At 36.0% G+C, this 268,479-nt stretch overlaps 8 protein-coding genes across 11 annotated transcripts in view; 3 read left to right on the top strand and 5 right to left on the bottom strand.

Annotated features, from left to right (window-relative positions):
- The window catches only part of LOC140152982 (uncharacterized), a 38,889-nt gene extending 36,998 nt beyond the window's left edge, over positions 1–1,891 (top strand). For both annotated transcript variants that reach the window (XM_072175542.1, XM_072175543.1), the window contains one exon: positions 638–1,891. In XM_072175542.1, coding sequence (XP_072031643.1) covers positions 638–744 — 107 coding nt within the window. In that variant the 3' untranslated portion in view covers positions 745–1,891. The remainder of the gene's footprint in view (positions 1–637) is intronic.
- A 7,844-nt stretch (positions 1,892–9,735) lies between these two features.
- On the bottom strand, positions 9,736–25,585 carry LOC140152981 (E3 ubiquitin-protein ligase synoviolin B-like). Its single transcript, XM_072175541.1, is given in 15 exon segments — positions 9,736–10,769; positions 11,166–11,188; positions 11,191–11,376; positions 12,059–12,242; positions 13,096–13,281; positions 14,419–14,637; positions 15,405–15,676; positions 15,998–16,063; positions 16,768–16,867; positions 17,301–17,427; positions 18,028–18,131; positions 18,779–18,818; positions 19,885–20,052; positions 21,048–21,140; positions 25,369–25,585. Coding segments are annotated over 15 exon segments (2,049 nt in total). The 5' UTR covers positions 25,507–25,585; the 3' UTR covers positions 9,736–10,626.
- A 5,760-nt stretch (positions 25,586–31,345) lies between these two features.
- Positions 31,346–58,953, top strand: LOC140152980 (uncharacterized). Its single transcript, XM_072175539.1, is given in 4 exon segments — positions 31,346–31,607; positions 54,668–54,707; positions 57,819–58,596; positions 58,598–58,953. Coding segments are annotated over 3 exon segments (954 nt in total). The 5' UTR covers positions 31,346–31,607; positions 54,668–54,669; the 3' UTR covers positions 58,736–58,953.
- On the top strand, positions 31,476–32,995 carry LOC140152140 (uncharacterized). Its single transcript, XM_072174438.1, has 2 exons — positions 31,476–31,607; positions 32,039–32,995. The coding sequence occupies exons 1-2, from the start codon at positions 31,476–31,478 to the stop codon at positions 32,993–32,995; spliced, it is 1,089 nt and encodes a 362-aa protein (XP_072030539.1).
- A 27,473-nt stretch (positions 58,954–86,426) lies between the features above and the next one.
- LOC140152139 (uncharacterized) lies at positions 86,427–157,800 on the bottom strand. Its single transcript, XM_072174437.1, has 8 exons — positions 157,688–157,800; positions 149,902–151,628; positions 146,505–146,695; positions 143,621–143,753; positions 130,788–130,964; positions 110,660–110,720; positions 97,202–97,294; positions 86,427–90,371 (listed from the first exon to the last, which is right to left on the bottom strand). Exons 2-8 carry the CDS (start codon positions 151,621–151,623, stop codon positions 90,073–90,075), a joined length of 2,676 nt encoding a protein of 891 aa, XP_072030538.1. The 5' UTR covers positions 151,624–151,628; positions 157,688–157,800; the 3' UTR covers positions 86,427–90,072.
- A 13,869-nt stretch (positions 157,801–171,669) lies between these two features.
- On the bottom strand, positions 171,670–172,353 carry LOC140152138 (uncharacterized). Its single transcript, XM_072174436.1, has one exon. The coding sequence runs from the start codon at positions 172,351–172,353 to the stop codon at positions 171,670–171,672; it is 684 nt and encodes a 227-aa protein (XP_072030537.1).
- A 4,676-nt stretch (positions 172,354–177,029) lies between these two features.
- LOC140152979 (TNF receptor-associated factor 3-like) lies at positions 177,030–195,570 on the bottom strand. Its single transcript, XM_072175538.1, has 9 exons — positions 195,439–195,570; positions 192,294–192,680; positions 191,518–191,851; positions 184,501–184,578; positions 183,731–183,808; positions 182,033–182,266; positions 179,268–179,496; positions 178,482–178,822; positions 177,030–177,737 (listed from the first exon to the last, which is right to left on the bottom strand). Exons 2-9 carry the CDS (start codon positions 192,527–192,529, stop codon positions 177,510–177,512), a joined length of 1,758 nt encoding a protein of 585 aa, XP_072031639.1. The 5' UTR covers positions 192,530–192,680; positions 195,439–195,570; the 3' UTR covers positions 177,030–177,509.
- A 5,046-nt stretch (positions 195,571–200,616) lies between these two features.
- On the bottom strand, positions 200,617–265,976 carry LOC140152977 (poly [ADP-ribose] polymerase 1-like). Of its 3 annotated transcripts, none has more exons than XM_072175535.1 (22): positions 265,718–265,976; positions 262,112–262,199; positions 260,902–260,995; positions 251,677–251,767; positions 250,303–250,425; positions 249,648–249,850; positions 248,648–248,746; positions 247,241–247,428; positions 245,839–245,987; positions 245,081–245,174; positions 244,708–244,785; positions 222,463–222,595; positions 221,571–221,769; positions 220,898–221,026; positions 220,308–220,391; positions 219,595–219,717; positions 217,706–217,834; positions 211,841–211,939; positions 210,982–211,134; positions 210,635–210,824; positions 209,541–209,658; positions 200,617–208,641 (listed from the first exon to the last, which is right to left on the bottom strand). In XM_072175535.1, exons 1-22 carry the CDS (start codon positions 265,832–265,834, stop codon positions 208,563–208,565), a joined length of 2,760 nt encoding a protein of 919 aa, XP_072031636.1. In that variant the 5' UTR covers positions 265,835–265,976; the 3' UTR covers positions 200,617–208,562. The 3 variants fall into 3 exon arrangements, with proteins under 3 accessions (XP_072031636.1, XP_072031637.1, XP_072031638.1); XM_072175536.1 differs by having other exon boundaries at positions 247,241–247,413; XM_072175537.1 differs by having other exon boundaries at positions 247,241–247,410; positions 265,718–265,975.
- Between the last annotated feature and the right edge of the window lie 2,503 nt (positions 265,977–268,479).

Raw genomic sequence — 268,479 nt, 5'->3', positions numbered from 1 at the left:
AACATTGACGCTTTCAGATAAAAATGGTAAAAAAAAAGTGGTTTTGCATGGGTAATATCTCAGCTAAATGTATTCTAATATGCTCAATATAAAACATAACTCCTTTACTTTAAAGATAAGAGTAATGTCCTACCAAAGGGCTCTGACTGGCAAAAAAAATTGACGCTAAAATTATTTTTTACTTTTGGAGTTCTGACCCCTTTGGTCCTGGTTGGACGGTTGCATTTGAGGGCCCTATATCTTTTAAAGTTAAGGAGTTACAAGTTTTCTGATAGCAGATTTGAATTCTACACCAAAAAATGTAATTTGCCCCAGGATACATACTTTTCACAGTTTTAAAGGGTTCCTTTATACATTTATGGACCTCCAAACATCGCTCTTGATATGATCAACACATTTTTACGCTGACCCCTAAATTTCAAATTGATGCCACGGGAAAACTGTACAAATGGAGTATGAAGCTCAAATTTTCAGGATTTTACTTTCTCATTAATATCTACCACCACACAGAAAAAGAAAAAAATTGAAGAGGTGCTGCGGTGCACATCCCTGGAGTTGACATGGAATGGGCCTATTGTATTTGTTGACAGGACAAGAAGACATCACATTTGAAAACAACTGTATTATTTATTTACAGGTGACATGAACATAGAAACCAAATCAGACGCTGAGCAAGAGAAACAACTAGCAATGCGCAAAGCACTAGCAGAAAGACTCAAACAGGAGGTGGTCAACAAAAAATAATGGGTCTCATCTATGGAGTCACATGTCCTTGTCCTATCAGTCATTGTGAAAGGTTGTGGAACTTTACCTCTCCTTGTAGGGGAAGTATGAAGGTTGAAGAGAGAGTATGCTATAGCCTGTATACATTCCTCGAGTCAGTAATTTAGATATTGTTTTTTATTGTAACTCTAAATGTAATGATGAGAAGTATATAAAAGTATACATTTTCAGAAAGGAAATGATGCAAGGAATCCAACTAGCATAACAGATTCCTTTAAAAAATAACAGTTTTAGAGAAACTCTAAAAATTTGATTTTACTTAACTGACTCGAGGAAGGTATATGGACTATAGTAGCATTGTTTGTATTAGTGTAGTTACTTTCCACGAAAGTGAGCATCAAGGTGGTTTTTTTTTCAGAATGCATATATAGTTATATGTGAGGGTGTGTGAATTCATGTTTATGATATGCCAATTTTTGACAGCTTTTAAGATGTTTACCATGTAACATTCATTTCATTTTGAAATGTTTATAGTCTATGAGAGAATAAATGCAACATGTAAAATTGATTTTGTAACTATTTTAAGGAAGATAATCATTATATATTTCCAAATAAGGAGTAACATTTGATCTCTAGTAAAGTGCCCCGATCTAGGGAAGGGGCGATATATAAATGTACAAATATTTTAAATAATGATAATGAAACATTATAGCCATAAATTGTACTATTATGCACACAGTGATAAGCAACCTGTGTGCTGCCATTGACCAGTACTCCAGTCCACCCTGTATTTCTGTTGAATCCAAAGAGGTAGAACCAGAGTACCAACTCCACCATGTTTCTGTGTCACTCATAGAGAGCAAATAGTGTATGTGTGGAAACTTTCGCCATGTGCACGACAAACTGTGATTCAAATTGTGTAGTTGTTTGCTTTTGCTTGTAACATGTTGTGTCAAAGAGTGCTCAAACCTTTGTAATGCTCAAGCTTAAAGACATAAATTATCGTTCAAGCCACAAACCAAAATAGTGGATTTACCATAGCATTACACAGAGGGCAATTGTGAGTCGGTACTCTTTGAATACAGGTCGATTCCAAATCACATGTTCACACCTATAGCATTTTTCAACCATTTTTGATGAAAATTTCTCAAAGTTGGCCAAAATTTTTTTTTTAATTAAAAAACATTTTTTCCTAGATACTTATATCTAGTAGTGTCCATGTAACCTGTATACACAGGACTAGAAATTACACCATGTTATGAATTGTAGGACACTGTACATAACATGATAACAACATACAGAATTAAATTCCATGCATTCAAAATGTATTCTTATGAGCTGCCAACTTTAGTATTCCATTTTGGTCAGTGGAAAGTAATGAGAGATGAGAGTGACAAGGAACCAAGCTATAAATGTCATTGATTTCCTGATTGTATTTCCTTCCTATAAGTTTTTGCTATATATCTTTCCGTCCTTTGTAGTATACTTAGTATGAAGTTTTATTATTTATAATTGTGCAATGTACTCATATCATTTGTCTTTTTGTATCAGAACTACAATCTTTGTAGCCATCATGGAATGCATGTTATGATGTAGCGCATCGACAAAACAAGTGTACCACTACTTCAAGTTCATACACTATGCACAAAACGTTGCACGCTACATGAACACGACCTGTATGTTCCTCGATGGCCACAATTTATATGAAATAACTGTAAATTTAGTTTGAAAACTTGCAAGCTATTAATAAATGATATTAATTTTAATGGGTCAGTACTTCACACCTTGATAAGGCTAAATGGGCTATTCCAGTTGTAATCCATCATCATCAAGGATGCAAGTTTTCCTGCTTTTGCAAATTCCCACACTTTTCTTTATTTTCAGCCCGTTTTGGAGGCTTGCATCCCTGAGCCATATACACCCCCTACAGGGAGTTTAGACTTCAATTGATGCAAGTCACCTATTCAGTTAACGCCATTTGAAATTCACACCCCATGTGTGGAAGATTAAGGTCATGTCGTCCATATGGAGTGTATGGATTTGAGGCCCATTGTCCTTTTTAGACACATTTATGAATTATTCCTTTTCTATATATATAAAAAAAAGTCAAATATTAACTTGATCTTTTCACTTTTAACATTCCAGAATGTTTTTATTTGTTTGTTTTCATTTGTTTTGTTTTTTATATAAATCAAGGTATGGTCAACCTGTTACCATGATTACTGTTGAAGCAGTTTTGTGCTGAAAACAATGTAGTTTTTGTTAGAAATGATTTGTGAAGAGATGACACTTTGCTATTGTTGATCCATCCTTTTGAATGTTTATTTTAAGACAGCTGAAACTGCCAGCAATTGTTATTGTGTAGATTCAAATACACGGATAAGAGGAGGATTGCCCAATTTCATCGTAGGCATTTAAACTGATTGAATGAACTTGACCAGTTGACCTGAACCAGGAAGGGAACCTGCACCTTTTCATTGATTTTCAATCTCTTTGGAATTTTAAGTGTTTTTAAAATTCTTCTTTTCTCTCTCTCTCTCTCTCTCTGTGGAAGAGTAAGGTCGTGTCTTACATAGAGGTGTATGTATTTTAACTGGAATAGTCCAATCAGACTATCCTATAAGCTTTACCATTTTGCATTTTCACTTTTATTGTACCCTATGCAGCAGTGTTCACTCTTTAACATTTGTGTGTGCCAATTTTTTTTCTCAAGGGCAATTTTTTGGTAAAAATGTAGGCATCATTTATGGCAATTCCCTTGTGCCATATATACGGCCTCAAGAGTGAACACATGTTGTGCAGCTGCAAAGTGAATCCATGAGAATTGGTTCATGTAACCATGATACTTGATCTTGACCAATTATGGGCTATTCCAGTTGAAATCTATGCACCCTATGGAAGACTTGACCTTAATATCCCACACAGGGATTGTAGATTTCAAAAAGAGTCACCCATTCAGCTAACCCCATTTCAAATTCACACTCCCTGTGTGGAAGAATACACATTTTGCCATTTGCAATGCAAATGAACATCTTGCTATAAATTAGGGTCATTGGTTAGTTGATTTCTCAAGTTGTGAAGAGATAAATAATTTTGTGTGTGGGTGGATAACGAACCATTTCAGTATAGTAGTACATTATTGCTATGTATTATGTGACCTGCTCCCACAAAATGAGCCAAAAGTCACAAGTTGGGAGTTTTTCCAACTGTCGAGTTGATATTCTTTGCTTGAAGATGCCTATTGGTAGTGGTATGTCCTTTGTGAATGGGGACAGAATTTAATAGAGTACATACTATGTCCCCATTCACAAAGGACACACTGACTATACAGGTTTGACCACTGAATATACAGGTGTCTTTAAACAAAGAACAGCAACTCAACAATTGGGCAGTTTCAAAACCAATTTGCAACTTTAGCCTCATTTCCTAGGAACAGTTCACATTGTATTTTCAATGTCAGAATTTGCCTAGATGCCTTTGAGATTTTGTCATTTTGACCAAATCCATACATAATTTGTGTGTTGTATTGTATACTAGTGACTGAACTAATAATAATGCAACTTTTACTAGAATTGTGTATTCAATATAGTTATGATGATGAAAGAATGATTAAATATTTGTATCAATAGAAATTGTATTGGTAGTACTTGTATTCATTTATGATATTACTGTGTTGTTTCACACCCAGGGAATCTGAACAAAAATTCTAGTACTTGTATTCATTTATGATATTACTGTGTTGTTTCACACCCAGGGAATCTGAACAAAAATTCACTTAAAAGGGATCATTTTCAAGATCAAACCACTGTATGTAACTTTCGCGAGTGGACATAAAATCGCGAATATAAAAACTCACAAAAATAACCTTTTTGCATTAGGTTTCTATTGTATCAATATCAAAACCGCGAAATTTAATTCTCGCGCAATTAACAAAATCGCGAAAATATCTTCTCGCGAAAATATTGACTTTTACAGTATGTAACACGAGTAGGGCATCTAAAGCATGCAACTTGAGAAGGGTCTTGCTCAATAAATCTGATGAATAACAGCATTATGGGTCCTATAAGTAGGGATGACCAATGAACCATCAACTTGATTAGAACGCTCCCATAGACATGCAAGGAGCTCAACTGTGCACTGCTTGCACAGACATTTCTAAATTGATCTCATTCTTTTATTTATCAATATTTTTCTGTAAAAATTGGGAAAGTGAATGCCAATTATATTTTGTAACTATCTTGCAAATTACAGCAACACAACTTATTTCATTTTCCTATAAGTGCGAGTCAAAATTGGTCCATCGCCACAGTGCGTTTAATTGCCAGTGGCTGAGTTCAGCACTGCTCAAGAATGGCACAAAATATTCAGATTAATAATATCAGGTGAAAAATGTGGCCTACTGAGCTGTAATTTGGCAGAGTTGACAGTAATACCTCTATCATACCCTCTGTAAAAAGGAAAAAATATGAACAAGTAGATCTCGAGTTACAAATTAAATCAATAGCTTCCCTTTGGAATTTCCATACTCCTTTCGAATCATGCTAAGAAGACACCTTTCTGAACATAAATGTGAAGTTTCGTGCTCATTCGATGTATTTTTCACCTGATTTCAACCCTAAACGTTTTCTTATATTTAGGCCTATACCATCTACAACTTGCTGCTGGCTATACCTTGTTTAGAACTTTCAAAAGAAATACCTGAATGTGCAACCATAACTGTTTCAAAATAGCCCGCGAAAGTCATGCAGGTGACTCCGAGGTCATGCATTGAATTGGTTTGAATGAAGAATACTACGGGAACCAGCACCTTTTGTTAGAGGTGCATGAGCATGATGAGTGAAGTGCATACCTATATTGTTGTGAACGAGTCAATGACCTTCAATGACACTTTAAGATTTTGTTTGCATACACCTACTAATTGGTCATATTAAACCCAATAACATTGAAATTTTTGGTTGTGAACAAAAAGTTCACCTAGACTAAGTGCAATTTTGATTTTGTGCCATATCAGCCATCTTGGATGATTTTTGGCAAATGTTCTCTAAATGCATGATTTCAATGCCTCGGTTTGACAAAATACTTTATGCCATTGACTAGTAAAGTGCCATTTCATAAGAAACCCCTTTGATACTTTCACAATATGCTTGTTTCATGTTTGTATATATGTTAAAATAAAGAAATATATAAAGGTAAATATATGTTTATGCCAATTTTGCTCCCAATTGCTATTTTTGGACCATGTCATTTTATTTCGTTCCAATGACCGGTCAGAATGGGAAACTTTAAAATTCATAATTCAAAAGTTTTTGACCGATTTTGACCATTTATCCACCAAAATACTTCTGTTGATAAGTTCTATCCAGAAACCAATCTTTTGTAGTAATTGGGACAACATGAAATTTTGATGGTTATCCCTACTATAAGGAAATAAAAATGTATGAAACAAGGCCATTTCTGAATTTATGAGAAAATTTAGAATGATTTTCCAGTTGTAATTTGTGTTTCAAATAACTGGTTTAGAGTCCAGAAAATTGATACTTGCTTAGGAATAGGGTAATGCCAATACTTAATAGGTATAGAAATGACACTGTCATACAGTACTTGTTTTCAAATCAATGCTCATGTTTAGGGTGCATTTTGGAAGTCCATATTCATGGATGATAGACACCCCATGTCAATGTCAAGTTCCCCCACCCCTCCACCATTTCACATCGCCCCTCCACCGTTTCACACAACAGCTGCAAGGAGTATCCCACCATGCATTGCAGTGGGTTTGCATTCTCCATTGAAATAGAAAATGCATTATAAAACAAATCAGAGCTGCTTAAATGTTGAGAGCAATCAGCTATGAATGGTTTCACAATTACTTGGGTGTCATATTTTTTTAACACAATTCTAAGCACCTTTGATTTGAGTAATTGAAAGTCAAGGCAAGGGATTTTGTGTTTTCTCTGCAACATGCTCTTTTATTATTGTACCACAAAGCATATTGGAATACACCTTTCAGCTGCTGTGGGTTCACACATGTCCAATACTGCATTCTTATTACTCGACCCAATCAATGCTGTCATAGGAATGCACCTGTACAGCAAAAACTGGAATGTCTATAAAATCTCAGATATACTGTGTAATGTTTTTATGTATTAATTCCCAATTATGATATAAAATTGGATCGATTGAGCCCATATTTATTGGTCGAGCTATGAGTTTAAAAATATTGAACAAGACGTAGTCGAGTCCAATATTTTAAAACTCGTAATGAGACCAATAAATATTGGGCGTAAAGCATCTAATTTTATCATTATTATGTTTTGGATCCAATATTTTCACACACTTGGATTCATCAAAACATAATAATGACTTGATTTCATCACCCCTGAAAGTGACCAAGAACCAAATATGGTACACACAAAAATGATACTTTGACAGATGATGAAGTTTCCATAAATTTTATTTTATATACAGTAATTCAACATAAATAATCTTTACAAAATTTACTTTGTTCCAAGTTTCATTCCTGTGCATTGTATCAACTGAAAGTTTACATATTCACAAACTGACATTTCAGATTACTCTGGTTATCACCCAGACATATTGTAACACTTCCAACAAGACCACTTTAGTAGGTAACACAAAAGTGTGCAACCAGATTGATTAACTGATTCCACCCCCACACTTAACTCCATCAAAATGCAGATTTTGGTATCAGGTGAAAGCTCATATTTATCTCATAACCACAGTGAAAATTTCAGCCCCAAATATCTTTTGTTTTATGAACAAAAACTTTGCCCGAAAGTTGTGTGCTGTTCTATGGGCCAATGTGACACACACAATTGCTTGTTGGATCAAGGATGTTTGGGTTATGGGTCTCAATTTTAACACCATTTGTTACAATTGGACCACCCACACAACAGTTTCTTGAGAAATTAATCTTGGACATGACCACTGAATTCAAATTAAGACTCACAGCTCTTTTGATCTCGATGTCTGACCAAAATAATCACAAATAATTGTTTTCATATTTCGACATACAAAAGTACCACACATAACATGTTAAAAGCCCACAGAATCTCTACAATAATAGTGTTACTTTTCAAACAACATGGCTTAAAAACTGATGGATCCAGTAACATGACCATAATTGAGAATACACTCATATACAATAGTTTGCCCCTCAATGAATCAACCAAGGGCTGTACCAAACATTGAAATAGTTTGGCCAGACTACAGAAGTTAGTAAACTAAATGTTGATCATTTAATAATATCAAACTGAACCAAACATTTGGATTACTTCACATCGACGTGAACTCGCTCCATGCTATACACGAGAAGGGCATTTTTGAAATTCCCCCAGGAAAACTCCATACAACAACAAAGTTACCTGCCACTGGTGTATTGGTAGGTGTTATGGTACAGCCTTGGAATAATCACACACAATGAATTTAAACAAGTGCATTAAGTTAGGACTTTATAAATGTGCATTAACAAAACTAATCTTTGCCTATTACTAGTTGAACAAAACATAGCAAACAGGTTTCATCTTGGCCGCTGAGACACAATGAGAGAGTTATCAATCATGGGGAATAAAGTTGAGATTGCCCGAGTACCGACTGGTAAAGCTCTGGACCGGTAATCCAGCGACCGGGGTTCAATCACCACTGAGTCCTGATTTTTTTCTCTCTCAATATTTTCGAGCCCCAATCAAGCCATTTATAAAGACTTCAACCTTGTTGACACTCTGATGGGGGAAAGGTAGGATAACAAACTGGGTGGGAAAGTTTCCTCAAGTGCCATGAGACCACTCCTGATTAACTTCATGCAGTAAGAGATGAAAGCCATTATGGTGGCTTTCTTTTACTTGTGCCACGGGGGAGCCTTGCGATGCAACCATTCTCAAAAATAGAGAAAAATTACAATTCTGATCATTAATATGAGGGAGGGGCACAGAAGACAATAATATTCACCTTGAGACAGTTATTACTTCAAACTTTGTGATAATAAAATGCTACATTTGGTGCATGTTACAGTTAAAATATCTCGTAAACATCATGATAAAAAGAACCCGAAGCAACATTTATAAACAACAGTGCTAAATACATACAGAAACAAGCAAATACACAGATAGTGAGATACCATATTTTCAGAGTTGGTGTAAGTTTGTACTGTCATAAGAATCAAAATGCAATGCATGACAACTTAAAAACTAATGATTCTGCAGTGCCTCGTGCGATGTGGCACTCAGCAATACAATGTAAATGGAGAATAACATGAAAACCTATTTTAATCAACTGAAAAAAGTCTTTTATTTACTGCTGAATACACCTTCTATATAGGTCTATTAAAAGTGAAAGTAATTTTTGCCTTTTTTACTGTTTATCTTCATGTGTTCAAAAGAGGAAGTACAAACTATGGCATTTTGCCACTACATGTACTATGAAAATGGACATTATTATGCTTAATTTTTTCACACTTGGCCAATTTCTAATTGGTTGTTTTTTGGAACTGACCAACATATGAAAGGATTATATTCCTGCGTTGTGTTTTCACAGTAGTTCATGCCAATAACTCTGACACTACTGCAAAGAATACCCTCAAGGAAGACATAAACACACACCCAAAATACCTTGGTTCTTTTTGAGTTGTTTAAATATGTATACTTGACCAAACGCTTCTGAACAATTTTACAAACTAGAACAATGCAAGATGAAGCATTTTTGGTTAAAAAATGCAAAGACTGGAAGCCTATATCAAATTATGATCACTGTAACATTAATTTGGGAATGAAATAAACTTGGTAAGTTTCTTGAAGTTGTCAACTTTCAGATACAAGAGTGCAGAGGTATTTCAAACTTGGAATTGGTTTGTTTAAAACATTTTTATGAGGCACATGTATATTCTCTCATACATGAGAGTAAATAATCTAATGTCCCATTCAATAAACCCAAATTTAAGTAATTTTACATACTGCAAAAGTGGTAATTTTCTAGCTGAAAATTTGCATTTGCAAGTTTATTACAAATATTTGTGTATTTGTTACTCATCAATCTCTTTCAATTCATCTCCCAATGAATATTTGCTGACATACATCAAAGATCTGATGAAATATAAAGTATCAATTTTACATCATCGCACATTTGTTAGAAATGTAAGGAAACAGAATGGAAATAGATTGAATAACAAATACTTGTTGCAGCCTATATTTGATGTCAAATAAAAAGTATGGACTGGGCCCAAGTCTATGTGCAAAACATTATTGGTGAATTTAAAACTAGCAAAATATTTTTAATTGTTGCAGATAGTCAAGTGAAGACTACCACTTTTAGAGTACCAAACTTTGAGATTTTTGTGCCAATTATTTGTTCTGATATGAACATGTAATCTCATTTTAGAAGTACTAAATTGTCAATACATAGACCATATATGCATGATTGATATCATGAAAATTACATAAATATGCTCAAAAATGTCCATGTTCTAACAAAATATCTTTGGATGCCACACATTGATTGGCACATGAAACTTAAAAATAGATTGGCTTATTAGGTCTCCCCTGCACCACATATGACCATCAGCCAATTGCCATTATTGCCTTTTTTGAGGCAGTTTCAATAAATTACCACCAATGTGAAAAATATAATTTATACAATTTTCAATTCTGAACTTCAGAGACTATAGACATTTTCTTTTGACTAATTTGTTTCACAAATGTCAAAGGTCACATTTTTAGTCCTCAATTTTTTCCGTCCTGGGCTACAATGTAGCTTTGCCCTATCTTTACCAACACAGATATGACAAAGTTCCCATATATGTGAAAGAACAAATCTCATGATAATATCAATGAAGCCTAGTGAACATATATTTGTAAGCCAAAAATTATGCACTCTACAAAATAACAGCGTGTGCTATGTCTCATCGGTTTCAAGTTTTTGTAACCTTCGACGTCTAATCTCCTGATGATCATGTTCTTCTGGTTCTTCTGCATCGGGAATGAGTTCACCTTCTGTTGGGGGAGTGTAACCGACAGCACCTTCCAGCTGGCTCAGATCTGTAAAGGAGGTTGGAAACAATGGAACAAGCTCAAAAAGAGTACATCAAAAGTGACTTCCACTTCCTTCCCCCAAAATGAAGCAAATCTTTAGTTGTGCCCACTCCCTGTGTAGTTAGGTTTCATTCTTATTTATTTAATTCTGGACTTTGTCCCCGCACAGGCAGGTATGTCCGGAGTACTGGCTACACGCCTATCACCCCTCACCCTCTGGAATCAGGGTGATGGAAAATAGTTTGCTATATTTTTCCCTAACCACATAGTATTTGTATAATACTGCACAGTCTACCAAGATCAGTCAGTCTGCTTGAACCTTGACCCTTGGATGAGGAGGAGCTATAGCTATCCATGAAAAGAGTAATGACTTCACAAATTTTGTTATTCATAACATTTTACCTGCACATGAGTCCTTTGCCTTTTTCAATGGTTTTTACTCTCTGCATCACTATCATTATTATCAACAGCTTCTGCAGCATTGTCTTCAGATGTGGGACTAGCAGCTGTTGGTGAAGTGGCACTTGCAGTTGGAACGGTAGTTGTTGAAGAGACTGTAGTTGTATTGGCTTGGGGATATAAATTGGCAGCAGGTGGCGCTGGGACTGTTGAACTGGCGAGGTGAAATCAACAATAATAAAAGAATTAGTACTTTGGTTTGGCAACACACATTTCAAACATATGTTCACAAATAAAGATTGTAACAAGTTTTAACCTTTTTAGATAATGACAATGTTTTAAGTTCATTCAAAACCTTGAAGCCACTATAATGAAAGACAGATAAAAAAGACTAAATCGCGTCTGACGTCACTGTCAATCAAATTCCCAATGACCCTTGATTGGTTAATAGCGCGTAAAAGGAAGGTTGATTCATCTGGTGCTGATCGGAGAAAAGGAATCTCTGAAAATGGCGAAAAATTACATACTTTTACCAGGCAAAAAGCAACTTCTCTAGGCATTGTTGACATGGTGCCTTCAGGAAAGAAAGTTTCCTACGATAGAGACCAAACTTTTGAGATGGTTTGTGCATTTGAAGGTGCAAAATTGACAATAAGACGCCCTGTTTTACCGCCGTGTTCAGAAACTCAAACTCATCATCAAGACACTTGTAAACAAACCATGCTTGATTTTGATTGACAGATGACATCAGTCGCAATTTAGTCTTTTTATCTCTGTCTTTCATTATACAACTTGTTTGAGGGGCACATACAATGTAGCAAAATATACCAGAGGTAAACAACTGCAAAATGTGAACATGGTGGTATGAGCCTTTTTTTGATGATTAATTAACTTACCCTAAACTGTTGATAACAGTAGTATACTGCTGAACCTGTACCATAGCAGCATCTAGTAATGAGTGTATACTACGAAGGCATTCTATTCTGGCTTCTAAGTGTCTTCTCTCGTTACCTTCCATTGCACGGATTTCATCCTCTGACATACCAGAGAAATTGGGTGGTGGCATCGGGGGTGGCACACCTGTTAGGAGAAATAACCACATACAATTTGTTTACATATTCAGGTGAATAAATTTGATTTGCAATTTTCATCTGTCGGTGTGCTGCCTACACAGGCTTCTCAAATGATCTGTTTCTGCTTATTAAGCTTGCATAGACATTGTCACAAAGTTCAATCCAGGGATTTACTTCAAAGCTGACGGCTTTTCTAATAATATTAATAAAGTGATTGTAATTTGCCATGGTGAGTTTCAAAAGAATTATTGGGATATTACATTGAAAATCCACATACCCCCTGTGGAAGATTTCACAGCCATCACAATTCCAGTAGTACCTTAGGTTCAATCCAGCTGGAAATATTTGTAATTTTTCTGTTCAAATTCCAGTTAAAATTGTGGAAATTTGTACAATCTTGCCTAAAATTATATCTCCACACCTTAATCTACCACTTTTTAAATAAAAACCGCTGGATCTGGAATAATAAAAAACTGAAATCTTCCTGTGGGTTCAAATTGAATATCCCAATGTACATGAAACATTAGTTGTACTAGCAAATTGCAACCTTTAAAAAATATTGTAATAGCTTGCTTAAAAAACAGATGTGACATGATCAAGGTGAACGAGTCACATGTCGACCCTGGTCGAAAATGAGTTTTGCATATGTTTCTAAAGAGGACATTTAGAGCTTTCAGAAACTGAAAACCTCATGTTGATATGACTTTTCGTTGTGAAGTTACATCAATTTATCAATTGCTGAAAACAATATAAAACAAAAGAATTTTAACATTTCCCTTGATCGTGTCACAAATATGTTTTGAGAAAAACGGCTACTTAAGAATTTTCATTTTAATACTTCACATCAAATTCCTACTTACCAAATGGGGGCATAAACATGAATGGTGGTGGGGGCATAAATGGGGGCGGCATCCCACCTGGCATGGGTGGTGTCTGCCCTGCTGTGCTGCCAGGATATGGAGGGAATACAGGGGGAGGGGGTAGAGTTGATGATGAAGGTGATGTAGTTGTTGTGGTTGTCGTTGTGCTACTAGATTGACTTGAAGCTGCAGACAAGGAAACAAGCAAACACAAAGAATTATTGTTAGTTGCATTACCACAGAATTGTTAGTTGCATACCACATCCTGGAAGTTTTGATAAACTAAATGCAATCACTGCACATGTATATATTACATTTACAATTCTGCACAAGATCCAACAGATATTACCCAACATATAACAATTAACTATGAGTTATTATCCTGAAATCAAGCACTTCTGACAAATATAGAATACTAACAGTATAAGCAGGATGTAGCTGTAGTCTATCCTATCCCGCATATTGGGTGGCACATATGCTTATTCATCACTCTCAACCACTTCTTTCTTTCTTTTCATGTTTGCAAGTTTTATATGTGTTTTAATTTCTGCCAGAAATAGATACATCTGATGCAGATTTTGATCAGAAAGCTTGTAAATTTTCAAATTTCCTGTTGCAGGAAACAAGAAATTTAGGCTGATTAAGGAAGCAATAAAAATTCATACTTTAATAAATCAACAAAAACAAACACTATTGGCAAAGAACTATGGCTTTCCCACAAAAAGGTGCTTGAGCTTAAACAGGAAAAACACAAATTTCTATGGTCAAATAGGTACTCACACTAAGTGATCAAAATCAAAATCTTTGCATCTCCCCTTGACATTTGAAACCAAATTGTTAAAATATGTGTACAGCTGGAAAGTAGCATGCAAATTATACCTCACATTTGAAGCCTGTCCCTCTGATAGCCTTATCTTATTGTCAAGTTTTTGACAAACATGAACAACAAGTAAAATTATCATAATTTTGAAGGCTTAAGTAGTTGATCATGTAGAACAGGCAGAACATGAAATGTTGACAATATACAGGGTCAGAATTTCGGCGTGAATCTGTGAATTGATGCTCGTAAAGATTCTTGTAAACAGATTTGCGTGAATCAAAGTTGATTCTCGCAAACGTTTGTAGTTTACACAGAAGTTGATTTGCGAGAATCAAATGATTCCCGCAAATTTATTCTGCAAGAATCAAGATTGATCCTCGCACTGTGAAACGAATTCCGACCCTGAATATAGATTGATCAAAGTTTTTAGACATTTGAATAGGTCCAAATGTCTCAGGCATAAGGCACAAGGCACAAAGTAAACTGTTTTCAAATATTCTTACCTGATGAGTTAGCAGGTTGAGTTCCAGAATCTGGCTGGTCATCTCCAGTCTGATCAGCTGCTGCTTGTTGCTGACCGGCAGGCTGCTGACCATTGATTCCAGGGGGTTGTGGAAAGCCAGGTGGCATAGCTCCTGGATGGAATGCCATAGGACCTCCTGCACCAGGCGGTTGAAAAGGAGGCATCCAAAAGGGATAACCTGGGAATGGGGGCATCATACCTGTGTTAAATAAAAGTATGAAATATATTATGTCAGTGTGTTTAAATTGACAGTGCATTATTTTAAGGTACGATCAAAAGAATCAAGAAATTACTAAAAGACTATAGAGTGCTTGAATTGAATTGCATAAACTCGATTGGCATTTTGATTAAAATTAACTTCCAATATTAAAGTAACATGTAAAAAGTTTTATCTCTCAAACATGCATGTATATGTATGTAAAAGCCATCCCAGCATGTAGCTCTATGCGCTGAGTGTTTTTGATAGTCTGTTTTTTTGTTATTAAAAAATAGTGGACGAAAAACAAAATTTAATAGCACTTAGCCTTTTCCTAAAACAAAGCATACATTTGTAGCACCTTGCTTTTTTGCAAAATGTTCGCGAGACACAACTTATTTTTTGCCTAAGCATGCAATTTAACATTGTCCTACCACTTAAAAATTTGCAATACCATACATTGTATTTTATACTTATATTTATATATATTTTATACTTATACTTTCATGAAATCATGCCGCAGAATGTGGGCATGTTGCCTGTGGGGGTCGACGCTAAGTCAGGTTTTCGTGTGCGAACTCAAAAATAGTGCAAATAGCGCGAGCGTACACAAAAGAAACTTTGCACATGAGATGAGCGATGTCGCCAGGTCTGAACGCTGTAATGGCGTCAGCTGAATTAAAGTACGCTTAGACAGCACAGCCATGGAATATTCCAACCTATGTGTTATTAATCTATGCATGAAATAAAATGATACATATAATTCTTACCCTGAGGACCTTGTTGCTGTTGCTGCTGCTGTCCAGCTGCACCATTCTGTTGTTGTTGCTGCTGCTGTCGTTGTTGTTGTGCTGCAGGTGCCCGTAATACATCCATACGGGCACGTGGGCAAGTCTGTTGACGTTGGAACCAGGAGCGAAGACAGCTTGTGTGAAAGATGTGACTACATGGAAGTTTCTTACAGCCCGTGACCATCTCTTCTCGGCAGATGATGCATAGGTTGTCAGTAGTGGCCAGATCTTCAGGAGTTGCATCTGGGTACCTGATGATTGCAAAAAGTACAATACATTGAAATATCACTTGGATAAGAAATTGACAAAATTAATTTTCAAACTTCAAACATAAAAACCTGCTGTATAGTAACCCATTAATGTTACTAAATATGGACATAGCTACAAACTCTCAATTACTTTTGTTGAAACTTGGTAGTGCAATTGAATATTGAAATCATATGCTTCCTTGCCAATGCTGTGAGTTGTCTCTGTTTTGTCTTCAGACTAAAGAACTCCTTGAACATGTTGGCAGCACCCTGTATTTAGTTAAGGTTACACACTGCATGTTAGCTTCTTAGGATTCTACTTACAATGTATTCATATTCCTGATTGCTCTTCTTGACATAATCACATCATTCACCGCTTTCTTAAAAGACCTGTAATGCAAGAATAATATTTGATTTATTTGTACAAATAAAACTTATATACTTATATATTAAAACTTTGAAATAAAATGTACATTGTCTACCTATACAACACTGGAAACTAAAACCCAAATCTAGTTCAACTATTTCAAATGAATTATCTTTTTTCCACTATCATTTTTTAAAGGCAATAGCTTTGATGGTTAAGATCCCCTGTTCAATCTTAGCAAATCTGATTTTACCTCAAAATTAACTTTTGAAATGAAATGTGTATAGGGTGACCATAAAACTAAATATGCACAAATGTTTTAAAACTCAACATGTCTCTTTAAAACAACAACAGATTTGATAATCCAACAAAACTCGCTATGACATAAGTTGTGTTCACATTGTCGGACGTACGCCCGGCGGAACTTGGTCGGCGCAAGTTAGTAGCGGTAGGTGCTGCCAGGAGGAGCATAACTCAAATTTGACCTCAGGTTTAAGATTCATTTTTGTATCTCATGCATTCAAAGGTCATACTTGATGTGAAAAAACATACATTAAGTTAGTGAACTGAGCCCAGAAAGATGAGTGTGTATGAGATCCTAGTGTCTTCTCTGAATGTTCCAGGAGGATACTGTATACGTAACTAGTAAGATATGATACTACATGTGTGATGCTTCCTTTTTGAAGGAGCTGGTAATCATTATGACTTGAATGACAGTTACACTCACCTCATAGTAAGATACATAGGCCTGATGGCAAACAGTGGGAATGTATGTACTTTGATCATGATAGCCATAAAAGCAGTATATAAAAACACTTTGATAAAACCTGTCAACATAAACAAAAAACAAACAAACAGAAAACAAACAATTAGTCATATTCATGCTGCACCCTGCCCTGTAATTAGCCTGTTCAAAAAAAAGTGGTTCATTTCATGCTACAACCTATCACACTTTGGATGTTAGTTAATTGTTGATATACTTTATATCACACATTCCAGTTTTCCATTCATCTCAGACTGTGCCTTCCACGGCACAATAAACATTTTTGCGGATGAGTTAGAGTCAAGATTATTTTTTCAATTCAGTTCGTACACAAAACAACACCTATTTTGGCAACACCTGTATGGGTAATTTTCGACAGAATAGAGATCTAGGAATAAAATATTACCCTTTCAATGAACATTTACATTTTGTAGCTTTTACTTCAGTATGTTTACAATGTATCTCTAAGTATACTTATAATGAAAACAACAACTTACCCATAACAAGATCTGTGTAGAGCATATAAACAGCTTTATTTTCCCAGGGGTTCTCACTTTGAAGATCTATAGTATGTAGAATATACTTGAAGAACACATTGATTATGATACTAAGAAGTATGGCATACTGAAAACAAAAACAGAAATTTGTCATCAAGTTATTTTGTTTAAATTTTTTTAATCAAACTAGCCACTAAACAGTGTTTGAAGTATAGTGTTTTAAACATTTCTTAGTACAGAGCAAAACATTGATATAAGCAATTGAATGATTCGGACATTACCAGTAAATGATTGATCAGAAATACACTGTAAATATTGCCAAATAATTTGAAGGTACACTACCTGGACCCTTCATAAGCGACAAACTAAAATAGTACTGGCCAACTCTGCTACTTTTGGCTCTAACAAATTCTATGTGATTTTTACTGGGAGAAGTGCAAGGTGCCTTTTACACTGTGGCAGCTACTGGTCTATCACCCACTACCCTTCTGGCTTTCATTGAGAGGCCCTTTGTCAGTACTATAGTTTGCCATATTCTCCCACTTATTAATGCTCTTCTTAATGCCCAACTGCCATGTATCTTTTACATTTGTTTGAGCAGCAGTAGTGCAATGTAGACTAAAGGAGCATGTATACATTGCCAAATTTGGAGTGGAAAAGGAGTCTTGTCTTGTTTCACTGACTCAAGAACAAATCTTCAAATCTGTTCAGAATTATCTTTACTCACCTCAAATCCAAAAACTAACTGTACAGAAGCGCCTTTTGTTAAAGTACTATGATATGCAAAATTGATGAAGGCAGCATCTACAAGAGCTAAAAACAATAGTAGTGCTGAAACAAAACACAAAGAACAAAATTATCATCTTTGAAAATAACATTTTACACTACATGTATACATCAAAAACAAACTACAAAGGTAATTATTTGATATTACAAAGTTCAGTTTGCCTTTCATTAATTTTGACCTCCATGGTTCATCTAGATTGGGCTACAAGCTGAAATCCTTACACCCCATGGAAGACATGACTTAATTATCTCCCACACATGGGGTGTAAATATCAAATGGACTCACCCATTAAGGTAACTCTATTTGAAATTCACACTACCTAAGTGGAGATTATGATTATGTCTTCCATAGGGGGTATATGGATTTCAACTAGAATAGCCCATCTTTGACACATTAGGTAAGGAATCAGACTTAAAACCAGGTCATCTTGGGCCTAATGTTACACAACTTGTATAACATTGCCATTCCCCACTGAGTCTTCTTCTTATCGTGTACGCCCACACACATTATGTTTCAGCCAAAGCTGGACATAAGGCTTAGCAATATCATTGCATCAACAGATACCAACTCTGGATGATAAATGGCCTTACACTGTTTCTTGCTACTTGCTATAGAAAGTGGGAATTATTTTTCTTTTTTACATTCAATTCGCTTATTTTTATTTTTCAAAATTTATATATAAAACACTTACATAACACTCTCAAATGAAATACCAATGAAATAACTGGACTCTCTCCATCTGAAGGAAAAACAACATAAATAATTTAGAACTACATATTTGATGATCAAATAGGGCTTACGCTACTTGCACAGTCAATCAGTCAGTCGTTAAGTTTGAGGGTAGTACCCCGAACTGGCCGCATACATGAATGGGAATTGAACCAATACAACATTGTGTGGAGTGATATAATTCTATTGCCACTTTGAGGCTCTAGTCTATCCAATATGAAAGAACGATGCAGGATTCAATACTTTAGTTTGTTCGGTTTATAATTGGCAAAACTTATTCTCTTTTTGTTACTACACACATTAATAGAGTCCTAACTCATACAAAATTCACATAATCGTGCACCAGTCAAGCATTACGCACAATCTATATCAATACACAATGTAATGAGTCTCATTTACAAAGTATTTTGATAAACTGTTTATTTTAATGGACAGAAATCTTTGCTTTTACTTCCATATTGGTGTACAGAAAAATTGTTTTTGAGCTGTTATTCTTGGGGTCATTGGGTTATATTTGAATGGTTTACATTATATACCTTTAATTGATAGATACTATATGGGACCTGTATCTGTATGTGATAACTTAATTTTAAAAGAAGAAAACAGCTATAACATTTTAACATGGCGCAGCATAAAGAACCAAGGGCAAATATTTAATACACTACGGTAATATAATGACCCTTAACAGTTCTCCATTTGACAGAGAATGGGATATTAAAGTAACATTATTAGAGAATTGATTGACAGCAGATCACAGAAATTAGCTGTTGAATGTTCATGTACTTTCAATAAAATGATGTGCCAACTACTAGTAGATCTACATGAATCTTTCACCTAATTTGTCTTGAAATTGTTGTTTTCTAAAAATTGCGTCCTGTCCTGGGGGTCGCAATTTTGCTCTCAAAATTTATGATGGCCGGGTCTCTGATGAAAATCAAACTGGTGGTACTAAGTGTTTAGGCCTATGTTTTGCCGACAGTGTTTCTAGGACATAATAGGCACTCAATTGACTAACATACTGTCTGCTGATCTTATTTGAATGAAATTATAGATACTTAGTATTAGTACATCAAATCTACTTACATAATCAACCCTATCTTCAGCTAACCAATGAAAACATTTCAGGAACAGAAGTAATGTGAACATGGCTACAAAACGAGGACTAAAATCATCTCGTAAAACAGTGAAGGCTAAACATGTTTCTGTTACTGCATACCAAGACCTTTCTATCAGATGCTGAAAAAGAAAGACACCATAAAGAGGGTTATTACAGGTACTTGCAAATATGATGTATAACCTGAGATCAAAATATCTATTATAAACAAACAGCTGGATGATGGTAATGACACATTCCACTAAACAACCCCCACATACTTATATACCCCTCCACACACCCCCATGTGTAATCGCCTCAAAACTTGGACGCTGTTTAGGACTATGCAAGCGTGTTTATCTGATCCGTACTCAAGCGACATACCAAGCATGTTTTCCCACCATTTTTATGCATGTATTTTGTGTGTATGGAATTTTACCTAACAAATATGGACGTTATATCGCACGTACGACAGAAGATGTATTTCGCAAATACATTTATGCAATTGCACCTGCGGTCCTTTGCAGACCTTCTTGAACCAAAGACGGTCCCCCATTGAAAAACGAGTGTGTGTGACAGTGTGTCCTCGTTTGCTGGCAAACACCAAAGCACCCATACAAACAAAGTTCTGATCAATGCACCCCCAAATGATTGTACACAATCTGCCAAATACTGTGTAAAATCTAGTATTCAAATTTACATCACATGTTGGCAAATCAATATCTCACTATATTTTGATCAGCTTGTAATTGGCAGGAATTGTATTAGGTTTTACCACTACACTGAAGAGTAGACTCACGTTAAGAGTGATACAGTTGACCTATCTGATCTATATTGTGCATGTTAAAGAATGTAGACACAAGTATAGCACTTGAATTAATAATTTGTGATGCTTCTGGTGAGAGATGTGACAGATGTCACAAGACAATCCTCAAAATAAAATATATTGATATTAATCCACGATGTTACAAGGTCCGCCGTTTGTAAGCTGATCAAACTATAATTGGCTTCAAATTGTCATCAAAATCTAGATGCACCTAGATCTTTGTAGCTGATTCTTACTAAATCAGATTATGATTGCATGATATTTGGAATATTTTGATCTTTATAATTAATATAAATAAAATAAAAAATTTACCTCCATTTCTGCAGCTCTGAGTTGGCCAAAAAATACTTTCTTGAAAAGTTTTCCCATGAGTATAACAAGTACAAATGCCTGAACATAAAGTACCTGCAATATAAGAAAGAGTGATAAATGGTTAATATGAACTCCATTTGGCATACCTGTGGTAAACAAGTTAATTACAACATGATAGACAGGGAAGAAATCTCCTTTTCTGAGGAATTTTTTTTTTTAATTTTAGCAACTTTTCATGTTTGATCATTTTGATGTTTTCTCCATATTGCATGTGTACCGTGTCAACTCGAAATAAATCATAATCATTTATTTTTATATTGTATGTACTATTCGATTTATATCGTTCATGTACTTGGGATGCATTTATTTTCTATCATAGGCCTACTTATTATTGATATTTTTGTATGTATTTTAAATATCATGTTATTTTGTAAATATTCTGTAAAAATGTTGAAAATATTATTGTATGAGGGCCTGCTTGGAAAGCAGTGCTTGCCACTGAAGTAGTTTAAATCCCTCAATAAAGATTTCACAAATCAAAATAAGACTATGTCCAGTGAGAATTTCAGTGAACACAGTGAGACAAACGCCTACATTGACAACGCCCCCTACACAGAGGTGACTGGAATCATCAGACATACATGTGTGATTACATCTAAAACCAATAAATGACATGCTGTGTTCATTTTCATTCATTAACATTTGAAAATCTCATGAATAAATACATGTAGTTGATTGCATCCATCTTGGCTTTCAATTTACAAACTGGTTGGTATGTGACCCGATGTCATTTTAGCCAATCATGTTTTTGGTAAAAGTTACTCGAGAACTCTACCTCCGAATTTGCATACTATAGTTAATGCATTCGAGAGTATGTTGCGATCGAATTTCGGTCTGTCAGTGTTGACATTTTTTGCAACAAATGTTTTATATTCTCTTCATGTTGAAATATGGACAGAGCAAATTTTGTTGAAGTGCAATTTTAGTATGACACTGTGTAAAGCAATGGAAGTTGCAATGCATTCTTTGAATCTTTCTGCTGGAGGGCTATTTCATTATAAATGACAACATTGAGTCCCAAAAGGGGTCAAAATTCAAACTCATTTATTTCATGCAAATTCATTATCATTTCAAATTTCAGATGGTGTGTCAATAATTCTCAAAATATTAGAGCGTCAAACCCTCAGGAACCATTAAAAAATTAAATTGAATTTTTGCTGTGTAAAACATAGCTGCCGTCTGAGGGGACATTTTATTAAACAATTTAATACACAACTTTGAAAGAGTATATGTAACCAACATTGGGTTCATACTTATTCATATTTAGTCTGTAATAATTGTTGTATGTTCCTTTACACTTCAGTGTCTTAAATATGCCAGTTTCAATATAAAACAATTAGTAAATTGATACTAATCCAGATAAATGGTGCAAAATTACTACATATTTTTAAGGATAAACTTTATCTTCACATGAAAAATTCATGAAATAGTCATTTTGTCCTGCCCAATAGCTACACTGATGCATAATTTAGTATTCTGCGTCAATCTGTTGTACTAGTCATGGAAAACCTAAAATAAAAGACCCTCCTGTGTCATTTGTTCTGGATAGGACACATTTTTAACACATAATAAAGCATACTTTAACTTTAGAAATAGCTGCATTAACAAGAAACTATCAATATTATTGCATAAAAGATCCCCAGCATTTAAAATCCACTACAAACAGGGTTAATATTCTGGTTAAATTAGGAATATTGCAATTTTTAGCTAACCGAAGTTCAATGCAGAATAATATCATATGTGTTCTCAACAACTGGACAATAATTTGAACACTAAAGTGGTTTGTAAGCATAATTTGCAATAAAATGCAAAAATTTCCTGTAGGTTTGGCTCTTTGACATTTTTATTTTTTAGTTTGTTTACCAATTCATGGAAATGACATAATTGTGCTGGAGAGGACATTTGTTAAATTGCAAACAGAATCGTGGATACAGGCTTGCAAAAATGCAACAAATACCAAATCATGTGCCACCTTGGTAGAAGGAAGACCACTCTTCCTCTACAAATTTCACATTCTATGATATAACCCTTCTTATTTCAACAACAATTAGTAATTAACTTCAGTTCTGGAGAGGACAAATTTTTGACGCGGAACTGTGGTATCAAGAACAAGTGGTCTACTGTATGTAAAATAAATGAATTCCTCAATCAGTGCCCTGTCCCATCAATTGGTAATATAACACAGATTATACAGGTAGGGTAAGGGTTTATATTTCCTCTTTAATGTTAACAAAAATGGAGGCATGAATTGGAGAGGACACTCATTTTTTTATTTAACATAAAATGCCAATTTTGCAAGAATCAACGGAATTTTAACATTTTTGCACCAATTTTCACCATTCAACTTGCATGATGTTCCACACATATCATATTTTCATTGCAACAAGCACATTGCCATAGAATGTACCTAATTTTTTCAAAGAATTAATTCAGAATACATGGGCAAAATGAAATGGGACTCCAAAATTGGGTTAAAAATGTACCTTTTGGCAATTTTTTTATACAAAAAATAGACAGAATTCTGTAAAAATGCTCATGTAGCTTGTAGTTTGTGGCATACTTAGAATTAAGTTAATAACACTGCATTATCACCCTAATTATATCAACCAGATATGATAAAAGCCATTTTTGTGAACGTGTCATTTATAATGAAATAGCCCTGATGTTAATATCATATTCATAATACCGTACGTGTGAAAGATATTGGTGGAGCAATAGTGCAGCAAGATGTTTTGTGCAATAGTATTTGACTATTTGATACCGTAGGCTTTAATTAACATAGCCAGAGGTACTCACACCTCCGTCACTACGATTTCCACTGTCCTCCGTACAAAGGTCTGAGACTCCTGAGCATAGCTGGTCCAGGGTACACATAAAATACCACTTTTTCTCATATAGACATATAGTCATGATAAATACCACTTCCTACCATTCCTCACATGAAGATGAGACTTAAACAAAGCATATTTGGTGCGTGTTCGTAAATTTTGAGCACATTTGAGGGAATTCCCATTTGAGGATGTAAAAGACCAGACTTGTGACTGTTATCGACAGGGATGCTAACTCGACAACGTGGACATGTAGAAACATGTGTTATACATGATTCGATTCAGTAAACATTATATTTTACGCGGTTTAATAGCTTGTAAATGCGGGGAACCTCAAAATCTGAAAAAAATTAGGAAAATTGCGACCAAAAAATCACTACCATGACGCTCCACACAAACTTCAATCTTTCGCGTCACAAGTCATTCTCCAGGGCCGGACTATTTGTATGACGGAAGTGTGGACTATTTTAGGTCAGGTCATATTAGACTCGCTGAGTCTCATGGACGCCGTTCCTATGTCCATCAGACTCGTATTTCCCATTTTGGATGTCAATGGGAAATACACACTTAACGATTTGCGCCGGTTAGAAACTTGAAAAAAAATCTTTAAAATTTTATCAATGTATATAAAAGTGGTACCAACCTTATTGTGCTTGCTAATTTAAGACTCGGTTGAAACAAAATTAAGGATCGAATGCATTTTAGTGTCCAAAAGGCAAAATTATCGTCAAAGTTCTGCGAAATCGGCACCCTTGCGAAGGGTTCAGAATTGAATCGAACGAAAATATCCGATCTTTGCGATCAAAAACACAAAATTACAACTTTAAACATACTATTGGCAAAAGACATTATTACCAAACAATATAGAATAGAAAATTTGACATCATTTTCTCAAAATATTGAAGAAATTTGCTCACTAGACATCGAAAAAGTACGCAATCCAATTCCCGTTCAAACGCGTGAGAAACTGAAAGTGCATAATCCCGACTAGGTCATATCGATAGATCAATCACAGATGCAGCGAATATCTAATAAAAAATAAATTCATCCGCCCATTGAAATACGTGGAGAAAAACTGAATCCAAGATGGCGCCGACCCTGTCCAAATGCGTAATTACAAATGCTACAGAGTGAGTGCACCGCCCTCTATGAACGATCGGTATATGCCTATTATCGTCGCCTGCCCTTGTTTTGAATTCTTCCTATAAATAGATGCCGTCAGTGTGACGTCATCACCCCGACGTGAGTTCGCCGTGCCCCGTTTTTTCGTACGTATGGCCCTAGTGAGGAAGGAACAGGGTGTTTCGGGCTATAATTAACAATGCAGTAAACTTTAGTAAGCTTACTAGTGCATGAGTGTATACAATTGTTGTGTGCAGTGACAGTGCATGAGTGACAGTCAGTGTGATAGATTTGCTGAAACCTAAACTTACCGCCATACTCGGATTAGACTTGGTTAAATACACTACTGATGGGTAAAATTGCTTCTTCTGATAGTATGCATGGCCTACAACGGCCATTGTGAGGCCAAAGCTGGCCGCTGTAAGGGCAACTCCTCGCATTTCCTGCATTTGATCTTCACTTTCCCATTACAAAATAAGGAAGAACACGTAGCCAAACACGAAAGATGGCGACTGCTGTATATTTACGGTCAAAGGTCATTTATTCCATATAAGGCAGCAATTATCCCATATTTGGTGAACAGACCGTGTCTCAACGTCATTGGTTGAAAGTTCGTTGAACTATTTTTGTTTACTTTTTGATTCAGATTCAGATATGAAACGTTTGGTATGTTTACAATTAAGGCCAAATAAAAAAAAATCATTCGTCTCGCATCCACTTCCTCACTTTCTGGGGATCAGCCCCATAATATTTTATTTTTTATTATTATTATTTTTAAATTTTCATATTAAATTTCAAGTTTTCACATACTTTAGTCAAATGTTAATGCTGGTAAACAAATTTATTAGTCAGCAAGAATCACAAACAAGTGTTTTTTGTGAAACTCTATGCACAAAAGAGTTAGACCGGGTCTAAACTCTAAAGTTAGACCTGGTCTAAACTCTAAGTGAAATTTAGTCACAGGAGAAATGACATTTTCCTTTACATTTGCTTAAGTTATTTTGTACTATATTTGAACTTAATATTTGCTAGCTACTTTTGGAAGGAAATAATAGTAAAGGACCATTCCTAATGAAACTAAATTCCACTTAAAAACCAGGTCTAACTCTTTTGTGCATTGGGTCTAACTCATCATAATTTAAATAAATAAAAATCCCTTTAAAAAGGGATGCGTCTGGTCCAGAGAGAAGATTGGGTGCGTTGCCCGGGGTGCGTTGTGGGCATGGAAACAGACTTGAAGAATCAGGAATCAAATACTAGTATAATTATGTACTCTCATGGCGTTTTATAAGTCGACATATAAAAATAAGTGCAGTTGGTGGTAATTAAATATAAAAATGATAAGAAAGTTTTGACATCTTAACAATTAATTATAGGCCTAGCGGTATTAGAGATATAAGATGCACTTAAGTTATGTCTGAACAATTATAAAAAAAAGACTTAAAAGGGCATTTCGTGATCCACAGCCTCATCCCCCCACTTTTCTAAAAAAAAAGTTGAGATTTTTATATCATTGGAATACTCTGGCTACATAATGTTTATGTACAAAATATTTCTTGCAGATTAATTCGTTTAGCAAAGATATCGCGAAATTTGAATTTCGTTCTGGTGCACCAGAACGAAATTACAACGTATTGTCTATGGAGCAGTGTAATACACATAATCATGCATAACTCGCAAAGTCGCAAAAGCAAAATCAGAATCAACTGAAATTTTGGGAATATGCTTTTTTCGTGGATATGTACTGAAAAATGTCATAAAAAGAGGATGCTAGGATCACGAAATACTCCTTTAAGTGAAATGTGCAAATTGTATTTGTCTAACCATGGAAGTGGTCTAACTGATTGTATTCTGTCGGTCCAACATCTGGGCTATCTAGTCTCGGGCCCAAACTGCATGTGACTCACGGTTTGTTATGAACGATAGAAACCGGCTGTGAAGGAGGCTACATAGCGATAATGTCGGAGTGACATTCAATTCCGGAAAAAAAAGCACTCGACCATGGAATTTAATTTTAAGTTTGTCAGTATACACGGTAAATCCTGTAAGTTTCTTCCACTCTGTAGACTTAGAAACGGTTGTTTGATTCCATTGACTATTTTGCGATCGAAATTAAATTACACAACACCAATGATAGAAATCATCAACAAAAATCGAATCAAGGACTTGTTTTCACTCGACCGTGAGTCACATCATCAACCGGAAGTGACGCTCCGACAGAATACTGTTTGAAAAGTTTAGTAAACTGTTTGAATAGTAATATGCTGGTGGGGCAGCGACAGGTGTTTTCTCTAATTTGATAGATACTTTTTGACACCATTGACCCCATATGACCTTTGACCAAGGATGACCTCTGACCTTGATAAGGAATTAATTAATTAATTAATTATTAATTAAAGAAATGGAGCTCAGACAAACTGGCATTATAATAAAGGAGAGAAAAAAAATCAGAACCGTTCGGATTCGAACCAGCGTGCACTAACGATTACATGTCGTTGGCTCACCACCACACGCCATTTTATTACAATGCCAGTTTGTCTGAGCTCCATTTCTTTAATTATTATATATTTTCTCAGGCATGTATCCTCTGGATCCTCGCATTTAATATTTAATGTCTCATATTGACTGATGTCATGCTATGACACAGCAGATAGGCCGCCCTCTCTAATTATAATTAATTATTAATCAATTAATTAATTAATTAATTAATTAATGTATTAGGTCCCATTTTCAAACGGTGATGTATTATCTCCACTTTTTAAAAACAAGTGACTTGAGGATCTACTTTGCTACATTTTGATAAATAGATTGGATGAGCTGAACAGTTTGTTTCGGAGGCTTCAAAAGAGTTAACGGAAAATCGCCTCTATGAAGTCAAGAATTTATATAAAAAAATGGACATTTTAGCCTGCCAAAACTGAACGCAGTAACTCCCAAAGATGATTATGCTACAAGGTAGCTGCTAACTAGATGACTCATGTAGCCAAAAATCGTGGAATTCTGTAGCTTTAAGTTGACCACTGCGGATCAAAGTGTTAAAAATCCAAAGTTACACCCTTTAGTTATGAAATAATGATAATCTGTGAACAAGTTACAGTAGGAAAGCGTTCAAAGATGTGCAGATACCAGGCTTCCATACTTTGTATATTTTGTAAATTTAAGGTTAGACTATAATGCCATAGTCGATTTTAAATAAAAATATGTTATTATTAATGTTAATCATAATGAGCACATTCAGCTCAGCTAGTTGAACTCGAAATTATACTAAAAGATAAATACTAGTAAATGGTTATAAAAAAGTTTATATAATTATTAATCAAGTAGTGACAGTAAAAATAAAGTATATACACGTATATGTTTATTTTATTGAATGCAACATAATCTTAATGGCATAATTATATGGCTCCCCCGCCCCTTGGGCCTGTTGGCTGGCTCTCAACATCAACATTAGTGCTGAACTTAACGCCCTCTGTTTCTCTCTGAATGGATATAATTTCACAATAATTTTCAGGATTTATAGAGGGCACCATTATATACGAGCGAAGTCAGAGCAGGTGAAGTGATGAGCAGGTGAAGAGTCCTTCCTGTGGTTGAAGGTTGTTGATGACGTTTGATTCTGGATAAATTAATTAATTATTTATTTAACTGACTACTCTTTCTGTCTTTCTTCATTTACAAGGATTTATATAGGCCAATATCATATGCAACTCTGGCACAACTCTAGCATCTTATTAGTGATAGGGCCTACTATTTTACCCCGTTGACCCCATATGACTTCAGTGACCCCGGAAGACCTCTGACGACCTTTGACCTCGGATAGCATTAATAAATTAAACAAATTTATGTATTTATTCATATAGGCCTAACTGAAAACTCCTTAGTCTCCTACGCAGCCAGTTTGGTTACGCGCTCCCTGCACACAGTGTGGAGGGAGCTGAACCAAACTGGCTGCTGTGGAGACTAAAAACTAAAAATATGACCTTTGACCCCGGATGACCTCTGACCTTGGGATAACATTAATAATTAATTAATCAATCAATTAAACAAATTTATGTGTATATTTATTTGACTGAAACTCTTTCTTTCTTCATTTGTTAAAGGTTAATATTTTTAAGCAATCCCCTAACAAAATGGTATAATTATACCACCAGTCCGTTGATAGCAATTTGAGCTCAGAGCTCAATTTATTAATTTATTAATAATTTATTATCACTGATATACAACTAAATCATGTTGCATTACAATTATATAGGCGGAGGAAGCTTGGAGAACCGGGGTACATCATACATGTAGGCCTACATGAATAGTATTAATACCGTATGTTTCCTCTGTCCTTTGATATAGAATAGTAGGGGCCTCACTAGTACATTATAATGGGGCGGGGTTGGGAGTCAAAATTGTTTTAAACCTAATATGAGGGAAGACAAAAAGTTGTAAATTTTTTGTCATGAAAACAAAATTCCACCCCCACCACCACCAAAGTATTTCTGAACAGTCCCTTAGACCTCTGAGATATTGGACTACAAGAGATGAAGCTGTAAAAGAGGAGACCTAAATTGAAATATTCAAGATCATGAAAGGACTGGAAGGGAGTTGTGGGCCTACACTCTAAACTTGGTACCGTACGGTATTTAAAATTAAATCTAGCTGACAGATTTAAAATTCAAATTTTGATTGGCTCCTATTTTCAAATCCTTGTAATTTAGAGTGTACAAGTCAGCACTTAAGAAGAGTCCAGTGGTGGCGCCAGGAATTTTTTTTTTCGAGGGGGGGGTTGAGGGGGCAAAGTGAATTTCAGGGGGGGGGCAAAATCAACAAATTTTGCTCAAAATTACCGCAAAAAGTGAAAATTGTCGTTATTCTAGGTTGGGCAAAAGTTCTGACTGGGGCATTTGCCCCCCTTGTGGCGCCGCCACTGGAAGTGCCTCAACTGCAGGAAGAATTTCTTCTCATTCCGAACGATTTCAGAACAACCTCCCAGAAAGTAGAAGCTACAGGCAACAAACCGGTTCATGACTCGGTTTGGGGTACAAAGATAGGAAATGGATGGGGTCAAAAAGGCAAAAGGCTCAGCCTGTAACGTAAGCCTGTAGCCTACCTATAAAAAGTACAGGGATCTATACGGTGATTTTTTTATTATTTTGGGTGGATCAAATTCAAATTGAGAAAATATTTTAGGTACGACTTGTTGTAGGCCTACTAGGGCCTACCTACATTGTATGTTTAAATTGCAACCCATCACTACGGTATTAGGCCTAAGGCCCTTTACAATAATTCTTAGTGTCCTGTTTCCCGCCCGCGTCCAAAGTAGAGAATTGCAAAATATTTAATTAGGCCTATTTTATTTTTATTTTGGATTTTCTCTTTTAAAATAACTTTTAATGACTTCCATTTGCTACTTTCTGACTTTGATCATAACAACTATATAATGATGAATAAACAAAGAACATACCTGTACCATTAGGCCTACTAATGTATAAGATTAAACATAGTTGTAAAATAATTAAATGCATGTTCCTTGTCAAAACGGGTTGATGTCGGCCCGGGATGTCGGTTGCAACCGATTGTTTTAAAATAAAGAAAATAATAGATTAATTAATAATTAAAAGTCACCTCATCCCTTGTTTTCAATCATGAAACATGGAAACAGGAAACTAAGAATCAATTGTGAAGGGCCTATTCAGTATACCATTGCCAATTTTTAATACACAAAAACACACAAAAAGCACCCAAACTTGCCCTAATTGGGCGCTTTTAAGGACAGTTTTGTACGTATATTTCGGCGCATTGACTGAAAACCTGAGACGAAAAACCCATCCATAGTGAGTGTGTAAATCCAGCGGTTAAAACTTCTGACAAACAAACAAATCTCTCCGGAAGTTGGTAGAATTTTAATATTCATCAGGTAAATGACCTGAAGCTGACCTGTTTAAAAACGTCATCTTCTCGACTCATATCAAACGTTTATTTGTCGAAGATTATAATTGGCCATAATAATACCCCTGCGCGCTGTGTGTCCTAAATGTCGCTCTTTTAATTATACGTAGCGGGGCTAAGTTATTTATTTAAACTACTCATCTGCAAAATATCTTGTCAACGAACTTACTAATACAATTTATATTTATTTAAAAAAGGTGTACATGGCATAATAGAGTCATATTTTTCATTTGCATTTCAAACTTTTTATTCTTTATCGTGCTGGACCTGTTCGTAAGCGGGGTAAGACAAGTCGCACTTAGCGATCCAATCACAAGTTGCGTCTTATTTATAATGTTGTACAATGAGTAATCATTCCCCCAAATCGTGAGTTCGAGATGTGTAATGTGGATGGCAGATCTATGAACGGAAAGCTTCCTTAGAATTCTGGCTAGTACGAAGGAAATGAAACGAAAAAGAACTACATGTAGTTCGTTTCTTCATGCAGAAGTTTTCCCGATTTCAAGACGGCGACGCCGGGGATCGTGATCGTCAGTTCAGCCTTATCGGCGGAGGAAAGGAACAATTTCGTTCAGATCTCGGTGCAACAACACCGGGACAACAACGCCAACGGGTGAGTATACAATCAGTGTATACAATAGAGTGTACATGGTGTAGCCCGAAACATCATCATATCCCTGTTCCTTCCTCACTTCTTCTTCGTACGGAGAAGGACAGTGGAAATCGTAGTGACGGAGGTGTGAGTACCTCAGGCTAAATAGAGTTTAGAGTGCAGTGTCGAGTACAGTCAGTGCAAGTGTGTAGACAGTGTCCGAAATAAGGAAAATATGGAGGTTGTCCCGAGGACATTTTGATTGTCCCCAAAATGTGTCGTATTTAAGAGGTAAAATATAGTGGTTGTCCAGAGGATAAGTACATGGTTGTTGTCCCCAGTGATTTTTGGACAAGAGGACAAGAGGATAAGTGCTTATTTCGAACACTGTGTGTAGACCACAAGTTAAGAGAAAGAAGCCCATACGGCACAAGATCTACCTATGGAAACAGGCTGACTTCACCAACATAAGGACGGAAACCGACCAGTGGACTCGGGAGTTTGTGAAGACCAACTCTACCAGTACACCTGTGGAAACACTAGCTGATGAAATACAGAAACATCTGGACACTATATTGAAAGAACATGTGCCCACCAAATTCAGTAGTACGCGGTTTAATCAACCCTGGCTCAACACTACCACAAAAAGATCGTGTAGAAGGAAGGCCCGAGCATACAAGAAGGCACGGAAGACGAAGAAAGATCGTGACTGGCTCCGCTTTAGACGCCTCAAAAAGGAGACCCAGACTGCATGTCGTCAGGCGTACAACACCTACCTGAAAAACATAGTCTGTAGCGAACCTGGAGGGAATAAACGACTCGGCGCTCTGATAAAGTCCAAAAGATGTGACAGGACAGGTGTATCTCCGCTCAAAGATGGAAACTTCCTAAAAAGAAAAAAAAAAAAGCAGGCAAACATCCTCAACCAGCAATTTGCAAATGTCTTCACTGATGACAGTTCTGCAGAGTTGCCAGACTTAGGACCAGCCTCGTGTGCACCCATAAGTAAGATACATGTTAATTGCCATGGTGTAGCTAAACTACTGAGGAACTTAAAACCACACAAAGCATCTGGTCCAGATGGGGTCCCAGCCAAGCTACTTAAGGAAGTTGCTGAGGAGATAGCACCAGCTGTGACACTGCTCTTCCAGGCATCTTTGGACCAAGGCACCGTCCCCTCAACTTGGAAGGAGGCTGTAATTGTCCCAATATTCAAGAAGGGTGACAGGTCATCAGCTGCAAACTACCGGCCGATATCACTAACCAACATCCTCTGCAAACTCTGTGAACACATTGTGAACTGCGCAATCATGGACCATCTAACTGAGTACAACATACTTTCAGATGCGCAGTGCCGGTTTCAGAAAGAAGAGGTCTTGCGATACCCAGCTGATTCTGACACTGCATGACCTAGCTAAGGGCCTGGACGAGAAAAGCCAGACAGACCTTCTCTTACTCGACTTCGCTAAGGCTTTCAACAAAGTCTCTCACCGACTGCTGTAACACAAGATGGAGCACTACGGTATCCTTGGTAATATCTTAACATGGATTGAAGACTTCCTAAGCCAGCGCACACAGAAGGTTGTTGTCAAGGTCAAATCAGTGAAGAGGCCAAAGTAACATCAGGAGTTCCCCAAGGCAGCGTCTTAGGACCTCTCCTCTTTACTATATTCATCAATGACTTGCCAAACTGTGTGAAGAATTCATCAACCAGGATGTTTGCAGACGACTGCGTACTGTACAGAAAGATCACCTCAACTAATGACACGCAACTCCTTCAAAGAGACTTGGACGCCCTACAGCAATGGGAACGAACGTGGCTCATGAATTTCAACGCGTCAAAGTGCCAAGTTGTGAGAGTGACCTGCAAACGCAATCCTGTAACTGCCGACTACAACATCCATGGTCAAGTGCTGGAAGTAGTTGACTCTGCTAAGTACTTGGGAGTGCACCTAGACAGTAAACTCAACTTCAACAACCACGTTGACATAACAACAAAGAAAGCAAAAGGAACTTCGTGCCTTCCTGTCCCGAAACTTCAGCAAGTGCAGCCGTAAGATCAAAGAGGCAGCTTTCATGACATACGTTCGGCCAGTAGTAGAGTATGCTGCAGCGGCGTGGGACCCGCACACTCAACGAAACATACGCAAGGTGGAACAAGTACAAAGAGGTGGTGCAAGGTTCGTTCTGGATAACTTTGATCGCAAAGCAAGTGTTACAAGCATGTTAAAAGATCTCGAATGGCTAACCTTGCAGAGCAGAAGATTACAGACTAGACTTTCCATGCTCTACCAGATCCGCTTCGGCCTCGTGGACATCAACTGGAACAACTACCTAGTGCAATCAACATCACGCACCCGAGGTCACAGCACCCGCTTCCAGACGCACCATTGCAGCTCACAAGTCTTCCTGTCTTCATTCTTTCCGAGAACTACTAGAGACTGGAATTCACTCAAATTGGAGCCAGCACAGCAGCCATCCCTTAATGCCTTCAAAGCGGCATTGAAGGGCAGCCTCAACTAGACACCACAAAACCAAGCTTTTTAACTGCACTCACCTGTAAATAACTGCACCTGTAATTTGAGAATGCGTCCATGAGGACGCATGCTACTACCACTTGCAGTGTGAAATCTTCAGTACCTGAAGTCTACACTTTATAGGAAGAAGAAGAAGAAGAAGAAGACCAATGATGATCGAGATGGTGTCGGTGGAGTTCTGAATAATTATTATTATGTAGACTTCAAATGGTATTAAATTTGTCAATGATCATGGTTAATCCATCTGCATCCAACATGTCCAAAGAGCATGAATGGACCCAGTAAGTGGCAGTGCAGTGCTATTAGTGGCGTAGCCGTAGGCTAGCATTTAAAATGGGGGAAATTTCCCCATCAATTGCAAAAATTAGAAAATCCCATAGGAAAATTGCGAAAAATGTCTTGTGCCCCCCCCTCCCTTCAAACCTATGATGACCATTGACCAATGCAATGGCATGCCACGCCACTGAATGAATTTTAATAATTAGTGTAATGATTTTTCCTCAACGGAATATAACTTGTTGGTACGGTTTCAGGTGGGTAATAAATAACACGTATAACAATAGTGATAGGCTGTATAAGGGTGTAGTTGCAAACAGCTTAGGGTACCACCAGTTTATTTGATGCAGCTTGTTGTTCTGAATAATTTGACACCAATTTCATTGAAATCGGCCAAAAATTGAGGCAGTGCCGGCCAAATAACGACACACAAGGGGGGGGGGGCAGATTTGTCCCTTATTTTCTAGTTTTAAGGGAATTTTATCACATTAAGGATTATGTAATGCATTTTTAGTATCTACTTACATAGTTTTAGGTCCAGGAAGGTCATTTATGCACTTTGTGTCAAATGAAATCTTTTAGTGTCTTTAAAATTAACGGTTTTGGGTAAAATTAGGCCGTGAGGGCGCTTTACCATTTAGCGACCCATTTCGTAACCATTTTTGATTTGTAAGTTAATCATACTAGAGATAATCATCAATCATCCATATTCTGAAATTTTCAGCCATTTATCACATTTGGGGTGGCCGTGGGCCCGTGGCACTAATTTTTAATGCAGGGGTAACCTGCCCATAGCAATATACAGGGGTCAACAAACTTTGTATCATATGTAAGTCAATGGAAGCGTCTCTACACATATTCAAATGGGTACCACGCACCAGGTGAAATAAGGTTGAGAGTTCAAATTTGGACAGAAGATGTTATTTATCAGTAACTTTGATTTGATAATAAGAAATGATAAAATTTTGGTAGGGGGCATACGTAACAGCTATTAGGCTGAACAGCGCCCTCACATCCTAAATTGGCTCTTAAACGTGCATCAAAACATACGATTTGTGTAAAAATTGCATATATCCAGGGGACCCAAAATCATGTAAATAATCATAAGAATCCAACAAACAGCAAAGAAAATGCCCATAATTGTCAAAATAGTGAAAAATAGGGGGGGTCCCAAGAAATCCCCCTTATGCGTCGTTTTTTGGCCGGCACTGTCTCATTTTTCAACAGATTTTTTTTTAAAAGGTGTCAAAATGCTCAGGAGGTTTAGCTGTTTCAATTCAGCTGGTACCCTAAGCTTTTTGAAACATCACCCTTTTTTGGGGGCTGTAGGCCTACAGCCTATCACTAATAACAACATAAAGTGGAGCAAAAGACAATCAAATGACGTATCACAAAGTAAGACAATTTATTCACAATATAAGAAACCCAAGTGACAAATACCGATTTAAATGAATAATCATGTCACTAAAATAACAGTAAGTCGTACAGTGATACACAGAAAGAAAAGTATGTGTACAAATGACAAGCTCCGAAACAAAAGTGAAGGTGCCGCCATGGTCAATCTATTATAAGCTCCCTTCAGTGATCTTTCTCCCTGCCTAGAAGTTAGAACCGAGGCTATAAAGTACCAAGCATCAAAATAACCAGGCACACAGGAGCCATTTACCCAATGGTCATAACATTTTGGCTCCTGGTCCACACCAAAATCATATGAACCAGGCTCTACATTGTTTTTAAATAGAGCCTGGTACAGGGTTCAATTTGTTTAAATAAAGTTTATGAGCAGTGATTTTGGCTAATTCATCATAATCAGGATACTACTAAAGCACTATAAAAATTGCTATACAAATGCAAAATTGGGTAGCAGTTGCTTCAAAAAAAGGAGCAAACTGCTAGATGCCATACAGCCGAATTCGAACTCGGGCCTGGTAGTTAAAGCAGGTTTTGTATTTAATGTGTACTGTACAATTGAAATTTAAACGACTCTTAGCTCTTTAATTAAAAATGGCTCCTGGTTCACTAGATAATCTCAGGACCAGGAGCTGCTTATTCCGTATGTGTGGCTTCTGGTCCAGATCTGCTTATTTTGAGGCTTGTAAAGTACAGATAACCACTTCATCAATTGATGCACAGGGCCTGGTAATCCTTCCACTGAGAGGTTGTTAGACTTTGGAATGCTCTCCCAATCAGCAGTATGCAGTCCATGCTCCATCAGTTCACAGATCCTGGAACAGTTCCAGTGTTTTGCACGGTTGCTTTTCCAGTCATGAGTAGATGTATATGAATGGGTGTTGTCAACCATGAGATACCTGAGTGTAATCCTCTACCAATTTCCTGTCATTTGTTTATACACTACCAGTACTACTCCCTATTCCAGAAAAATGCAGCACTAATTTAAGAAAAATATATTATCCTCTTTGGCCAAATGAAACAGCTAAAATCCTAATAAATCCTTTATTTAGTTCTAATTGGCTATCAAAGAAAAATTTTAATATTTGGTAAATTTTTTTTTTTGGAAATAAGGGCGGCCAAAAACATACACTTAGGGCATTTTTTGTATGCTGTGACAATCAAGCCCAAAGACTTAAATACTAAGACTAATTTTAAGTTTTGGAAAACAGCTTTTTTAGATCTTTTATAAAAATGTTTAATTTATTAGCAAACTCTTAGCCTAGATTCCACAAATTTTGAATGCTTAGACTTTGAATTTTGTGAACAAAGTTGTCAGAAATCATGCAAAATTGTATGTTTTTGGCCCATTTCCCCTGACATTGCAAAACTATTCAAATTTGACTTTTATTGCCAGTTAGAACTAATTTAGCTATGTTTCATTTGGCAAAACAGGATAATATAAAATTGAAAAAGTTGGTGCTGTATTTTTCTGGAATAGGTTTAAGTTGTGTTAGTGATTGCACAGTGTTGCACCCCTTCAATAGTCATATTCTGTACCGTATGTTTGCACACCACACCAGCCTGAAAAGTTAACAGATCATCACCTCCAAGTAGTAGTAGTAGTAGTAGTACAGCCACTCTTTGAAAATGGACCCAGTGTCCCAGTTTTACACATTTTGCAAACATGGGTATTACTATCTCTAACTGTGGATACACACATTTCTGCAGTTAAACGTGATTGCCTTTGATTGCAAGTGTTTTAAGCACACACAACACCTACATTGTCCCCAACTGTGGACACACACACTTAAAAGTTTTTTGCCATACTGTGGAAGATTGGACGTGGTTATGTTTTCACTATATAAGTGGGAATGACCAGGACCCTACATGTACACCGGCAATTGCGGTTGGCTAAAATGGCTAATTTGCTTTTTAGCCTGAAAGCTGTTTTGGATCTAGAAACAATGCCCAGGAACCAGGGGTGGCACTAACCTGCATTTGGGGGTCCAGGACTCCCACTTTTCACCAGTTACTCTCCTAATATTTGAATTTTCATGTAGTAAAGATCATATTATTCATGGACTCCAAGTATAAGAGGCTAGTACTACTGCCAGGAACCAAAATGTCCGCAGTTCCTGTTCGTCCGCAGTTACTGCCTGTTTTTACAAAAGCACATCTAGTATGCAAAATTAAAAAGCAAAGCAAAGTACACTAAACTAGACAAATTATGAGAATTTGTTAAACACCTAAAATGAGTAATAAACAATTTTTAAGTAATGATATATGATTGTACAATGTATCATTTTCTTCAAACAAAGCTGATTTCCTTAAGCAGGTACTTTTGCTTGATGTTGCCAAACTTTTTTGAGGTCGGGAAGCAAAGAAGAAAAGAAAGAACAAGAAAGTTTGCCGGGAATTCAATTAACCTAGTGACATGGCAACCGGACTAGTAGGCTTGATGAATCATTCAGCTTCACTGACTCATACCATCCTCTCTCTATGCAACACGTACACATAGAAAACAACCTGGCTTGTAGTGAGCACTAAGCTGCTTCATTTGAATGGTTTTACAAAGTAGGCATTGAAAATTAAATAGGTGAACACATTTTTGTTTGCTGGTTTATTTGTTTGTTATTATGTTAACTTGTAGTTTGAATAGTACAATTAATTATTAATGGTACTATATTGAATATTGGAAAGAAAAAATATCCTCAAATGCAGGACAACCAAAGAGTTTACTACTATATTTTCAGGCTTCACATGAGTATTGCTTACCAAACACCAGCATACATGTATGCCTAAATATGTTGGAAGCAATCACAAACATATCTTAAAGCTTTCTGGATGGATCAGCAAGAAGGAAATATTTTGTGTCTATTTAAATGTTTAATTTACAGGAAATTACCTGTGTCACTTAGTGTGTATTTTGTCCACCAAACTGGTTTCCAAGCCTCGAAATAAGCAGATCTTGACCAGGATCCACACATTTGGAAAAAGTGGCTCCTGGTCCTGTGATTATCTAGTGAACCAGGAGTCATTTTTAAAGAGCTAGGAGTCCTTTAGATTTTAATTGTACACATTAAATACAAAAACTTGTTTAAAGGGGCATTTCGTGATCCACAGCCTCATCCCCCCACTTTTCTCAAAAAATGTTGAGATTTTTATATCACTGGAAACCTCTGGCTACATAATGTTTATGTACAAAATATTTCTTGCAGATTAATTTGTTTAGCAAAGATATCGTGAAATTTGAATTTCGTTCTGGTGCACCAGAACGAAATTACAACGTATTGTCTATGGAGCAGTGTAATGCACATATTCATGCATAACTCGCAATCGCAATATCGGAATCAAGTGAAATTTTGTGAATATGCTTTTTTCGTGGATATGTACTGAAAAATGTCATAAAAAGAGGATGCTAGGATCACGAAATACTCCTTTAACTACCAGGCTCTAATTTTTGTTTAATTGCAGAGCCTGGTTCACTTGATTTTGGTGTGGACCAGGAGCCAACAAGTTATGATCATTGGGTAAATGGCTCCTGGGTGCCTGCTTATTTCGAGGCTTGCTGGTTTCTAGTTTGCTAGTTTCTGGTTTAGGCATAGTCTGTAGGAAAGTAAAATTTCTCTTGGAAAACAAATACCAGTGCAGTTAAGATCCTAAGGCCTAAAAAAAATTGTTTGATTGGCGCAACATAAAAAAAAATGAGGGTATACATGTAGGTAGGCAGGGATTTTTTAAAACTTTTATAGCTGTAAATTGCCTTTGATAAAGGTCTTGGAACTTTTTTTTCTTCTTTTTTTAAAATTTGATATAATTTGATATATTTTTTAAATTTTCATTGTAAATAAAAAAAGAAAGTCAGGTCGGTTGGGTGGGTGGGCCTACTTTTAGGGTCAGTCGGGTTACGCCAATTAAACATTTTCTTTAGACCTAATTTACATAACAACCAAAAAGTCGCAAATGGGTCAAATTTCAAAGTTCATCAAATGTGATTTAAAACCATACCAGCACTTAAAAGGATTAAAAAAAATACTGGTTTGTTTCAGTAGATATCTATGAAAAAGCTTATTCCCAAATTTCAGTTGATTGCAATTTTGTGTTAACTATCGAGTTACATGTATGCATGTAGGCCCCAATGGCCACTGTGATGTAATTTTGTCCATTTTTTTTCAGAACATAAACACATAAATACAAATTTTGCGATACATAGCCATTGGTTTTCGATGGTATAAAAATCTCAACCTTTTTTTATAGAAAAGTGTGAGGATGAGATTGTGAAACATGTAATGCCGCTTCAATATATACATGTACACACATCCATGGTAATAACTTTGGGTCCCCGGTATATGTGTGCACATTATCAGCCCTCGAATTAAGGATCTGAAGGGGCAGCTGGGGCACAGCAACTTTTTTAGGGCAAGTTGATAATTGCCTTGGATTTTCACTGAAAAGGCAAGGTAGCATGGCAGTTTGTAATATTTCAAGAGGGCATCATCATGGCAACTATTGAAAATTTGAGACAGGCACTAAGGCAATTTCTCAAAAGTGAAGAAATCACACACAAACAGAGATAGATGATTTATAATGAAGGGGCAACAAACCCAAATTGGGAAAAAATCACCCCGGGCAGGTTTTTGGCTATTTCTCCATTTACGATCCTGCCCAAAAGTGTCTGCTTTTGACATGACACGTCACATGTATTTCAAAGTTGTTGAGAACCTAATTATACAAAAATGTTTGATTTACTTTTTTTTAACACAGGCTCTGTGCTGGACTCTGATCCATACCTGTATGATGACACTTTACTCACTATTTGATGGCGTCATGGTTTGCAAACCGGGCTAGTTCTATACTTCATGAATGAACTACATTAATGTGCATGCCCATATATAATGTGTAAAAAAAGTTCAATTTACTGCATGGGCCTACTTGTTTATTGACCTACAATATGTAAGGAAGGAAGCTTTTGCAACTCTAGAAACCCAAGAATATATTTTTCAAAGGGATGATTAACCAATGTTGTTTCATAATCGACATCATCTAGATGTCCTAAGGATCATTATGTGTCACAATTTTACCTGGCCTGGGCATTGGGTTATGACACATAATTACGATACATGCCCACCTGATTAACCAAAGCCATAGACTAGACAGGCAACCCACTCAGGCCCGGTGTCCATAAGGACAGTAAGAAAGAAAAATATTAATTAGAACAAGAATTCATATTTTTAGAAAGTTGTGAATCACCAAAATTACTGTTTTCCACTGTGCTTCAATTCAAGCATGAGGTCAAAAGAACTATAAATACTTGTAAATTTTATTTCAAGACACTTGTGGTTATTTTCAACTTCTATATGTTTGTTATGTACCGGTATACATGTGTTTTAATAGTATTTAGTGCAATTTTGACTGACTACTGCATGCCTGTTGGTTTTTCTAGCAATTTGGATAGACTTGGAATCAGATTAAAAAATATCAAAGTCTAAGTTCCTCATTGTGTTTACATAACTTGTAATGTTAAATTATAAATATCTTTTATTCAATCAATTGCTTGAACATGTATTGTATTCATTTTAATTGGCAATTTGAAGATCTTGATATCCGGACACTGTCATATCCAAGGTACTATAGGAGCAGAATAACTTGAGAATCAATGGAACCAAGGTCACCAAACAATGAATATTGATTTGAAAGATTGAGGGATGGGGACACCAAGGCTAAAAGTGAAAAGTGCACACTGATGGCCATGGCCTCCTCATTGAACATTGATGTGAGGAGAGAAAGAGGAACAGACAGGTAGCACTAAAATGTTTCCCCTGGGTGCATTTCCCCTGACTGCTTGACAAAAGGGGAGGGTCACCCCCTTACATATGACACTGTTGACTACATAAGGCCACTAACAGTCAATTTTGAGTTTCCCGTCACATAATTTCTGAAAACAAGTGAGGTAACTTTATCATTTTTCATTATTCATTATTTGTCTGCCTTTGACCAACACGCACATAAAATGTGTTGTTATTTGCCGCTCACTCACTTGAAGATGGATGTTTAGACCAAATGAGATTCAAAAGTATATTACAAAGAGTCTGCAAGGTTGACAGCAAAATGCATGTTTTGATTTTGATTTTTCCACAAAAAATAAAGGGATATTCATAATTTTTTTTGCAAATATAACCAGTTTTCATCTGTATTTTTTGGAAAATCACAATAATGAATTCAAGTGAGGGTCAGAAAATGAAGTGAGGGCGGGTGACGGGAAACTCAAAATCGACTTTCCTTGGCCTAATGATTGTGTGCACAAAATTGTTGCAGATTCAGTAGCTTGGCAAAAATATTGTCAAAAATTATGTGCAGTTTTAACAGAACGAAATTACATCACAGTGGCCTATGGAGCCTATGATACACATAATCATGCACAAACTGAAATTTTGGGAATAAGCTTTTTTGTATCCACTTAAACATGTACCATAAAAAGTGGATGCTAAAATGATGAAATACTCCTTAATAGTTTGATAGCAATTTATTCTTTCCTTGGAGTCAGCTATGGAAAGAACAAGATATTGCCTTGACCAGCAAGGAGCCCTAGGTTCTCGACTAGCAATCTTCCTCCAACTGATCCACCAATATCAAAGTAAAGATGGAGTATGATTGGGAATCGTAGGCTTATACATAGTATGTTGCTTTGATGCCACCATTAGCCTCCTTGATAGCTAATTGGTCTAGAATATAACTATAAAGAATCTGAAGTTCAAATCCTGGTCATGGATGAAAAATGTTTCTTTCCTGAAATCATAGTGACTATCTGTACTTCCAAATCATGATAAAATAACGGGTACATGTCCCATCTGAACAAGTCAAGGAAATGTTTCAAAACACTCTGATTAAGATAAATGTTATATATTTATCACATACGCCTAATAATAAAACCATATTTTCAAGAAATGGTAGGTACATGTTATTCTGCCCATTTTGCAAGAGTGTGGAGTGTGCCCTGTCATAAATACTATCTTGACAATTATGACAAATGAAATTTGAGTTGAAAATGTATTACCTCTTTGGAACTAACTCAGATGAGGGAAGGGAACTTCTTTTACTGAAAAATGACAAACTTCTTGTGAGATGATGTGTCAATAACCTGGTGTTCACCCACCATCTCTTCTCGTGAACCAACTTTACCAAGCTAGTAAAAATAGGCAGAGTAAATAGGTTGATCATGCGGTGCCTGCTTGTGGAATTACAATGCAACATATTATTAGATAGATAGGGCATATGTGGTCATCTTATTTCTTGCCATCAACCTTTAGGCAAGTTTGCAGACAATGTTGTGTTGCACCCAGCATTTCAATGAGAGAGGAATGGTAGAGGGTTAAATAACTACATACTGATACTTGTATAAGCATGTGGGCAATGGCATCATAGTTTGCCATCGAACTCCAAACCCCGAAAATTGTGTTAACCGTTCAAGCACCACTTTCCATCACAATCAGTGCATAATACATGATAAAGATGTTATTGTTAATGTATATAGGAGAGCTTTATTTTCTCCTGAATCCTGATTGCATCACTTTAGCTATAAAGAAATCCTTGTCAAGATTTCTGAGTAAAGCGGCTGTCTGTTGGTGATGTTGGGATGCAAGTACGGCCTCTTTTAATATCTGCATGAGTTGACAAGATCAATTGTGCACTGCCTCTTCTGTGTAATGATAGCTATCTCTTGAGGTATTCGCATCGATGGGATTTTTTTTTTTGCATCTTTCTCCGCAAACTGTATTATGTGGGTCAATGACCGAAGAAGGATTGCAAGCAATGAGCATAGGAGAGTCGGCATGGCAGTAATATTCTAAGTTGAATATACTTCACTATATAGAGCCTATTGCTAAAAAAATAGAAGACAGCTAGCAGGCTTTGGGTATAGAGTTTAACATGAAAAAATTTATTCCATTACGCAAATAACATTTTAGGTTTGAAATTTCTACTCTTTGATGATATTGACATAAAAGAAAATGAACGAAATGCGTAAATTATGTTACCAACAAATTTTCAGTGGCCTTTAATAAAGATTCTGCTGGAATCAACAACTAGCTCAAGCCAAATTTTTAGACAGTTTTTTTACTTATAACAGAAATTTATTTTGAATGAACACAGCTGCCAACAGTGTGGCAATTGTGTGCGTACACTGTGTGATGAACGCCCGCGCGCGCGCATAACACGGAAGTGAATCCAAACATGCCAACTCAATCATGTTTTCATTAATTTAACAAGGTTGTGTGTTTGTGTTGTACATGTATTTTGAAATAAGTGACATGCAATGTATGATTGCGGTCAGATCAAATGAATTTTTACTATAGTTTACAACAGCTTAGCTTGCTTTATTTAACTTTAATTTTCAATTTATCCAGAGTACAAAACATAGAGCTAAATACTTAAATTTAGAACAAAATTGAAAGTCATCATGAATAGGCTGAAATGTGATTTTGAAATAAACTTTGGTTATACATCATGTATGCAGACTGCGGTATCTGAAATAAATTCAGTTGAATATTAATTATTATAATTTTTCCAAGTTATAAGTCCAATGGTCATTTTGTTGCCCTTTTAGCACCCTGTAAAGTAAGCAGCAATGTTTACTTTGGCATGCAATTCTTAGTATCATACTGCAGAGTTCAGAACAATGATAGTAAACAAGGCAAATGCTTGCACATCACAGCAGGCAGTCCTGAGCTAGTTGCCCTGGTGATGACCTGTAGGGTCATACTCAAAAGGAATTCTGGATTCGCACATTTTCAAGGCTAGTTTTAGACTCTCGAATTCTTGCACAATTTCAGAGCTATGGGTAAAATCGTTAGTTTAGACCCATGAAAAATCAGGATCTACATTCTACAGTTTCGGTTAATTACTGAAAAAAGACATTTTTAAAACAATAATATTTTTTTGCTCAATGCAGGGACGCAGCTACCAGTAACTTGAAAATAAAAAGTACTCAAATACGTTCTTCTATTGTATACTATACTATTTCATAGGTCTATATGTATGTAACTACCTAATTGTGAATTTAAAAACAAGTGAAGTACCAGTATTTCAAAATCAGCAAAGCGCGTAAAATTACACATTCAAAAATTGATTTACATAAATTATAGTGAGTAATGGGACAATTGGCATAATCAGTGAGGCCTGTACACTTCAAAATTCTTCACCATTCGCTGCAGATTCTGACATTTTGTGGCAAATGCAATGCAACTGCAGGATAATTGTGAACTGAAAGATTATCTTCAGGTCTTCAGTTGTAATTTTCACAAATCAACATATATGGCAATTCAAAAAGATCACTTCCTGGAGTCTTGCAAAATCCACAAATTTATAGTTGCTAATTGTGATGTAGGTTTGTTAAGGGATCTAAAATGAGCGTTTATTGCGTTTCGACAGTATTTTTTGTGGGACATGAGAGCACCTCAGACCTATCGAATTGCATTCTGAATACGAAGCATGTCTTTCTGATATCAAATAATTTACATTTTTGAAAATCACAATATAATACAAATTTTATGACAAATTATAAAAATTTGATATTTTTCAAATTTTGATATATAACAGTCCTCGAAGTAAATTATATAAATCTAATGACATATTCTTAAAGTGTATGTAGCAGGGAGGAAAAGCCGACGGTCAATTGAAAATTTTGACCTTTCATATTGAAGATATGGATTTTTTCCCAAAAGACCTATTTTTTTTTGGTGTTTTGGGAAAAAAAATCCATATCTTCAATAATGAAAGGTCAAAATTTTCAATTGATCGTCGGCTTTTCATCCCACCTACATACACTTTAAGTATAAATCATCAGATTTATAAAGTTTACTTCAAGTACTGTTAAATATCAAAAATATCAATTTTAATGATTTGCCATAAAATGTGTATTAAATTGCAATTTCAAAAATCAAAATTATTTGATATCAGAATGACATTCTTCGTATTCAGAATGCAATTCGATATGTCTGATGTGCTCTAATGTCCCACAATAAATACTGTCCAAACGTTTCATACCCCAGCCCTTACGGGGCTGTGCAATAGTTACATGTAGTGAATTCTCAAATGGTCTGTCAAAGGGTGGGGCAAAGACTTTTGGCATGCCAAAGAAGAGGGCAAACAATTGTTGGCAGACCAACAAATCTTTGCCCCCCCCCTTACACATGCCAACAATTCTTTACCCCACCCCTTTACACATGCCAGAGTTTGTGGAGCCCCAACCTGAAATTGTCTAATCATGTGGATGTGATGCAAGGGCATCAAGCAGAAAATATATATATATGCAAATTTTACATATAAATCCTCACAACATATTTCTACACCTTTTTAGATCATAATATTGATATAGTGCTCAGATATATGTGCCAAAAATCACTTGACCCCTTTGACCTGCCAAAAATATTTGTCCCCTCCCTTTTTGTCCTGCCAAAAAATCTTTTTCCTCCCTTTTGGTCTGCCAAAATCTTTGCACGCCCCATAATTCACCACCTTCGGGGTACAGTCCCCGGTACACTGTACACATAATTATTGCACCACTAATTAAATTTGCTTCTTTTGTTTCAAGCCTCTATTATCCTAGCAGCATTTGCATTTAAATATCTAGAAATTAGAGACAAAATAATAGCTCCTGTGCTCGTACTAATGGTATAGAGAGGGAGATAGAGTGAGAGAGTAAGAGTGAGAGAGGAAGCTACTTGAGAGAGCACTGTCGGAGGAAGTGTTGTGACAGGATGGGTTTTCTTAGCTTATTATCATATTTCCTGCTTCTGACCTAGGACTTGCCTAGAATTTGTAAAATCTTTACTGACGTCAGCATCAGAAAACAAGACTTATAAAACCAAGTTTCCTGCAAACGTTAAGACTCGAATTCAGACTAGCAGTTTTGAACTAGGGTCTTTATCGGTGTACCAGTGTTAGTTCACACAAATTAATATTTAGGATTACATTATATTTATGATGTGCGAAGGAGATATTGAAACAGATAGGACTAGTAGTTAACATCAATTTCAAGTGAGCATCTAATTGATGAACGTTCTCAGTATCCGAGTACAATGAAATTGAGAGGGAGGGGGGAATTGGTATGAACAAAGAGAGAGGGGGGGGGGGTCATTTATAATAACCTTGCAGAACTAAAGACAGCGTTTGTCCTGCATGAACAGTGTTCAGGAAAAGACCTACGTCAGATTGTGTACTTAGTAACCACATTTCATCCGTCCATTCCATTGTCTGTCTGCCCGTCTGTCTGTCTCCACAAATGTTTCTCAAGACCTGTTAGCCTAAGTGTTAAAGGCCTATGGAGACAAAGATGGTATGAATGAAGGATATCCAGCTCTTCTAGATGTTTTAGGTGGAAACTGCAAATTCAAGAGGCAATTTGCATAATAATCTGAAGCTTCTACAAATTAGTACTAGGCCTTGACACATGACATGGTAGCAAAACCTTGTGGAAGAAATCACTAGGTGCTGTGTAATTGAGGGGGGGATGTTTTTGCAAGCCAAAATAGGGGGAAAGCGCTTTTGGCGGTCAAAAGAAGGAGTAAGTGGTTTTTGGCTAACATTTACAGGACACCTCTTAAAGGAGGATTTCGTGATCCTAGCATCCTCTTTTTATGACATTTTCAGTAGATATCCACAAAAAAGCTTATTTCCAAAATTTCAGTTGATTCCGATTTTGCGTTTTATGAGTTATGCATGATTATGTGTATTACACTGCTCCATAGACAATGTGTTGTAATTTCGTTCTGGTGCACCAGAACGAAATTCAAATTAGCGATACTTTTGCTAAACAAATTAATCTGCAAGAAATATTTGGTACATAAACATTATGTAGCCAGAGGTATCCAGTGGTGTAAAAATCTCAACTTTTTTGGGAAAAGTGGGGGATGAGGCTGTGGATCACGAAATGCCCCTTTAAATAACACTATTTTAGGAAAACAGTACTTACAGAAATGTTCAAATATGCAAAATTTCCTCTCGCATTATCTAAACTATTATAAAGGTTTACAAATTGGGAACCCAAAAAAATTTTTGGGTCCTCTGACAGATAGGATGTTTCATAAAGTATATGAAGCAGTCTGTTGACTGAACTGATCTTTCTTCTAAGAAACTCCCTCGTCTAGCTTCTTTTTAATCACCCTCCCACCACACATAAAGTTGTATTTCAGCCTGTTTTGGGGCGAATTCATACACTTTTTCAGGCAGATTTCAAAAAAGCCATTCTCATGTACAACATGTGAGGGAAGGCTACCAATAGTTTTGATTGAGATTATCACCAGATCTTGTTAAATTGAAGCCTTCTAGAAGATACTTGATGAGTAAACATGGTCAGTTCCCTCAGATTACGATGTCCAAACTGCATAGGGCCGACCCATGAAGAAGGGTGTAAGCACCAACATCAAGGCCTTGGGCCTCAGCTAGCTTCTGGATATGGGTACAAATGTATTTGTGCACAGATACCTAGGGTCTGTGCTTAAACAGTGATTTATGGGATTGTGGCTCTTTAAGCGGTGAGAGGCGCTCTGATTTCTTTTGCCTTAAGTCCGATGTATACTCCACTTCGCGACCGTGATTTCGCAGGCCGCGAAGTAATTTGAGCTGAAATTTTATGACTTTAAGCAGGTTTCTTTGCTTCGCGGAGAGTTGGATTTGGTTCAACTTTGGGGGGTAGGCCAGCGAAGTTTCTATATGAAAGCACAGAGCGGGCAACAATTCTTCGCGATAGTCGGCGATATTTTGATGAAGTATACATGAATGCCTTCGCGCGAAGCTGCAAATTAATTTTTTCATCACAGCTTCTCGCGAAGTGGAGTATACATCGGACTTTAGTGCTTTATACCCAGGTATCTTTTCATTTATAGAAAGGCGTATAAAGCAACCAATGCAAAAGAAATCTGAACTTTTCAGTTGAAAAGTGTCCAACAGGCCTTAGCTTTGATATCAAAATTTCAGATAAGCCCCATGTACTTGGCTTATTTTGAACAGACAAATTTTACAGACAAAACACTAGTTCGACACAACCTTGAACATGTTGGAAGTTAAAATTGGTTCAGGAAATACTCCTCCCTAGTTCTGTGGAACTTTGAGTTGTTTTGTTCCCTGACAGTCCAGTGAAATAGTAAAGGGAAATACACTCTTCCAAACCCATGCCGCTATTTTTAGACTTTGACCTCAGCCCGCACACATGACGAATTCCTCTCGTGGAGGAAAAGAGTTGATACTTCCCGCTGATCTGTAAAAGGTATTCAGTGTATCTCTGGTATCATTATTGTATTGATGCAGTTATTGTAAAGTTTGCACAGATTTGGATTATAACATATATTTTTAAATTTTTTTAAATTTGAAAGTGCATTTGGAAGTTTGTAGAAGGTATGTCAACTTTAAATTTTAGTTTATTTTATGGTTTAAAAAAATGTAACATGCAGATCTACCCAACCATCGGTTGAAGTAAATCTTTTGTTGAAGTTTGGGCTACTGAGCCTGCTGAATTCAGTATCATACTTTCCTAGATCAAGAAAAGAAACTTACAAAAGAATTATTATATTAACTTAGAGCACAGTGAATTAAAAGTGAATTGATAATGATATAGGCTAGTTTAACAAATCTGAAGTCAAGTCACTTTGAGTCATTTGGTATATGATTGAGTAAACTGAAGCTCTTTGAATGTTGTGTGCAATTATGACTCATAATGGTTGACAAAACTAGTTGTCTGACAACATTCAACTTCTGTACAATCAGATCTAGAGAAGATGAGAAAGATGGACAGTATGTATCACTATCTGTTTTTTTTTCTTGAACATTACGGCAAATGCTTGCCAAGTATACGGCCTAGTAAATCATTGAATGAGCTTTAAAAAAAAAACACAATTCAGCCTAGCTGTAAGTTTTCTTGTCACTCGAATTCTGAATGTTTTATGCACATAAATGCAAAAATAAATGAGTAAATAAATAAATAACCAAAAGAATCCAAATTTGTATAGTGTTGTGATTTGCTCTGGACCGCTTTATTTCACTAAATTGGGAACTCTGAAGGTTCAGAAATTGTGAGAATTCAAAAAGATTTGCTTGAATCTAAAGAGATTCTCACATATTTTTTGATCGTACACACTTTAGTAAATTGGTTTCTCATCATAAAATGCTGTTGTCAGAAACAAAGTGGATTCTCACAAATGATAAAGGTGCAAATGAAATGTTCTGGACCGTTTTATTTCACTAAATCATGAAATTCTGAAATCTACAGTTAGTCTTGTTATTTGCTCTTATAGTTTTATTGCACTAAATCATGAAATTCTGAAAATCCGGGAAGTACTTCTAGTACGTCAAGTGGTGCAATGAATAGGTGTAGCGGTAGTAGAGTTGCATCAGGGATTTCCCCATATAACGCTTGATACGTACATGTGCATGGAAGTACAATGTACATTACAAAGCAAAGTGTTGTGCAAGCAAGACTAGACATGCTGTACCTGTAATACAGTACATGCATGCAAACCAGTAAACATTCGTATAAAGTTTGACATGTTTCAGCCAAAATTATGATATCAGTTGTGTTTTGTGTTGAGTATTAAAATAATATTTCATGATAGTTTAGTGAATTTACTACATCGGACTTTTAGTTAAACAAAGTCACATTTTTTTGTTTGTCAAGCATGTTGCTGGTGGATTGTGTTCGCCAACCCACCACACTAATTTACATATGAATCACTTTTGGGTTGGAGGTCGAAGTTACACATGCTTCTATGATCACTCATCCCTTGTTTGGAGTTTATATGGAATTAAATGAAATATCATAACTTGGAAAAATATTGTTGATGTTATTGTGTGTGCATTCTGGATGTTGGTATTTCTGATTTTTAGTGTACAACATTGACAAAACTGACACAAGAGCACGGTGAGTGTGATGTTTTCATTGTCTTTGCTTCATTTTCTGTTCTGGAATTTGAACTTTTTTGATTTTAAAACTTTTATGAGCTTTGTGCTGGCATTATCAAAAATTCCAACTAGCGAAACTTGTTTGAAGTTATGTGAGTATGTTGTAATATTTTCATGTAGACAGTATAGATTATGAAGCCGTCTCATATCCATGCTTTTAGTAAGCAGGATGCATTAGTTTAGTGTAGGTCATATTTATAACATGTTTTGATCCATGTAATATGTTGAATGACATCATGTTATTTTGATTTTTAATTTTTTCTTATGTCTGCGTTTTTTACTTCTGTTTATTTGTTTGTTTATTTTTTCTAAGAAATTTGATAATTTGGTTTCCATAGCTAACTATGATGACACATACCGGTATTACCTTCATGTTGTTGCTTCCTATAATAGTTATACATGTAAATGTGATCATTGCGTCACAAGTTACTTGAACGAACAACATATTTTTGTGGCATGAGATTTTGGTGGTAGGGAAGAACCTACTTTTTTTTGTGCATTATGAAATGTTCACAAAGTTGTTAAGTTCTTTAAATGTCTATAGGGAAACTGAAATATTAGTAAATATGAAAATGTTGCACATTCATGCCAGTCATTTACAAAAGTTTCATGCATGTGAACATTTTTTGCTTTACACTATATAGCTAAAATAATAATTTCTCGATCATGAGAGTATGAATGTACTACGTGCACTGCGTAATGTCACAAGTTTAGTGGAATGACACGATAAGCGCGATCGATTGTGCACGCAAGCGGAAATGCAGCGCTACCCAAAGCGTGTGTGTTGTACGCCAAGGCAGTTGTCATTGCGTGCCTATTGAGCTCTCATGATCGAGAAACTATTATTTTAGCTATAGTTACGGTAATCGAATCAGCCAATAGTAGTCACATTAATGAATGGACAACATTAAAATGAAATCAGCAAATAGTAAAGTTCTTCATACTATTGATTGATTTCATTATGTTGTTTCTTTCTTTGACACAATCACACAAATATGCAAACTTGTTATTGACAGTAAATTCACCTTTCATTTACCTTTAACTAGTGAGTTCTGGAATGTGTACTATTTCAGTATGTTTAATAGTATGTATGAAAACAATGCAGATATTTTGGATGAGAGTATGTGTGTGAAAACAATGCAGATATAATTTACAAGAACAATGTAGATTTGTAGATGATGTTACTACAGTTTTATATGATTGACATTGACATTGATCAGTCATGGCCTATCCAATCCAAGCAGGGAACTGGCAAGCAACTGTCCATTTCACACTCAGTGATTGTCCACTTTGCATTGTATGATCATGATGGTCATCTGGCTGGCTGGACAGTGGATTGACCTACTTTACCACCAACCTTCATTTGCATGCAATGCAAAGTGAGTGACCCAATATGTAAAGCAATTTTCCCAATTTCATTTAGGGAATTTTTGGTAATGGCAGCAAATTCAAAGAGGTTTAATTGCTGGACCAACAAAATTCACAATTAAAATAATTGATGCAGGACAGTGCAGCAATTATCAAATGTTGCATCTACGTTCTTACATCCTTGGCATTGGAAAGTTCCATGCTGACCATCAATTGGCAGGGACACTTCACACTATAAACCTAAACATTTCTTTACATACACACAATTTTGCTATTCAGATGAGGCAGGTGACGTAGTGCCTCGGTCATGGCCGGCCATTGTGCTTGGTCACTTGGCCTTTCAATGACCATCAGGATGACCCCACCACTGGCTGTACATGTATTCAATTGATGCAGTGTACACTTTGAATGGAACAAATTCATTGAAGAGGAGTTGGTCCCAGGAGTTGGTTGGCCTTGTGAAACTATGTTAATAAATATATGCAAGAAAATTTAAATCAAGATTGTCAGAAACAAAGCACATTCATCGAATAATTATGTAAGTCAATCATTAAATAGATGTTCTATAAAACCACTCGCAGAAAAATAAATGTGTGTTAAACCTATTTTGGTCAAAACATTTTAATAATATTTAAATGATTGAGTATATTATAAAGGTCACAGCAGTGAAAAAAACACACTACAACAATATTTTGAAAATTATTGTCAAAATGTTGTTATAAAATGTGTTTCAGCCAAAATTGTGTTGTCATTGTCAGCACCAAAAGTTGGCAACACTTAACCTAAATTATTCAGAATGTTTTGTAGCAAGTTTTCAAAAATGCTTTAGAACGTTATTAAAACATAGGCCTATACATATATATTCTGTATGTTTTGTGTTTGCTGGGTATATATTCTTGCTGGGCAGGAAATATTATGCATTTTCACACTTAACAGTAACAAAATGTCAAATTTTCATTAAAGCAGGACACATAAAACCCGGGGGGGGGGGGTACTCAAGTTTGGTTTTGGTAGGGACGTGCCGCGGAGATTTTGGAAGTGGACCCATAAATATACCAATTTTTCAAGAAATTTGGACCCATAAATGTTTGTATATCTAGCTCTTCTAGCAACCAGATCAGGTAGTTCAGTGTATTTCAATAAAATAAATAGTTCAAGACTAGAAATTTTGTGGAACCGAGGCATAATACTAGTATTCTTCAATTCTTACAAATGCTGGTGTTAATCCTTCTTCATTCTTAATAATGGGTAGTCCCTGAAGAATTAACTTTCAAAATAAAGATTTTGAACAAAAAGGGGCATATTATTTTTCAATTCTTCTATGCTGATGTTGAATTTCTTAATAATGTTTAGACCCCAAAGAATTAGCCTTCAAATTCAAAATAGTAACAGCTTCTGTGCAAATGTTAACAGGTACTGGTTTGATGTATCAAGTAGTTCTTTGATTTCAAGATTTTCAAAATTGCAAATGTGCTATAATTACAACATCATCACCGATTCACCGTCATACATGTACTGTGTTAGGATTATATACTAGTAGTTAGGGTTGGGTTTAGGCCACAAAAAAATTGTTTGTTTGTCCTCCACAGCTTTGAAAGAGGAGGTGCGGGTGGGCAGATTTTTTTTTTTTAATTAATTTTTTTTTTTTGATTTGGCATATTCCTGGACCTAGCTAGAGCTAAAAGACACAATCATTCATGGTGACTTAAAAAAAACAATTTCTTTGGACTAGCAGTCCCTTAGGACTAGCGGATCTTAGGACTAGCGGACCTTATAGGACTAGCGGACCGTATTTATATACTTATTAATGATTGTAAAAAGGCAGGAAAGTGGGAGCAAGGAGCATTGGACTTTTGTGCACAGTGCAAAAATAGATGTGAAAAGTGGATTTAGTAATTTTCTTTAGTAAACAAGGCGTTATTGTTTATAACTGAATTCAATAGGTGTGGAGAAAAGGTCTTCAATTATTTTATTGTGCTTTTAGTTTTATAAGCAGATGATTTCAGGAATTTCTGGTCGAAACGCATATGTATGTAAATCAAGTAAATGGTATGTCAGTATTTTAATTGTAGCTTCAATAAGATCACATGAGTTTCATCTGCATCAGAGAAAATGAGTGGTAGTATGATTTTGCACATTTGCCAACAAGTCTGAGTTTGCAGATCAGTCTTGTCTACCAGCCTTAGCTGGTTTATCAAACAAGCCAACTCCTGCACGTTCAATTCATAGCTTGTTTGGCTGGCTAGCCCGGGCGTGTCCTGCCTGTAGGCAAACGCTATAGCTAGCTAGCTGCTATGATGCACTATGCATAATGAGCAGCCACAAACGAAACTAGCTAGCAAGTTGACCTCAGTCCACAACTTGTAGTCATCACACGCAGGCGTGCTTTGGGATCAGTGGCGATAATTCTATGTACTACATAGAGCTACCAACAAAACTCTGTGATTATATGATACTTCAGTTGACTGTACTTGTGATTCGACTTGTGTAATAAACTCTCAAATATTTGATAGTGGATTTTTGCTTTTCTTCATGTCTTTCTCTGTCATGTTACATCAGCTATGTGTCATGGGTGCTTTTTGAATCAGAAACAAAATCGGTAAGTAGTATGTGTGTGTGTGTGTTTTGTGCGGTCTCTCTCTCTGCTCATCCAGTCCCTGCATGCTTGCACTTGCCGAGGTTCGTTTGACACAATGGTTTTAAATGGGCACTGCACTGGCATCTAGGCTGTTGTTCAAGTACAGGTGCAAGTTTATATGGTTGCTCTTTTGTTAACTGACTTGTGGAACATGTTGTTTTGAGGTAAAATGTTTAAAAAAATGTTTTTATTTAATGATTGCTGCATTTTTGTGCACACAATGTTCTTAGGAAAAGGTTGTAAAAGTGTATGAAAAAAAAAGTAGGGGTTACAAATACTTTTGAACTGTTGTGTTAGTTTGTAAACTGTCACATTTTCAGTTCATTTTGAAAAAGCTATATAATCTGCATTTGTTTTAGTGATATTTTGTTGCAATAGTGTAATTTTCGTTTCTGTTAAAATTAGACTCTATATATTATACAACAGAGAAAGGGAAAGTTCAATACTGGAGCTTCATTCAAAATGTACAAAATCAATGTTGAACTGTAACCAAAAGTTTAGAATCCTCTTAAAACAAACCCATTAGATTTGTACATGACAGTAAATCTTAGAAATAAACGGCACATTGTACATTTTCTTATCGGAATGAAATAATGTTCAGCGAGTCGTTGCAACATTTTGAACACTGATCACAATGTCATACACCCAGGGTCATATTAGGTTGTCTAGATGTCATTTATGTAATAATAATATACATTACAGGCCCATTTGGTAATAAAGACCTAGAAGAAATTTCATGGACCCTTCATAGTAGTTTATTATAAGAACATTGAATTGTAGTGTATTGAATAGGCATTAAAGTACTGCTAATCTAAAACTTGTTTCACAACATGTTGTAAATGCCCCTATTCTCATGCAACACCTCCAATCATCTTCAGTTTACATTGCAACTGGATATTGTATAGATAACAAGAAATCACATCAAAAATCCCCAAACACTAGTAATATGCTATTGAAAAGCCCACATTATGACTACTGATCTGTTGCTTGCCTACATGTAGCACATAGCTAAATCAATTGTTTAGTGTGCAAACTGCAAGAGGTTTTTAACATAACAATGCCTATACATGTCCTTGGGTGTACACACACAAGCATATTTTCCAATGCTGACTATTGCACTACCTATTGTCATACAATTATCATGGCACCCTTTCTGGAATCAGTTCAAGGTTTGCATGAAGTCCAAGTAAGGAATTTTGTTTGTTTCTTGAGAAATCAACATTATATCGACTATTGTCGAGGGTCCTACATTGTGGTGCGTGTGAACTTGCTTAGTTACATGTTGTGTCAAATGCCGTTACATATTCTCTGAATTCCTTGAAAGAGTGAAAGAAGCACTACATTTAAGTTCACACATCTCAATCTTCTTTATGCAAACTGTACAAGCTAAATGGTCATTTTCTAGCTTATTGTGGAGAAAACCTGAAATTCATCATTTTAAAAGATGGGAAATATTTTTGAAATTATTGCAGTGAAAATTAAAAATCCATTGAAAATATGCATGTTTACAGTGGATGGTTTTTGTTAACGCCTAAGTCCAGACACATCTTTATGTGGGGGTGGATGCTTATTTTGTAACTAAATGCATGCAATGAGAGCCATATTATTATTTTATAAGCCTGACATTATCAAAAGGTCAATTGAAATTTTGAATTGTCAAATGAATGATAATTTTGATGAAGCTGTAGCTGTATGTTTCCAGTATATTTTAAAAATGAGAAAAATTGATCTAAGGGAAAGTGGTTATTTCAAGAGCTGTTTTATGTGGAGGATAGCACATACGTGCAAGTGACGCACGTGGCACTGACGTACGCACGGTCATTACAATTTTAAAGTGACAATGGAATTTTTGCTTTTATATAAGTTGCGTAGTGCCGTGCGTACTAAAAATGTAGAATTCAATCACGCTGTGCATCAGCAAATGGAAATGAGGTGTTTTTTAATTATGAAACCTGCATGTGTAATGAAGTTGGGTTTCTAAAAAACAGATCTCTTAAGCTTTGTGTATGTGGTACAGGTGTTGTCTTCGTACTTACTGCATTCTCAAAGTAAGGGCTCATAGTGATGCAAAAAAACAAAAACAAAGGAGGGGAATAACATTTATTACAGGTCATTTGTAGGCAGCATCAATATAAGGACCATAAATGAATAATATTTTTTGACTAGATGGACACATTTTGTTAGGAATAATACAATATTCCTGTGTTGTATTAGTTGGTATGATTTGAGGAGGTCCTATCTGCAATAGCTGCCGTATTGACAAATTCTGCATTCAATATTGAATAGATGACACCTGGTAGCTATTGCAGATGGCATCTTATGCTTTCTCATCTCCAATCACTTTGTTTGAATTGTCACCAACCAAGCTTTTCATATCTCAACCTCAAGTTTAATAGAGCCAGTTCATAATACAATTCAAGTGAAAAGAAATAGTAGGGCAGTTATATTTTTGACCATCAAAACTCCTCCCCAATGCAATAACAAGGGACCTCATTAGGCTCTAAACTGTGCCCTTTGAGATTGCACTAAACCTAAATCATGGCAGTCTGTTCCTGCATACATAGTCATTTTGACTTTCAGTTCCTGCACACTTAACATTGTCTGCAATGTCTTGGTGAAGTTTGTGTACAAGTTGAATTGTGTTTGGAAAACATTGAATGTGGGGGTGTAGCAAAGACCCTCCCTTTTGATTAGGGAATTGGTTGCGGGCTAGAAGACTGCCAAATTCAGGAAGAAGGTCCACCTGAGTGACTCACGATTCCTACAAAATAGTATTGCTTGTCTAGACTTGACTACATTACCCCAGCAATCAGAATTTTAGAGCAGCTTCAAAGTTATGCTCATTTTGCTGTGTCATGTACCTTGTGTTTTTAGATCACTTGATATAAGTGATGAGCCTTGTATAATCACATGGTGTGATTCTGCAAATATTTGGATTCATAATATCAAAACAGTGATTTAGAATATAATTCTCTGATAATCTGTTTAATATTAATTTGTACGTATGTTACTGATGCAATATACTTGAGCTCTGTTTAAACTTTTGTATTTTTTTTTTTTTTTTCATTGCAGATTCATGCCGGGTCTAGTGAGTACAGGCTTCAAACGGAAGCATGATGCCCTCGAAGAGGATGAAGGCAAGGGTTGCCCTGCACCCCAAGCCTATACTATGCAACGCCAGAGTGTCCTCAACATATCAATTTGCAAACTTAAAACAACGCGCGCCCTCATCGAACCCTCCTTAAGACGATCGGTGCTCATCTGCAACACACTGAGGCAGATCGAGCAAGAATTGCGCGCAGAGGGGCGCTATTTTGACTCCACCCATTTATCTATGATAATTGGCAACCAGTATGTGGAGGAGAATACGGACAAAGAAATTTCACCGGCTACTCCGACACCGAATGAAGGTAGTGCCAACTCAGGTGTTCCAAACATGTTAACCTGTCATCGGACATCCGAAGTGTGTGCTCCTATAGAATGTCTAAGAAAAGGGGAGCTAAGTGCCTCACAAACAACAGACTCACTTTCAAGAAGTGTATGCGGGTGCTCAGGGTGCTTAGCGGCAAATAATAATAGACTATCGTCAGCAACAGCAACTATCTCACTAATGTCTAATCATCAGCTAACATCAAAGGTGCACAGTTTAGGTAGTGCTGAAGATGCTACGTACAAATTGCCTTCCAAACAAAACAACAGTTCGAGTTTTAACGGTCTGTTCAATACGTCGGACATTCTAGATGCTGACGAATCATTTAGTGACATTGACATTAATATATACGACTTTGATCCCAACTCATCGGTTATGCTTAATCCTAAACCCACCAGTACAGCGGATGATTGGCTGAAATGCGTTAATGGGGGATCTCACTACGACATTAAACAGCAGCAGCAACAACGACAGCTCAAATCAGGCCAGCAACTGTAGAAGTGATTTGGTTGACGAACTTGATCAAATAATGCATGTGCTAGTTGATGTTGGAATGTAACTCTAACATGTATTTTGTGCTTATTTTTGTGTAAATTATTGAAACGCTGCAGGTTGACCACAGATAGTGCTATTTTGATATAAAAAAATGTTTTAATGAAATAGCTTTTAGAGTATTGATGGTTTTAATACAAAGAAACAAGGGATATAAATGCGGTTTTCTAATTCAAAACATGTATTCCTAATGTATTTTTTATTTGATGACTGATGGTTTTTTTAGGTTTCTATGCTATGCACTAAAAAAAACTAATTAATACAATGAAGTGATATTCGAATTAAATAATTTGAATTTTTTGATACATTTTATGTCACAATCCTGACTCTAACAATTCGTAATTTTCAAGAAAAAGCAAGAACCTTTGTTCACATAAACAACCTAAGCCATGGAAATAGGAATTTTATGAATTTTTCCTGGTTTTTTTTTTGTAACCTGAAAACAATGTAACAAAAAAAAAGCAACATGGCAACACCTGAAAATTCCAACCTAGGAACACTAGTTGTCATGACAACTGAAGTAGAAAGGGTCAGTGGCAAAAACCGACTTACTAGTAGTGACTCAGTGTGTCTATAAGTTCCACTATTCAAATTCCCAAAGTGCTCTAATTATGACCAAATAAGTGTGGAAACCAACCAAAACTTTTTGCTTCAGGCAAGCACTGTGTGAAGTTCATGCACACAGGCAGGTAAAAACCGAAAGTGACCCAGCAACTTTCTATTCATATTTGTATGGTATTGCTAGACAATAAACACAGGATATACTATGCTAGTTTTGATATTACGGTTTCAACAAAATAATAAACAATATGCAAGCACAAATGTCTGTGGTCGACCTGCAGTCGAAGAGTATTTTGATACAAAAAATTAAAAAATTTAATACAAATTAATATATTGTATTTTTGCTGCCATGCCAAGTTTCTCCCCTTTTAACTTGTTCAGTATTTGAAAAGTTGAAAAAAGATATATATGATATTTGTACATTTGTTAATAAAATAATATATGAAGTAGTTTTCAACTATCTAGGAGGCAATAAATATGAAGAGGACAGATGTAGTTTTTGTTCACAGGCATATATGGTCAATGTCTTCAAGTATTTATTATCTTGTTTTTATGTCCACTTTTTACAAGTCACCAGCAAACATTGATATTATCAATGATTGAAATTTTGGTTTTGACCAAATAATGGCTGCCAATTCATGAACTTTCAAAAAATGAAACCAAATTACTATGCAGATGTATCAAAGACTGGATATTACAGTCAGAGTTACTTGTCTAAAAGTACTGACAATTGGAATCTGGAAAATACTTTAATTGTTTAATAGAACTTTTGGTTTTATTATTTAGTGCACCTGTACATGGAAATGATAGTTCAGTGTAGATGTAGATCATGTACACTAGTCAGAATTTGGTGATTCTTAAATAACAAGTTATCACGGTCACAGAGTTGTCAGAATTCGGCAACCTGCAACTGGTTCTTAGAAATTCACCTTTTGATAATACTTAGAAATTTTGGGGGATGCTCTTCTCTCTATATTAAAATGCAATTCAATGTGTAAGGTCAGATTTTACTTACCATGCTTACTGCAGTGGTCTATCATTTCCAAGTACTTCAGTATTAATTAGGGTTAGGGTTATATACATAAGGGAGTGGTCAGTATTAATAATGCAGTTTTGGAAGAATGTAATACTAACTCAAAGTGTATCTGTCACTAATTCTGCACCAAGTCACTAATTTGGTTCATATCTCCCTCTCATGTTATTTATTTTAAAAACCACACCAAATAGGCCTGATCAAAATGATCAGTATTGTAAGTTATACCTTAAACACTGATTGATCTGCTAATTCTAACCCCATCAAAATGCTGCTTGTAGATTAGGCTAAGGAATGGACACATGCTTTGCTGCATTTTATATACCAAGTCTATATACCAATTGGTGTCAAACATCAACTTTGTGATTTCAACAACAGGTATTTTGTCATCAAATGCATTATTTTCTGAAATTTTTATTGATTGATTAAAAATGTATTCCATGCAAGAATTCAAATTTATGATTAAAAACCTAATAACCAAATTAAAGAAAAAGCCACCCAATCCTTTGTCTAACATAGTAATATTTTTATTACAAAACATACAAAAGTAATATATTGCATTTTTTTACTTGTAATTTTTAAAACTCATGTTTTGAGGTTTTTAAAAAGATGTATTTATAAGAAAGGACAATTAGTGAAGGAATATATTTCTTCTCAATGTGTATATATATTTATTGTAAAAAACAAAGCAAAATGTTGTCTATTTGTGTACAGAAATTATGGGTAAGAAATGAAGATTTTTACAATTTTAGGGAATATGCCTTTCCAAGATGATATGGCTGGATAATGTGCTGCCTGGATCACTATGAAGAAGCTTGACACTCCATATTTTGCTCACAATTTTGGATACAAAATGCTGGAATGTCACATACTTTGTAACAGGTCATTTTCACGGATTTGTAATTTTCACCATTAAGCAGGCAACCAAACTGCACAAAAATGTGTAACCCATAGGTTTCAATATGTAGGCCTAGCCGTTTGTAAGAGCAAATTAAAGAAACCACAAAACTGCTCAGTACAGTTAAAATTGTGAAGATTTTTAAAATCCTGTGAAAATAACCTGTTAGACAGTATCTCAATCCTACTGATAGAATTTTTTTGACCAAGGAAGTACTGTCAACCTTGTACTTGTATTGTAGTCTTTACATGTTTCTCATGAAATTGAAGATTGTTAAAAGATGTTCAAATCTATCCAAAAAATGTTCTGTGTATTGTCATGTGTGATCACTGACCAACTTACTTGGAAATTTTCTTTCCAATAAATTGTGAGTTGTGTAACATTGCAAAATTTGGAGCAAAGTATGCTGTGATCTTGACCTCTAAATAGTGCAAAAAGTGGAATTTGTTTGCTGCAGGGGAGATGTTTTATAGAAGAAAAGATATTTTTATTATCATTCTATGATACCTATATGTCTGCTAATTTAATAGAGAATTGTAATGTAGGTATTTATTACTAGTTTTCAGGCTGCTCTAATAGACCAAATTTGTGCTTGAAAAGTGCACCCCAACTCTTACATGAAATAAGGCACAATCAAATACAATTCTGTTACAAATTCTGCTCTTTTGATTCACTATTTAATTATATATTGCCAAATGAATTTTGGAATTGAACACTGAAGATATATTGTATGATGAAATTGTATGTCAGAAAGGTAAATTATGTAGCTTATCTTTGAAATCAGTTTTCCTACATCATGTCTTCATATTTACAAAAACACACAAATCTGTCCATCTGGATCTTTTACTACACACTGTCTAGCAGATCAAAATGATTTGATTTGTAATCTTTATCAACTGGTTGTTATCCATGTGTACAGTGTGTTTGATCAGAGGTGTCATTTTTGAACAATTGCCTGCATTTTCTACCTGTCATATTTCATATGCGCAAATAATTGATGTCTGAATTTTCAGTATCGATTAAATAAGAAAACTATTACATGTAACATGTCACCAAACAGAATTGTGTGTTTTTATACAAATTCACTCAAAATGCTTCCTACATTCCACATTATTAGAAGGTTACAAAATGATTAAACAATGGTGTGTCACAAAAGAGTATCAGATGTATGAAACCAATTTTTTTAATTGGTTGAATTGAAATGAATGCCAAATAACTGCTTAATGTATTGGACCATATTCATATTCATACACAGAAGATTTTATTTAACATGCAATGTGGACTAGTCGCTCATGTAAAATAAAACTAATGGTTTTGTTTCGTATAATGTACTTTTACAAGTCGGTTTCTTGGATTGTCATCTGTCATCTAAAAAGGTGATTATTGTATTCCAGAGATGAGAGGGAGGGGAGGGGGAGTTGTGCTTTCAAACATGATTGAATGAAATATCTATTAATGAATGGCTGATATGTAAGCGAGACAAACACCACCTTAGCGTAACCCACGCTTGCTCATGCTATTATGAACAAACAACCATCTTTAGGTTAAAGATGTGGGTGAAAAAGTCAGAAGTGGGTTGGAAATGGCAGTTTTTGGCCCTACTTTTTAAGATACTTCATACAGTCATTGTGTGGCAAACAAATAAATATGTAGGCAGTGAAAATTGCAGAAATTTATTTTTCAATTGTCTTATTGCCCATATATTTATTTTAAATGATCTTACTTATTGAAATGTTCAATACAAGAAACGTTTTTTTAAAGGAAATAAATGAGCAGAAAATCTTAGGTTGTGTTGAGTCCCAGGTCAGCCAGAATACGAGCCTTATTACCCCTTAAGGAAATATGCGATGCATGCAGTAATCGCCTGCCTACATCGATGTAGTAGTAGTAATACGCACTGCTACTCAAAAGTGTGTAGAGCTTTATAATTAGTGTGAAAATACCCAGCCTGTTTCCAACTCCCCGGTGTGTGCTCACAGGGCAGGTCCTAGATCAGGAATCCCAAGGGACCTAGCTGATAGTTACTCTGGGAATCTCAGGCTAGGTGGTTGACAACTATTGGCAGTGGCTCTTCCTTTGTGTGTACTGCGGCAATATTGTTGCCATGCATGCTTGTCGTATTAATATGAAAATGAAGTCATGGATTTTAAATTTAAAAGCAAGAATTAAATGAAATTAACAAATCCCGATTTAAGTCATTCTAATAAAAATTGTGTTGTACACAGAATCATTATTGTAAAGAGGAAGTTAATATCATGTCAACAAATTGGCAGGTTTAGTTTCTTCTTAGTGTATAATAATGCATTTACCTCAACATACATTAATTAGGTGTTACAAGCAGATAATAACAGTGCCTTTGGAATTATAGTAGAGCTCTTAATGAGAGACTTGTATACAGTATGATTTGTAATTACGTATTTACTGACCGTCCTATGATCACCAAAATTATACTTAGAAGTTTTTACAAACAAATAAACAAAAACAGGATGAATCAAACAAAATTTCACAAAATTAGCTTGTCATTCAAAAATTAATTTTGAGGTATTGGTAATCAATTACAATACAAATAATATGATTATCTGCAAATTGGTACTTAAATGATGTGCACAATTAACTGCTTGTTTCTCCAACACTAGAATATTGTTTCTAAACTGCTGAAAATAGAAGGGGTAATTTTCTGGCATCGGTGAAGGCAAAGTGTGCTTAATGCCCTCCAGTCTTGATTATTTTTGACTGTTTATAATGAATTATTTTGATATTAAAGGTAACATTGACTTAAAACAAATCTAAATTTCACATTTTGTACTGAATCAGTATTTTCAAAATGGAAATTCTTGTGGACCAAAAGAGAAAGGTACTAAAATTCAAGATGTTTGTAACGCTTGAGACAGCTTAGCAGTCTCAGAAAATACTGGTTTAAATATGGTAGTGGCAACAAAGCTTAAAACTGGTACAAGTAGGATTATTATCCATGTAATTGTCATGACACGTTATAGGACATTTGCATTGCAAAGTGAAACTAAAATGCTATGACAATTTCTCAGTTCAATGATTTCACCCTGACAATACTAACTCTTGTTAAAAACAAAAAAATATGTCAAATCTTATATGTTCGAACATTTGTAATTCATCTCTCTGCTATTGTAGCTCATCAATACGAAAGATGTACTTTTTAGAATTTTAATTAAACAGACCAGCTTGAGTTGTAAATCAATAACTGAGAATATAATTGCTGCTTGCAGCAAACTCATCTGGTCAAGTATTCAGTGCAGAGTAGATTTCATTTAGCATAATTTTCCATAGTACCGTATGTCAAATGAATAGTTTGAATTGAATTCAACTATGTTGGCAATTCCCAGATATAAAGATACATGTTTAGCCTATATGTTGCAATGGCATCTGTCCATAAAGGGTTAAAAGATCGTAAGATTGTAGCCAGGATTAATATGTATTGGGGACATAATGCAATTGCTATGTCACAAATGTTGTCCGACATGAACAGTCATTACACTATTGAGGGTATATACAAAGCCTACATTAATAACTCAGCTTGCTCTGTTGCCATACCAACAAGTCATTCAGTTACGAAAGTGCTACCACAATGATTTAATTTTGCAAATTTTTATACATAGTATATTATTATTACTATTATTATTAATTTATAGTGCTGTAGACAGTATTTTCTAGTGTTTTTTTTTTTTTTTTGTAGTAAGGAGGATTATTTTTCTGAAACCTGTGTATTTTAATGGTATGCCTGTGAATAAAATATGCATTTGGATGATGAAATGAAATGATAATGATGAGTCATATTGTGTTTACTGCAGTATAGTTGAGTATGTGTGTGAGGTCATACTTCCATGAATTGGCTAGCTACCTTCAAACATTGCCAAATACTTTGCAAGTTTTAAAAAACCGACTGGCCTGGGAAATTGTGAACTAATGAATAGAGAGGTCAGGATATGATGATGATGGGGAAGGGGTGAGGGACCTGGGCATGGAAAGGAGGACAGGAAGAGAATCTAGAACACAACAGTGTGTCATCACAGTATTTTGGTGGGGGTAGGGAGGGGGTAGACTGAAAAACGTAAAGTCCCATTCCAAACGAAGAACATGTTTTGTATATCGAGGAATAGGGCAAGAAGGCTGTATCTGTAATAGCTGCCCTGTAGACATTTGAAAATTGCTGCATTTTATATTGAACACATCAAAAATATGACACCTGGCAGCTATTACAGATAGGGCCTTTTTGCAATAACCCCTGGATTTATTTATTTGATATTTTCTCAGGTGAAAAGTTACTAAGGAAGAATACTAGTACATTGGGCTATTCCAGTTGAAAACCCCCTATGGAAGACATGACCTTAATCTCCCACACAGAAGTGTAAATTGCAAATGGGGTTACCTTAATATGCGACTCCATTTGAAATCTACACCCCTGTAGGTCATGTCTTCGATAGGGGTGGGGTGTATGGATTTTAACTGATTTAGCCCATTTTACTTATCACAACCCTGGTACTGCTGCAGCCCTAAAACCTAAAATGAGTTTGATGGATACACTCGGCTATAAGCAAAGAAGAGTGGGCGTCTATGTAGAGTGGGAGGTTAAACCTGATATATTGTTATCACTCCCAACATAACTCCTAATCCGTTGTACTTTTTCATCTATTCTGAAGAGAACAAAACCTCACCCCAAGTATGTGTGTGAATGCAAAGCAATTTTACTAGGATTTCATCTTTGGAATTGCTTACACCCTTTATTTCTTGTTTATATGCGATGTATTTAAAGGAGCACACTTTTTTCTTTCATGTTTCCAGCATCTTTTTTATGGTATGTTTCAGTAGATATAAAAAAGCTAATTAATTGCTCCATAGGCAACTGCGTTGTAACTTTGTTCTGTAAACAGAACATAAATACACATTTTACGATATTTGTGCCAATTGAATGAATTTGCATTTTTTACACACAAACAATGTAGCCAGAGGTTTCCAATGATACAAAAATCTCAATTTTGTTATAAAAGTGGCGGTGAGGATATGAATCACAAAACGAAACGCCCCTTTAATTAATCATTAAATCAATTAATATAATTAAAATAAATTTAAATAAATCGGCTAAGTATTCAATTTCATGCAAAGGTTTCCATGATCCAGCTAATTATCCTTGCCAAACAGACAACTACAATAAGGAAGGACCTATAAAAATTTCCAGAATTGAATAAAGAAAACCATTTTAATAAAAGTATTAAAAAAACCAATTGTTATATAAAGTATAAAAAACACATTTTTTAAGTAATAAAGCAACTACAAACACATTTGAAAGCAATGACTCTGCAATGAGTGATTTTGAAGCCTTATTGTGCTCAGGATTCTGCTAGTTGTCATTGTTTCTAGAATGGCCAGCATGCTACAACAAGCCTCTAAAAAGACTAGTACCATAATTGTGCATGAACGCAATCGCATACACGAGTGTCTTGTATGTGCTTGTACTTGTTGGATCCCTTGTATGAAATTGTACAATTATGGAACAATCATTCAATTCATACAAAGAGATGAACAACCCATTTACACTTGTTTAGGTTAGTGATGATTTGCAGAATTAAATATCCATTGTGTTATCTTGGTCTGTCTTTAACCTGGCATGATGTCACACAAAGGTAAAAAGCAACAAAAACCCAGACTTGAAATTTTGTGCAAACAGGACAAAATAGTCAGAAATAAGCAGCCCAATTTGCATTTGTTTCAGTTCAGTGATGATTTGCAGGTTTATACCTGAATAGGTCTAAAAAAGTCTGGGTTGGTTGGTTTTATTGAAAATGATATATATTTTTTGCCACATACTATATTAAAAAATGCAAGTTCACCACAAAATGATGGTAAATAATGATTTACAAGGTTTGTCAGGCTCATTGTTTAACATAGGAATTACAAACAGGCACAACATTTGGTGAATTTTGTACCAATTCAAAATATGAAAAAAAATGTGACCATATTTTTTCTCATTTTCAGGGGGCAATCACATGTAAAGGTGGTATGCGTCCCGGGGTATGCATATATGCAGTGGTACGTTGCAAGGGTCCAAAGACCCACATTTGAGGAACATGCTCAAAATTCTTTAGTCTTACCTTGAGTAAAACACTAAAGTTCCTTTCACTCAAATTTGGTCCACAGCCTATTTGGCCCAATTTTAGTTCACTAGACCCAAAACAATATTGACATTTTAGATCAGAGCCCCTGTTTTGCAAGAAGATCAGTTCTCAATTCCCATACTTCCCAAAGTTTAATGCTCTGGCTGCACACCCATACCAAAGTTGAGTGGCCCCTGGTCTATGGCCTATTTCAGTTAAAATAGGGCTCTCCTCTATCCTCCTGCTCCCACACCATATTGATTAGCTTCCAAACCTGTCTCATTGTATGATTTGAGTTGAAAACACCACACAATTGTCCCAGCTTGATCTGAATGCGTTAATTTTGCTCGGGATTTTAGCCTCATGTCGAGGCATGCCGACTGCAGAGTAACCAATGACCAGGCTGTCTCTGTTGTTCTACATGTGAGAAAGAAAGAAAAAAAAAAAAAAAAAAAAGGTTTGTCTCAGGAAAAATAAATAAAGAGGTACATATTTTTTTTTCAATGTAATATTTATTTTTTATTTTTCTAGTGACTAAAAAAGAATTGTCCGATACCTAAAAAACAAAGAAAGAAATGTGCTCAAATGTGAATTTTAAAAGCTACGCACATGGTCTTTACTTTTTTCTTGTTTTTTGTTTTTGTTTTTGTTTTTTGCCTTGGAGTCCTGGGTGGCACATCACCTGTGCAGAGATGCCAATTTGCAATAAATTCCCCCAGTATTCAGGAAATTTTGCTCAGTTTATGCTATGTATATATTTAAAAACCAAAACATTTTTAGGACTTTCAGGAAAATTTTACAGTCTCAGAATAGCATCTTTGCTAAGTGCTTTAAAGAAATGCAAGAAAAGGAATTAGTTTACCCAACAAAGTGTAAATTTGCACAATTTTACAGGTATATAATCAAATCAATTTTCATTTTAAAATGATAAATTTTAAATAACATAATTTTGCACACAAATTAACTTTTATTGACTTAAACTCCCTCCTATAAGTCACTGTCATATTATAACAATAATTGAGTGCTTTTTTCTCAGAATACTAGTAGTTATAGTATCTTCAGGGCTTCAAAACTTTCCAGGGCATTCATTTTAAAGTGTGATAGTTTCCAGGTAAGCTAACCAGGTAAGACATTACATGTTATTATGCACTGAAAGGAATAAAATGGACAGACAAACTTGTCTTGCAAATTCATTTTCTACAAACTATATCAGAAAAATTCTACCAAAATGAGATATGGTGAATGAGATGCATGTTACTAGTATGTTGCAGATCACAATAAAATACTCGGTGAACACAAAACGTTTTGAAAACATTTGCAAAAGGTTAGAAAAGGTGGAATATAAAGGGTATAAAATGTTTTAATAACATTTAAAAACGTTTTTGAAAACTTGCTGCAAAATGTTATTTAAAGGAGGATTTCGTGATCCTACATTTTCAGTACCTATCCACGAAAAAGCCTATTCCCAAAATTTCAGTTGATTCCGATTTTGCGTTATGCGAGTTATGCATGATTATGTGTATTACACTGCTCCATAGACAATGTGTTGTAATTTCGTTCTGGTGCACCAGAACGAAATTCAAATTTCATGATATCTTTGCAAAGCGAATTAATCTGCAAGAAATATTTTGTACATAAACATTATGTAGCCAGAGGTTTCCAGTGATATAAAAATCTCAACTTTTTTGAGAAAAGTGGGGGATGAGGCTGTGGATCACGAAATGCCCCTTTAAGTGTTTGTAACAAAATATTTTGCAATTACATTTTGACAACATTCTTAAAATTATATTGTAGTGGTTTTTTTCCTTCAAAACATTTGAAAACATTTTCATGACAAAAACATGGTATGTTATTTAAACTTCAAAAACGTTTTGGTACAACAGAAAACATATTCTTCTTTTGGTTACCACTCAAAATTTAAAAAATAATAATTACAAAATAAGAACTGCAAATAAATAAGTCATGTGTTTTTTTGCCGTTGGTCACAATCGCACTGGTAAAAAACTGAATAGGGCGATACACTTTCCCTTTATTTTAGTGTTAATTATCATGTTATTCTTCAAATTCACAGAATAACAGTGGCTAGCACAAGATGTTACTGAAAAGCAATTCTAAGAAATTCAAATAAATTACCCTTTTAATAAAATTCGGTCTTGCCATTTGAATTCAATTCAATGAAAAATTTAAATCAAAAATGTTTAAACCCACGAAGACGTAATATTCCTAGTAAGATGCAAATTAAACTCATTTTACAGCCATTCTTGAATGTTGAATATGTTAAGATCTGTTAAGATAAAAATTTTGAGATATGAGCACAAATAATATTAAGGACAAATTTTAAGTAACGCATCTTTGCAACTTTACTTCACCAATGGAGGTAGTAGTAGTATCCCAGCAAATGTTTTTGAAAATATTTGCAGAAGGTTAGAAAAGCTTGCCAGAAAACATTTAAATACAGCACCTGCACCGTCTGGCTACATCCCCTGGCCATGTTGGTTTTTCTTACAAAACATTTTCACAACCTTTATAAAACCCAACTTTTATATATTTTTTAAAACATATTGATCAACCCCCTTTAAAACTTTAAAAACATTTGTGTCTTTTAAATCCATTTGTGTGTTTGCTGGGATAGGATCACACTTTGTCCTCTTTGCTTCTGAACAGAAAGACACAAAAAACTGAGACACACACACAATGTCCTAAGTGTATAACTTTTGCAGGGTGGTCAAATTTTTACTAGCTTTGCTCTGTTTGGCCTCCCACCACATGACTTTGTTTTTCATGTATTTATTTATATTGTTGCTTTAGTGGTAAGTAAATAAATAAATAAATAAATAAATAAACAACATTATTTATCTTGTAGAAATTTTGGGGACTACCACTGATTATGACACCACATAAACAAAGAATCATCAGTTACACAATTTGATAACTTTGTTTACATCTTCATTAATTAATTCCACATTTGTTTTCATTAAACATGTTAAACACATACCGTAAAAACTCGATAGTTAGCATAATGTGCTTACTATCGAGCGCTTTTGAAAATTGTAACAAAGTCTGGTGCTTTGCCAACTGAGCTAATGGGGTTGAGACACACATTTGCAAGTTTACTTGTTCGCTTATAACTTATGTGTATCGATGATTTGCTCAAAATCCTTTACACTTTTTTACGGTACACATTATGTGAGGCAATTGGATCAGATGATGTGGATGTCAGCAAATGTGAATTTGGGAGTACTAGAGACTGAAATTAAATTAAATTTCTTGCAAAATTGGTATGTCCATTTTTTAAGTTCATGCCCAGACAAAAACTTTTTGTGTCACCTCTTTATGGAGTATTTTGTGATCATACCATCCTCTTTTTATGATATTTTTCAGTAGATATCCACGAAAAAGCTTATTCCCAAAATTTCAGTTGATTCCGATTTTGCGTTTGCAAGTTATGATTTATGTATTACACTGCTCCATAGACAATGGAGAAAATAGACATAGACAAAATTCAAATTTCACAATAACTTTGCTAAAATCTGCAAGAAATTTTTTGTACATAAACTTTATGTAGCCAGATGTTTCCAGTGATATAAAAATCTCATTTTTGTAAATTTTTAGATGGTTGGATGATGCTGCGGATCATGAAATGCCCTTTTAATATGTAAAGTTTTACATATATTGTGTGGAACATTATTTCTGCTGTCAGTTCCTTTTCTACTTCATAGGCAACATAACAAACTCATCAGCTTATCTCAGACACATGATTCAAATGGAAATTTTATTTTCAACCTTCCAGAATGATTGAAAAAAAAACCTGCCATAAATGCTTCAAATTTTCCATTAATAACCCTTTCTCTTGTTGTGTGATACCTCAGTAGACATGTTAAATTGTTGCACAACCCAATTATTTACACTGTTTTGGGAAAAAAAGTTTACAATTACATAAAAATACAAGAAAACAATTTCAATAAAATATACACCATAGTAACGCACATCAAAAATATTTTTAAATCAAAGAAAAGAAAATACAACACCATGAGTAAAATTTGAAATAAATTAAGATTGTTAGTTCATTTAGCATTTTGACAAAGATTTTGCATGTTGGAATCGGCAAGTCATTACATGCTGATGATCGGTGGTGTAGCATTGAATCAGAGATCCCACAAAACTATATGCATGTGTCGGCCTGATCTATATGCCGTGCTAAGCCCTACAAAATGCACACACATTATGATGATGTTCCCTTTCACACAGGATCTTCAGGCAGATGGCAAGGAGATGAGAAACTGAGATGCATGTACTCCACCAAAAAAAAAATCAAAAGGATACCAAATTAAAGCAAAATCAATAAAAAAATCATTTACACACATTTACCATGTTTATTTGTGTTGTTTTATAAAAAGATAGTCTGATTGAAATGATATCATTTGAGCTAACTGATAAATAATTTGTGATGCAGATGAATGAAAGTAAGTTATAACTGCAGAAATTAAAGCACTGGTAAGGACTCATCAGCTTCAGTTGACACAGGGTACATTTCAGCTATCTTCGGAAAAAACAGTGGTGTGCCCGGGTGGCTTCAAGGACTTTTTGGGCACAACACAACCACCCCCTTCCCTTGGTAGCCCATTGCTGGGAACACATCCCTGGCCTGAACAGTACAATAGCTCATAATGAAGTTCAATCAGTTCAAAAGCTAATAAACACCACTTCAACTTTTTTATGTTCCCCTACTCAAATTTCAAAGTATATTTTTGAAACTATGATCAAAATTTGTTTATTATCATGGTATTATTTCACAACTTATACAGCCTGTCTCAAAAAAAATTGTGCAAGTGAAAAGCGCCTCTTTGGCAATTAGAAAATACCGTTGCTAGACATATTGCTTACATCAACGCCACGGGCGAGTCTTAGCTCTCATATGCCGTTTGTTCGGTTCAATTTGCTTGTTCCAATTTCGAGATATGTTTATTTAACAACGAAAGGGTAAAATCACAATTGTGCCACTTTTACTAGGGAAGAGAGCTGTACATGTAAATCAATGATAGCTGATGTTGATGAGTCTAATGCACTCCCCCTATAGGGGCGCATGCATTAGACGCATCAACATCAGCACGCGTGCATTATTTTGTCTAATATCTCTCCCAACAAGTATAATATCTCTCCCAACAAGTAATATGCGTTCATTAACCTATAACATTTATAAGTGCGCAATATTTGTTTGTCATTTAACATGTCTTAAGTGACTAAGAGAACAGTATTTACCATGATAAAATCATTGACATGCACATGCAGAACAGCAGAATGTGAAATCCATTTTTACAGCAGAATGTGAAATATTTATTTATCTTTTAATCTCTTTTAAGCGGAAAAAGAGAATCATCATTCCTTCATCATGATAAAACAGTAAAAACGGTAAAAAAAATGTGTATTGTGTAATTGATGCATTCTTTTGATTTCACGAAGGAACCGTTGATAAACTTGATGCTATCACTGTTACATGTAAAGCCCTCTTCCCTAGTAAAAGTGGCACAATTGTGATTTTACCCTTTCGTCTTTAACTAAACACATCTCGAGATTAAAACAAGCAAATTGAACAGAACAAACCGCATTTGAGAGCTAAGACTACTCCCTTGACGTTGATGTAAGCATTATGTCACAACGGTATTTTCTAATTGCCTGAAAGGGCGCTCTTCACTTGCACAATTTTTTTTGAGACAGGCTGTATTCACCTATATCTCAAATCCAGAAAAATGGATATATTAGTTTTTGCACCTGCACTGTTCATATCATACTGAACTTCTGATATAAAGAAATGTTCAATTTTGAAAACAATATCAAGATTATAATGTAATCCCGGAATGTAATAAGAATAAAGAACAATAACGAATGCCTTCATATACGCTGCATACAAAGGTAGTGGATCAGAGGCTGCTCACACTTCTTAACATATAGTACCTCAGGCAGAAATATATTAACATATAGTTCAGTTCACTGAGACTTGGTGTCTCGATTAGGGGTGGTGCAATAATTATTTGTACCCCCGGGGGGGGGGGGTGAATTCTCAAAATGGTCTGCCAAAATTGCTTGCCCCCCCTCTGGCCGTGCAAAAATCTTTGCCCCCCCCTTTCGACGTGCACAAAACCTTTGCCCCCCTTTGATGTGCCAAAAATCTTTGCCCCCCCTTACACATGCAAGATTTTGGGGAACCCGAATTTAAAACCTTAAATTGTCTTATCATATAGTGCGAAGAGCAGCGAGCAGGAAATTTTGCATATTTGAACGTGTTCCTAACATTTTCCTCACGCCTTTTAGGGCGTAATATAGAAACGGTGCCCAAAATATCTGTGCCAAAAATTGCTTGCCCCCCCTTTGACCTGCCAAAATCGCTGACCCCCCTTTTTGACCTGCCAAAAAATGCTTGCCCCCCCCCCCTTCTGGCCTGCCAAAAAATCTTTGCCCCCCCCTATAATTCACCCCCGGGGGGTACACATAATTATTGCACCACCCCTTATCATTATATACAATAATAATACAATACATGGGGCTGCGCAAGAGGACGAATCTACAGTCATTATGTGTAATCACTTGTCATATTTGGCTGCCCCCTGAATTGGAAATAAGTCATAATTATACTGGATGTCTCTATATACAGTAAAGGGACAGGTCCAAAAGTTACTTGTGAAAGTGGGGCCCAATTAGAGGAAAGGGGAATGATGCTAGGGCTTTTCATCCAGATTGGTACACATTATGCCGGGACATTATGTATGCAATACTTTGATGTATGTTAAAGAGAAGGTGATTTCCAGGGTGGGAGTGGATTCTCAATTTTGGATTGAGCAGAGATATGCGGCTAGGACTCTAAAAACTAACCCTGAAAATATACCAAATCATTTTCTGGATTTTGAGATTATTTCTGAGATTAACCCTGTTCTCAAATCTAAACCAAAGAGCCTGAAGATAAACCCCAATCTATGCTGCACATCCCAGTGGTTTTGAGGAGACAAGTGTGAGAAGGGGAAATGTTGGAACCCTGCATGGGCTCACAAACTTTTACATAGTAAAATGAGCTTTGACTGGTAGAAGATAACATTTTAAATGCAATTATCTCAGAATTGGCCATTTTTGTGATATGTCACTGTGTCATCCAAGCGACAAGTTTAATGATATTTTTGTATAATTCTTAAATAACTATGCATGTGGGCCAATAATAATAGGCTTAATATTGTAAAATAATGATATTATGATGAAACAGATTAGCTCCCAAACTTCAGGTAGTCATGGGCGCTGGAGAAAAGGTGAATTATTTGCCACCTTCATCAACAGTCCGAAAAGGTTGACCCAATATTTTTTTGGATGGCTTGAAAAAGTAAAGAGAGAGAAAAAAAAATAGGCACTAACAATCTAAAAACAAATAATTTTGATACATATTTCTATTTGTTTCATAATTTCAATTTTCTGCCCTTTTTTCCTTTAAATATTTCTTTTTGCCACCCCTTCTCAGTAACTATTATGTTGTTTTAATTTTTTTAAATGATCTTTCATAATTTCCTCTGTTGGATGATTTCTAGAAGTTTGAACTGACTTTCAGCACCAAAATTCGCTAACCTTGAATTTTCGATGTGTGACACACATCCACATCGAAAATGGTTAGTGAATTTTGGTGCTGAAAGTTAGTTTAAACTTCTAGAACTTGTTTATCACCAGCACGTATGAACTTACATTATAATATTAAAAATGGGCTATTCCAGTTGAAATCCATAAATGGAACCACCCATTCAGGTAACCCCATTTGAAATTCACACTCCCTGTGTGAAAGATTAAGGTCATGTCTTTCAATAGGGGGTATATGGATTTCAACTGGAATAGCCCAGTCCCTCAGAACAGGAAATTGTGGCAAGTGGTGGGAGAGTGAGTTTGAACTGCTTTGTATCAGGATTTTCATTGGTGTGTGGGAGAAATCATCAGAGATTTGTGAGGGACTTCATTACATTCAGAATGGGGGAGGATCAGCAAACCTATGCAGAAGTCGCTCTCTTCAAAATGTTTTGTTATATTCTTGTCAGTGTTGTTGCTGTGGTTGTATGGGGTAATTGGCTATTTTACTTGAAGTGCAATGAAACAGGAGCATTTGGTATCAAAATGAACAATTTTATTTGTAATCATTGTTATATTTTGGAAGAACTAATATTATGCAAAAGATTCTGGGTTTTTTAGGGGGAGGGGGGTTGAAAATTAAAAAACCCATTTTATTAAATAATAATACTATTAAAATTATAATTAATTATAATTATAAATATAATATCAAAAAAATAATAATAATAAAATGCAAGTGGCCACATAACAGTAGGTAAGCAGTAGGTAAGTAAGCGTATATGGAAAATTATCTTGTCAGAGCTTGCATCAGACTTGTAGCACCTAGCTTAAATGATGCTACTGCATATTGCATAATGTATGGTATTGGTAATGCAAGTCATAAGCCAGTGATCACAGTGAAGCTCGTCAGTGCTGTATCATGATGCATTTGTGCAAACTGAATATATTGTGAATAATTTGACACAGGTGATAAGTTTAATATGGCGAAATCGATAAAACAATCTAGTAGAATTTAGATATTAGTATATTTTAACAAGAGCAAAAAATAAAACCTGCTGTTTCAACAGCAGGTTAGTTACTAAATATCATCTTATTTTGTAAATATTCTGTAAAAATCCTGGGGTAAAAATGTTGTAATTATCATTGTATGAGGGCCTGCTTGGAAAGCGCTTTGACCTGTTTGATAAGGCGCTTAATAAGTGTCATTTTATTATTATTATTATTAAAGTATAGTGCTTGCCACTGAAGTAGTTTAAATCCCTCAATAAAGATTTTACAAATCAAAAATAAAACTCTTAAATACAAAATAAAAAGAATTCAAAAGATTTTACAATAAATTGTGACAATCTTCACAATTTGTTTCAAATTCATTACTTTCAGCTAATATCCCAAGCATTTAACAGAAATAATCCTTCAAAGACAAACTGATTGTACTGTATTCAAATAATTTATATAATATAGAAAGATTTGGCTAGCGCAGTCAATTTGCATATTTGAGAAATTGCGCCAGTCATTCATTTAATGGATTGCGTTGCTGTGTGATCTGTGACACAGCTCCTGAGAGCTAGCTAGCATGCTAGCAGGTTATTGGTGACATGACTAGGCTGGGGCAGAGCTATATTTAAACCTAATTATCATTTTCCTGTAGCAAACCAGCAAATGATTCCAAACAGGAACAAAACTCTTGTGTATTTTGTGAATCATACTAAACAATCCTGATTATAGGTATAAATAGCTTGCAAAATAAGTCCCAGGAATGTAGCTAGTGAAAAACAACATTCTGGCACAATCTAGGAGCTGTCGGATTTAGTGCAGATATTGAAACTTCATAATAAATAACCATTTTTGTAACTTTATAAGTGAATGACACATGAGGACCCAGAAATCTCCGAAAGGGTGGGGGGGGGGCACAGTTAAAGACAATATGACTCACCATGTAGCAGCCATTGCTTGAGCAACATGGGGGTGGGTACATGTCCCTCCTCCTAGCATTGCACGGAAGCCCTGTGCCATTGACTCATAAGACACATGTTTATTTGCAAACTTAATTAAGAAAACATTTTTTTTACTCACAAAAGGGAGGGGGGGCAGGCCTGGTATGCCCATGCCTAAATCCGCACATGTGGCAGACCTAAGGTTGTGCCAAAAACATAACTGACATTATCGATTATAGAAGCCCCAAAGCATTTAGTAAATTTGAATGTCATTAAAGGGACAATCAGAGATTTCTCTGTCAACCAGGGCACCTTTAAATTTATTGAAAAATCAAGATTTTAACATTGGAAGCATATAGGACTGAATGTATTTACGGTACAAGTAAAATAAAAATTCATATTGGGACATCAAGAAGTGGGATGATATAAAAGTATGTACATACCCTCAGTGAGGTTGACAAATTTGGAAACCCATTAGAATGCGAGCAGCCAGCATTAGGGGTAGCCACTAAAGCCACTAGCAGTGATCCTCGCAATAGTGTGAAAATATTGTTCTATTTTGACAAATTTGTCATTTCAAAAATACCTAATCACAATTTTAGTGACTTCACTTACACAATTTTTCACACTAGGATCACAGAATGGGCCTTTAAATAAAAGACTGACACAAATAAATTTGTCAGGTTTGTGCTTTGTTTGTTGAAAACCAATAATATGTAACGATAGTTTTTATAATTTTGTAAGCATGTTATTTAGAGCATATAAAATGTAACTAGTAATGGTGGCTCAAAAATTCTGAGGACACACTATTAATGTTATATACTTTGTTACTTTGAAAGGTATCATCATTAAAATAAGTTTTAAAAACATTCTTGGCAAACACTATCATATGTGCAAAAACAAAAATGGGAGTATATAATTTCTCCAACCTGCTTTTCCTGCACTGTCATGTTGTTGCTACTTGAACAAAATCAAGCTTTCCTGCAAGCTTTTGTATGCCTTGATAATACTCAGGCAATGACAGCACAACAAACACGCAAGGCCCTCTTTTGACAGACTGTTCTTTTAACCGGTTGAAAGGATACTACTCGAATAAAACAATGAGGGCAGTTGGCTGCACAATGGAACTTCCAGCTGGTAAAAAATTTAAACAAATTGATTTGAACAAAATCAGGCTTTCTCCTGGATAATGACGGCACACAAGCTAAGGCCCTCTTTTGACAGAATATTAAATTAACTAGTTGGAAAGGAAACTGCAGGGGAAACAATGAGGGCAGTTGGCTAAATATGGAGCAAATCTAGAATTAACATTTCTCATTGTTATAATATTATTTCTGTTACATTTTTATGATACTTTATTTCTATCATTATTCACTTATTTCGATAAGACTTATTTATTGTAGTTACATTTGTTGTGTATGTGTATTTTGGGTCTGTGCATATTGTTCAAACCACTGTATTTACAGGGGCGACAGGGGCATTGCATTTTCCAATTGGATGCAAAATTTTAATGAAACTATCCAAATATGAAATACTCCAGGTCCACCTTTTATGGTGATTTATTGGTAGGAGAAGAAATGTCACAATGAAATTGCATTTTTGCAAGACCCAATTTATTTAAATTTTGTCTCAAAGCTCCTCAGATGTTCAAAATCTACTGGTTTTTAAAATATTTAAAAAACAATTTCACTCATAGTAAAGACTGACTGGAACAACTCTTAACCAATACCAAATGCATTTGCAGAGTGACATTCAACATGCATATTGTATCCACACAAGTGGATTGGACATGGAGAACACTGGAGCAGGTGAAAAGCTTTGCCAAAAACACAGCAAAGAAATGTTCCAATGTGCGCGTGAGCTTTGAGACAAATTTTAAATTTTTAAGTGTAAAAATAATTTGTTAAATGAAAATTCTACTACAATTTGGCAATGAACTGGATGGAAGTTTACAATCGGTATTGTCCAGGCAACTTCTTGATCGTGACCAACAAACATGGCATTTTTCTTGGAAAAAAATTATGTGGGCATTTATTTGAGGCTGTTTATAGCATAAATACGGTCACATGGTAAAAATAGCTTTTGCTATTGTACACATTAATCAGGTCCCAAGTTACGCTAGTGTAAATTCACATTAAGTGCACAGGTCAGTTGGGTGTATTACACAAAACATGTGTATTATTATGTTTTGATGAATCCAAGTGTGTGATAATATTGAATCCATAACATAATAATAAAATTGGATGCTTTATGCCCAATATTTATTGGTCCCGTTATGAGTTTCAAAATATTGGACTGGACTACGTCTCTTCCAATAATTTAAGAAAAACTCATAGAGAGACCAATAAATATCGGCTCAATCGATTCAATTTTGATATACAATTGGATAGATTGAGACCATATTTATTGGTCTTGCTATGAGTTATTGGAAGACACGTAGTTGAGTCCAATATTTCAAACTCATAGCGAGACCAATAAATACTGGCCGTAAAGCATCCAATTTTATCATAATAATGTTTCAGATCCAATATTTTCATCAAAACATAATAATTATCCCACAATGTTACGAGTCTTGCTACTTCCAGGTTGTACAAACTATTCACCCTCATTATCATGATTATGCCCCTCTGTTGATATGCTTTATGTACATCACAATCTATATTTCATATTTACAAATAACTCAAAATTACAAAGAAAAACACTTCTTAGTACATAATATTAATATTTTATTGATACTTTGCTGAAGCATACATATATTACACAAGTACTAAACAGTTCCTTTCATTAGTGTAAACCACTTATACATACACTGATCTCTGCATTATAAAGTTTTCACTTTTACCCCATCTTATTTACAACATCTTTTGTGCAAATTTACATACCCATTTTTACACAATAAATTGATTTATCATTTTGAAAGAAAAGAGCATAATATAACTGAAAAACACAAAACCGAATAGCATTGACTAACAATGAATCATGCAATTAAGGTAACTAACATTTTTTTCTGGAACAGTCATAAAGATGTACCCCTCTATATTTGGCAAGCTAATAGATAATTTTAGTAATTACCAGAATCCTTTGTGAAGTTTACCCAGAATACATCATCGTCGATGCGCACAATGTAACTTTGCAGTTCAATGTACGCATCGATGAAGACACACTTTGCAAAACATTCTGGAAATACCAACAAGGTCAATCTCACTTTGAAAGAAGGATGACACAGGACATGATAGAAATGAAATAGTGCTACAAGTTTCTATCTATCAAGGACTTGGCTTCATCCTTGTTATTCTTTAGTAGTACCATTCTGTTCACTGTCATCAAACATGATTTTACTGATTCTTGCTATAGTAAATTGCTGTAAACCTTTGACGAGAGTGTACTTCCATGATGTAGGCAAGGCGTAACTAACAACGCATATTATGCGTAGTTCAGTGACTAGACAACAGCAGATCAAATCAGCAGCAGATCAGAGACAAATGAATTTAACACTCTGAATACGCAACACAGTTAAGTACACTCCCGACAAAGGCTTGCAAAAATTTATTATACTCAACAACAAATTAACTGTCTTGCCAAAATGTTTTCAACTAGTTCTTCCACAGGACTATATCACTGCAAATCTCTGTCCATCATGAAACCACTGAAGATTGCAGCTTTAACTGCCCTACTGGAAAACAGTACTGCTCCTTTGCTCACTGATGCACTCGTTTGTAAATTGTATGTTTCTCCACCAAATTTAACACCTGTTTGTCAACTCAAACACTGGATTACAAGTTTGCAATAATGACATATTTGATAAATGTAAATAAGTTTTTAGTTTTTAGGTTTGGAGTTGTTGCAAAGGTTAAACATGTCAACATTTAGTATCGATTACATTATGGGCACACTCCTCAATGTGCATTTGCATGGATTCAGAGTTAGTCCATAATTCACAGTTGCATTGTGACAAGTACTATATGGATTGGAACAGATTAATATTGTAATTTCTGCTCAGCAGGTCTAGTGGTTCTTGAGATTTCTAAGAATTATGAAAACAAAGTTTTTGTACTTTTGTTGTTGTTGCCATAATTCAGGAACCACAAGACATACTAAGTGAACATTTGTAATTCCTTGATAGATTCCATGTAAGAAATACAAGGCAGTGTTTTCAAAAGTTCTTCCCTTTTCTTAGAACATGGGAAATCCCTTAAGTAACCAGGGGTGCATTTCACTAACAATTACGACACATCAAAAGTCCTACGCACATCGTAAGATACAAACACATTCAGTTACGATGGGCATGGACTTACGACAGATTAAAGGACTTGCAATGTGTCGTATATGTTAGTGAATGCACCCCAGGGCTGTATCATATTTGACATTATACCCCTGGGCTGGTATTTCCAAGAAGTTGACTGCAAACACCGGTACTAAACTCAACTGATTATCAGTTTGAAAGGTAAGTGCACTTTTGCTATTTCACCCACCCAACAAGAAAGGTACCCGGAAAGGTACCCCACTCCCCCTGGTGGATATTAGAAATGAACAGCCCTCACATAATTTAGCACTGGTGAGTGAGGATACAATGGTCAGGATATTCTTAAACATAGTAGCTGGCAGTAGCCATTCAAAAGGAATGTTTATGTAAGCTGCAATAGCTTAATAATAATCATCATAATAATAATTAATAATGTATTTCACATGTAACATTTGTAACTAAACATTTGAATACACAACACAGTAGATATTATCTATTTGAACATGATTATAGGTAAATGTGAACAAAAAATAGAATATGCAATCTTCCTGCCACAAATACAAATATTGTTTTGGTAGGTTAATGCTATCTATCTAGCATAAATATAATCACAATTTTCAATATTAATATCATATTAGATTAATAACATAAATTTGACATGGCAGGTTTCAAACAATGCCACAATGATTACCTCATTTTCTTATGTTTTGGATAAACTTGTATCCATTTTCATGGCCTAAAAAGCAAATTTCACAGTACTTACTTTCTTAGCATGACTGAAGTTTTCTTATACCTGGACATAAGAGTTTACTTCTTAACACTGTGAATTACACAAATATAAATGGCAGCTTTACGGGAGCACTGTTTAACACTAAATCTCATTTTTTGACAAAATGACAAACCTCTTCTGTCAATTACTGAAAATATAACCAATACGGCATTTACACAATTTGAATATAAGGGAAATTATTTTGTTTGAATCTTTAGCAAATTTCAGTTAAGGTCCTTGTAATATACAAGACATATTCTATCACAATCATACAAGTAGTCCACAATTTTTTACAATCACCTATTTCAAAAGTTTTATCGTTATGAAACCCATCAAAATTGGACATTTCGTTCATTTGATAATACTATATGAAAACACTCACTCTCACACACAGAAGTACAATTAGGCCATATCTTCCAAATCCAATTCATTTATAAAAAATTTAACGGGTTACCCAGTTTAAAATAGTTTGGTGTTACCCTGATAGAGATGTGCCAGAAGTGAGTAGCTGTCAATATAAACATGAGACTAAATACTAGTCTCAGGCAAAAACATGTCATTGATTGGTATGAACTGGCAAAGGGCATGGTCTGTACCCATTTAAATAACTTTCATATAGTAGAGGTTTTTTGTTTTGTTTTGCTTATTTTGTGCTTGCAGAACTAATTCAATCAATTGATACAATCTTGAATATGCAACAGGGCAACTAGGCAAATCTTTATGGTATATTGATAAAATATACCAGTTAATAACGTTAAATCTGCATGTCACCAAGTACTTGCATGAAATGACATCAAACATCATGATGACAAAGGCCTTTACCAAAAAAAAATTAAGGGAATTTATACTTCACCATTTGGGAGTTGATTGACAATGGCAGTTACTTATTTAAATTGTTGCATGAGATAATGCAACGGCATATTTCTTTGCAGAAAATTAATTTTCACCTTTTTCACCCTCAATATAGCTACAGCGAAAATAAAAACATGCAAATATGTTCTTTTGTGTACAGGTCTATGTAATAAAAATCAGCACAGTAGTTCAAAATCGGTAAATAAAAAAAATGACAACCTTTACAAGAAGTTGTAACCAGTTTTGTAATAAGTACTTTACATGCAACAGAACATCATAGCATGTGTGTGTAAAGCATAATTCAATTTTTAGGTCTGACAACTGTATGACACTTATGCATCTGGAAGTAGATATGTGGATAGGCACACTTCGTACATATATCGACACCTGGTCAAAATACCTCTCTGCTCACTGCAGAGTGACTCCAGCACAATATCTGTACATGTGGTTCTCTCAAGTTTTCGCAAACATATTATACACACTTATGATAAAAGCTAAATATTTCTGGCACAACTTTCATGGACCCTCTGATTATTTTGAGAATGCCAATGTTCTACTCACAGAATAAAGTGCAGCTCATGGGTGGCGTACCTCACTACCATATTGTAAAACCTAGCCAAATTTCTTGTGGCAATGGAGGTGAGGGTGGGGGATTTACTTGGCCATGAGTATATCTCACATATCCATAGTAGAATCAATGCTCATTCCATAAGCACACATAATACAAACCATGTTAATCCAGTTAAAAAAATTCTTCTAACCATGTTAATCCAGTTAAGGCAAATTAGTGTATTCTGCAGTACCATCATTAACAGTACAGACTACACATTCATACTAACTTACACATTTCCATGAATAAGTTCAACTGTAGTATTCGGCAAGGTTCTTCAGCAGTGCCCAGTTGCTCTTCCTGATGATTGCGTAAAAAGAGCTGGGTCACACCAGGCTACATGGATTTTTCGGCAAATGAGTGCCAATGTGATGATGACGTGATTCAATAGCCAATCAGAAACCCACTTCCAAGTTAACACTGTAAACAGCACCAAATCAGCAGACCGCTGAAGAACCTTTCAGAAAACTATAGCTGCAAAGAGACTAGACTCAAAGAGGGTCCAGACACAGAAAAGCACCATGTGCAATGCTCTTGTTAATCCGCCATGTTGAAATGTCATACATGGGGACCAAAATAGTGAACCTCTGGCATTTATCAGCAAAGCCAAAATCAAATGATAATTGGTGTCTTTTAAGCTTGTGCATCAAAGAGCTTTGCACATGTAGTGCGCGTTATCGGCACAACACATTACAGGCAGAATGCAATCAAGCACACATTTAAACACAAACTTTGCCAGACGCATAGCAAAATAATCCTGAAGTACACTATTTTGCCCTTAACAATTTTCGGACTCTTCATGCCTAATCTCTTTGGTAAGTTGACTACCACAGAAGCCCCATTTCATTTGCTACACTAAAGTAAATTTTTTAATACTTCCGTCAATCATGTGATTGCTTATCACTTCTGTGTTTACGCTTGTGTACTTTTGGGGCACAGCATACACCATGGAAGTATTAAAAAATTTACTTGACATACCAGTAATTTATGTATAGATATTTGTCATATCGAAAGAAAAACATTGGTCTTCAGTGACACAATCCTTCCAATGTCAATCCGACCATGTATCCGTAATAGAAGAGGATAACAGGTTTGGTCATATTTAAATAGATCTGCTGCCCAGTCTCTGCTTGCCTTACCTACACCTGTTGGGATAGCGTCCAAAACATCACATTATTGCTTTACGTATCCAATACCTTAACAGCATCAACAATTAAGAGGCTGGATCCTGATGATATTTACTATTGCACCTGCTCTGACTGTCTGATATTGTACTGAACCACATAACAAATATGTTATATTTTAAAAGCTACTAGTACTACTTCCTTTATGGCACTACACATTGATGGCACTTACAAAGTGAAATACCCACCCGAAAAACACCCTTGGTATGAGAAAAATAATCGAGGCATGCAATATTTGTCTTATATAACAATTCAAAATTAATTCTTTTCCAGTCATTGAATAGTACAAGTTATTCAAATTAATATGTCATCATTAATATGTAATAAGAATTTTACCTTTTCTTCTTGAATTATATCCTCTGAATTTGAACAGGATACTTGAACACAAATAATTAATTTCATGCACAAGGAATGTTTTCAGCATTATAGATATTACAAACCCAATATACAGTACAAAGGTAGATGTAATTTGTGCGAAGTTTAGGGGCTCAAATTGCAGAACTTCCCACACACATACACAATAAGCTAATAGTATCAGATAAACATGTGCATGCCTGTGTTGTTCATTATATTCTTCTACAATGCTAACTTGCTATAGTAAATACCAGAGAACTTCAGCGATGGCTCTTTCTAACATCGCGTCGACTGTGAACACAGAAGTGAGGTTCTGATTGGCTAATTATAATTAGCTACGACTGATCAGAACCTGATCGATGTCCGATTGGCCGATTTCCTGCCGTGGCAACAAAATCAAGTTTTGCATGGCGTGCGCGTATACATTTACATGCAACATCATGCCACCGCTGAAGTTCTCTGGTATTTACTATAAGTGGATTATCTGACTGTCAGGTACAGAAATTATGGCTTATTACACTTTAAAACATGCTGTATCTGGATGAAATGAAGAGATCCGATGCAAAAACCAATATAACCTTTTTGAGATATTGGTGAATATACTGGCCATATATAATGATAATAATAATCATGTTTGTGCTACTTCTGATCATATTTCAAAAAATTTTAAGTAGAGTAATTTAAAGCCAGCATAATAGGGCATGTGTTGGTGGTCTTAACACTCAACAAGTTCACATTGAGTAGCCATATGAACCTGAACCCTTATCCTACCAACACCAAATTACTAGCGCTGTATGGTTCCTGACCAGTACATTATCTGACCTTCACTTGTACTCATTTAGTTACTATCATTTTGAAATACACTTGACTTCATAAGCTATTTCACAAGCTGCTGTCTTATCCCATCTGAACAGAACAGACCAACTGATCATATAGCAGACTGCCCTCATAAGTCCAATGAAGGATAGTTCAACTGGCTTACATAATCACTGCTATTGTATTCTATGTTTGTGCACTATAACCAGGGCAATACACCGTACGGTAAGTTTGGCTATGCTTTTTGTCTGAATCGACTAAGAACAAAGTTTGAAGAGTCCCTCTAATACAGAAGATATTGGCAATTATTTTCTTCTGATCAACAGCAAAAGCACTATTTAAGCAGACTCATACCCGGTCATGACATGTTCATACGATATGCTGTATGTGTCACTTATTCATACAATACTATGGTGTGTACATAATATATAGTGTGGTCCTGGCTAGGAAAGCTTAATGCACAATGTCAAAAACAACACACTACATAATTATAGAACTGCATAATTCTTATATGTAATGCGATCAAGCTCAATCATTTGTCCCAAATATTGATTTTGAGATACAGCCAATAGAAATGTTCAACTTTGAATTTCATTGTTCTGAACAACACTAAAATTGCTATATATCTGGAAACAGAAGTGCTATTGTGATGGAGTTTTCATTAAAATAATGTTTTCATAATGGCACATATAATGAACTACTCATTTGGCTTGATCGCATCAAAATTCAGATTTTTATAGTACTGTCCCAACTTACATCATTAGATAGCGATAATCAATCATACTTCAAGCCATAGATATCTTTACTATTGGCAGATCAAAACGTAATAAGGTTGGCAGATCAAAATGCATTGGTGGCAGTATTTCAAACACACAGGTTTCATAACCAGTTTCATAAGCAGTTACTGTCTCACCCTATCTGATCAGAACAGACCTACTGATCATATAATCAGACTGCCCTCATCAGTCCAAAGTAGGATAATTCTAGAATCAACTGGCTAACATAATCACTGCTGATGTATTATGTGTTTGCAACTGGATATGCAAGCATTCACATTTTGGTGATGTGGACTCTTTTACTTATTTCTCAAACCAATAACAGAACACCAAGTTCTGTTAACACTATAATATCATTTACTTGTGAAAACTGTTTCATTTTTGGATGTGACAATTTATAGTGATATTTGTGTAATTGCCACAGTTATGAATACATGTATTAGGTCACAAGTCATAAAATGGCCTTAAAATAGAACAAAAACAAGCAAGGTATGTCAAATTGGTGGAAAAGTACAACTTTATCAAGAACTAACCAAATTCAGCTAGCATACTTGGCAAACAGATATATCTTAATAACAGCAATGTGGATCACCTATCTTGCTACTGATGGGTTCTACTTTTACACCCCTTGTATCATTCTATCCTCCTCCCTTTTCTATCTTGATCTTGAATTTATTTTGCCTGCAACATATGTCTACAGATGTTGTATATCAGCTTGCAATTATGTGTCTAGTTTGGTTCAAGTGCATATCATATTATTTTATATTCAAAGTGAACTTTGATTTCTTATGTTTATGTCAGTTCTATTCCAGTTTCTTCATTTACCACACATTAAGTTCGCATGTCCCGTTCTCTTTTTTCCCTGCACTCAAATTAAGTGCAACATTCACTATAGGTGTTTCAACTAATTTTTGTCCATCATGGAATATTTGTATGCATGCATATATGCAGTTGTTCAAGTAGCAGATACAGCGCTGCAGCAACTTTTACAGAACTGCCCAATCTTTCTCCTGGATAACATTACCAAGTAGACCGTCTTATGCAATGTATGCTCCATGATGACCTCAAATTTTTGACACACCTGTAATACATTCTTTGAGTATTACCTTTTCCGGCTTCTAAGGTCTTCTTTGTAAATTGGTATGACCTTTCTTGAAGAGCATATTGTAAACAGATCTTCAATTACAAAAAACAATTATTCACTCTCAATATTAATTAGTGATGTTTACTCCTACGGCATATTTAGTCAGTGAAAGGTTTCCCTGTGTTGTTCCCACACCCCATACATCCTGTTTGAAGCAACTAATCAACCTTAGCTCCACCCATTCAAGTAGTTACATGTAGAAAATAAGCTTCCGTTTAATTACCTCTTTTATAATTGCTCTACAGAGGAACTTTCGAGAAACCATTTTTTGCTTCATTAGTATGTATAACCTTTGTTTAGTTAAAAATATTCACCACTTTGCAAAGGGTGCTGATGTTGTGGTTTTTATAAGTTTACTTTTTACCGTTTTTACGAGTTTTTCTCCCCTGTTGAGTTGTCCAATACCTTCACTTTCGTAAAAATAGAACTTGTTCAAATGACTGTTCAAGTTTATGCATACAATTACTCCAATGAACCTATTTTGATTGCATACCATGGTGGTCGTACATTCAGCATGAGAAATTACCTGCAAGAGCTGCCTCAAACACAATGTTTGTATGATGTATATAGCATGTAAATAAGGGATAATTTTACTTGAAATTTCGGACCACAGACAATAAAGACAGCATTTCACAATCTTGAAAATCTTGAGGAGGAAACAGATTGTGGTTCTTGTCCTGCAGAACATTTTGAGGCACACCTATACGCCCGACTGCTGAAAGTACACTTTGTATTTCACCTCGAGTTTAGGAGTGATGGAAGTGCATATTTCACTGGTCACAACATCGTGCACACAAAATAAAAAGGCGGTTTGTCGCATGCTTGCAGCAAAATTGCATTTAAAGCACTACCAAACTCAAGGTTAAATGAAGTGTAGAGGCCTAGTGGGCAATGACTGCATTATATGTCAATCTCAACATTGCTGATAAGAAACCAACTTTCAACTAATTTTCAAAGTAGGACCTTCTTGGTTATATTTTCCCCAATTCACAGGCATTGAGTGTACAAGTCCAAATGCATTTTGTGCAAGATTGTTGGTATCATACTTAATTATCTACATTGATTTTGAGGTTACAACGATATAAGTACATGGGTTCTTCAATCTGGTCATGAGTAAATGAAACAAGCTTCAAAAATGTTCAAGCCATGATCCATTTAGGATTCTGATTTTCTGACATGTTAAGCTCTACAACTTCCCTTACATTTGAGTTTTTTGTTTAATGCACTATTCAGGAGATGTCCCATACACAAACCTTGCCAATGTGTGTGTCCTGACTACAGAGTGAAAATAGTCTGGTCATGCTATACAAATGGTGCTTGATCAGCCAATATGATGTCCATATTTTGAAACCTGATTCAATCAGCCAATCAGAACTCTCTCTTCTATATTCATACACTATCATGTGATTACCTTCCTTACTGCAGTGATGTCAATGCATGACCTTTGAATCTTGACCTTCGAACCATGTGATTACCTTCCTTTAATACTGCAGTGATGTCAATGCATGACCTTTTAACTGTTGTTTCACCTCGTTTGGTATGACGTTGGTGCATTAACACGGTTACGCCGCAAACGTAATGGCAAACCGCCATTATGTGCGCATGTATACAATTGGCAGTATTAGGTGAAGACGCATGATTCGATACTGTAACCAGTGAAATATGTACATATGTCACTACCAAACTCTATGTGAAACAAAGTGTAGTTAGCTGGTGAATGTGTATATTGAAGTGGTTTTCAATGCAGTTTCATATACTTAGTAGTATGAGCATGCAAGACGAAAAAAAGTCATTCAGATATCATTCTCTCCGTATGACAACCACATCAAATGCATTCCCTAAGTAACTACAGGTTGTTAACATGTTGTTGATTGTACATTCAGCCATTGCCCACACATGATAACTTTAAACATCACCAAAAATGAATGTATGCTACTATACAGCAGGTATAGATATTGGTATCACTCACTGCATCAAGGGAAGTAAAATTAGTGTGTACAAAGGTAATTGCAAGATATGCGATCCAATCAAGCAAACTGAAAACAATGTCTTGAAGAAGCAATGTTCAGAATTGTGCCGTCATGATAAACAACTTGCAATCAGCTTCAATTTGATGTAAACACAGTCAAACTGTGATCAATATGAAAGTCAAGTTATAGTTGACAACGTTAGGTATTTAAACAATAAAGAACGTAATGATTTGAATGGCAAATTAGCATACAACACAAAAAACAACTTTAACAACATTGTCCTCACTTTGCTTGATAGTAAGTTTTACCGTGGCAACATTTGAAACTTTTGGATCTGTTAAACTTCTGGCATTAAAGCCTGTAAAATTGTAGAAAAGTGGATCAAGAAATGTTGTGGTGTGAAAAGATAGTCTGTATCCATGTGTCCATGGCTGTGTGTGTATTCCTAATTGTTATATATATTGACTACATGTTTAAACAATGTGTTATAGAGTACTCTCTTTTCTGCCACTAAATTCTTCTCCGTTAAGTTTTGATAAAGGCGACGGTCCTACGGGAAACATAAGTACTTTAGCATGCATAAACGACATGTTGGGAATTCCATCTAGTATTCTTTTGGCTTCTCCGCTCAGGCCTGCATCACGTTTATTACGCTGAGTCACCATGGTGGACGTTGTTGAATTCTTCAGAATGTCATCCAATGGCTTGCTGGTGTTCTGGCGTGGTTTATTCAGTGGTGGCAGATTGATTTCCAAACCGAGGATCTCAGGATCTATGGGTGGGGCTGAAAGTAGAGAAATGCATGAAAAAGGAGTTACTTAACTTAATAGAGTTTCCAAACCTGTAATCTTAAAACAAGCAAACAAACAAATAAACACAATTCTAGCCCAATAATTTGGTTCAGAGAAGCATTATCACTTGTATCTGCAAACTAATATTATAACAATTGAGAAAGAACTTTAGTTCTTAATATAAAAGAGTTCACATCAACCAGATTGATTATCATGCACTGCATAAGAGAGCAGGAATGGACAAGAAACTAGACATGGCTTCATTTGAATTGAAAATAGTATGGTTTTTGTACAATCGAACAATAGGATTTGATGCAACATTGTGCAAACAAGTTTTTACATTATTATATTACATATTGTGATCTTTTAATGTTCACCCCCAGACCTTTGCTTGCAAGAAAGTTCATTACCTCTGGTTATGAAATATACATGATTGGTTTACACTGGCTTTCAGACTTTATTTCTACAAATCAGGATGCATGTAACATGTCAAAAGCTAGTTTAAGCCAGTTGTATGTATTTCTTTATATTTTCACCTTGGCGAGTCAATGACGTCAGTACACATTTGATTGGGCGCAACATCAAATCGCAAGGTTTTGCCTAAAGCACTAGTATACTCAAGCACAAGATTAGAGATGCTGCATAGATACGTGCAAGCAAGAGCTGAGCTCACGACTCGCCAAAAGTAAAATTCTGTAGCAAGTTAAGTTTGCTCTTTAACTTTACCTTTACTTTAAGATGTCCTTTTCTGTAATGATTATCTCTATATATGGTACATCATACATGGTATTAAATGATGGATCAATGAGAATGGTAATCACCTTATCCCAACATAGAGCAGTTCTAGTTAATCCATACACCCCCTATGGAAGACATTCACACATAGGTGGTGTAGATTTCAAAGTGGAATCACCCATATAGGCAGCCTTATTTGGGAGGAATATTAAGATCATGTCTTCCATATGGGGTGTTTGGATTTCAACTAGAATAGCCTATTACATCTATTAAATTTGCTATATAATATGACCATAAAATATTTTCCATGATCCATGGGATGCCCCTAAAAGGAAGGATATCTATCAATCATTCTCTATTTCATGCAATGTTTAGCTACAATTCTGCATTGGAATATATGTTGGCAAACATGCATCTAGCAGATTTACCACTGCTAAACCAGCAACGATGCCCTCTACCGACTCTGTTAAGCCAGGACCATGTATGCGTCCTAATATTAAATTCTCAACAATTTGGCAAGCATCACATTCAAATCAAAATAACAATTGTAAGTATAAAGGGATCTATAGAAATATGAGCTATGTGGCTCTCTAAAAAGTAGAACAATACATAGCTACTTCTTTTCATCTTCAGAACCCCAAACCAGTATACCGGGTTTATCTTTAAAAGATGAAAGCACCACTTGACATATATAGCCACATTTCTCAGTATTGTTTTGCACCCTTGTTATACATATGCATAGATTTTTTTCATTTTCAAACATTTCTTGTTTATAAATGCTGTTACTTCTTTCTTTGCCAATTTATCCTTTGCTATTTGGTCCACAGTCTTTATGCTGTCAGGTTTGAGTTTAGGGTTGGGGTTACAGAAAGGGCTGGGGCAGGGGGAGTTGACAATTTTTTTGCAGGTAAGTACCAGTTTTAAACATTTGTTGTGATTTGAGTGCTGAGCAGAGTGATTCAAAATTATATCCTGGACAAAAACTTTGAAATTTGATGCTATTTTGGCTCATTATAATACAGGTGAATTTTGGCCATATGACTGTTTGTTTCCTATGTTTCAGACACAGCCTGGCCCATGGGCTAGGGTGTAAGGCTGTGTCAAGGTTCAGGGCAATATTTAAGGTAGGTTTAATAGTCAAAATGACACATGGACAAAATGGGCAGGACAAAAAGGCAATAGAGAACTTTTAATATGGACTTGATGATGGCATAATGGCCAACTGATGAACTATATGAAGGACTGACTTGATGAATGCTGATGAAACCAGGAAAAGTCAGCTATCAGTCTAATCTGGAAAACATGACCACTGTATGCAAACATATGGTTGTTGCCAAGAGCCAGTTGATGTTGCAATCATTGATACAGCATGCTGCAACAGCAAATTTTGTGTATTCCGTCTTCCATATCACCAATATCGGATAGCATTTGTAACTGGACTCTTGTTATAATTTCAAACAATGTCCGTCAGGTTTTGCATCTGAATCTTGATTGTAGAGGTTGTCAGTATGACATCATTTCAGCCATTTTATGGGTAAACCAATATAATTACCTTCAAGTGAAAATCATGTGATAACCAAGAAGATTGCATGGATTTGCACCCATGCCAATCAAGGGACATACAACCATATTGATTTACCCACAAGATGGTGAAAGGCTAACAGCCTCTATACTGAATGAGCGATACCAAAATAATGCCTGAATAGAGATGGTTACCTAAGTTGTTTTGAAGTAATTATACATAACTACACTCATGATGATGCATGATGTAACATTTATGATAATCAAGAATGATGCAGCATTTTTCATCTTTTCCTTTGAAAACCAGTTGGATACTACTGACAAGGACATCAAACACCACATAATAAAGACAGAACAACAGTACAGACATAATATTATGCATAAATAATTTGAATTGACCACACCCAAGTAATGATAAGGAATCATCCAATAGTATGCTTCATCAGAAGTTATGAAGTTGTCATTTTCTATTTCTACTCCAAAATGAGTGGAATGATTGGCATGACAGCTGAAGATCACCAGCAAGTATTGAAAATGTTCATCCCATGAAAACTGTCCGGAGTATTGTACCTTACCTTTGCGGCGGCGTTTAAACCACCCTCCTATAACATTACATTAGGTTCCAAGCAGAGAGAAAGAAACACAACAACACATAAAAAACTAAGGCATATGCAGTGCAATGTTTTGTGGTTAGAGTGCACACAATCAAGCAATTCATTTGGTACAACATCACATCAAATCAATATTAATTCTTGCAGATATGACTTGAAACACTTGGTCCACACAAGATGTGAAATCACAGCATTAAAGAGAAACAAGGAGACAGGCGTTAGATATCTACACTTCAGTCACATCACTAACTTGTGTTATTTTAGTCACATAAAGAAGATTATTGCAACACAAAGATCACACTTTGCCTTGACCTGATCACAGAAATCACAATGTATGGTACTGGTACTTAGAGATGATGGATGAAAAAGCATGTTAAGGCAAAGCTTATTTCCCTAGAATTTTGACAGTCGCTAAATTTGCAATTTCATGTATAATCAAGTAATTCCCCAACTCACCACACTATTTAGTAATTTAACACACCTGTGGGTTAGCAGTTGGTTATTTGTGCAAAACAGAATGACAGATAGGGTGTATTATATTGATAGAAGTAGAGAATTTGTTGCAGACAGCGTCTACCTTTGAAACATTTGGACTATCACTGTGTCTTATCTGCTTTGTTTTAGACCTAAAAAGAACAGACTCTGCCATGTTTGTATGTCGCTACTGGAGAGCAAAATATTGTACCTTCGGATTATTTCAAGCATCAATTTAAACTGTGCGCTTGTAAGATGTAAACTATCATTTGATATCAGGCTTTTGCCGATAAATGCTGTTAGTACACTTTTTTAGTCTCCATGAGTGACAAACCAATATGGTAGGATTGTCATAGCATTACAAACAGGCAATCCTGAGTCCATTCTGTTTGGGTCTTTTCTCTTTGTGCTTGTATCAAATCAGCAAACAGATAACTCCACACTTCAGCTATGGTACCTTCATTCTTGTCCAACACTAAAGGTTTGAAGACTTCAGGTATCTTTGGACTTTCCTTATCTGAGGCATCACAATTTAGGGCTTCATGTGATGGTGCAATCTTGTGAACTTCAACACCTGTATCCAGCACAGGAGGAGAACGGGAGGCTGCTGGTAATTGCAAAGTCTTGTCTAATTGTGTCAATTTGTCAGAGGTCTGCAAACTGTCTTTGTCATAAATCTGTGAACTATCTTTCTTAAGCATATTGACAGCTTTGGTCATCTGAAGTTGAGACACCATGTCATTTTCAGATGGTTTGAGGCAGTCAGGTGTCTTTGGATCCTTTGATTCTAGCATAGGAAGATCACCTGTCACCTCAAATTGTGAGGCCCAATTCATTATTGATGGTTCAAGGATGTCAGAAGTCTGAAGACCTTTTTCAAGGACAGTAGAGTTTTCAGTCACCTCAAATTGTGACATCTCGTCTATTTTTGAAGGTGTTAGTGTCTGAGGACCTTTCTCTAGTTCTGTGAGAGGTCTATTCACAATCTCATTTACTACTGATTTGGGGATGCCAGATGTCTTCAAATTCTTTTTTTCTACCAATTGTGATGTGCTGTTCCCCACTAAGGGTCCAATGTTCACAGGTTTTGAAACATTCAGGTTCCCTTTTCCAGATACAATAGAACTTTTAGGCATCATCTGATTTTGACCAGTATCATGCAATGCTGATGAAGGTAAAAGTATGTCAGAAGTCTGAGACCTTAAATCTGAGGGACATATAGGAAGACCTGTGTCTGACTTGTTTGTCTGTTCAGCAATTCCTACTGTGGGTCCATGAATGTCTGATGTCTTGAGTCCTTCCCCTCCTGTGCGAGTAACAGAGTTGGTTTTGTCTGATGTAACAGGGCTAGGCAATTGACATTCTCCAATTTCTTCATCTGGCTGTGCTTGGATGGATTTAGGGAAAATGGACCAACCTCTTGAGAATACACCTGAAGAGTTGAAATAATTTGATAGTTTTGTGTAACTACATGCAATGATACATTTGAATAGATTACAATAGGGTGGCATTGTGAATGATACACCATTTATTTAACTTCACACAGTTAAACAACATTTATACATGCATTACAAAATCCCCTGAAGATGCAAGCACCAAATGTGAATCATGCAAGCACAACAAAATGCCTCTAAAAATCAAAACATGTATTCAGATGAGAGAATATCCCACATGCTAATTATGCAGAAACATAGCCAAACACATTCCAACTTTACTTCTGAAACACCAACCATGCCTTGTGTTTCTGGATATCAAACCTCACACTACTTCTCACACCAAGGATCAATCTTAATATCATACAAATAACTATTTATTGTTGAACTCTGCCATGGGAGATGATACTAACTGGGGAATAAAGGTGTTGACTACAAAACAAATAGGACAATTATATACTGTCTCCCTGTGGCATACATTGACTTAACACAGAAATGAGAAACCAACTTCTGAATTGGGTTAAAGTAGTCAATAAATATTTAAAGTATAAATTACCTTATTAAATTGCATGTCTTGCTATCAATTTTCCACTTATCTTAAAACATTCAGCTTTGTAAATTTTCCTAATATTCGCTCTCTTGGTATAATTTTTGGCATTATTACATCTGTTATTATGTGGTGCTGAAGCCGTTGGTTGTTTGCAGAAAATCTCTAATTTAAAAAAAAAACCTGTTTCGACAATTTCATTATCAACCTATACAAATCTATTTTTGCATTTCCGTATATAATCTTTACACATGTAAACCGAGAAGAGTTGTGATGAAGACACCTTACTGTAAGAAATACAGCTGCAAGAAATACAATCAAAAGTAATTGTTTTCTGTATATTCTTTTCGCTTTGATTAACGCGTCAAACTTTTTGTTTATATGTTAGTAAAAATAACATAAAAATGCATTTTTGTCAAACAAAAGATTAGATGCATCATTGGAATCAGAATACTGTAGAATAGAAAATCATGCGGTATTTGTTTAAGAGTTTTAGTTCAGTATGTAAATATAAAGTAGTTCTTTGTGAAGATTCAGTGATGCATATAAAAAAATATCTGCAGCTTACCGGGAATCGCACTAGGGCCTTATGACGAGTAAGACCTTGAAGTATACCACCTGACAACCAGGGCTTGGACTCTTCCATTGCAATGCAGGGTAAAAAAATAACTGGTAATTTACTAAGTTGTGGTCATTTCTAATATTGCAACTCAAAACACTTTCATGGTGTGAATTTGTTTAAACCTAGCCCCTCTCAATTCCATACATTTTCAATAAATATGTGAATTATTTGTATCACTTTTACAAACTTTAAAGCTTTTTCATGATTTTTACTGCAAATTTCGATGCTCAGTTTGTTAAAATTATTTTAATAGAAATTATACCAGCATTTAATTTTACAAAATACTTTCTGTGTTTTATATATTTTTTTAATATGTGAATTAACTTTGCCTGAAGTTTGATGTAACCTACTCTTAATTCAAGGTGTAAACGAACAAAACAAAATGTAAAATAACATAACGAACAAACATAAATCAATATTTCATTATTTATTAATTTATACTACTACGGCACAAATGCATCAAAATAAGTCAAATGCACATTCACATGCTCTCTAATATAAATTTTCTTTAAACAGGCAAAGTATCAAAATACACAATAATATAAAGTAAAATTTGCAGGCTGCTGATTTTTATTATTCTTTATTATCAAGATAGCAAAATAATTTTCATAAAATTTGACTGCCAAGTTACAATTTTAGTTTTTGATGATCTCACAGGGTATATAACCAACCAAGAAACCTATATCTGCAGCACAGGTCAAAACATGCTCAGCATTCAAGGAAAATATGATATAGGAATGGTGCAACCAAAGTGCATGCACAACCAACACTTACTACCACCAAATGGTAATTGCATCAGTACACAATCACATGCTCAAAGACTGACAGACAGACTGACAGACAGACAGAGAGATAGACTACTATCTAGTCAACCTGTTACCTGATCTAGACTTTGATTTGGATGAAGTGCCTGGGCCCGAGGAGGAGCCACTTTTGCCCTCCTTGGTAAAGAAGTCCAAGTTGAGACTGTTGGCTGCAAATAAGGGGAATGGTCCACACAAAAGAATATACATAATATGTGAGTGAAGGAAGCGTGCAAGCTGATGATTAACATGGTTTAGGCATAAGAGTTAGGAGGCTATTAATAATGAATTTTTTTATTCTTTAACAAATGGAATCAATATTATACACTTTAATTACAGAAAAATATGGTAATCAAGTTAATGAAAGTTGATTAAAACCTGAAATTATTGGCTGTTTACTTTTTATGATATATAATAAAGAATTTTGGGGTCTTAAAAACTTCTTCAGGACAGGGGGCATATATATTGATTCCGAATTCCCACTAGCAAATCCAACTTTTTTTAAGATGCCTTTGTTACAATATCAAGCTCTATGACTGCCATCTGTAGTAACTTCAAGAAAGGAGCAGCAGCAGCAATGTAGTTACCAGTCTAATGAAAGCTGTGTGGCAGCTTACAAACTGCAACTAAGGTATGGAGGAATTCTCAATAAATATAATATTTGGGTGATCCACATAATACTAGTAGCCTATTTAAACAGAATGCGAAATATTCTCAAATTATATAGTTATTGGCTGGATGTTCCAATTGCAACTTTCCATTATCATGTCTTCCTGGCAAACAAAGAAATTACCTTTAAAATACTTTTTTTTTTTAATTTCTACATTTCATCTCAAACTACGTTAATATTTATACCATCAAATCTGATACTACTCCAAAGCTTATCATGTCTTCTACGGTCAAAAATTGTTTTCGTCAATATCACGGTTGTTAATCAAATAAGGATAATTTAATTCATGTCCAAAGAACCCTCATGCCTTGAAATTGGTGCAGCTGCTCACAAATGTGACTAAACATAAATATAAATAAAATTGTTCATTCAGGTGGCATCCATCCAAACTTCCATAGTACATCAAAATGTCTTTTTAACATTCATATGATCCCATCACCTTACACTTCTTGTGACCAGCACACCCTATACATGCAATGCAATATGAACAACTACTGTGACTCACTCTCTGCAGAACCTTATGGAACAAAAAATAAATGTGCTCAATATTCCTTTTCTCAGTAACCATTAAAAACAAATACAAATGTTATACATGTTCCATTTCTTTGCTATTTTCGCTGTGGCCAAATTTAGAAAGAGATAGTTACAGTCGTTAATACAATACCTGAATTGCCTATCTGGACACATGTACCTGTAACACAAATGGCAATGGATATGAACTAATAAACTTAACAATCATCATCTTCTAGGAAAATAAGACAAAAATGTCATGTTTGGCCCAAAGAATGGCTCAGTTTGAATCTTCGCTAATTTTCATGATTTATTCCATTAAACAGCAATCAAGCAAATCCAAGTTCACAATACCAAGCTGTCAATCAAATTCAAAATGTATCCAATTAAATTAAGCTTCTAGGCCAGTGCCTAAGGCATAATATTTTCCATAAGATGTTTTGCACATCTAAGCACTTCAATGAGTACTGTCAAGCAAGTCTGGAACCTAAAAATAGGAGCTTCAAAAATGATTGATATGCAATGCAATAGACTTAAATGGAGCCATTGTATATTTATAGGTGGCTCGTGCATTAGATACGCATCAACATCTCAGTATGTGTGCATTATTTTGTACAATTTCACTCCCAACAAGTGATATGTATTTATTGGCCTATTTCATACACAAAAAAAATATTACATGATTTCTGCTATTTTTATCACAAAATTGTCACTGAAAGTTTTGGTAAATACAAGAAACATGAACACGTCTGAAAGCACTGCGCATAGTACGCAGAGTGACAGCCCATGTTTACACACAATCAATGCATCGTTCGCATTTTTTTAATGTTTGCTCTGATTGGTATTTTTGCCATCTAAGAGTGTATGAATTATATGGTTTATATATATGAAATTTTGAAGACTCACAAGACCCTTGTTGTCTTGTCAATCACATTAAACCGGTGTGAGAAAATGCTTAAAACTTCACCAATTGTACCCAATTTATAGCCCAACTATCTTGGTCTCCTCCATGTAAAGATCTGACACTTGTTAGTCCAATCTAACATTTCTGATTAAAAGTCATGCCATCTAATCACTAATAAACGACAAGAAATACATACGAAAACAATTCCGAGGCGTTTCTTTTGAAACAAAACACTTTCCAGTTAAAATTTTGCATCGGTTATTTGCAACAACACTTATCAGTTACCGCTGCATAGCTTGAGGGTAACAGAAAAGACTACTTGACTTTGCATGTTATTGAAACCATATTCCAGGCGTGTAACACTTTGCCACTAAGGAGTTGTGCGTTATTATTACCTATAGCATCAAAATCCAAGTCTGGCAATATCATACAAAACAAGGTGTAAGGCAGCGGTGAACAAAATGGCAATAATGATAGAACATCCATGGTTTATTTAATACCGTCAAAGAAGGGATATAATATATGAAATATAGACAACAACAAACTGCATAGAGAAGATGTTATTTTTTGACACTAGGCTCACAATATGGGCAAGACTGTTACAATAACATTTTACACAAACGTTTCAAAATACTTTGAATAATAAAAAACGTTGGACGTATGTTGTTTTGCAACTTGGGTTTGGTTATGTTTAACAATCATTACTAGTCACATTCCTTATTCCCACTAACTATATGTTTGAATGAATTAAGAAATCATGGTGAAGATGGAATAGAAGAAGAGATGTACTTCTATTCCTGATATTCTAACATGACTTCACAGATTGAGAACTGATCAATTTACATGGGCACATTTTGTAACATAACCTTGAGATGGTTACTTGTAGAAGTAACTGGTCAGTGCCATACTTCTATCGTATTTTTAATTAGAATCCCAAAAGAGTTTACAAATTAGTATTATTAGTGTGTGAATCTGGCCAAATTTACCTCCCAATAAGTGATAACTGCTCTAATTTCTTGTCAAATAAGTCAGCTAGTTATTGAAGACAGAAGCCAAGCACCTCTTATATCCCAGTATGCTGAACTACTTTTGGAATGCCATTAGTGCACCTCCTGCTTTTTTCTGCAAGGGTCAAACCTGGGGCTAATTTGCATAATAATTGACATCTATAAAGGAGAACATTGCCATCAATCTGTCTTGAAATATGGGAGGACAATCGGCCTGAATTGTCAGAAGTGGATGAAAAGAACAAAAAAATGTGTCATTTTGTCACATCCCACCTACCCCCACCCCCGCATTGATGCCCATGAGAAAGAACAACCTGCATTGCTTCAAATGTTTGTGCATATTCATTGAAGCTGACAAGACCACTTGGTGGCTGAAAGAAGCCATTTGGATACGCCGAAAAGGAAAAGACACTCTAAACAAGGACGAGGGGGCCTACTCACTCAACAACATCTTTGGCCAACTCATCACGCCCTCTATATCGGTTCCTGTTGCCTATAAAAGGAAGCAGTCAGATGTGATGAGTTGCCAGTCTGAAGAAACCCTAGTGGTGTAGTGGTGAAACATCACTAAAAATGTGAGTTTAACATCTTCATTTTTCTTGGATTTGCATATTAAAACGAACAATGTTAACAGTTAGATCTAAAAATCCAAATGAACTTGTTCATAAACATAATCATTGTGTTTGGCAAACTGCATTTCACACAAGATACAAACAAGCACTTTATGGTGCCTTTATGAGACATGCCTTGGTTCATCATCTTCCCCCTGCATGATTGAAATACAAACATGATAGTCTGTTTTCTTTCTTTTTTTCAGAAGCATTATTGACTGCCTCCTACTGTACAGTATAATACATTACTCAGAATATTTAAAGGCAACCCTCGAATTAACCCACGGCACCGACGGCATATTGCCGTGGGTGCCCACCCCCACTGCCGTAATGCCCTCAAAATATGTCCTTTACCGACGACAGTCACTTGTCGTGCCCTCTAATGAAGTTGCCGTGTTGCTCTAGCCCTGCCCCTTCATTATAAATCATTAACAAGTACTGGTTAAAACCAAAATAAATTGTGGAAAATTAAATCGAAAATCTTGAACACGATCGCTATTTTGAGCATCGTAACCCAGCTATCAATCACAGTATACACAATAGTTTGTTGTGAATTAATATTCATTACCCCTACGTAAGCTTACATATTCAGCCAATCACATCGGCTTTTATACATTATCTGGCTGCTAGAAATCAGACTTCATTTTTTCGACCAATCAGAAACGCTGTTAGTAACTAAGCTAAGCTTCCTCGTGTGACGTTGTGAACAAAATCTGAGCGCTGGGCAAATCAATTGATCTCTCGATTACCAAACATTGAGTTCCCATTGCAAACCGATGGCGATACCCTTCCGGTATCGTCTTATCTTGTATATGTGAGCTCATCTCTAGATATGTTTGAACGAAATAGTTTTTATCCCAGCGAATTTGATCAATATTATTACCAAAGTTACAGCTGTTTCATCGCTGTTTCGAGTCAGTTTTGCAGCTCAGAACTAAGGATCGCAAAATTTAAGTGAATTAAACTGTTGATTTTTGATTGCTTTGTATTATTTAAGTAGGTTTTTTTGAGCAATCAGGTTAGTTTTAGTGTAAAGTTGAGAGTCAAATTTTACTTTGGTGTCGAATTCAGCTGACAGCAATGCATCTATTCGATTTTGAAAAATTGCCTTGGTGCCCTTCTCAAATTTTCAACAGTTGCCGTGATGCCCTTTTGAAATATTACAAATTGCCGTGCTGCCTTGCCTTTTCAGTAAAAATCCAAGGCAATTATCAACTTGCCCTAAAAAAGTTGCCGTGCCCCTTCAGATCCTTAATTCGAGAGCTGTTTAAAGGATCAGAATTATTTATTAGCATTTTTCAAAACCAGCATTAACATTGTAAATCAGGAGAGTGTAATTTGTAGTCCAATGAAACTGAAAAACACTTTGGTCAGCATCATGAGAACAGAAAAGAAATAGTGATAAAGAAAATTCATAATTTGTCAATTTCTGATCCTTTAAATATTTTGAGTAGGGTACGTTAATATCGTTTTCCATCAATATATTTCAAACCTCCTACCTTATTATCTATGTGCCAGTATTATATAGCCTAGACTCATGAAAGGTGCAACCTATACATCATGACAAATACTTGGTGTCTTTGTTGAGCTGCTCAACAAAGACTCTCAAAAAGGTCACTTTTAGGTAAATGTCAAAAACACACTGGCAATGCTGCAATCATCTTTTGTGTTGCATAAACCCAGGGCAGTTTTCTCAATTTAAACTAAGAACTTGTTGCCAAGTATCCAAGCCTATCGTAAGTCTCTCAATCTCTTACCATTGGATTTGATGACTTACAATGCAATGCTGAAGATGTAGGGGTGACATGTCTGCTAAGCATTGTAGGTAATATGGTTGACTTTCAGTTGGAAATTGTCTGCCGCAAAGAACATTTCTATAGGTTAAAATTTGGTCAGTAATGTTGCATTTCGAGGGTTGACAACCAGAAAGCTGTAAGGCTTTCTGGCTCTCAACCCTCAATTTGTATTATGAGAATACTGGGGTATGTGATCATCAGATTCAAAAATACATATAGAAGAAACATTTCTATATTCAATTCTAGTGTGAACTTATGATCACACACCATAGGATTCTCATAATACAACATTGAAATTGACTATACTTTACCCACAAACCCTATGGGGATAACCTTCACGGATGACAATGTCCAACTAATAGATGCCCACAATACACCATTTACCCACAATGCTCAGGAGACACGCTACCCCTCTAGCAAAGTCTGAAATTCGAAATCTGCTTTATGGTGCATAGGTTTTCATACAATTATATACATAGCATACCAGGTTGAGTTTTTATTTACAAATTCTAAGGGATCAACCAAATAAACTAAAGAAAAGTATATCCTAGTACTTCACTATAACTGTAAAGTGGAAATTTTTATGCAATTATTATTTTGCGATTTACCAATTTTGACCTGTTGTCCTTGCTTTTAAATTTGCCATTCTTAATTTCCTTACATTGACCAATACACAAAAGAAATATTATGCCTTGTTATTTTCGCAGTAGCAACTTGCAAGGCAAAAAGCACAAAAATTTCCATTACTACAGTTTACAACATAACAACACTGTTCTACTACTACCAGGGGTACAAAGACTTACATACAAAAATCAACTTTGGAAAAGAGGTCAGATGTAGTACTGTAGTAAAAACATACGTGCTAATCAGAACAATTATGGAGACATTGATATTCATTCAAAGAAATGAACCAACCAACCTGAAGAGATGGCTTTTTCTTGGACTTCCTAGATATTCCAAATTTTGTCCTCTTGTTTTCTGGTGAGAAAACAATGAAAATGGTAATTTTCCCCTCTTCCTCTATCAACATCCATTGATTCTCTATGTTTGTTGTATGTGGTGGTAAATATACAGTGACCATGATGCACTAGGCCAGTGGCGTATACAAAATATAGGGAGTTGAGGGGCTTTTAGATTCTGTTAAGCTTATTTCCAGACTAGACTCGGTTGTATTTGGTTCACTTGCCCGTATCATCAGAAAATGCCTATATTGACCAAGTCTGTGATGAGAAGAGTAATGAGCAAGGTAGTACCCCTACCACAAATTTGGCAAACGCCACTCTTGGTCTTCATGGTCTTAGCCTTTGGTTAGTAGATTGGCTAGTCAGTGACTGTGAATCATCAGTGACTGTGGTGCAAGTGCAAAGTAATTCCCTGTTCAGAATTTCCCAAACTTGTAAATTGCATTAGTAGCAGACCCTTGCTAAGCATGGTAGCAAAAATTGCCTACGATTTTAGCCATCCATGTTGGTTCCACAGACACAGTATCATCATAATTACTGTTCCAAAAGCCAGGTTCTTCATTATTTATTGCAGTTAGTATGGTGTAAGGATTAATTGTCAACATGATTACCATTTTAATTGGGATCAATGGATGTTATTGTATGAAAGAGGTTGACATACCAATTTTCAAAGTTTTCCATTCTATGAAGGCCTGTCAGATTGTATAATTTGGAACATCAACTTATAAAACCTTCTAGCACCCTACTACCACTATCAATATGAGACAGCACATATAGTGACATACCCAAAGTTTACTGACAAAACTACCAGTTTTTCCATTGGGATATTCCAGTTGAAATCCATCACCCCCTATGGAAGACATGACCTTCCACAAAGGGAGTATGAATTTCAAATGGGGTTACCTGAATGGATGACTCCATTTGAAATCTACATCCCCTGTGTAAGAGATTAAGGTCATGTCTTCCATAGGGGGTATATGGATTTCAACTGGAATAGCTCATTTCACAAATCAGCATATCCAGGTATTATATGTACCATCCCTTATCAATAATTGCCACCACCATCATTATCATGCACCGCCACCACCATTATTTAACACCACTACACTGGTAATCCTCATTATTATCAATACTATCAACATCACTAGGTCGATTTCCGCATCTTATGCATCTTGGCTCCCACCACCACCATTTACTTCACCGCCACCATCATGAAATAAACACCACAGTTAGTACATAGCTTTATGGTTACACCTTATGAAGAAACAACAAACAGACAAACAATTAGTTACATATGTGTGCGTGTGTAACATTTCCAACCTGCTCCTGAAATAAGAAATTCCAAGTGAACTCAACGGCTTGAAAATGGAACCTAACTTCTTGGCATCAGAGTATTTATTCACTGGATGCAATTTACCTTGGTGCCGTAACTGCATTTAATACCTCCAGGATGATGATCTGAAACTTTTGCCCAGTATGATAAGTAAGTTTACAGCAACTGAACTACATGTTTATAACCACCATAAGGTTCTGTCATACAAACCATTGCAGTCACTGAGCGAGAGATAAATTACTGGGAGATTAAACTTAGTTCACCTCAGGTTTGGTAATGAGGTAGGTGCATATTATTTTGCCGACTGCAGTTTCAAATCGTGCGCATAAAGTTAATTGTGCAGAGCATGAAGTGCAGTTTGTTGGCATTCTTGCAGCATTGACGTCACTACCAAACTTGAGGTGAATCAAAGTATAAAACTGATGGAATGCTGAGTCGTTGTATTATATATATGTCCTTCCATGGTGGGCTTGAGTTCACACCTATATTTATTTACCAGTGAGATATCGAAATTTCAATTTTTGAGGACAAGCACTGAACCATAGAATTGAATACAAGAACCACAGACTCATAAAGATTATTCACCAACAGCCAAAGTCCCTAAGCTTTGAATTCTTGCATATTTATAAGGGCTGACCGTTCATGTCTAACAAATCATGCCAGTGTCGCATGCCTTCACATTTTTGCGAAAGTGTTACATGTCTTTGTGTTCGGCATGAAAATATGCAGTATGTGTGTAGCAGTTTTGTCTCTTGCACTTCGTAGAACGATTGGCCCTCGCTAACAGGCGATGCTGGGACTTAACCTGTTGGTGAATAGTCAGTATTAGTCTATGACTAGAACACTCTACCAGCATGCTGTGCAGAATTAGATATTATATAAAGAAGTGCAATTTTTGGCTACAAGCCTAAAACTGATTGAAAACTTAAGTTATAGTGCCCTCAATGGCTACTATCCATATACTTATTACTATCCATCTAAGTACACATAAACCCTGGGAATATCTCATTAATTTACTGCCACCATAATTACATGTTTTAGAAGGCAGCAACAAAACCGATCAACTTAAATTTAAGCAGTTATATTATAACTACACACTGAAGGTGTATATTATAAATATATGCCTTCATTAGATGGATATCAGCATAAAAATGCCTGCAGGACAACACTCACTTGCAAGTCACTCTATGCTGCATAAAGAAAAAGCCATTATGGTTTTAGTAAACAAGATATATTTGAGTACATCATGATCATATTATGTCTTGGAGGTCTTTATTTTATCACGCAGCAGGTGCGTATGCCTAAATATTAAAGGGGCATGCAATGATTTGTTGCCGTGGAGTCACAATTTTTCAACTTTCCATGTTTCATTTTCCAATGTTGTAATTTCCTTATAAGTTATATAAAACTAGAAACTAAAGCTGAAATCAGTGTATGTTGAGACTCAGTGACTATCAAATGATTTGAGCAAGCAAGTGAGGAGTTGCCAGGAAAAAAATACAACCAAAGGCACTGACGCAATTGCCTTGGTTACTTAGTGCATTTGTCTAGTTGTCTCCTCCCCCTCAAAACAAGTGTTAATTCTGACAAATTCTTTAGCATGGGATTGCTTTGGCCCCCTAGCAGATTTGCCTGGATGCACTAAAAATGAACTCTTCAAAACCGCTTAATCCAAAACATTCAATATTATTATTTATTATTCAATAAATAATCCAAAACAGGCATTACGGAATAAAGCAAAATTTGCACTTAAGGTTGATGAGGTTCACAGGCCGTTTTATGGGAAAAGTGTAAACTGCTTAGTCGTAAAGGCCTACATTTGTTATGTAATCAATTCTGGGAGCAATGCGGAATTTAAGTTAATTTTCACAGTAAATTATCTGCATGTGCCTTTAACTTACAAGTGCTCCATGTACATGATCGATCGGAGCTGAACAACCTGATGAGTACCAGCTATTCAAAGTACTATCAGCTGCAGTAATGCAACACTGCAGGCCTTCTGATTTAATAGATTGTGCATGGCAGGGAGACTAACAACAACAGCTTATTTAAAAACACAAGTGCCAAATATTTTCTTGAATTTGAAGATGAAAACGCTCTTCTCCATCTCTGGAAGGTGATGTATGATTGGAATTTATTGCATAGGACATGAAGTTGAGTTGAGACACATTGAATACAGAAGGGTAAAAGTCACACAGAATTAAGTCATAAAAGATGCATATAAATCACTCAAGAGCGACTGACTGATAATTATTATCTGCACGTCTGCCAGCGGTTTTGCAGATAACAGGGATAAAAGATATGCTGCTTTATTTTTTTCCATAGGTTAGCTGATTTAAGATATATGCAACTCAGTCCAACCATACCTGGGATTGCTAATACAGCATAAATTAACATAAGATCTACCAAATTTATCACTAAAATATATGTTGCTGCCATAAAAGAAATTACTCATCAAAGAATTTGCTTTTTTACGAGAATTATTCAGGCTAGAATTTTGAATTACAGATTGGTTAATGCTTTATTTTTGCCAAATACTGTTCCTGAGAAGACCAGTATATTTGACAACAAAAAAAACACACTGGAAGATACTGTCTCAATTACTGACTGATTTTTACACATCTTTAAAAATATCAATATGCACACATATCCTTCTTTACATTGAGACTCTCATGTTTTTCAACCATTTAGTCAATTGACTCAGACAACACCTGTACAGCTGAGACACAATGTGAGCCAAAACACTACACTGTGTATCCGTGGTCCTTCTTTTCACAGACAATGTACTGCTCTCATGCAAATTGAAGTCAAACTTGTTAATAAATATCCCTATTTTTGTGTTTCCAAGGACTACAAATCTAAACCCCTTTCCAATGATGCTTATGATATAAAACAGCTACAGATGAGTAACATTTAAAGTTTTTTTAAGCTTTCAAAACACTCATTAATATTAATATAGATGATACTTACTAAACCTAGAACAATTCTCAGCTTGATTCTCATCTTTCTCGATTTGCACAGTTTCCCCTGTGGTTTGTGGCCTCAGTACTTGTTCAACATTATGTTTTGATGATTTGACAACAACAACAACAATAACAAAACAAAAAAAAACCTGGAAGATAGTTTCTCAATTACTGACTGAATTTTACACATCACATCTTTAAAACTATCAATATGTATATGCATCCTTCTTTACATTTAGACTCTCATGTTTTTCAACCATTTAGTCAATTGACAGTAAATTGACTCAGACAACACCTGTCAGCTGAGACACAATGTGAGCCAAAACACTATACTGTGTATCCATGGTCCTTGTTTTTACAGACAAGGCTTTGCAAGGAGTTTTCATAAAATTGACTACTCTCGTGCAAAATTCAAAATTGTAAAGAAATGTGCCTATTTTTGTGTTTTCAAGGACTCCAATATTTCTTAGGACATAAAATAGCTACAAAGGATAAGTACAATTTAAGCTCTCAAAACACTTGTTTCTATAAATGACACCTACTAAACCTGGAATCATTCTCAAAATTTCTTCATTTGTAGGTTTCCCCCTGTGGTTAGCCCAAATACTTGGTCAACATGCAGGTTTGATAATTGAGAAATGCTGTATTATTCATATCAAATTTACCTCTTTTCACTTTCCAAGTGTAGACTCGCCCTATTTTAAACACATTTTTTATGCTGTTTTTGATCTAACAATACTGTCCATGAACAGTGAATGTCCACTTTTCTCCCATTTAGATTGAAATGGAAGTCACATTTTAGTCCTTTCAAAATGTCTTTTCAACATGAAACTCACAATAAGCAGCAAGATTGCTTTGTATGTACACATACATATGCCTGTACATAATTTTGTTCACACTCGCATTCTTCAAATCTCTTTTCACATCTTCGTTCATACAGTTGCTCACTTCCCCATGTCTTTCTTAGCTCAGGATGTAGCATGTATTTGCTTGGATAAATATGTACAAATGAAACTTCCTTGCAGCCATTTCCAAGTTACTGCTCAGCCTCAGCCAGCATCCGGATTCCCTTCTATCTGCCTAGTTCAATCTAAATGATTACTTGAGAAAATCCCAGGCTACTTGATGTAAACTCACTATCTAATGAAGTTTGCATCCCAGGACCCAGCAGGCCAAACTCTTTAATCAGTATGAGCAGGCCAAATACAGAGGCTACATGTTGTGGAGGGGATAATAATCTGCCACATTTTTTGGCTTATTGTAAAACAATGAATTCCACCAGGAGCATTGTCAAATGAATGATGCCAAGACTGGAATTACTGCAAGGGTTTTGTCTAGTTTTTAATAAAGTGGTTAGTAGCTATGAGCATTACTTTACCATGTCTGTACTTGTTAGAGTGAGTGCAACCAACGTGAACAGCATACTGTGCATAAGATGAGTTATCTCCCAATAACCTGATGACTTCATATCACATTTATTGAAAATGGTGTCTGCTACTATTTCACCACATTTTATTCTCCCTTCTAAGGAGATAGACGAGCTTCTTTTTCTTTTTTTTAATTATATAAGTGTAAAAAATCAGGCTGGTATTATCCCAAATATGAATTAAGAAAGTGTTTGAAATGATTTCTTTTCCTACTATAGAAACATGCTACCAATTATCAAGTCAAGCCTTTATGGACTGGAACACAGCCTGGATTTCTCAACATCGAACAATCATTGTACATGATCAAAAAAATTCATTTACTATTAACAAATCAAGGACATGATAACAAATAATCGAACTTATTTCTCATGTTTAATATGATGAAGAGAAATAATCAAGCTTATTCTCACGGTTCATATGATGCAGAGCCTTGATAAAGATAATTGATCCTACATTCACCATTCATCCATGTTTGTTACATGTATTTCATCAACATTTATGGTATAGGCATGTTGGCACAAAATCTGTGTCACACATGCATGTAAACCATGTCACATACAGCAATTTTATAAAATAGTATTTCCCTTACTTTCACAAAATAATAAGGATAACACTTGAACAATTTTAAACATAATAGTCTTGCACCAAAATGCTGGATAAGATGCTGTTTCCAATCAATCCTGTTATTTCAAGTATAATACTAAATCCCCTTGAACTGATCAGAGCATGTAGCTTTATGTAATATAAGATCTAACCTCACCTATATGTAATATTAGATCATATATTCTGTTCATTCAAGTGAATCCAATTTAAAACAAACAGTGGCAGTCTTCACCTGTGGCAGTACCGATCACACACTTCCATACAGATTGGGAAAGACAAGATACTGATTCGTTATTTTTCCAAGGATAGCGAGGGCCAAGTAAGTTTGCGTAAGCATGATAAGGGGAAGCATCATATTAATAACATTTCATCACCCTAATAAGATAATTAAATTGCATAACTCCGTCTGCAACCAAAATTGGTGACCAATCATGTTTAAAATAAAATTAAAACAAAGATTAGTGAAGAAGTATGTTTACACTGTTTTAATCATGTTTTTTTTTTTTTTTTTTATGGATTTATTATTGTATTAGGGTTACAATCTTTATTAATTGCCTAAATACCAATTGGAAAAAGGAGTAAACAAAAACAGCACCGGTTAGAGTTTACCATTTAACAAGAGTTTACCATTGTTATCACTTGGCCAGTAGTCACGATGAATCACATTAAATAAATGAGGGTTAGCTTTCTAAAATAAAATATGTAAATAGTTTTACTTAGTTTTACAGTAATACATAGTAAATACATACCATCTAATGGATTAGTCAGTCCGCTACTGACCCAGTCAAACTCAACTTTAGCTACAGGTTCCTGTATAAAAGAAAAAATGAATGCAAATAAATTTGTTAATTGTCAAAACAGAAACTTTGTGAGGAAACTTGTACTCAAACCAAAGCAACAATTTGTTCTGCTCTCAGTTTGAACACCGAGGGTGTTTCGTTTCTATCACTTCACTGTTTCACAGACGCATGATAATAACCCACCTCGGATGATTATAGACAATGTAGTTGTACATAAAAAGACAAAAAGTAGTCTCAAAGCTTGGGAAGATTTTAAAATCCAATGCAAATGCATCCGCCTCTTCCCTCCCCGATAACTCATAAACAAGCTTGAGATGCTTGGAACCAGTGTTCGAAATTTTGGTTGTCCGGTTGCCCGGGACAACTAAAAAAGTCGCAGGACAACCAAAAATACTGATTTGGTTGTCCACGGACAACCATAAATCTAGCCAAAAGTCACATTTGTAGGCCTACGGACAACCAAAAACTTAGACGGACAACCAGAAATTGTAATCTGGTTGTCCGTGGGACAACCATTTATTTTTCCTAAATTCGAACACTGCTTGGAACTTTCAAACTTAAGGTCTTATAAAAATAATTAAATATTTTCACTACTTTTAAGTGTTGATCACACCAACAAATGCTATCAACAAAATGCTTTTTTATTCTTACCAACATTTTTGGGTATTTTTGTATATAAAGAAAAAAATCAGAGTGAAGAAAAAAATGAATTAGTAAATTTCTGCGAGACAAATTTGCACTGCATAACAAACGGGCGCGGCAGCTTTGAGACAGACTTTTTTGTCTGATAACAGAAATTTGGTTTTGATCAAGTAAATGAGTAGGATGCCGGTAGATTTGATTTTGACACATACTGCCATTAGAAGTGTTTAATTTATTCATGCAGCTTATCATTTTAAGTAACATGAAAGTAAACAGAGCTTATGAAACATTTGTAAGTCAATTCTGTGTAAAGTATTTTCAGAACATTGGTGCCTGTATAAATGCATAGAAACATTAAATGGGGAAAAACACATTAAAAACTTGATTCTACCTGTAGGACAAGAAATACATTTTGTTTGATCACATCATATATTCATATATTGGCTATATCTGAAGGGTAGACACTCAGCATTTGAAAGACATACGTGGTACTGATTTTAGAGAATGTGTATGGGCTTTGGGAAATATTTCAGAAATGTAGGTCCTGTGGGAATAGACTCTTGAGCCGAGAGTAAAATAATATGCAAATTTTTCTCACATTTTACATTTGGAATTTTAAACCAAGTTTGTCACTTGCAGGGATTTTGTGAATAGGATGCTAAATCATAGATGGTTAAATAAATGCCATCATGTCACAACCTGGATCCATAATGCAGAAAATGAAGAACTTGACTATGAAAAAAAGACAATTACACAATACATAACCTGTTAATATCAAAACCATCCCCAACCCAATAATAGTACATCATGTGTGTGTGTTTGAGTGGTTAGGTTTTTTGGTAGTTTGTCTTGTGCTTTCACATATTCAAGGTCCATAATGTAATGTCTTGTTTGTCGATCATCCACATGCCTAGAAAAAGTGGGGACCTAGGCTCCGGAACCATGTTCCAGAAAAATGTTGCCATTTGGAACGAAATTGTTGTCTTTTAATAAAGAAATACATCAAATTTAATGGAAAATTTTACAAGGAGAATTTTGAATTTGTTCCCAGAAAATAAATATTATTTCCAGGTATGATAAGTCACGAAATATATGACATTGCTGTTTGAATTAACCAACATAATTTGGGTACACTGTGTAGGTAGTCTATTTAGCTGTTATTTAAATTGCAAATGTTAATGTCCTTGTGCAGTAGGAATCTAATTATGCAAACCTAAAGCATTCATGTTCTCCTGCAATTCTAAGCCATAAAAACATGGAAGGTTGGTCTGTAGTGAAAGTATATGCATTAAGCATGTTAAGAAAGCTTTGAAAATGCCAAGGGTAATTGATTCCAACCTAACCATAACAATTACATGGGTTCAGGTTATGATTGTAACATACATAAAATATAGTACCCAGCTTCCAATCAGAAGTGCATTGACCCTGCAAGTCTGGAGTATAAAAGGATTTGGCAATGTTGTTCTACAGGTTAACTCATTTTTGAAAATTATATCATCTCCATGGACAAGTATTCTTTAAGTACTTTTTTGGAGTCAAGCAAACAAGAATCAAGAGCTTCATATGGGTTTCATAGTAAACATACACATGATGTAACTATGTACTTAGTACAGAATTTACCTTGTATTGTATTTAAAATTGGATATTGAACAGACATTGCAAAAACATGAGCAGGAAAGTTTGTGATGCCAACAGTATTATTACTACAACCCTTGTTCATAGATTATGTATACATGTCTCAATGTCAATTACACTTTTGAATCAATAATATATTTCTCTTGGTTGTGTGGGTTAAGTTGTGCATTGAGCTTGCACTTTAATGTAGTGACTATATTTTATCGTTTGAATATTAAAACAGGGACAATATGTCCTTCCTGAGAGATTAGAAAAAGCAAAAAAAATAAATTAAAATCATTCTAAACCCAAAGTTTTATCCTACCCAGATGGAGTCAAACTTATTGTAACAAGTTGTTGCATGGGCAGAGACAGATTAATACCAGCCAGGACTTATCCATTCAAACTCCAGGCTATGATGCCGAGTATTAGCAAACAACCACTATGGTACAAGAATAGATAGGAGGAAAGAACTTGGAAGACATCCAATTTTAGATCCAGGAGGAAAAACTGAAGTACCTGGAGAAAACAACTGCTATATGAAAATCAGCAGCAGTGCTTACTTGCAACACAATCATGGTGTATTGACCCTATGCTTCTGTGGAGAGACAATGCTGGAAAATGTTAATTTCCTGTGAAGATAAGACAAATTTTTTGCAAAGATAGTCAACATTTTAACAATTTCTCATGTGTTTCTTAAATGGGAAAGCAAAATTTCCCAAATTCCAAAATTTCTCTCCAAATCCCAAATTTCCCCGTAATAAGTTTCCTGGATACCAATTTTTGTCCAGTATACATTTTAACCATGATAACAATTACATATTCCAGTCATACTTGTTGGAAAGAAACAAATAAGAAACATGACCAAATTTTCTACCAGACAGCGTGGAGTGGAGTCCATCATCACGTATTGCAAGGTGTCCCACTGATTATTAATAATGTTCCCCTGAGTAACTTGAGAACATGTTCACCTCATAATCTATGCATTAAATCCAGGCTTGCCCCAATTCTTTCCACTCTCAAATAATCCCCTGTCACTGTCCACAATGTGTTATGATTTGTAACCTTTGACCTTTTCTTATTTCCCTGACATGAATCCTAAACCAATCTTTACCTGCTGAAGTTGTCCAAATGTTTATCTTGTCTGTAGAAAAGATAACTTTGGTTTGAAAATCCCAGCACATACTCTACAAAATGTAATCCTGTCTTTTGGAGTTGTTGCTTAATGCAAATGAAAGCAAAAAACATTCTGTATGACCAACTTGACATAAAACATTGCTTATCTTCAGTAGATAGCAAGAGGAACATTTCTTTATGTGCCTTATTTCTTCACACCAGCTTTTTTTACTATCTTCAGTAGATAGCATGAGTGACATTTCTTCAGGTTTGTATTTCAGCACACCACCTTTGCTATCTACAGTAGATAGCATGAGTGATATTTCTTTAGGTGTCTATTTTTTCAGACCACCTTTGCTATCTACAGTAGATAGCATGAGTGACATTTCTTTATGTGCCTTATTTCTTCACACTACCTTAACTATCTTCAGTAGATAGCACAAATGACATGTTTTCAGGTGTCTATTTTCTCAGACCACCTTTGCTATCTACAGTAGATAGCATGTGTGACATTTCTTTATGTGCCCTATTTCCTTATACCATCTTCTTCATTAGATAGCACAAGTGACATTTCTTTATATCTCTTCATACTACCTTTGCTATCTATAGTAGATAGCAATTTTAGGTGTCTATTTCTTCACACCACCTTTGCTATCTACAGTAGATAGCATGAATGGCATTTCTTTACGTGCCTATTTCTTCACACCACCTTCATTACTATCTTCAGTAGATAGCTTGAGTGACATTTTTAAATGTCTATTTCTTCACACCACCTTTGCTATCTACAGTAGATAGCATGAATGACATTTCTTTATGTGCCTATTTCTTCACATCTTCTTTCCTATCAACAGTGGATATCAATAGGAAAATTTCTTTATGTGAATTATTTCGTCACACTACCTTCATTACCATCTACAGTAGATAGCACAAGTGACATTTCTTTATGTGTCTATTTCTTCACACCGCGCCTTTGCTATCTACTGTACAGCAGATAGCATGAGTGACATTTCTTTATGTGCCATTTTCTTCACGTCTTCTTTGCTATCAACATTAGATAGCATGAGTGACATTTCTTAATGTGCCTTATTTCTCCACACCACCTTCTTTACTATCTACAGTAGATAGCACAAGTGACACTTCTTTAGGTGTCTATTTCTTCACACCACCTTTGCTATCTACAGTAGATAGCAAGTGGAATATTTCTTTATATGCCTATTTCTTCACACCACCTTCTTTACTATCTTCAGTAGATAGAAGGAGTGGTGACTTATTTCTTCAAATCATCTCTAATGCTTTCTATGGCAGATAGTGTGAAACACTTTGTTTCCCTGTTGGAAGTTGTCTTATCCCCTTACATCAACTATTATGCAAGGGTGGAAATAAGATCTTTTCTACATATCAGGACTCAGTTTGGGTAAAAACCAAGGCCTGGTTCACATGGATTTAGTCAGACCAGGACTCATTTTAGTCTAAACTGGATCACTTTTGTTTTTGTAACAGTCAGAATTTAAGCCAAAATGTTCCAATATCCAATGACACAGTTCAATAGTCTACTTCTAACAGTAATAGCTCATATTCTGATATCACATTGCAGAGACCCCATTTTGATTCACCATTTTCTATTTTTTTGGTTATTTTAATATGTATACACTAATTGTGATGGGCTATATGGTTCAGGACAAAAAGTGTAGCCTGGTGTTGTGATTTTTAATTTCAATGGGCTACAGTAGGAAATTTGCGGGCCTGAAACAATGCCCCTGCTCCTATGTAATGTACTTAGATATTACAGATATCTGAGGTATATGTGTAGATATCTTGACTGCTTTTCCTTTGCATGTTGCTGTTACTTTTTATGCACTACCTTCTTTAAGGCTATCTAAAGTAAACAGCATGGTTGTTGTTGCAAGGTTACATGTTTTGGCTTATGCCAGTTACCAATCATCTTTGATTTCATCAAACTCTTTCAATTAAGTACCATTAATTACTGCAAGTGCAAGACTGTTTACTTATGGGCTTCTTATATAAAATTGAAGCCTTATAAACATTTCATTTGCAACAATTAATTCCACATTCTCTCTCGCATATAAACCTTGAATCAAACATTTATAGGAGTATTGGCTATGAAGTCAAGAGTCCCATTCCGGAAGACAACTATAACAAATTCAGGAATGCTAACTTATAATTTTTCCGATGCTGCTTGTTTGATCGACAATCAACAATGATAATCAGAACCCGATCATGTCCCCATAGTCCTCACACGAGGGCGACTCCTATTGGTTCATGGGCCCTGACAGCAACAACAATTGCCCAGCAATGACCCGACCAGGAACAATGGAATCGTCAATTTTCCAAGCATGGTTAAATGAGTTTTACTTTTGCTGCGCCTTGTAAAACTTAATTTTCAATTTCAATATTTTTTCTTTCACTCAGAATTACTAAATTATAGAATGCAACTTTAGTAATAATATTAATAGTACTTTTTACCACAGAGCGTGGGTGTATGTGGGGGTGTGGGTGTACCTTACACAGGCCATCAAGTTGCAAAACATATTCTTTTAATTTGTTGATAAACCCTGTTAAAATAATAGATTTTTGATTAAGATGGGTGATATGTAATTGAGTAATTAGGCTAAACTGCCCTTGGCATGGTTATTATGTCAGATCTTCCCAGTACAATTGATATCATTAATTTAGTTAATTTTGTTCCCATTCCCCAAACAATATGGCAATCAAGTCTTAATCAGTGCAGAGTAATTTATTTTCTTGGAACTTCTGTCTGGCTTCCCTATTTTTATAGTTAAGGCCACCTGTTTCACATATAAATTTCACAAGTACAGAATTGTTCTGTAATGCTGCAATCAAGTCAAATTATGTTTGAGCACATGGCCATCAATGTGATGCATCTTTATCAAAGATTCTCTAAAATCTGGCTAAAATGTGTTGTTCATCTTTGAATCAACCTTTCAATGCTGCTTTGTAACAGAACTGTTACTAAAAACAATGCTGTAATCAGCAGGGCCGTAGCAAGTGGGGCGGCCGGGGATGCCATGGCCGCCCCACTTTTTGAGATTTTTTTAACGTTTTTCTTTGTATCTTTATTTCAATATGGGCATAGATTGTAATTTGGACAACCCATATTTGTGATGGCCGCCCCACATTTTTCCACCTTGCTACGGCTCTGGTAATCAGGCCAAACTATATTTGTGAGCATGTGGCCATCAATGTGATGCTTCTTCGTCATTATTTTAGTAACAACACTTGTTATCCAAACCATCTAAACAATACTGCAATCAAGTCTTTATAACAGAACTGTTACTAAAATTAAAACTATGCCGTAATCAAGTCAAATTATGTTTGTGAGCACGTGGCCATCAATGTGATACTACTTTATCAAAGCTTTGCTCAAACACATGCGTAAAAATGTGCAATTTAGTTTCTCACGCTTTTCTAGCAATGTGCCTAAAGCATGAGTTTGAAAGTCGTACGCACACAAAGCACACACTTTGCGGGTAGAACCTCGTTTTTAGATGACCGAGCCATCGGTGAATTCTGGCCAAAATAAGTTTTGTAACATGATACACAACTTGAGGTTAGGTTGAACAAATTTTAATCTTTCTCCAGAGTAGGCCAGTGCACATAAACGTTGAAAAAAAAAAAACCAGTGCATCCGGCCGAAATAAGTCCTTGGAACGCTTGATACACTCAAGCGAAATTCGTCAGAAATTTCATATGATCATGGAAATGACGATATTTTGCCTAGGAACAAGCATGACATCTACAACAATGATTTGCCCTTCCCCTCTCCCCATCAATCAATGTTGGAACACATTGGGAAACCGCTGAAGACATTGGCATTTCTCCACATTGAACGGGGGAGAGGGGGTGAGAGTTTTCCGTTATTTACACGCAAGCGTTCCAAGACTTTTTTCGATGATTGTAGGTTGCCAAGACAATCTATCTACTGCCCTCTGTCAGCAATAGCTGGCCACAAGACTGTACCTGTACACTATACAACAGCAAAAGGATTCTGTAATCAATGCAATTGGCATGTACATTTTGTACAGCTGCAGTATGATGTGTTTAACATATGGATCCACTTCATTAATTTTATGCGATATTCTCTATGTAATTACTAATGAGTGAATAGTTGAAAAGGATAAACTCATCATTAACATCTGTGACCTTTCTGTGAAGCTTACAAATATGATCACTTATTATTATTAAATTTAACATTTTGCATTTTTAAAAACATTAGTTGCTTCATCTCAATTATCTATTTTGATGTGTATTGTTGAGAAAGCAAACAAAAATACTAGAAGAATCAATTTGACAAGTGGCATCACTCAATGCCATGGTATATTGTAAGAGGTAGCACACTTAATGTGGGTAGCTATATCCATTTGGTGGTATGATCCATGGGTACATTTTACACAATTGGAGGACAGTATAGCTTTTGGCATACCCTACGAAGTAGGACAAAAACATCCATAGAACATTACAAGACGGTCACCATGATAAATGACAACAAAGCTACATTCATCAACCAATTAACTTTTTTTTAAATTATAAATAAATAATGTATTCATAAGTAACATTAAAATAGTCCCATTAGTGTTAGTACATAATTCTGAGCTATGTCCATTTTTTTGATTGGAACCCACTGACCATTGTCAAACATATTCTGATTATGCCAATGCAGATAACAATGGAAAGACATTACATTAATACTATGTATACAAAATATCTTGAAAAGACATTGAAGTCAGAAATAGCAATGTAAGAAACCTAACAATACTCAAAGACACCCTGGTCTGGAAAAGATCAATGAAACAAAATGGACATGGGCAGATTCTATGACAAGAGATGAAGATCTGGAAAATAGAGCAAAGGCAGACAAAAAATGAAGATAAATCATCTTGTACAGCAACTCAGGTAAGAATGACTGGTACTTCAAGAGCACATCTTGGTAGTAGTGTAGTGCCAAACAACCTATGTTAGGTGCTGTAATTGCTGTGAATCTGTCATACCAAGGGCTGATGTGGTGAACTGATTAAATTTATAGGCAAAAATTAACTGCTTCGTAGCGTTGAGTTCTTGCCTGTTGGCAGAAAATTATTGATGTCATGAATACCAAGTGTTTACATCTATAGCATACATGTAGAAACTATTACAAGTATTATATGCACCAATGCAAACTCATTTTTTAGAATGTATTGTGAAATAATTTTTCTTGTTGATTTGGAATCTGATGTTGAAGTTGTTCACTTGAAATTGGTAAATGGTGAAAACTTCCCACTTTTCTACATTGTATCATAGTCTGTAAATCACGTTTTGAGCAGCACAAGTTGCTAATTCATTTGCTAAAATTTGGTATAAATAATAGCCTAAACCAGAGACGATGGCATATTATGCATACTGCTCTTTTCCATGCATACAATCACTTTTTAATTTGCCTTGATTTCCTCAGAGGATATGAAATTCTACTCTTTTACCCATGCATTTCTCCATCATTAAATATGCATCTTTTGTTCTTGTTGCTTCTTTTTAAATAAATTGCCACATTTAGAACCAACTCCTCAGTGATATAGGAGAAATATTTTTTTTATCTTCATGTATTTTTATTATGATATAGGAGAAATATAATACCACATACCTATTTTCCTGAAGTTACTAGCTTTTCCAAAGTGCTATTTTGATATAAATAAACCCCAGAAAAATTTAACTTCTGGTTACAAAATTATAGGAAATTTATCAGTTGCTGAAACAATATGAAACAGAAGAATTTGAGCATCTTTTTCCTCAAAATCAATGTTAGCAAACATTAGACTCATTCCCCTTGATCATGTCACACACTTCAACCTGTCAAATAGGCTATGACACTAATGACATCATGAAAATTGATTTGCCCTACAAGAGACACATTTTTCTTGATCACATCGCATATATTCATCACCTGATAAAAGGGTAAGCGACTACAAAATGAAAATCCATCAACAACAACTAATTTATCAATTGTGCACTGAAAAAACATTTTGTAATTTTGACGTGTCAGGACAATAATGTGAATTATCAATATTAACTGCGTACTGAACAACTACAAAGTAATTTTGCTGTGTAAGGGCAATAACGTGATGACTACCCTCATGTTGGATTTTGAAATTGCATATTGCAATAAGTTTTTGAACATTTCCAAACAAATATCTCATCTGAAGTCAAGTCAGTAGCTTCGGAGATTGTTTCTCAAGTGATGTAAGTTGCTCCAGAAAGCACTACCCTATGACTTGGCATCTTAATGGATACTAAGTGCAAATAACAAACAGATAATAGCTTCTGTACATCACTATAATGTATTGCATCCAAGCCTGGAAACAAGCAGGCGCCGAGCGATTTTTACCCTACGGTTACCGAGTTTTGACGCCTGGATCCAACCAGAATTACACGCCCAGGCGCCAGAGAAAATCTGAATTTTGCGCCCGGTATATATGACCATTATTGCTCCATTTTGACAAGTTCAGTGCACAGGAAATGGCCCAGTAGAACTTCGTCAGGCAAGCTCATTTCCACTCAAAATATTGGCCATTTCCAATGTATTTTCAACAAAATGCAGTGCCAAATCTTATCTTTTACCTAATATTTAGCCAATTTTCCTTGATATTTGCGTTCAGGGCTCATAATTTTGGCAGTATTTTGCCTTGTTTTCTGGTTAGGTGATCACGATGATCGCGATCATGAAGGCGGCCATCTTGAATTTGGCCTATGTGTTTCTAGATATTGTTTTTCCTAAAGTCATGAAAAAGGCAGCCAAAAAAAAATAAAATAAAATAAAATAAAATAAAATAAAATAAAATAAAATAAAATAAAATAAAATAAAATAAAATAAAATAAAATAAAATAAAATAAAATAAAATTTAATTTAATTTAAAAAAATTAAATTAAATTAAATTAAAAAATTGAAATAAAATTAAAATTAAATTAAATTAAACAAAATTAAAATAAAATTAAATTAAATTAAATTAAAATAAAATAAAATGGAAAAAATCAAATAAAATAAAATAAATTGAAAGTCTGTTCAGATAACATCTCAGGTGAGCATCGAAAGCTGTAGAAATATCAAAAATAAGCATTTTGATACTTTCAGAAAAACGACTCCTGGCTCTTTAAAAATGGCTCCTGGTTCACTAGAAAATTACAGGACCAGGAGCCGCTTTTCCAAATGTTTGGCTCCTGGTTCAGACCGACTTATTTCCAGGCCTGATTGCATCTTGCTTTCAATAGGACAATAAATAAGCAAGAACATTATTAATTGGCAAATGTCAAATGAGGCTTCTAAAATTAACATGCTGCAATTTGTCTACAAGGTTCAAGCTGACAGCTTAAAGGGCCATTATGAGATTTCACACAAATTACACCATCAAATTTGGGCAAAGTCCAGTTTTTCACATTTACGCAATATTTGTCCATACTAATCAGCATCTGAAAAAGTGAAGCTCAATTTGTGTGAAAATTCATGATTTTGTAAGTTCCGGATCTGAAATTTGATTCCACAACACACTTCAATAGGAGGAAAGCTTAACAATATGTTAAGCTTTTCTTAGCGGAGCTCACAATATGTCCCTTCTTTTCAATATTGCCAATTTTTCTCCCTAAATTACTGCTCAGTAGGCTCTTCAAAATAAGGCAATGATTCCTGATTTGATTTTAATCTTTCTCTCAGAGCCCCTTTAAATCAAAATTCAATTTACTATTTATACCGAAGTGAAACAAGAATATCCATCCTTTGTTTCATAATCTACAAGGAACAGTAATGACAGTATAGGCAAAATTGCTGGCCATCAACATTCTTTCTTATATTCTGAAAAGAGTTGTCATTTAAAGTGTGATTACAGTATCATCCCTAACAAACTTGCCTCGATCATGCTTGAAACACTGGCACATTAATTTGCAATGTGGCGTATCATTCATTCCATGCCATGCCATAATGAATAGGGCGTATGTAATCCAATCTAAGTGAGCATACATGAATCTGATTCCTAATGAACAAATCACACTTGGCGTCAGAAACCGTGTCTGCATTCGTTCCACTCAATATTCCTAAGTAAAATGACTTGCTGTATAGTCAGGTATTTTTAAACTGGTGTATTTCACCATAACTAAAATGTGTCCCAAATAGTCTGATTCTCACATTTTTTCCTATGTAATTCTTAGAGGCCCTCTCCCCCAGTATACCATATCTGCTTAAGATGGCATAAGCCTGCACATTTATGCACAATAAAATGAACTTGGAAATCTAACCAGTTTGTTTTCAAACTGAGCATTATATCATCTTCCCATGTGTTAGAGTAATCAATGAATAATTTACATTTTTTGTACACCCACCAATGTGATTGCTCAATCCTACTGATAATTTTTTTTCTTTTAAATTTGCTGGTCCAAAATTGAAGATCACAAAAATTAAACTCTCACAAAAATTTCCCACCAAACAGCACTTCATCAGCTGCTCCTCTTGCCTTTTTCTTGGAATTAAAGTGTTGTAGTGAAGCCTCTGCCTCACTTAATATAACAAGAATCACATCATCCTAATGTTAATTTGGCAATGGGCTATTGTAGTTGAAATCCATGCACCCCCAATGGAAGAAATAACCTAATCTTCCACACAGGTAGTGTGAATTTCAGGTTACCTGAATGGGTAACTCCATTTGAAATCTAGACCCCCTGTGTGAAAAATTCTCTTCCAGAGGGGGTGGATGGATTTCAAATGGAACAGCCCAATGATGCAGACAAATGTGTATTTTAAGTAGATGGTGCAGATGACACTCATTTATCAATACTAATTGAACAATATTACATTCAAGGATTATATACATGTATGTCTGTAATAAATTGATATTGTATTTTGAATGCTTTCGTTAAATGTCATAATCCATGTGATGGTATTTGTATTATGATGCTGGTAGAACTAATCGTATACACGCAGACACTTTCATGAGTATGCCAACTCAGATGACTATATAAGGAGGGTCAAAATCCGCATAATAGCTCATAATATTAATATTTTAGTGTAAACAAAATAAACACATTACATGGACCAATAAACTATGACCAGGTCAAAAGTTGTGACACTCGACACTTGTCATTGAAATAAAAATATTGTCATTTTAAGGGAAATATATTTTAAGGGTAAAATTTCCACACCATAAAATGAAAAGCCTTTGGCCTGAGCTTCGAGGCTCAAGAAATTGTAATCTCTTGCAACCAGCATCCACATTCATAACAAATATTTACATAAAAATAAATGTATTAGAAACATGTACATGTAATCAATATTCTGTAGCTGAAATCTTGCTGCACATACAGAATGACTTTCCACTCGGACTAGTAAGCCCCCAGTAATCATAACAGATCAATGCAATATACTTTTCATAGATCTAATCACAGCTAATATGACTTCAAGCCCCAAAGTTATTATTTTAGGGACAAGATTGTATTTGACATGCCAATACACATATTACTGCATGCTATTAGATCCTGAAGGGACTGTACATGATATTTTAACTAACAATGTGACACTCTGTTTTTAAAAATATTTTTCCCCACATCCGTTGAAAACTGTGTGATATGCTGGGTCTCCTTATATTTATTTATGTTTTCTTTGAACTTTCTTCTCTTTTTTTGAGTTCCGGGATGGGTTCATTCATGTCTCTGAGGTTAGACTGAAGAGAGTGAGTAGCAAAATCTTTCTTGCAGTGCTAAAAATCAAACCTCTTCCAAAGTACACACATTTATTTCTGCATTCAAATAAAGCTTTTCCATGATATTTTCAGCTTCCAATTTAATTTACGTCCCTCCAAAAATAAATACTATAAATTTAAACCAGCATATCATAAATGAAGGCAGACATGCTCCAATCCAAAAATAGGGATAGGGCCCTGGATTGGGGTCAAATTATATTTCCAAGAGAGAGAACTTCATGACTGTCAGTCTAACCAACTTCCTATTATTGGCTAAAGACTCATGGTGAGTTTAAAATTGTAGATGAACAAATGATAAATATTTCAGGTGATTCTGTTCAGAAGATCGGACTTCAAATGTGTATTCTTGTGTACACTTATTAGAATGAATATGGACCTGCACGAGACGAATGGGTCATGCCCTTGGACTTGTACTTCAATTCAAAACCAATTCATTAATGCCCCCTCTCTGGCACGGAATACAAATAACGGCAATTACTCCTCTATTCTGATCTGAAATAGAAGACGGTGCAACTGACCTTTGCACAACTACATCTTGGCTCTTCTCAAATTCAAATTTGGCTATATATGTGATGCATAAAAGAAGCTGGACTGTTATTGAGTGTTTGTATTCATCTATCTGCCTGTACCAGTCTCCCTATACATGCCAAAATAGCCAGATAACACGTTTCACACCTTATTACAAAGTGTCACATATCACAAAAATAACTATTCCTCACAAATATAGACATTTCCATTTCTTGTTGTGTTACCGAGTTGAAATTTTCAACAGATGCTCGTTAACGTCTCTGTGCTGTAAGCGTAAGCACATTAAGCGCAAACCTTTAGTGGTACAAGCAATCAATATGCATGAAAATAGGAAGGCATGGATTTTATTTATAAGCAACTAGAGATAAGACAGAAGCGGTGTGAGAAACAGGTCACAGAAATGCTGCTGAACACATCAACCAAGGAAGGAAAAGGATTTATTCCATTCCACTCCAGAAAAGGTCATGTAGGAGATGATTAGAATGATATAAATTCCGAATACCTTTAACAAATAAAACAATTGAAGAGCTAAATTTAGAGATTGAAAAAATATTTTGGTGTGATATATTTCCAGGTCATGCACTCACAATATGGCTTAAGACTCTGATGCATGCATGTACTTTGCAATTCAGTTTCAGTTCAGTTCAGACAGGGGTAATAATGCCTTCAAACAGAATCAATAGTATTGGCAACGTGTGTTCGGGATCGTATAAGTACCTTCCTGGTTGTTTACATGTTTGTGGCTCAAATGCTGGATGCTGAGCTAGCATACAAAAGCTTTAGAACGACAACAAAATTCTTTTGATACATTCAGGGTTTTCATGAGGCCAGGATTAGGGTAAGCTTTTAACAAAATTGAATTTATGTGATAGTATTTTGTGACATTTCATATTTTCATGGATTGGCAGATTTACTTTAGTTTATTACCTTTATTGCACAATAAAAACATCAAAACTGGACATGTTGTGCAAAAGGAAAACCCCTCACAGACACAAAGGTCCATCCTTGAATCACATATCACTCAAAATACACAATTGCACATGCAAACTCAAAATATACACATAGTTAAAATATCAATACGCTACAGAGTAAGACAAATTTATAAATAGTAAAAGTAATTTAGCTAATTAAAAGGTACCTGCATCATATTCCACCAATTTTTGTTTTTTATGAAATGGAGACTGGGGAAGACTGATAGGACTGGAGTAACACTTTACATGGGGAGATCAAATTGCAAGTAACTGGGTATGAATAAAATATTCAGAGAGCTCATGGAGTCATGTTTTAAACGAAGGGGATTAATGACCATCCTGATATTGCAAATGCGGTTTAAAATGTTTGGCTGAAAATGTTGGTTCTGTATTTATTAGGAATCAGGATTGCAGTTAGAAAACCATAGACTACATAAATTTGATTGATGTAAAGTAGTCTTGAAAATACTAGCAATACTATTTCCAGACAAATGAAAAACAAAAGACAAAAAGAAACAATAACAATCTTAGCAGAACAAGACAATTATTATCCTTTCATTATTATTCAACAACAATATAATATTTACAATGTAATTACTGCTAGGCATGTACGCTTAATGCTCTCATTCAATGCTACATGTATTTAAAGAAAAGGGTTTGCCGCAAAAGAAACAGAGGAAAAACTAATGTGGTATGCATGTCTTATTTTTGAAAAAAAGGCAATGCGCTAAGCATTTCTTTATTATTCCATTTTAGACCCTTTTTATGCTTTATGACCAAATTTGAAGAAAAAAAATTGCATGACATTAAACAAAAACCTGAAATGTAATGCTCAAAACTGAATTTTTTAAAAGCTACACCTGCCGTCTCCTGAGTCAGCTCTTTTTTTCTTACCTTGTCTAATGCTTGCACATCTAATGCTTTCCTTCAATAAAGGATGAGCAATAGCAGTACTATTAATAGTTTTCTTAATGTCTTTTTTAAAATATCTTAAAAAATACCTAACATAGCAGAGACAAGCTAATTTACACAATACCAAAAGTGCTTACTCTGGTAATTGGGTGTGCCAAATGAAACATAGTTCTCAATAAATGGACCCAATTTTGGCTCCAAATTTCCTCAAAAAGGTCAAAACAGGGCCTCTGCATTAACACTGCACATCATGCATGTTTTTAAATATATTTCAGTCTGCCAATGAAGCAATCAAACTATACAATTTAAAGCAATATTCAACAGGGCGCTTGTAAATAAAGCTTTTCTTTCACTCGCAACTATACTGCAGGTGCAAGATCTATTAAAGACCAATTTCCCACTGATATCAATAGCCAATAGTGTAAGTATTAGCTAAGAATGAACACCAGTCTTGTTTGTATTCAATCAATTTGGAACATGATCGCACTACTTAACTCCCAAGGGAGAAATTAAGAAGAATATTGAGGAGCGATGTAATTGAGAAAGCCAGATGGAGAATGAGACGGGGATGGAGATGTGCAGAGATAGATAGGAAGATAATACATGATATAAATACAGAGAGAAAGGGAATGAACAATATGATATATATAAACAAAGGTAGACAATGAAGACAATTGTCTGTGTATTTAACATAAAAGTGCAAATTCAGGTCGGCAATTTCATTAATGTGTCTCTTTGTATATACAATCTTATAATGAAGCCTTCTAAATTGAACTTGGTTCATGAAACATAACAGAAGAGGTCCATATGCACAAAACAAGTTAGATCAGGTCTAACTTTAGACCTGGTCTAACAATGGAGATACATTTTTTTTGTAAGTATACGGAGCAGGAACATTATAGAATTTACATACCGAACCATATTCTACTATATTATTGTAGATCCTGTTAAGGGCAAATACATGGAGCTTAATTTAATACGCCTGAAGTTTAATTTTTGTAATTTGCTATTATAAAGGAGGAAAGGAACAGATTAAAGGGATCCCTCCTTTAGTCTAACCCCATAGTTAAACCAGATCTAAAGTTAGACCTGGTCTAACATGGTCCAACTTGTTTTGAGCATACAGACCTTATGTAGTGTTTAAATAGTCATTTGCAGTAAAAAATTTAGTTTGCATTCTAAAAATTAAAAATGACTCTTATTGCTATCATGTAAAGGTTTATTCAGATTTCCTTTTACAAATTAAAGCGTACTGCTAGCCGTCCAGCGCGTATTATTTGCACACTGAGGTACAATGCACACGCGTGACGTCGCCCACGTATACGCGATGGTTAAGCTGTCAAAGGAAACCTGAATAAAACTTTATAACACACAATGAAGGAACTGCTATAAGCTACCACCTTGCAAGTTGTATCAATTGTCGACAATGTGTACAATCTTGGCTCTATCTAGCAGTATTTAATCGATCAATGATCATGTTATAAACCCATTAGTATAAATTTAAAAGGTGGTAAACTGTAATTGGGATATACAATGTAGTTATACAAACCAGATTGGCACTGCAGTAAAAGCTGGCTCATCATTAATATTCCTTGCGTAATTGAGAATCCACTTCAACCACTTTGGGCAGATCTTGATGTTTGAAAATTTCGACTCAAACTAGGTGAACCTATCTTTTACACCCTTACAAAGAGAAGAAGACCTCAATGACCCAGTTTAATTTTCAGCACCTTTTAAAAATTTGACAAAATCAGCTAGTATCATGATTATAGTTGGAAAATGATAACACTGAAATACCTCCCATTTTGTGTTATATATTGATAGAATACCCAATGACCCAGTTTAATTTTCAGCACCTTTTAAAGATTTTAAGAAAATCTGCTAGTATCGTGATTATAGTTGGTAAATAAATACCGAAATATTATACAGACACCTCAAGTTTCTGTTACATATATGTTGAAAAAAGTGGAAACACACACCAAAGTTAACAAGGAAATATGTACCACTTGAAATGCAAAGCATGTCACATGATAAGCCATCCCATTAATTTTTTGTACCACTTGAAGCAAAATTAAACAGCGTGTAGAAACAAAGGAAGATATTAGCATAAATAATTCCTGGTGTTTGCTTCGTCTTGTTCTGTTCCCACGTGTCTTCCTACAAAATACAGTTAAATCAACGCAAGCTGGTTTCTTTCTGTCAATAATAACCTGGAGCTATAAACCTGAGATTATTTCAATTCGCTTTAACAGTATACTTTGTTCAACTCGTAATATTTAAAAAAAGTTATTCATTTGGAATATACATATAAACGCGTAACTTGCACTTGTGTGAATTTGCATTTTAGGGGATGCCAGTCACACAAAATCCAAAGCGCATTCGGAAAGGTGCTGTGCCCAAATGCAAGTACACCATTCTATTCTATTCTATTCTATTCTATTCCAATTCACGATATTATGATGAATCTTGCCCATTCCTAGTTGAATGAAGTATAGCAGTATATTATATTAATGCAAGTGAGTGACACTGCTTCATCTGTAAAATAAACTGACATCTGATGCTTTCCTTGCTATTACAAGCAGCAAATTACTTACACCTTGCATGATTTTAATCACTGATAATATACACGCGTATACATAATTTCCTTTGACGTTGTTTAACCATAAATAAATAAATATTGGGATTATCATTCACAAAGTAGATCTCAAGGTGTTGTTGTCGTGGAGCGCAATTTAATGCAGCAACAACACAAGAGAAAAGGTCAGATTTTAGAAAGCAGGAGGAAAAGCGGCTTTCCAGAAATAACCCTGCAAGGATGGTGATGGATCACCGAACACTGCGTCATATACAACTGACTGGATTACATTGCTATCTACCTAATAAAATACTAATTGTGTATGATAAGCCGTTTACATATTGTCACCAGCTGATATACCTTTGCTCTGTTATTTTGTCATGCCAAACTGTAAATGATGCCGAAATATGAGATGCCATATTTGAGGCATGATGTATTGCTATCTACCCAAGACGACACATTAACTGTGCATGATGATTTGTTGTGTTTCTAACCATCGCTATAAATCTATTCTGTTATTTATTCTAATATAATATAATAATAATATTTTGTCAAGCCTAACTAAAATGTCCAGTGTATCACTGAAATGAGCAGTAACATATGATATTGCTATCTACCCACGATAAGATTTGTGCATGATGTTGTTTTGTTTTCACCAGTCGGTTAGTTGATACAAAATCCTGTTATTTTATCAAGTCTAACTGAAACTGATCACTGAAATGTAAGATGACATTTTAACAGCACATCACTGCTAACAATCTGGGATAAAATACTAATTGTTCATGATGTTCTGTTGTGCTTCACCAGTTGGTATAAATTTATCTGGATATTTTTTATCAAGACTATCAAAAACTGATTGCTGAAGATAACATTTTACCTGTATCGCATTGCAATAAGAGAAGGATGGTTGAAATGAATTGTGACAATACAGGTGCAAGAACCCTTAGGCGAACACATCAAATATTGTCACATACTGTCAAGTAACTGGATCCTCTTGTTTGCCGTCTAACTGTACCTTTGACTTACAATCTATTACACTGTCAGATATCTATGTGAGTTTTGAAGATGTTAATACTATTTTTGTCTTGTTTGGATTGTGTTAGTGTGTCATATGTGCAAAGACTACCTTATATATAAAATTGCAAATATGAAATTGAATCCAACAATTTGTTTGTCTTGTGTTTTCACTGTGTTTTGAGTATGTAAGGACTGAGTGACTTCAAGAAGCTTCTCAAGCTCTACTTCCCCCAGGGCTTCATATCTCTAACATGCTATAAGGTCTAAGTAACAAAAAGGTAGTTGCTGGAAACACTGTAACTATCTTGCACTCAAATGACAAATTGTAATGTCCTCTAAATATGGCAAAAAAATTGTTTGGTTGTCCTCCACCACGAGAACCAAATTTTAAAAACTATACAGCATTTTGTTTTGTCTTGTTTTATTTTACTCTTTACTATGCAAAAGAATATCTAACGAAGTGAATATCCATCTTCACGTAAAGGCTTTATCAAGTAAGTTCAACATATGCAGTTTTGACTATGATATTTTACCCTAAAAGGTTTTTCCGCCCATCCGCTCCTACCCCACAAAACACTTTTATTTATATGGCCAAACTCTATATATTTGATAGGATTGGAGCAATTGGACTATGAAACACTTGTGATCCCTGCAGGTGTCAAAAGCTAGGTAAGGTAAGGATAATATATGAGTAGATTCTAGCATAAACAGATCAATTGTCCCGACATGTTTTATAGCATCATGTTGTAACATTATCCAATGCACAAACACAGTTGATTTCTTTCCCAACAAATTTCCCATTTACCCACAAAACATGCTCGCTGATATGATTTGTAGAAATCGTGGGAGGAAAGAACACAGTCATTTGTATGATTGATGCACTCATGGTAAATTCAAGCTGAAATAAAATCTTTGTTAACTATATTACATGAATGATGAGTAGTGATACTCACATCAGTAGGCGAGGTGATGTTATTGCTAACAGTGGCGCTGCCTGATGTGTGCTCTGGGCTGTCTTCTGTTGAGTCAGTGTCTTCTTGATGTTCAGCTTTCTCTCCTGGTTTACTTGGTGTTAACATGCCGAGATTGGCAGCAAAGATGGGGATACCTGCAGCTTTCTTGGATGCCAACTGTAAATATTAAACACCAGAAACAAAGTATTTTTAACTTTGAATGCTATTTATAATAAATGTCAAGTTGAGAGAAATTTATGGATCAGATAAATAAGTTTTCAGAATAGGTATTAATATAAATGATATGCTGTCAATAATAATAATTTCCTCACATCTGCCTGGAAATTTAATACTCCAATTTATGGAATACTCTCTTCTTAGCAAATTCAAAATGTAATGAAAAATATTTGTTTTACTCTTGAGATGAATATATCATTTTTTATATGCCGCGCTCCCATCTGAAAACTGGATTTAAAAAAAGGAGAAAATAAAAAAAAGATGAAAATGAAAGAAAGAGAGAAAGAAAGAAAGAAAGAAAGAAAGAAAGAAAGAAAGAAAGAAAGAAAGAAAGAAAGAAAGAAAGAAAGAAAGAAAGAAAGAAAGAAAGAAAGGAAGGAAGGAAGGAAGGAAGGAAAGAAGGAAGGAAGGAAGGAAGGAGGGGAAGGAAGGAAGGAAGGATTCAAGCCTTCAAATATTTACTAGAAAATACCAATTTTGTTCACTCAGGTTTTATGCATGGTATTGGTAACAAAATCAATTTCTTACATTTACAAAGAGCCAATGCAAATACACTTAAGCTAGTCTTGTTATTTGATCTTAAGTATGGCATATCAGACAGATCCATGGATGTATTATACTGCAGCTTAGTTCTCTCCTGCGAATTTAGGGCCCCACAATAGATGTATTAACCATTAACATTTCTCCATGCTATTCATATTATACATTGATCATTGTCATTTTGTTCATCCCTAGTCAATAGAACCATTGTAGATATTTCATGTTAATATTTATAGATGCTGAAACATTTTCAACATTTGGTTAGCACTTTTAGTACTGTCCAGGATAAAAAAAGGTTTTTTTTCTAACTGGGATTATAAATGTGACTGTTAAATGTAGCAGCGTGTTAGCCGCAGTTTGTGGCCCTCACAGACTTAGCGAAATGGCGAGGCGTTCAACTGAAGCACATGGCCCTCAAGCGGACTTAGCAAGCGCGTGGCGTGAGGCGTTCAACCCGAAGCGCATAGCGTGAGGTGTTGCTGACACAACCTCTCTGGATAGTATACTAAATAGCAACATTTGCATTCTATCATATAGTGACCACAAAAAAACAAGCTTTACTGTGGTGTAATCATTCAATGTTGACCAGATTCAATTTGAGTTGTTATGAACCAGAATGTTTATGAATAAACAAAACATTATTTTGTTCAAAACACCATCAAAATTTGTAACATGTATGTACAAAGGATGATGAGAATACAAACAAAAGTACAATTCTGCAACATCCTATATTCCTAGTTAGTATTTTATAAATTGCAGCCACATTCTTGGGTGGCAGGAACCTAAATTTAACCTTAAATTTAGTAAGAATTCTGGACACATTCACTGAGACTTATGTAGCACTTAGTGGCATTAACTGTAATGGTATATCAGTATATCTCCAGACAGCTTGAACATGATTTTGGGGCAATCTATTTTCGAAATTGTATTTTTGGTTCTGATAATATCTAGGCAAGGATAATATCTTGACAAATATGATTTGTGGCATACATAAACCAATGATAAACTTGGCATACACAATGTAATAGCCTATGAAATGAACTAATTTTTGCAGCCCGCACATGGAATGCACTCCCGTCTCACATTCCAGCATATTACACCGACACAGCTTCAAAAAGGAGGTTAACAGCAATCTAGGCGCCAACCTGTCAGCTTTATCGTAATGATAACAGCTGTAAATGCCTTGATGTGTTTTGACATAAATAATAAAATAAAAAGTATTAGTCTCATTATGCTTGCATGTTTTCATATGTATGTAAAACACAAATGAAAGTACACAACCATTTTCATTTTGTCATTAAAAGAACCTTGTACTGCTTACACAAGAATGATTGATTTGATACCGCCCATGCTTACTGGTAGATTACCCATTAAGGAGCAATGCCACTTCCACATGTCTGTCACTAATAATACAGCATCAAGAATTTTCTGCAACAGCTAAAAGTAATACTCAATTCTATCTAGACTTAAACCTCACTTTTTTATATATTTCAGCGCAGTGGCATAGCATCATAGGGACACTGTGGAATGTCCCCCCTCCCCATCGATTTGAAAATTGAGCAAATCCTATAGGAAAATTCCCAAAAAGTGGCTTATTCCCCCCAATCAGGTCCGGTGCCCTGCCCAATCAAGGTAAGTACCCCCCCAGGATGACTCAAGCTCAAATTTTGGACTATGCAGTGTATTACATCCCTGGACAACTTGAACATATATGTATTTGGGACAATCTATTTTTTGCCATTGTATCTTTGTCTTTGGGGTCTCGATAATATTTTGGCAAACACAGATAATATCTGGACAATGAGATCAGGTACAGCGTGTCCCAAAAAAATAAGGCCCCTCATTGCACCCTTTTTTTCTCCTATTTTAGAAAAGTTGATCAAGTATATGTTGGTATGTAAAGAAGCCTTTACCCATTAGCTTTAATAAACCGAAACAATTATTTCAATCGGCTCTAAACTTTTGAAGATATGCCCTTTTAAAGAAATGTATCCATTTTTGACTCTGTCCACGGAGGAGGTTTGGCTACTTCAAAGATTGAAAAGTGCATATACCATGCATGAATATAAAACATTCCTCGATGATAACTTTATAAAATAACAACTTTATTTTAGGGAATGAGCTTTACCGGTGGGCTTATGGGTTATGGATTTTGTTAAGTTGTCATTAATTTGGGCGAAATTGGAAATTGATGTGTGATGGGACTTCTTTTGCTATACTTGCAATTACTTATGTTTTTCTCGGTTATGTTATGCCTTTTTGTTTTATTATGTTTCTTACTTTCTTACTTTATTGTTTCTTGCTTTCTTTTTATTGACAACATTAAGTCATTTCTCTTTTTGGAATAAACAGTAGCCCTGAAAAGGGGTGTTTAGTTTGTATTTGGTTCTTTTGAAGTGAGTTTACTGTGCTGCTCTGCCCTCTACCTGGTTGCCTCCTTGACGAATACAGGTTTCAGCCATAGTCCTCATTGCATCAATTGCGTTGGGTACCAACCTTATGCGCCGGATACTTTAAAATATAGCGAGTAATACGTTTGCAAAGATCTTGGATTTTGCCACAAATGATGAAATCAAGTGGTGTGAGGTCTGGTGATCTTGCAGGCCACTCCACAGCATGACCCATCCCAACCACTCTGTTTGCTATCCGTGGGCAGAGTGAAAAACGGGTACTTGTCTTTAAAAGGGCTTATCTTCAAAAGTTGTTAGCCGATTGAAATTTTGTTTTGGTTTATTAGAGCTAACAATTAAAGGTTTCTTTACATACCAAAATATATTTGATCAACTTTTCAGAAATAGGCGAAAATGAGGGCGCAATGAGGGGCCTCTTTTTTTTGGGACACCCTGTACCTGAATGAATGGCAACATATTTTTTAACACATTTGTATTTGTTCAGTGAACACATGATACTGCACATTACACACAAATTTAGTTATAGCCTAGGAATCTTTTGGCTAGTAATAAATTTCGGATTTATATAGCGCCTTTTTCCTGATCTTGATGGATTCAAAGCACTATAACTTCGCTGCCATGGTGAATCATCGCAATTAGATTGCATCAACTAGGCCAGTTGCAGCCGAACCTGGCGCGACCTATCTTAGATTGTAACGTCCCCCAATTTTCTGTGCAGCTCCCCAAAATTCCATTAGGTGAAGAAGTTTTTGATTTAAAACCAAACAACTAATCACCGATTTTCTTTTGTTTGAAAGCTGGAGGAAACCGGAGATCCCGCAGAAAACCTGTGAGAGTGAGCATGGAATCAGGATAAACCAAATGCACATACAGTCCAACTCGCTCTCATTAACCTTGCATGTTTTCATATGTACATCTAAACAAATAAAAGTACAAAACCGTTTCTACTGTGTCACTGAGAGAACCTTGTACTGATTGATTTGATTCCACCCATGCTTTTCAGCAGATACCCATCAAGAAGCACTGCTACTTCCACATCTACCATGTAAATATGCGCCAAGCCACTGTGTCCGTCACTAATAATACCGCATCAAGTATTTTCTGCAACAGCTAATACTCAATTCTACTACTTAAATCTCACTTTCTTATTTCAGTGTTCAAGTAAAACAGCTGTAAAAATATGCACTCGGAGTTGTAGTCGTAATTCATTCAACGGAAACAAATCCTGGACTTCATGCACTAAGAATTGAGAACTGAGCGTATTATTATCATTCAGTAGTAATATATTTGTCGCAGTTTGCCATAAGACAGTTTGCTGTTTTTAAATCTCGGTACTTTCCACATAATGACAAAGTATTATGGTTTATATTGAGTACCTGTTGATAGTTTAAGGTGGGAGGCAGATGATAGGTAAAAGATGCACATATCATTTGGATTTCCATCAAAGACATCAAAACACAAAAAAACATTCCTGACTATTCTAAAAACTGAACAAAACGAGTCAACTAAAGTTAATGTGAGACAAAAAATTGTAAAGCTTCTTTCTTCTCATTCCATTAGAAGCTTATATTGCAGCAGTAACATAATAGATCTTGTCATGTGTGTTCATTGTTCAGTAAATGTAACCAATTTGCCAAATGAGCGTCACTGCACTTAATGAGTATTGTACTAAGTGCCTTTAGTATTATGTATTCATGTAACATGACTTTGCCGATCCATTTTTATTACTACCGAATCCATTTCAAAAACATATTTTTAAGATAACTAATCTAACTAAGGCAAGAATTTTAAAATCTGAATACAAATTATGTCATCAAAATGATGATTCTATTCAATTTTTTTTGTCATTTTTTTTAAAGTTCCACAACAAGCACCTGTAGTTGTTGTAGTTTTATATGTCAATAAATACAGTTTTCACTGCCCAAAGCTAAAATTGGGTGAAACTGAATAGTACATCTACAATGGTGTTTACACTTATAAATAATCAGGTTTTTTTATTGCTGTAAAAACTGGGAAACATGTTAGTTGATAAAATAACATGGATTCCTTCATGATAATTCTGGCTGTGATGGTTTATTGTGGTATGTATAGGGTGTGTGCTTCTTAGCTGCAAGTCCATGATTATTGCTGAATGGTTTATATGGTGTGTCTTAGCACACTATAAATCACTGGGTGTTTTTTATTAGTTTTGTTTTTTAAATAAAGAGTCAAGTTTTCAATAAATCATTTATAACTGAGTATCGTAAGGTAATTGAAAAAAAAAATTCCAAACATGTACATAATGTCAGTGGAATATATTGAATGCACAAGTAGTTAAGCTACCGTGCATGACAATTTCATGCAACTGTTGAGAAGATGTACTTCTTGAAAAGAAAATGCTCAAGGCATGATTTTTAAATAGGTTAAAATCATATTGAGCAATTCTCCGCTCATTTACCAATATTTATTTTGTTTGAGCTAATTAAGAATCGTACCATTTCTAAGGAACATTGGTTCAGTTTGTTTGCATTTTTCTTATGCTTCCAATAATCAAAATAAAAAAATGACATAAAGTGGTTATGAATGTAGTTTTTGTTTACTAATACTTGAAAAGTTCATTAGCAGCAGAGTAGCTCCATCAAATACTGTGGGTTTTACAGTAAAGTTACTAGCAACAAAAATTATGTAGTCCGTAATTAAGGTGGCCCACACACAAAGGTATGTAATTTAAGAAAAGTTTGTAAGAAGATATGGATTTTTTTTCCCAAAACACCAAAAAAAATTAGGTCTTTTTGGGAAAAAAAAAATCCATATCTTCAATATGAAATGTCAAAATTTTCAATTGACCGTCAGCTTTTCCTCCCTGCTACATACACTTTAAGAATATGTCATTAGATTTATATAATTTACTTGAGGACTGTTATATATCAAAATTTGAAAAATATCAAATTTTTATAATTTGTCATAAAATTTGTATTATATTGTGATTTTCAAAAATGAAAATTATTTGATATCAGAAAGACATGCTTCAGTATTCAGAATGCAATTCGATAGGTCTGAGGTGCTCTCATGTCCCACAAAAAATACTGTCGAAACGCATAATAAACGCGCTCATTTTAGATCCCTTAACAACTGTTTAGAATTCCAAAAGTACCTATCAGGCTAGAGACAACAACATCAGGTTTCGGTAAGCCAGCATATTTTATTCAAGGGCTCTTAGTGAAAGCATGGCCTAATGGTTAGGGTACTTGCTTTAACTGCATGAGGTCCTGGGTTCAAATCCTGGCGATGGAGATTTCCTGGGATATTGACTTGGAGAAAAATGTCTGAATTTAATTGGCAACCTCTGTAGAATAAATTCAGACTTCTGCTCTCCCCATGGCTCATTTAGAATTGGGTAAATGAATCATGAAAGTACTCCCTCCTTCGGAGGGGATGATAAGCTGTTGGTCCTGTGTACAGAGAGCCATACCTGTACATGTATCTCACAAACAGTTTCAAAAGAGTAGGGTGTAATCCCTGACTGTTCCCAACATGTCCCACTGCTCAAATGGACCACAATGTATATAAGCTTCAAGTTCAATAGAGGATTTCTTGGGTTATCTGGGGTTGTCAAAACCTGAACAAATCAAATAAAAAAAGGGGTCATTTGGGCCCTTAGGCCTGAAATTCTAAGAGCCCAAATCAATGTCGGTGGAAAACAATCTTGGCATTAGAGACTTCATATCATCATCAAAACTACAAAGAAAGAATGCTAGATCTAAAACATATCCAGCTCCTTCATCAAAACTGTAAGAGATGAACATGCTAGATCTAAAGCATATCCAGCACCTTCATCAAAACTGTAATAGATGAATATATGCTAGATCTAATCAAATCCAGCACCTTCATCAAAACTGCAAAGAAAGTATATGCTAGATTTAAAACATATCCAGCTCCTTCATCAAAACTGCAAAGAAAGAATGCTAGATCTAATCAAATCCAGCTCCTTCATCAAAACTGCAAAGAAAACATGCAATCATTTTGTTGTACTCACCTGCATTTCAACAGAAACCCATCTCATCTCTGGCACAAAATGCAATCAAATCCACAGCCAACTCATTCTTCATCAACACAGACAATATCACCCAAAACAAATTACCTACATGTAATACCCCCATGCATCATATAAATTAACTCTCCTTGACTACATTCATTTTCTCAGGCAGCAAAAAAACCACACCAACTAGTTGCAGAACATTAAACAGGTTGGCTTCAGTAAGAGCTGCAGATAATGTCAATGATGTTGTTGCTCGACGTCGTTTCAAGATAGCCTAGTGGGGTTAAGCTATTGTCGTCATAACAACACAGATGGCCCTCCTGACACACAAAATAACACCTAGTATTCACATATATTGGTATCTCCTAAGGTGATCAATTCTTTCCGACAGCCGTAAAAAAAACAACCAGAATCTGTCTCATGTGGATTCAACCTGGGAGCCAATTGTACTCTCTGCACTGTCTCTACGCAGCGGTTTAATTGAACCCAGTAGCTTTTTACTAAAATATTGTTTTTAATCCACTGTCGTTAGATGTAGGCTTTTAATCTTTGTAAGCGGTCAATTCGCTCTCATTTTAATGGAAAATAGATAATTAATGTGATATCAAATGGGTTCGTCCAATGAACAGTGTTTGTAAATGACCATGTACCACCAGTGTTCTGGCTTGAAAGGCATCAATTTACACGCTTTAATTTATTGCTATCTACTGAAGATATGACCATCCCATGTTTTAATGGTGTAATTGTCAATACCTTGTTATGTGATCATAAATCAAAGCTTTATGGTGCAGAAATTGCTCAAAGCCCAGCATCCCTTTTCCTCAACTATAAAATACAACTGACATTTAAAAACTGCTTTCTTATTAACTGCATTTTACAATCTATTTCAACTTTTGACAATGAACTGACAGCTTACTAGGCTTTCCAACTGGATCTGTGACATCTTTTAATTTGGTTATAAATTGATATTTGCCAGGCTGTAGTCCTAAGGGGTTTGGTGTATTTACTGCGAGTGTCCTACTGATACGTGTAATGGTGCTGATTTGACAACTGAAATTCACTGTAATGATCAGGTGGGGAAAAGGGAGAAGTAGGTAACATATTGACCTGATGTTGAGTGAAGTAGCGTGTATATGCTTGCTTCTTATTTTATTCTCCTATTACAAAAAACAAAATTATACACCAGTAGGAGTGATGCAAAATGCTCCTTTTCCTTCGAACATCTACTATCTATACTTCTGTAATATATCATTGGAAAAATTTATTAGGTGTTTGTTACTGCATACATCAATAAAGTTCCAACTTATGCTTGCGTACTAGAGTGAAGTCCTAACGGCCTTACGAAACTGATAGATTTATATAGTACAAGTCCAAATTTTATGGATTTTTTATATTCAACTAAGCACGTACCAGTCACAAAGCACGATTAGCGTGGATGCTACACCCAACTCACTGCACGCATGCCATTCTAATGATTCTATAATGATCCACAATGTTATGAGTCTTGGCCAATTGTAAGCTAGGCAAAGTATTTTGAGATTAAGGCTATATTCTCTGTACTGTGATCATCACTATTCAATAGTGGAAATTAGAGCTTGCCATCAAATTTGGCAGAAATGTCCATTAAATTGTGAACAACAACAACAATTTCAAACCAGCCAATGCTCATATTTAAAGTGTAAACAATTAACCTTAATAACAAAACAATCTGTCCCCTCCCCACAAATGGCTCAAACTATACCCTGTCCTGAAATAATTGACAAAATTTCAGTTTAGTTTATTTATATTTGGTAAAAAGATCTTCCATTCACAGCTCTTGGAAGCTATCTTTTTTTTTCTCCCAGTTTGTACCCAAGTGAAGTTTTAATTTATAACAAAAACAAACATCTGATGATTTGCTCCAAGCATTGAGCAAACCAGTCTCTGGTAAAACACAAACATTATGGCTAATCAAATTCCATTCTCTTATGGTCATACAATATAATATAAGCAGCCTCTCAAGAGGAAAATTTTCCCCCTATAAATAGCCTGGATAAAGAAGGCACCTCGTACAGTCGTACACTAATGGTAGCTAGCAGCCTACTGAGCAATATCTTGTTGCTTACCATTTCTAGTAGTTGCGTGTGTGTTTAAATCTAACTGGGGGATTTCAAATAAAAGATAATGCATAATATCAACCGTTTTGATATTGCCAGTCATCTTGATAATACTGACCTAATTTTATATGTGTTTGAAATTTCTATTTGCCTTTATTAGTAAATGCCACTGATTGGCATATATGTTTGCCGTGTACGTCTAACATATGTAACTATATTCATCTTCATCAGGTATTAAGATCTTACCTTGATCTGAGGCAGCTTATAATTCAGGGAATAGGATTTTTATGCAATGATATTTATCTTAATTCTGTTAAACTTGCTCGAATATTGCAATAAATTTACATATAAGTTGAAATTACATGTAAATGAATTGTGTGTTATGTATACCTGCCCGATTTGGCAATGGAGTAAAATCAAAATGCAAATTTATAGCTTTCAGCTACTTTGCTGATACACTTAGCAATTTTCAATTCTACATTTATTTATTTTTGTAATGCAAATTCTTATAAAAAAGTATTATATGAATTTTTACTGAATTTTAAACATATTTAGGCATTTGCACAACGATATTGACCATTAAATTATGACTGTACTCAGCCTAATTAGTGTCCTTATTACCCCATAGACTACTACCAGTTAAAATGCCCTTGCAGAGCACTAAGTGACACAGGTACTTTTAGTAATCTGTGAACACATGGAAGCTCAGACTTTCTGGGTCACATTATCATGCATTGAGATAAAATAATGTGAAAATACATGCCCAGTTGTTTCAAATTATGTAATTTTTGTATGTAACAAAATATAATATGATACCAATTATACATAATGTGTTACCATTTGCCTAAGTACATGTATCTCAAACAAGCAATTCATACATGTACATGATTTTGTGTTCATGTGCAAAAACCTAAGAAATTCCACTTACATGCTTTACACAAACATTTTTCAAATCTAAATGCCAATATCAAATTCTTAGTCATATCATATTGATATCATATATGCTTTTTCTCATCCTCTCTCTAATAAAATACATTGTGTATGTTCAGTATGTTGTATGTTTTCTCCAGGTAAATGCCTGCGGCCTTTAAATGTGATCAATCAAATATATGTGAACCAACCAGGCAAACTCAGATGCAAAATCAATTTCATTTTTATAATTTGATATTCTTGACCATTTCAAAGATGAAGACATGCTAAAAATGCTCAAATATGCCATTGGAATTCAGCTTGCTGATCGCAAGATAAACAAATTTGCATATTGCTGAAAACAATGCAATTTTCCGATATGAGCACTTGTTTGGGCTGTATGGTAAACTAATTTGAGCAATAAACAACTCCTTGTGCTTGATAGTGTCAAAAATCCAGAAGATTTAAAATAAACTGGAAATGAAAATCTCCTTTCCAAACCAACATAACACTAGGTTATTTGGTTATAACGTTATGGAAAATCCTACATCACTATGTGTATGCTGTACAATCCAATATTCCATATTCTGTTTCATGCTCCGTTTCCTGCCAAGATCTACAGACATATCCATCTTATATTTTCCTAATTTATGTATATTTGATTATCTTATTTACAATTTTTTTAAATTAAATTCATAAATTCATTTAGTCTAAAATTAATTCATTCATTTATAAATAGAACACAAAACTAAATATTTTAGTGAGTATAGAAGCAAAGGCATTCTATATTTAACGATCAAGTTGGAAATACGATGTATGTAGATAGATTGGTGAAAGTAGTCTATGATATGAACTGTAATGGTTAAGTGACTCTTAAAGAACTAGTTGTATGCATGGGTACATACACAATCTACTTCCTCATTCCCTAAATATTTATATATCCCTATAGGGCCTCCATGAGCTAATCGCACATTGCAGTCAGTTCGCTATAGCAGCTTGTATTTTGTTTAATATTCGTATAGTGTTTCTGGCTTTCTTGATACTCTGTATATTTGCGATACTTGTATGCTGTGTTTGTAAATATAATCTGTCGATGCAACCCCTGAAAAACCGACTTGCATCACTGCTTCAGAAAGCAATAGCAGACTTTGAAAGATGTGGGTTATACAGGTTGCTTGAAATTACACAGAAGTGTAAACTCTGACATGAATCATAACTATAAACCGGTTTTATTTTAATATCAACTTTGAGTAGAACAATGCCAAATATTATAAGTATGACCTTTGACCTTGGCTGTACAGCAAGCAGCATGTGGTGATCTAATGTGAAACTGAACACAAACATTTTTATCCGAATTAAAACGGCCAAAAAAGATTTGGATGGATCCACATAAATGACTAGATTTGGTTGCACTCTTAGATCATTAGCCTTTTCGAAGTATGGCGTACGCAAATGGAGGGCAGTCTTCAATCTGGGTAAAACCCCGCAAATTCAAAAGACTTTACCCACTTCATGCAGCACCATGGTCCGTATGCACAAAAGAGTTAGACCGGGTCTAAAGTTAGACCTGATCTAAGTGGAATTAAGTTCCATCGGGAATGGTCCTTCACTCTTATTTCCTTCCTAGATTAGCTAGCAAATTCTGAAGATTTAACTGCAAACGTAAAAAAATAATACAAAATAAATTATGCAAAACGTAAGGAAAATGTCCTTTCTCCTGGTACTAAATTCCATTTATTCTTAACTTTAGACCCGGTCTAACTCTATTGTGCATACGGACTAGGCTTAGAATATTGACCATATCCATTTGAATGTAAACCAACCAGAAAGTTAGCTGCCACAGTAAAAGATAGGATGCATGATTGAACTGTATACATGTGCAGACTTTGTCTGATCTTGTCGACTTCCCGATCCAGCCAAAGTGTCGGGGTGACTATGTGAGAGATGAGATTAACAATGATGAACAGTGAATGATGAGATGAGTGCAGTCATATACATCCTACGAGAGTATTGTTATGTAATATTCATGTTCCATTATATATAGTACTCTCCTGGACTGCATATATTTCAATGGTCACATCATTGACAATACAGTACACTCCCGCATATACATTATACACACATAAACACTCACCACCACGCGTTTCAAAAACCGCTTTTTCTGCAAGCACTTAAGACACATTTTACTACCTGCATGACCTGTCACATTATGTTACATTTTGTGAAGTAAATTACATGTTGTGGAAATGTGGAAGATTAGTCCAATTACATTGATCAGAGAAGAATGATCAAATTGGCAAATCACATCCTGTTATCTGATACGGCCCACTTACAGCAGTACTTGTAATCATTCATCTCAAGAATAAAATTACACTGGGTGTTAGATTACATGTAGCAAACTATGGATAGATTAGTACAAACTTACCAGGCCCACTCATTCCAATAAAGACAATTTAAAAATAATATAGTTTTGTAAAAACATTTTAGCAATTTACTTATTGCTCAATAAATTTTCTTGAAATTTAACTGACAAACTGCCACAATTTTTCAAGCCATAGATGCACTGTACAGCACAAGCTTTATACTGTGTATAAATAAAAATCTTGTCAACTTACAATATTATGCGTGAATCAATCCCGGCGATGCCAGTAGCAGTTTGCTATTGCCTGAGCTAGCCCATTGGTACCTCACAGCCCGAGTGTTCTCCAAGTCGCTCAAGCTGGCCCATACGCTCACACAAACTGTAGTTGTTGCCCTGTGTGTATGTAACGATAAAAGAACAAAAGAACAAATGAGTAGTTGTGATCATCAAGAAGACAATCTCAAAAGAAACTAGGTCTGGTCAATCAACATTCCCTGATGAAATTGGTTTGGATCTTAATAGGATATGAATTTGTTATACTGCAAGAGTATTATTAGCTCTGCTTTGCATCTAAAAGGGGTTTTGCATTAAGCCTAGAGCTTGCAGAGCCTGTATATACAATTGGAAATCTTTTTCATTTTGCAATACTTTTGCTACTGTGTTTTGAAATACAAGGAGTGAAAGTTGACACATGTGGATGAGAAAATATGATGCGACTAAAGGTGCTTTACTCAGAATGATTAAAGTAGTGTCAGCTGAGGTTTACTTAGATTGTCGTCAATATTGCACTCAGGTGGAATGACTTCCATCTCGCTCTCTTTCTTTCTTTCTCTCACATCATACAAGGGATCTAAAAGACGCTTCATTAGAAATTGTAACAGGGTGGGCTTAAGAATGAGTCGGAGCCTCCACACTGGGGGGTCTCTTAAAAAAGGTTAAAGGAATAAGTAACAGACTTAGTTTTACAATCAAGTATATAAATCCAAAATATATTTATTTATTCAAGAAATGTACGTCCCACAAAATTGAACCTCGCAAAATTGAACATCACATATTGATAAATATTATAAGCTCATGGTGATAATAAATGCATAGGAAATAACCAGGTCATATGACTGAGTACACTCAGTGTATGTGTACTCTTTATTTTCAAGTGATCACAATATGATGTTAAATCTGATTGTTCTCAATCAGTAATCAAATCAGACAGCAAATACAATTATTTTTAATAAAGATTAGTAGCTGTAATAATAAATTACACATTTATAGGCAATAAAATTATTTTCAGGTCAGTTCACAATGCATAATACATTTTCCAATGGTCAGTCACAACTGGCAATTTGGCATGTGTATGAAATCAATGCATATAGATTCCTGATACCACCATGACCACCTGACCAATGATTTATTTCAGCACTTAAAGGGCTGTGCAATAATTATCTGTCCGCCATGGGCCCGGGGAAGTTTGGTTTTGGTAGGGACGTGCCACTGAGATTTTGAAAGTGGACCCATAAATATACCAATTTGTCAAGAAATTTGTACCCATTGGTGTACCAAAAATCAAAATTTTGGCAGAATTTAACCATTATTATGTTTTGATGGATCCAAGTTGTGATAATATTGGATCCAAAACATAATAATGATAAAATTGGATGCTTTATGTCCAATATTATTGGTCTCGCTATGAGTTGTAAAATTTGGACTCGACTCACGCCTCGGCCCAATATTTTAAAACTCATAGCTCGACCAATAAATATGGGCTCAACCGATCCAATTTTATATCAAAATTGTCTTAGTTTTTACAAATTTTGAGGAAAATTTGAAAATTTTGGCTATATTAAGGAAAAATTGGGCAGTTTTCCAAAAAAATTGAGAAAAATTTGAAAAAAGGACCCATTCATATACCAAAATAGGCTTTGAAAAAGGGGTCATTGATATACCAGAAGGCCGAAAATGCTACCCATGTTTGCGGCACGTCCCCGTATGGTCATTTGTACTGAGTACCCCCCCGGGCCATGGGACAAATTTCAAAATGGCTTGCCAAATAAACTTGCTCCCTCTTCGGCTGGCCAAAATTGCTTTCCACCTCAGCCTGTCAAAAACTGTCACCCCCTTTGTACATGTTAAATATTTGGGAACAATGCGAGCATAGCGAGCAGGGTATTTTGCATATTAAAACGTTTCCGTACTGTTTTCCTAAACCATTTTAAAGTGTTTTTAAGGGTACCCCATGAATGTGTGCAAAGAATCTCTTCCCTTCCCCCTTGACTTGCCAAAAATTGTTTGCCAACCCCCTCCCTTTTGTCTTGCCAAAAATTGCTTTCCCCCTCTTATTTTGCGTGGGAGAGGGGAAAGGGACAGATAATTATTGCACAGCCCCATAAAGGAAGTCAAGTCAGTACACCTGCCTGCACATCTGTGAAATTTCTGTATAAAGGCAGCAACACAAAATATAGACGAGGGTTCATTTTATAATTCAACATCAATCTTATTCAAAATGAAATCTTAGCTGCCCTTATTCTGCCATTTACATGTAATATAGCAAGTACCCATTATAAAATTAAAATGTCACACAATTGTACACAGGTGTAATAAAATCTGATGAAATATCCATCAACAAAATCTCCAAATCTCTCAGACCTTCTCAATGAAACTGGCAGTGTTTTACAGATCATGTGTTACATTTGAAGATTGAGATGATGAGATCACACCCATGAAAATGTTCACAGGCCCCTATAATTTGAGCCACAGGATAAACCTGGGACCAAATTGGCCCATGAATGAAAGATTTGCTTTATTTCGCACATTGGTTATAAATGGCTAATGTAGATGAAGCCTCAAAAAATATGTCTCAAAGCTTTTGGGTATTTTTTGTAAAAAAAAAATAAATAAACGAATGTGCACAGCAAAACAAACACACATGACAGCTTTGAGACATTTGGCTGATCATAGATTAAATTTGTCTAATTACCAACCAAATTCCTCCCAATTTAAAACCTTGCTATTTGCTTCCGGAGACTGAATCTTAATCCTGTAAGACATTTTCAAAGGAGTCCTGTAGATCTAGTTTTATATGCTAGTAACACCACATCCCATCAAAAAATTGATATAATGTACAGATGTTGATATCTTTGCCTAACTTACCCAGGCTTTTTATGTGTCCTCTTCTGGTTACCCTCAGTAATTGGACCTTTGACTGTACTTTCATTATTCATGATGATGTCGAGCGGTTCTACATTATCTACAAGATTTGGTAGTTCGCTAAGAGTTGGAAAACATGTTTGGAATACTCTGTCTATCCTGCTGGTGCTGCTTCCCCAAGAGGAATTTGTTGGCTGGATATGTTGAGAGAAAACGGCTATGATTATTAATAAAACAAGGAGGTTCTCGAACCACAAGTCTCACCTGCTTATGTGACCTGCTGCTTATGCGGTGAACAGGAGGAATAAGCGCATTCATAATGGTTGATTATAATTTTCTGGAAATTTACATCATCAATAGCAGTAGTCAAAGTGTCAAACTAATAAGTCACCCCGAAAAAAGTATGCGCGAAAAAACAAAAGGTGGAAAACACCTACTCCCTTATCCCACCACCCCTCACCCACCCTAACCCTATTCAGGTCGATAACATGTAGCCCTGTTCTGCTGAAAGTATTTCATCAAAAATTTAACTTCAGATTGCAACCCATGACCTTCAAATTATAAGACACAACAGCAGCAAAACATGAAGACCCCATGCCCCTATTTTGGTTGTAATAGTATTTGAACTATTTACACTTATTTGAACCAATTTGACACATAACATCCATCCATTCAGAAAAGTGACTCCATAGTCTCCTAATTTTCAGCGATACAAAAATTAACCAAATTTAATTTTAAAAAATCAAATAAATGTTTGGTATTTTGAAATGAGTACTACATCATGTAAAACCTCTATTAAACACAGTGGCAACATATTGGCAATTTGTTTGCCATGTTAAAGGTGGCTGACTCAACTGACAGCCTCATCCCCCGCTTTTCCACATCTGACATACATTTGTAAGATCATTTTGACATCAGAAGAAAGCTTACAAGTATTTTTCTGATAGCTTACTCAACCTAATCAGCACCCATTCCCTAATTAGCACCCATAGGAATTTGTCAAGTGACAGCTGTCTAAGTGGCCCCTTTTCAATGAACCTGTACAACAAAATTCCATCAAAATTTCAGAAATCAAATTATTTCTTCAGATCTGTATTTGTTCAATGTTCAATATTTCTATTTTACATTCATTTCATCATTGTAATAAGTGCCCCTGAAAGTAACAGACTTTAATACCCAGGCCTTATAACAAGGTCGAACATATAACCCAAATATATTTTTCAGGAGATTTTGATGGTATGAATACTGAAGTGGTAGTAGATTGTCCCAACTCATTGTCGTCAAGAGTATGTACTGTACATGGTTGCATGAGCCATGTAAATTGTAACACACTAATACATTTTTCTTCTAATATCCAAACGGCCATGCATGTACACATTTTTTCTTCAAATGTCCAAACCACCAGAGCAATTGAACTCAAAATGTGTCATAAGAATGCATGGGTGATTGGCCTCCATGTGATGCATCATGTCATCAAATTGGATCCTCCTCCTTTTATATCAGGTTATTCATCATTCTTAGTCAGTGGGAGTGGTCTAGTTCGTAGACACATTTTTGATTGGACAATCGGAAGATTTCGGTGCCGCTTATCAGGCCGTAGATCGACCCCACGTCATCAAGCGGCTTGATAATGCCTTACCCGCTTGTAGAGGTGCGCGTATGTATTGCGCTGTAATGCGTAGACTAGTGCGGAATACGCCGACGCCGCTAGCAGTACGCCGCAACAGAATACGTGAAGTTGTAAACAAGTTTCGTTCATTTTATAATGAGGGAGTTTTATGACGGTAACTTAGTTTTTGCTTTAAAAAATTGTTTACAGTTATTAAAATAATATTTAACTGACTAAGAATGAGAATAACGATAGAATTTTATTTTGCCTATCCTTACCTATGATAGGCGACAGGCAGGTCCAATATTTTTATCGTAGTGGATACCGGCTGCGCCGCATCCACTACTCAAAATATTGGACCTGCCTGTCGCTCTATCACACGGTAGAGGATAGGCAAAATAAAAATTCCTATCGCTTATTCTCTAAATCATGTTTACAGACTACACATATACAATATTAGCAAATCATACCCAAACACATACTGTCTTTAATAGAAACCATCATATTTTAAATAGTGTTTTAGGATAATCTGAATTATTTAGAAAATGATTTGCACCCTTATTATTAGTGAGTGTCCTTTTAGCAATACAGACACATGTAATGTCCCTACCACTTTTTTCACCAAGACGTTTCAAAAATGCTGATATTTTCATGCTATCTTGTGTAGTAAGCTTAGGCCCTTCACAATTAATTCTTAGTTTCCTGTTTCAAGTTTGAAAATAAAGGATGAGGTGACTTTTAATTATTAATTATTAATTATCTATTAATTATTAATTATCTATTAATTATTAATTATCTATTACTTAATTTATTTTGAAAATGTGGTCGTGACTATTATCAACAGTCCATTTGGTCATTTTGACTAAGACTACGGATTTAATTATTTTACCTTTATAATTGATTTTTTACATTAATACTAGTAGGGGACCCTACAATGTTCTTGTTCATAATCAAAGTTGAGATGATCAAAAAACAGATATTAGCAAATGAAAGTAATTAAAAGTCAATTAAAAGATGAAAATACCTAAATAAAAATAAAATAATTAAATATTTGTCCATTCTTGATTTTGGACGCGCGAGGGAAACAGGAAACTAAGGATCAATTGTAATTGGCCTTACCAAGGTGCACACATGGTCGCTAATGATGTTGGTAATTGGCGAAAATCTGGTTAAACCCCGAAGTCATCATTCCTTAAGTTAGATGTCATTTCAGCGTGAATTTAAAGCTTACCTAATGATATTATCAGGAATTATCCTTCTAAAAATGACCCTTTAGGAATTCATCAAGTAACAACTGTCTAAATGCCCCCTTTTCAATGCACCTGTACAACAAAATTCTATCAAAATGTCAGAAATCAAATTTCCCCCCCCCCCTCCGCACATACACACCCCTACACCATAAGGTCTTTTCCTTCAGACGACCTAAAACAAATCATCCATTTATTCTAATGTAATGTGGTTTAATTTTACAATGGGATCATCTCAGTAAATGTACACCATGATTATGTATGGGGAACAAACATCATGAAACATACTTTTTTCTCAAACCAATGACACTGGTTTTATGCTGGGCAAAAACATCTGTCTGGGGTCTGCTGACAGACTGACCGCAACTAAAACCCCTTGACTAAAAAAAAATAAAATACTTGAGAATTTTTAATGTTCATTGGTTTCCTGATCAACACTACACTTCATTTCACCTCCATCAGTTTTTTTTTTATAATATGATCAGTTCGAGGAAAATTGAAGGTATACATCTGTAATAAGAACCAAAATTAAAAATGGTCTTACCTGAGTTGGTTTAGTGGGTGATGTTGCCCATTTTGAACTAGAGGTTGACTGGAAACTGGCAAAACCACTGTCACTATCTTGTGGCTCCTTATTACCTGAAGCAAATGTTCCAAAATCTCCAAATTCATCCTCCTCCTCATTACTAGCACTATCTTTAGCTTTCGAATCGTGAAATGCTCCAAAATCCCCAAAATCATCAGTTCTACTTTTGGAAGACGACGGTAAACTAGAACTTGATTCAAAACCACCAAATTCATCTGCTGATTTCACTCTGTTCGTAAGAGATGATGTTGATGATGATGATTGCTGTTCTTTGCTCCCAGAGGAAGTACTTTTAAATGTTCCAAAATCTCCAAAGTCATCATCATCATCATTATCACCAACTCTATTAGATGTTTTAGAAAATGATCCAAAATCACCAAATTCATCCTCCTCTTCTTCATGGTCATTTTCAGGAAATGCTGGTGGCTCTGGTTTGCCTAGACTACTTTCCTCATCGTCATCATCATCGGAATGCAATGTTCTTGAACTGTCTACATGTACACTTGATGTATTTTTCAAATTATTACTACTATTTTCATGACTTATTTCAGATGTTCCTTGACTTATCTCTCCTATGCTATTACTACCTAAAATAGGATTAGGTCCTGAACTGAATTCTCCAAAAGAATCGGTTTTTGTCCTGGACCTATTTTCAAGTGTTTCTAGATTTCCGTCAGTTGACTTTTCAGCATCTGAACTTGATAAATGATTACTTGGCACATTTTCTGACACTAGTGAATCTGATGGTCGCTCTAAAGGTCCACCGGATTCAATTTCACCTAAATGAACTTTGTTATCTCCTATTTTACCCTGTTCCCTGGCAGAGTGCAACTCTGGTAGCACTTCTTTTGAAGTGCTGTCAAGGGCAGAAATAGGATCTGATGAGTCTGTTGATGCTAAGTCCTGTGCACCTGTTACTGGTGTATGGGTTCCTGAAGTACTGATATCTGGTGATCTAGATCTAGAGCTAGGTGTGGCAGCTCCTTGCACATCCCAGTTTATTTCACCACTAATGGCTTCATCGTCTATATTATCTACATTGTAAGTGTCAGATTGCCGTAAATCTAGAGTGTCCTCCTTAGATAATTTAAATTTAAAGGAATGGTCACTTTCTTGTTCTTCATCAAGATCTCCAGAGTTATTTAAGTAGTTTGTATGACCTATAGTATCTCCTGCACTATTGTTATTTGAGGAGCTTTCTATATGATTATGATGATTCCAAGTACCATTGGGTTTGGTTGATACTTCTTCCTCTGAGTCTCTCGCTGAAGAAAACTCTGAGAATAAGCCACCTCCTTGAGGTGGGTATTTCACATCAGTCTTGGTCGTCTTTCCAAAGTCACCATTATTGTCTTCTTTTTGTACCTGTGGATGTGACTGTTCAGCAAAGCTTGCAAAGTTTCCAAAATCATCATCCTCATTCTCTCCATTACCACTTGCTTTAAGCGGTGGATTCGGCTCCGTTTCTGGAATGCTGTTTTCAATTGGCTCAAAATTAAATTTTAACTTGTCATTTTTTTCTGCAGGCTTTTTCCCCGGTGGTGATCCTATAAGATCTTTTCCAAATCCTGCTGTAGCAAAGGAACCAAAATCATCTTCTTCCTCATCCTCAAATCCATCATCAATTGGAGGTGGAGTAGAGGAAACCATGGGAATGAATGGCTTCCCTGATGTCGCCATGATACCTGTAATTGAGAAACAAAATACAATTGTAATGAATATCAAGTTATTAGTGATTTGCCAATACTAGCAAGAATGCCATAAACAGAAATGTTTTGTAGACTCCTAACCGGAGCGATTTTACCTTTCCGATGTTGATACTTCTTGCATCGATCCCCAAGATGCGGAAAACCCAATAGTCATTTAGTACCACATAAATGAATAACAAATAACAACTCCCCTATCCCTCTGTGAAATCACCCAACTGGTGACATCACAACGGATCATCATCCTTTATCCGACTTGGGCTACCCTACTCGGTCCAAACTTGTAGGGGGTGGCCGGGGTCCAGGACTAATCAACATCAGAAAGGTATTGGACATGAAATCCCAATCAAAAAATATTGTATGATAATAATACATGTAGGCCTATGTATGATACAATAATAAGATGTATGATATGACATATGAATTAATATGAGTAATGTCAAATCAAGTGAAATATGATATTATGTAATAATTATGAGATAATAATGATATGGAAAGAGATAATAACAAAGAAATAAAGGCAATTTGCCTCACCTCTTTGAGGTTAAAGATAAAAAAAAATCAGAAAGGTAAGATCGCTCCGGTTAGGAGTCTACAAAACATTTCTGTTTTGGCGTAGCATGTGTCATCATATGTGACCATCCATCTCAAACCGCTCATAAAGTCGGCAAATTGTATTTCGAGTTACAGTGCAAAATGTGCATAAAAGTTGTATTCATATTTACCTAATGTTTGTCCTACATGTTTCTCATTTTAGTGTCAGTCAAACGCCAATCTTTAATCCTAATTGTTGAAGAGGATAATAAGCTTATACTTATGTATAGAGTTATAAATAGCTCTAGTCTTTATTTGCTTTGGCCAAATCCTGTTTAAGTGGTGGGTTAACTAATAATCAACAATGAGAGGACAATCCTGAACCTCCTTGACTTGGGGATGATTTGAAGTGACCGTCAATTATGACAATTTGATATGTAATACCAGCGATGTGGAAAAAGAGAAATATAAATGTAGCACAAAAATAATGTACCCTTTTACTGAAGGAGCAAAGTTTAACAAGCCATAACTCCGCTTCTGGATATTGTTTGAAGTCAAATGATATATTATTGCAAAGCTTATATATTTTCTAAACACGGAAGAAAACAAAATTGACCAGGGGCCGACTTTACAACCGGTCTGATGGGGGGAGGTGTGCACCGGATCTGATGGGGGGGAACATACGCCATTTTTTGACCATTTTCCTATGGGATTTTCTACATTTTGCAATCAATTGGGGGCAATGGCCCTATGATGCTACGCCACTGTTTGGACTAGACTCCATACACCGGACGATATTATTACCATTTCCAATGTTGATTAAGGTACTTCTTGCATTCATCACTTTTTTCCCATTGACTATGTGGTTGACCTTCTACCAGAAGTCGAATGGACTGACCATCGGAATAAAATACAAGCTGGTTGGTCGTTGTGTTCTGGCTAGGGGTATAAATTAACGGTTATTTGTCTAACCGTTGAAACGGACCACAATCCGGTCGGTTAACCGTGTAAACGTATGTAAAAAAAAAATCTTACAAAAAAAATTTTACCATATTACCATATTACTTGACTTTGAGTAAGCTTAAAACTTGCATCAGTCATGTCATTGATGATCACTAAATTCAATTGCATGGACAAAACCTACTACGACTCAAACTTTTATCCATTTCATTGCCTAACGTGAAACGTGTAAACGTAGACACCCTTAGTTCTGGCCCTGATTATATTATCATGTGCACTGCAGGAGTGGAAATTGCATACGTCAAAACATGTTGTGGTGGTTGGGAGCCGCTGGCGGCAAGGCTGTCAACTGTCACATTGGGCGCGAGTCTCATGCATTCGGTCACTTTTTCACGGTCTCACGCCAAGGTAGTAGGCCTATAATCTCACGCCTAGGTAGTTAATTGCACACAAAGAGCTGTCAAATTACATGTAGTAAAATCTCACGCATTATAAAAATAATTTAGTGTCCCTACCCTCCCCCCCCCCCACACTTTTTAGATTCTTGAGCACCATGGCTCAAAAATCATGGGATGGGTGATGGGTCATAAATGAACATTGTACATTTTGCAGTCAGCAAAAAATAATTCCGTCCCGGTACGCCTGTTCGGCCATGAAGCTAGGTAGTAGACAGCGTCTCACAGGAGCGGATTAGGGGGGGGGGCAGCGTTGTGGTTGTGTAGGAGACTATCATCGTGATGCCCACGTTGGAACCCAGTTGGGTCAAAAATGACAAAAAATTTAGTTTTTGATATGTTGTATATTGACAACCTCTAATAATTAACACCATTTTTAACCTTAACACATGCTTAATTTTTGAGATAATGCTTAATTATTAATTCAAATCGGACCTCAATTACAAAAATGACTGCAAAATGTTTATTTTATGCAAGAATGTCATCAGATTTGGAGGATATGTTCTCAATACATCAATGCTTCAAATGAACTATTTAAAATAATTGTACGTATGGTAATTACATTGTGAAGTTCAATGACATTTTTACAAGTAATTAGCGAGACGGTTATTCTATTATTGAGGAAACGAATATCAAGAAGGGAAATGTACATTAGCATGTCGCTAAAAATACTGAAATTCAACTAGGATTTCATTAAAAATGAAAATAAAAAAAAAAAAATTGGGACATATAACCCTTTAAGGTGGTAACACCTTCCTTGATAAATTTGACTATTTTTGTTTTTTTTCAAAAAACAATAACACACTGGTAACAAAAGTTATATTATTTATAGGGGCAAGGAATGCAGTTACTACACTGGAATTTCAGTGACTCAAGACAAGCGGCACGTTATTCACAGGCGCGGATTCAGGGGGGCCAGCAGCCCCCCCTCCTCCCCAAAAAAGAGAGGAAAGGAGAGAAGAGAAGAGAAAGAGGAAAAAAGGAGAAAAAAAGAAGAGGACAAGGGAAACATGGTTTGACAAAATCTTGCACCCTTTTCACATAACAATTCCAGTTTACTTATTTCCTGGGATAATCATAATTTTTTTTGTTATCGCTTGGTAAAAATCATGGTTTTGGGCTAAAATGGCATTTTTACCAAGTGCTTTAAAATTTGAATTTTCATACAAAATTTCACAGATGTGTTGAAAATGATATTAAATACATAATATTCAACAAAAAGTAGGTTTTTAAAATTACAATGAAAACAACAAATTGAAAAAAAAAACAAAAAATTATCAAGTCCCCTCATGCACACCTATAAATATGGCCTAATGTTCCCACAGTAATTTCATCATAACTTCACTTAGCAATAAAGTAGAAGATTGGCTTTGGTGTCAAATTCTCCTGCGAGATTCGATGAAAGTGCAAAATGTGACCACTATAAACTTCAACAGCCATTATTTCAATGTTCATTTTCTCGGTAAAATGACGATTTAGGTACCGTCAACAGGGGTGAGATTGATCAAATTGGGCCTTTTTATGTTTGTAACTCTGGCACATATAATTTTTTGGTGGATTATATTAATTGTTTATAACAAATAGGGTCCCCACTTTATATCAATATATAATGTATGATGGTAGGAATTGCGTTTGTATAATTTTTTTTAAATCAAAGAGTGATCAATCTCACCCCAATTTATTTGGGGTGAGATTGATCACTCATTGTTGACTGTATAATGTATGTAGGGGGCCTATATGATCAATGTCACTACTGCTATGGGGTTAGATTGGTAAAAATTTGGCGTTTTAAAAAATTCTGAAACATTTTCAAATCAAAATGTTTTATGTTGATATACCAAATCTGGTACGAAAATGTTCTACCAGTTTTTTTTTGTGCTTGTTGTTAAGCCTATTGAACAGTGTTCCATATGGTATTCCATAATGTATATGGAGGACTGGCTTACGCCATTTTGGATGTCAATGGGAAATACACACTTAACGATTTGCGCCGGTTAGAAACTTGAATCTTTAAAATTTCATCAATGTATATAAAAGTGGTACCAACCGTATTGTGTGTGCTAATTTAAGACTCGGTTGAAACAAAATTAAGGATCGAAAGCATTTTAGTGTCCAAAAGGCAAAATTATCGTCAAAGTTCTGCGAAATCGGCACCCTTGCGAAGGGTTCAGAATTGAATCGAACGAAAATATCCGATCTTTATGCGATCAAAAACACAAAATTACAACTTTAAACATACTATTGGCAAAAGACATTATTACCAAACAATACAGAATAGAAAATTTGGCGATCCTGACTTTTAGACCACCCGAGCTATATAAATTGCAAATTTATCATATTAAACTTTCGCAACAAGGTTAAACATGTTCTCAACTGTACAAACATACCCGGTAGTACCTTTTATTCCATTGAACAAGCTTTATTTTGTTCCAAAATTCATGTTTTTATAGCTATTTTTGACCTAAAAGAGCTGGTAACAAAACTGGTGATGCCAGCTCCGAAGATTTCGCATAGCACAAGCGCTTGATGTACGCTCGTTTTGACGGTAATTTACGCTAGCGTATCATGCATTTTCAAGCGCGTTTGACATCGCTTTTACTGCGTGGCGCAATTCTGCATTTACATTGTTTATTCAAAATGGCGAATTTCTCGAAAAACGTGATACATTGTACCCCCAAATTTCCCTCATTACTCAAAGCCCTGCCCGCTTTCACAATATTTTAGCTTCTTGGATATCATCGGAAACATAGATTAGTAATATTAGGTAGGTCACTGTATTATGTTAAGATTTTTTTAGATGATTTTTACTATGAAATAATTGATGTTTTAAGCTTCTTTTCAAAAATTGGTTTTAGCTTGTTAAAAACGGGTAAAAATTGTTTTTAGCTTGTTGGATATTTTTGCTAAATAGTTTAAAGCTTGACTCCTTAGATGAAACTTATATAGTTTAAGCTTGTTAGGATATTAAACCTTGATGAAATAGTAATATTTTAGCCCTATAGGTGACCCCGGAGTGACGTCACAAGACGTTGACCTCCGTTGACAACAAATCCGATTCAGAAGTCAAATTTGTAGTTTTCTGTGGTTTGTCCCTTTTCAAATCGGCCAAAATACTACCATTTCTATAACTTCTCGACATGGGGCCTCCAGCCAACAACAAAAATAAAGACTCTCCTCTACATGTTCATGTGTTCAGCTTCACATAAAATGCAATTTTCGCCAAGTATTTAACCCTTATTTTACCGAATCGCCCAAAATATGCTTGATTCGAGGTCAAAACAAAATGTCAACAAACTGAATCAGCCTCTGTTACAAGTCTTCAACTAGTCGCACTGCTCCACGGTCTATTGTGGGTTGAAAAGCGTAAGTGTAGGCACTGTAGCGTCATGTGAAATAAGTACCCGGATGGCCGGGGTCACCTATAAGCGCGGGTGGTCTAAAAGTCAGGATCGCCGAAAATTTGACATCATTTTCTCAAAATATTGAAAAAAATTGCTCACTAGAGTGACATCGAAAAAGTACGCAATCCAATTCCCGTTCAAACGTGTGGGAAACTGAAAGTGCGATAATCGTGACTACACTGGACTGTCTGTGTACCCTGGACAGGTTTAAGGTAAACATCTCAGACCTTCGGAGGACAGTCATGAGAGTGGAAATCGTAGTGACGGAGGTCATGGTCATGGAGAGGTGTGCGTGTGAGTACCTTTTTCATGTTTTTGCCTCGTCCTCGCCGAGGACCTCGGGCGGCTACAAACAACCTCGTCCTCGAGAACAAGTCCTCAAACGTTCGAAATTTGTAGTTACTACAGCTTGTACAGCTACAAGTTCACAGGACCAATGTCATGAATGTAATACAAATGAATAATGCAAAATGCCAATGAATGCATGAATGGCAATCATTTGCCATTGGCTTGCCATTGGCATTGCAAATGCAATGCCAAATGGCATGAATCATGTCGGCAATGCAGCGCATGAATCGGGCGCAGCATACGGTCACGTCACGTCATGTATTAACTGTAAACAACGCTTAAAATGTGTCTGAATGATTACAAACACCACATTTTTATATTTACAAGGTTTGTTTCTTACCGTTGCTATGTGATTCCCTGCAATGACTTGTCAAGATTAGGTGTTACATCTTACTTCCGCAAAAACAAACCAGACAGCCGGGTGGAAAAAACGCAAGATTCCACGTCCGCCATTGAAATAAGCAAATTAAAACAAAAGAGGGCGCTCGTTTCTTCTGAAATTTTGATTCACAGAGGGTGCTTTCCAGGATTTTATCAATAAAATTTTTAAACCAAAATTACCATGGATGTCATCAACGCAACTGAACCCGGCGCAACTTATTTTGTGTACTGAATCATCACCTAGAAATTAGGCAATGTTTTTTGGAACATTATTATTTTGCATGTTTTTTGCTTTGCTTGCTACATGTATCTTCTGTAGATAGCATTTAGGTCCTACAAAGAATAATTATCTATTATCTTTATGTTTAATGATTACGGTATTGATTTTGACTATCTACTGAAGATAGCAATGACGGCGGGTTTACATTTAGACAAAAGGTAATTTTCTTGCGTACTGAATCATCATTGTTTTTTTGTTTTTTATTTTGTTTTATTTTGCATTGTTTTTTGTTTTGTTTGTTTCTTTTTTTCCCTTCATGCTCCTGATAATCTTCTTCTTCTTCTTCTTCTTTTTGGAGTACTATATGCAACATCCCTCGTAGGAACAAGACGCAATAGGAATAGTGGTGTGCACTGTTTGGACTTTTTTAGTCCCTAATGTCATGAATGTTTCGATCCTGTACTCGGACGAAGTCCCCCAATGTGATCTTAAAGTGTTCAGGATCTGGGATGTTGGTTATGTTCGATGGAATGCTATTCCAGTCCCTTACAGTTTTGGGGACAAAAGAGTACTTATAACTGTCAATTCTGGTGTGGTGTTCGATATATGCTCCTTGTGCTGATCTGCGAGTGAGCCTCTGGGTCGGCCGTAAGTAGTTTTGCACTGGTAATGCTAAGTGCCCCCCTATGGCCTTGTGTAGAATACAGAGTCTTGAAATTTTACGTCTTGTTGATAACATGTCCAATTCGGATTTACGCATGAGATCTGTAACACTCTCCTTCCAATCGTAGTTGTTGTGTATAAAACGGGCTGATCTACGTTGGATTTTCCCCACCTTCTGTATGAGTTCTTTTGAATATGGATCCCATATTGCCGAGCAATATTCTAGTGTTGGTCTGATTAAAGCTGTATATGCAGCTTTCTTAGTATCTCTCGTGCATGCCCCTAGGTTTCTACGCACAAAACCAAGTGTTCTACTAGCGGAGGATGTTATCTTATTTATGTGTGAGTTCCATTTCAGGTCTTGCTGAATCTATACCCCCAGGTAATTGTGTTGAGTGGTTTCTTGAAGAATGGTAGACCCAAGTTTGTATTTGGTAATTATCGGAGCTCTAGATGCTGGTATTCTTAAAACAAAGCACTTGTCTGGATTGAAGCTCATTTGCCAACGGCTCTCCCATGATGATAGTGTCTCCAGATCTTTTTGGAGAATATGGGCATCTTGCGACGACTTGATATTTTTGTAAATCACACAATCGTCCGCAAAGAGACGTACATTAGAGTGTAGATTATCCGGCAGATCATTGATGTAAATAAGGAACAAGAGTGGGCCCAGGACCGTTCCTTGCGGGACCCCAGACTCCACTCTTGCCCAGCCGGAAAAATCTCCTCCCACAACGACACGTTGGTTGCGATTTTTTAAAAATGCAGACAACCAATCCATTACTTTTCCATTAACACCATATTGAGAGCATTTGAGTAGTAAACGATTGTGCGGTACCATATCAAACGCTTTGGAAAAATCCATGATTATGGCGTCAGTTTGAGTTTTATTGTTAAGAGAATATGAAAAATCATGGATGGTCTGAATCAACTGTGTCTCACAGGAGTGGCCTTTTCTGAAACCGTGTTGCGATGTTGTAAGAATGCTATGCTTATCTAAGAAACTCATGATATGCGAATGTACGATGTGTTCTAATACCTTACATGGAACTGAGGTGAGAGAAACAGGCCTATAATTGCTTGCCTTGGTTCTCTCCCCCTTCTTGTGAATTGGTGATATGTTTGCATTTTTCCAGTCATTGGGCAAGACCCCTGAATCAAGGGATGCTTGATAAATAAAGGCAAGGATGGGCGAAATTTCAGGAGAAAACTCCTTCAAAACACGCGGTGAAATCCCATCAGGCCCTGTGGCCTTATTGGGATTTAAATTTGCAAGTAATTTTGTAACGCCATTCACTGAGACCACAATATTGGAAATAGAGGAAGTGTTTTTGGATTCAAACTCAGGCATCGTGGTCATGTTTTCCTTTGTGAAAACGGATTTGAATTGAGCGTTCAAAAGCTCAGCCTTGCATAATCTCTGCTGCATAAGTGAAGTTTTAAATTTTGGTCAGCTTCTTCGGCATTTTAACATTTCTTTATCAGTGCAGTAGCTTTGCATTCGGCCTATTGGCTTTTTTTTTCTATGCGCGCGTCCAATTATAGCTGTTTTGCCCGGGATTTCATTTTGCGTACTGAATTCTCAGATTTTGCGTACTGAATCATCATCTAGAAAGCGTGTCAGGCAATGTTTTTTGGAACATTATTTTGCATGTTTTTTGCTTTGCTTGCTATCTTCTGTAGATAGCATTAAGGTGCTACAGAGAAAATAGTTAATACCTCTATTTCTGTCTTTGACCTACCTTGACCTATGCCGTTCACTCCAACATGGGGTTGAGTGGTGGCATCTGTTTCACGATGGTCCTCCATTTCTGTCTGTTTATGGATTGGTGACTAGCCTCCACCACAGACTTCAGGTTTAATTTGGTGCAGTCAGCCTTGATGCAATCTAGCCATCGTTTTGGTGGTCTACCTCTCGGGGTCTGTTCCCATGGATGTGAGCATCGATAAGAAGTTTGGGGTAACGTGATGGTACCATTCTTTGGATGTGACCAAAGAAGCAGAGTCTTTTTTGAGTTACCCTATCAACAACAGATTGCTCGATACCTAGGCGCTTCTTGATTGCTGTGTTACGGATTTTGTCCAGTCTTGTGACACCCAGTATCTTCCTTAAACACATCATCTCAAAGACGAGTAGTCTGTCCTCATCGACTTTCTTCAGTGTCCAGGTCTCGGCTCCGTAGAGCAATATTGAGAGGACAAGGACTTTGTAAAGCTCTGTCTTGGTATGTGTTTGGATGTCCTTGGAGTTCCATATGTTTTGAAGTTTCTGAACGGCCCCCGTGCTTTCCCTATTCTGAGTTTTATGTCATCTGTGCAGGATCCATGTTGGCTGATTGTTCCTCCCAGGTAGGTGAACTTGTCAACCTGGACAAGTTTTTTCTCATCTATACTGATGTTGATTTGCTTTGGTACTCTGCTGATGACCTGGACTTCAGTTTTGGCTATGTTGATTTTTAATCCGAATATTGAACTGCTGTCGTGAACAAGATTGACAAGTGTATGGAGGTCTTCTTCCTTCTCCGCAATAAGTGCAATGTCATCAGCAAATCGTAGGTTGGTGATGATCTGGCCTTGGACAGTAACCCCTTTGTTGCTTTCGTGAAGGGCGTATTGCATTACTAATACTAGTTCTAGCAAGATGTTAAATAGTTGTGGCGATATTACGCAGCCTTGACGCACTCCTACCAGTGTCTTGAACCAGTCTGTTAGATCGCCATTTACTCTTACCGCACTTGTTGATTTCTGATGATTTTGCTGGAGAAGCCGAAGAAGCCGAGGGCCTTCCAAAGCCCTTCTTGCCACACAGAGTCAAAGGCTTTCTCGAAATCGATGTAGCAGCAGTAAAGGTCTTTCTTCTTCTCAAGATACTTTTCCATTATCTGTCGAAGTGTGAAGAGCTGGTCGATGGTTGATCTCCCAGGTCTGAATCCTGCTTGTGATTCAGAAAGAATTTGCTCTGTTTTATTCATGATACGCCTTTGGATGATTAGGGTTAAGACTTTACATGCGTGACTGAGAAGGCTGATCCCTCTGTAGTTGCCGCAGTCCAGCTTATCTTTTTTCTTGAAAATTGGTGTAATTATTGCCCTCCCCCAATGTTTAATGATTTTTTAATGATTATTATTTTGACTATCTACTGAAGATAGGCAATGTTTTTTTGGAACATTATTATTTTGCATGTTTTCTGCTTTGCTTGCTATCTTCTGTAGATAGCATTTAGGGCCTACAAAAAAAATAATTAATACCTCTATTTTTTTCTTTATGTTTAATGATTTTTTAATGATTATTATTTTGACTATCTACTGAAGATAGCAATGACCACGGATTTACATAAGACAAAAGGTAATTTCTTGCGTACTGAATCATCATTGTTTCTGGTTTTTTTTAACTATTATTATTACAGACTTGACATTTAATATGGAATACTTTTTCGCAAAATTTCAAGACTGGTCTGGTAGAGGTCTGCATAAACGGCACGGGCTAAATATTAATTGTGGTGTGTCGGGAGATGGTGTAAAATAATTGTTTGACAGAAAATGTGCTTTCCATTAGTTTACATTATGGCGTTCATAATGTAGTAAATTAGCCTAAAATGGCGGATTTAAGGAGACTGAATTTGAATTTTGTGGCGGTAAAATTTCTGAATTGTAGCAACATTATTCTGATATTATCAAATTTATTGAGGTTTGAAGCAATTTTATTGAACCTAAATATCAATAAGTGTTCGTCAGAACTGAAATGCACCTGTGTGACCTACCAGTTTTGATTGTGGGAGGAGCTTAAAAAATATGGCTCTATAATGTGGTATGCACTCAGAAAATTTGAATGGTCCCCTGGGGCCAAATGTTATAAACTTACTGTACACAAAGAAACAGTGTGAGTTCATTAGACAACCAGGAATCCGCACAGTTGTTTTTGTACCGTAAGTTTATAACATTTGACCCCAGGGGCTATACAAACTTTCTGAGTACGTACAGCTTTTAAGAGCCCCATTTTGAAGCTCCTCCCCTGTTCAAAAACTTGGTACATTGTAAGTGTATTTCAGCTGTGATGAATGCCAGTTGCTGACGAAGTTCAAGAAATATCACCTCAAACCCCTATAAATTTGATAATAACAGAACGACGTTGCATAAAGTCCGAAATTGTGTCCCCACAAAGCTCAAATTCAGCCTCCCTAAATCCGCCATTTTAGGCAAAGTCGCTACATTATGAGCACCATAATGTAAACATATCGAAAGCACATTTTCTATCAAACAATTATTTTACACCATCTCCCGACACACCCAATTAATATTTAGCCCGTGCGGTCTATGCAGACTCCGTTCAGACCAGTCTTGGAACTTTGCGAAAAATATTCCATATTAAATGTCAAGTCTGTATCTTTTTTTTTTTCTTTTTTTTTTTCCTTTATGTTTCTGATAATGAACCAAGTTGTCATAGCAAATAGAAGTACCAAAATTGGTGTGTGGAGACAACGCATGTTTTGTGTTCATTTTGCATTACCAAGGTAAAATAAGTAGGCTATATATTTTAGGAACTTTCTTTCTGAATTGAAAATATGGCAAATTCGCTGGTGCTCTTACCATACACACTGATCTTTTTAGAGTATAAAACACATGGTACAATGTGGGGGTGTGTGGTCATATCTATGTTCAAGCAGGGTCAAGCCAAGGGCAGGCTATCTTTATCTAGCAATGATCTTAGTTTTGATGTCTTATTCCAGATAAAAATTCCCTTTAAAAGGGAAGGCCAGCCTCAATGCAGAAGAGGTCTTGTAAATAGCTTGGGTCACCGTGAAAGGCATTTTTTAGGATCACGCTTACATCCATGCACGTTACATGACAGTTCACCAAACCATCAATGGTGAGAACATGCACACTGAAACAGCAAAAAGCATTAACTCCTATAACTCCTGTCAACTCTTTAATTCATTACTCCAAATTGTTCTGTATTTTTGTCTTTACTGCTTTTTACCCATGTTTATTATTAAAATCAAGAAATACACTGCAGTTGTTAGTTAATTCGCTATGTAAACTCAACTTACATGCACATTTTATTTTAAAATGATTTATATTATTTCGCAATGTATAGTTTACTATAAAGTAGATAGTGGCAAGCACATGATAAAGGACTGATCATTCACTACAATCTTCACTTGTAAACAGTATTTTTTGAATGTGTTGATTGTTGGTCCGAAACTCCTGCAAAGCTATGGACATGGCATCTTACCTACTCCATTCTGTAATAGTCTGCAATGTGTGTTTTCTCAGTCTTCAATCATTTTGTTGAATGTAATTTTATGAATCAAATAAAAAAGATAGAAAGTGGCCTCACTTTAGTTATGTGTCATTTTACAGTATTTATAATTTATAAAGTAAGACAATAATTTATTTATTTTCTATAAGTGCATGTCAAAATATGGGATATATTGTTCAATATTATAGCTAGCCCCTAAAAACGTTATTTTCCATCGGAGTTTTCCCGTTGAAAAGACAAAACTGATGTTAAAGATAGCAATAATATCATTAATAACATTTTAAGTCAATTTTATCCATAAAACGATACAGGATAGGATAGATAATTGCTTTGACTTCAATGTGGTCCATATAATGAAGATTTTGATTCTACAACATTATTAGATCTGTTATCAACATATCAATTATGCACTCACAGGCAACCAAACATCATGCTATGCTCAGTAGTCCACTGATATGACCTCGTTCCAGTGATCATTCCCCGCTAATTACTAATTGTTGACCATGTCATTTTTTTGATATGCTGATAGCTGAACAAGTTTATGTTTATATGTGTAGGCCTAACCTATGATAACTTTTTAAGTCATAATTAATTCAAACATAACTTTGGCAATACTCAATCGTTTTCGTTCGTTGAAACGGCAAAACATACTTTCTTTTCCTTGCAAATCGAATTAGCAGACATCAAAAAAATTTCCACCACAAGAAGTAAAAAAAAAATTCATACCAATAGAAGAAGGCTATAATCTTAGCTAATCTTTAGTGTACACAAATCCCATCTCAGAATTAGATACCAGCCCTATGGGCTGGCGAAAACTTACACATGAAAATTAATTGGCAATTGTGGGAGAGTATAATTGGCAAGATAATTGGTTGTACATTTAGGAATTTCACAGGATAATAATTAGATGTTATAGGATAGAAGAGGGTGTATGTTATGCCCTTAACTATTTGCACACATGATAAACCATTATCTTATTTTGGATCTCTGATTAACTTTTCTCTCTCTCTCTCTCTAGGTGCCATATCCTAAGACGTTGGCGATCATGTCATGCCACAATTCTCTGTTATAAGCCATCTCCAGAAGCTCTGTCGCTTTATGTTCAGCTCCCTTTTCTTTTAGCCAGTCTTTCAGATTTGATAACCACATCACTCTCTTCCTGCCTCTGCTCCTTGTTCCTTCTAAAAAAAGGACCGTCCCTTCGACAAGAACCGCAGTCAGGGTAGTCCATACAGGACCAACGCAATATTATGGTGCTAAATATTGCGTTGGTCCTGTATTGGACTACAGTCAGGGTGCAGTCAATCGACAAACCTACTTATACGTCGTAGTTGCGTATCAACTTAATTCTGCTACTGCTCTGCCCCTGTAGAAAACACACTCCACTATAATGGAAGACATAGATAAAAATTGCGTCTGACTGTCAATCAAACTCGAGCACGGTTTGTTTACAGGTGTCATGATGATATGAGTTGTTAAACGCGACGGTAAAACCGGCCGCCTTATTGTTAATTTTGCACCTTCAAACACACAAACCATCTCAAAAGTTAGGTCTTTATAGTTGGAAACTTTCTTTCGTGAAGGCACGATGTCAACAATGCCTAGAAAAGTTGCTTTTTTGCCTTAAGCACGTAATTTTTCGCAATTTTCTGCTATTCCTTTCCTCCGATCGGCAACAGATAAATCGACCTTCCTTTTACGCGCTATTAACCAATCAAGGATCGTAGGGAATTTGATTGACAGTGATGTCGGACGCACATTAGTCTCTTTATCCATCAAATCTTTTGTGTCTACGCAGTCATTTACAGCACGCTATACGCTAAATGCTCATGCTGCCAATATGCGAATATAACATTTCAGCGATCTAACAATGGTGGCCAATTTGAACTTGACCTGACTTGGTCAAAGTGTTTGTTTTTTTCAGCACCGAATTTCAGCACCGAATTCGATCGTTTCCAGTGCCTAATTAAGTGACCGAGTGAGTATTGTACATCAATAGCCATCGATTCACTAGCGTTCTGAGTGTCGCATGAATATTGATTGGCAACATTTTCCAACATGTCAGAACTCTAATCGGAAACGAATAGATGTGTGCAATCCGTTGGTTTTGTTGCTTAATCTCGGGACATGTGTATCATGTCAATGGGCGATCAAAAGAGGGTATGTGTAAGCGACTGCTGAACAATTACTCCCTTTTGTTTGGTCAAGTGGGTTGTTGGTCATACTTCAAGACAAAATACTTTACCTTAGACGCAGTGCCTCATTTCAAATATTGAGTTTTAGTTTTGGTTTTGGTTTTGGTCACGTGGTTTCCTATTGTCCTGCCTAACCACTTGAATCACAAGATATCGAACTCATTGTTTCTATACCTTTTGTTTAAAACTAAACATTTGTGACAGGTAGTTTCGGTTTTGGTTTCAGTTTCTTATAAGTGGTGTGACGAATAAAATTACAGGATTTTCGAGTTACCTGATCTAAGTATACAAAAGAAATGTTTAAATTTCGCAGTGCAATATTCACGAGCAGAGAAGTCGAACAAAGCAGTCTACATTTGAAAGCATTGATTTAGTTTGAAAGCATTGACTTGAGACTACGAATTAGCCTAAGCTGATTTCACTGTGAAAATATATAGACCGTCGAAATATTTCCACAGACATTACAATAGCCACTTGACAGATTATGACTTCATTGATATAAACACTATTATATCCCTGATTATACACAACTCTATTTATGTGCATGTCGCATGACGGAAGATCAATATCATAGAAAGCTGGTTTTAACTAACTTTTATTCAATTTATATCTTGGTGTAGATTATTCATCCAGTAGTTCAAAACATTAGTTTGTAAATTAAATCTAATATTGGAACTAATTTGCAACTCACTTTGCTACGTTGCGTCCGAAAACATCGGACTTCGTCAGGCATCTGATTGAAGATGTTGTGATTCCGCTTCCAGTTGTCACGTGCATGGGACCCGGCGTTACGAGACATTCCTCGCCGTCTGACGTCACAACATCTGACGTCATCACAACATCTTCAATCAGATGCCTGACGAAGTCCGATGTTTTCGGACGCAACGTAGCAAAGTGAGTTGCAAATTAGTTCCAGTATTAGATTTAATTTACAAACTAATGTTTTATTCAATTTATTTATTGGAGAATAGAGAGAGAGAGAGAGATAGAAGAGATCGCCAGGGAAAGAGGGTAGGGGTGTGTGTGTGTGAGGGGGGAGGGGGTAAGGGTAAGGGAGAAAGAGAAACAGAGGGGAGAGCACATTGGAAGTGGGAAGGGAAGGAGGGAGAGGGGGCTCAAGAGTGGAGTGGAATAATAGGGAAGAGTCGATATCGAGTGTGGGGAGGGGGAGGAGGAGGTTATAGGGAACATAGGTAAGAGGTATGGGTTGTGCTTTCCGGGAATAATCTAATTCATAATCAAATCATCTACATCATCATGCATCGTTTATATTTCAGACAATCATAAACAAAACACCCCCCCCACCCATCAATATAGACGAATCCAAATACACGCATTCCTACACCTGACCCGGGCACCTGACTAGCAGCCTTTAGTTGGGTAGCCGTCGGCTACAATGCACTCAAAATGTGAAATGATTTGGCCTTGGCGGAAATTATAAACTGCATTCCATCACCCGGTTTACACCTTCCGCGAAAACACAGGTAGACAAAAGAATAACACAATACAGTTCCTTCGACAAAACACACAGCATGGTCTATTCGTTGTTGAAGTGACATAATAATCGGATTAACTATACGCGGTATCTATGCATTGATGTACTTGCGAACAAAAGGACTATGTATATGAATAGATGCGACGGGATTACCTGCGGAATTATCTCCATTATATATATATAGCTATTATTCTATTAACCCTCCTCGTCCTTGCATCTTCTCTAGGTGTTAGGCGGCTTTTATTTGCACAATCGGACGCTCAAAACACCAGGTTGGTGCTAGCGGCTACCCAAAGATGTCCGACCAAATCCTGACCATGACTTGGCTACTTGGATTCGTCTATATGCACATGATTTCTACATGTAGGCCTAGGTCTCGTATATATCCCCCGGTATAGCATTCATATCTACATACTAACAAAGTATGATGTTTTGCATAACTTTTATTTTGCATAAAGAAACACCGCGCGATGTGTGTTGTAAGGGTGCATACCACCAAATTAATGTCCCTCATCATTTATTAGACATTAGGATAATCATCCCTGAAAACAGAAACATACAGTCATGCAGCGTACACTGAAGTGTGAAACATGTGTTTGAACCTTAGGTATACTACTCTCAGGTTTGACCAAGAACACTAATTTATGCAGGATACACCCCCCGGGATACACCCCCATGCAGCCTACGCCTATACGGTAGGTCTGACCAAACACGGAAAAGCTGAAGGACACTCTGCCCACTCTGTTATTTATCTTCTACCTGGCCAGCATGCAAATCCCTCAGAATTTAGACAACCGCAGGTCAAGGCCGTGTAGGCCCTATGTGTTGTTCGGTATCGGCCGCTTTAGGGGCAGAATGGATCCATACGGTCACTGTTCTAATATTCTCTACTTTCAAAGAATAATTTATATTATATGTAGCCTAATACTTTAGGATTGTGGAGACAGATACAGATATTGCTAATTCATTTGTTACATACACAGTCCGCTAAAGTTTGCCTTTTAAAATATAAGTTACCAATCATTGTGACATGCGCCCTTATTCACAAACACGAACTGCACGGGGTTTCCCAGCAAAACTTGTATTTTTTCATAGTGACCGTAAAGTATGATATTTTGCATATGCAAAACTACATATTTTGCCGAAGTATGTAGTTTTGCATATGCAAAACTACATACTTTTGGAAAGTATGTAATTTTGCATATGCAAAATATCATATTTTGCAAAGGTATGTGGTTTTGCACGCAGCACCGGGATATATCCATCCTTTGTCTCAACGATGTCTATGCGCCCAACTCGTGTGATAACATACACTTATCAAACGAATCTCGGAACTCGGGTGTAATTTTATGGTGTCATGGAAGTGTGCCACCTATATACGGCAAAAGTCGCCCGCGTTGATAGATATCGATAATGAAAATGTTAGCACAATACGGGCTATTATATACGTATGGTTATAGGCCATTATACTTTTGATTATATACCCTCTTGTGTCCTCCCAGCACAATAGTGTTATGATTGCATACCAGTTCATCTCCACATTTTAATCCCTTGATTTTTGGTTTCTGAACAATAGAGAAACCAAAACTATATAATTGAAATGAGGGACTGTACCGTAGATATAGACGCTTCGTTTGAATCAACACAGGATGATTTAAGGAACCCCCTTCATGCACTGCAAACGTGTTATCACTAGAGTTTCAACTGCCACTTTACTTTTCAAATCCCATTGCATTCTGTGCAAAAGACGCTGTTTAAGAATTGTGCGTGTGTCATTATTACTTGGTCGATTTCAGAACAAAAGTGATGTATGCATAAAGGATAATTCCCACCTTCTGTAGGTAACATAAAAATATGTGAAATCGACTAGCATTTTGAATGCGTTTTTATTGTAAATATATCAGTCCAAATTCAAATTTAACCATGCCAGTCAATGCAATGTGTGAGCAGTGGTGTCATGTTCACTCACACAGCTGTGCTAACCGCAAGTCAACACAGTGGCGTGGTGGGAAGTGCTTAAATCATCCTCTGGAATCAACATGAGTGGACTCGCCAGGCGATGATGATCTTCTCAAAAGAGATAAAATACGGGATAACACACACAAAAAACCGTTAGTTATCAGTTCATTTTATTAGTCGTCAAGTTTGTGTCTCTTTTTTACAAATAACACATGAACCATTTATAAGACTACAATATAACAGAATCCAACTCATATTATAACTCAAAAGATATACTGACGTCACTTGCATGATATAAAATTAACTTCATCTTCAATCTACTTGTATCCATACGTAAAATTAACCTACATGTACTCATACGTAAATAAATATTTGCGATTTTTTTCCTTCTGATATCAAATAATTTGCGATTTTTTTAAATTTGCGATATAATACAAATTTTATGGCAGATTATTAAAATTTGATATTTTTATATTTTTTTTTTTTTTTAGTCCTCGAAGTAAACTTTATTAATCCAATGATTAAAATGTATTTAGTTGGGAGGAAAAGCTGACCATCATTTGAAAATTTTGACATATCATTGAAGATTTTTTTCCCAAACCTGAAAAAATAGGTCTTTTGGGGAAAAATTTATATCTTCAATAAGAAAGGTCAAAGTTTTCATATGATGTACGGCTTTTCTTGCCAACTACATACACTTTAAATCTCTATACAATTTTCATCGCGAATTAAAAAAAAAATGATATCAGAAGGACATTCCTCGTTTTCAAAATACAAGTCGATATGTCTAATGTGCTCTCAGGTCCAACGAAAAATACGTGAAAACATCGCTATCCGAGCCCTTAAGTTATTTGCAAAAAATAAATTACAATATTTATAGTAAAATAAATCTATAATACAGAGCCCAATAATTAAATAAACATAATAAAATGGAGCTACATGTATATTAAAATATTCATAAATTGTGTGATTATACTGGAGTTAATTGGCCCCATGTATGATTGTTGAACTGACAGTACACACTGGAGAGTTTGCGAAATGCCGTTCAGGTTTACCTCGACATCCACGTCAACATCATCTTCTAGACGGACACGTAAACTGCATTTGACAAACTCTCCTAAATGTAAAAGATAAGAAACTCACTCTCCAAAAGAGACATAATAAGTCTATTATAATTTGAGCTGCTGAGAAAAATTATAGAAACTTAAAATGTACTGTAATTAAAGCACTTCAGGCTGTCTTTCACGTGGCATGTCTTTCACCATTGGGCATTACAATCACACAAAAAGTAGAAATTCAACAAATATTGAGGGCGTCGCTGTGGAGCAAATCACACACCCTGGCTATAAGATGGCCTTGAAGTTGGTCATTAAAATGGGACAATAAAATGAAAGTGATTCGGTCACGATTATAATACAAATTATGCGTTAGCTCAGCTAGATGTATTCAGTTTTCATTTGCCGAAAAGATGACACTTCCAAATTCAAATTTACAATGTTTTTAATTTGACGGTATATGTAGTGTGTTGACATTTTGTACGGCCGACTTGTTTGTCGACAACCAAGCTGGCTGTACAAAATGACAGTAGTAATCATCAGTGTTCTTGAACGTATTGGAGTTGAGACTTGAAACGGCGACCTATTGGAATATCTTGGAATACTGTCAAAGTCAACTTTAGGGCCACAGTCGTTGCAACTACGTAATGACGTCTGTTCCTTCAGGCTGACGCAGTTGTTGGGGACTGCATGGTTTGTCGTCGCTCTCGGATATTGTTGAGTGATTTTACCAAGGCGCATACCGGTAGATGGTTGCGTGCATTTTGGTCGATTTGATTCATGTTAAAGTAAATCTGAATTGACGATGATCTGATTGATCTCTTTTTTATTTAGGAGAAAATTTGTAAAACGGATCGGAACTAATGTTAAGTTATTGTCCATCCACAAGCCATTATTCTGTCATTGGATCTTGAAAAAGGTGCGTGCGGCGTGTAAACCGCTTTTGCTTTGCATTCTGTCCATGTCCACTAAGTGAAGTTGTAGCACGAAGAACTTTCGAAATTAGCTTATTTTATTTCAAATCTCTCAAAACAGCAAAAGACAGCTTACGCAATTACGGTAGGATGGGACCAATTGTTTTATTTAAACGTAACTTTAAGTGATTGTAATGACATTGGGTACATTGCCTGCTTGTCGCTTTTTAGTGTCTTCTTCGCTTCTCCTCTCATTAGCAATATTGTCAACATTAATAACAGAATCCGTATCACATTTACAACATTCAAAGAGACGTCTACATATTCGTCTACAGATTCTCACGTATGTCTGCCGAAAATCTTTATTAGTCACCGCGTAAAGTACGCCATTCATGCTGCAGTGGGTATGCGCGAATGTCATGGCTATAGTAATCTGAGTTGCGCTGAAAGATTTGCTATCTCCGAAGATCATGATCACTACGAGAAAGCCCCAAGCACTGAAGAGGTACAGAGTGATGAATAGAAATGAGCGGACGAGCCGCGCGTCATTGGAGTTGATACGAGATGGTACCCGTTTGAGTAAAGATTTTCTCCCGGCTGTAGCCCAGGGATTGCGTGGACTAACAGCGCGCACTCGTTGACGTGCGATACGTACATCATAACCGATTCTTATGAATGAATAAGTTGATATCATTAGTGGCGTGAAAATACCGACAGATAGGAAGAACAACGTGTAACTTGGTGATATGAGATGATCTGGTACGCAGTACCCTAGAAACGCGTTGTAACTGTGTCCACCCCAACCTATTAGAGTTGGAAATACCACAAGCTGACTCCCAATCCAGATGAGTATAATGATGACCATTACTACGGTGCGATTGAAAATCTTATGATATCGAAGACGATGACAGATTCGAATATAAGAATGAAAGCTTCCTGCTGCATGGCTCCAAATTGAACATATGCAAACAGACAGGCAAAATGACGACGATAGTTCACAAAGGGTCCAACTTTGCAGCAAGAACTGCCCGTTAGTGGTGATTCCAATAATGATAAACACATCTGCCAGAATCAGCACGAAACAATCGGAAATAGCTGAGTTGACGGTGAAAGCGTAACCAAGAGTGCGGAGTTTGGTCTCGAAAAAGACTGCAAGAAGGATCAAAGAATTACCGAAGAGACCAAGAATGAAAAATATCACGACGAAAATCAAATACACAGTTGTATTGATTCGATCTTCAACTCGGAGGAGTTTATTATCAATGTGGCTGTCATTAAACCAAGAGTCGTTCAATTCAGATGTTAATACATCAGCATTTAGCCAAGAATCATTCATTTTGGATAGATGATGGTATCTTATTTACCAGACTTGTCTTACTCGAAACCTCCTAACGAACTGATTGGTTCTAATCATGCTTTCTCTTATATTGCTCTACCGAATGATATAATCAAGTGATTCCTTACAAATGAAAGCCAGTGAAAGCACGTGACATAATTATTTTCAACCGATGCTTGTAAACATATCATGTTGTTGATTTGATTGAGTAAATTAAACGAGCACGTGGACGACCATAATGTTCTTTCTTGTTTCATAATCATTCCGGTATTATTTAACCTATTACACTTTCATAAATCTGAAGTCGGCAAGAAAAAACACTACCAAAATCAGTAGATCAATAGGCAGAATAAAGCATTTCAATATGTTCAAGTGGTTTCAAAAATGTATTTATACAACGAAACATGATGCATGGAATCGAACATCGAAACATAAGAAAGAATCTACGAATCTAAGAACTAAAGAATCCCGTCTCCGTGCACTTGTAACGCAAGTGACTATTTATTTAGTGCATGTTTCGGTCTGATAATTCGGTTCTTAATAAATCAGGATTAGTATTGGTATTCAGTGCTAGTATTGGAAAGGTGGGGCACATTACCTGTTCGAAAAAATGATTGCAAACAGCTTTCGTAACAATTACGGTTATACAAGAAAGAGGAAACATTGTGGAGGGTGGTACATAAAAAATGTTCGTAATTGTTAGATCGACTGAATTAGGTCTCCAAACAATGTTGACTAATTTATCATAACTTTATATACTATAACAGTTACAGCGGTTTTATTTATATCTCTATATCAATTTAATTTGGATAATCTGCTATAATAATGCTTAAATTAAGGACGGCTAGTACTAAAAAAACCCAAGGGAACTACGTTAATCGTCTCCATTGTCTTCAATCCTGGGAAATTAATTTTTTGTCACATAACATCTGTCATAAACTTCCGCATACATTGGTGTAGTAAGACTTACTTTTTACGGAGTACTTCCCATATAAGAGAACGTCAGGAATCCACGTTTAAGCAGGTGTGAGTCAGAGAGCAGAGCAAACTCCAGGAGTGCGTGTCCTGGTTATAGGTGCGGATAGGTTGGGCAATACGACATTTTCAAGGTCAAAGTTTATGGTACTTGTGCAAAACACAATCAAGTTCATCTCTTCATATATGAAATAATAATTATAAATATTATTTACAAATATTTATTTAACGCCATACAGCGAGTACGCCTTACAAAAGTATAAGATCCAAGAAGAATAAAAATAAAACATCGCTATATATAAAAGTGATCACTTAAAACTACAATAAGAGAGAAAATAACCATCAGGAAAATAATTGAATATACCACTCGAAAACGCCATTTCATGGATTCAGATAACTACATGCATATAACAAGATCTCTTGGTGCACGTTACTTGCATCTATTACAACACACGTCACTGAGTTTAAAATGATAACGTTGCGACGAAAAATTCGTTTTGCTATTATTTAGCTTCAACATATTACATTTCATCCATGAATTGTATTTCTTTGGTAAAGCATATTCAGTTGATGATGAATCAAAATGGAATAAAGCTGGTGTACTTTGTCTACATGTAAGAGACTGTTTTTTGACGATTCTACTATATCTAGGCATGGCGTAGATCGTAAACCCCACAGGGCCCACAATAGATCCTTGAGGAAGTCCATAATTCATTCCCTTTGCATCAGTAGTATAAACACCACCAATAAGCCCGCGAGTTGCTCTCTCTGAAAAATATGACTTCGACTAAGGTATACCCCAGCTTGGAAGCATCTGAGGATGAACGGAGTCGACGCATGGAATCATTGTTGCCATCTGAAACATTGTACAAACTGAACATTCTGATTGGATATGGCATTGTTGTTCATACTCTTGTACAACGTGTAAGCTACGATCTAAACCACCCCAACACAGGTCCGGTGAAATTACAACGAACTTTAAGTCTAATAATAACAAAATTGCTTGGTCAACATGGTCTATGGTATCAAAGGCTGCTGACATGACAAGTAACAAAGGAAGTACATCCTTATTGTCATGCAGGGATTGGTGGATGTGACTTAAGGTCGGTCTCTGTGGAATGGATTGAAATGTCTCAATCACTTGACATAACGCGGCCTTTTCAATTACTTCAGCAATGCACCACCGGCGGATTGGCCACCGGCGGATGATAAATCTTAAGTGAAACTTGGGTCTTCTTAAGTGCCGGTATGATTATGGAGTGTTTGAGAGTGTGTCAGAACACGCTCCTGACAAAAGTTGACTAAACATCCTGGTGATGATCATGATGAGGTAATAAACATGGACAATGTTGTTTTATAAGCCATGAAGAAAGGGTGTCCAAAGAGCAAGCTTTGTTAGACATTTGATTTGACATCGACAGATAATTTCAGCAACATCTGAGTTTAGTCTAAAGCCGGGTATATTAAATTCACATACTATGGCGTGTTTATTTTTTTTTATTGATGTAATTTTTATTGATGTAAAAAAGAATGACCAAAAGTCATCGGCAAGATTTAGTGTCAGACTCAGTAGGGTCGTGGCGAGGTATTAAAAGATCATTCAATGTTTTGAAACTCTTCAGCAGTAACCGCTGTTTTGCGTCAACTGTTGTCTTTGTCCTGATGATTTAATACATAATCATGCGCGTATTTTGCGGGGGGCTTTGGGGGCGCCAGCCCCCCGGGGTAAAAGCAGGGGGCGGCGAAAATGAAGGGGCGGCGGAAGAAGAAGGGGCGGCAAAAGCAGGGGCGGCAAAAATGAAGGGGCGGTAAAATGAATTAGTAAACAAAAAAGGGCGGCAAATTTTGAAAATAATGGTACTATACATCGAAATGTGGTGCTTTTTGGGCGCTTCCGCTTGAAACCGTTTTTTTTTTTTTTTTTTTTTTGCTCTTCACTTTTTCAAACGACCGAGAAAAAATTGGGTCAACCTTTTCGGGCTGTTGAGGAAGGGGCGGCAAAATTGAATTTTCTTCAGCCCCCCGGGGTTGGGGCGGCCACGGTACGCCACTGATAATAGTCTGCGTCGTTTATTATATACAAATAATCTCAAATATCAATATTGTACAACATTTATCTCTGGGTACATGAACGGTGTGAACGCTTTGCGCAATGCGCAACAGTTTTTGCTAGGTTTTAAATAAATTTATCTTTTAAGAATGATATAGAAAACTTGATTTTAGTAATACAAATAGAAAAATAGAAAAAGTAATATCGGGCGTATAATTTTGTAAATACATCCATTATTACGTAGATTTATATAACAGTAAGAAAACACATTTAGTAACGTAGCTTTATACACAAACTATTACTACTTATCAGTGCTTATTACTCGAATATTTACTCTTAACCTGTTTTTTTTTTATTTCTTATTGCTATACACACACTGGCCAAAGGTATTGCAACATTGCTGAAAAAGAAGAATTCGGCAAATTGTAATCTGAACATTCATCCAATACGTATTCTGTCAATTTCACATAACATAATACTAGATGACTATGATATGAAATAAATACGATTGGGCTATCAATGGGATAGATGGTGTCACATGTAGTGACATCACGCGAGTATTCCAGTGGTTGCAATGGCAGAAAGATGGTAATCCGTCTGAATGCAGAGACGAAGAAGTAACTCCACAAAATGTCCAGATGCCTTTAAAATGATCGACAAATGATTTAATTAGTTTCTGCAAAGTATCAGGATGATGAGGGAGAATGATTCATATAAGTGTCGGTGGAAGAAATTCCCAGTCTTGGAAGATACGGCACCGTGTGACCTTGAATCGCATCAAAACATTGTCTTGTGTGTTCATTCTGTGCCATTTTGTCCTTGTAAGACGTTTGACTGTTGTCCACTTCCGCGCAACCAATTTCCTGATACTTAGCAGAAACCAATTAAACCATTTGGCGACCATTCTTCAGGCATCTGGACATTTGATTCTTCGTATCTGCGTTCAAATGGATTTCTATTAGTCCGCCATTGTATAAGCAACGCGGTAATACGCACATGTCACTACATGTATTTATTAGCCCGATCTTACTTATTTCGCGCAAAGAACATTGCCACATACGGTATACTTTATAGCAATGTGGAATCGACATGATATTGGATGAAACTCCCATCTTACAGTCTACTGAATTTTTCATTTTCAAAGTCGTTGCAATACTTTTGGCCAGTGTGTGTATAACAATAAGAAATTAAGGTAAAGGGTAAATATTCAAGTAAATAACGTAGTTTGATCTATTTAAAAAAATAATTTTTACGATTGAAGAGAGTAAAGTTATTTTAGATATCGAAACGTTGACTTTTGATTTAAAATTAATATAATTGATCAAGTTTTGCTGTCTCCATGTACGTAAACTGCAGCTATACTTGTAATTGTATATAGAAAATTGAAAATTAATGAAATATGTAGGTATTAAAATATAGTAAGTAATAGCAGTGAAATTCGAACATTTTAATACTTGATGCCACGAAATGTTACTAATATGAACAGTGTTGGGAAATATTTTATGCGCACGAATATGAAATGTATTGAACTGCGCAACGACACTGCTTGATATCTGAAGCATTTGCAAATTGATGTGACTCACACACATCTTGTGAGGGACCGCTAGCGAATAGAACATCAGTAGATGTGTGTATTGCCTTGCAACGGAAGACTTACAAATTATGGGCCATAAAGGTCGGATGTATCTACAATGACCTTGATAAAAATCACATCGTCTTTTATGTAAGCTGAATCTTTGAGAACGTTCTGGTTCACGAATAAAGGGCATCCTGATGCGATGTTCATCTCTGTTGTTGGCCGCTGGAAACTGCTGGACTTTGGGTCTGGTCGGAAGCTGTCCGACAGATGGCGACGTCCGGTTTGCTGATCCAATAGCATCAAGGTTACCTATGTAATAAATGTCATAGTAACAATACTAATTATATACACATATCCATGGACGTTGTCTCAATTAATTCAATTAGATTAAATTGCGCATAGATTTAATCGGTATGCAAATTATAAAACTTTCCCATACAATTTTAGTAAATTGTTTCTATTTTTACTAAGGTCATTTCAAATACGGTTCCTTTGGTAAGATGATACGTAAGACGCACGTAAGCCCCTTTCAGTTTGATCACTGACTCCTGCTAGTTTGATGGCATGTATTTAAAAAAAACTGAGTCGTTTTAAGAAAAGTTGAACAATGAGGGCGCTATTTATCTGAAATCTTGTTTGCATCTTTACAATGGTAGACACTTGTAAAATGGTGTTAGAACATCAGCAAAAATACTGACAAATGACAAGGGAATTTTCAAAAAGCTTTTTATCATGAAATGTAAGGTATAATTGTTTGGCTAATTCAAATTTAAGATATATGTAAATAGCGCCCTCAATTTACCCACAAATGTACAGTTTATAGAATAAAAATTACCACAAAAACGCAGAAAAAGATGAATAATTTAATATAGAAACGAAAATCTATGTTAAAAATTGCTACAAAATATATGTGTATATACAGGTTATTAGTGCGATAGCTGTTGGTATTATTCAGGTCTAGAATTGAACATTTATATAATGTTTTGTTAGAAACATTAATAAATGATAATATCAAACAACCTTGACTTATAATAAAATTATATTCTTTCTTACCTTCTGGCGAAAAGGCCACGGAAGCAAGGCGTCGTAGTCTCCGCGCATGACAACGAAGAACAGGGAGATATGTGTTCCTTTGCCCATTCCGTCCCCATTCAGGTAAATCCTTGCACACATCTTGTACCCATATCTACTGCTATAGAATGGTTGGCTGTAGAGAGACAGGGTCTTGCCACTGTCGGCATCTCGCTTACGTCGATCAAAATCTTTGATCTTCCATACAAGAACGCCGTCGTAATTTGCCGTTTCTAAGACTTGAAAGCGGATGTCCTGTTCCGCAAGACGAACAGAATGCATACCAACTTGATTCTCTACCGAAATCATCCTAGCATTACTCACTGAAAAGAAAATTTAAATTCAAGTTATAATATTATGATTCATGAATAATATTTTACCTAAAGGTTTGTACTTATTTTGATCAGCATCAAATAAGTGGGAATTGGAATTGTGGGGCTTTTGTTGCTCGGTTCGTAATTAAGGTGGCCCCACAACAGAGGTGTGTAGATGTAAAGAACATATAAATTAGGTCAGTCATATTCATAGATAACATGAAACTATAAGCACAAGAAGCAGAAGAGGTCATCATACTCTATCACCCTACCAAGTTAGAAAGTTAATCGGTTACTGCGTATTACTACAGAGTGGATTAATGGTTTTGCTTCTGCCCGGATGGGCAGCCGGCGACTAGACATCGACGCTATAACATGTACACGTGCAATATATAATGGTAACCACATCTTTATTTATTACAGATGACCAGAAATTTGCCTAAAATATAATTACCTCCCCCAGCCGCACTGGCATTTCTTCCTTGATGAGATTCGCTTTCGAAGCCCCCACCTCGTGCGCCACCACGTTCAAGGCGCTTGAGACGGTCATCAATCTGATCTTGTTTATCTTGTATTGGCTTCACAAAACTCTTCTTAATTTCAACAACATCTTCCTTAGTGGCGCACTTGCTTACTTGTTCTTGTACAACATCTATCTGATCGGATTGCTTGGCTGCAATTTTCTTATAAAGCGAATAACAAATAATCAATAATAAGATAACTATTTATGAACTCAGGCGTAGACGCGCTATACATCATCTACTCGTATTCAGAAATTCATTTATTAAGGTACTCAGAATACAAAGATCACGAGTAAAGTAGACTTTCCCAAACCAGGCACATCATTTATTAAGGTACTCAGAATGCAAAGATCACGAGTAAAGTAGACTTTCCCAAACCAGGCACATCATTTATTAAGGTACTCAGAATGCAAAGATCACGAGTAAAGTAGACTTTCCTGTACCAGGTTTATCATTTATTATTAAGGCACTAAAAATGTGCAAGTAATTTAAGATACTCGTGTTCAGAAATGCAAAGATCACAAATATTTTTCTGAACCAGCCACGTATTAAGGTACTCAGTAATGCAAGGATCACAATGAAAATAGACTTTTCTGAACCAGGAACGTCATTTATTAAGGTGTTCAAAAATAAAGATTCCTAAACCAGACACATTATTTAATAGGGTACTACTCGGAAATGCAAAGATCACAAGTAAAGTAACATTTCCTGAAGCAGGCACATCACACACCAGAAAGGCAAAGATCACAATTAAAGTAGACTTTCCTGCACCAGGCACATCATTTATTAGGTATTCAGAATACAAAGGTGACAAGCAAAGTAGACTTTCCTGTACCAGGTACATCATTTATTAAGGTACTCAGAATGCAAAGATCACGAGTAAAGTAGACTTTCCTGTACCAGGTACATCATTTATTAAGGTACTCGGAATGTAAAGATCACGAGTAAAGTAGACTTTCCTGTACCAGGTACATCATTTATTATATAAGGCACTAACAATTTGCAAGTAATTTAAGATACTCGTGTTCAGAAATGCAAAGATCGCAAGTATTTTTCTGAACCAGACACGTATTAAGCTACTCAGTAATGCAAGGATCACAATGAAAATAGACTTTTCTGAACCAGGAACGTCATTTATTAAGGTGCTCAAAAATAAAGATTCCTAAACCAGACACATTATTTAATAAGGTACTACTCAGAAATGCAAAGATCACAAGTAAAGTAACATTTCCTGAAGCAGGCACATCACACACCAGAAAGGCAAAGATCACAATTAAAGTAGACTTTCCTGCACCAGGCACATCATTTATTAGGTATTCAGAATACAAAGGTGACAAGCAAAGTAGACTTTCCTGAACCAGGTACATCATTTATTAAGGTACTCGGAATGTAAAGATCACGATTAAAGTAGACTTTCCTGAACCAGGTATACATCATTTATTAAGGTACTCAGAATGCAAAGATCACGAGTAAATTTGACTTTCCCAAACCAGGCACATCATTTATTACTGAGAATGCAAAAGATCACGAGTAAAGTAGTCTTTCCCGAACCAGGTACATCATTTATTAAGGTACTCAGAATGCAAAGGTGACAAGCAAAGTAGACTTTCCTGTACCAGGTACATCATTTACTAAGGTACTCAGAATCCAAAGATCACGAATAAAGTAGACTTTCCTAAACCAGGCACACCATTTATTAAGGTAGTCGTTCTAAGAAATACAAATATCACAAGTACAGTAGACTCTCCTGAACCAGACACATCATTTATCGATGTAAAATAGACTATCCTAAACCAGGCAAGTCATTTATTAAAATACTCATAAATGAAAAGATCACAAGTACAGTAGACTTTCCTGAACCAGGCACCTCTTTTATTAAAGTGCTCAGAAATACAAAGATCATGAGTAAAGTAGACTTTCCTGAACCTGGCACCTCTTTAATTAAAGCACTCAGAAATGCAAAGATCACAAGAAAAGGTAGACTTTCCTGAATCAGGCACGTCATTTATTAAGGTACTCAGAAATGCAAAGATCACAAGAAAAGTAGACTTTCCCAAACCAGGCACATCATTTATTAAGGTACTCACAATGCAAAGATCACAAGTAAAGTGGACTTTTCTGAACCAGGCGCATCATTTGTTAAGGTACTTAGAAATGCAAATATCACAAGCAGACTTACCTAAACCAGGCACATCATTTATTAAGGTACTCAGGATGTAATGAGCATAAGAAAGAGTTAACTTTCCTGAACCAGATACATCATTTATCAAGGTAAACAGATTATGCAAAGATCACAAATAAAGTCGACTTTCCTGGACTAGGCGCATCATTTGTTATAAGGTACTTAGAAATGCAAAGATCACAAGCAGATTTACCTGAACCAGGGACATCATTTAAAAGGTACTCGGAAGGTAAAGATCACGATTATTTAAAGTAGACTTTCCTGAACCAGGTACATCATTTATTCAGGTACTCCGAATGCAAAGGAGACAAGCAAAGTAGACTTTCATGTACCAGGTATATCATTTACTATGGTAATTTGTTAAGGTTTTCATGCTCAGAATGCAAAGATTACAAGTAAAGTAGACTTTCCGGAACCAGGCATATAAAGATCACAAGTAAAGTAGACTTTCCTGAAGCATGTACATCATTACGGTACTCAGAATGTAGTACTTAATGCTCTGATTTCATGTATTACCTGGAGTTCTCTGGTGTGACCTTCGTTTTTCTTGGTTGCGATCTGGATATTGCTGAATTCAGTAGTCAGTGATTCTAGTTTATTTTCCATGATATCCTTATTATTGGTTAACTCTTGCACGAGATGCTGTGTCTGTGTAACCTTCAATAGTGTTTCTTCTAACCATTTTGTTGTCAACTGCAGATGGTCAGGTTGTGCTTCACGGATGTGAACTTCCATTTCCCGACGAATGTCCTGTTGTCAATTAAAATTTGATTTATAGATTAAATATTATACGGTATAATATATATGAATCTCAAACTCAATGTGAAGAAAACAAAAGCTTCTGGTTGCAGCGGCAGAAGGAAAAGAGTACAACATCACAACAGATAGCGAAGAAGTTAACAGGTCAACCACATCAACTATCTGGGCTCGGTGAAAACATCCAATGCAAATTGCAAGGACATCAAAGCCGGGATTGAAATGGCCAGAGCAAAAATGACTGAACTTCAGGATATATGGAATGATCGGAGCCTTGCAACAGAACTGAAAAGGAAACTGATCATGACACTGGTATGGAGTGCACTCCTTTATAGCTTAGATGGCTGGACTATGACTAAAGCAGATGAGAACCGGTGCTTGCTGCTAATGGTTCTGGAGAAGAATACTGAACATCAGTTGGAAGGAGAAAAGAACAAACAGGATAATTCTTGAGGAACTTGGTGTGAATAGACAGCTGCTTGGAGAGTTGGTGACAAGAAAGTTAACCTGCCTTGGTCACATCCTCAGAGGAAGTGGCAGTGCATTAGCACTCCAGATAATAGCAGGGAAAGTTGAAGGGGAAAGGGAGAGAAGACGACAGAAGAAACAATGGTTTTATAACAGCAAAGAATGGACAGGAATGAACCTATTGCAAGTCAAGCATCTAGCTCAGAACAGAACAGCTTGGAGGAAGGAGGTAAGGAGATGCAGCCAGATGGTAGCCAATCGTCAGTAGTGACGGCGGCCGTAGAAGTATGTATAATTTATTATATTAAGTTCCACATTTCCAAAATGTGCAGTTCCGGTGAAAACGAACAAAACAAAGAACGAATAATAACTTGGATACGCTTTTAGAGTGAAATAGCTCACATTTCACAAGTTTACGCGAAGAGAAATATGTTTGCCGAATCGCGAACGCCCAAAATAAATGTATTGTGAGCTTTATTTAACAGATGATTTTGCAACCGTATTATATATTGAGACAAATAAAGCTGCCACTCAAGAGGAATGAGTGTCATTTCCGCCCCATGATTTTTCTCGGGAGGAAAGAAACGCCCAAAACATTAGTGTTGATAATTATAATACTGGCCAAAACTCAATAACCGCAAGATCTATGGAAGTATAGAGGTAAAGTGTCAAAGCTTTCCTAAGTGGGCTTGAACTTGAAGTAATCCTCAATTTGAGGGGAACATGCAAAAATGGAACCGATGTCAATTGAGGTCGATGGTCAGTTATGGGTCATATGTTAAAATTTACCCGTTTCAGGCTTAAACGTGGCCATAATGGGTCAGAAAACACACATTAGGCCTAATAAAGAGAGTATAATGAATAATTGTCTATAATGGTTGAGGTCAAAATGTTCTGCAGAGGTCATGACAATCAGAAGCCACCGCCCAGCATTAGTGGCTTGTGTACCACACCAGCTCTATTTCTTTTTGTCAGTATACGTCCACTCACCTGAAATTTACAGCCGTATGTTTCATAAATGCAAACTACCAACACAAGAGGACAATATTTCTCGAGATGTTCCTTCATCTGATGGAATAAAAGTAAATATGTCATATAATTTAATTAGCTTGACGTTTTTGAATTCGGTAAGTATGGCATAAGTTAACTAGCTTGATGTTTTCGAATTCGGCTCTTATGGCATGCAACTTAATAAGCGTGACGTTTTTGATGTATAGCCCCTTTTCATAAGTTTGGTAAACCCTAAACAGTTTCAGTAATAGCACTCATCAATATTATGGCGGTTTCCAATGATCAACTTGGTCCCTTCAAATTCTAAACTTTGAATTTGAGCTCCATAATGGCAGTTCTAATAATATATAGGTCTATACTTTGACGGAACACACTCCCTGCTATAAAATCAACAATGCTCAATCGAAGGCGCTGAATAGGTATCATATATACCAGATTGTGGTTGTAAAGTTTTGTTTTTATAAAGTTGTTGTCCTGACTCATCAGAAAGAGTGATCTAGCACCACGCCGGGTCGTGCCTTTTCCCTTACGTTTATTGATATCACTTTCTGGAAGATTCCTCTCTGGACCTCTGCAGTCGCACCCATCTTTATATTTAAAAAAAAAAACCTCATTCACTTAAATTCGCCTATCGATTATGCTTGGAACTTTATTAAAACCTTCCGCCAGTAAACCTAATATTTTTTCTTTCAAATCAAATAATGCTGTAGGCCTAAAGAATTAAAATCAGTATTAGAAACCCTACTTACTTTATCTTTGTGGATTCCTTTTGATGTGCACTTAAGCGGACATTCAATAGTTGACTCTTTGCATTTCTCTTGATGAGTCTGAAGAAAATAAACGCGAACAAGCAAATAACTATATAAACCAATTTTGCTTTAAAAGAACTGCTGACCGAAGTATACTGCAAGAAAAATTCACCAATATTTAAACAACAACAGCAACAACAACAATAACAACAACAATTCTCTCCTCCTCCTCCTCATGTAGATTGTAGATTGACATGCTCGATTTATTGGACTGCGAAATTTAAACGTTTCTTTTGTACTTAGGTCAGGTAACCTCAAACCACCCAGTAAACACCGATACGTCGGGCCTACGTTGGCAATGGGTTGGACATGGCGGGAACACGTCGGAGTCGCCCTTGCTTCTTCGGAACGGCGTCGGGCCTACGGCAATGTAACGACGTCTTCTTCAGATAGTTGGAAGGACGTCGGGCCAACAACAGTCAATCGGCGTCTTTCATGCATAGTCGGAAAAAAGTCGGGCCTACGGCCGCATAACGACGTCTTTTATGGGTAGTCGGTAAAACGTTGGTCCAACGCCGGACAGTGAACCGTAGGCATATACGTAGGACGATCTTTATTTGCATAATTTAAGTTGCAAAATTGGCGGTTAAAATTTTCTTTGCCTGGAATGGGGTAGGCCTATTAATTAATTCATACCCCCCCCCTCCAGCAATGGCCCATCTTATACCTGTTCTGCATATTACCTGGTCTAAAGTGCTGTAATGTTTTGTACAATGTTAAAACTCACGTCATTTTTAATATTAAACCTGTGTAAATGAACGCAAAACTAAAAGATTTTTTAGTCCCAAAAATAAATAGGCACATGCCTACTAGCAATACATTATAATCTCGATTTTAGAGTTGAAATGATGACCCAGCCATAGGCTAGCTATTATCATGACGATGTTTGTTTTGAAATGAGTAGGCAGCTCACGAGCTCTCACGGGTGATGAGACGATATACAAACCGTTATATGAACTGATCTTAACCCCTGTTGGAAGTGAACTTTTGGCCTCCGTTGCCGTCCACATGTACAGCCAATGCACGCTACGTAAAATTATGATGTACATAGTGCGTGGCAGTTGAAATTCAAATGACACTAGAGCTTGTCTCTTGTTTCGCTATAGGCCTATCGTTAATATTTTTTGGAATTTATGGATGAACATTACTATTTATATGATTGCTGTTCGTATTCATTGAAGAGTGATGTCTAGTTGCCGAGCAGGCTTTGACAAGCAATTGCGTAGAAGTAGAAGGATCTAGCTTTAGGCCTATGCAGGTTTAAGTAAGTATTTTTAAAATATTTTTCTTCCAATTTGAATTTGTAACGTGTAAACCTATTAAACTGCATCAAATTTACTCATGCTTAATCAGTTAGGGCCTATTGTATTGCTATATTAGATCATTTTTAAATCTCGAAACAGGTAGGCACAGATGTTTACTGCGGATGTTTGTGAAAGAAAACGGTCAACAGAAACATGTTTAACCACGGGGTCATACATTTACTACATGATGTACTTTACTTTATCATGGTCGGTGTATGACTAACGTCATGGTTTTATATGTTTACAACTCACTAGCTAGGATTCTCCTCACTACGATGCCTTCTCAACTTCCGTTGCCGTACTACGAAGTCGGACCATCATGTTGGTATCAGCAGGACTGGCAAAAAGTGTAAGTAAGTCAAACCAACGTACTTTTTATGTTGGTATACCATCGGCAGTAGCGTAGGCAAAGAGTTGGCCCTAAAACAATCCAACGTACTTTTCTCGTCGGCATAAGGCATGTCCGTAGCCGGCAAAACATTGGCCCTAAGTCGGAACGACGTCCTTTTTAAGTCGACATGAAATCGGCAAAAGATATTCCGTCGCTAAATATCTTCATGAAAAGGTTGGTCCCACGTCGGGACAACCCTTTTTAAACATCGGAATACAATCGGCATGACAGTAGGCAAAACGACGGCCCAGCGTTGGAACAACGTCTTTTACGTGTCGACGGCAGGATGCACCCCCGATGAGCACCCGACACGAATCCCGACGTCCGGTCGACTTTGCTAGCTCCTTATATCCGACGTTGGACCGACGTCCGTGTGTTATCTGGGCAAGCGATTATGATGTTCACTCGATTATATCAGTACGACAGCAACTTAGCTCACTTCCGGTAATTTTTACCGGCGTGACCTCTGCTGTTACGTAACGTAATGTTGAAAATCAGGTGGCAAATACAGTTTTTCAGAAAACATCAAAAAAATGGAATACACGAGTCGTTTCTCCCTTCATTTCCACATTGAGCCCATAGATAAGATATGAAACATGAGTATAATACACATGTCACTTGTATGACCCACCCTAGGACCCCCGGGGGATGTGCGTCATGGTTGGGTCATTTACCAACCAATTAGTGACGCAGGGTATGGTCATTTACTCAATATGTGCGTCACAACATACCCCAAGGGGTGCGTCAGTGTCAGTCACTTTACCTAGGTGCGTCAATGGTTAGGTGCATCAGTGTCAGTCAAAATACCTAAATGGTGAGTCAAATTTGGGTCATGAGGACAGTCATAATCCTTAACATGTGCGTCACAATTTTGATGAGGGGCTCAGTCATTGTCGGCAAATGTCCGTCATTGTTTAGACGCACATGTGGGTCATGGTATAGTTAAATCCGACGCACCTTTGTAAAGTGACTCACCACCCCCGGGGGTCATGGGGTGGGTCATACAAGTGACACATGTATAAGGCAAACAGTAACGTGTAAAAGTCCAATTATTGTGGAGAAAATGAATGTTTATTGTGCGCGAAGTAGCCTAAAAAATGAGAAAAAATGCATGTCACGATCACCAAAATGGTTATATCTGCAACTATGAACCAACGCCGGTTATTTGCTTTTCTGTAATGATAGATATTAACTAACTTGAGCTTGTATTAAATTTTCAGCGAAAATGATTGGTGGAATAATCTAGTCGTAGGTTGGAAAGTTGCTTTCAAAAGGGCTTCGCGTCCCAATCGTGCGTGACCATTAGTGACAAGTGTCACCAGGAAAATTAACAGCCGGCCTTGTCCATATATCGATTAATAATTGTCAGGATCGTCCAGTTGACTACAGTGATATTTATTTATTCATACAAAATACTGCCCTGTCTTACAAAATATCGAAGTCAATATAAAACGTAATTTCAAGCCATTTGACTGAACTTACAAACAGTTTATAAAAGATTTTTGTTGAACGAGACACTGAATTAGAAATAACATTGCAAAAGGTACGTGAATAAGTTAGCAGGTTGTGATGGTCTAGTGGCTAAGGCCGTGCCTGGAGTGCGAGAGGTTGGAAGTTCGGACCCTACCATAGCGGTTTTTTTTTGTTTAAAAAAAAAAATATTTATGATATTAGTAAACAACTTTCAGGAATGGTTTCTGATCATTTGAAGCAGAAATAATGAGGTAAAATGAAAGAAAGCATTTTTTTATCTTGACCGCCGTGTGGTGTTCTATAATTAAAGTTGCTCTAGACAACGAAACGCTGATTCCAATTTTGTGTATGTCTGGGTAGGGTGTAAGAACGGTGTAAAAATTACAAATAATATTATGCCAAAATATTAATCAGGTTTGAAATGCGTAAATTATGGCTGATGACGCTATCTCATTTTTTAATATGTAGGCCTACACATAAAGAAAAACATTGCAAACGTGTTGCATAGAAATATTTTCAAATGATCATATAAATACTGACGGGCCTACACACATACACCATAGGCCTAACAGAACAAGAGAGAAAAAAATCGAAATGCTGTAGGATTCGAACCTTCAACCTCTCACACTTCAAACAACGGCGTCAACCACTAGACCATCACAACCTACTATACCATACTCGTATCTTTTACAATCTTATTTCTCATTCAGGGACTCGATCAACAATAATATTTTTAAAACTGCTTTCAGTTCAGTCAAATGAGGTGATACTACTTTTTATATTGACTTCAATATTTTGTAAGTCAATGCAGTATTTTGCTTGAATAAATAAATATCACTGGAGTCAACTGGACGATTCTGACGATTATTATTCGATCATTATCATGACAAGGCCAGCTAGTGACACTTGTCACTAACGGGTCACGCAAGATTGCGACACGGGGCTGTTTTGAGAGTAACTTTCCAACCTACGACTCGATTATTCCACCAATTATTTTCGCTGAAAATTTAATACAAGCTAACGTTAGTTAATATCTATCATTAGAGAAAAGCATACGACCGGCGTTTACTCACTGTTGTAGATATAAACATTTTGGTGATCGTGACATGCAATTTTTCTCATTTTCCCGGCCACTTTGGACATGTTCAAGCTTCTTTATTTTCAATATTATTCAACTTTTACTCGTTTTTGTTCTTTGCACAAATGTTTGGTATCTTATCCGTGATCATGGTACGCAATTTAAACAAAAAACTACCCGTGTCTCCCATTTCTGGAGCTATTTCGCTAAAACATGTTTGCCGGTCAAATTTTCAACATTTAGTTACGTAACCCGTGTTCACCAACCCGTAAAAAATTTCTATCGAACAAAAGAGGTCACGAAGTTGCCGTCGTACTGTATAACAAACTGAAATGAAAACTGAAACTCCTTGCTACACATTTTGAGAGGCTAACAAAGGTTACAAACAAAGATGTCGATAATGATGTCCGTCAAGAGCTTAGCCAAAATAATAATAGGAAACCACGTGAGCAAACCCAAAACCAAAGCTAAAACTCAATATTTGAAACGACCGAGTGTCATCATCATCATCATCATCTTACTATAATTTGCCTTATGTTGCGTGTATGCGTGTATGTATGTATGTGTGTATGTGGGTAAAAGGCTCCCTCAGTTTTGATCCGAGCCTCGCCAAATTCGCACGGGGGATGCAGAAAAATACGGGGAGTGTCGTAAGCTACCTTCGGTCGAAATCGGAGCTCGAAGGTCAAAGGTCAAATTTTAAACTTGGTACGATTGGGCTGTAATTCATACGGGAGATCAAGGAAAATACGGGGAGTGTCCTAAGCTACCTTTGTTCGAAATCGGAGGTCGAAGGTCAAAGGTCAAATTTTTAGACTTGGTCCGATTGGGCTGTAATTCATACGGGAGATCAAGGAAAATATGGGGAGTGTCCTACCCTACCTTCGGTCGAAATCAGAGGTCGAAGGTCAAAGGTCAAATTTTAAACTTGGTCCGATTGGGCTGTAATTCATATGGGAGATCAAGGAAAATATGGGGAGTGTCCTACACTACCTTCGGTCAAAATCGGAGGTCGAAGGTCAAAGGTCAATTTTTAAACTTGGTCCGATTGGGCTGTAATTTATACAAGAGATCAAGGAAAATATGAGGAGTGTCAAAACATCTCCAAAACTATTTTTCCAACAAAGTTATAATACTCTATAATTATATAGGCCTACTGTGTGCTGTTATGCATACGGCCATACGGGTATACCTCTAGTCTTACTATAATTTGCCTTATGTTGTATGCGTGTATGTATGCGTGTGTGTTAAAGGCTCCGTCAGTTTTGATCCCAGCCTCGCCAAATTCGCACGGGGGATGCAGAAAAATACGGGGAGTGTCGTAAGCTACCTTCGGTCAAAATCGGAGCTCGAAGGTCAAAGGTCAAATTTTAAACTTGGTCCGATTGGGCTGTAATTCATACGGGAGATCAAGGAAAATACGGGAGTGTCCTAAGCTACCTTCGGTCGAAATCGGAGGTCGAAGGTCAAAGGTCAAATTTTAAACTTGGTCCGATTGGGCTGTAATTCATACGGGAGATCAAGGAAAATACGGGGAGTGACCTAAGCTACCTTCGCTCGAAATCGGAGGTCGAAGGTCAAAGGTCAAATTTTAAACTTGATCCGATTGGGCTGTAATTCATACGGGAGATCAAGGAAAATATGGGGAGTGACCTAAGCTACCTTCGCTCGAAATCGGAGGTCGAAGGTCAAAGGTCAAATTTTAAACTTGGTCCGATTGGGCTGTAATTCATATGGGAGATCAAGGAAAATATGGGGAGTGTCCTACACTACCTTCGGTCGAAATCAGAGGTCGAAGGTCAAAGGTCATTTTTTAAACTTGGTCCGATTGGGCTGTAATTTATACGAGAGATCAAGGAAAATATGGGGAGTGTCCTAAGCTACTTTCGGTCGAATGCGGGGATCACATTTGGTTGCGATCGGTAAAGGATTGGGCTCAAAATCCGCGAAAATGTGAATTTTCAAAAGTCAGTGACCATGCATGGTATAAACAATTGCACTTGCTGCCTGTGTTCTATAAATAGCTCTGATGCATTCTGATTCATGTACTTGAACTTGGTAAAATCTATATTAAGGCAATGTCTTCCACAGTGGGTTTTGAAGGGTAAAAGGCTCCGTCAGTTTTGATCTGAGCCTCGCCAATAGACAATGCGTTGTGATTTCGTCAAATTTCACGCTATATCTTTGTTAAACGAATTAATCTGCAAGAAATATTTTGTACATAAACATTATGTAGCCAGAGGTTTCCAGTGATATAAAAATCTCAACTGTTTTGAGAAAAGTGGGGGGATGAGGCTGTGGATCACGAAATGCCCTTTTAATGACTTACCCAACAAACAAATACAAAACATCTTCAAAATGTTACAAAACTATTTTTCCAACAAAGTTATAATACTCTATAATTATATGTGTGCTGTTATGCATACGGCCATACGGGTATACCTCTAGTCTCCATAAATGTCATCGTGTCGTTGCTGTTGATGATGATCATGACCATGCACTTTATCGCTATTCATACATTTATAAGTACCTTACCAGCGTACCGGACAGCGTATTTAGGAGTCGAGCTGATAAAACAACAAACAAGAGTTTTAATAACAAACAAATAAATAAAGATACAAATGCAATTCCAACATTTAGAAATGCATTTAGGTTACTCCATGCCAATCATTATCTATGTTATATATATAATAAAGGTAAATGATTTTTACTTTGATATCAATAATCGGAAACTCTTCCCCGCAATAATCACAAGTTGTGGATCTGAATAGGCATTCCTTCTGGAGATGATCTGCCAATTGGCCCCTGATAACTACTGCAGTACATCCTTGGAGTTTATGAAGACATTCTATCGGTTGAAAGACACAACTTTCTAAGTGTACATCAAGATCTTTAAGTATCATCTCAGCTGGACAACCAGTTTTCTTGTTAGAGCAAAATACTATCATTTTCTCCACTTGTTTCCTGGAGTAGTGATCACGTGTGATTTCGGATGTGTTAAAAGTGTCTTCACAGCTTGGGCACGTCAGGTCTCCTTTCTTGTCGCTGAAACAAAAAAACGGAATTAAAGGGGTTAAATTGATTACTAAACCTTTGCCTTTTGGTCAGGGGCGTAACCTGGGGGGGGGCAGAGTGTAAGAAATATCCGCCGTGACCGGGTCGAGATGGAAAGAACGGATTTATATGTCAATTTAACCCCTTCTGGATCCAGTTTTCCTCCGACCGGGACAATTTATTCAATTTCTAGCAATTTCCCGGCTTGGAATGACCAAGTTGATTACGTGTCTGCTTATACAGTTTCTTTGGTCTTGGACTCTTGCCTGGCCTGATAGATCTAACTTCTTATGGTTGGTGGATGCTTGTGATTGTGCGAAGTGTGAATGGCTGAATGAACGCCTGTGATTCTGTGAAATTTGGGGAACTCATTTGTTGAAGCGTACATGGGTATTCTGTACATTTAAATAAGAAAAAAATGAAGTGCTCTTACCAGATGAAATTATAAATGCATCCAAAACAGAAGCGACATCCACATGTGGTTTGCATTGGCCATCTTAGAACGAGTTCACACAGCTTACACAAGAACTGCTTATCCACATCTTTCTTGAATATAAAGATAAGATAGCCTTTCATTTGAAGAAGAGAGGGCGGTGGACTTGATAGTGACGATGAATACGACGAACCACTTTCAGTACTTTGCAAGCTCCCAAGACGAGACATGGCCATCTTTCTTAGTTCGGTTGCTTCGACGTATACTTCAATTTCAAATCTAAGTGTCGAGTTGATAAACGATAATTAGTTTCCTCTCTGACGTAGAATGATATGTTCTACTACATTCATCACACCGTCGGAAATACCTCTTATGATAGTACGCAAACTGCAAATAAATGAAAATGAAGCTAAAAATGTTGACCATTGACCGCAAATAATTTAAGTAATTTTTCTTCTGCTTCAAAATTGTAATTCTATATTATATTTCGTGATCAGCAAATTCCCGTTGATAAGCAAATTCCCGTTGATATGCAATACCCCAGTCTCCACCGCCACCGATTTGATTCGGGGTTCGGGGACTTTGAGTTGGATACTAAAATAGCACTGAAGGGGGGGCTCTATGGTATATATCACTCAAGGTCACTATGGACACAACTCACTAAAAATGGGTGACGGGGATGTGTGGCCACATTGACCCCCATTTTTCAACTCCCTCACATACAATGATCACCTTTTTTGTTTTACTGAACTCCCTCTCACCCAATGACCCCCTTGTTGTTTTCCTGTCACCAAAAGACCTCCCTTTTCAAAAATTTAAAGAAATTTTCTGATAATCTCTCACTGATTGACCCAATTTGTTCATTATTTTTCTTCTAATTTTTCAAAAAATTTCAATTTGGAAGAATTTTTGACAATTTTGTATCAGTTTTTATATCTTGACCCAAAAGTTTTCCCAGTCTCACTGAATGACCCCCTTTTTAAACAGATTTTCCTCAGTCTCACGAAAAGACTCCTTATTTTGGGAGCTTATTACTGAAATACCCCCCCCCCCTTTTTCCTGTGTCTAGGCTTTCCCTGAAAGACCCCAGAGCATTTTTCAATTTTTGTCCCTTTGTGGAATCCAAATTTTGACATTTGACCTTTCCCCCATAACTCAAGAAATGTATATCGGAGATAGGTCAAACTGTACTTTGTCTGAATCTTTATGACGAAAGGAATACATTTGTATGGTTTTTAACAACAACTGATTTGAAATTTCACCCCTGATAAGTGGCCATTTTGGATTTATGCAAATTAGGCGCTGTTCCACTACTTTGATTTTTGGGGAGTTATGTTCTTTAATATACTTATCTGAAATGAATGGTGATTAAATGGTTTCTGTTGCAATTAGTGGTGGGTGATTTTTTAATTTGATTGGCCTATTTGGAGGTGGTAGGGTCTATTTGACTTTCCATGCAGATATCGTATGTCGTATTAGTCTAATGTAGTAGACCATTTTAATTTATCATCCCTCATCTCTCTGACCATCATGAACATGGAAAATCCACCAATCCTGTATTCCTGTTCTGATCCAACAGCTATAGCTTTCCATGAGAAAAATGATCTACTATATTTAGAATATACAATGAACTATGCACTCTAATACTGGATATGATGCTACCTCATTAAACATGCAGCCTTGGTTGTTTATACACACTCCCTGTGGCACAGTGTCATCGCCCCGATATCTTCATGGCCGAAATCGCCATGGTAGGTTGAATCCACCGCCACGCATGGCCATTTTGTTCCGACCTGTTTAATAGTTTTGAGACGCATAATGGGTCGAAGGACATCTGACTAAGGCTACTGACAATAGCCCGGTGACTGACCTCGCTGTGTGTAAGTGAGCATGGTATACGCCATAGTTCATCTGCTTTTCACGATTGGCCTACACTGCACTATAATAGTTCGGCACATATAAAATCAGAATTTTTGTTTTTGAGTTCAAGACGCAAGCTTCTTTCCCAAGACGCTAGCTAACGACTATCATATCCGTTGAACATATATATTCAAGTGCAAGGAACCAAATCTGGTTTCTTTAGACGAAATCATTTATGGGAGATATTCATCATTTTCTATCCCGGTATCCAAAGATTTTCGTCTAAATATCAAATCGTGCATAGCACATTCACGTGTATCGATCACGGGTATTGATTTTAGTATCTCTGCAGTACCAATACAAGTAATTATTAGCCAGGCGATGTCGGTGTGTTGTTTTATGTCCCGGGTTTATGTTACCCGACCCAGATATCGAGCTACCCAGCTGGACCATAGTGGGTTGGGTTAAAGGGGCCATGCATAAACATATTTGCTTGCCTATCTGTTATTGGTTAAGATTACCACCCATATTGATTTTTACTTCATGTTAAAACATTCATCTCAGATTGGAGATGAAAGAGATTGAGTCTATGTGTTAAGATATGGTGGGTCACAAGGTCATATTCCAATTAGAGCAGTCCCTTTTTTCTCTAGGCAGGGTAGTCACTGGGGATGTGTTGTGTTTTATGCATGGAATGGTATGAATTGTTTTTAAAAAAAGGAATTAATGCAGAGCAATCTATTGTCGTATAGGCTATAAGTAGGCTATAGACTTAATAAGAAAATCATGTCGTACGTTGAAGTCAACAGGTTCAATTTCATTAAAGGAGTATTTCGTGATCCTAGCATCCTCTATTTATGTCATTTTTCATTAGATATCCACGAAAAAAACCTATTCCCAAAATTTCAGTTGATTCCGATTTTGCGTTCGCGAGCTATGCATGATTATGTGTATTACACTGCTCCATAGACAATGCGTTGTAATTTCGTTCTGGTGCACCAGAACGAAATTCAAATTTCACGATATCTTTGCTAAACGAATTAATCTGCAAGAAATATTTTGTACATAAACATTATGTAGCCAGAGGTTTCCAGTGATATAAAAATCTCAACTTTTTTGAGAAAAGTGGGGGATGAGGCTGTGGATCACGAAATGCCCTTTAATAAACTTCCTATTTAAAGCATAGGCCCTATTTGTGAAATTTATTTATTTGTGATTCCCCGGGGTACATTCCCTGGTACATTCCCGTGTTTTCATGCACGTACCCCGGTATCGCGGTACCTACCTACTGTCCCGAGATCCAAGTCCGGCCCGAGAAGTTAAGCATAGGCTTCATATACATGGTACCAAGAAGCAGTTTTTAAGGGCGGTGCTCTTGCATGTCTTGTGAGAATGAAAATGTCGTTACCGCCTAGTAATTCGGTATTCCCCTCCCGGGATTCCCCTGAAAACTTTGACCCAGACTGAACTGAGGCTGTATGGTATTTCCTATTGTGCGGTTTGCGGTTACTATTTATGTACGAGGGAAATCCCACCACATCGTTGCATTGCGCAATTATTAATATTTTGTTCCAGCCATGTCAAGGTATTTCAAGCACGAGTAGGCTTAACAACACTTAGTAAAACGGTACTGAGTATTCCCGATGTCAGAAATTAATACAGAAATAATTTTTTAATTAAAAAAAATATATCATCCACGAATATTGATTAGCCCTATTTTCAAAATTTATTGGGCCATCATAGGCCTATATATATGATACCGCGTCCATATTATGTAGTCCACAGTTTTGCAACTACAGCCTGTCTCAAAAAAAATCAGCCTGACAAAAATTGTGCAAGTGAAAAGCGCCCTCTTTGGCAATTAGAAAATACCGTTGTGATATGATGCTTACATCAACTTCACGGGCACAGTCTTAGCTCTCAAATACCGTTTGTTCTGTTCAATTTGCTTGTTCCAATTTCGAGATATGTTTATTTAACCACGAAAAGGTAAAATCACAATTGTGCCACTTTTACTAGGGAAGAGAGCTGTACATGTAAATCAATGATAGCTGATGTTGATGCGTCTAATGCACTCCCCTTTCGGGGCGCATGCATTAGACGCATCAACATCAGCGCGCGTGCATTATTTTGTCTAATATATCTCCCAACAAGTAATACGCGTTCATTACACAGCCGTTGACGTTATGCTGGTTTCATACTACCCTGCCGCTTGCCGCTGAGCGGCGTGGCGCACGCGCATTGCAGACAAACGGACACAATAAAGGCTTGTCATTGGTTGAAAAGCCCTGCCGCTTGCCGCAGCGGCAAGCGGCAGGAAAGTATGCTGGAGGCTTTAGTCACGGCTGTGTCTTTTTTCTTACAGGATCTTCTTCTTCTTCTTCTTTCTTCTGTCGACCTTTACATTTGCTCTAGCACTGACATGCGTACACCGATTTTGACCTAACTTGGTCACAATCATCAATGACCATGCCCCTACATGTCACATGAAATCCGTAGGGTCAAAGGTCAAGTAGGGGTCACAGGGGTCAAAAACGTGATTTCAACTAAAAATGCTACTTCTCCCACAAATTTCGTAGGACAGTAACGCCACTTGCACACATGCATTGTTATTATCCAATGTCTGTAAATCATACACAGATTTGAGGTCAAAGGTCATTAAGGGGTTACTTCCGGTATAAAACCAAATTCCTTCAAAAAATTTTATTAGCTAAGAAAAACATAGGAGAGTGACGGTATGTGCAAACATGAATTATACTTATCTAATGTATATGAGGTATTTTTTGATTGGGGTCAAAGGTCATTAAGGGGTCACTTCCGGTATAAAACGAAATACCTTCAAAATGCTACTTCTCCCACAAATTACGTAGGACGGTGACGCAACTTGCACACATACATTGTTATTACCCAGTGTCTATGAATCATACACAGATTTGAGGTCAAAGGTCATTAAGGGGTCACTTCCGGTATAAAACCAAATTCCTTCAAAAAATTTTATTAGCTAAGAAAAACATAGTTGAGTGACGGTATGTGTACACATGAATTATGTTTACCTAATGTATATGTGGTATTTTTTTATTTGGGGCCAAAGGTCATCAAAGGGTCACTTCCGGTCCAAGACGAAAAACATTCAAAATGTCCCTTCTGTCACAAATAACATAGCAGAGCCTAGTGATACTATGTGCACACATACATTGACATAAGCCAATGCCTATGGGGTTTTCGTAGATTTGGGGGTCAAAGGTCATTAAGGGGTCACAACACGGCTGTGTTCGTGGTCTTAGACCACAGCTAAGTCTAGTTAACCTAAGTGTGCAATATTTGTTTGTCTTTTAACATGCCTTAAGTGACTAAAAGAGCAGTATTTACCATGATAAAATCATTGACATGCACAGGTATATAATTTTTACAGCAGAATGTGAAATATGTATTTATCTTTTAATCTCTTTTAAGTGGAAAAAGAGAATCATCATTCCTGCATCATGATGAAACAGTAAAGACGGTCAAAAAACATTTTTGTATTGTGTAATTGATGCATTCTTTTGATTTTACGAAGAAACTCTTGATAAACTTGATGCTATCACTGTTACATGTAAAGCCTGCTTCTAGTAAAGTGGCACAATTGTGATTTTACCCTTTTGTCTTTAACTAAACATATCTCGAGATTAAAACAAGCAAATTGAACAGAACAAACGGCATTTGAGAGCTATGACTACGCCCTTGACGTTGATGTAAGAATCATGTCACAATGGTATTTTCTAATTGCCAGAGAGGGCGCTTTTCACTTGCACAATTTTTTTTGAGACAGGCTGTAGTTAGACATAAAAATTGAATCGCGGTCCGGGATCGCGGTACCTTTGTCAACGAACGAATCAGCAAGAAAATTATATATCATACAAAACTTATGAAGAATTACCCGAACTACTACTCCCCATTCCAGAAAACTACAGAACTAATTTTTTTGGATTAAAAAATATTATCCGGTTTTGCCAAATTTTGCTTAATCTAATCCTTTAGGTAGTCCTAACTGGCAATAAAAGTCAAATTTTAATTTTTTTGGTCAATTTTTGGAAATAAGAGCCAAAAACATGCATTTTTAGGGTGTTTTTCGACCTTTTTCGTATTCTGTGACAATCACGCCCAAAGACTTGAACAAAGACTAATTTCAAATTTAACCATTCTAATTTTTGGAAAACACATTTCCAATCTTTTTCATAACCAATTAGCAAAAATAACATATAATATTAAAATTATGAGCTCACTCTTAGCCTATACTCAAGATTTTGAATGCTTGTGCCAAGTCTTACAATTTTGTCACTGCAAATGTAAGAAAACATGCAAAATCGTTAAAGTCGTCAGTTTGTGGTACGGGGAGTCCTATACTTTACTTCGGTAGATACGATATACGTGCTACAGTGATTAAATGTTTTAGAATGATTTGAAATTTCTACCTGTACTTATTTTTAGGTCTTTCTTCAATAGAGACAAGACAGGAAAACGCCAGATAAAACACATTTATTTGTTTGGAGGTTTAGAGCTGCATGTTTGGACAGTGCATGACTTATGGCCTATTCGTTTAGGCTACATTAAAAATATTATCAGAAATTGACAATCTGGAAAGTTCCGGGAGATTTTTGAATGTGTCGGACGTGGAAGATTGACGTAATTTCCTGGAATCTTCCGCAACTCTTGGAGTGTTGGCAGCAAATGCAATAGCCGGGTGCAATATATATAGCCTAAGCCTTTACACTTTTAATATAATACATATATCGTAGCCCCTAACCCTAAAACTGTAGACCTATATTAACCTGCACGTTTCCCTTATTCCTTATGGCTGTATGCAGACTTTTTATTAGACGCAAAATATTTTATTCTACGTTATTCAATCTATTGCCATTCTATTTCCAGTAATGTTAAAGTTCTAACGAATGTTTGATGACGTAAAAGCGATAATATAGTTTTACCAGATATTATACGTAACATATTATCGATTTTACGTCATCAAACATTCGTTAGAACTTTAACATTACTGGAAATAGAATGGGACTAGATTAAATAACGTAGATATGTTACATCGAGTCTGCATACTGCCTAACCCTAACCTCATATAACAAAATATCGATATCTGGGTATTTGTGACTGTGTATTGAAGCGAGAAGGGGTCATGAAAATATAAACTGATATCCATAAGGGGTCACAAAATAGTAACTGTTATTTTATGGACCAGTGCTTCCAAAGAAAAGGTCCCATTCAGTGACCCCAGCGCAAGTATAAAAAATTAAAATTGTTTATAAATTGCCTAAAAGTGAAGGATAGGCAAGTCATTCAAATTGTCATTTGTTATTTTTGAAATGAACAATTTGGCAATAAACAAAGAAAACAGCAGTATTGACGAAGTTGAAGCTCCATAATTACAGATTCATGTAAATGTCTTATTTTGTCCTACATACACAGCTTTCAGCTGAACCACTAGCAAGCAATGACAAAGGTACCAAAATCTGAATTTTGATGATTTTTGCGATTTTCCGGATGAGCAAATCACTGAATGGGCCTTTAAACATGTACCATTAAACCCTAACTGTAGCCTAAAACCAGTACCTTAACCCTGAACATTCTAACCGCCAGGAGGATAAAACGGTAAAAACGTTTTTGGTCTGCTTTTTTTGTTTTTGTTTTGGGTTTTTTTCTGTGACCATGGGCACCCCTGTTTCCGCTAGTGGGATTGCATCTCATCATTTAATGCTAATCGAATACCTTAGTGCAACATTTCATGTCTGTGCATGCTGGACTCATTTTATCCTGCCATTTTCTTGTAGAAAGTTTCCCCTCAAAAGGAAAAACAGTACAACAAAAGAAGAAAAAAAGTGCACAGAAGTTAACAATAATCACTATTTACAAGTTGACAGAACTCTTTCTTACTTAGATATTTCTCATAGTCCTAAAATATTAGTCCAGTACATTCATACTGGATGCACCCCAAAGGACTCTACCAAACCAACTTTTTTACCTTCCATAATATGGTCCTATAACACATTCAAAATGTTAACAAAACATAATTCCCAGCACTCAGGCCATATTCAAGGTTTAAGGTCAACACAGTGGTCAAATTTAAAAGTTGCTCATATCTGGTTAACAAGCACACCGAATTATTACTCTCATTGCAAGGATTCAAAAAAAGTATAGTTTGATCTACCTGCGACATACCGTTCTTGAGTAGAATTAGGATTTGAAATTTGACCACTGTGTTGACCTTTAACCTTGTATGTGGCCGAAGTGCAGGGATTTATTTTTTGCTAACATCTTGAATGTGTTATAGGACCATAAAAGGAAGCTAAAAAAAGTTGGTTTGGTAGAGTCCCGGGGGATGCACATTAAACACTCGTATGTACTGGACTATATGAATTTCTCCAGCCAGTTTAAAATTAATATCTTGGGTTCACACAGACTATTAACACAAAAAGAATATGAGAAACTGAAAGCTCTAAGCTTTATTGAATACAGCTGCTTTAACAATTTTGGCAAAAGCAAAACCCTAATTTTACAACATAGCAAAGTAAGTAAAAACTGAAAATTAAAGATCCCAGCTGTCACAACTTTTGTACTTGCCAAGCCATACTCTGACAGCTTCTGACCCATATTACCTGATTATCATTAATGTAGAGTACTGGGCACCTATGTTCAGATGAACAATTTATTTTTGAAAAGACCAATATGATAATATAAAAAAACAATTTGTTTTTTATAGCCCCTCTCGAAAACTACCGGGGTAGCGCATTATAATTATGTACTTGCTCAATTAGCATTTTGTGCAAATTTTATTACAAACTTGAATGGGTTTCTTTTTTAATGGAACTTTCCATTTTAAATGTAAAGTCTATGGAGATTAGAGAAGGTTGGAAAGGGTGCTATACTATAGGCTTTAGTTTAGGCCATTTTATCCACTTATAGGTCCGTAACCAGAGCAAAAGCTGATTTTTCTCATTGTTGATGAGTTTTTGGTATCATATAAATTGATCATATTTTTCTCATTACTATCCTGAAATTTGATGTTCTAACTCTATGTATTTCCGAAGAAATCATGAAAAAACAGTCTATTTGTGGTTAACACTTTATTGACCAATGCAGTTATGGTTTTAAAGATGATTTGTGCAACGTTTGGACAGTATTTTTGTGGGACATGAGAGCACATCAGACATATCAAATTGCATTCTGAATACGAAGAATGTCCTTCTGATATCAAAATTATTTGATATCAGGACAAAGAATTGAATTTGATATGGCCGATGTGTTCTCATGTCCCACAAAAAATACTGTTGAAACGTTCATACCAGAGCCCTTGAGTCATATTAAAAGAGAAATTCTAATAATTTTCTAGCACCCAATCCCTCCCCTTATACCTTAAAAGCTCATAAAAAGAACCCCATATAATTGTGCAACAAAATTAGCATCAAATGTGACTGGAGCAAGTATTAATTATAATGATATCCTTCTGAAGAGAGGGCTATAGCCAAAACAAAAAATGTCCCATTGGTATTGAAACAAAAATTTTAGGATCTTTGATGAAACAAAGGTGTGGGGCAAGCAGTGCAATGATAATTGATAAGATGGTGGCATTTCATGCTTTAATTCAATCATTGTACAGTACATGCAACAGAACCATGAGTAACTTTAACTCCATAAAATATGATGATTGTCAACAATAAAAGACCATCACTTCTTGGGCCATTATCCCTCTCCCACTATATTTGGACCTAGTAAAGATGTTTAATCACATAGGGCACTCACATGAAAAGGCATATGCAGCAGTCAAGGGTCCCATCTTCAGGCTCTCCAGGAATTCTGAAGACCCACATTTGGTGATCATGCTCCAGTTTGTTTGCCTCAAAATTGGACATTTGTATGTATTTAGCTCTAACTTGGAAAACAACTGGAATTTATTACCTCCACACCCTATAATTTGGCCCAATTTTAGTTCACTAGATCCAAAAATATATGTAGAAATTTCAGTTCAGAAGCCTGTATTTTGCATGAAAATGAGCTCTGCACCGCACAGCTACCAAAATTAAAATTGAGTGCCTTTGCATCTCTCTTGATGCAATGTCCCCCTATAGTCTGCATACCGTCCTTCGAGTCAGTAATTTAGATATTGTTGTTTATTGTCTCTCTAAATGCAATGATGAGAAGTATATAAAAGTATCCAAGGAATCCAACTAGCACAACAGATTCCTACAAAAATTAGCAGTGTTTAAGAAAATCTCAAAATTTGGATTTTTTACCGACTCGAGGAAGGTCCACAGACTATATAGGTGGTTGTTTTGAGCCTGTTTTAACCCATTAAATAGTAATACATGTACTCGTTAATACAAATTAGTCTAAGCTAACATTATTATCTACTTAGCTATTGTCTGAAAATGGTCTAACATTCCAAATAATAAAAGCAAATTATTCTCCATTGCAGTTACTTCAGCTGCATGGCATGATGTCTGAACCAAAGAATTATATAAGTTGTTAGGCACTGATTGATAAAAACATGGAACTTTCATTGTACTTTTTTCTTATGCAACAGATATGCAACAAAAGTACACCAGATTATGCTATTTCATGCTTTTAAAAGCCGATGGTCCGATTTTTTTCATATGGTGTTTTCTTTCTTATATGGATGGAAGTCTTTCACCAAAAACAATCTTGATTCCAAGTTTTGTGTTAAATTATTACTCCACCTGTTTGTATTTTATCACATTAAAACATGTGCATAACATGTCCCATAGAATGGTATATTATGGGTGGTGTACCACCAAGGGGCATGATGCCACCAGTTTTGGTTCCTATTAAAGGAAACATATCTCAAACCTACAATTTTACTTTGGCTATGAAATCAGGTGTCAAAATCTCAAGCGTTTGTCATCAGGTCACCCACCTTTCAGCAGTAACCTTGTGTCATTGATAAGTATGTGTGTTAACATATTAAACACATATACATGCTATTGTTTTCATGTGTCCCATCACATGTTATTAACAACTTCTATAACACTGAATTATGTCATTATGATACCACTGTTTTTTGGTTCTCTTACTTTATAATCTAAAGAGGCAGAACAGCCCATGGGGCTCGCCAAGTCTGAGGACCAGACTGCAGCTATCATTCAGAGTTCTCTAATGGCTCACTGGTCTGTTGTTTCTCTAGGTTTGCCAACACATAATAATGGATAAAGATGCATTGGATAAATACATTCTCTACAAAAATCTACAACTAACTTATCCGTGTACAATGTACCGTAATCACTCGATTATAGTCCCACATGTACTAATAATCCCACCAGCATGGCGGGTAAATTTGGAAATGAAATTCAGACAATATCCTATTATAATTCCATGATAAGTTTTGCAAACCTCACTGCTTCAACTTCATTGCCATATTTGAATAGTAATTTTTATGAATTTTCGTTATGTCATGGATTTTAACGCCACGCCAGAAAATTAGTAAATTGGTCTAATATACACACATACAACAGGTATAAATAACAATTATGTTTTCAAAGGTGGAGGGTCATATAAACCAACTCAAAAATGTTGCGAGCTTAAGAAAAACATGACAACTATGTACTGTGTACTTGGTCACACTAGACTTTGGAAAATGTGGATAGGTGTCTGATTTTCCGACGACTTCTTTTATTCAGATAATCGATCATAATCCACTCTCTTTCAGATTTTTGCCATCTAAAAAACCAGTGGGACTATAATCAGATGTTTATGGTAATATGTATTACTTTTAGTAATCAATACAAAGTAACATGGATTACTGTTTAATAGTATGGTTTTCAATCAAGTAACTAAACTACGTAAATAATCATTATTATGTTGACAGTTCTACTCATAACTAAGTGATTAATTTGTGAGAACTACTTTTACTTAAATATTATATAATTTGTTTCTACACTAAAGTATGTATAAATACAAACCAAAAACCAGCACTGTTGATATTATGTCTATCTACTGTATCATCCAATTTTGAGGTAAAGAAATAAAATGATAAAGTAACACACTGCTATATAGGTGTAAATATGTTAGTGCAGGGCATGTTAAACGTAATATATGCTGCTAGCTATACATGGTATACTACTACTTGTAAAAAGATGTTATCCAACTCAAATAACTGATAAGCACAATTTTTAGTCGGAAGTTGCACCTAACGCAAAGGCCTAGTGCTTAGCGCTGGAAGGCTGGACCCACTGAGGGTCCACTTTCCGTCTTACCAAGTACTAAGTAAAAAAATATTTTAAAAAAAGCACCATAATTTTTTTGTAACATAACAAGCCTACCTGTCTGTTTCGACATACTCTTAAATAATAAAGTAGGCCTACTGTTATCAAAATGTTACCAACAACATGACTCAGTACAACCCACAAATATAGAGAAGGGCAATCCAGACTCCCTACACCACCCTGTATATTGGTGCTCTCAGCCATGGGGAGAATTGGGGTATGGTCAGGAAGTTCAAGCTGATAGCACTCAGACACAAAAGAAAAACATTCTGCATTAAATCTTACGATATATACGCAGTTGTGTCGCTCCTTTGAAGTGTTTCAAATTGCGCCTGTCTGCAAATGCTAGTGTTACGCACAAGCAACAATTGGTTCCGAAATACCCCCAATTTATTTCCCCCATGTCCGGATAAAGATGGCAGTGATCAGTCCTTATTATCCTTCTCTCTTTCTGTGGTACAACTGGTACTATAGTAATTATACATGTCCATTTTTTGCAAAACCTCTTACCTCATTGGGCTGAATTATTTCAACAAGAGCTTCCATAGATGCAAGACAACACTTGGAACTTATATCATGTTATTGACTTTTCTTTGATGACAGGAATGGTAGGAAGAATAAGTCACTTTTTATTATACATTTGCTATGTTTCATTTAGGGAACAAACCAAAAATTCAATGACATCCTATTAACCAAATTTCTGATTACGTTTGTAAATAAGAGCACATTGGTTTATATGACATGATTAAACTTTTGGTTTGTTCCCTTATTCCTCCTACCATTTACTCATGCAACAAGTATGTGTGTTAACATTTAATGCATTTTTTATGATACTACATGTACATCCAATTGTTTTAATGTGTCACACATGTTATTAAAATGAACTATAACACTGAAATGTAACCTTGTGATGTGAATGATAATTGCTACTTTAGCTGTCATTCAGACCTCTCTAATGACTCACTGGTCCCTTGTTTTTCCAGTTTGTCGCAACATAATATTGATCAAGATGCATTTAGATACATTGCCTTAAAAATCTGACTTATAATGTGTACATTTAATAGTTGTTCATTAGTATTGGTATTTGTAGTAATCAATACAATGTAACTGAACTAGTGTTTAATATTATGCTTTCAAAAAAGTAACTAACTAAACTACATAAATGAACTTAATCGTGGTATTTATATGTCATATTTACAGTCTACAAGCAACTAAGTGATTGATTTGATATTTTAACTAAATATCCTTTAAATGAGAGCTAATTTTACTTCTACACTAACATATGTATATATGTGACATGATCTGGTCCATGGAAGCCAAAGGAGTCATTTTGAAAAATTGAGTTACTATAATGATCATTACCTTATACAAACATTACTATGATTAGGCTATACTGAAAACACCAAAAGTTGTTGACATTTTGTGATGTCTATTTTCTTATGTATTTTATCTTTTTCTACTTCATATTTGTGCCTTTATTTCAATTTCAAATTTGCTGCCTTTGGCCTCCATGGACCAGATCGTGTCACATATATACAAGTAGCACAGTTGATCTTTTAGTTTATCTATTACTGTATCATCCAATATTGAGGATTTTTTATAGAAAAAAGAAAGAAATGATAAAGTAACACATTAATAGGTGTAAATATTTCAGCGCATGACAGATACATAAAACCTGCTCATATACATGGTGACAGATACATAAAACCTGCTCATATATATGGTATACTACTTATTACTACAAAAAAAAAACCCGATCTTGTCAAACTAAAATAACTGATAAGTGCAATTTTTCAACTTAACTAAAAAAACTATTAAAAAATATACACTAACTCATAAGGTAAAAATCCTGTTTAATATAAAAATGTTACCAACAACACAACTAAGTACAACCCACAGAAATGATAATCCAGATCCAGACTCCCTACTCCACCCTGTATATTGGTACTGTCACCTATGGGGGAATAATTGGGGTATTCTGCAGGAAGTCCAAGGCTACAGCACACAAGGAAACTAAAACAATACTGTATCAAATCTTATGATAAATACACATTTGTGTCGCTACTTTTGAAGCAATGACTATGTCACATGACATGAAGTGTTTCACATTGCCCATACTGTCTGCAAGTGTTAAGTACAAGCAGCAATTGCTCAGAATACACTTTGAGTAAACGCAAATAGCCCCAATTATTTCCCCCATGCCTGAGTAAAGATGGCGGCAAGTCCCGATTCTCCTGGTTAATTTCTGTGGAGCAACCTGAATTTTGCAAAACAACTTCCCTCATTGGGCTAAATTATTTCCATATGAGCATGCAAGATCACTCTTGGAACTTACGGAATGTTATCGACTTTTCTATGAAGATAGAAATGGTGGGAAGAAAGAGAGTGAATCACTTTTATACAATACTATATTTGGTACTTTTCTTTGGTATATATAAAAGTCTAACTACAAAATCTTATTATACAAAATGTTACATCCCCATTGTTAAACCAGCAAATACACTTGTCAAATGCCTTTGTAAAAAAACCCTAGTTCATAACTTTTACTACTTATCAAAAATAAATTACTCAATGTAGAATACAATGGGTCCCTATGTATATACATGTATGCGTCATTTAATTTAGACAACCAAAAAGACAGACCAACTTTTCATGATTTTTTGAAGAGTTGTGATTTAAAAAAACCCCAAAAAACTGACTACTGTAAAATAGAGCACCCTTGAAAAAAACAGCAAGTGCATAGTTGTGGCCTGCCTACATACCTAGGAATATTGTTCGCCTTTCTTCTCTCATTGAATTTGCGACACTTTTTTTTAGTATGAAAAGCTCTTAAGGTTTGGTTTTCATTTAAGGATGTCAAAATTGAAATCTATTTTCCTTGCATAATAACTAAACATCCCTTTTAATATTTTTCAAAACATACTGTTACTAGGACGGTTTGTATACTGTTACTTGGACGGTTTGAATACTGTTACCGGGACGGTTTGCAATGGAATCACTCCATTCATGAGCAAGGAATAAGCTACTCTAGCTGCCACATATTCAGTTTTTAACAGATGATTCTTTTAATTTTTTATTTAAATCTGTGTTTTGATGACGTCATCTGCTCATATGACATCATCACACACGGCAAGTAGACCCAAGAAATTGGGTCAGAGCATCAACAACCGCGGACCTGATCTGATCCAAGCAGTCATGTGTTGAAAAGTGGGTTATAAACATCAATAGAATGTATGTTAAAAAAAACCGACAAAACATTTTGCATTTTTAGAGCAATTTTACTGCATTTCATTGATTTATTTCAAATGTGAATGTTGAATATTGAATGTTCAAGCATGAGAAGACCTTTCAAAAATAAAAATAAAATTCTTAAGAAAAAATAACAGTGCCCCAAAACAGGCTAAAAATTAAAACAACATGGAAATTTGGCAAAAAAACAACAACAAACAAACAAACAGGAATTCCTGTTTAAATAGGTAAAATTCTCATACCTGGAATGTATCAGAATTCCATTGAAATCATCAACCATTACATTCAGATTAATACTGCTTCAAGGTGAATACCATAATAAAAGCTCATGTATATATGTACAGTACAATAAAAATGCAATAAAACAATTTTTTTTAAATGTATAAAATTGACACCCCCCACCCACAAGGCAGCAATGGTGCGTATTCTCGCACATTGTGATAATTTAGATTTTACCATACAACCTGGTATTAAAATAATAAGAACAAAGTAGTTCTGATGCATAGGAAGGCATTTACATCACTAGTGAATCAGAATTCAATCAAATCACCAACCACAATGTTCAGAATACTGATGATCACTTTTCAAGACATGCAACGCATAAGTAATAATACCCGTAATATTGTCCATACAAAAACTAGCATGTACTACACAGAGCACCAAACTTGTAGAATATTTGATTGTCAACGCTATGAAGACCTTGACAAAACTCAATTGATCTCCTGTGTTTACCACCTGCTTGCCATGTTTCGTTACCATGATGTTGAGTGCTTAAAGTTCATCCTGCTCAAGTATTTCATCCTGACCTATGCAGTATCATATACAAAGACCTTGCAAGCCTCAAATGATCCCCCTTGTTCACCACCTGCCTTCCATCCTCATGTCTCGTTACCCATGGCTACCATGGTGTTGATTGTTTAAAGTTCATCTTGATCAGGTACTTCATCCTAATCTGTGCAGTGTCATATACAATGTATCTGAAAGAAAACTTGGTTAAGGAAATAATCAGCTGTATTAACCTTTCTCTAAACAGGGCTTTGCTAAGGCATCATGTTTAGTTTGTTTCCATAGAGCTATTGGTGTCCCGATGAGTACCGATGGATCTTTCTATCATACATTTATATAGTGCTATCATTTATTAAAATGTTCATTATTGTGCTCAAATCACAGGGTATGAATGAGTATGAATGAGAATGAGTCATTGGTACCAATAGCGCAAAATGACCAAACTTAATGTAGTGCTAATAATTGCTCTCACCATTACTTTTCCCAATTGCTACTTTGAAAGGAACCAAAAAGGTGGAAATAGACCATGTAGAAGCTAAGGAAACATTAATAATTTGAGCCACCTCTGTTATTATTGTTTTTGCAATATAAATTTGGTGTACTCGCATATATATGGGGATGTGCCATTCAAATGGACTGTTTTTCACAAGAAATTCTGAATCTAAGCTTTTAAGAAAAAGACCTCTAGTCCGTATACCTTCCTCGAGTCAGTAAGGCACAAGAACGCAAATAGGCTGCGCTACCGCTATGGCTGCGCTCTAATCTGAGCAGAGTCAGGCTAAGCCAATTCAAGGTTGGCCCGGCTACCTGCGTCCGGCTGCGCCAAAAACCTTGCGACCCATATCTAAGACCCAGTTAATTGAATCTAAGGCACAAAAGGCTTATTGTTCAAAAAAGTAAATAGCCCATAGACACCACAAATCCTGATTGCTCCTGGAATATATTATAAGTGCCAAAAAAAAAAGCCTATAAAATCAGATGGGATGGATCGCTAGTCAAAGAGTGCTAAAACGTAACTAAAATGTAAGTAAACATCATCATTTTATCTTGGAACTGCACAAAAACAATGACAAATCTCAGTAAAGGATACTCATTGTAGAGTAGACTGGTGTTACTGGGTCCTGTTCTTGTACCAGTCCCTTTTGGTACAACCACACCATCAGGTTGTACCAGATTACCTGAAGGATCAGGACCTGTCTTACCAAGACCTAGCAAATATAAACAGACACAAACAAAGTGTGTTGATTAGTATTACAAATGAGAGTATTGGCATGTGAACACAATATCTAATCTGTTGGCCGGACATCCGGGCCTTTGACCCATCTATCACTCTTACTCTTGATCTAGAGTGCTGCTGGAGTGAAACTTTGTAATGGAGTGCATATTTTGTTGTATTTTCTTTTTAGCTTGAAAATGTGAGAATATTAAACTGGACAGAGTTGAGGCTGCTGTTTCCAGTTCTGTTAACCTTTCCCATTCACCACAACAGCAATAAGTCACTCCAGTAGTGTCAAAGGGAGATTAAAACCATGCATAAAAATAAGAGATGTGGAAATAAGAGTATAAACTGACCAGCAGATAACAGTTGTAGTCCTACTAATTCATGCATATTGGATGGCCTAGGGGGAAAGTTAGCCCATGTTTGCAAGAATATCCATGCCTTAAAGGTGAACATAAACCTACTCATGTTACCATCTGGCCATAGTCTGGCTTGCTGTCTGATCTTTCACAGGGAAAGATGACATTCCAATCTTCCCTTTAATCCATGGCATAAGCAAGTTATGACACAATAGCTACAGACAGAATAAGATACTATGCCTAAAATGACCAAAATGAAGTTACACTTCTGAAATACTTGGATTTCAGTACTCTTAGTATAATGTCTAGTACGCTTTGGAATGTGCACTTGTATACCTTTTTTCACCCTTTTGTGGCAGTGACATCAATGCGTTGAGGCAATTGTTTTGCGCACGCATCTTTGCTGCCATCTACACAATGCTTACAATAGCCAAAGTGCTAGGCTGTCAACAGTGCCATCAATATGGCAAGCCACTGCTGTGATATATTATCATTTTGGCATAATATTAGTTTCAATTTTGTGAGGCCTGATTACACGGTTCTGCCAATGTTTTCATCTAGAAAACACACTTTTTAATCATGAAACCAAGTGAAACACATACATACCTTTGGCGCTGTGCATTCCTTTGGGTAGTTTGGTAATCGGCTTGGCCCCTGTCAACTCATACATGTTACCTAGTGCTACCTCACATAGTAACATCAGACCAAGAGGATTGGTTCCGTAAGCATGACAATAGTTGGCACTTTTGGACACCATATCAGCAAAGTACACACCTTTACCAAACATGTAACCAGTCTGTAAAGTAAACAGCAACATACCATTTTATCAACATGTTGTAATGTTTTTGTTTAACATGATGACCAAAATATTTTTATCCCCAGTTTTGTTTCTGCACAAACTTAAACTTTTCAAATCTGATGGTATACGATAGGTTGTCTGTTATATCACTTACCACTGGTGCCTCTGGTGGGGCAATTCTTAGACCCTGTGATAGAATACCAGCGTAGTTAGACACACGAGAACCATGCCATAGTAGCTGCCTGTTATGCAACTGTTGGAAGGGTTTGTAGCGTGAAGCTTCATCTGCACGATCCAGTTTGAACACCTGATGAGAAAATAGGGCAAATTATGGTTAAAATTTACAATTAACATATATGATACAAATTATACATACTCATGCTGCACAATATTACACTGACTATTGCCCAAGTCAAAGTGTATGCTACTACATCGGCAAATATTTCCTGCCGAGTCATCAGCGGTATATTTACAACTCTTTTTATAAGCCATATTTTTTCACTTCTTATAGCCTTTGTTATCCATAATGTGTCTGGCAGTTCGCAATGGCAGTTTTGAATCGTGCATGCCAACCTAATACCCCTGACAATTTGCTCCTTCCTTCTCAATAATCCCAAACTTTAACTATGGGCACCGCTACCTTTCTAACAGAACCCCTGATTGGTTTATAACATGATATAAGCATCTGAGTAACCAACCAAATTAGAGCTTTTAGGTCTCTTACCAATTTCAAGCTTAATCCTCTTCAGCCGTGTTGACCACATCTCTGACTGGCTCAATATATGATATAGCCCTCTTTTAAACCGATTTAGAGGCAAATAATTTGGCCCATGAGATATATGTGGTGTTGAGCAGTTTACAATATGCATCTTTCAATGGGAGTAGATGCTGATACTGAGGCTGACTAACAGCGTCTAAGAAGAACATCAAATTTCATTATTATTCAAGTTTATCGAAATTATTGAATTACCAATAAAATAATTCAATGTCTTCAAAACTCAATATCAACATACCTCTTGTACCTCCAGCTTGTATGATGAATGTGTTGCAGCATGGGTATTTTTGGTATATTCTTTGATAAGCTTAAATTCATCACTATCATGATCTACAACCTGGGAAACAACACAAAAATAAAAAAAATGAATTACTTAAGTCATTTCATTCACAAGAGTAGAAATACAAAATGTGTGCCAAGACTGTGCACATACATCTTTTAATATCCCAACCTAATCTTGACTACACATCCATTCAGGTTTATGTGCCCATCACCCCTGCCCTTCATTGTGTGTGTCCAATAATATTATGTGATGTGATCAAGCAAAATAAGCTGTAAATTGGACATTCTTGTTTGCAGATATGGAGACGAATATGTCAGTATTTCCAATGCAATCCCTTTGTTTTGTGATGACTTATCATAGAATAACTTTCTAACAAAAGGTGACAGAAAAATGTGAAATTTGGTGAAATCAAGCTCAATATTATTAACATTGGAAATATAAAAATTTGGATTTTTGATCTGAGTCAGCATCACTCATTTTGCTTGAAGGATATCATGTATAACTTCCATCGCTACCCATACATATCCATTCCCTCCACATATAGCGTGTATGATATTATGATATTCCATTTTACATAAAATGTAAGCATCCCATTGAACCTTGGTCTCCACTTTTAACAATTTCAGCACCATACTGTATGCAACACCAATTTCTTCCCCACCTCCAGATGTCTATGTCCCATAGTGCTATATTTAACCTGTTTGAAGTGAGCATAAATTGGATCTTTGTATCTACTTTTGGTTACTTCATTATCATTATAGTATGGACTCTGTAATTCACTGCCCCAATACCGAGGTCTATGCCCTATACTTCACCTGTTAGTAGTGTACATCCAGTGGGTCTTTGTCCCCACTGTCCATGTCAGTCTTCAGCATGCTGTATGCCTTTCCTTTCCTTTCCTTTCTAGTACTTCCTATAGCAGCTCATTTGAGCTAAACTGGAAGTCCTCTGGAACTTAGAGGAGGTGATTATACAGATATCAGAACCAGGGACGGTCCCCCTTCTCTTTTCGAATAGCTCTGACACTTAACGTGCACAGGATTTGACTCTTCCTGTACACGGGACCACCAGCTTTACGTGACTTTCCGAACCACGAGACACCGTTCATACACTACATATATCTGCATGTGCTACGTAGTGTATGGGGGCGAGAAGGAATTCTATATTCTATACTGCTTCAAAACAGAGACTACTTCACACTTTCAGATAAAATATCTCTGATACACTAACCTCGCAGTAACTGAACATAATTGCAGGATTCCCGACCTTATAGGAACATTTTGGGATAGGTTAATGAATTCTCACCAAAGGCAAGCCCAAGGCACGAACCCACGCAGATCGTATTATCCCGGCCGACGGCTCAGCGCCTTAGACCGCTCGGCCATCTCGCCCTCTGCATTTCATCTCTCTCACCTAACCCCCCTTCCCCCTCCCTTTCCCAGAGACGAGTGGTGTCCATCTTACCTCCATATCACACTTGAGTTGTTCATAGTGGACATCTGGTGGTCCTATGTCTCCACTGTCCACATCAGTATTTGCCATGCTGTATGCAATCCGTATTTCATCTCTCTCACTTAACCCCCATCCCTTCCCAGTGATGAGTGTCCATCTTACCTCCATATCACTCTTGAGTTGTCCACAGTGAGCATCCAGTGGACCTTTGTCTCCACTGTCCACATCAGTATTTGCCATGCTGTATGCAATCCGTATTTCATCTCTCTCACTTAACCCCCATCCCCTTCCCAGTGATGAGTGTCCATCTTACCTCCATATCACTCTTGAGTTGTCCACAGTGAGCATCCAGTGGACCTTTGTCTCCACTGTCCACATCAGTATTTGCCATGCTGTATGCAATCCGTATTTCATCTCTCTCACTTAACCCCCATCCCCTTCCCAGTGATGAGTGTCCATCTTACCTCCATATCACTCTTGAGTTGTCCACAGTGAGCATCCAGTGGACCTTTGTCTCCACTGTCCACATCAGTATTTGCCATGCTGTATGCAATCTGTATTTCATCTCTCTCACTTAAGGTGGCACACAGGATCACTAATTATCCATTATTATTCACCTCATAACTCGAAAACTATTCATGTAAAGTATATAAAAGTATACATTTTTTGAACGGAAATGAGCTCATAAATCCATTTAAAATGTCAGTTTTGGGTCAAAAAGTACAATTTTCGAGAAAATCTAAAAAAAGCGGCTTTTTGACCAAAAATTTTGGTCCGCCATAAAAAATTATTTGAAAAGCAAAAACTGTAAAACATGAATTTTATTAATTTAGACAAATAAATCTAGAAAGTGTTTTTTATTTTTTGAAATTTTGCTTAGTTTTTAAAATATAGGCAAAAAATCAGTAAAAACGTGTGACCCGTGTTCAAATTTTTGAATCATGGGTGATAAAAAAGTTCTAGGCCCTAATTTAAAAAATGAAAAAACACTATCTAGATTTTGGCCATATCTAAACGTTTGACTTAAAAACTTACCTCAGTGATGCTTCATTTAGACGCTATGGCGGACCAATAATGGTTAAAAGTGGTCAAAAGTGAACTTGCCGAAAATCGCGATTTAGAAAAATACAGCGGATTTTAGGTCCATTTTTGAAGATTATTCCATAAATATATAATCCGGTGATTTGTGACGTTTGGTCAAGTTAGAAAATGAGAAGGGGCATCCTACTGCAGCAGATTGGCATTTTTTTGGTGATTTAGAAGGTAAAATATACAATATAACAAAATTATCCGTGCACATTCGGCAGATGTTTATCCACATGGTGTAGCCATTTTATTTACTGCAGTCTTGTTTCCATGGTGCAGCAGAGCTTCCGGCAAGGCAGCGGCGTCGCGTCGGCGTTGAGGAGCGACAGGGCGTGGACAGACAGACAGGTTACGCGAATAAGTTGCACAGTGCATGGTCGTGTTGCCGCGAACGAAACCATGATTATTTAAGCACAATTTTGTCCTGTTCCGTATAAAAAAAAGATCATGCTCTGTATTAAAATCAGAACATTAAAATTAGCATAGAATAACTGACAAGCAATTATTTTAGCAGATAATCAGGAAGTTTTATGAAATGAAGAATAAATTGAGACATAATCATGATAATTGCGATGTTTTTAAAGGCCCTTTCAGTGATTTCACAGGAACATTAAAAAAAAATGGAAATTTGTCAGAGTTGCTTAGAAATAAAGAATAAGTCTACAGAATTTCATTAAACCACTTTCCCCTGAATACATCGACAAATTAGTCAAAAACAGAAGTTTTAGAAAGGTTTTCTACTTCAACTCAGATCGACTCGAGAAAATCGAGATTTTTACGTACAGTCGCCACCAATCGACTGGAAAAACTTCCTAGTCCAGTGTTTCTAACACGGGGAAGTAGAGTCTAAATTGATTTAAAACCCTTAAAACAGACGCTTAATTTTTGTAGTAGAAAACAAAATAAGCAATTAAAGGTCACCGAGGCAAACTAACGGTCAATTCAAATATGAAAAACAGTTAAAATTGTGTATTTTGTTTAAAATAGTAGCTACTGATGTAATAAGTAGTAGAAACAATACATAACGCGCGTGTTAGTGCGATGGAGAGTGAGCTTCTTTCGATCTCGAGTCGGACTTTTTGTACTGTCAGTATCAAAAGTCCAGAATCATGCAAATGCTTTATTTTGTCTAAAATACACGGCTTTCGACCGAACCACTAGCAGGCTATGTTAGCACATCTATGCCAATTACAAAGGTACCAAAATCTGAATTTTGATGATTTTTACGATCGTCCGGATGAGCAAATCACTGAATGGGCCTTTAATTGATCGTTTTTGGTTTTCTTTTTTTTCTTCTTCTTATTCCGATATTCAATATTCCGTTTTTGTTATATGTAATTGTTTGTTGTTATCATATTTTATTTTTAACTTTTTACGGAATATCAAACACGTACAAAAGTCATAGGCCTATTATAGGCCTAAAGCCACAATAAAGTTGTAAAATAGGCCTATTTTGTACCGCATAAAAAGTGAATAAAATACAACAACAAAAATTTTAAAAAAAGTGTGTCTGTTGTTGTTTTCAATCAAATAAACGTGTAAAAAGTGGGGTAAAAGTTGTAATAGGCCTATGTCTTGAATAAACTTCTTGTAAAACTGACAAAAAGTAGGCCTAGGCTATAGGCCTATATATGTTAAACGGGCAAAACACGGAGAGGTCACAAGAAAACTGAAAAACACGGAAATTTACATAGCCTAACAAAACCGAATTTCAAAAGTAGAAAACGGAACACTTATGGCTTTAAATTAGATTGTGGTTTATGCACCCTGTTTATGCAGTACCGTATATAGGCATCATGCATGCTATAAAGAGCATTTTAAAACACTGCATGAAAACATTCACGAAAAATGCTTTAAAGCAGTTTACCTTTTAAAGTATGCAGAAAACATTATAAACGTGAAAGCCAGACAAACATTGCAAATAAAAGGCATTCGGCCAAAACATTCGCAAAAAGTGTTCGCAATCATGGTATAGGCCTACTAATGGAAATGTAGTTAAAATTGGTTATGAAAAAAGCACGAATTTGCGTTTTCGATTATATTTCTCGTTTGAAATTATGCTTTCATAAACGCGTGCTCGCTATGCGATTTCAAATATCGACATTTTGACATAGAGTTGTAGGCCTATGCCTAGATGGTCGATATGATGTATTGAAATTTCAACGTTTTTGACATTGCGTTAATGGTCAATCAGGAGTAGAGAACGTTTGAAAACGAATCTTAAATCCGTGTTTTAATAACACTTTGAAACATTATTCAGGGCCTTAGGTATCTAATATAGGCCTACCGGTAGTAACTGCTTGCCTATTTTTTATGGTCTTCAAAATGAAGACGAGACTGAACGACCGCAGAGGCTCCCGAACCAAGGCTGGGACTGCATAAAATATAAGCTAATATAATAGGCCTATATTCTTGTCCAACTATACCAACTTGGCAAATCAAATAACAACAATGAAATGAATGAATGAATGAATGAATGAATGAATGAATGAATGAAATAAAACAAATTTTTAAACATAAAATAATAAGCCTAATGATGTACTATAATACGGGCTAAGTCTAGCCTACTAGCAAAATATTTAGGGCCTACGTTTTCTATCGTATCTACTAGATTGCGTCATCGTTACAGGGCTTCTTACGGGTAACTACTTCTTACAGATAAATTTCATCTTTTCAAGTTCAGAATGAAACTTGAAAAACAAAACAAAAACAAACAAAAAATTCACTATTATGTTCATATAAAAAACCTATAATTTATATACCACTATATCAGCACTTTTTGGCGAAATTTATCGAGCACGGTAGGCCTATTTCTGGGACGGGGACGGTGGTTGTCTGTCGGCCCGCAGTTTCGCAATGCAATGGCGCAAGCTTTACCTAAGTTGGAAGAGATCAATACGATAAAATACGGTAGTGATCGCGATTGGCGACTCCAGCGCCTCAATCAGTAATCACCTCGCCCATCCAGTTTACCATGTGTGCGTGTCTTTGCTAGCTGTACGCCGCAGTACGCTGCGTTCGAGAACGCGATCTATTGCGGAAAACCATAATAATTTATTTGCTTTTGCATTTTGACGAATTTTTAATGAAAAAGGGTCTTTAAAATAGCTTTTCTTATGGTTCAAATTTTAAGATTTCTTTAAAATCTATTAATGACAAGATAAAATACGGTTTGAAGATGACATTAGTGATGAAAACTCAATTTTGGCTATGTAACACTTCAGTGATCCTGTGTGCATCCTTAACCCCCATCCCCTTCCCAGTGATGAGTGTCCATCTTACCTCCATACAACACTTGAGTTGTTCATAGTGAGCATCCAGTGGATCTTTGTCTCCACTGTCCGCATCAGCCTTCAACATACTGTATGCAATTTCTATCTCCAGTAGACTGTCCAACATCTGAGCTTTAGTCTAAATTAAAACAGACATGCAGAAATCGTTATGTGGTGAAATGTTGGCAAAAGTAAATAGTTTTCTTTGTCTGAGTTTTATGGTACAGGACATGTAATAAATTGAAATCAAATAATCACATTTTACTTGATAGCATGATTTGGACATTTGTGTTGAAAGAACATGATCTAGTGGCTATCTCCATGCAGACATTTGTCTGCTGCATGGCTATCTCCATGCACGACAGTAATCTGCACTCAAATCCAGATCAATATGGACATGACTATAAATTGGAGCCAGATATTAAAATACTAGTATGTGTCTGACAATCAACTCTCCACAGCATATGATCGTTTAGTAGTGCATAAAATGACGGTGGATTCATCTGGTGCCTTCATCAGAGAAAAGAAATTGCAGAAAAAGGCGAAAAAATCCCAGAGGCAAAGGCAACTTTTCTAGGCATTTTTATGATTTTTGATATGATGTCTTTAAACAGAGATGACGTCTTCAAACAGAGATGACAAATCCCACACAACAATCTCTTAATAATATAAAAGATTTAGACCCCATTTACACAGAGCCTGAAGTCGACTTTAGTCTAATTTGAACTCAACTTCACTTGTGTGTAAACAGGGTCACCACGTTTTGAACTTGACTTCAGAAGTTGACTTCAAATGATGCCCCGGAGCAACATTTGCCAAATTCAAAGTGGACTTCAGAAAGCGACTTTTGCAGTGTAAACGAACACATAATTGGAAGTAATGTTCATAAGATTATTGAAGCATAACAACTGACCAGCATGACTGGCAACTCACCACTGCGTTCCCTCGATCACTTCCAGTATTACTAGGCAATGTGTCGAGTAAACAAAGTCAAAATAAATATTCTTTTGCCAAAAACAGCTCATTTTACATGTATACAGCCATTTACGTCAAACTCTATTCATTTAAGGAAAAAAATAACCGATTTTAAATGTATAGAGGAAAGTTTTTAAAAATCGGATGGTAGGGCCCATAGAACATGTTGTCTTTAATCACCTTGGTGGTATTATCATTTTGAAATGTGAACTTCCGGGCAGTTTTCATTTTCTTGTACTGACTTTGAGAGGTTTTTTACATAATGACCGGGATGACCAAGAAGTTGATTTGTACTTACGAACGAGCAATCAAGAGAGAGTGTAAAAGTCAAATTCACTTATTTAAAAGTTAACTGCATTCTCTGCTTAGTGTAAGCATCCCGTCAGAAAATAATTTATGCTAATCCTTGGTCCCAATATGAATTCGATGTCAAATTTGAAGTCGACTTCTCTCTGTGCAAACGGGGTTTAAGATAGAGTCTGAAGTTTAACGTTTTCTAAAATCCATTTTCCGTGTTGTAATCCGTGTTGTAAAATTTGTAAATCTGTGATTCATGAATATAGCTCAAAATGTATGAATAATGATATTCATGTCGCAATAAAGTGTTCAATATCAAGATTAATATGCTGTGATTAGATTATTTTCACGATAATTGGCCGTCCGTTACGATATTTAGAGGGATATAGGGGTTCATGCCTTGTAATATACCTTTATTTCGGTATTATTAAACAGTATTTTTATCATAAAAATTGACGCAAACAACTCATGATTGTTTTTAACATTTATTTCTCTTATCTTTTAACGATTTTTGTCACATCATACAAAAATGTCATTTTCCGTGTTGTACCTCCGATTCCGTGATTTTTTCCCGTTTTCCGTAAAAACGGAAAACTTCGGACTCTAGTTTGAGACTCCACAACTCACCTTTATTGTTTCCAAGTCATCAAGAAGTGGGATGTTCTTCATGCCAAAGTTATGAGGGATGAGAGTGTAGAATCGATTGGATGCATCCAACAACAGGTTTTGACTGGCCTTGTCTTCTACCAACTACAAAGAATAGAACATGGAAAATAATCACAAGGAATGTTCAACTGGACATTTACATGCAAAAACATTGGATGAAGCTTATGAAAATAGGACAAATGTCACATCTATGGTAAGTATACAAAGATGATTTTGCTCGTCTTTTAAGGAGAGTTGGAGCCTTCAGTCATGTTTCCAGTTTGGATTATTTTGCTTAATTAATACAGTTTATTTCGGCAGAGTAATACATTGATCTCATAGGCAACATTTATTAATACTGGTCACATTTATAGTTCCATATGTATTGCAGTTATTGAGTTATGACAAATAATAAGATTTTGATATTTCCCCCCTCCCAGCGAAAACCATGCACACGGGGGAAAATAAAATCCATTACAATGAGCCTTATGATGAGTATATTAGATAGTTAAAGTTCAGGAAGGCTTTATTATAAGTAGATAGGCTTTCTCAACAGGAATTCATAATAAAGTATTTCTACGAGTATGCTGTTGGTTATCACAGTTCTGGTGCAGCCGGTCCCTGTGTGTGTGGTCAAGCTCTCATCAGATGTGTCTCTGATTTCATCAGGTCTTTATTATCACTATGTGACTCACCTTCTGCAACTCTGTTAAGACCTTGTACGCATCTTCTATCTGCTTGCGTGATAATTTACCAAGTGGCATCTTCTCAAGATCAATCTGAGGGGTAAATTTCAGACACATGATCAAATAAAGAAATATATATCACAAACACACAACAAAAAAATGTGAGATATAGCACTGTCTGGAAATAAGTTTGTTTAAATTGGTCTACCTACTGCAAAAACTAAACGCTATCAAATTTTCTTGAATTCAGTCTCCTAAAGTATGTCTGTTTTGTAGCTGGAGGAAATTCAGTTCAATGGCAATCATAGGGATCATGAACCAATGGATTTGATGTCTGATTCTTGTGATGTCATTTGACTTGCTAACTGATTTACAACGGTTAACCACTAGCAAATGACTATAAATTCAACTTTAATACTTCACAGCTTTAGAGAGTCTAGTTTTTTTGCTAAAGCTTTTCTTCTCTGGCATAAAGGTTTTGTAAAAAAAAATTGTCCTGACCTCCTCACACATGTTATCACTTCAGGTTAAGAGACTTGGCCACCCTCTCACATTCTACTCCAAAATACATAATATACTAACCCAGTTAATATGCTTACCTCAAACTCTACTAGAGTTTTCTTGAGTGTATTGATGTCAAATATCATCTTGACTAGCTGTTGTATGGCGGGATCAAGCTTGGTGGTGGTTCCGGCTTTTTCATTCATCTTGGCCATCTTCTCTTCATCCTGAAACCAACAGTACAGAAGAATACAACTGATTGTTTGAAGAAAACTACTATCTTCATCATTTATGTTATATCATTTAATCACATTATACCCAATTTGTAAATTCAAAAATGTTCTTCTGTTGTTCTATGTTTCTTTGTTTCAGGTGGTACGCAAAATGACATATTTCATTCTGACTTAAAAAACTTATTTGTAGCATAACATGAACTACACTACATGTACAAGATTCATGCACAGGTACAACATCGCTAAGGTACCTGACGGGTACACACAGAGTACCTAAACAATACAAAAAAAAACCCTGTTCTATGGGTGGATGGACTTGCCAAGTGTAGTTGGTCAGTCTTGAGTTTTTTAAGCTCTTTCTTTGGTGGGGAAGAGGCTTTTTCAAAATATTTTCAGTAAAAATCAATCATTTCAGCTAAAAAACAGCTGTTTTTAATTGCATACAGTTAACAAAAAAAATATCCCAAAATGCAAAATCTGGGTTGGTCAGCTCTATACAACAGTCTTTTATGTCTCCTTAGATATCAAATTTCCTTACGTCACCATAATCAATGTCCAATGGAAAGAACTTGTTAGGGGATTTGCGGAACTTCTTAGTGCCAAACTTATTGCCAGTCTTCTCCCGATACAGTGTCTTGAACTCCTTCTTGGCCAGTTTTTTGTTGTTACCCATGGACTGTAGCTTGTTTCCACCAATGGTTGTACCAACACGACCCCATGCACGAAAGATCCAATACCTATATCACACAGAAAGGAAGGCATTACAATTCTAAAATTCTATAGAGGTCCAGTGATGTCATTTTCAGCCATCTTGTGGGTAAATCAATATAATTACCTTCAACTTCAAAGATATCATGTGATAAATTCTAAACTACTGAAAAGGCCAGGGCTCAATATACAGGGCGATTGAGGGCAATTGACCCTCAAAATTTTTACAACATAGCCCAATGTAAAATACCTGTCAGCGGCAAAAAGTATATAAGAGAGGTACTTTTTGTAGAATATGCTTCAAATAGCTCTCAACAAAAATGTATTTTGAACCCTAGATACAGGATTCATCTGTACTTTTTTGACCTAATCAAGAGCCTCATCCTCACAATTCATCCCATAAAAATGGTGATTTTTACTTTAAAGTTTATATTTTCTCATATCCCCAGTAAAATATTTGGAGTGATACATATGTTCAGTTTAAAATATGAATGAATATGTGATAGTCTCATTCCCCCATGGTTGTATGTCACTGTTGTACAACCTGTACTGTTCTATGGGTCACTGTGATACACATTTTTTCTTCTAATATTCAAACTCTAGTGCAATTTAACTTACAACTTTACCAAGATTAGCTGTCCAGTGTCCATAGTTTTCTCTCCCATTCAGTACCCTATCTCACATGAACCCCTCCCTTTCTCCATACCATATTGTAAACTTACCCATTGTGGCTATCAGACTCAAGTAGTTGCAGCTTGTAGTAGGAATTGGCACCTCTAGCAATGTCCACCATACCAAGAGTAGCTGTGTATAGTTTGCCTTTCTTCTTCAATACATGGGCTATACTTGCTATTCCTGTAAAATAGAAGATAGAGTAATCTTAATATGATTGGTTTGTTTGTGTTTTGTTTTTTCCCTTAAGAAAATGAACCAGTATTAGCAACAGTAGCAACAGCAATGATGACAATTCTTGATAAAAAGCTCTCCCGATGTTGGTCGAGCTTGTAGTAGAGCTGTATAGTATAAGAGGTTTTTTTTGTATAGTATGATATTACAAATTGTATATTACTAATTTACTAAGCTTATTAACTTATTACCAGCATGCCTAATGGATGGATTAATTCCAGGTGACCCATGTGTTGCCCACTCCTGCCCTGGTCCAGGGTAGGCACCCAGAGTTGTAATGTTTTGTGGCTTTCAGGAGGAGGGTTACATGTAGCATTATGGGAAAAATTATGAAAAACACTCCCAGTGAGTTTGAGTTTAGACTTTTAACAGAGCTATAAACCACTTCCCTAACTCAATCCATGCTTCCGTAGAAATTTCTGTAACAGCAAACAAAAGAGCAATCAACCTTGAGATGTTGATTAATAACAAATCGCAAACCTATTTCTTTCACGTTTACTAACAAGTACTTTCAGACAATCTGTCTGGCAAAGAGTATGTAAAAAGTATGTTCCCCTCGTAACCTACACAAAATATTTGTTCTTACCAAATTCCCGCATAGACAGCCAAAAAGCCTTTTCCTTTAAAATTAACAAACTCCCACACAAAATTACATTGCCCTGAGAACTTGCTTGATTGCCTCTATCACATTGGCTTATATCATAATTAACATCAAAGCCTCTCTCAATCATACCGATCACCCTATTCCAATTGAAATCCATACACCCCCTATGGAAGATATGACCTTAATATCCTACACAGGGGGTGTAGATTTCAAACGTAGTCACCAAATTCAGGTAATTCCATTTGAAATTCACACTCCCTGTGTTGAAGATTAAGGCCCTGTCTTCCATAAGAGGTGTATGGATTTCAACTGGAATAGCTCATTTCTGTAATAAGATTAAATCATTCTCCCTACTCCATCTTCCTTATAAGTGGCATTTACACATCAGGCACACCTAGTCCAGATTAAACACAAGATTGCTGTATGGTGACCATGGCAACGCCATGTTTGACATGCTTATGTCACGTTTATAAGAATTTTGATCACCAATTGTGATTCATCAATTCCATATTGGATTTTGCCACCTTCAATATGTTACTTGCAAGTTAGCCTGTTCATTTAATCATGTTGGAGCCATTTGACTACTTCAGTTTTGCATCAATCAATGGGTTTCCAGTATTTGACAGCATTGACAGAATCATGATAGAAACAGTCATAACCTCATGCATCAACACATGACTTCAATGGCATGATGTATTACTCTTAACTTATTAAAATGAGAAATTTATTTGCCCCCACCCCCTTGAAGATTCCTTTGCTTTGATAATTGCAGCACTGTTTGGTCCTATTGTTGTACTGAGCTCAAAATTCTGCATAGCAGATTAGCTTGCATTGTCCTATCTGCTGATATCTAATATCTTGGTTGGGTAACTTAAGGTGTGTGGAGCCCATTGATCTGGATTGGATTAATATGATATTAATGAACATTATGACCGTTATGTGAACTGATCTGAACTGCAATGATATTCTTGAGGATCTAAATGGGAACAGATGAAAATGGAATCAGCTTTAGTAATAGAATGGATTACTGCACTGAGCAAACACAAAACTGCACTGAGCAAAAACATAATATTTGCCCGGGGGGGTCACTCCCATTGTGGCCTGTACACCATCCGCGATAATCAACTTTTGAAAAGCACCCTAAACAAGGATTTAACCCTTGGCTAAAACGATACCCTAAACAGGTAACACTCGCCTGTTTTCACACCCTAAACAGAGATTTTATTCCTTGCATCAAATTTGATACCCTAAATTTCATTTCAGCATATTAGCAATTGCAATTTTGCTACCTTTTTTCCCAATTTTTTCATGTTTTTGACACCCTAAACACGATACGCATGTATCGTGCTACCCCACGAAAAACTACCCTTTTTACGCGTTTTTATTATCGCGGATGGTGTACAGGCCACAATGGGAGTGAACTCCGGGGGTATTTGAAACTTCAAATATCAACCAAATAAGATGATTTAAAGCCTGAAAATCCAAAATACCCACAAAATTGATGTTTTATCATCATTGTGAAAGAATAAGTTCATAAAAGTTAAAACACACAATCTATTACGTTAACTAGGTGTTTGACAGAATTAATAAAACAGTCCTACCAATCAATATAAACAACAGACTAACAACTATCCATCCCTCCAATATGAGCCCATGCATAACATGCCATGCCATGGGGGCAAATAAATAAATAAATAATAAGTGAATATTAATACTGAATACAAAACTGACACTTTGATACTAATAAACCAAAATAACTTGTTTTTCCAAAGTGTGAATCATGCCTATTCTCCGAAACTTCTATTTTAACATGAGGCACTTTCACGCATGGTCACAAAAAACACAAGCCTCTCACACTAATGCGAATTAAATTGCAATAAGCCTTTATAGTACTCCTTTGATGTATCGAATGTACCATTACCACGCTAGACTGCACATGGTCTATAAATCTCAGTTTGCCGTGTAATGGAATCGTTCCATTTCCAAGTAGCCAGTATGTGCCTATGACTGACACATCATTGGGTGGGTGGATACAGGTTATAAAGTAAAGTAGCTGCCTTGAACAAATATTTGCTCATCGGAAACTTCTGGTTCTGTTTTCTAAAATTATTTCTAAAAAAACCTGGGTATATCAGGAACTGAGATAATGCAATTGTATTAAAGAGCCTGGATTATTTTCAACCACTTCCTCAATCTAACATGTTTTGTCAATCTGTTTTAAAATATTAAAATCAATGTCAGGAGTTCACTGTTTCAACTGTATCGAAATTATTTGCATCAAGATCCTGGATCCATCAATTTTGCACAAAAATCCTAACAATCCATGAAATTCAGCTTAATTTCTGAGATCTTATTTGCTGGTTAACTTTGCCATTTTGAATGAACATCCCCCACCTCTTTCTTATCACCCACCTCTTTCTTTTAACCATTTATGCAATTTCTGAATTGAATTTTCACCCTCAAAATAACATATTGTACAAAATGTTTTATATTCAAAAAAATATTGTCCAAGTACAAACATTTGTCATGTTTGTATTATTCTATCAAATGAAACATTACTCCAACAGGGTTTCTTTAAAAATTAAAAGAAAAACAAATAAATTGTGCAACAAATAAAGTATGCATTGCAGCAGCACACTCGCCCTTAAAAATTGTAAATATATAAGGCAGCTTTTTGAACCTAGCCCTCCAATCACAGACTGTAGAGTTTCTGTGCTCCAATTCCCTTACTGCTATTATGTTATGATGCCCGAGTTGGCGCTCATCCTACCACCAGATGCAGCGAGGCAGATCCACTGACAACAGCAATTAATAGAGTTACGGCATATCTCTTAAGTCCAAACAAACTTGCTGTCTGTCCGTCAGTTGAGTTGGCACATATGAGATGTGGACTGTGTTGATATGGCAAAGTAAACACTGTGATGATCTCAACTAAATGGATTCTTTCATTTTCACATTAGTGTGTAGTGTAGTAAATACTCTGTGTAAGCTGGAGATAGCTCTGTGAAATTCCTTATTTATTACGAGTGATGGACTTGTAAGGAATACACACATTAATATTAATTACTATTCTACGACTTGCCAGAGATTCTTACTATTCTGTGACTTGCCCGAGATTCTGTTCAAATGTTTTGCTGTAATGTGAGTATCTTGCACATCTAAATAAATTGTTTTTCTTTTGAATTCAATGTATATTTGTTTTTACTATTTTCTTTTCATTTGTTTTCCCATTTGTTCTATTTAAATTGTTTTGTTTTCTGTTTTTCTTCTTGTTTTACAATAAATGTGTAATTTACATATATTAATTATAGTCTTATGGGGTGCCAACATTTATTTTCCTATTTTCATAGTGCACCAAGCTTGTCAAAAGTTAATTGATATCGAAAACTATTTAATCACATTCTTCATCTTTTGAAATGTTGATCTTTTTGATCAGTGATTGACTGGCTGTGTTTGCAGCCCTCCATTGATCTTCGTCAGCACTAGGTCATTGCAGAGTGGCAAAAGCATATTACTCAGTTCATGGAGGTTTTGACTCAAATTTGTAAGCAAAAGGAGGATACATTTTGTCTGACATGTTCATTTTACAGTATCCTGGTAATCATGATAATGTGTACATTACAAATTTAATAAGAATATAATTAATCACTTTTTAGACAAATTTGACTAGTTTCTGAACAGCACTAGAAAATAACCAGCATTTGCATTGCGATGTTTCAGGTACATGTCATCAGCATTTATTTTTTAATTAAAAATTCTATATTCTAGAAGAAAAAGGCATACTATATTGACTTTGATGAATTTACTTCAAGTAAAGTGCTATGTTAACATGGTAAGTGTGCTGCAGCCTTGTAGCTTCGGCACGTAAATGGCATGCAAATTTGTTCAATTAAATGTACTGGACCATTTGATTAATCTACTGGTTTGTTAAATTTTACCTCACATGGTGGCAATAGAGAGTTAGATCGAACAGAGTCCCACAAATACCGGTGTTATTGAGAACAACTCATTCCACAATACTGCTGAATCTAATTGATTGACATCTGTCATGTCTGTTTTGTCTTCCAATGTTTCATCTTTTACCACTTGGTCTCCAGTCTTAATATAATATAATTTTCAGTTAATAGCATGGTTTGCAGGTTTTTGCAACACATCAGTTTTTGCCGGAAAAAACTAAAAAAGTGATGAATGTTCCAATTTTTTCATCCCTAAACAAATTATAAAGTAACAAAAATGATTTCCTGAGTGTAATATTTAAAGCTACATTTTGTAATTATAGATATTAAGAAATAAAAAGGCATGGGTTTTCATTGCTCACTAGTGCACTGTCATTACTGTCATATTAAATTCAAACTGCTTTTATTTTAAGGACTTGATGAGACAAAAATATATTGAATGATTGTGTGTTACTGTTAATGTGCTTTCCGTCTTACTTTTTAATATGCAACCGACTGTATGTATATGAGTTTCTGCCATTTTTGCGGTTTAAACAAGGCAAAAACTGGCAAAAAGTAAGGGTCCAGGATCACAGGTTAGAATTACAATTACGTACATTAAGGTATTATGGGAACCCTCTGGCAGGAGATAATTTAAGGGTACAGGGTATAGATGGAAGTGAAAATGGCACAAGTATAAATGGGGGAAAATAAATACCATTAGATTGCGCAGGAGACAAATATGACCTTATTCATTATACTTGTCTATTTATGAAATAAATATTTCTGTTGACTGGTTAGTTTTAAAGATTGAACATTTACCAATTTAAGAAATTTTTGAAAGAGTTTCATATCTAGAATAAATCTAGAAAAATTTTAAAAGGTCAAGAATATAAAACCGTTTTGTCCAAATACTTCTGTGGATAAAGACAATGGTTTCAGATAACAAAATGAATCAACCAGTATTGTTATTACTGTCTGTCCCATTAACTTAGAGACTCAGTTTTAATTATTTATTTGAAAAATATAATGGGTTATAAAAAAAGTCACAGAAAATGTTCTAATGGACCTCCGAATTTTGAAAATGTTTCTCTTCATGTCGACTTTTGATTACATTTAGACTATAAATTGGGACCAGACAATTATTTGTAATGGTTAAAAACTTTTTTAAGTTAAGTTCATTTCAGAATTAGAGGCATTAGGGACAATTAAGATCAGGGTTTACTCATACAGGCTACTGCTACTGATTCACGTTTTGAACCAGAGACTGTCAGGCTAAATGCTCAATGTATTTTTTTGACTTTGAATTAATGTAGTTAATACTGATGCATTTATTTTATTGTAACACAATATACACTATTCAATAAGATAAATAATGATAATAATACTAGTACCACAATAAATGCTACTCTGCTCATCCTTTTAAAGAAAGAGTATAATGACCTCTAATTATCTACCAGTGTACCATATTGATCTAAAATGGTTTTCCTTATTTGACCGTCACATCCATAGGACTTCTACCTTCAAAGTAAAGTAACTGAACAATCCAAATATGTATTTGATAAATGGTATGAAACATTTCGCCCCGGTGGGTTCAGTTTGTATTTAAAGGTAGGACGTATGACCGTTCCAGGATTTGAAAATGACCCCTATTTCACGGGGAATCGAGGACATTTGCAGCAATTTTACCCCCTATTTTATGCTTGAAATCAAGGAAAATTTGCCCCAAAAACCTCCCTATTTTTATCATTTTGAGGACGATTTTCATTTCACCCCTTATCACGAGGAATCAAGGACATTTTCCAAATAAATACCCTATTTTTACCATTTCAAGGGCGCTTTTGAATTTTCCCCTATTTCACAGGGAAATGAGGACAATAACGAAAACTGTAGCGGTAAAAGCAGCGGACGAAAGTCCTAGAAATACACCCTATTTTTCATTTCAAGGACAATTTTGCTCCAAAACACCCCTAATTTGGACAATCGCGAACAATTTTGTCCTAAAAAATTCATGGGACATTTCTTGAAAAGTACCCTAATTGGAACCATCATGCGTACACATTGTCAGTGAAGACTAAACCCACCGGGCATTTCGCAGATCATTTTCAAATTTGTTGTGAAGTTGCTCAAATTTCAGCAGATTTTTTACTGGTAATATATTTTGAACAAGAAAAACTTCTTGGGTCTGAAGGTCACTAACAACCTTTCTTTCATGGCTTTTTTCGAAAAACATAAAATAGATTTAAATAAGCAATAAAAACCGAGTCTGTAAGTTAATTGAACAGACAGTAGTGTTCCAAAATGAGCTGTATCAATGTGACTTTCGATTCTGTCAACGACGTGCTCCCAGTAAGTGATATTGCAGTTATCAATAAATCTAGTACTTGTATAATACAAGTAAAAAAGAAGAAGCAATTTTCTTGGCTGGATGCTCATACATGTAGGTTCTTATTTTAACTACAATTCTCATGAAGTGAAGTAGTTTGCAGCATTTTATCACCCAAGACCATGATTGGATGTTGTCTCCAACAAAATTAAATCAATGACTAACTGACCAACTAAACTAGCCATCAATCACAGAGTTAATCTCCAAGTCCATCAGCACGTCTTCTCGTGTCCCAGTTTGATATTCGTATTAAGATGAATTAAAATATGAAATGTATATTTGATTACATCCCACATGATAAATAAAACAGATCAATTGTAAGCTTTGACTCATCAGTTTACTAATATAATTTTGTAACAAACTATGCCGTCCTAAAGAGGTAATGACAATGCTGATTAATGAATGTTAACTAGGCCTGTTCCAAAATTCCACATATTTCATGAAAATGATTTGGTAGTAGATGCTTTAATTTGATTTGGTAGTCTTATGAATTTAATTGGAGGGGGCTTGCTCTTCTATGTTCGCATGCCTCGCTTGCCTCACCCCACCCAGGTGCAATGGGAAGCTGTTAGGGGTAGTCACAGTCGTTGTACTGATGGACCCTGCGCCACTTGTAGGCTGCAAAGGTGGTTCCGACATATTCTAATGACGGCGGAATAAATGTAAAGTGCTTTGAGGCTGTTTACGGCATAAAGCGCTATATAAATGTCTACATTTATTTATTTATTTATTTGACCATGCGCATGACAAAGGGCAAATATAGAGTACCTCTAAATTGATGCACTGGAACCACTGTGATCTTGTCTATTTGTCACTTCTGTGTAATCATGTCATTTTGTTTTAAACCTTGCGAGTTCTATTATACATGTTGCACATGAGTAAATCCTTGAATTTAATATCCCCAGCTATTGCTGGTTTCCCATCATGTTACCCCATAGACCTTTTCAGCAGCTGATTGCAAATCTACAAAAATTAGTTTAGAAAGATGTCGCCTGTTCAAACACATCCAACCATCAAAATCTGGCGATTTGAACTTGCATTCGACCACACACTGGACACCACATTCAATACACTGTGCCAAGTGAAATGCAATACATGATTGGTGTCAACAATCATGCCACTCGCTCATCAAACGTACCAGTGTGATTGGTTGCGGTGTTTTTGTTTACCAGTCGCCCAAGGTCAGTGTTTTCTATAAAAAGTCCTCCTGAAAAGGTCTATGGTGGTATCAACTCATTGTCCGCACTAACATTCTTTTGGTGATACCTGGAATTCTAGGTACCAGCCAACAGGTACAAGTGTCATTTTGAACCACTTTAGGGGACAGGCTCAGCAACCAAACATAAGGACTACAAGTTTGCAATCAAAAATCACGAAATTTGAAGAAAATTCCAGTTTTTGAATTCAGGAAGTTTCTTGGAAACTTGCACCTCTTGATTCTAAATTTTCAACAAACCTTCCCTGACAAACCTTTCATATGTGAGGCTAAATGATCTAACTGGGTTAATGGCAACAAAGTGTCATTGTTTAGAGGTAAAACAGTCAGCAAAAACAATAAAATCCGCCTACATGATATGAGAATATAGTCATGCAAGTTCGCAACAAAGTATGCTGGGGATGTACAAATTGCAGCAAATCATCTGAGGTTACTGGACAAGTTGATTAATAGCTCAATTTTCAAGAATGGACTCCCTTGGCCTGGTTTGATCAGGTTGTGTCACATACTCTTACATGAAGGTTACTTTTAAAGAGCAGACCATAGAATATATAGACCATTGACCAACAGGCAAAGTCCCCAGTGCTTTGTATGGTGAGAATTCTCACATATTGTCTAAGTGTCTAACAATCAAACAAGTCATTTGTGGGTATCATGGAGCTGTATATTAGGCTTTATTATCAGCTCTATGGTGCCTATATATGTTTATGCAACATATGTCAAGACTGTGTTTTTTTTTAGTGAAAAGAATGAGCGTAGCATTTTGTACACACCTGTACAAATTAGCCTTAACAGATGATGCTGGACTTTGCCTGTTGGTGAATGATCTGTGTTTTTTCGTCAATGTCTTGGTTTTAATTTTAAAAATGCCACTTTTAAGCAAAGCTGCTTAAACCTTTTTAATTTTTGTTGGACAGACAGGATTATATGGGTCACTCTTAAGAAGTATGACACAATAGCATTTTAAAAATGAAAGTGTTCATATAATTTATGAAAGGAAACAAGTCATTTTTAATTCTTGTTGTTTTGAATTATTTTTTTTCTTTTCACATTGCGTGTGATGTGTTGGCAACACATCTTTTAGCTTCCTTTTACCAGAAATAATAAATAGCTCCATTATTAAGTTCATAAATTGACCATTACTGCATCACTTCTACTGTTTATGTGATGAGCACTTACAAATTGTCGACACTGTGACGTCAATACACTTAAGGTGCACATCAACATATCACTCAAGGAGCTGTAAGAAATATTTTAAAGTGATTCTTTGAGCAAAGGCATTTACATGCTGTGAAATAGAATAAGTTTTATTTCATGCACGTCAGTGCATAATTTCTCGCTTGCAACCATGTGTGTATATCTGACGGGGTGCATGCATACGAGTGTAGCTGAGTGTGAAGGATAACATGACACACTAATAATGTAACTTACCCCTGTGTCGCTGAGAATTTGAAAGTGGACCCATCAATATACCAATTTTTCAAGAAATTTGGACCCACCAATATACCAAAACTCAAAATTTTCGGCCAAATTGAACACACATTTTCTAAATTTTTACAACTTCCCTTCCCCACCCCCAAAAAAAATTTTGGGGAAATTTCAAAATTGAAACAATTTTGAAAAAGGGACCCATCCATCCTGGCCATCCATATATCAAAATTAGCTAACAAAAGGGGTCATTGGTATACCAAAAGGCTAAAAATGCCACCCATGTTTGCGGCACGTCTCCGTATGGTCATTCTTGTACTGAGTATTCCCCTCCCCGGAACTATCCCCAAGTGGAAAATTAAAAATGAAACATTAAAAGTGACTGTCATAAAACACTTCTGAGTATATAAAATGTGTCCACTTTACAAGCATTCAAACCATCATTTTATAACTAACAAACAAACTAATGTTAAGACCAAAGTAAAGATGCATCCAGGAAGGAAAAGCCGATGCTTAATTAAACAATCATGCTGCAATTATCAGTTATGTCAATATTGATACTCTTGATACTGGTATCTTCAGGGTGGGTCAATCTGAATGCTATTTCTAATAACGACATGAATCACAACGTTTTATTCTTTATTTACCTTACAGATCAAAAGAAGAAATCTAGATCTAATCACGAGGGAGCAGCTTATGGCGACAGTTGGATGTATTAGATTGTCCAGATAAATCTCTAATTAGTTTGGCTAGACCTTGATTTATACAAGAACAGGGAGGAGGAAAAGAGCCATCTACAGCCACATCGTTGATTCTTTAAGTAATCACACAATCCGGATCCGGGATTCAGGCCAGGCAGACAAGAGGCGAGACAGATGGTGTTGCACACATTGTATCTTTTATGGCTGACATAATTCAATAAACTGTCTAATCAAGCTGAGACTTTAATGGATTGCATGTCTACGGAACTTGTTACAGAGTTATTACAGGCTACACACATTAATGATGCAATTTCAACACCATTACAGTCTTGCTTTAAAACAAGATGTAACCATACTGGAATATTTTCATGTCAACTGCTGGAGATTTTGAGCAAAAAGGAAGTCGAGAACTAAAAGTGTTGTTTTATTCTGATTGGACTCATCTGTACATAGCACATGAGATGGTAAATCATGAATATTGTAAACAACCAAATAATGTGAACAAACTGAAGTGCATTATTTTTCTTGCTTGTTTTGTTAATCTGGAAGTCAATAGCTGAATGGTCCTACGGGAAATACAACATCTACTAGTTTGTGGATTCCACAATTAACGGAAATAGGTATGGCGACAAACACGCGTCCTTTTGAACTTTAAACATGCAAACCTACTTTGTGAAATGTTGCTTTACAAATATTGTAACTGTCTGTTGTGATCCACTTATCTATTTTCAAGCATAACTATTGACATGCCTTTGTGTAATTGTGTACACTGATTATCCGAGTAACCGTTATTATACAGGGTGGTTCAATCACACGCATGTCATAAAATGGCATCGGCAACAGAAACCTCCACATGGCCTATAACAGACTGGTTTGCATCCTACAGTCAACAAAGCACTGATGCTGTATCAAGTGCAATAACTCCCACCGGTGTTTCCTTTTACGTCAGCCATGATGCATCTGAAGCAACAACTTTTCAAGCTGAATCAATTCTAAATGACACTGACAATTCCACAAAGCATTTTGACAATGATCTCTTACGACCTGACTCCATACATGTAATTCTAAACATTACATTCATGAGTATCTTCATGATCCTTGGAACAATAGGAAATCTTGTCGTTTTGACCGTTTATTTAAAGCATAGGAAACGCAAGCAGTCCACAGCTAATTATTTTCTGTGCAACTTAGCATTCACTGATTTCCTTGTATGTACCATTGTTATCCCCTGCATGTGCACATAGAGAGTGTGACACGTTATCGTTATATGACAGATGCTGAGTGCAAATCTATCTTGTTCCTATGGCACCAGACAATGCTATGTTCATCATGGATCCTTGTTGGAATATCAATAGATCGCTATTTCTGTTTGTGTAAACCACTGGACATGGCGACTCATGCTAAACGAGCAAAGGTCATTCTTGCTACAGTCTGGATTTTCTCTTGTCTAACTGCTATCAAAACACTGCTTCTTTACGAAAGTCCCGAGTGCCAGATTCGCACCGGACAGCACGACAATGCGCGCATTATCATGGCGTTTGTAGATGCGAGTATCACGCTGTTCATACCCATAGGTATCATAACCGTGGCATATTTGCGTATATTCTGTATTCTTGCCAATCGTTCTCTTCATGCTCCTGGATCTGGTGCTGATATGGTTAATCGTACTCGCGTTATTGTAGCCAAAAGACTTCTTCTTGTAATCATCGCCTTCATACTCTGCTGGTTACCAAGAGGCATCATAGACATCTATGTTGGGTTTGACCCAAGCATACTCCGCAAGGATCGCTCAGCACTCACGGTATATGTATGCCGCTACATTTTCCCATACATAAACTCTGTGTTGAACCCATTTTTGTACTCGCTTATCAATGCGAAATTTCGCAAAGAATGTTGGATTGTGGTTTGTTGTTGCTGTGCCAAGTTCACACCGACCAAGTACAAGTATTATGTCAAGTATACCAAGACGACAAGGTCAACGCGCACACATAATAGTACAGTGTTTTAAACAAAAAACAGGGTGCACATAAGTCAATCAACTGATTTTAGTTTAAACTAACTGTCTGCTGATGCAATGATTTTGTTAATTTAGATCATTAATTGCAATAAAAAGTTTTAAAATTCAATTCTAGTAAACCTGAATGTTTTGGTCTGTGAGAAGTATATTTTTATTTTCAGATTTCATATTCAATGTAAATATTTGATCTATTGTCTTCTTTACTTATTTATAAATGTTGCAAGTTGTTATGGCTATTCAAACAATTTGTTGCATAACTATCACAATCAGAACTATCACAGCAATGGGCTATTCCAGTTGAAATCTATACACCCCCTATGGAAGACAACTACCTTAATCTTTTACACAGGGAGTGTGAATTTCAAATAGGGTTACCTGAAAGGGTGATTCCATTTAAAATATACATCCCCTGTGTAGGAGTTCGAGGTCATGTCTTCCATAGGAGGTATATGACTTTCAACTGGAATAGCCCAATTGATTCTCAGACTAAGTACCCATAGTTGCAAGTCAAAGAAGTCAGTCCTACACTGATATTTTATTCTACTGTACATATATCAATGGAAAGCCAAAAAAAAAAAGTATTTCAAAAAACGTGCTGTACTGCACTCAATTACGACAATGCCAAGTTTGTGGTTACAAAATGTAAACATATTATAAATATGTAAAAAATTAAATTAAATTGTGAACTGTATTTTCTGTACTTTATAGCCTAAAGAGAACACTGGTATTATATTTGTCATGATAAATTGAAACCAAACCATGTTGCATATTTGAAAGAAACCTGCTGAATGCAATAAGTTAAAATTTCTAACATATTGTATAACATGATATATGCAGAGATGTAAGTTGGCCTGAAGAAAAAACCCTGAAAATCTGGAAATAGCGTGTGAATATGGGCAAAAAAAAACCCAAATAAAAAGTCGGAAATTTGGAAGAAAAAAACCCCTGGAATTGCAGATTAATCCTGAAAACTTACATCCCTGATGCATGAAGAGTTTTGTTGCAAAAGCCCTTACATCCACTTTTTGACTTTTTGAGAAAAACAGCCTTTTTAAATTTTGCAATTATTACTTGTTCGATTTGATTCATTTTGGTTTTGAACAAAGTGTTGATGAATAGAAACTAAAAGAATAGGTTTAGTACAATTTTTAAGCCTTCCTATTTATTTTATTATTTCTTCTATAATGTGCCTTTTGTAGATGTAAGGGCTTTTGCAACAAAATAAATTTACCGCTTTTCTAGAAACCACCTTTGCAATCAATTTTTTTTTCTTTTTGCACTATGTTATATAACTTGACTAATGTTTTCAAAATCAAAAAGAAAAATTGAAATATCTCATTTACTTTTTTAATTATGAATTTTTAATTAAATTCCTTTTAATTTTAATAGGCAAAGAACATTTAAGGCTACTATATCAATATTCATTTTAAGTTCACAATTCGGGAAATTCCCTACTCCCAAATAGGAAATATACGATATCTCCGGAAGGGAAGCTGGTATGAAGGTCAAACAATCATCAAAATGTGTATTCTACCCACACTATAATGTCATGCCAATAACTCAATTTCACCCAGAGGTTGATGTACATGCTTTTGCAACAAAACTCTTCATATGTTGAGACTCATCAGATACAGAACAATCAGTTACATCGTTCAATCATGTACTACTTTGGTTGGTTATGTAATTTTATGTGCAATATCTTGTAACCAGTATAGCTAATTAAATGTAAAGTTTCACAACTATACAAACAGAGAGTGTGTTTATATGTTCTTATACTTTGATTTCCTGGTGTTCATGCTATGCTTAGTTTTCGTAATTGTCAAAGAAGGCATTCAATTCCTCTGCATTTATCTGCACTGAAATGCATTATATTTGAGATAATTAGGCCAACAAAAGGGTTAGTGTTTTTCCCATTTCAGGCCATTATTTCACAATTAATTGACATAAGTAAACATATTTAAAAAGCTGGCTTTATAAGGATACAGAATATGTTAAAATAAAATGTTATTTTACAGGGTGTGTATGAATTATACAGGGTGTAGCATAAACAAACAAAAATTCTAGTTTTAACATTAAAAAAACACACACAAAAAAAATGAAAAAGAAAAAAATCTCATGGCTGACACTGACTTATCAACTTCATGCAGTTTTCATTCTGTCAGAATAACAGGTTTGATTGGTTTAAAAAAAACTATTTGTAAATTGTTTCTTTATAATATAGAGAAGTAGACCATCAGTGACTACCACCAGCATCATTAACCTTCAGAGCTCAATAAACCATTTCAGGATGTGCACTCTTGGTATATTTTATTTGAACACAAATTAAAATCGCACAAGCTAAATACGCAATTCCTGCACACAACCAGGTCACAAGCCCTTGAGCACTAATCACTGCCTATACAATCTGATTACATCTGAGATAGGAGGAGGCACACCCTGGTTTACTAACCAGGTAATTTCATCATTTTATCTACATATTCTAATGCTTGACACGTTCTGTAAAGACACTTGGCCCAACCCTCATTCTTCAATTCTGCAAGATATCACTCTTTGTAGATTTAACAAACTGCCTGTAATGCATGAAGGCATTATATCTGATACACTTTGTCTTGTATACTCTCATCTCAAGTTACCTGATACCCATCTTAGCACTTTGCTGTGAACAACTTGAGAGTTTGCTTTACTCTCATTTTACAGGATATTCATCTTGTACCTTGCTCTTAACCTTTTTAATTGAACTGTACATGATGCCGAAGCTACATGCATTATTTAATACCAATCAATTTTGCAAGCACATTTCTATATAATCAAGCAAAAAATTAAAAAGATGTTGCGAAAATGGTTTTAAGGTAGGACCAAATGAAGTTTGCACAGCCTTTCAATTATAAAATCCATGACTTTACTATGACTTTTTCAGATATCTAATCACAAACTTTCAACATACTTAAAATCAGATTCCATGCCAACTTTACCTCCCATTTTTATGCAAGAACACTGGCGGGATTTTTTTGGTTTTTTTTTAAATACTCATTTAACATTTTCAATTCTCACTTCCTCTTTGGAAAATAATTCTGTGACTTTTAACATTTTTAAAATTCCATAAACAAAATCAACTTACATGTACATGAGTTTTGACCCTGTTATGGAATTCCATGAATAAAATCAAAATTACATGATTTTTATCGATGGTTATAATTCTGTGACTTTCACAGACGTGGGAAGTGCCAAATAAAGCATGAAGTTTGTTCATTGTTTTCAGCACTAATGTAATTATTCATTATTTATTCATATCTCCAAAATTGGGATGGCAGCATCAGCATGGTTGTCATGGCAATCACTAATGCTTCATTCCACCACAGTAACCACATACAATGACTGAATCAGAATTAATTTTCATCAAAAAGAAACAAAAATGTGAGTAATATTAGCACAAAAAAGCCAAGTGTCAAGGTCAAGGATGGACCAAAAATAAAGAAGAAATACATACAAAGACACAAACAAAACAAATAAGTAAACAAACAAAACAAACAAGTACTTTTATTTCCCCATCTCCCCAAATCATTATTCTGTGTTTATTTGTTTGCTTATTAATAGGTATTATGACTTCTTGTTTTTAGTTTTAATTCTAATTTGTTGGGAATATATTTGGGCATGACTTGGCAATGCTTGTGAAAAGGTACTTTCACCTCATTCACTTCAGGTAAGGATTTGGGAATAAAATCAGTGAATAGCTGAGGGTGTAAGTATTAAGATTAGGGTTAAGATAAGTATATGATGTGGCAGCCATTATTTTTTAATTATGTCCAGCAGTGACCAAATGGTCAACTAAAATGATGGCATATTAACGCTCGGGGAATTTAAAGGATCCACCTTTGTTTACTTAATTTCTGAGCCACTCCACAAATCATTCTCCCTTCTTGCACAGAATGTAAACCAATGGAGCCAGTTTAAGCCTTTTGAAGACATGATACTGGACACGCATCAAAGGTCAGTTTATCTCTATAGGTCATTAATTTTATTGGAAAATGTCAAAAGGATTCAGAACGTGACAAATGAATAGGCTATTCCATTTGAAAACCACACCCCCCTGTGACAAACCTGCTTGTGAAGAAATCCCACCCCTTGCGTGGACCAGCTTGTGTGACTCCTGCAAAGGGGTATTAAGGCAGTATTCATCAAGACAATACAAAACAAGACAAGATTCTTCTAATTAAGGCAGGAGTAATGGAAGACACATTCGTCCACGCCCAAATTTGAGATTTCTTGATATTTATCAACACTAAGATGTATTCTTTCACTTGAAACTGATAAATTACAACTTGCTAATATTTACTCATATTTTTGCTTGATTTATTTCGCTCTTTTTTTACTCTAAAAAGTCACATGGCTCAAGACAGCTTAGTTAATTGGCGGGAAATAATGAGTCAGAAATGCGCTGAATGCGAAATATTGCGATTCTGGCTTCGATTTGTGTCGTGTGACGCCAAGACAACAACTCTGCTGGCGTATGTCCAACGCAGCCAAGCGCATTCGGTATGTTGTTAACGCCAGCAAAATGTGGTGTAAACAAAACAAAAATTTGCAGTCAAAAATGCCACTTAGATTTTTTAATTATTTTGAATTTTGGAGCACTGAAAGCAGACATTATAGATTCATTGGTGCGAAAAGATGCATATTTAGACCATACACCAGATACAGCTTTTACAAGCGTGAAAGTCTTACCGTTTTAAAATATAAGGACGTTTTGTGCATAATTTTGACATTTTTTTACTAAAACATCGATTTCTCAGAGTTCACTTTTAACAATATTGCACGATTTTTGTGACAAGATAACTCGAAAAATATGCAAGCAAAAGGTAAACTTTTGCACTATCGTTTAGAGTACATCAAAGTCTAGGGAAGCTTTTCTCATTTTTTCAAAATATTTGTTTTAAACAAAAATATACACCATTATGTTCAATTTTTAACTTAAAAGAGTGACAAAATTGCTTTTTTCACATGTTTTTTTCAATATTTAGAAAAAAGAGACAAATTTCAAAAAATAAAAAAACCCTTCCCTAAGTTCATGTCTCTTCTTCATGAAAAGCTAACTGAAATTGTTTTACTCCGAACGGATTTTTTTCTAAGTTGTCACAAAAAAATTGGGGTAAAAAAGTGAATTTTTGTGATTTTTTTCAAAAACTCCAGATTTTTGAACAAATCTGACGTCACCATGGGATTCCTTGACTCATTTCCTTTCCAAAAATGTATAGTTTTATATACTTTGGAATATACAATTCAGAAATAATGATGCTCGAAAAGGTCCATGTTCTCTCCCATTACTCTGGCCTTAATACTCCACATCTAGCTATTTTCATCAAAAGTGGTAGAGGTGTGAAAACTTTTGAAAAGAAAATTGTTTAATTTTAGGTGAGATTGTGAAAAATTCAACTGGGTTTGATAAATTTCAACAATTTTCAACAGCAATTTAACACAAAACAAGCCACATTTTCCAGCTGGATTGAACATAAGGTGTAACTGAGATGGCAGTATATTTTCCAAGGAGGGTGGTGTGGATTTTAAATGGAATAGCCCAATAACCCATTTTCATTCCCATTAAGGGGGTTCGAAACGATGTTTCTGGAAAACAGAAACTGAATTTAGAACCATTTGAATAGATTGAATAAGTTAAGCTAAATACACTGAGCAAAATAGTTTTTGTTTGAAGGAAATCGGACATACGGTTGTCAAGATATACATGTTTTTAGTTTCTTTGTATTCTATTGTTTTTTGCCAATATATTGATGAAGTTAATGAGGAAAATTGGCATAATGTGCTCATGAATATTCATGTTTGCCAATATTATACCAATATCTTATGAATAAACCTTCATACTACTTTTATTTTATATGATTTTGACATGAAACTTTGCCAATGTGTTTCTATGGCCTAAAACATTAACATGTGATTTTCCGCCCATCTAATTTGCATATTTGCATAATTAATTAGCATTATACTTAAAGCTAATTAATTATGCAAATATGCAAATTAGATGGGCGGGAAAATCACATGTTAAAGGTTTAGGTCATAGAGACACATTGGCAAAGTTTCAGGTCAAAATTCTTAAAGGTAAAAGTAGTATGAAGGTTTATTCATGAAAATATTGGCAAAAATTAATATTAATGAGCACATTTTGCCAATTTTCCTCATTAACTTCATCAATATATTGGCAAAAACAATAGAATACAAAGAATCTTTCAACAGCAATATCTCAAAAACAGTTTGTCCGATTTGGCTCAAATTTTGGAATTACGATTATTTTGCATATCTCTTTGCAACAAGTCTATTTTAATCTCAATCAGAGCAACTTGATTTTGCCTTTCGTACCACCTTAAACAGAAGAATTAGACACAGGAATTATTCAAATAAAGAAACTACTGAACCCATCTTAAGATTCAGGATATTCTGTTCCTCTTCACTGTATTGACCAAAGTAAAGAGTGCAGACTCTGCCATGTTTGTGTTAAGGTTGTGATATTCAAGCGGGCTCTTTGGGCGATTTTACACCAAAAAGCATTTAGTGTCAATGCATAGTATTTTATGGGTGATTGTATGTGCTTATGTTTTCATTGGGTTATTCCAGATCAATTCTGAACCCTCCCATGGAGACACAGCCAGAATTAAGGTTTAAATAGACAACAGAAATTCACATTTCACCCCTCCCCCCCCCCCTCCTTATGGACACAGCTGGCATCTGGGTTGTTTGATTTAAATCATGTTGATTTAAATCACTGATTTAAATCATGATTTAAATCACTTGATTTTTATTTAAATCACTGATTTAAATCAACTTTTTCAATATTTTACCATTTTTGATCAACTTAAGTTAAAGGTCCGTTACCCGATCGACAGCATCATCCCCCCGATTTTTTTCATTGTTGATGAGGTTTTGGTATCACATAATAGCTACTATTTTTCTCATTACTATCCTGAAATTTGACGATCCAAGTCGATGTATTTCCAGAGAAATCATGAAACACAGCGGTTTTTACAGGTTACCAGTTTGTAAATACTAAAAATTACTCCGAATTCTGGGGCAGGGAATTATGAGCGATCATCAGTCACCGCAACAGCTACTTTGGTTTCGCGTCCCCACACATTCTGTGAAAAAGCGAACCACACTAACTGCTGAGGAGACTGTGTGCCGTATTTAATTATAAAACTTCCACGCTTCACGTAGTGGGCTGTTTAGCTCAATAGACTAGCGCGTTTTTACTTACCCGAGAGGTTCCCGGTTCAAAACCCGGTACCGGAAGGTTTTTTTTCTCTCCATTCTTAACCCAAACTTTTTTATATTCATTTGAAATGTACATATTACAAGGGGAAATATATTTTGTTTTCTTTTTTTCTGAAACGGTACGAAAAAAAAGCCCAAATATTTTCCGTTCAATACGGGCCGGACATTGTACGTCATACGAACGAGAATTGTTGTTGTTGCTTGCCTGCCCATAATGCAATTCACGTATACCAAGGTATTGGATTGCAAATTTGGCTATTTATTCACATTTACGCTGAAAATGCTCTCGTTTTTTCACAAAGCAGCATAAAGGGGGCGATATTTGATATTATTATGTAATTTTAAAGACAATCCATATCCAAAATCAATAGGGTTACCCCCCCTTTAATTTCTTTCTTAAATTTACCGTTTTACTTCATTCCTAATGTTTCTACAACTTTTGGATACAATAAAAATACCTATATGATGTCAATTTATCTATTGCTAAAAATTCATCTTCAAGGTGCAGAATTCAGTTTTTTTCCCATAATTTTTCTTTGAAATTTTCACATGTAAAAGCATGTTTTGACTCTTTTGTAAATACCTGGTAGGATTGTGCATATGACTAGCATTCCACTAGTACTCTTTTGACTTTATCATGGGGTATAGCAGTTCTTGGAATCAAAAAAATTTAAAAAAATAGCGATTTAAATAAAAAAAATTTAAATAAAAAATATCTGATTTTTTTTATTAAAAAAAAAATCAAAAAAATCAACAACCCTGACTGGCATTTATAAACTTGAAAGATACACCTGCCGGAATTTCAGTATTTCCAGTAAATAATTTTACTTCCTTCACTGCTTTTTCACATCTATGTCTTCCATACCCTCCAGCTAAACTCTTTGCTTGATTTGCTTGAAATGCAGCTGGAACGCCAGGCCTGCTCTCAATTCCAACTGGAATTTCACATGTCTTCCTTGAGGAGGGGGAGGGGGTACAGAATTCACATAGAACAGCATTTGTGCTTGTTTATTTTAAGTTGCTTTGACTGTCCATGCCATGCAGAATGAAATACATGCCAAATGGTGGTGTGATCAAGCGAAATCAGTCTGAAGTCGGGCATGTTCAATTTTCAGTTTCTTAAAGGATTTTAAACAACATTTGCAAAACCCCCATTGAATTTGGACAACCAGTTCAAAAGATATAAGCAGGTAAAGAGTTTCCAAAACAATAGGAAACAAAAAGAAATACTTCCGTTGTTTGGCTATATCTCTAAATTAATATTTCTGACTTCCGACTGATTTTGCCTGATCACATCACAATATACCTTTACGAATCAGTGCATTGCATATTTTGATGGTACTTGGACAGAACTATGAAAACAGAGAGTAAATCACCAAGGTTTTTGTGATGAATTTGTTAACACGGATGAGTGCATGGTTGCTTGTTTATGCCTGAAGTGAAGCAGAGAGTATAAATAATGATCACACAGCAAATCCTATTAATCAACCCCATATATACACAAGAACATATATTTCAATTGGAATATTTATATCCATGCAAGCAAGCAAAAGAACCCAAACTATCTCCTGTACCAATCTTTCAAAGACCTCCTGTATGAAGGTTTAATGCAGGTTTAAATAAAATTATCCATTTCTTGACCTAGGATGAACTTCAAAATTACAAGGGAACGATTCAAATCTACAGCATAGGACAGCAATAATGCAAGGTATTTTTTATCACAGACATGCACATTCATTACAAATGATCGAAATAATAGTTGTTTAAACCTTAGAAGAAATAAATCTCGATCAGAAAGAAAACATCTTGCAAACATTTGAACATTCTGATAGGGAGCTGCCTTAAAATGAGGTACAGGCAATGGATGAAAACCAAACAATGTTTTCGGCCTTAAATCCAGTCAGTGGGTATTCAGTATTCACACTATCGGTAAATCAAAGTTGATTTTAGGAAAATTTCTGTTGTTTATAATCATTCTTAGTCAGTTAAACATTATTTTAATAACAAAACACAATTTTATTTATCAAAACTTTATCAGAAGTTACTGTCGTGAAAACTTCCCTTACTCTAAAAGTTGCACGTACTATGGGTACTATGATTGCGTTTGATACAACGCACTACATACGAGCCCCTCAACAAGTGTGTTCTGCGATGACCAATATCCTCTATCGTGATGTAGATGACATCCAGGAACCAATAAAATTTAGTACTTACAAGCTAAACCATACCGACTAAGATTGCAAATATAAATTATTCTTCTTGCTTTACTTTTCCTCAATTTTAAAACTATAGGGTTTTGCATACAGAAAAATACTCCTTTTTAGACTTTTTTCAGGAAGTTACCAATGCTTGAAATTCTGACACAACATCCCAGTCAGAAAACCATAAAAGGATTATTTATCGACAAATTTTTCAAACTAAACAAAAGTATAAATAGGAAAAAATTAGTCGTATAATTTTCTACATTATGTATGCATAACAATTGATGAGAGGCGTTACCTGATTCTGGGTCTACAGCTCCTCCTCCTTTCAGCATCATCTTCATCTTCTTGGGTACGCTCATGGTGTATTCTCTCTCTGTAACCAAATAGACCATAACAATAAAATACTGCTTGCTTTGATCACTTATACATAAATTCTTACTAAATTATCATTTAATAGTTTTACCACCAATTATCAATCACAGTGTTTGATAGGTTTTTTTGTATAACTCATACAAAGATTCTTGCCATTTGATTGGTCAATTACTATTGATTATTTTTACAATTAAGTACTTGCATTTAGCATTAGCATCAGTTAAGGGTGGTCTTTACCCTGTAATTATGGAAAGTTTTAGGCCAATTATTTTTTTAAAGTTTCTGTTATAACATACCTTCCCTGTCTGAGACTAAGGCACTCTTTGTAGGTACACGTTTAAATGAAGGTCCTGGAGCATCAGTTACATCCTTGGCAATCCGAGTTTTAGGCTGTGGTGAAAAGAAAGATCAAAGATCATCAAGAATCATCTATGTCTTTGAGCACCTTGGACTGGCTAGTGCACAATCTCTGATCAGTCTAAAAATTAGTTATCTGGTTTAGAAATTGATTCAGTTAAACAAATGATTTCAATGGCCCAAGAAAACACTACCACCATAAAACTACATTCTTAGTCAGTGGGAGTGGTCTATTACATAGACACATATTCTGATTGGACAATCGCATGATTTTGGATGTCGTCTATCAGGCTGTAGATGACCCCACGTCATCATGAGCGTTGATAATGCGTAACACGCTCATAGAGGTGCGCGTATGTATCGCGTTGTATGCGTAGACGCAGTGCGGAATACTCGCACGCACTAGCAGTACGTGCAACAAAAGATGTGAAGTTGTAAACAAGTTTCGTTCATTTTAGAAAAAGTGGAGTTTTTATGACGGTAACTTAACTTTTATTTTTAAAAATAGCTTACAGTTACTAAAATAATATTTAACTGTGTAAATCGTAGGTGTATACCGGCTGCGCCGGCATCCACTACTCAAAATATTGGACCTGCCTGTCGTCTATCACACGGTAGAGGATAGTCAAAATAAAAATTCCTATCGTTTATTCTCTAAGTCTTGCACAACCTCAATTTACACATGTTTTCAACTCACATCAGCACCCCAATTAGAGATACTACTCTCTGTTATCATCGTGGCAGCATCACCACCTCTCCTGACTGCATCCAGAAAGTCTTCTGTCACCACATGAACATCACATCTCCTGGCATCTTTCATTTTATTGGACATCTTTCTCAACTCGGCTGCAAAACAAAATGGTGATCACATTAAAAACCTATGTTGTTGCCAATAAGGCTGACCATATTTTAAGTGTGCACATTAAAGTGCACCATGGATTAAAAAAATTATAAGAGTGATAAAATTGTGGCCCAACATACCATATGTACACTATGATGCAATTATATCAGTTTCGCCGTCGAGCAATGATTAAAGGAGGAAATAGGAAAAGTGATCCCGCCTGGGAAATGAACCCAGGACCTCTGGTTTGCTTATTCCCATCATAAATAAAAGCAACTGTTTTACATGATACCATATGTTCATTTTTCTTAAAACTCTCAGCAGGTCATATATCATATTTTTTTTAAAGAATCTTGTTGGTACATTGTTATCATGATTACCTGAAGTTCTGACAGTTTCAATACTTCATTATTCAATGAAACAATGAGATCCCAGCTAATAAATAAACCCATATCCCATATGAATTGAATTAAAACTTTTGTAATGGGATCTTATTGGCACAGAGAAAATTGAGGTTGTCAGACAAATTTTACCATTTTGTAGCATTTTCACACCTTTGCTTTTATGGTATCCCAACACTATTTTAATTGATTTAATTAACATTTAGTGACTGAGTGGTTTTCTTTCTAATATAAAAATAAAATAAAACAGACATTAGGATCATCCCTCATTCCTATACATGCTGTACCTCAATGTTTGAGTATTCATGCACAGACCTTCTATGCACAGTTTATTATCTACACACAATCCTGGAACCTAGGATAGATTGAAGATATCAGAACCAAGGATGATCCATTTTCTCTTTTCAAATAGCTCTGACACTTAATGTGCACAAGGATGACTCTTCCTGTACACAGAACCAACCGCTTTATGTGACTTTCAAAACCATGAGCCATCACATTATATACACTACCTATATCTGCACATGTTTAGTAGTATATGAGGGTGAGAGGAAATGAAACAATTATAATCTGCAAAGTAATTGAACATAATTGCAGGATTCCCTACCTTAGGCCTATATGAACATTTGTGAGAGGAAAAGAATTCTCACCAAAGGCAAACCCAAGGCTCAAGCTCTAAAAGATGATATTCTTCCGGCCCACAGCCCAACGCCTTAACCGTTCGGCAACCTCACTGTGTGGGATTTCTATTTTAAATCATTTTCAATCTTAAATAATTTTCCATACATTCACTTAACATGTAATCTTGTTTTTTCATGTCTAACACCTTTAACCAACATGGTTTGCCAGATACTGACCTTCATTGGTAATGACACATGCTACCAATGGATTGACAGTAGACATCACCTCTCCTCCTAATCCATTGATTATCTTTGTCAGTGATGCAGCACTCTGGCTCAGTCTGCCAGCCAAAGCAACTTTCACACCAGTTAGGTAGGTCAGGTTGTCTGATGACTTCTTACTTGAGCTGCTAAGATACAAAGGCCTAGTTGTTAGGTACAAACATCTAGTTGTTAATACCAACATCTAGTTGTTTATTTGTTAGTACTGACACATACCTGCCAACATTGAAATCTCAAAAAGCCTACTGAATGCTTGCGGCTCACAGCCGGAGGTCATAAATAGCTGTCCACAATGATCAGATATAATACTGCAGGTTGTATTTGACAAGTTATTTTCTCTATATTTAAAACGTGAACATTTAACCAATCACTAATTAAACCAACTGACAACCAAGACAGAAAACAAAAATAGTTTGGTTTACTACTAACAGTCCTTTCAAAATAAATTGTATCCATTGTGAGATACTCGGAATGCAATAATGCACAGGTGTCCAACTGCATCATATCCTGTGTAAAGATTAATGCATGCTTAGTACACTACATGTTTCTTAGATATCTGTAATAATATATTCCAACTAGGTTTCCCCCTGAAAATCAGGCTTTAGTTGGCCACTTTCAGACCTTGTTATTCATCATTAACATTATGCATTTTATATAATATCTACCTACCCTCCTTTTCTGCAATATCTTATTTTAAATTGTAATATTAACTTTTTTTCCCTCCAAAAATTGAGATACTTATTTCTTGTTTGAGTTCACATTGTTTACACCTGTATACATTGTAAAAAAGCATTGTGATAAGTTGCAAAAATGCAGACATGTAATTGGCAGTACACAAGTTTTTTTTCTGGGCAAACAAAGAATGACTGGTCTTTCTGGATTCTTGATTAAGTTTCTAACAGCCTCTCTGAGCTAATGATAGCGATTTTCCTGAAAACAAACTGGTGACCAGTTGTGGACAGCTTTACAGCCAAAGGTTGGTCAGTTTGCACTTTCCCCCCAATACTGAATGACTGCAAATGTGTACTATATCAAGGAACATGCTTCCTTGTAACTAAAGAAGGTCCAAATATGTCATTGGTCACTGAAAAGTAAAGTTGAACCCAATAGCTGAAACCGACAGTCCAACACACAATAATATCATAGCTTATGTAGCAAGATGAAATTTGGGCTATTCCAGTTGAAATCCACACACCCCCTATGGAAGACATGACCTAACTTTTTCACACAGGGAGTGTAAATTTCAAATGGGCGTTACCTGAATGGGCGACTCCATTTGAAACTTCTATTTTAACCTCTATTCATATAAGATCTTCTTTCAGTCATATACACACACAACGATATACATTTGATGTTTCTTACCCAGCTGCCCCTGCTGCTGCTCCTGATACCGGTGGTGCCCCAGATTCAGATGGGAAAACACGCACCCCATTGTTGAATGCTTCAAATTCAAATGTTTTCCTGAAAGAGGTAATAAAACTTGCTGGTCAATAGGTTCTTTACATGTAATAATATGTGACGTGTCATGTCAAAAGGAGACACTTTTGGGCAGGTTGTCAATTTTGAGGTTTTTACATATCTGAAATATAGAGATATTTTGCTCCACAATGCCGTTTTCCCCAAAGAAATCGGACATTCCTAAGCGAAGATATTGAGGTCGTAAGTTATAGTATTATGAAATTGGAAATTGAGATATCGGCCTTTACAAATATTATTGACAATGTTAAGAGTAGGAATTACCTTGAAAAATGTCTCAAAAAATACAAGATGCCAGTTATATTCCGGTCTGAAACTATCAGACAATATTTTTAACATTAATAACATCACAAATTTGCAGCAAACCCAAATTCTGAAAAAATCACCCCGGGCAGATTTTTGGCTATTTCTCCATTTACGATCCTGCCCAAAAGTGTCTCCTTTTGACATGATACGTCACATATGTAGATTTCCCTCTTTTTTCACAATTCTATTACCCTCAGGGCCGATCATTGAAAATCACTCACTGATTTGTTAAAACATGTCATGTTAAAGCACTGTTGTTGAAATAATGTACTCTGAAGACCGATGTGTATGAAATGCAATAAAGCCTCACTCATTACTATATACATCCTCTGCACTCATATACCCAAGGTACATCTATAACATGGCTCACAGAACACCTTCCTATTCTCTGGTTCAACTCAAGCTCAGTAATGATGCACAATTGCACATGTGTATTTTGCAGTTGCCAGTTTTGAATCGCACATGTTAAGTTAATCATGCAGACTGTTTACACACACGCAATTAAAGGGCGGTTTGTTGGTACACTCGTGGTGCAAAACACAACACAAAAGAGAATCATAGAAGCATTTAAACTACTAACAAGTATTTCTTCTTCTGAAGTGATTTGGGTATAGTGAAATCTTCTCTCTCTGCAGTGAAACTGTTATATCGACATCTTGTCCAAGCTGTAAGGTTGCCAGTGCAATGGTATCCTGTACCTGCTGACACTACCAACTGACCCTGGCACTCAGGACAAGGCAAGAGGGCGCCAAATGCCATGCAGTCTACAACCCTATCATACAGCTGAAATAAGAACGAAGTACAAGCAAATAAATAACATCTATAGGTTATATCATGCAGTATTGTTCCTCCAAAAAGTAGTATATTGAGTCTTTAATTTAGGATGAAAATGTATTTTTTTAATCCTATTTTACAAATTACAAATAGCATGAGAAGTTAAACACATCAATCAACATTTAAAACTTTACTTAGAATACATATTTCCTGTTATACTAAATTATAACAGTGTGTTTCAACTGAGCGTACAGCCGTTATATCAGGCTAGCCAGAGAGCCTGCACTCGAACCCCACTAGCTGGGTAAATGGGAGTTATCACTCAAACGGCAAGAATCACCTGTATCTGTACCCGTAACCCTCCATACTTTTTTGTCCTCCTTTTTTATTTTTTGTTTTTGTGTATATTGCATCCACTGGTCTGTGGCACTATTTATGTGCAACCCTATTTGTTTTCTTACCCTGGCTCCGCCCTTCTTTGGAAGCACCTGGTCATTCTCCTCCAGTAGCACCTTTACATTAGGGCCAGTCACTTTACCAAGAGCCAAGTTGTCTCGAATCTGCCACATGAAGTCATTCTGCTCCTGTTTGGAACACAACAATTATAAAATGTTAGCAATTTCTTAAACATGTATTACTATTAGTATTAGTACATTAGTTTCATAGTTTATTTATTACCCAGCTGCCCCTACTGCTCCTATTACATTTATTACATAAGCAAATCTAATTAATGTAAGCTTTCAGTTTTCTTTTCTTCAAATTGCTTAACTAGTACATTGAAACACCAAATCGTATGATACTGAAGTAAAATATTATCATGAACACTTGCGTTTACAGTTGTAATAACGCAAGTACAAAATTGAATGAATTCCATGATTGCCTTCTACCAAATCTCACATCAAAAATGGCCGAACCTATAGCCTGTGATGCTGTGTGACAAGTTATGATAATAATGAAATCACTAATCTAACCACTTTACCATAAGACTCTAGTTCCTTGTGATGCACATCTCAGCAATACATAAAACATTTTTTTACTTTTCTCAGTACGTGGGAAGTTTTAAAAATATGACAGTAAATAAAGAGAGCGAACTTAACACAAATTTACCACAGCTTTTGGTGCTCATTGTGTTCACAAATAGATATGGATTCATGATCAGGAATGGATTCACAATTTTTATGTAACTTGAATGAATCATAACTTTTGATGAAATCAAGATCACTATACAAACATGCAAAGTACCCGTGCTTTGTATATAATGAGGTTTCATAGTCATGAGGGCCTTACAAATAACAAATTAAGCCCAAACAGATTGTGAATCTGTTTTCTGAACATTATGATTTGGTGCAATATGAATTGGTTGCAATTTTGGGACAATTGTCAGTAAGGGCTCATATTGAAATACCCTACCACGTTTTCACACAGAACGAAGGCAGGATTCCCCCTCGCTAAGCGCGCGCCTCTGGAAAGAATGTAGGGAGCCGAAGATTTGATGAAGATAAACGCCAATGAAACTCAGGCAAATTGCCTATGGGTTGGAAAATAACTGATGTAGTCTGTGTACCAAAAGCGGGATCGTTTACAGCAAAGCCTATCAAATCATGTATGGCATTGCATGTATTTGCCTTCACACCAGAGATATCATGACGATTGACTGTGCTTTGTAAAAATGTTCTGCAACAGATACAGACTGAGCATAGCAATAACGTCTCACACACTTCACAGAATGATTGGTCCTCATTAATAGATTAGGCTGGACTTTGCCTGATTGCACTGCATCTATTAATCTGATCAATGTGAAATCCATTCCTGATCATCTTGTAGAGAATTCTAACCTTGAGTGCTTTATCTTCTGGACTCATTTGTCCTTTGGCTATCTTTGCTGATGGTCCGCTGTCTGCTTCATCGGCAGCAAGCTTACGTTTCCTTGGGGGATCAAAAATTATAATACATCAAAGTATGTCAAATATGTCAATTTATATGAATTATTATTGCATCAGCTGAAAGTATCTTTTAAACATGTTGTGTAACCCAAAAGCATAAATCAATCAATCAATAATTTATAAATAAACAAATTTATTAATTTATAAATGAATTTAAAAACAATGAAAATGATGACTGACTGACTGAAAGAATGAATTTATATCTATCCATATTTATTTATAACATTCGGCAAATGTCAGGCAAACCCCAATATTGACCCAAAAAAAGGGTTGCCCAAAATATTTTTTAAGTATAGAAAACTATTTTTAAGTATTAACAGGTTTGTAAAATGATCATCCATTTCATCCTGTTCTCCACGGTGGGATTCTTGATTCAGCTCATTGAAGAATATTGTCAGAGGATGAGGACATTAAACCTCGAAAACATCAGCACGAGGAATTACTTACGTAACTTAGGGAAAATAAGAATGTTATCTTTAAGAATAAACCACTAAAACTCTACAGAAGTAATTTTTCTTAAGGGAGAACTTCATTCAATCATCACATTTACCTTCATATGTTAAATAAACAATTTTTCAAATACATTATTGGTATGGAAAATCATTCAAAGTTATCTATATTTGTAGAAATCAAGGATTTTAAAATTGTCATCATATGGGCAGCACCCATATAACGTCACAATCCCATTAATAATATGCTTATATCCCTCAGCGATTGCGATTTGCAGTGGGAATTTTTATTGTTACGGGGGAGAGTAACATTCTAAATTAATTTTTTAAACTTATGTTCACAATTTAAGTAGACAAATCCAATTTAGAATTTCTTTTCAACAATTTGATAATTTTAAGCTTTCAAATCACTGAAGTTGTATTTATCTAGCATATATATAATATAAGGTATATAATTTTATCATACCACTAAGGGAAACATCAAAGAACACCGCTAACCTGATATATTTTCGTATCTAGTCAGTGAGTGTGTATTTTACGCTTTATATCTAGTCAGTGAGAGCGTATTTCGCAAGCCCGATACGCGTGTTCGGCGAGGTACGCGTATAAAGGCGATTCGCATAAACCGGGCCGTAAAATGCACGCAATATGTAATCGCGAACAGTCATCTTTTTTGTAATGTTTTTCCTCTTTAGCAGCAATTAAAATGTTTAAAACGTAATTATTTCAATATTTAGAATGACTTAGTGGTATGATAAATTAGTTATTAGGTTCAGCGTCGGTATGGTGCGGAAATTATCGTGCGCTCAGTGTCATACTGGGTTCAGCCTTCGGCTTCACCCAGTATGGCACTTCAGCGCTGCGATAATTTTACGTACTATACCTCCGCTTCACCTAATAACTAATAGTAACTTGTAAGCTAATGAAATGATGTATGAAGTTCTCCTTTTAGCAAAGAGTATACATATTGTTACGAGTCGTACTTGACTCAAGGCCAAAATCACCTTTTACCCGAACTCACACGAATGCACAACACAAATACACTGTTTATTTAAGCTAACAAAATCTAAGTCTTTAATTGAAAACAGAGTATGATTGGTACATATAATAACAATATCGCATATACAATAAAATCACACAATGACAGTTTTACTCTATGACTACTTAACCAGTTGTCTTCTTGTTGGTGATCCTAGTGTTCTTGCAATCTTCTGGACGACTGATGTAATATATCCTTATTCGCTTGTCCTGCGAAGTCCAGTGTACACTTGCGCTTATAAATCCTTGCGTATAAAATCCTCATACGAAAATGATGATGCTTTCTCCAATCTCCTTTGCGCTGTTATCTCCACAAATATATCTCCTTGCGCTGCTTTCTCCTCAAATACATCTCCTTGCGCTGCTTTCTCCAAAAATGGTGTTTCTTTCACCAATCACTCTTTTTCCAGGGAACCGGTTTCTTTAACACAGCTCCACTGTTTCTTGACAGATGCGTGGCCTTCACAAACCCAGCAAACTCCAGCAATTTGACAGAAGAACTTTTAATCCTTTGATGAGGAAGAGCACTTTTGTGTGCTCGCTGTCTTCTTCGTTGCTGTATTAAAATTAGCTCAATTATTGGCTATATAAACTGGTTAAAATGTACTTCTTTTTTTGAAGCACGAAGACCATCACACACATGTGGAGTTTCTCAATCTCCCACGGCATTCTGTCAAGTCCCAACAAAAGCCTCAAGCTTTTTATATCAGTACTCATGCAAAAACCCATCATCTATTAATAAACCATTACTTCAATCACATTTTCACAACATTGCTGCAATCTTGGGATTTCCCAAGATTAATTATACACATTCACATTACATCACTTCCTGGGGGTTTTCCTGATGGTGCAACAATGAACTGGGGCTTTCCAAGTTCCAAACATAGATCTGACTTTGTTTACAATAATTTGGGGAATTCCAAAATACAAGGGGTTTCCCATCTCATGAAATACTTTCAGCTTGTAAACAAAGTTAAATAATTAAATTAAATCAAATTACTCAGGGCACATCACACCCTCCCCCTTAAAAGAAGAAAGTTCGAATGTAATGAAAACTTTCTTAAATGTTTTCTTCCTTTACATCAACTTCAACATATTATCAACTTTGAGTATTTAACTCATCATACACAGTGACTACTTGTCACACACAACTTCCCTTTTAAAAGGAGTTTTTGTTTTTCAGGTTTTTCTATGCAATTCTGGACAGGGCATCAGCCATTACATTGTCTTTTCCCTTAATATGTTTGATGTCCAGATTGTACTCTTGCAAGGTCAAACTCCACCTCACCAGTCTTTGGTTTTTGTTCTTCATCCTGTTGATGAAGGTGAGGGGGTTGTGATCTGTGAAAACAAGCACAGGGTATACTGTGGTACCCAAATACACATCAAAATGTAGCAATGCTAATAGCATTGCTAGACACTCCTTCTCAATTGTGGAGTAATTTCTCTGGTGCTTGATGAACTTCCTTGAAAAGTAACATATGGGGTGGTCAATTTGATCTTCACCCTCTTGCATCACAACACCTCCACAGCCTATGTCACTGGCATCCACAGTCAACTTAAACTGCTTCTGAAAATCAGGTGCAGTTAGCACTGGTGAACTCATGAGTATTGACTTGACTTTGTGAAAAGCATTTTCACACTGTTCTGACCAAATGAATTTTGCATCTTTCTTCAACAAATCAGTCAAAGGACTTGCTATCTCTGAAAAGTTTGGACAGAACTTTCTATAATAGCCAACCATTCCTAGAAATCTCATGAGTGCCTTCTTGTTTACAGGTGTGGGGTATTGCTCAATTGCTTCAACTTTGGCTTTGATAGGTTTCACCTGACCTTGACCTACAACATATCCTAAGTATGTGACTGTGGCATGGCAAAACTCACTTTTTACCAGATTGACTGTCAAAGCCTGTACTTCAGACAGCTTCTCAAACAATTGATGGAGTTGTTCCATGTGTTGTTCCCAAGTTTGACTGTAAACAATCAAATCATCTACATACGCTTCACAGCCCTCTATGTCTGACACAATTTGGTTCACCATTCTCTGAAAGGTTGCGGTGCGTTTTCAACCCAAATGGCATAACTTTGTATTGGTAAAGACCAAATGGTGTACAAAAGGCAGAAATCTCTTTGGCACGGTCTGTGAGTGGAACCTGCCAGTACCCTTTCAAAAGATCAAATTTGCTAACAAATTTTGCATTCCCAATTTTGTCTATGCAATCATCAATTCTTGGAATTGGGTGCGAGTCTGTCTTTGAATGAACATTTGCAGCTCTCATGTCTGCGACCAATCGGTATGAACCATCAGGCTTGGGAACAAGAATACATGGTGAACTCCACTCACTACTACTTGGTTCTATGATATCATTGTCTAGCATATAATTAATCTCATTTTTGAGATGTTCCATTTTCAATGGATTGACTCTGTAAGGATGCTGCTTGATTGGTTTTGTATCACCAACATCTACATCATGAAATGCAGCATTTGTTCTACTTGGCGTATCAGGAAATATATTGTCAAATTTGTGAATCAAATTTGTAATTTGACTTTGTTGATCTTGAGAAAGATGACCTAACTTTGAGTCCAAATTAGTGAGCACATCAGAATTGTTCAATTTTACATTATACTCTTTGTGCTCCAGCTCTTTATCCTGGTCATATGTGACATCAGAATTGTCATCTTTACTCTTGTCTACATTGGCGATTTTGTCTACATCGGCATGTTTGTCTACATTATCAGCATGTTTTACTGTACACACAGGTTTTGGAATGCCACTGTCACTTCTTTCAACATACTCTTTGAGCATATTTATGTGGCATAACTGCCTGCTCTTGCGTCTACCAGGAGTCTTGATAATATAATCTACTTCACCCACTTTTGACTCTACTTCACATGGGCCATGATATCTGGCTTGTAATGGGTGTCCTGGAATTGGAAACAGTACTAGAACTTTGTCACCTGGTTTGAACACTCTCTCTTTGGCATGTTTATCATACCATTGTTTCATTTTGGCCTGACCCTGTTTCAAGTTTTCTTTGGCAATATCAGTTACTCTGTTAAGCCTATGCTTAAAATTGGAGACATAATCCAATAAGTTGATATCTGATTTCTCATTGAGCCACTTTTCTTTTGCCAACAACTTTAAGGGCCCGCGCACTGTGTGTCCAAACACTAACTCAAAAGGACTAAATCCCAAAGTTTCCTGAACCGCTTCCCTAGCAGCAAACAACAACAAGTGCACTCCCTCATCCCAGTCCCTCTGAAATTCCAAACAGTATGTTCTGATCATGTTTTTCAATGTTTGGTGGAACCTTTCTAGTGCACCTTGTGATTCTGGATGGTAAGCACTTGAGGTATACTGTTCTATACCTAATTGATACATGACCTGCTGAAATACTCCAGAAGTAAAGTTTGATCCTTGGTCTGACTGTATGGACTTGGGGAGCCCCACAAATGTGAAGAACTTGGTTAAAGCTTTCACTATTGTCACTGCTTTAATATTTCTCAAAGGTATGGCTTCAGGAAAGCGTGTTGCCGCGCACAGAATTGTCAGAAGGTATTGATTACCTGACTTAGTCTTTGGTAGGGGGCCTACACAATCAATAATAACCCTACTAAATGGTTCATCAAAGGCTGGAATTGGCTTTAATGGAGCAGGAGGTATTTTCTGATTTGGCTTCCCTACTACTTGGCATATGTGACATGTATTGCAATATTCAGAAACATCTTTTCTGAGAGTGGGCCACCAGAAATGTCTCAGAATTCTTTCATGAGTTTTCTTAACACCCAAATGCCCTGCCATGGGACTATCATGTGCTATGTTAATAACTTCAGTGTGGTAGACTTTTGGTACCACAATTTGGTGCACTACCTTCCACTCTTCATCGGCAGGCACATCAGGTGGGCGCCACTTTCTCATTAGCACACCATCTTGTTTGTAAAAACAGACAGAATTTTGTTCTGCTTCTTCTAGGGTCAATGCCCTTTGATTGATCTCTTTGAGTTCTGGGTCATTTTGTTGCTCCAGAATCAGCTTGTCATGACTTAATGGGTCTTTCATGGTTTCCCCAATTTGTTCATGCTCAGAGGCTGTGTCACTTTTAGGGGTATTTTTATCCCCAGGAGAAGGAAGTTTATCTTCTTTCTCATTCAACTTTGACACAAATGTGTCTTCCAAATTGTAGCCTAAGTCATCAATTTGGTTGTCCTCAATTGTTTCTAATGAGGCCTTCTTACTCATTGCCCGTGTCACTGCACATGCAGGAAATATCTCCTCTTCCTCACTATTATCATCCTGTATACAGGGCTTATCTGTGACTATTGGGTCAGGAAAAACCTCCCCCCTGCCAAATCATTTCCTAGCAACATGGACACTCCTTTGACTGGCAATTCATGTCTAACTCCTATGGTTACATGACCAGAAACTAAGTCAGATGTCAAGTTAATTTTGTGGAGAGGTACACTAATTATTTCCATCCCAATACCCTGGATCAAAGCATTACCTGCTGAACTATCCTCATTAAAGGGCAAAGTTCCTTCCAGAATCATAGACCGTGCACAACACGTATCTCGCACAATCTTAATGGGCTTTGGACTACCATTCTCACCAAGTGATACTACTCCCTCCAACACAAATGGTTCAAATTCTTCACACACCTTGTCTGTCTCACCTCCCTTTTGTGGGAATTCTTGTTTCTTGATTTGACTGACTTGTTTCTTTGACTCAAGTGACACTGCACATCCTACAGTATTACTAGCAGTTTGCTGCTGTTTTTTGTGTGCGTCTTGTCTGCCTTTTAAGAAATAACACTGGGTCATCGTATGCCCTGGTCTCTTACAATGAGTACAAGTTACTTTGGCTTTAAATTCAGTCCCAAATTTTGCTCTGTTACCTGAACTCCCTGGGGTCCCTCTACCACCAGCACTATGCTGTGAATTAGACTGAGGTTTCACTTCTTGTGTACCACCCTGATTTGCTCTAGGTTGATTATGGCTGAACCTGTTTGAATAACTTCTGTTATGACTAAATCTACTCCCATTCAATTTGTGAGTTAAGCCATAGTCGTCCGCCATTGTCGCCGCCTCATTTAGCGTCTTAATTTTGCTAGCGCTTTCATCCAAATGGGTTTTAATGTCAACGTGGACACATTTCTTGAACTCTTCTATAAGAACCAATTGCTTAAGTTGGCCGAAAGCATCTTTGACTTCTTTTGAACCAAGCCACCTGTCAAACATTTGTTCTTTTACTCTGGCAAATTCTACATGGGTTTGATCTGCTTGCTTTCTTGAATCTCTGAACTTTTGTCTGTATGCTTCAGGCACCAATTCATAGGCCTTAAGGACTGCCTGTTTGACTTCTTCATAATTATTACACTTCTCTATTGGTAGAGCTGAGTAAGTCTCCCTGGCCTTCCCCACAAAACTACTTTGTAACAGTAGGGTCCAATGCTCTGGAGGCCATTTCAAATTTGTAGCTACCTTTTCAAAATGTTGAAAGTACTCGTCAACTTCTTTCTCTTTGAATTTAGGCACAAGCTTTACATACTTTGTAACATCAAACCCTGACTTTGACTTTGAGGAGAAACTTGATGAGTATTTGTCACCTAGCTTAGCCAACTTCTCTTGTTCAAACTCAATTTCTTTTTCTTTCAAATGTGCTTCCAGCGCCATCTTTTCATGGCGGTTTGTCTTCCATTGCCATTTTCTGTTTCTCCATATCTAATCTTTCTTGTCTTTCTTGTTTTTCATTCTCTAACTTGATAATTTCCAGTTTTTCTTTTTGATCCATTTCCATTTTCTTTTGGTCCATTTCCATTTTCCTCAATTCTAATTGAATTTCCAACTCTTTCAACTTAAATGCTGAGTCCCCACCAATTTCTACTTCAAGTTTCTCTTCCAAATAGGATTCATCAAAAATATCTTCCCCGACCAAAACATCTATCAAGGCATTTTTGATTATTTGCTTTCTTGTAGCTTGCTTTACTTTCAAGTCATAATGTTGGGCAAATGCCAATAAATCAGGCTTTTTCAACTCATCAAACTTCTCCCAATTTATAGTTTCAAGAAACTCTTCTGCTTTGAACTCTGTCATACTGTACTTTCACTTTCAAGACTCAGTAAATGAATGTTAACTTTTTTTTTACAGTGTATTTCCCGGACGCTGAGCCCCCAATTTTTGTTACTGAGTCGTACTTGACTCAAGGCCAAAATCACCTTTTACCCGAACTCACACGAATGCACAACACAAATACACTGTTTATTTAAGCTAACAAAATCTAAGTCTTTAATTAAAAACAGAGTATGATTGGTACATATAATAACAATATCGCATATACAATAAAATCACACAATGACAGTTTTACTCTATGACTACTTAACCAGCTGTCTTCTTGTTGGTGATCCTAGAGTTCTTGCAATGTTCTGGACGACTGATGTAATATATCCTTATTAAACTTGTCCTCACGAAGTCCAGTGTACACTTATGCTTATAAATCCTTGCGTATAAAATCCTCATACGACGATGATGATGCTTTCTCCAATCTCCTTTGCGCTGTTATCTCCACAAATATATCTCCTTGCGCTGCTTTCTCCTCAAATACATCTCCTTGCGCTGCTTTCTCCAAAAATGGTGTTTCTTTCACCAATCACTCTTTTTCCAGGGAACCGGTTTCTTTAACACAGCTCCACTGTTTTTTTTCAGCTTTCGTGGCCTTCACAAACCCAGCAAACTCCAGCAATTTGACAGAAGAACTTTTAATCCTTTGATGAGGAAGAGCACTTTTGTGTGCTCGCTGTCTTCTTCGTTGCTGTATTAAAATTAGCTCAATTATTGGCTATATAAACTGGTTAAAATGTACTTCTTTTTGAAGCACGAAGACCATCACACACATGTGGAGTTTCTCAATCTCCCACGGCATTCTGTCAAGTCCCAACAAAAGCCTCAAGCTTTTTATATCAGTACTCATGCAAAAAAACCCATCATCTATTAATAAACCATTACTTCAATCACATTTTCACAACATTGCTGCAATCTTGGGATTTCCCAAGATTAATTATACACATTCACATTACATCACTTCCTGGGGTTTTCCTGATGGTGCAACAATGAACTGGGGCTTTCCAAGTTCCAAACATAGATCTGACTTTGTTTACAATAATGTGGGGAATTCCAAAATACAAGGGGGTTTCCCATCTCATGAAATACTTTCAGCTTGTAAACAAAGTTAAATAATTAAATTAAATCAAATTACTCAGGGCACATCACAATATTCAAGGAATGCAGAGTCCGCAATGTTTGCAAAGTTGTTCATAGAGTTAAAATAGTGTACCTCCGGATTATTTCGCTATACAACCTGGCAAATTTGATTCAAAGTGCCTAGTTGTTTGTGTTCTGTGTGTGTATCACTTTGCGCCAAAAATGTATGCTGAGATCATATTTGGACACAATGTCCTTATGAATAATATGTGAATAAGTAAAACTAATGTGAACAGCAAACAAGCATTTATGATGTCATTAACATGCAAAAAGAAAGAAAATAGGCCTAGGCTCGAACCTTGGGGTTCTCCATATATCTATGAACTGAGAGTTGCAATATATATACTGCTATGTGCTTTCTGTTATGTACATACCTGTAATCTCCAGAACAACCTGGACGCCATCCACCCCTTGATATCCTCTCTTTTATCGTGACTTGGTCATCCCATCGTATGTTGTGGAACCCACCTGAAGAAATGAAATAAACATTTCAATGCTCTGTGCTTGAAAAAACAAGGTATTGAAAAATATTAATAAAATAAATAACACCAAAAGCAAAGGATGACACAAACATTGCTGACAAGTTTTTATTTACATCATATGGAAATCAAACCTCAAAATTAACTTAAAAAGACACTGATTTCCAAACATTTGGACAAGGATAAACATGACCCAACTCCAAAAGGGCAGTGGAAAACAGGGTGAAGTGAAAAGAACTTGTCACACAGTCATCAATGTTGGTGCCTATGATAAAACCAGGAAGGACACACACAAAATTGTTTGCTTTCTTTTGATAGATTGGCTGGTCGGTCGGTCGGTCAGTCAGTTGATCGCTAAAAGGTTTTTTTCCTTTCAAAAAGTGACCAGCATGCCAACATTCATGCATTCTCACTTGAATCTAAAACTCTTTAAGGATCAAAAGGCACAATTTGACACTTCAATTCTTGACAACAACATTTTTGTTTGTAAAAATGCCTTTCTCAAATGCACAGTTCAAATAAGTTTTTAGCAATAAGTATATGTGACATAATCTGCTCCATGGGGGCCAAAGGAGGCATTTTTGCCCGCATTTTTGAAAATTGAGTTACTATTTAATTATTACCTTGTAGTAACATTAGGCTATCTATACATGTACTGAAAACACCTTGAAGTTCTAGCAAACTTGGTTCTGAAGTTATGAGGTTTTGTGATGTATATTATCTTTTGTATTTTATTGTTTTTTACTTCATATTTTTGCCATTATCTCAATTTCAAATTTGCCACCTTTGGCCCCCATGGACCAGATCATGTCACATGTATGTAAACAAGAGAATAAGACTACCAAATGCCAAAAAAATAATATTGAGTTGTAAGGTATCAAAGGATAAGCAATAATGTGTGATTTGCTCCACCCCTCAATTGCTAAATAGTAATACCCGGATTGATGATAATTATACAGGTGCTCGCATGAAACAACCATTATCTTTGTTTTTTCTCATTTGCTCGGCTCAAAATTAAAAGGGGACATATACATGTGATAGTGAAAACTTGCATTTTTTGAAGCCACATAATAAATGCCTGAGCAACTCGGAAGTAAATCCTTACCAATATCGGCATGTGATTTAACCTTATATTTTGCCCAGAAGCAGGAATAGTGGTGCCACTGTGGAATCATGCCATCAAACATAGGAGACTGAAAAGAAATAAACAAAAGCATATCAACATTGTCAATATAGTAATATACATGTATGACCGTGGGGGGTAGTACTCAGATAGTGAGGATGTGTGGCCAGATCAGACCCTCAGTATCACTCTGAATTTTTATCAACTTTCTTTCCTGAGGGCAACAACATGTCAACAATTCCTCTTTATTTGCACTAGAGTTGCCTTGCAATGCAAACATACCACCATGCTGGAAGCCTGTGGGGAATTGATCAGGGGCTTCAGAGTTTCCCCATATTTCTGGAAGGGTGTTCAATTTTTTTTTTTTTCCCAAATTATTTGTTTCCAAAATTTCAACAAATTTTACTAAAATCTCGATTTGTTTATAGGCTACATGCATACCAAAAATCAATTTTTGACCAAAATCTGTTTTGATATTTATTTGAAACAAAAATTATCACATTTGGACCCAGAATCACATTTTGGACCCAAATCATATTTTGGACCCAAAATCACATTTTGAACTGAAATCTCAGTTTTTGCAAGAAATCACATTTTAACCCAGAATCACATGTTTATTGACCAAAATCTCACTTTTTACTAAAATCATATATTTTATACCAAAATATTTTACTGTGTTCAAGTCAAAACACATTTAGACACAATGTGGATTTCAAGTACCAGTAAGGTAATTTTAAGTTCATGCAATACTTCAATCATTTTGTACAATGTCTTGTGTCTCACACAGTGATGCCAACGCCGCGCCTTAGGCGCACAATTGGGCTACTTGACAATCACTTGCCGCTACTCAAAAAAGCATGCCGCTACTTGCCTAAAATTGGGCTACTTTTGCTAGTCTCAGGCCGCGGCAGTAATTTCATGTATTTTTCTTTCAATTTAGCCGATTTTCGGCGATTTATAAAGGTTTTGAGTCTCTGAAGCTGCAAATTGCAATCACAATGGGTTTTGTGACCATTTATTGATCGGTCGGTCTCTTCCCAGTAAGTACCGGAAGTTTTAAAGTCAAGTGCTTTTCCGCCCAATTGGGTGTTTTGCGTTCTAAATTCGGATAAATCCGCCCAAATATCCGGTATTGGGCGCTATTTTTGGAAGGTTAAAAATTGGGCTACTTGAGAATCCTTTACCGCGGCCTGGCGAGTCAATGTGCCGCGCCTTGGCGCTGAAAAGTTTTGGCAACACTGGTCTCACATTGTCTTCATATGCCCCCCTTGGTTGAAGCATAGGTTGTCTCCTTCTTCATTAATATTTAAATTTGTTTTTCTCAGGGCTTAGAATCTCTTGCATTTTGGGCTTTATAAATTTCTAGTTATTATTTTCTTCATCTGAAACATTTGCGAAATAAATAATAATAAATAAAGGTCCCTAGGGCTGAACTCATTTTCATCACTGATCCTTTCATTTTGTTTGGACAACAACACATACTATGTACACATCTTGAATCGATTGCGATACATTCAGTATGCTCAGTACGTATGGAGTTTTAACATGGATCAGAATTGTTGATAAAATGGGTGATGTCGTACAAGTTGCAAATCTTAGCAAATTAGTTTCTTTAATTTATATTCGAAATTTAGTTAATTTACCAGGAAAATGTTTTTAAAGATATCATCAAATTAATTTATTACTATAATTTTTTTCTAATAAATCTATAGCCCCTCCTCCTTCCTTGTTTTTCAATACCCTGGATGCTAAACATGTACCTTTTTGGCCTAAGTTATACCAGAGAAGTGGTATTTCATGTGCCGTGTGCCCTAAATTGTCCAGCTAAATAAATTCCAAATCCACACCACTTCATATCATGCACTTGGCATTACTAATGGGCATGTATGAACAGTCTTTATCACTTGACCAAGGTTTTGAGGAAGACTCTAGATAATATTGATCTTGTACTGTACCCTGCACTAAATCCCTCTTGAGTCTTGTCTCTTATGAACAATGTCAACAGTCCATGCTTTAGTAATTGACATGTTCGGCACTTCTCGCATTAGCCGACTTTGCGGATATGTATTTAATAATGCTGTTGCAGCTATTTTTCATTGTTTATTTTTTGATTAATTGTATTTTGTATCTGAAGTGGCACAATTTGTATTTTAGCCACCTTATGTATTTGTGCTAGTTGCAAGGTCTAAGCCAGTGTTAAATACCTGCTATTGCCAGAACCTAATATATTTGTGCATCACCTACATGCATGCATTACATTTAAAACTCATAACTTCTCAACATCAGCTCAAATGCTATTTTGAACTCACACCATAATCTAGTACCTGAGCATGTACATAATACATATAGCTTGGCTTGCTTTGAGTGTTTTATATTCTATTGTGACAGTGTGGTGTTTTCGTCTGTGGAGTTACCAGTGACATTCACGCATAAAGCGGTGCACCTGAAACAAGAGGTGGGAAGTCCAGAATTGATTGATTGATTATCCCTCTTGTTGACAATAGGTCCTAATTTACAATTACACTGGCACACTTGACATTATTATTTACTCAGATGATTTACTACTGTACTTAAAAAGCCCATTCAGCAATTTGCTCATCTGGATGATCACAAAAATGTTGGCACCTGATGTACCTTACATGTTTTGGCACCTTATCATTTTTGGCACCTTACTTACAATGTACATGTCATACATCATGACATGTTGAATGTTGATGTGCTAACACATTCTTTAAAGACAATAAACCATTTCACATGAATCTGTCATTTCTCTACTTTTTTACAGAAATTAGCTACATGTATTTGAATGGGGCTTCAACTTCAAATGTCAATATGATACTGCTGCTTTTCTTGTTTTTTGTCAATTTAAATATCTAAATGACAGTTTTCTTATCCTTCATTTTTAGGAAATTGATAAACAAATTTAATTTTACACCTTTGCTGGGATCACCGATATATTTTAGAAAGAACCATAAAATAAAAAATTAAAATAGGCTTTTAAAACTAGCTGTACTACATACTATCACTTCTGAAGGTACATTAAAATAAATGTTTTCACTGTTTCATGGGTTTTTAAAAAAAGCTGCTTTGTCTTTAACTTGTTTGAAAAGTTCCAACTTTCGTATGAACAACCGATAGCTTGTGATACGAAACAGTAACAATTGCGTCATTGTGCATAGAAGATAGATTTTTTCGATCAATCTTTGACTTTGTCCATCCACTGATCCAGGACCATGTTGACCTCATTTATCGACACGAAGGCCCTTCCAATCCATTAAATATACATCACATGCATGATTAATAAACTGAGACTTCAAACTCAAACTTGTGTTCCAAAACTGTTGCCAATTTTTGGCCTTCAAATTATATATAATAAATATCATGTGTGCAGACCGTGCACATTTATATGAACACTCCATGAAGTCTCCATGGACAAGTTTCAAACTTTCTTTGAGTGAACTGATTGAAGACTGAAGACACATGCACAGGCCAGACAGTGCTTCAGAATTCGGCAACCCAAACACAGTGACAATAAAATTGGCGATACCATCCGTGCTTAAAGTATCAAAGACAAACGTGTCATATTACCTGCACCATGTTAGCCATTCGAAGGATGTCCTTGTCAATGTTTCCCCAGCATGTTTTGCATCCTGCACGGCTACTTTTGGCATATTCTACTCTCCACTTGTACTCTGTACGATCCATGTTGACAACTTCAAACTTCGGACACTGACAGACAGAAGTGATGCACGTTCGATTAATCTATTTCCATACTCTCTTGCTAGGCGACGAGGGATTGATATTTGACCAATAAGATAGCGCGCTTTTCCAATACAACGAAAAATGCTCTATCTCATTGGCTTAAAATTAATCATTATCGCTAGCGATCTGGTATAACTTCAGCTTTACGCCAAGCTATAAGTATAACGTGCGATCGCTGCCATAAATGAATCTGATGTGTCAATCCCGTCCACAACTCCAATCTGTTATCTGTCTTGTAAGTTGGAGTGTTCAGAAATACTATTATAATGGTGGTGGGGTCTGCCTTGAAACTATTTTTCATGTTTAAATTTTTTTTAATCCCCCTTCGTGAACCCAAAACCTTTTTTGACCCCCTCTTTTTTGGACCTAAAAATTTTTGGCGATCTTTTCTTTTAGACCACCCGAGTTATACAAGGTTAAAATTACAAATTTACCAAATTAAACTTTCACGACAAGGTTAAACATGTTCTTAGCTATACAAACATACCTTTTATTTCGTCGAACAAGCTTTATTTTGTTCCAAAATCCACGTTTTTATCGCAATTTTTGACGTAAAAGAGCTGAATACAAAACCGGTGATGCAAACTCCAAAACTTTCGCGTAGCACGAGCGCTTGATGTACGCTCGTTTTGACGGTGATTTACGCTCGCGTATCAAGCATTTCAAGCGCGTTTGACAGTATTTTACTGCATGACGCAATTTTGTATTTATTCAAGATGGCGAATTTCTCGAAAAACACGATGTATTTTTCTTTTTAAAAATCCCTCATTTCACACATTCTTTGCCACTTTTCACTCATCTGATCATCTTTTTATGTGACGGAAGTGATGCTGATTGTATGAAGGTATGTTTTTTGTTTTTCCGATAATTTTTAAATTGTTTTTCGAGACAAAAACTTCTTTGCAGAATAGCTGTTTTCACTTGTTTTCAAAAAGTTGTTTTAACCTTGTTTTTTACCCCATAATTTCCCTCATTAATCGAAGCCCTGCCCTCCTTCCAATACATTAAACCTTGACTTCAAAGTGTTTGGCAACTGTTTAACCTTGATGCAAAAGTAAACCTTGATGCAAAAGTAATAATTTAGTCCCTATATAGCGAGGGTGGTCTAAAGGAAAAGATCGCCAAATTTTTGACACCCCTCATATGGCTGTGCAATAAGCAGTGGCGTACCGTGGCCGCCCCAACCCCGGGGGGCTGAAGAAGAAACAATTTTGCCGCCCCTTCCTTATCAGCCCGAAAAGGTTGACCCAATTTTTTTCACGGTCGTTTGAAAAAGTGAAAAAAAAAAAAAACAAAAAACAAAACAAAAAAAAAAAAAAGGATTTTAGGCGCTAGCGTACCAAAAGCGACCTTTTTTCAAAATTTTTATGCTTTTTCAATTTTTGGCGCCCCCCAAAATACGCGCATGATAAGCCGGGGGGGGGGGGGGGGATTTCCTTCCTTCCTTCCTTAAAAGTGCTGCCCGTGGCTGAGAAAAACGCACTGCGTGTGTGCATCAGTGCATGGGTAGGAACAATAATAGATTAAAGATGTGGAATTGTGGAAATGTTTTGTCATTTTGTAAAGTAGCTCATAAGCATGTTTATGCAACCTCAGCCATTTATGATTTGAATCAGTGACGGCGGAAGCATTAAGGGACTTCACAAACACTTGTTAGGAGGGGCTAATGCAAAAAAAATTTCAGCGCGAAAATTGTTTGCCCCCCCTTTACAGACCTCAAAATTTCAGGGCCCTCAGTGCCCCCCCCTTAGGAGGGTCAAAACTTTTCAGCCTCTCCCTTTTTTTTTTGCTTCAAACACGGTCAGTAAAAAATATTTTAACAACTCTTAATCCCCCCTTTCAGAACTCCAAAAATTTTATGACCCCTCTACATATTTTCCAGCCCTGGCCCCCAGGTATTTCTGAACACTCCCTAGGCGGGTGGATGGCAGTTTCAAAGTGACCAAAACGATTTTTTTTTATATTGGTGGTTGGAATCAAATTAAAAAAAATTCTTGAGAAATTTTTGGCGAGCCAAAAGGGGGGCAGCCGGGCAAATAATTTTTTTTGGGGGGGAAAGCGATTTTTGGACACACATTCAGTGGATGCGCTAAGGCTTGGGAAAACAGTACAGAAACGCTTTAAATATGCAAATTTTTGCTCGCTGCGCACGCAACACCGGTCAGTATTTTTATGGCATGTTCAAAAACGGGTGCCGGGGGGGCAAACGTTTTGGGCAGGCGAGAGGGGAAGCGATTTTTGCCCTTTGTCGGGCCGTTGGGAAATTGTACGGGGGGCTGATAATTATTGCACAGCCTATTAAAAAAAGGGGGCTGGCATTTTCTTCGGAAGGGGGTGGGTCACAAAAATACAGGGGGGGTCATAGAATTTTCAGACCAAAAATAGGGGGGGTTATAATTTTACACCCAAAATAGGGGGTTACAGAATTATTAAGGGCTGGTGACTCAAAATTTTTCACAGCGCTTCTTGCCACAAGATTCTTTAACAAAATGTGCAAAATCTATGCACAATTTTTACACGCTCCGCGCGCCTTCTTTACACTTACAATAAAAATTTTAACGCGCTCCACACACTTTCTTCACTTTTAA

The sequence above is a fragment of the Amphiura filiformis genome, chromosome 5, assembly GCF_039555335.1.
Source record: "Amphiura filiformis chromosome 5, Afil_fr2py, whole genome shotgun sequence".
Classification (NCBI taxonomy): domain Eukaryota; kingdom Metazoa; phylum Echinodermata; class Ophiuroidea; order Amphilepidida; family Amphiuridae; genus Amphiura; species Amphiura filiformis.
Note: the sequence above shows the minus strand (reverse complement) of the source record. Positions and strands in the feature narration are given on the sequence as shown.

What these genes read in the sequence shown, in the direction of transcription:
- LOC140152140 (XM_072174438.1), top strand. Translation starts at nt 31,476, where the DNA reads ATGCAGAAGTTTTCCCGATTTCAAGACGGCGACGCCGGGGATCGTGAT. An exon ending in CGGGACAACAACGCCAACGG is followed by an intron (nt 31,608 to 32,038) that starts GTGAGTATACAA and finishes CTATGGAAACAG; the next exon opens with GCTGACTTCACCAACATAAG.
- LOC140152139 (XM_072174437.1), bottom strand. Translation starts at nt 151,623, where the DNA reads ATGGCGACATCAGGGAAGCCATTCATTCCCATGGTTTCCTCTACTCCA. An exon ending in AGGACACATAAAAAGCCTGG is followed by an intron (nt 143,754 to 146,504) that starts GTAAGTTAGGCA and finishes ACATACACACAG; the next exon opens with GGCAACAACTACAGTTTGTG. An exon ending in CAAATCAAAGTCTAGATCAG is followed by an intron (nt 90,372 to 97,201) that starts GTAACAGGTTGA and finishes CTCTACTTTCAG; the next exon opens with CCCCACCCATAGATCCTGAG.
- LOC140152138 (XM_072174436.1), bottom strand. Translation starts at nt 172,353, where the DNA reads ATGGTCATCATTATACTCATCTGGATTGGGAGTCAGCTTGTGGTATTT.
- LOC140152979 (XM_072175538.1), bottom strand. Translation starts at nt 192,529, where the DNA reads ATGGCCATGTCTCGTCTTGGGAGCTTGCAAAGTACTGAAAGTGGTTCG. An exon ending in TGCATTTATAATTTCATCTG is followed by an intron (nt 191,852 to 192,293) that starts GTAAGAGCACTT and finishes TTTTTGTTTCAG; the next exon opens with CGACAAGAAAGGAGACCTGA. An exon ending in CATACGGCTGTAAATTTCAG is followed by an intron (nt 182,267 to 183,730) that starts GTGAGTGGACGT and finishes AATTGACAACAG; the next exon opens with GACATTCGTCGGGAAATGGA.
- LOC140152977 (XM_072175535.1), bottom strand. Translation starts at nt 265,834, where the DNA reads ATGGATCGTACAGAGTACAAGTGGAGAGTAGAATATGCCAAAAGTAGC. An exon ending in TGGACATTGATTATGGTGAC is followed by an intron (nt 221,027 to 221,570) that starts GTAAGGAAATTT and finishes TGTTGGTTTCAG; the next exon opens with GATGAAGAGAAGATGGCCAA. An exon ending in TCTTAACAGAGTTGCAGAAG is followed by an intron (nt 219,718 to 220,307) that starts GTGAGTCACATA and finishes TATTCTTTGTAG; the next exon opens with TTGGTAGAAGACAAGGCCAG.